This window comes from Cnephaeus nilssonii (genome assembly GCF_951640355.1).
Source record: "Cnephaeus nilssonii genome assembly, chromosome: 6".
In the NCBI taxonomy this organism is placed as follows: Eukaryota; Metazoa; Chordata; class Mammalia; order Chiroptera; family Vespertilionidae; genus Cnephaeus; species Cnephaeus nilssonii.
In genome coordinates this window covers 85,246,723-85,535,080 of record NC_137077.1, presented here as the reverse complement: position 1 = coordinate 85,535,080, position 288,358 = coordinate 85,246,723, and the positions used below count along the sequence as shown (strand labels likewise).

Below are 288,358 nucleotides of genomic sequence, written 5' to 3'. Positions count from 1 at the left end.
ATGGATTTTAATACCAATTCCTGGTCATTGTTGCATCCTGGGATATGCCCATATTCATTCATCTGCTCACTTATATAGTCATCCACTTACCAAATACTTAATTGATATCACCATAAATCCAACAAGGTCTACTAATGATGAACTTTCATCTTCTTCTTTGCCAAAAGCATATAATAAAAAATATCCTTTGGAGTAAAGGAAAGCTAAAAGGAAATGAATATTATGTTCATTTAATTGCCACAGCATGCGACTTCTTTCAGAGAGTGGGCGAGCACTGCAGCAGAGAGCAGCACGGACTGTCTGCATGTCTGATGTGATGTGGTGGGGAGAGTAAAATAACAGTGATGTAGTGATTTTACAACTTATCCAAATCTTAGATTTTAGATATTGAACACTTGCATAAATTTTAAATGAAGCCAAGAACTATACAAAGGGGAAAAGGCACATTTATATATTTTTAGAGAAAAGATAGGAGTGCCAAAACATACACCCTCAATTAGATTTTAATAAATCAAATTACATTTAATCAAATCCATTTGTTGTTTCAAAGACATGAAATAATTAAAACCATTGAATGGGATATCCTATTATTTATAACATAATGATTTACTATACTTTTAATTAACTTCAGAACATATGGTTATTTTCTTTGGGCTCTGAAGAGTTTTCCCACCTGGGATCCAGAATAAAAGCATGACTAGACACCACCATTGATTACTTAACAGAAAATCCCAGCAAGGTACAAATCTGACCCTTACTTTGATTTAATCTTTTTTTGTTTGTTTGCTTTAAGATAAAAATTATATACAATTTTTTTTTCCTTTTTATTGCATGTATTGTGGTGACACTGGTTAAAAAGATTATACAGGTTTCAGGTGCACAATTCTACAACACATTATCTGTACACTGTATTGTGTATTCACTAGCCCAAATTAAGTCTCCCTCCCCCCCAAACACTAATTTGAAAGAATATATGCACCCCTATTGCAACATTATTTACAACTAGAGGCCCAGTGCATGAATTTGTGCACGGGTGGGGTCCCTCCTGGGGCGGGAGTGGGGCCAGCTAGTGGAGGGGCCTCAGGGGGTTGGCTGGCAGGCCCCACCCCTGGTCGAACTCCTGGTCGAACTCACGGTCGAGGGGACAATTTGCATATTAGCCTTTTATTATATAGGATATCCAAGATTTAGAAGCAGCCCAAGTGTCTGTCAGTAGATGAATGGATAAAAAAGCTGGGGTACATTTACACAATGGAATACTACTCGGCCATAAAACCACATATAGTTTTTGAATTAAGATTAACTTTTTCTTTTCATTTTGGAAAGCTTTTAGTAACAGCTTTTTCAGGGTTAAAGTGTGAAGGAATTTGGGAAATGATGGATCTTTTTCTCATGCTCTCTGGAATCTTTAAAAATGTAAAACTGAGATATTATAGTCCACTTAAGGTATTCATTGCTATCAGTTACTAAAATGTAATACTGTTTTCTGTTGAATTTCTGCAACCATAAAAAGTACTATCAAAAATCCTCTCTAATAATATGGTAATATGCAAATTAACCATCACTCCGCTACATAAGCCACGCCCACCAGCCAAGCCACACCCACCAGCCAATCAGGGCGAGTATGCAAATTAACCCCAATCCAAGATGGCTACAGCCACAGAGAGCAAGGTTTCCCAGGTAACAGAGCAAGCCAAGCTTTCCATAGCCATTGCAGGCCTAAGCCTCCACTCAAGCTACAAAGTTTCAATTATAGAAGGTAAACAAATTCAAACAAATGGCGGCAGAATGGAGCTTGAGAGAGCAGGCCAGGGTTGCCGCCGGCAACAGGGGAAGCAAAGCTTTCCGCACACCCTGGCCGGGCTCACCAGCTTAAGGCAACAAAGTTTCAATTGTAGAAGGTGAATTAACTGCCACAGAAATGGCTGCCGCCCCAGAAATGGCTGCCGCCCCAGGCTACAAAGTTTCAATTGTAGAAGGAAAATAAATTCCAGATACCAGGGCCTCCCCTTGGGTTGCCAGGGGGCGTGGCCGGCCTGCAAACCACCACAGGCCCCTCGCTCAGGCCGTCCCACACCCCAAGGGAACCCCCACCCTTATCTGTGACACCTTCAGGGCAAACCAGCTGGCCCCCACCAGTGCACCAGGCCTCTATCCTATCTAATAAAAGAGTAATATACAGATTGATCATCATTGCAACACACAATATAACTGCCCCCATGTGGTCAAAGATCCTGCCCCCATGTGGACACAAGATGGCCACTACAAGATGACCAGCAGGAGAAGGCAGTTGGGAGGCACCCGGCCTGCAAGGGAGGACAGTTGTGAGGGACCAGGCCTGCAAGGGAGGGCAGTTGAGAGGGACCAGGCTTGCAAGGGAGGGCAGTTGGAGGTGATCAACCCTGCAGGAGAGGGCAGTTAGAGGTGACCAGGCTGGCAGAGGAGGGAAGTTGGGGGCAAACAGGCTGGCAGGGGAGCAGTTAAGCATCAACCAGGCTGGCAGCGGAGTGGTTAGGGGGTGATCAGGCTGGCAGGCAGAAGCGGTTAGGGGCAATCAGGAAGCCAGGCAGGCAAGCAGTTGGGAGCCAGCAGTCCTGGATTGTGAGAGGGATGTCCGACTGCCCGTTTAGGCCCGATCCCACTAGGATCGGGCCTAAACGGGCAGTCGGACATCCCTCCAGGAGTCCCAGATTGGAGAGGGTACAGGCTGGGCTGAGGGACAACCCCCCGCCGTGCACAAATTTCATGCACCGGGCTTCTAGTAGTTTTATATAAAAGAATAAAAGTGTAGATTAGATGTGACATGTAGATCACAACACAACGTAGTATTTTCTCGGACCTGCTTTGTCCAATACTGTAGCCAATACTGTATGTGGCTATTGAGTGTTTGGAATGCAGTGTCGGGAAGGAAAAAATTGTCCTCTACCCTCTTAGGCTCAGTAACTGGGGTCCTGCAAAATAAACTAACAAAAGACAGATTAACGGGAGAAAAGGCACAAAAATTTTATTTCTATGTATGTGCACAGAAGTTTACAAAAAGGAAGTGAAACTGAAAGAAGCAGTTCAAGCCCAGGGCTTAAATGCCCTTTTAACAAAAGAAAGGGGGTTTTGGCTTCAAAGGATGCTAAGTCATGGGCCCTGACTAGGAAATATATGGGGAACTATTGAGGCCTGTTGAGGCAAATGCCTGGGTCTCCAATGATGAGTTGCTCTTCCCTTCCTGGTACAGGGAAGGGGGCACCTTCACAAACGTGTGCCCTTCTTTTAGGCAGTTAAGGGAAGGGCAGAGAATTCCCGAATCTGTTGATTCTCAATTTTCTTCAGTTCAAAATAATCCATATGCCAAAATGGCATATTTTGGGGTGGCATATCCTGATCCCCTTCAATAGCAAGCCTGAATTTGAGATGTGCTGCATAAAATACACACCACATTTTGAAGACTTGGTAGGAACAAAAGAGAATATAAGATATCTCCTTAATAATTTTTATATTGATTACCAGCTGCAATTATAATATTTTATATACTAGAATAAATGAACTGTATTATTAGATTAATTTAATCTGTTTCTATCTACTTCCCAGTCCCCCTCCCCCACCCCCCTTCCCCTCGGGCATGGCTACCACAACATTTAAAATGATATGTGGCTCGCGTTGTATTACTATGAGACAGTTGCTGTCCAGGACATTAAGTAAATGATGCAAGTTGAGGGTGAATTCAGTTTTTAGTAGAGTGGCTTTCATTGCCAGGTGGATGGCAGATGTTAGCTAACTGACCAGAATGACAGCAATTTTAACTTAAAAGTGATTTAAACCATGGGAAAACCTCTTGGGATGCTGAGAACAGTGGAAAGCATTTTTGTTGTTGTGTTTGTTGTTTTATACTTTCAATGATATATGGATAGTCTATTTGGGGTGACACTTTACATGTCTACTTCAAAGACAGCCCTCAGTTCTTTAGAATGCAATGTAAGGACAGCAAATTCTGAGTTGAATGGTAGGGATGAGATCAAGTTAAACAGGAGGAGGATCTGATGAAATGAAAAGTTAACTTAAGAGCATTCCCTGGTGGCCAACATTCATATAAAACATGTGACCATTTATGCAAGCATAATGTAGCAAACATCATCTCCCAGGTCACATCAACCTGACACAGAGTGAGGGTGCAAGATGATGGCAATTAAAAGAAAATCTATTATTTCACACCAGCCCCCATCAGCTGATTCCTGGAACTTTTCTGAGTTTTTCTCAAGGCTCAAGATGATCATGAGGATGGCTGTGAGTGAAAGGGGTCTTTTTTGTCCCATATTTCCTTTCTCTCTCCCTCTCTCTCTCTTTTGTTAATGCTCACGAGGATACCTTTTCCATTGCTTTTCAGAGAAAGTGAAGGGGATGGAGGGATGGGGAGAGAGAGAGAAACATTGATGTGAGAGAAATGCATTGACTCTTTCATGCACCCCTACGAGGGGTGGAGAGTGAAGCCACAACTCAGGCACCTGCTCTTGACTGGGAATCGAACCTGCAACCCTTTGGTACAAGGGCCAGAGCTCTAACCACTGATAAACACCAACCCAGGGCCCATGTTTTCTCTTAGGTCCTCCATCTTGAAATAGCTTTCAGTCATTTCCAGGGCCTTTTGGAACCAGAGACCACCACACCTATGACCTGCCAGTTCTGCACCTGCTTCCTTGGCATTAGTGGACCTGATATCACTCCTCACAGTACTGTCTTCAGAAAACCATGCCAGCCTCCGTGCCCAGAGCCAGCCATTCTGAGTTTCTGCAACACCTGTCCCTCTCCACAGGAAACCAGGACCTTGGAGCTTCTTTCCTTCCCTTTCCTGTGGGGAAGGTCGACCTTGGACATGACCAGCTTGGGCCTGGGCAGCAAGCCTGAATCCACTCTCAGCCTTTGTCCATCTTGCGCTTGTGTTTGGACAATGTTGAATTTTAGCTGAAGGTTAAGAAAGACCCTCATCCTTCTGGGTCCTGAAACAGGGCTTACCACCAGAAGCTGCCCCTCCCTCTATGACTTACACCAGACTCTCAAAGCTTGTTCACCTATGAGAAGGCCAGACCCAGGCCCTTCAAAGTCCCATTCTTTGTCTCATAAATGATTAATTGAACTTCTTGACTCCCACTGATCAATCAGAACAATGTGTTTGTCGTCTGAACTTTGGTTAAGCTTTCTCCTTGTGCCAGGTCCATGAACTCTGGCGCACTCTCAGCAGGAGCCAGCATGCAGCCCCTCCTTGAAGGTCCCTCCTTAAAACAGGCTAAGCTCAGGGTGAAACGTTCTCTGATACGCTCTCCCGGTGTGCCACCCTCGCCTCCCACTTCCCACACCCAGTTCTTGTTTACTCTTCTCCCTACGAAAGAAAAACACTCTTGGACTCGGACTCTTGAGATACTTGCAGACCTTATAGTCAGAGCTCTCTCTCTACTGCACTAGGCCCTTTCTCCTCGCCTTGCAATAATCCTTAGGGATTGCCCCCTCCTTACTAAGCCTGGATTTATTTTTCATTTGACAGTTTTACAGGCAGAGGAAGGGGACCTCAGAGGGGTCCCGGCCCTTAGTTTTACTCCCTTCAGAAATCCGTGTTTACTTGACTTTATCTCATACTAAGTTGAGTCACTGTGGTGTGATCTTTTAGAAAAGGCTTTTGCTGTGTTGGCATACATTAACAGGACGTCATCGATGTAACCCATCCGCAGCATGTGTCAGTATCTAAGAATGGGGTGGCCGGGAAATCCTGGGATCAGGCAGCACGGCTCTGTCTGTCCCCTGCCACGGCTGGGCAGCATTGGTGACGTAGTCTTCCGGAGACCTTTATTTTCACCCCTTTCCAAATGGCAGTTTGTGGGCTGCGTTTAGCCCCAGATTTCCTTTATTTGGTTCACATAATATTGAAAACAATTATTTTCATTAGTTACCACTACTTTTTTTTTTTTTTTTAAATCAGGAGACTTCGTATAAATCTTCTAGCCTTTCTTGACCAATCGGATCTGGAAACATTGTTTGCACCCCTGCATAGGTCAACTAGTCCTCATAACCCTTACCTCCGCTCACTTACTGTCTGGCCAGTGGCCTTTAACTGTTAACTTTGATAAGGCACAAAGCTAACAATTGAGTTGTTTTGAGGTTAAAATAAGATTAGATGTAAAGTGGCTCCCAGCAAGACCTCTCCCTCCTCACTTGCTGACATTAAGGCTTGTGAACTTACATTGACTATTAATCACTTAAATGGGTTTTGTACTTTGAATACGTGGCTAATGGTTAAAAATAACAATGAAAGAAAGGTTAGAAGTGCATCTGAGATGAAGCAAGTCCTTAGGAGAAAAGAAACTAACTTTGGAATCTTGAAAATTTGTGTGAAAGATAAAAACTTTTTAAGATTAACATCTTAGACCATAGGTGTGTCTTCCAACAGAATTATTTAATCAATGAGATAGCTCATTGCAAAATAAATGTTTCTCCTACACTGTTCTAAAAAGAAACTGAGTATCTAGGGGAAATGATGAACAACATAGACTGATGAACAAGAACAGAACCAGAAACAAGGAGGCATCGATCGGACTATCGGGCCTCAGAGGGAGGATAGGGGAGGGTGGGGGGAGGGGGGAGAGATCAACCAAAGGTCTTGTGTGCATGCATATGAGCCTAACCAATGGTTAAGTTCAACAGGTGGTTGGGGCATCCGTGGGGAGGGGTGTGGGATGGGAATGGGGGGATGAGGACAAATATGTGACACCTTAATCAATAAAGAAATTAAAAAAATAATAAAATAAATAAAAATAAAAAGAAACTGAGTCAATTGATTTTACAATTAAATGGAGGGAGGTGGCTGATTGTTTTTGGATACTCATTCCTTGCCCTTTATTAATCTGGTCTAAAGTTTAGCCATTGGACATTGAAGTGACCAATCCGCCTCACAGATTTTTGAGTCTAACTTTTCCTTGAAAATTGAAAGCACATCTGACCACTGAAATAAGTAGGGTTAGGACTCTCTGCCTTGGGTTGGCTCTGGACCATCCAAGCTGCCTCAACTGTTGCTCTTCCTGGGGGATCACAGTTTTCACAAGAGCTCTCGCAGGTTCCACTTCCTCTCCTGCAGATGTCTTTGCAGATCCAAATCTGAAGAGGCTTCTCTCCCCTACAGGCTTGTTTGTGATTCCCACTAAGCCTAATGTGACCAACCACATATTTCAAACCTTGCTGGTGGCTTTACCTTCCCCCCCACCCCCACCCCCAGTCCTTGCTGAACACTGAAACCCAGGGCCAGTTTCAAGAATGCTGAGGTCAGCCCTAGCTGGTTTGGCTCAGCGGGTAGAGCCTCAGCCTGTGGACGGAAGGGTCTCAGATTCGATTCTGGTCAAGGGCACATGCCTGGGTTGCGGGCTCAAACCTCAGTAGCGGGTGTGCAGAAGGCAGCCGATCAATGATTCTCTCTCATCATGGATGTTTCTATCTCTCTCTCCCTCTCTCTTTTTCTCTGAAATCAATAATAATATATTTTTAAAAAAGAAGAATGCTGAGCTCAGTTAGATAGCAGTGAGAAGAGTCCTCCCTTATTTACAGAATCTGCGGCTTCTCACACCAGGCCTCAAAGTCCCCACTGCCTTGCAGGAAGCACAGGGTGGAATGTGGCGGAGGCTCGCCAGCCTCTCCTCTAGGACTTGCAACTTCTCTCACCTTCTAGAAGCTTCTAGAATCTTCTTACAGCCTGGCATTTGAAAAATGATGCCACAGTCTTTTAATGCTTCTGGCATTTTCACAGGTTGCTTTTATATTTTCTTAAATTTCGGAATTGAAACAAAACGTGGCCCATTTAAACATCTCATTAGCTGTTACTAAGCTGCTTCCCTGCTTGTTTTGTAAAAACTCTTTCCTGGTCCCAGAGGTTTAGGGACTTATTTTTTTTTTTGAAGTGAACTAGCACCCTCTATAGGCCAACCTTGTTATGAGTCTGAGAAACTACATCTCATGTGGAGTGTTAAATCTCCAATGCCAGTGCCTTAAGGCAAAAACTGTATCTCAAATTTACTAGTATCCGTGAAAATCCCTGAAATGATGAGGCAGAATAAAAGCCAAGAATTAGCTGCTTTTGTTTATCTTTTGATTTGGCAGCTGCGTCAGTTTGTCTGGAGCAGTAGAACTTCAATAAGAGAAGGAAGATTAGGTTAAATAAAGACTAGTCTTCCTCGGCCCCTCTTTTTGTTTCTTCTCCCTGCCCCCTTACTTTGAGAAGTGGGTGTTCTTCAATTCCCATACAGTATATTCTTCAACAACATTTATAGGTGCCAACCACCAGTATAGGTTCTAACACAGAGATACCCCTGCTTTCATTAAGCTTATATTCTAAAGGGGAGATAAAGAAGATTAACATCTAGATTTTGAAGAGCTTCTTTTTCCAGAGAGTGGTAAGTACTCTGAGAATTATAAAACAGAAGAGTGGCCTAGAGAGTGATGGGGACAGTGTGGCAACCTGTTTTAAATAGAGTAGTCATGGAGGGCCTCCAGGAGGAGGTGACTTTGAGCAAAGATTTAGATGAGGAGACAGGTTACCAACTATAGAAAGAGGAGTTAATAAACTGTTCCTCAGACACGTGGCTCATGTCCAGAAGTTTGAGTTTATTGAATTTCTTCCTCTGGTTTGTTGTATAACTTTCATTTAGCTTAACATATTGTTGGTAACCTTAAACAGATTATTCTTACTTATTTTTAAATCATAGGATGAAGTTAATAATTCTGAATTGTTCTTATCTGCAGGAAGTAAGGGATGGGAGGTACGAAACAAGATGGGCATGCTGTTTCAGGTCAAACTTTAGGGTGACACAGCAAGTCTTCCTTCCACCATCACTCAGCCCTATCCTGGGAGCACTTTCTGCCCTTACTATTCTTCTCTGAGGAGGCTCTTCTAGGACAGGGTAACAGTGCTGTTCTGATCCTGAAAAACCCAGGAAATCAGAGGAGTAGCAAAATTGCAAGTGCGTTCCAAAGTGCATCTCTCCAACAGTGATGAACAGAACTCCCCAGAAGAGTGAGAATGAAGACCCAGGCCCAGGGAGAAAAGTAGCAAAAAGAAGAGAAAATGTTTGACAGAGGAGGTGGAAGTGAAACCATCAGACTGAGCATCAAACCTAAAAAGAACTAGGATACTATTTCATTCATTCATCCAAATATCTATTGGATGCTTGCAACATGCCGCGCACTGTGATCCGCATTGGGGATATCACAATGAGCAAGACTTAATCCTGAGCTTAAGGTTTAGGGGCAGTTCATGCAAAACACTGTCGAGTCCATCAGGAGGTCTCCTGTGATGCTACAGTCCTCAATCCTACATCCCCTGCCCATAAGGCTGCTGGTAGGCTGCCTGGGCTCTCTTAGTTGAGGTTATACCCTAATTAAGACACTTCAGTTCCCTTCTTCTTCCACCAAACATTGGCAGGCAGAGAAAGCAGTGTAATGTTTGACAGCACAGGCTTTGGAACCCAAAGTTCTTTGTTTCAAGTTCTGACTGCCACTTACTGGACACCTGACTTAAAACTTTGTTCTCATCTTAACAGTGGTGATGAAAAACAACTTCTTCGAAGGGCTTCCATGCAGATAAATGAAACAACTTTGTATAGCACTGCGCCAACTATCTGGCACAGATTGAGGGTGGTGGGCTGAAAAATGACCCCCAAAGATATTCAGGTCCGAACCCCTGGGACTTGTGAATGTTACAATATATGGCAAAAGCATTTTCCACATGCTATTAGATTAAGGACCTTGAGATAGGGAGATTATCCGGGACTATCTAGGTGCGTCCCAAATGTAATCATAGCAGAGGGAGATTTGACTACAAAAGAGTCAGGCAGCAGGCATTGTGATGCTGGAAGCAGAGAGAGATTGGAAGATAATATGCTAATAACTTTGAAGATGGAAGAAGGGGCCATACACCAAAGAATGCAAGGCATGCAGCTATAGAAGCTGGGCAAGGCTTGGAAATAGATTCTCCCCTGGAGTTTTCAGAAGAAACCAGCCCTGCCAGCATCTTGATTTTAGCACAATAAAATTGATTCAGACTTCTGGCTACAAAATAAATTCCTGTTGATTTAAGTCACTAAATTTGTGCTATTTATGCTATAACTTGTTTATTTGCTATAATTTGTTTATATGCTATAACTTGTTTATTTGCTATAATTTGTTTATATACTATAATTTGTTATAGCATAAATAAGAAACTAATACAGGAAATAGTCACTAAATAGTAGCTATTCAGTAAGTGCCTACATTAGACAAACATGACACAATGAAAATTTTAGTAACTACAATTTTTTGAGAGGTTACTATGGTCTATGATAGATCCTCCCTTCCCCCAACTGATGGACGGAGTATGACCTAAACTCCACCTGCAGCCGGACATTCCTGAACACCTTATATGGACTGTACATTGAACCACCAATCAGCACCTGCCATATACCCTAAGCCCCCGATTCCTAAATCCCTAGGCCCCTAACCATGTACCTTACATGAAACCACCAATCAGCGTGTGCTGAGTGCCCTAAGCCCCGTCCCCTCTTTTCCTCCCCTTAAAAGGCTCTCTCATCCCGGGACGTGCTCTCTCTCTCTCTCTCTCTCTCTCTCTCTCTCTCTCTCTCTCTTCCCTTTCCCCCTCTGGAAGGCGGCCGGCAGGGTGATCGCCAATAAAGCCTGTGTCCTGGTATCCCATGGTCTCCGGCCCTCTGTTTCATCTTTCAGTCTATGTTATAAGTAATCTATTCTAAGTGCTCTACATTACTTAAACAATTTAATCCTCAGAACAACCCTGAATTAGGTACTATTATTGTCCCCATCCCATTTTTTAAAGTCCAGTGTATCAATTTTTTCCTCTCTGAAGCATATTTTAATATCATATATAAAAACTTTTTACCTAACCTAAGGTAACAAACATTTTATGCTGTTTTCTTCTAGAGATCTTATAGTTTTACATTAAAATTTATTATTCATTTTGAGATAATTTTGGCATAAAGTGTGAGATAAGGATCAAGGTTTGTTTTTTTCATATAGAAGTGTTTTTTTCATATAGAAGTGTTATACATACATACATATATATGTATATGCATGTATGTATATATATATATATATATATATACACACACATATATAAATATATATATATCCTCTCTAATAAAATGGTAATATGCAAATTAACCATCACTCCGCTACATAAGCCATGCCCACCAGCCAAGCCACGCCCACCAGCCAATCAGGGCGAGTATGCAAATTAACCCCAATCCAAGATGGCTACAGCCACAGAGAGCAAGGTTTCCTAGGTAACAGAGCAAGCCAAGCTTTCCATAGCCATTGCAGGCCTAAGCCTCCACTCAAGCTACAAAGTTTCAGTTATAGAAGGTAAACAAATTGAAACAAATGGCGGCGGAATGGAGCTTGAGAGAGCAGGCCAGGGTTGCCGGCGGCAACAGGGGAAGCAAAGCTTTCCGCACACCCTGGCCGGGCTGACCCGATTAAGGCTACAAAGTTTCAATTGTAGAAGGTGAATTAACTGCCACAGAAAATGGCTGCCGCCCCAGAGGGAGCAGCAGGCTTGGCTCCGCTCCAGGCTACAAAGTTTCAATTGTAGAAGGAAAATAAATTCCAGATACCAGGGCCTCCGCTTGGGTCACCAGGGGGCATGGCCGGCCTGCAAACCACCACAGGCCCCTCGCTCAGGCCGCCCCACGCCCCAAGGGAACCCCACCCTGATCCGGGACACCCTTCAGGGCAAACCAGCTGGCCCCCACCCGTGCACCAGGCCTCTATCCTATCTAATAAAAGAGTAATATACAGATTGATCATCACTGCAACACACAATATAGCTGCCCCCATGTGGTCAAAGATCCTGCCCCCATGTGGACACAAGATGGCCAGCAGGAGAGGGCAGTTAGGAGGCACCCGGCCTGCAAGGGAGGGCAGTTGGAGGTGATCAACCCTGCAGGGGAGGGCAGTTAGGGGTGACCAGGCCAGCAGAGGAGAGAAGCTGGGGGCAAACAGGCTGGCAGGGGAGCAGTTAAGCATCAACCAGGCTGGCAGCGGAGTGGTTAGGGGGTGATCAGGCTGGCAGGCAGAAGCGGTTAGGCGCAATCAGGAAGGCAGGCTGGCAAGCAGTTGGGAGCCAGCAGTCCTGGATTGTGAGAGGGATGTCCGACTGCCCGTTTAGGCCCGATCCTGTTGGGATCGGGCCTAAACGGGCAGTCGAACGGGATTGGGCCTAAACGGGCAGTCGGACATCCCTCTGGCTGGGCTGAGGGACAACCCCCCGCTGTGCACGAATTTCGTGCACCAGGCTTCTAGTATATATATATATATATATATATATATATATATATATATATACCAGACGTCCCGCTTTTGGCGGGACAGTCCCGATTTTTAACAATTTGTCCCGTTTCCCGTGGCATTTTAAAAAAGTCCCAATTTTTGGAAAGAATGCATGACAAGCTAGGGAACGGCGGGAGAACAGGAAGGGAATATACGGTTTTCGGTGGCCATGTGGCTATTTAGCCAGGATATGAGTTTTATATTATTTTTGTTAATTTTATAATGTTAAACTTTAATAATAACAAATAATTGTTGAGAACTGATTATGGAGAACTGCTTATCAAAGTTCGCATTGTTGATCAGTTGTTAGAATTCGACCACCATTGTTTGGACTTAATGAACAATGGCATTTTTTGGGATTGGCAACGAGGAAAACATTTTGTAACTGTCTCTCAGACGATACACATCGTACTGCGTGCTAGTAAGCTAGTTAAACAAGTGATGTCATTACAAATCAGCCATTCAGATAATTTAGGTAAGTAATTTATTTATTTATTTCATAAATACATAAATTTTCTTGAATTTAGCAGACAGTACCCATATTATTTATATTTTATAGTGGCGGCAAAAAGTCTAGCGCCGGCCTTGAAAGTGACACTTACGACTTACGTTATGGCAAATTCATAACCTTTTAAACAACGACAGCAATCTACTAAAAAAATTCACTCAAATGAGAAATATGCCAAAGAATAAAATAATCCTATACATAATTTTTTATTTATTATATTTGTAAATTGTACTTATGTTGAAATTTTAAAAAATATATTACAATACTATTTTTGCATTCTATGAAAATTTTTGTTGCTCCATATAGACAAAATTTTTAATCAAGAACCCCCCCCCCTCCTCGGTCAATGGTGTCCCGTTTTACCAATGTTAAAATCTCGTCAAATTAAACAAATTATTAAACAAATAATGTTTCATATATATATATATATATTTATTTATTAAACAAATCATTATTAAACAAATAATGTTTCATATATATATATATATATATATATATATATATATATATATATGAAACATTATTTGTTTAAAAGACTACTCCTCCACTGAATTTCTTTTGCAGATTTGGAATTAATAATCAATGTACTATATATCCTAAGAAACCTGAAACACCAATCAGAAAGAATGTATGCACCCCTATGTTCATAGCAGCACAACTTATATTACCTAAAATCTGGAAACAGTCCAAGTGCTCATCAGCAGATGAGTGGATAAAAAAAAAATCTGTGGTACATTTATACCATGGAATACTATACAGCAGTAATAAAGTAGGATCTCTTACCCTTTGAGAAAGCATGGAAGGACCTGGAGAGTATTATGTTAAGCAAAATAAGCCAATCAGAGAAAGACAAGTATCACATGATCTCACTCATATGTGGAATCTAATGAACAAAATAAACTGATGAACAAAATAGATCCAGAGACATAGAAGCATGGAACAGACTGTTGAATCTCAGAGGGAAGGTGGGTGGTGGGTGGGAAGATAACAACCAAAGAACTTGTATGCTTACTAGTATATGCATAACCCCTGAACACAGACAATAGGATGGTGAAGGCCTGGGGGCAGGGGTGGGGAGGGGCAGGATAGAAGGGGTTACTAAGGGGAAAAGGGAGATATATGTAATACTCTCAACAATAAAGACTTTATTTGTGTGGGTCTACTTTTGAACCCCTATTGTGTTGCATTGCTCTGTATGTCTTAGCATTTCATTATTACCACAATGTCTTCATTATCGTAGCTTTGTAGGTAAGTCAGTTTTGAAATCAGATAGTATAAATCCTCCAACATTTTCCCCATAACATTTTCTTGGCTATTCTGGTTCCTTTGCCTTTGCCTTTCTGGATAATACATTTTAATGTAAAATGTCTAGTAAAACTATAAAATGTCTAGAAGAAACCATAGCATAAAGTGTTTGTTACCTTATGTTAGAAATCAGGGTCCTGGTAGAACACAAAGCACACCCAGGAGCCAGGCAGTCAGGCAGATGTCTTTACTCCTGCAGGAGGGTGCACACCCACCTGGTCTGGGAGCACACTGAGTGGCCGTCCGATGGGGCTTTTATTTCTGATGCACGTGGTCTGTCCCTCACTCTTGACTGGAAGAGCTTAGGCTCCCAGTCTTTGCGATAGGCTACTTTAAAGGAAGGGGTTGACCTTTGCCATTTCAAAATGGCGGCTGCCTAAACTCTCTTCTTTGACAGAAAAGATTACTTGTTTATTCTCAGGTATAGAGTTTTTAGATATGACACTAAAATATGCTTCAGAGAGGAAATAATTGATACATTGGACTTTAAAAAATGGGGTGGGGGTAATAATAGTATCTAATTCAGGGTTGTTTCTAGTACAAATACTACCAAAAAAAAGTTCTGCGGAGATTTTCAGTGGGATTGTGTTGTATTTATAGAGCACCCTTTTTAACATATGAAGAAGCTGAGGCATGGAGGGGTTAAATCTTCTACCCAAGATTACACTGCTACAACCTTGATGGGGCTGGGGTATGACTACAAGCAGTCCGGCTCCTTAATCTCTGCTCCTAATCTCTCTGCTCACTGCCCCCACATGTCGCATGTTGAGCTGCACCACGTGGATCCCATAAAAGAAGAAAACTTGTCAACTGGGGACCACAATGGTAGTGATGGGGAGAGGGAGTTGGTGGCCTGGGTAAGGATAGTTGTAGTTTGTGTGGGTGGTCTTTTCAGATCCTCGGAGCTCACAGATTTCTCTGCCCAGGCAGAGTGGATCCTGTTGCTCACAGCACCATGTCCAAGCAAGGAAATGGGTTTCGTTTTATGAATGTTGGATGCTGTCTCTTTTTTCCATTTAGCACTTATACTCAGGATAATGAACACCGAGGGGAAAAAATTCTGGTTAGGTTTCTAATTAAAAGAGGTCTTGTGTTTAAGGAATTAGGAAGGAGACTGAAAATGCCATTTCCTCCTGGCTGATTGCTGCAGAGTGACCTGTGGGCAGCCTGACACACCTGGCACACCTGACACACGTGGCCTAAATGGGCCTGGCGGTGGAGGGCACACTCTGCTCGCCGCTCCAAACCACCTTCCTCATGATATGGCTAGTCCTGTGACAGTGGACTGAGGCTGTGTTTCAAAGAGAAGCCAGAGAGAAACACAGGCTAGCCATGGGGGAGGAATGCGAAACAAAATATTTGGCAGACCAAATCGGTCTCTTCAAGGGCTTGCTACCATGTTCAGAGTTGCCTATTACAGTCAGAAGACAAAATGATTGACTGATGCCCAAAGAGAAATGGCTTCTGAAAAGATATAAAGACAGCACAAATACTTGACACATGGCAGGTAATCAATAAATTGTTAATGAAGAAATATCAAGAGCAATTGTATTCAGAAACAGTAACTGAATTATGCCATGTCATGGGTCTCAATTTCTTAATGGTACTGTGAAGTTGCCTTTTGAGTTATGAAGTAAGAGGTTGATGTGTGTGGTGGGAGGCAAAAGCTGCCTGTAAGGCCCCAAGTTCTTCAAGGCCTTAGGGTTTTCTTGTCTATGCTGGAAAACACATAGTTTGAGAGATTATTCTTTCTTGAACTCCGGTCTCAGTTTATACAACTTGGAAGATTTACTTACCCTCCCCCTCTAGGCCTCGCTGTCTAGCCTGCTTCTGACATATTGCGTTCCTGTGGCTGTCACCACCCTTTTCTATGTGGTTGCTTCAGCCTCCCAGCTCTGTTGCTTCTACAATGGAGAGGCATTTTTCACACCCGGGCACAGATAGCCTGAGGCTTCCTTAGTGGCTGCCTGAAGGGGCTGTAATATGTAGGAGAGTAGTAACACCTCAAGGGAAGAGCTGGACTAGAGATACAAGACTATCAGAAATTGCTGCCAGGTAAATTGCTCGGCTCGCCTACCCGGGCAGTGCTCTAACCGCTTGTCTGCACTGCCTTCACCTGGTAGCTTGTTAGAAATGCACTCAGCTGTGAAATCAAATCTGTATTTTTTAAAAATATATTTTTATTGATTTCAGAGAGGAGGGAAGAGGGAGAGAGAGATAGAAACATTAATGATGAAAGAGAATCATTGATCAGCCGCCTTCTGCATGCCCCACAATGGGGATTGAGCCTGCAACCTGGGCATATGCTGACCAGGAATTGAACCATGACCTTCTGGTTCATAGTTCAAAGTTCAACCACTGAGCCATGCTGGCCAGGCTTAAATCTGTATTTTAACAGGGAGATTCACATGCATATTAACTTGGAAAAGACAGCTGATCAACAAACAAAACCAGCACCTACACATATTATAATCAAACTACTGAAAACCAAGGATAAAGAAAAATCTCTAAGGCAGCCAGAGAAAAGACATGTGGAGCACAGAACTACAGCAGTATTCTTGTCAGAATAGAGGGACGTTGTCCATGTACCGAAAGAACAAAACTACCAAAAATACCTTTCTAAAATAAACACTTTTACCAACAAACAAAAATGAAGAAAATGAATGACAAGTGTCTTGGAAAAGTTAAAGGAATGTCTTCAGACAGAAGCAATGTTATGTCAGATAGAAACTTGGATCTGCACAGAGAATGGTAGAAGTGAAGGTAAACACAAAATTATTTATATATATATTTTTAAGTTCTGTGTTCTCTAAAAAGATAGGTGATTTACTAAAGCAGAAATAGTGTGAGTGTAGTATGTGCAGGTAGCGCATGTGAGGTAAAATGTGGCCCAGCAGCACCAAAGGTGGGAGGCAGCCCTGGGGAGTTCACTGTTGTACACCTCTCACCTTGCTGAGACATCATTTACCCCTCACTTGGTGCAAAAACATTTATGTTTACATCCACATTTGATCCCATTAGTGTGTGTGCCAAGTAGTGTTACTTGACACCATAAGAAACTATTTGGATCATAAAAGTAAATAGCATCTTAGTTATAAAGCGACCACTAAAATGATCCAAAATATGTTCATATTAATTTTTTTTACATTATCATTGAAATGAAAGCACCTCACTTGAAAGAACATTAAAAAATCTGTTGTGGTAGACCTGACTTTATGATGTATTATACAGACTTTACCATTCTTCCTGATAGCTCATTGAGGATCAGATTCAGCCTCAACAAATGCATAGTCAAGTGCCATGAGCTTCAAACACTAACATGCAAGGACATGAAGAGAACATTCACACAAAAGGAAGCACAAATGGTCAATAAGCATGGGGAAATGTGTTCAATGCCAGTAAGATCAAAGATGTCTAATGTATCAGTCATGATGGTCTGGGTAATGTTATAGTAACACTCAACACCAAGTCTCAGTGGCTTAAAACCACAAAGGTTTATTTCTTGATCATCTCTGTCATGGCTTAGTGGAAGGCTTTGTTCCATGGAATTGTTAACATGGCATATTCATGTTAACCAATTATGAGACCAGGCCACTTTCTGGGATATTGCTGGTAACCAGTAGCCGAAGTGAATGAGAGCTCTGTAGGGTCTTACACTGGAAGTGACTCAGCCCAGAATGGTACCTATCATTTCTATTCACAACTCAGTGACCAGAACAGGTCATATGTCCCCATCTAACTTCAAAGGCCATGAATTTCAATCCTATTATATGCTTGGGAGGTGGAAAGTAAAAAATATATTTTTAAAATATATTTTATTGATTTTTTTACAGAGAGGAAGAGAGAGAGAGTTAAAAACATTGACAAAAAACATCAATCAGCTGCCTCCTGCACACCCCCTACTGGGGATGTGCCCACAACCAAGGTACATGCCCTTGAGCAGAATCGAACCTGGGACCCTTGAGTCTGCAGGCCGACGCTCTATCCACTGAGCCAAATCAGTTAGGGCAGTAAAAAATATTTAGTGCGCAGTGTTAACGACTGGAACATATAATAAAAACAATAATAAGCTATTAATTTTCAGCTTTTAGATTGGCAGCTTTATAAAGAGAAACTAAACCTGTCTCAGCAAGTGTGTAGAAACAAGTTTTCTTATACACCAGGAATAAAAGTTTGTACATTTCTTGGGGCAGCTTGGTGTGGACGAAAGGGGCAACATGCTGACCTGACAAGCTCAGGGGAGGCCTGCATGGCAGTCTTGCAAACTCAGAGACCTAAAGGAACCATAAAGGATGGTCTGAAATTAAACTTTAACTAAAAGCAGTTATGGTGAGCAGTTACATCCTAGGCCAGTATCTTCACTGACAAGGTCAACCTTTACCTTAACTGAGCCATCTGTCTTTTTGCATCTATGATAACATACCCTTGAAATGTCTGGGTAACTTGTAACTTCCTTTTTTCTGGAGCCCCTGGGGCACAACCAAATGTGCTGGGCCCCAGGACAGATACCACAAATTCCTTCATTATCATGTTAATTGTTCCTGCACCCACCTAAGTCTGTGTCCATCATTTCACTTTTTATCCAATCCCAGGGGCTGCCCCCCTCCCCCCGCTTTGCTTTATCCCACCTCCTTAATCTATCACCAATGAATTTCCTGTAACCCACCTACGTCCCTTCTTTGATCGCAATGTATAAATATAAATGTAACCCGCCATTCTCCGGAGCATTATCTCAATTCGTTGAGGTTCTGCTTCCCAGCATATGTCGATAGTTTGGCTCAAATAAACTCACAAAACTTCCTTACAGGTTTCAATAGTTTTGTGTGTGTGTGTGTGTTAACATCGGCAATACACACATTCATGTGCACGTGCCTACACACACACACACACACACACACACACACACACACACTGTGCATATACTTTGCCAGACAATTTCACCTCTAGGAATTTAACCTAAAGAGACAGATGTCACAACTGTGAAAAGATAGGATTACAAAAACATTCACTGCAACATGTGCGTAACAGTGGAAAATGGGAACAATACATAAATGCAACAGCAGAGTAATGGCTGAATAGCTTATGTTACAGCTGCTTGATCAAATATATGGATCCATTACAATTATGCTCACAAAGAATTCATAGCTAAGTAATATCTTTATTTTGAATGGTAAGCAACAAAGCAGCCTCTACACATTCCTCTCTCAAAGCAGTACAACATGACTGGTGATGCAACAATCTTTTTTTCCCTAAGATGTATTATGAAAACACTTTGAGTTTGTAAATGATTTGTTCCAAGTGACAACAAAGAATAACATTTCCTGCAGGAACAGTGCTCCTTGCTGCACTCTACAAGTTCTCCCTCATTTCCCTTCAGTGATCCCAGCTCCTTCAGCAGAGGCTGAATATCTAACTACTACTAGGAACCCCAGTCGGGGCTGGCCTCCCCTGGGTGACTCCTGTGCTATTTTATAGCTTAACTCAGTGATGGGCAACCTTTTGAGCTTGGTGTGTCAAACTTCGCCAAAAAACTGAGCATAACTCGGGTAGTGTGTCACTTTGAGGAAAAAACTAACTCCAAGACTCTAGTCGCAAATGTTTCATCCTCAGGAGCAGCAAATGTTTCATCCTCGGCATGCAGCCGCGTGTCATCAGAAATGGCTACGCGTGTCAGTGCTGACACGCGTGTCATAGGTTCACCATCACTGGCTTAACTGTTCAGCATCTCCATAAGCTATGCTAGAAGCAGGATTGTGCGTGCTGTCAGAGCGGCTTCCGTTTTCCTGGAGACTCACTTATGCTCAGGACTGGGAGAGAGATGGAAGTACTGACGCCATTCCCAGAGTCCTCATGGGTTCTGCTCTCTAGTGATTAGTAGAGCACCCTGCTCTCCTCACTTGGCTTCTTCCTTCCTTTCCTCCCTTCTCCATCCCTCCTTCTTTTCTTTCCTTCCTTCCATCTTTTCTTGTTTCCTTGAAAGAAACATTTATTGAGCAGTTTTAAGGTTCAGGTGCTGTGCCCAGTACTGGGAACACCACAATGAACAAGATACTCTCTCTGCCTCTATGGTGCATTCTATCCATTGGGAAAAAGAGGGAATTACAATGTATCCCTATGGTAGGCACCTGTAAGATGCTCCAAAGGGCCCCTACCTCCTCGTATTCACACCCTTGGGTAATTCTCTATCCTGAGCATTGGTTAGACTTAGTGACTTGTTCTAACAAATAGAAGATGGCAGAACAATCTATATATATAAAAGCCTAAGCAACCGTTCAACCATTCAACTGTTCGACCGTTCATCCAGTAGCTATGATGCACACTGACCACCAGGGGGCAGACACTCCGACTGGTAGGTTACCTTGCTGCTGGGGTCTGGCCGATTGGGACTGGGCGAGATGGGTCGGACACACCCTGGAGCCCTCCTGCGGTCCCTCCCTGGCCCCAATCATGCACTGGTGGGGTTCCTTGGCCTGGCCTGCACTCTCTCGCAATCCGAGACCCCTCAGGGGAATGTTGGAGAGCCGCAGGCCAGGCCAAAGGACCCTACCAATGCACAAATCCATGGACCGAGCCTCTAGTATTAGGTAATAAGACTCTGGCTTTAGTCATGGGTCCCTGCCACCATCTCTCTCTCCCTCTTGCTCTGGGGGAAATAAGCTACCATGTGCTTCACCCTATGCTGCACTATCAGTGTCATTTGGCAGAAATAGAAGGTAATTGTAAAAATAATAACAAGAAAAGCAAAACAGTGCTATTAGAGCCTTACAAAACAAGATTGTCCATTGAAAATTCTGAATCTAGGACCTCCTTATTCCCTCTCTCTGTGTCACTCTTAAGAAGAGAGGTGATAACTTATTATCAAACTGAGATTTCCTCTTGGATGTGATCAAAATATGATTTAGAGGAATTTTAAAAATAATTGTATGATTCTATTTTAGTTACTGCTGTTGTCCACGTACTACTAACATTCATCTCTTATTCATGAAGCATTTTGAAAACACCGCTCTATACTAATACCCCAAGACCCTCAGCCACAAATATGGGTTGATACTTCTTAGCCAGGCGAAGCTGTTTTTTAAAGCCAGTAGTTCTAAGGCAGTAGTTCTGCACCTGGGTGTGTGGCACAGTGGTGGTTCATGAATTCTCAGGATGTGTTACCAGACTTTGATGAATATATAAAATTGATTTTCCCCTCCAGCTGAGGATACATATGTGTGTGTGAGTGACAGAAGGCTCTGCAGAGTGAGTTGGCAATGTGTCTCCCACTCTCCATACCTAAGAAACATCACCTCTCCATGAGAACAGGGAACTGGGACACTTGTCAGGGCTATAACCACTCGAAGGTTACACAGCAATAAAGAGGGCCCGGTGAATGGTTAAAATAACTCTAGAAGGCTTTTCAGTTTCCAAACTTGCTTTGTCAAGACCATCATTCACCTTTTAATAGAGCTTTTGAGCATGTTGTCCAAACTTCTAGAATTAAAAAATGTGCCTAATTTTCCCACTTTAGAGTGAAGACCGTCAACCCTAAAGTGTGAAAAATGTCATAGTTCTGGAGGCAGAATCTTCCCACTAGCAACCAAGTCAGATTTCAGCATTCTTACAATAAGGGTTGTGCTTTTATGGGAACAAATATTTCTTACTCATTTTCTCTCTCAAAGCAATACAGCATGACTAGTGATTTGTGGAGATAAAATTTTCTCTGAAATTCTTCATCCTGACATGCAATGACCTTTTTTTCCTAAGATATATTATGACAACACTTCGAGTTTGTCAATGGTTTGTTCCAAGTGACAACAAAGAATAACATTTCCTGTTCATCTTTCTCAGAATTTTGGGATCTGCCTGATATATTTCTAGACAAACGGGATCAAACAGTATAGTCAAGCCATGGAAATGCAGAGGTGGGGAGAGAGGAGTGCATGGCAGCAGTTGGGGGTATAGTTTTGTGCATAAAACCAGAAGTTATGGGATGAGGGAATTATTATTTCTCCTCCAGTGCAGAACTGGGCCATGTTTGGGTGCCTGGAGTGAGCTTGACAGAAAATCACTTGCTTCCTCGTTCTGTTATGTTCCACAGGACTTTCTGTCCACATTACTGCCTTAGTGAATGCCCTGTTTTGTAATCAAAATGCCACAGTAGTTGCACATATCCAAATGAGAAGAAATCTGCTGACCTAAAATATGAAAATCCATTCAGAGGTCGAAGTTGATTCTTTTCTCATTTAAAATTTCAAAATGCCAAGCACCCCCCAAATGATTTTAAATAAGTATCTAACTTGAATTGAAATGTTTGAGTTCAGGACAGGAAAAAAATAAAAAGAAGTAATGAGAAGAGAGTGGGTAGGCAGGAATCAAGTAGCACTTCCTCTCTTAAGATTTGTAACCCATCCATCACCATTTTCTTGTCTCTAAGAAGGAGCTTTTACAGAAACAAACGTTCTATTTGCTTAAAAGTTCAAATCAATACCAATTATATTTAATTGGAACATGAATAATTGAGGAAAAGGATAGATTGTCATACTCCAGAAGGTCAGCCTCAGGCCATTCAGGACCTCGGTGATTGGCTGTCTGGGAGGAGGTGGAGGCTGGATCTAGGCTTGGGAACATGATATGGCTGTGGCTCTGACCCCCGAGAACACTGGCTGATGGTCCAAGTCGATGTTCAGAGGGAGGAATAAATGATGCAATTGCACCCAATGCTGATATCTAAGCGGGTCCATTTTACACGTGGTGCATGTTAGCAAAAGTCTCCATAGACAGGTGATGCTTCAAGTTAGCAGGGAACTAATGTTATGCTTCCAAATGGTTCAAATTTTATAGTGTAACCCTAGCCAGCAACCTGAAGGTCAGCGGAGAGTCTTCAGTCCCCTAGGAAGAGAAATGGTAAGACTTTCCTGTGTTCCAGCAGAGCAGAACTGGGCTCTATTTCTTAGAGAAATTGAGGCAAAAGTTCAATCACATTACTAGACCCCACAGAGAGATTTAGGCATTATAGACACCAGTCTACAAAAACAACAACTTTCAGAACCCACCCTCTTGCAAAAAGTGGGCCTCAGTGATGCCAAATTAAAAGGTAGGCGCTGACATGTTAGCAAACCAAGCAACTTTGCCATGGCAAGTAAGATCAGCAATCCTCATTGAGGGTATGCTCTGGTGGTAGCCTTATGACATTTTATGAAAAGGAAGTGTAAAAGAATTTATAGAATCCCAGATGCCAAAAAATGAAAGATGGCCAACCTCATGGCAATCGGGGAAATGCACATTAAAATCACAGTTGGCACCATTTCACACTCATTAGGTGTACACAAGAATATTACTGCAGCACATAAAGTTAAAATTACCTAAACATTCATTAATAGGATAGGTATTTGATTTAGTCACAAAGATTTATGGTAATTTAATTTCTATATTATATTTTGCAATGGAATGCTATAAAAATACTATGAAAAATGAACATGGGCTAACAGAGAAAATTAAAGGCACATTCATGAAATACTTAATGTATTTCTAGAACAACACAAGCTTAAGTTGCAGAGTACATCTAAATATCTAAGTTAATGTAGTAAAGCATTTTGTTCCTTCTTCTAACATAACCCTCTCCAGCTTATACTGTACATTTTTATTTAGGTGTCTGATATAACAGTAAGTTCTTTGAAGGCAGGAACCAAGCAGATGCCTTAACAGAATTGGTGCTGAGTAATTTTAGTTGAATGAATTAGTAAGTGAATGAAGAATTAGAGACATAATTGTGTCAGTTGTTAACTGTCATCATTTGGACCAAAGTCAAGGCCCTCATTGTTAAACCTGCTTTTCCTCCTGTCCATCCTGGCTTTTTTCTGGAACCTCTTACCTTCCCTCCCTACAGACTTGTTGGACGAGTCAGGGCAAGTTGATCTGTCCCCATAGCTCACTCTCCACCTGTACTTTTTATCTCAGCTTGGGCTGTTTGGGACTACCTCGAGAACAATCAGATATCTTTGAGGTGACTTTGGGAATACATGGTGTTTTTCTATGATATGTATTCGTGTATGTGAATATATTTCATATGCATAGGCATAAATACCAGCATGGGCTGAATGTTGAGTTTTCCCTTACCATATCACCCTTAATCTTAGGGACACTCTGAAGACTCACACACAGAAAAGTAAATGAAACAAACACTGTGGTTGCTCTCAGAGCACTTTGATGGGCCTTCGCTATGAGAGGAATTTCAGGATAAACCTAGAATAAACCCAAAGACTAGCATGTGCCAGGAGGGACTGAGACCTTTAAAAATTCTAAAGTAGATAATAACTAAAATAATGTTCAAGGTGTATTTGAAGCAGGAGAAACAAGAAAAAAGACAAACCCATTGCCAAAGGAACATGATGCAGTGTTAACAGATGGCACAGACAAAATGGGAAAAACCTCACTATCATTTTGCTTTGCTTTTCAAAAACAACATTTCCCAAAGTGGGTTCCACAAAATGTTAGTTCTAGAATAGGTTTTGCAAGAAGAGTTGCATGACCAGTTACTTTTGGGAAATATTGGGAAAATACACAGGGTTCTTTATTACAGGATTTTTCCTTTGCTTTAAGATGCCACATTGTTCTTTAAAACCCACTTAGACTTATGTTCTAATTGACACTTTAAAAAAATTTTTATTTTATTGTTGACATTACTATAGATATCTCCCATTTTCTCACTTTTTGCCTGCCTCTACCCAACCGCCGCCCCTCCCCATGCTATTTTGTGTCAATGGGTTATGCATATCCTATCTAACAAAAGAGTAATATGCAAATTAACCATCACTCCGAGACAAAATGGCAGCGCCCATGGCCAAAAGATGGCGATGTCCAGTCCTCTTAGCCCTGCCGGAGTCCCCGCAGTCCAGGGTGTCTAGCTGGGAGGCGCCTGCCCCCCACACAGCGATCCCTTCCCAGTGGCGGCAGCCCGGGGTGTCCGGCTGGGAGGCGCCAGCACCCAGTGCGATCCCAGCCAGCGGCGGCAGCTTGGGCTGGGATCTCAGGCAGGCAGGGCCTCGCAACCAAGCTGCATGATCCCCTGGCCGCAGAGGCAGCCAGGGCTGAGGTCTCAGACTGGCAGGGCCGTGCACCCCCACCCTGAGATCTTCAGGCCAGCGAAGGCAGCCTGGGCTGGAGCCGTGCACCCCCACCAGGCTATCCTCAGCCAGGTTGAGATGGCAGCCTGGGCAGGGATCTCAGCCTGGCTGGGCTGAGGCAGCAGCCTGGGCTGGGGTCTCAGCCTGGCCAGGGCTTGATCCCCTTCCAGTGATGGCAGCCTGGGGTCTCAACCATTGAGTCACACCAGCCAGGCAGATATGGAGGAATTTTAAATGTTTCTTTTTTAAAATATATATTTTATTGATTTTTTACAGAGAGGAAGGGAAAGGGATAGAGAGCTAGAAACATCTATGAGAGAGAAATATCGATCAGCTGCCTCCTGCACACTCCCCACTGGGTATGTGCTCCCAACCAAGGTACATGCCCTTGACCAGAATCGAACCTGGGACCCTGAGTCTGCAGGCCAATGCTCCATTCACTGATCCAAACCAGTTAGGACTGTCCAATATGCTAAAGAAAAAACCCTATCTAATAAAGAGGAAATATGTAAGGGAGGGCATTTGGGGGTGACTGGGGTTTCAGGGGAGGGCAGTTGGGGACAATCGGGCTGGCAGGGGAGCAGTTAGGCGTCGATCAGGCTGGCAGGGGAATGGTTAGGGGGTGATCAGGCTGGCAGGCAGAAGCGGTTAGGGGCAATCAGGAAGGCAGGCAGGCGAGTAGTTGGGAGCCAGCAGTCCTAGATTGTGAAAGGGATGTCTGACTGCCTGTTTAGGCCCAAGGGATCCCAGTTTGGAGAGGGTGCAGGTTGGGCTGAGGGACACCCCCCCTCCCATGCACGAATTTCGTGCACCGGGCCTCTAGTATGCATATATGTTCTTTGGTTAATCTCTTCCTGTCCCCTGCCCCAAGTTCCCCCTCCCCTAACTCTCTCTCTCCCCACTTAGTTCTGTTATTCTATTCCATTCATCCATACCTCTGGACCTCTTTTGTTCTTTAGATTCCACTTACAAGTTAGATGACACTTTTTTATCTGGAAGCATCTCATGGGACTGGTGTTCTTTGAATCACAGTTTGGAAAACACTCTTTAAAAGCAAGAATGATCTAAAGAATATGTAGAATAAATAGGGCAAAGATGAAACTTCTTAAGTCCCCTCTGGCATGGTTCAGTGTCGTTGAGGTCCAATCCCCAGTCATGGCACATGACCTGGTTGCAGGCTCGATCCCCAGTGTGGGGAGTGCAGGAGAAAGCTGATCAATGATTCTCTCTCATCATTGATGTTTCTCTCTCTCTCCCTCTCCCTTTCTCCCTGAAATCAATATATATATATATATATATATATATATATATATATATATATATATACATATATATATATAACTTTATTAAGAAACTAGTTTGTCTTTGAGGGAGAGAAACTATTTTTAAGGATCTCAAATGTTTTAGCCCAGAAAGTACATTCCAACTACTATAATCCATTTTGAGAAGTAAAAGAAAATGTTGAAAATCCCATTAGATTGGAAATAAGCAAGTAACATATCCAGAGAAAGGGTTTAAAAACTTGACACCTTAATGTAATAACCACTTAGATCTAAAATAGATTTCCATTCCATTATGAATCTTTTATTGCAAGTGAGAGAAACCAACACTGACAATTTTAAGGAAAAAGTGGATATATAACTGGATAACCAAGGGGTCCGGGCTGCCTGTCACTACTTGAGCCAATTAAGCAGAGATAGGGTTGAATCATATATGAGTGTTTATTCCGATAATGCCGGAGAGCAGCAGGTCATCCACAAAAAATCTGTTCTGCAACCCCCCCTAAGCCAGCTGCCTATATTGGGTAGGACAGAGTACGTGGGGAAGTAGGAATTACAGGCCTGGGGAAGTAGGTTATGCAGGCTGGAGTGGGACTCCATTGTTTGGGCAATGAGTTTGTTAATCTTTCCATGTTAATAGGCAGTTCTTGATGCCGAAACTGGTTTGGCTCGGTGGATAGAGCATCGGTCTGCGGACTGAAAGGTCCCAGGTTCGATTCCGGTCAAGGGCATGTAGCTTGGTTGCGGGCACATCCCCAGTAGGAGGTGTGCAGGAGGCAACTGGTCGATGTTTCTCTCTCATCGATGTTTCTAGCTTTCTATCCTTCTCCCTTCCTCTCTGTAAAAAATCAATAAAATATATAATATCAATAGGCAGTTCTTGAATGAGAATGGACCACATTCCAAGGTTGACTCCCAGGTCCAAGGTTGACTGCAAGGTCCAAGGTTGACTCCCAAGTCCTGGAGGCTATGACTCCCAGAGAGGTTAGAATGTCTTTTCTTTAATTAAAACAGGGCAATCAAATTTAACAGAGCACCATTAATATTTCTTATAACTATAGCTAGTCCCCAATATTCTATTTTTTCCCCTAACAGATGCACTGGTGGGACTTTTAGTGGGAAGGAAAATGAGAGACTAGGGACTCAGGCTTGAAATGAGGACAAGAACCAGGGAACCTGAGAGCACTAGAGTCTGCAATACATGCTATCTTTCTTAACTGCCATGGCTGAAGTGAAATCCTTCCAACATTCTTCTCTATCAATTACTCCTTTAGGGAGTCTAAGTCCCAGGAGAGAAAGTCCAGTTGTAAGAGTTTCGTTCTCATGCCTGCCTCTTGGCCAAGGGAGAGCTGACACTAAGAATGCACACAATGGGGAGATGTATTGCCTAAAATAAAATGGGGGTGCTGTAAGCTGCAGGAACGGCACCAGGTGTTAGACCCATGGAGTCAGACTAGAGCCGGGTTCAGAAACCTTGGTACTTGAGTTCTGGCTAAAAAAGAATTCAGAATCAAGACTCAAACTATAAGAGAACATCTATAATAATAAAAGCATAATATGCTAATTAGACCAGACGTCCTTCCGGATGTCCTTCCGGACCAAGCAGAGGCAGGAGGGGCAGAGGCAGAGGCGGAGGAGGAAGAAGTAATTCATAGAAGAAATGGGCTGAGGAAACAAGTTATAGAGGCAAAGGAAGGGAGCTTGAAGCTTGGGAGTGAGGAAGGTATTAATAACTTGCCTGGGGGAGGTAAAAGGGGAAATAGAAAGGGAAAGGCTTTGGCCCAGGAGGGAGAGCATGTTGAGCCTTCTAAGGGTGTTAAGGGTAGAGTTTAGGAGAGGTCCGAGGGGAAGATCTCAATAGAATACTCAGCAGCTTTCCAGGTGTGCCCTTTTGGGGTCTAGGTCTCCACTGATCAATTGGTCAATGCCAGGGCTGGGGTAGGGGTGGGGGGTTGGGGGAGGAGGAGGATCATTATCCAATGCAGCTGGTCCTGAGGGCAGCCTTGGTGTTGCTTGTGTGGTTTCTCTGCTTTTCTGAGCGTGGAGCTGAAATACAACTGAGGTCTAAATGTTATCTCTAGGGAGGAAAGGTCTGGGGATCCAAACCACCATGACCAATCAATATGCTAGGAGAAGAAAGGTCACTCTGGGGACAAGGTTCCACCCTACAATTGTCCTTTGCTAGGCACCCAGGGCTTTCCTCCCTGGTGACCTTCTGTGCCTAGCCCATCATTTTTGCTCTGCTCATGTCTGTCTAACTGCCTACCACAGGGGAAGTTGATGGGAAGGGAAAATGAATGCAGAGTGCCTGAATATCAACAAACTCCCACTATGTGTTTCCTAAGAACAAGCTATATCAAATTAATCTAAATGTGTGAGTTCAGTAAAACTTTGAAATGGCATAAAAGAACTGTGTCATTGATGCATTGTTTAATTCATCCATTTATTTGTAAATCTTCAATGGGTGGCAAGTTAACATAAGACACCATGGTACACAAATCACATTAGTCTCTTGCTTAAACCCTTCAGAGGGTGAAATACAAAATCTCTTAGGATGAAATAGAAAATCTCTAATGTGGCCTCCAAGGCTCCATAGTATCTAGACTCCCTGACCCTCCTCCTCCCTCTCCCCTTGCCCCGCCCATTCCAGCCCCAGTGGCCCCAGGCTTCCCATACATTATGCCTCTGATGGCATTCTGCTCAACTCAAGCCTGAATAACCTGAATAACTCCTAGTCATCGTGGGTGGGCCACAAGTTAAATGGTTCCTCAGAGAACTCTTGCTAAACCCTCAGTCTCTTTATTTCTCTCCTGTTGTTCTGGCCCCTGGATTTCTCCCTTCATAAAAAATGTTTGCAATTTTCTGTTTTTCCTGTTGATTTGTGTATTGACTCTTCCTCAGAAGATAGCATACCTCCCAATCCAATGACCACACCTAGTTTTCTCAATGCTAAGTGTAATGTCTAACACAGACCTTGACCAGTGTTGGAAAACAAGAAATACTGTTAAATGAGGATTCGGAAATGAATTTATATGGAGTCTGTTTTCTAGGGACAAGAAATTACGATGATCATTAGAAGGTTGGGGGAGGTTCCAAAGAAACATCCTGAAGGGAAGGGCAAGTTCACGAGGTCTCCCTTCATGTCCCTGTGGTTTTCTCCAAGAGAGTGGAATGAGGGGTGAATGACACCGCCAGGTAGCAAATACATGAAGGGAGGGAGAAGGGAGAGGGAAGTGTGAAGGATGCGCCTCAGGTGAGCACCACAGGATCAGGCCTGTGACCCCTTCTGCAGCATCTGCATCCCAGACGTGGATGAAGACACAATAATTACGAAGTTGGCATATGACAAAGAGTTGGGAAGAATGACTAATGAGCTGTCGAAGATTCTATTTTATCAGGTTTGCTTTAAACGTACAAACTACATTGCATTCTTTAATGGAACATTTGTTTTCCATTAATTAGTAGCTTCTTTGTGTTTAAATATATTTGTAATTTAATTCAAATGACTTGGAAAATGAGGTTTTTAAGAGAACAAATCAATGATTTCATATTCTAAAATGTTAAATATGTCACAAATTTAATTCATGATGCCAGAGTTAGAAACAAAAACATAAAAACTAAACATTAACTTTTCTTTTTCAAGCTCATGTGCTTTCAGCCTTCCAATTATTACCATAACATGATTCTTTAAATTAAACTCTCACTTTTCTTTTATTTGCACAATTAGGCTTAAATTCAATGTTTTACAACACCATGAAAAACCCCATTAGCCAATTTACGCTTATTCAGTTGTTAAAAATGAGGTAATAAAACCAATTTCTTTTCCTCTCTCCTCCCTCCCTTCTTTCTTCCTTCCCTCCCCACAGACATTTACTGAGATTCTAGCACTAGCCTAAGGCTCTGCTAGGTGCACAAATTTTTAATACATATAATTTTTAGATTCAGGTCTTATTTAACAAGCTACATCCAGAGTAAGTTTAACACGACTCAATTGACCCCATTAGAGTACACATTCAGAATCATCTCAGACATTTTTAAATTCCTTATTTCAGCCCAATATGATGTAACAGAGTTAGCCCCACACCTCCGCCCCTGCCTTTTATCCACAGATACTGATTCACCATCATGCAGTTCTCGGTTACTTTATTGTTAGCTCCTACTTTGAGAGCAAAATAAAAATGTACTCAGCTGACCCTTTAGTGAGTCAGGAAGCCTTCTTTTTATTTTCTGATTCTAGTTCTAGTTAAGGCTGGAATAAGCAGTTCTCCACCCAGCAGTTATAATTAAATCCATTAATTTACAAAATAGACATAGGCCATAACACATCAATTAAAATAGTTATAGGTTGTATCTAACATGAGGGTCAAACAAGTACGTAGTTCTACATATGACACATTAAACAAAACTGGACGCATTTAATTTACCTGATCGATCACTGTGGACCTCTTTGTCTTCTACTATTCTTAGAAATGCTTTCCTTTTCTTGCTTTGTTCTTATTGGTATTTAGTAGACTGCCCAGGTCTGCGTGAGTAAGGATAGAGGCAAGAATTTGTTAGCACTGTGCATATTTACCAACATTCACTGATACATGAAAAAGTGTCCTGGAAAGTACTATTTTTTAAAAAATATATTTTTGTTGATTTCAGAGAGAAAGTGAGAGGGAGAGAGATAGAAACATCAATGATGAGAGAGAATCATTGATCAGCTGCCTCCTGCACACCTCCTACTGGGGATTGAACCCACAACCCGGGCATGTGCCCTGACTGGGAATCGAACTGTGACCTCTTGGTTCATAGGTCAAAGCTCAACCACTGAGCCACGCTGGCTAGACCTGGAGAGTTCTATTTAAATGGAAGTTCCTTTAATTCATTTATTTTAAAATAAACTAGGAAATTCTGTATGTTTAGCAGAATTACTTTATAAAGTGAAGTCGAGGGTAAATCTAAGAGACTATTATGGATGTCGATTGGGATTTTCCTGTTGGTAAGAATTGATGCTACAGCCTCAGAGGTATAGACAAGGGGTGAGAAGCATCCCCACATTTGAAAGAAGGGCCCTCAACAAGTGCACAGACTCTACTATGAAATAACATCCAGGTCCACCAGCCATCACTCCCAACAGTCTAGCAGAGAGGGCCAGAGATTCATTTGGGCAAGATGCTTTTTAGGGGGACTTCGCAAGAGGAGAGAGCACAGTGGCATTTTCCCCTGTTCTGCATGAGCCCCTGCTCCTCACATGGAGCTATGGGAAGAGGGGCAATGAAAGAATCCCTTCGAATTGGGAGCGCTAGCCATAAAGGGATGCGGGATTTTCATTCCCTGGACAGATGCTTGCTGGGCTGAAGGAATGTGTACATCTGCCCTGTGCTACTACAGAAGTGGAAGACAATCCAGTTTTGGGGAGAACGTAACAAGGGTCCCTGGAGTTTGAGGGGTATAGGAAAATCTGCAGACTAGAGGCCGGCTGGAGCTGTCCCTCGTTGCTGGGCAAGGTCAGAGGGTTGCAAGTTACATTTCCTTCACTTGTCTGAGCGAGAATGTACAACGCTTTCCATTGACCAGAGGGACACCGTGGAGACTGTCTGCCAAATGGAATTAAAATAGGAGAGAGGGGGGAGGAGGGAGATTTGAAATAGATGAGAAATTAAAATTTAATTTAGACTGTACAGAAATTTTCCATAGTTAAAAATGAGATTCTTTTCTCATCTGAGAGTAACCCCAAAGGTTTGAAATGTCTTTGGAAGCAGAGAAGGGATGCCTGCTTGCTTGAAGGCAGTGGTGGAAAAGGCAGTTTTTTTTAAAAAAAGTTATAATCACCGATTCAGCACATTGAATAAACCAGTTATACAATTTATTTAAAAAGTAAGGTATTTTGCCGAAACCGGTTTGGCTCAGTGGATAGAGCGTCGGTCTGCGGACTGAAAGGTCCCAGGTTCGATTCCGGTCAAGGGCATGTACGTTGGTTGCGGGCACATCCCCGGTGGGGGGTGTGCAGGAGGCAGCTGGTCGATGTTTCTCTCTCATCGATGTTTCTAGCTTTCTATCCCTCTCCCTTCCTCTCTGTAAAAAATCAATAAAATATATTTTTAAAAAAATAAATAAAATAAAAAGTAAGGTATTTTACCACCTATGGAGTATTTCTGCCAAAAAAATTATTTTTTCAAACCTGAATTTAATCAAGTCTCTCTCTCTCTCTCTCTCTCTCTCTCTCTCTCTCTCTCTCTCTCTCTTTAAATATATTTTTATTGATTTCAGAGAGGAAGGGAGATAGAGAGATAGAAACATCAATGATGAGAGAGAATCATTGATTGGCTGCCTCCTGCATGCCCTCTACTGGAGATCAAGGCCACAACCCAGTATGTACCCTTGACTGGAATCAAACCTGGGACCCTTCAGTCCGCAGGCCGGCACTCTATCCACTGAGCCAAACCAGCTAGGGCTAATCAAGTCTCTTGAACTAACCACCAGCTCACAGGAAAGACAGGAGATGGAAAACCTATTAATGCCACCAGGAGGATGCTGTCAGCCAGACAGAATGTTAGAAATTCCCCAGGACAAAGGCCTCTTTTTTTCTTTAACAAACATATGCCATAAAGGAAAAAACGGGGAGAACTGTCATAACTTCAAAGAAACTAAGAAAATATCTGACATATGTAATGTTTGCATTATGTTTTAATTTTTATTTGAACAAAAAGTAAAAGATATTTTTGAGATAATCAGGGAAAGGTGAACTTAGATAGAATATCAAACATATTAAGGAATTATTAACTTGGGGAGTATGATGTTATCTTTTTCCTTTTAAGTTCTCATGCACTAGAGAAACACACTGAGGTATTTATAGGTAAGGAGATATGATTTCTGGAATTTGTTTTTAAATACTCTTGGCCAAAATAATAAAAAATAAATATAAGTTTTTAAAAAATAAAATCTCCATGATAAAAAAAAAAAGAAGTGTAAATTTGGAGAAAGAATTTATGAAGAAAGAGTGATAAAATGAGAATAATTGTTGAATCTAGGTGATGGATACATGAGGCTTTATTATACCATTCTTTCTATTTTTACATGTGTAAAATTTTCATAATACAATGTTAACAATTAAAAACATAATTAGAAATCTGTTTAAATAGCAAATATTTTAATTTTTATTATGAAAGGTGACATAGCATAATGGTGATGAGTTCAAATGCTGAAAATTAAACTTAGTTTTGAATGCCGGCTACAATTATTATAAGTTATGTAACCTTAGGCAAGACACTTAGCTTTATAAGTTCCATTTTCCCATACGAAAATGAGAATAATAAAAAATGCCTATTAGTGTTGCTACAAGGATTTAATGCGATAATATGTGTAGAATATTAACAAAGCACAGAGTTGCTTCAAACATTAGAGTAATGAGTATTCTCTTCAAGTAGGCACAGAGCAAGTGCAAGTATTAGCCTAGTCTGATTTAATTTTCACTTCTCTCTCTGTTTCTGTTTTAAGCTGCTATCTTTGATGCTATAGTTGTAACCTTAACTCTGAGAGCTGTAATGCAAAAGTGAAGATGTGCTTAGGCAGAAATCCTCAGAGGTGGAGAACCAGTTTTACAATTTCTCACCTGAAAATGTATCCAGACTTCACCTTTGATCAGTTAGAGTTCTATGATTGCAAGTCACTCAAACAAATTCTGAACACCTTTAAAAAAAAAAAAAAGAATATATTACAAAGTCCAAGGAAAATCTGGATCTGGGGCGGTAGACGCAGGGCAAACTGAAGAACTAGAAAAACTCTAGACATCTAAGTAGCAGGATGAGTGAACTTAAACTATTTGAAGTCTCTGTATCACTTCACTCAATATTTCAGTTTCAGAAAGAGAGTCTGAGTGGCCCAGTTTGGGTCACATGCCCATCCTTTGGTTGGGTGGAGAGGTGAATTGGTTTCCTCTAATGATAGTTTTGATGAGACTATCTCCAAAGATGGAGAGATTGTTATCTCTGTCAGAATACTAGTTTCCCTTCTTCTCTAATAATAGGGTTTTAGCTGGTCAAATATCTGCCCAGATAAAGACTGTATTTCCCAGCCTCCCTAGAAGCTCTATGTGGCCATGGGCTATAAGCAGAAGTAGTATGTGACATGTCTAGGTTCTGTCCTTAATAGAATTGTATGTATACTCATCTAGTCTCCTTATCCTCTCCTTATGATTGGGAGAAGGCTAAATCTCTCTCTCTCTCTCTCTCTCTCTCTCTCTCTCTCTCTCTCTCACACACACACACACACACACACACACTCACACACACACACACACACACGTTATTATTCTTTTCATACTACAAGTAAAGAAACTAAGTCTTAGAAACGTTAAGTAACTTGCTAGCTTTTCTGTATTTACATAGGTGGCATATCTGGTATTTAAATGATTCAGAAACTCCTCATTCTTAACCATTGTGCATACTTAATGCATACATACAATATTAATTCAACATAAAATATTAGGCACTAAGTTAGAAAGGGTAAGTACAATAGTGAGCAGTCTCCTTGTCTTTGGGTAGCTGATAGGCCAGAGGGAAATAGAGATAGTAGGCAATGATAACATAAGGCCATGCATTGTCTAAAAGAGACACACCTAAAACCAGCAGGGTACTGGAGCTGCCTTGTACTGGTTCTTACCAGCTTGTAGAAGCTTACTGTTATAGCAGCATTATTCAATGCTAGAGGTCTGGTGCACGAATTCGTGCACAGGTGGGGTCCAGCAGGGTGGCCTGCGGGGATCTGGTCCCAGCTCATGCCCCCAGGCTCACAGCCCCAGCTCACACCCCCAGACTTGCAGCCCCACAGCCCTGCAGCCCTGCCTGGCACCCCACCATGGCCTGGTGTCGCCCCCTCACCTGTTCCACCATCCCACCTGCAGGGTGATTGATCAGGGCTGGGACCCCCACCTGGCTCCCTCAGTGCCTGGGAGCCGGGCAGCGACCTTGCCCCCCACCACTGCCACTGGTCGCCATCTGCGGGGCGATTGGCAGGGCGATAGGGCCCCCGCTAGCACCCACCTTGGCCTGGTGCCACCCACTCACCTGCTCCACCATCCCTCCATGGTCCTGCTCTTGTAGGGCCCCATCTGGGCCGGCAGCACCTCCACTGCCGCCCCACTGCCAGAGTCCTGTCGTCAACACCCACCATTTTCGAGCCATCCCCGGTGGTCTACGCACATCATAGCGAGCAGTCAAACTCCCAGTCGAACAACCGCCTGAGGGGACAATTTGCATATTAGGCTTTTATTATATAGGATAGCCCCAAAGTGGAAACAACCTAATGCCCATCAACTGATAAATGGATTAATAAATGTGTATTATTCAATAATAAAAAGAAATGAAATATTGATACACACTACAATATATGTATGGACCTTGAAAAGATGTTCTAAGTGAAAGAAGACAGTCATAAAAAACCACAAATTGTATGATGCCATTTATATGACATGTCTAGAAGAAGTAAACCTATAAAGATAGAAAATAAATTAGTGGTTGCCTATTAGGACTGAGGCAGGGCATGGTTGCGGAGGTTAATGGCTGTTAATGTCTTTTTAGGGTGGTGAAAATATTTTAAAATTGGTCATGATGGTGGTTGTTGCACAAATCTTGACGATGTTAAAACTATTGAATGGTACAGTTAAGTGAGTGAATTATATGGTAAATGAATTATATCTCAATAAAGTTATTTAAAAAATAAGTGGCATGTACATCTCGCAACTTTGCATTCAATGACATGTGTTGGTGGGAGTAGGGTAGCCAGATTTAGCAAGTAAAAATACAAGAAAACCAGTTATATTTGACTTTCATATAAACAGCAAATATCTTTAAATGTGTGCATTCTGTAAAATATTTGGAACATACTTATACTAAAAATTATCCTGTTTATCTGCAATTTAGATTTAACTGTGCATCCTGTATTTTATTGGGCAATACCAGGTAGAAGTATTCACACAACAGAAATCAGTAAGCTTTAGAAATCAGACTCTGCCTCTCAGGAGCTCCCCAGAGAGCTGGTTATTAAACATTTTCCAGCACACCACTGTATAAAGCATTAAACAAAAGAGAAAGAGTAAAAGTCAAGGGGTATAAAAAGATATACTACTTATCAAACACTAACCAAAATAAAGGTGGTAGGACTATATCCATATCAGACAAAATAGACTTTAAAAAAATTACTGTAATAAAGACAAAAACATTAATAGAAGATTCACTTCATCAAGATTTAAAAATTTGAAGTTATATGGGCTTCATGGTACAATTTTAAAAAATATAAACTAAAAGTTGCCAGAACTACAAAGACAATCCACAAATCCACCACCAATAATGAATTCTCAGAAAGAGAAATGAACACACAATCCCATTTACTATTACAATAAAAAATTAAAATACTTAGGAATAAACTTAACCAAGGAAGCAAAAGACCTGTACTTGGAAAACTTTAGGACATTGAAAAAAGAGATAGAAGATATAAACAAGTGGAAGAACATACCGTGTTCATGGACTGATAGAATCAACATCATTAAAATGTCCATACTACCTAAGGCAATCTACAGATTCAATTCAATCCCTATTAAAATACCAATGGCATATTTCACAGAGCTAGAACAAATACTCCAAAAATTTACATGGAATAAAAAATGACCCCGAATAACTGCAGCAATTTTGAGAAAGAAAAACGTTGGAGGAATCACAATACCAGATTTCAAGTTATACTACAAAGCCACCGTAATCAAAACAGCCTGGTACTGACACAAGAACAGGCATATAGATCAATGGAACAAAACAAAGAACATAGAAATCGACCAAAGCCATTATGCTTAATTAATATTTGACAAAGGAGGCAAGAGCATACAAATGGAATCAAGAGAGTCTCTTCAATAAATGGTGCTGGAAAAATTGGACAAATACATGCAAAAAAATGAAACTAGACCACCAACTAACCCCATATACAAGAATAAACTCAAAATGGATAAAAGACTTAAATGTAAGTCGTGAAACCATAAAAATCCTAGAAGAAACCATAGGGAGCAAAATCTCTTGTAGCAATATGTTTATATATATATATCTCCTAAGGCAAAGGAAACTAAGGAAAAAATAAACAAATGGGACTACATCAAAATAAAAAGCTTCTGCACAGCAAGAGAAACCATCCACAAGATAAAAAGAGAGCCCACTGTATGAGAGAACATATTTTGCAATGATACATGTGATAAAGGGTTAATATCCAAAATATATAAGGAATTCATACAACTTAACAAAAAGAAGACAAACAATTCCATTAAAAAAATGGGCAAAGGACCTAAATAGACACTTCTCTAAAGAGGATGTCCATGCGACATATGAAAAAATGCTCAATGTCACTAATCATCCAAGAGATGCAAATCAAAACGAGTTAGTATGTTAAAATGTTCTCATGCATACAAGGAAACTGACCAGACCCAGACAATTTTACTGGGAGTTCTAACACATTTTCAAGGATTAGAAAATGGGTAGAATCACTCCCTGACTCATTTTCTGAGGTTGGATATAAGGATGATATCAAAACCAGACAGGTTCAGTATAAGAAATGCAATTCATAGGCCCTCTCTCTTATGAGTATAGATGCCAAAATCTTAAAACAAAATACTGGCAAACAGAATACCATCTATCCTATATAATAAAAGTATAATATGCAAATTGACCAAACAGCGGAACGACTGGTTGCTATGATACGCACTGACCGCCAGGGGGCAGATGCTCAACACAGGAGTGAGGGGCCCCGGACTGCGAGAGCCCCGGACTGCAAGAGGGATGTCTGACTGCCAGCTTTAAGCCAGCAGGCGGACATCCCCCGAGAGGTCCCGGCCTGTGAGAGGGCACAGGCCGGGCTGAGGGACCCCCCACCCAGTGCACGAATCTCGTGCACTGGGCCTCTAGTATCCTATTTAATAAAAGAGTAATATGCAAATGGACTGTACCTCTGCTACACCCACAAGCCACACCCATCAGCCAATCAGGAGCAAGGTTGCAAATTAACCCAATCAAGATGGCTGCGGCCACGAAGCGAGCAGGAGGCTTGGGTTTCCCCGCTAATGGAGGAAGCCAAGCTTTCCACATACCCTGGCCGGCCTAGGCCTCCACTCAAGGCTACAAAGTTTCAATTATAGAAGATAAATAAATCCCAGATACCAGGGCCTCCGCTTGGGTACCCGGGGGGGCGTGGCTGGCCTGCAAACCACCACAGGGCCCTCGCCCAGGCCACCCCATGCCCCAAGGGAACCCCCACCCTGATCCCTCCTCTTGGGTCCCTGGGGGGGCGTGGCTGGCCTGCAAACCACCACAGGGCCCTCGCCCAGGCCACCCCATGCCCCAAGGGAACCCCCACCCTGATCCGGGACACCCTTCAGGGCAAACCAGCCAGCCCCCACCCTGTTCCAGGCCTCTATCCTACCTAATAATCCCACCTAATAAAAGAGTAATATGCAAATTGACCATCACTCCAACACACAAGATGGCTGCCCCCATGTGGTCAAAGATGGTTGCCCCCATGTGGACACAAGATAGCTACCACAAGATGGCCAGCAAGGGAGGGCAGTTGGGAGGGACCAGGCCTGCAAGGGAGGGCAGTTGGAGGCGATCAAGCCTGCAGGGGAGGGCAGTTAGGGGTGACCAGGCCTGCAGTTAGGGGCAAACAGGCTGGCAGGCGAGCAGTTAGGCATCAATCAGGCTGGCAGGGGAGTGGTTAGGGGGTGATCAGGCTGGCAGGCAGAAGCAGTTAGGGGCAATCAGGAAGGCAGACAGGTGAGCAGTTGGGAGCCAGCAGTCCTGGATTGTGAGAGGGATGTCCCAGATTAGAGAGGGTGCAGGCTGGACTGAGGGACACCCCCCCCCCATGCACGAATTTTGTGCACTGGGCTTCTAGTATATATATAAAAGCCTAAGTGGCCATCCAACCGTTCAACCATTTGACCGTTCAACTGGTAGCTATGATGCGCACTAACCACCATGGGGCAGACCCTGAATGCACAGGCATGGAAACATGGAACAGACTGATGAATCTCAGAGGGAAAGGGGAGGGGGGAGGGTGGGAAGAGATTAACCAAAGATGTTATATGTATACTAGAGGCCCAGTGCATGGATTCGTGTACTAGTGGGGTCCCTCGGCCTGGCCTGCGGGGATTGGGCCAAAACCGGCAGTCTGACATCCCCCCAGGGGTCCCGGATTGCAAGAGGGCACAGGCCAGGCTGAGGGACCCTAGTAATACATAGTAAAGAACATTCATCTTTGCAAAATTGAGTTGATTATAAGGATGCAGGATTGGTTCAGCATTAGAAAATCAATAGTGTGATTCACTACATCAAGATATTAGAGGCAATATGATCACCTCAACAGATACTAAAAAAAAAAAAAAAAAAATCAATAAATTCAGCAGCAATTCATGGTTTAAAAAGCAATCTTAACCTGATAATGAGTACCTGGAAAAAATGCCTAGAACAAAACAACATATTTTAATAGTGACATGTTAAAGTTGTACTTTTAAAATCAGGAATAAATCAGAATGCTTGATATTGCTGCTTCTATATAATATTGCAAGGGAGGTGTCCCAAAGCTGGCCATGGACAAAGAAAGAATGACAGAAGATAAAATTTAATTTTTAACACTTTGTAATCATTCACAAAGGAAATGTCAGCATACAAAAAAATACAAATCTATATATTGATTTATAATTGTAAATAAAATAGAGTTTAACAGGATCATTAATTTTAAGACCAAATACAAAAGAGTAATTAAATTTTGATACAGCAGCTATAATCAGAAAACACAACAAAATGTATCTAGGAATAAGTTTAACCAAAGATGTGTAAGACCCTTTTGTAGTAAAGTGTAAGACTTTACTGAATGGGATTAAAGAAGCTTGAAATAAATGAAGAGAGAAATCATGTTTATGAATTGGAGGATTCAATAATTTGAAGATTTAGTTCATACCAATTTCTATTAAAATCTCAACAGGATTTACTTTTGAGAAATTTGTTAAAATATTTCTAACATTTATATTAAGAGCAAAGGGCCAAACAAAGCCAGACTAAAACAATCTGATATTAAGACTTACTACAAAGCTATAGTGATTAAGATAATGTGTAACTGTCAAGAGACAGAAAAATAGGCCAATATAACAGAATAGAAAACCACCTACTCAAATGATATATATGTTTATGTGAAAACCTATCTGATAGAGCTGGAAATGCATAGCAGTGGGAGAACGTAGGAACTATTTAATAAATGGTACAGGTACAACTGGTTATCACTATGGAAAACAAAATTAAAATTGGATTTCTAGTTTATACCACACAGAAAATCAATTTCAGATGGATTAAAGAATAAAGTTTGAAAGACAAAGTCTTACAACTTTATAATATCTTCATGACATCAGCATTGAAAAGGATTTCTCGAACACATAAAGGAAAATATTAATACACTTAAATGCGTTAAAATTAAGACATTTATTTAAAAATAGAGTGAAATGACAGCCACAATCTGGGAGGAGATATCTGTAAAGCGCACAGCAGACAAAATACTACTAGTTGAGCAAAAGACATAAATAGCAATTTCAAAGAATAAACTCAAATGTCAAATAAAATATGAAATAGTGCTCAATCTCCCTAGAAAAGGCAAACTAAAACCACACTGATCCCTCTATGACCTGGCTCTAGACACATCATCCAGACCAGGAAGATTCAGACTCTCTGGGGCCCCATGAACCACTGTCACATTGGCAAGCACTGGTAATGCTGGTGTCATGTCTCAACTCAATGAGCTTTATAATTTACCAGTGAGCAGACAAAGATAAAATGCTACCAAAATAAGATGGGACTTGCCCCTATCACTGATTAGGCATGATTGGAACACTGCTAAATTCTGGGGAAGGCAAAGCAAGTAATGCAGTCAGTCACGGTGAGGACAAGCCCAATTAGCAGAAGAGTTAAGGAGAGTAAGGAAGCATGTGTCCTGATGCTGGTATGAGGTCACATTTAAGGTTCATTAATGGTTACACATATACAACACACAAATACAAACACACATTTAAATTCCATTTCAAAACATCTCATTGGCAAAAAATTAAAACATCTTACAGTATCAAGTGTTGGTAAAGATACAGAGCAAAGAGAATTTATGTACACTGCTGGTGGAAGTATAAATAGGAACAACCACTTTGGAAAATAATTTGACATTTAGTAAAGTTATAGATGTGTATATTTTAAACCCCAGCAATCTAAGTAGAAATGGAAATTATGAAGACCATACAGTCATAGAGAGTGAAAGGTTATGTATTGAAAGATAGTCTGAGGCATATTAAAAATTGTACGCAAAAATTCATTTGAATCTGACAAGGCCAAACCAGAAGTGGTTAGCAGAACTCCACCTACAGAAGCTAGGAGAAAGAATTTTGCAGAGTCAGGGCAGAAGCAGAGCAAGGTAATTATTTGATTGGCTTAAGCATTTGCCTTACTTGGAAAAGTATAGTTGGCTGTTTGTGATTGGTTGTCCTTAGGTTTTGATTTCTTAACCTTGAGACATTTCAGGCTTAAGTTATGGTTAGCTTAGGGAGGCTGCAAAGTCTTTAAAGCTACCTCATCGATGGCCTTCTTGTTTAATTAAATTAACAATAGATAAGTAAAACATTTCAACTCCTAGAATAATATTGCCTGCTTTACTGCTGTTTTATAACATTCCACTAAGCACTCAAGTATTTGGAATCATTAACTGTACAGGCTTCAAATTTTGGCTCAACCACTTTTTGGTTTGGGCAAGTTATTTAATCTCTCTAAACCTCAGTGCTCTCTATCTCAGGATTATTGTGAGGAATAAATGAAATATTGTGGATAAAAAGTTCCAAATAGTGTTAGCAAGTGCACAATACATGTTAAGTACAAGGTTTCTGTTTGATTATTTTGTCCTTGCAATGAAAAGTTATAATAGACAAGGTAATGTAGAGCAATCTCATATGATGTAAATTACTTTAAAAACAATATGCAATGTTTAATAAAATAATATTTCTCAATATTGAAAAATTTTACTTAGTGGTGCTCCTTTCAAATCAGATGGATTCTTATCCACCAAGACAGTACTGTATCTTATTTTAATTTTATTTATAACCACAAGTGAATTTTGTTTTCTAATTAAACCTAGGTCTCAATAAATACTACTTCTTCTGCATGAAGAAGAAACTTCCTAAACTAACTGTTGCTTGAGTAAGCGATTGACAATACAAAAAAAAAAAAAAAAAAAAAAAAAGATCTGGCAAATATTGATGGAGTTGGCTTCACTTGGGACTATCAGATTTATCAGATTGTTTTTATAAGTAAATCCACTTTTCCCAAACATTAGCAGTTAATTATTTTCTAAAAAAGAGAAAAATAAGACAAAACATTTTAAATACAATAAAATGAAGCAAAACACAAAGAGATATGGTTTTCTTTAAACTCTTGGTACAGTTATTCAAACCAACTTTCTAATCAGGGTCAGCAAATAATACACATGCTTTAAAAAAAAAAAAGAAAGAGAGAGAGAGAGACTTTTTTAAGTCTTTCTACACAGTGTTGAGGAGAAAGAAATTTTCCCCTTCTCTCCTAGGTTAGGTTCTTCCTGCTGGTCAAATAATCAATTGACATGAGACAGATTAATAAGAAATAGTAGCCAAGTTGAATTACATATGAATATATGGGAAGCCCACATACATGAGGGACAGAAAGCTAAAATGAGGGAAGTGGCATTCTGAACTAAGGATGAGGTAAGGCACATTGGGATTTCAGAAGAGAGGAAGGTCACTCGTAGGATGAGAAGAGCAAATGTTCAGTGATTAGATGTTTGCCCTACGCTATAGATAGGTCATAAAAAAGTTCTCTCTCCTACTATGGGCAAAGTCGAAAATTTTAATTAAGGGAGAAGTCAAAGTTTCCCGTGGGCCTGCAGGGTCTCAATTGTTTTCAGCTCAAAATAATTCACATGCCAAAGTGGCACATCTTAAGGAGGCTTGTTCTGAATCCCTTCAATGGCTTGGTCTTCCCGAGTGTCTTCAACTATCCAAGTCAGAACAGAGGTATGACATATTCCTTTATTCTATTCTGCCTCACCATATTTAAATTCACCAAGATTATCAAAATTGACAGAAATATTAATTTACCTAACAGTTCTGTTAACTTATCAACTTTACTTCACTAAGTTGGTTATATGCTGCATTAGAATTTTTTCAGTATATAAAAGGATTTAAAGATTATTTTTGTCATTTATTTCTCATCACAAGCCTAAATTATTTATTATTAGCTTTAAATTTCATCCCACGATCATGTAATTCAATGTTAACATATGTAGAATATTTTATACTGTATTGTTTAGAGAATGAGGACAATTAAAAAGTCTGTACATGTTCAGTACAGATGCATCCCACCACAGGCCTAACTACATAATACCTGTCAGCAACAACATAACATTTTTTTCTGAATATTTTTTCAGTTCAAGTTTGTTTGTTTTTTCCTTTTCATTCATCCCCAACCCACTCCCTTTTAGAAACCATCACCTTGCTCTTGGTATCTATGGTTCTATTTTTGTTTGTTCATTTGAAGTTTTTGTTGTTGTTTTGTTTTTAGATTCCACATGTAAGTGAAATCACATGGTATTTATCTTTCTCTGTCTGACTTATTTCACTTAGCATAGTACCCTAAGTTCATCCATGTTGTCGCTAATGATAAGATTTCACTCTTTTAAAAAAAGTTTTTAGTGATTTTTAGAGAGACAGGAAGGGAGAGGGAGAGAGATATAGAAACATCAACAATGAGAGAGAATCATTGATCGACTGCTTCCTCCACGCCCCTACTGGGGATCAAACCTGAAACCGGGGCCATGTGCCCTGACTGAGAATTGAACCAGTGACGTCTTGGCTCATGGATTGACCACTGAGCAACACCAACCAGGCAAGATTTCATTCTTTTTTATAATATTTTTAAAAATTGATTTGAGAGAGAGAGAGGATTCGGGGGCAGGGGAAGAAACACCAATGTGAGAGAGAAACATGGATTGGTTGCCTCCCATACAGGCCCTGGGGATCAAACCTGCAACCTGGTATGTGCCCTGATCAGGAATTGAACCCATGACCCTTTAGTGCATGGACGATGCTTCAACCAACTGAACCACACTGGCCAGGGCTTCATTCTTTTTTATTGCTGAGTAATATTCTATTGTACTTACATGTGCATGCGTGTGTGTATTTGTGTATCACATTTTCTTTATCCATCTATTGATGGAACACCTATGTTGCTTCCATATCTTAGCCATCTATAATAATAAAAGCATAATATGCTAATTAGACCAGACATCCTTCCAGATGTTCTTCCAGATGATCTTCTGGGTGAAACCGTGGTGGCAGGGGCTGAGCCCCTTGCACAAATTTTGTGCATTGGGCCTCTAGTTATAAATAATGAGGCAAATAACATAGGAGTGCAAATATCTTTTTGAATTAGTGTTTTTATTTTCTTCTGATAAATACCCAAAAGTGGTATTGCCAGGTTTTATGGCAGCTCTGTTTTTTAATTTTTTGAGGAATTTACATGCTGTTTTCCATTGTGGCTGCATCAATTTATCATCTCTCCAACAGTGCACGAGGGTTCCCTTTTCTTTACATCCTCACCAAATTTATTAGTTTTTTTTGATGACAGCTATTCTTAAAGGTATGAAGTGGTATCTCATTGTGGTTTTGATTTGAATATCCTTGATGATTAATGATGTTAAGTATCTTTTTATATGTCTGTTGACCATCTGTATGTCCTCTGGAGAAATGTCTTTTCAGATCCTCTGCCCATTTTTAAATTAGAATGTTTGTTTTTTATATGTTAAGCTGTATGTGTTCCTTATATTAATTCCTTTAAAGATGTATAATTGGCAAATTGGAATTTAGAGGTGGTCCCAGAGAAGGATCTCAATAGAATATTCGTCAGATTTTCCAGGTGTATCCTTTCTCGGTCATGGTTTCCACTGATTGGTCAGCGCCAGGGCAGGGGGTCATTAATCATCTCAGCTGGTCCTGGCATTGCCAGACTGGTTTTGCTGCTTTCCTGGGCCTGGAGCTGAAATACAACTGAGGCCTGGATGTTATCTGTAGGAAGGAAAGATCAGGGTGTTTAAACCACATGGCCGGCAATATGCCAGGGGAGGAACGGCCACCCTGGGGGTGAGGTTTGGTGCCAGTTTTTCCCATTGCTAGGCACAGGGGCCTTTCCACCCTGGTGACCTTCTGTATTTGGCTATAAATTACTCAGCCAGTTGTTCATCTATTTGTCTGTTTCCCTGTTCCACTGGCAAGGAATTTTCCTAGCTTCTTACTATCCTGCCTCAACACCATGTTTTACAACCATGTAAATGGTTGAATGGGATCATGATATGCCACCCTATAATATGCCACTTGGACACATCAATTATTTAGAGCTGAGAGCAATTGAGAAACAGTTAGAATTAGAACTGTTGAAATAAATTTCTAGGCCCAAAATGGAGTCTCTCTTGCCCAGGGTGCCATGTCAGCAAACAAACTTACATTGCTGTCATGTCCCTGTAATTGCTTCACTTGACCAGAAACCCAGTATATTTAGTCAACCAATCCCCAAATGCCAATCCCCAAACACCAAGCCTACCCTGAGCATTCTCACCCCAAACAAGTTTCACCAGGTGGCCCCAGCCAAGCAGATATTTTATATTTGTTTCTCCCTTGTTCTTTATTCTTTATCCTATAAAAGCTTCTTGTCTTCTGCCCCATTTTGCAGTTCTTATGTCTACTTCACATAAGCATTACATAAAGTTTGTTTGCTTAACCTTTTCTTTTTTTAAAACAGTTCTCTGCCTTTACTTCTGCTTAAAAGCAAGGCATAAATTTCTCCCTTTTCCTGTAACAGGAGGAGGAGAGCTATTCTTATCACCTGTCATAAACTGAGGCATATTAAAAATCCTAAGAGCTGATTTAAGCAAAAATTGATTTGACTGAAGCAGCACCAAACCAGAAGTGGTTAGAAGTACTCTACCAATGGTAGCTGGGGCAAGACTTTTACAGAGAAGAAGTAGAAGTGAGGAAATTATTTGATTGGCTATAGCTTAAGTGGTTGTATTATTTGAAAAAGCCTAGTTGGTTGTTTGGGATTGGTTGTCGTTGGGTTTTGGTTTCTAATCCTGAGGCATTTCAGGCTTGGGTTTTGGTTTCCTTACGAAGGCTGCTAAGGCATCAGAACCACATCAGTCTAATGGCCTCCTTGTTAATTAATTTATCACATGGGAGATGGAGAGCTGGCACAGAAGTGAGTCTGCATAAGCAAACCTTACTCAAGTAACCCTTATCCTCCATTAGATCCCTCCATATATTGCCTAGTCACTTTTTCTGTCCTGGGAGCCCCAAACCCCTCTCCTTTGTCTAGTAATTTCTCCAGAATGTATCACCACCCTTTGTTAAAATGATATAGCTTTGAGAGCTACCTGGGTAAGGCCCAAGACGGCTGCTTTCACCTAATACCTGTATGAGGGAGGCATGAGCGGTTCCTGTCATCTCCTTGAAGGTCACGTCTGGCCAGCACTCTGCTATAGCTGTATGCTGCTGTAGGGGAGAGACGAGAACAATGGCAGGGTGCCTCGCTGCGGACCAGGAAGGCGCCTATGGAGCTGGGTGCCCCAGGCCTGCAGAAGTTTCTCTCTGGATGTTCCTGACTTGTATTTTGTAAGGCACACCATCCCGTCCCCCAAAGTGGTTGACTGTTGGAACGAGAAGAGGGCCATGCTTGGGGTGTATGATAACATCGGGATCCTGGGAAATTTTGAAAAGCACCCCAAAGAACTAATCAAGGGCCCCAAATGGCTTCGAGGCTGGAAGGGGAATGAATTGCAGCGTTGTATCCGAAAGAAGAGAATGGTTGGAAATCGGATGATCAGTGATGACCTACACAACCTTAACAAACGCATCAGCTATCTCTACAAACATTTTAACCGTCGTGGAAAGCACCAGTAGAAGAGTAAGCTGGGGACTGTGGAAGAGGCATATCTCACATCCAGGATGATTCAGTGTAACTGTTAGCCAAATGAGTGTCTGAGGCTTGGAAGAAAATGCAGAGACAGAAGAGGAACATTTTGAAGAAATGCTGTCCCACCAAATTCTTGATGACTAACTACATTGTGTGGAAAATTATGAACATCTAAGACTGAGTCAAAAAAAATGAATCATAAGAGCCTCTGAATATGACGTTTTAGGAATACTGTTACCATGTTATTCTTTTGTATTTTCTTTTTTTACTAATACATATGCACCAGAGTGAAATATGATAAAAATCTCTATATAAATCTATGCTTTCAATAAACATAAAAACAGTTCTATGATAATCACTCCAGTCTAATCACTTCAAGTTTTCACTTCTTTTTTGGTAAAATTCTTATGCACATATATGTATTAACATTAATAAAAATGGTACATCTTTTTTCCTGTTAATCTGTTTTCTGTTGGTTTGAGTTGCACTTCCTCAGGCACTTAAGCTAAGAAGGGAGAGACACTTAAGCTACAAGGTAAAAGGAAAAGACTGTATTGTCCAATGTTACTCCTTAATTATCTTTCCAGATTAATTTTTTGTTTGCTTGTTTCTGTCAACTAAGTGTCGATTTTATATGTTAATCAAAATCTGTCAAATAAGATACATTTTTTGGTCCAATTTAGCCAATTAATCCCATAACAAACATTGTCCTTAAATATTTTTAAAAAGTATGCCATGTTATTTTTTATGTAATCTTGCAAATGCTGATATTAAACATATTTTAATATCATTTAGAAGTGATAACATGAATGAGGTGATAGCCCAGAGTTATCAGGTAGACTTTGTCTCTCTTAACAAAGAAAATACTTTTCTTAATACAGTAGCTATAGAGGAGGGAGTGCAGGAAGGAGGGGGAGTGGAGGAGAAAGAGAGAGAGAGAAAGAGAGAGCCTTCCTAATCCACCCAGAATATTTTTTACACAACAATAATTTAAGCATTAATAACTATTATGTTAAGTACTTTATCATCTCTCATTGCTTGCTCCCACTACCATCTCTGTGGTGATAAGACATTTTCAAATTCGTATTTCACAAAGGACTATTTACTTCTGCTCTGACTAAAATACTCTAGATTTTCAGGCTATCCTAAGCAATCTATGAATTTAAGCAATGAACTTTTTGAATTTGATTTCCTCTGGAATCTTGTACCACTAAATTTCTATGAAATCACAAGGGGAAGATGGAAGTGTGCTAGGTGTAGATTCAATACAACTCATCATTCTAATTATGCTGTCTATGGAGGCCAGAGGGCTAGCTGTCAAGACCTCAGGAAGTTCACTTTCATTGGTAAATCCACTGGGTATAAGCTCTGAACCTTTGCTTTGCAGGCTCAAAACTTGAATTTTTGTCCGCACATTAAAAGTAAAGTCTTCTCTTGGCAAACTCATATAATCTAAGCTTACAGAGACTCAAATGTCATTTTATTAATTTACAATGGGCAATGAAATATTCATATGGATTGTATGCTTACATCAACAGAACCAGTACATTTACTCTTTAAAGGAAAATCTACCCAGGAAGCCAATTATAATTGAAAATAGGGGTGGGGGTGGTGTCTGCTTTCAGAACAAGAGGAGGTAGTTGAATGATGCACCTTAGGGACAAACTTGTCATGTAGCCCAGAGTGTTTTGAGTCTGTGAAGGTCTCTTCTCTCCCACAATAGGGTTGAGTACAAATTGGAGGAACACATAGGCCATATAGCTTAGTTTTGGGGGAGGGTGTGAGAGTTGAGGATGAGAAGGAATTAGCCAGACAAAGGGAAGATGAATGTAGGGAACATTTCAGGCATATGGAATAGCATAGTTAGTGGTCCAAAAGTAAGGGAGGGATTGTGATGAGCCAGAAGCCTGCGATTGTTCAGCATGCCTGAAGTGACAGTGTAAAGAAAATAATGGAAGGAGGTTAAGGGTGGAGGGGTAGCTGGGGCAGGAGCATGTGGAGATTTGTTAGCCACAGTAAAGAATTTGGACTTTTATCCGCAAACTAATGGGACTAGTAAAGAATTTTGAGTAGGGGGGTAGTGATATTTTAGAAAGATCACTCTGGCTGCATTGTAGAGAATGAATTGACAACTCAGATTAAAAAAGAATGTCTTAAAAATGGGGTGACATGAGCTAGCATTCATAGGACTGGGTGATTAATTGAATATAGACAGAAATAAAAGGTGAACAAAAAATGACACTCAGATTTCTAGCTTGGGCATGGGGTTAGCACTATGATACAGGAATCCAGGAGCACATAGAGAAGTGAATGAAGGATGGGCAGAATAAAAGGTAGGTTAAACATTTTGAATTGATCTTGAGGATTCCATTGGATATCAAAGTGGGTTTATTCAATAGGTTGTTAAATATTTGGGTTTTATATTTCTAAGAGAGAGCCAGTCTGTAAATTTGGGGGACCCCAGCAAATAGATAATATGTAATGGAAACCTTAAGAGTGTCCGGCAAACCATTGAGAATGTATGGGAGGTAGGTAATAGTGGTCCTGTAGCTGAAAATCTAGGTGCAGTCCATCTTGTTTAACCAAATTATTAAAATCAATAAATAATAATACCAGGTCACTCTTCTGTGTACATTCTGGCATATTCCTTCCAAAGTTGAGTAGTTCTAATACTAGAAGCTTGAAGTTCAAGTTCATGATATGATTTTTTTCAAACTAAGCAACTTGTTTGAAAGCATATTGAGCTAACAATTACATGAAAAAATATTCCACTTGTATCTATTAAACAGCTTTATGCTAGCCTTAGAAGTCACACAGTGACTATGCATTTGAAGCAAGTCACTGAGTCCAGCCTACCTTCAAGAGAAGGGAAATCAGATTCTACCTTTTGGTGAAAAGTGTTAGAGAATTTGGAGATCAGATTAAAATCACCACAGATTTATAAATCAACAAACAAGTGCTGGCGAGGATGTGGGGAAAAGGGAACCCTAGCACACTATTGGTGGGAATGCAGACTAGTGTAGCTACTGTGGAAAACAGTATGGAGTTTCCTCAAAAACTTAAAAATGGGACTGCCTTTTGACCTAGTAATCCCACTTCAAGGAATATATCCTAAGAATCCTGAAACACCAGTCAGAAAGAATATTCGTACCCCTATGTTCATAGCAGCATTGTTTACAATAGCCAAGATCTGGAAACAGCCCAAGTGCCCATTAGTAGATGAGTGGATAAAAAAGCTATGATACATTTACACAATGGACTACTATGTTGCCATAAAAAGGAAGGAACTCTTACCTTTGACAACAGCATGGATGGACTTGAAGAGTATTATGCTAAGCAAAATAAGCCAATCAGAGAAAGACAAATGCTATATGATCTCACTTATGGAATCTAATGCACAAAATAAACTGATGAACAAAATAGAACCAGAGACATGGATACATGGTACAGATTGAGATACTAGAGGGGAGGTGGGTAGGGTGGATGGCATGAAAGAAAGTTAAGAGAATAGCCAAAGAATATATATGCATAGCCCATGTACACAAACAACAATGTGGTGAGGGCCCAAAGGGAAGGGAGGGTGGGGTCTGGGTGGAGGTGATCAAAGTGGGGGAAGGCAGGGCAAGGGGGGACATTTGTAATAATGTCAATGATAAAAATAAAATATAATAGAACTCATTTATCAATAATGGCTGTCACAATCAATAAGCTCCAAATTTAATGCACATATTGCTCATTGAAAAGTTTTTTTTTCCTTTATTTTTAAAACAAGACAAATTTATTATCTTACAGTTCTAGAGGCCAATAGACTGCAATCAGTTTCACTAATCTTAAGTCAAGGCATCTTCAGGGACTGATCCTTTCTGGAGACTCATGGGAGAATGCTTTCTTGCCTTTTCTAGCTTCTGCAGGCAGCCTGCATTCCTTGGTTCTTGGTTCCTTGCATCATTACAACCTCTTGCTTTCGTTGTCACATCTTCCACTTTCTCTTTTTGGTCAAATCTCTAGTCTTTCTTTTTAAAAAAAAAAGTGGCAAAATGTAATATCATTAAATTTATCATTTTAATCATTTTTAAGTGTACTCTTCAGTGGCATTAAGTACATTCATATTGTTGTGTAACAATTCCCACCATCCATTTTCAGAACTTTTGAAATGAAAATAATTTTAAAATGTTGATCATTATTTTTATACATTTCCTTTCAGTGTGGTATAAGGAAGGAATCACAGCTTTGTAGTCATGGACATGTTTCAAACTTCTGATCCTCACTGAATTCACCTATGATATTTAATGTAGAGCTGTAGACATCAAATATGACACACTATTTGCTCTTAGTAGCTTAGATCTAGTATGTATGAACACATAGAATCTAATTTATTTTCCAGCCTTTCTTAGAGTGAGGATAGTTTAACTCCTTTTTGACTCAAGGTCTCACTGTTGTGTCTCTGGAGGCTGAACTTGTTCTACTCACTGTAACTATAAGTTCCCTTGCTCTTTATCTTGCCTCTTTGGGTTGGGCCAGTGGAAAGTGCCAGCAAGAAATCTAGGATGTACTAGTAGGAAGGGAGTGAGGCCAGGGCATATATTTGCTTGGTACTCTCCCTTACATATCTAAGAATTTTCTAAATATTCCTCTACTTAAGATCAAAGCTCCTGTCCTCAGCTCTCTTTCATAATTCTCTTTGGATTCTAGTTATTGCTCTCTCTTCTTGCACCTTCAGGCTCTGTCCAACTAGATAGATGGTAGCTCCTGCTATTGCTAACCTACGTGCACTTTACCATTTCTTACTGATTTTCTTAACCTTTGATCATACTTGCTTAAATAGTCCCCTCCTTTAAAATATCTTCAATTACACTTTTTCTTCTGGGCCCCTAACCAATACTCCCCCCGTTTTTTATGAAATAAATCTTACTCTGACCCCCATTATATAAAACATAAAAATGAAGCTACATCAGCTGATGCAAGCTAAATAATGCAGGGCCTTGATTTCTCTCTTCTTCCTATCAAAGTTAGGGCTTGGAGGGACACATTTATAAAAACAATGGACTTGGGGAAAAGCTTTTTCTTCTAGGTTTTTTTGGCTGATCTAATAATTAAATTGACATAAGACAGATTAACAGAGAAAAACAAATAAAAGTTTAATAGTATGTATACCTTCCACACACATGGAAAAGACAAAAGAAGATGTTAGGGGTAGAGAGAGTCAGTTCTAGGAGGTTACCAGAAAAGGCACCTTAAGTGAGGGCAAGGTTTTTCTGCAGATTTCAGTTATTGCCTTCTCTATTGATAAGAGTTTCTAGAGATTGAGTCTTGTTTCTTTTCTTGCTATAGAGAGGGAGACACCCTTATCAATGGAAATTTCCCTTTTACACGTAAATGTCTCATATAAAGGGTAACTTCTACTTGATTTTCAGAGCTTTTCCCATATCCACTCCTTCTTAAAAATAACCAGCCTAAAATTATACTCATGCCAAAAAGACATATTTTGGAGTGGCAAATTTTGCTCCCTTCAGTTCCATTTCTGCAGTTCACCCACACTGCCTTTGGTGACTTGTTACATTTGGTTGGCTATTCAGCTAGCAGGTCTACAGGTCAGTCTCAGAAGATTGATAAGAATACTGATTAGGATTTGATTTAACATCAATTTCACTTGGATTTACTACTTTTTTATTTTTATTTTTTGCAAACAAGCAATGCAAAGATATTTGCAAGATCAAAAGGATGAGTTATCCTAGATCCCTATTGCCTTCCTAGTTCCCAAAATGTATGGTTTTAGAAAACCCACACAGAATGATACGTCTACCAGGTCAGAAAGTCCCAACCGTGAACTTTCTGTATATGACTGGAGGAGCCACATCGGCTCTCAAAAGTTCCATCCTATTTATCAGACTAGAGGCCCAATGCACGAAATTTGTGCAAGAGTAGGCCTTCCTTCCCCCGGTTGCTGGCACCGGCTTCCCTCTGGCACCCAGGATCCAGGCTTCCCTCTAGCCACTGCCAGGCACCCGGGACCTGGGCTTCCCTTGTAGCCCCAGCTTCATCCAGAAGGTCATCTGGAGGATGTCCGGTCTAATTAGCATATTATGCTTTTATTATTATAGATGGAAATTTTTGTGCCATCTCTACATGATTCCATAGCCTATTTTGTACTCCACCAACTTGTGGTTTAAATGTAATAGACTTGGCCATGGCCTATCATATATATTTTAAGAGCATTGTTTTTAATATATCTTAAAACATAACTATTATTTTGGATTTTCCCTAAACCTGAATTCAGAGAAATTCAATGGAGACCTGATACTTTTCTTGAGGTTGATCAAGTCAACTAGAATATGAAGAAAACTAGTAAGGATTTCTGGAGAATTCCTGTATCTCCCCATTTCTTTGAAGTCTTCCCCTTTGCTTCTTCCTCTTCCTATCCTCAAGGGCTGAAAAACAAAACAAAACAAAACACAAATTAATACTAAGCTTTGAGTAGTTGGTTAAAAGTGAATAAATAATTCAGTTAAGTTAAAAGTGAATAAATAATTCAGTTAAGTTAAAAGAAAAAAAAAATATCTACTTGATGCCAAATAGCTGGTTAGTAGTCCTGTGTGAATTCCTTAGAATCCCTAAACCAGGTGTCCTCAAACTACCGCCCGCAGGCCACATGCGGGTGTTTTTGCCGTTTTGTTTTTTTACTTCAAAATAAGATATGTGCAGTGTGCATAGGAATTTGTTCATAGTTTTTTTTTTAAAACTATAGTCTGGCCCTCCAACGGTCTGAGGGACAGTGAACTGGCCCCCTGTTTAAAAAGTTTGAGGACCCCTGCCCTAAACTATTTTTGCCTTCCTTATACAGACCTATTATCTGTACTTTACTTGTTGTGTTGTGATTTTTCATGGATTTGCTTCTAATTGCAAATGAATTATTTGGTTGCCACACAAAAAATTAGCAAGAGGAAAAATGTTATAATTTATAGAAGGTTGAAAATAGGTTGTTTCCCATAAATATTGAAAAAATTTGAAGAGTCAAAAAACATACATACATATCAAAAGAAAAAAGAATATCAAACCAGATGAAAATACTGTTGGATTGTTCTCAAAATGGTCAGATTTGGACTATATCTTCACAAGTAGGAAGATATTAGTTTGAGGAACCCTGTAAAGCAACTCTTCCTATCTAATAAAAGGGTAATGTGCAAATTAACTGTCACTCCGCCAAAGAGATGGAGGTTCCCATAGCCACAAGATGGCAGTGCCCAGTCCTCTCAGCCCCACTGGAGTCCCTCAGTCCCGGGGTGGGGGGGAGGGTGGCGGGGCGGCTGCTGAGAGCGGGCAGTGTGAGCGGCCTGGCGGAATGCTTGCTTCATTGCCCTGGCGACAAGGCAAGCGTTTCACGCCCGGCCGCGATGGGCCTCTGGGTCGCGGAGAGCTTCTGGGCAGCAGGCACGGAGTGGCCAAGCCCCACAGAGAGCTACTGGCGCACAGATTCATGCGCAGGGCTACTAGTATAGGAATAATTATATATCTGTTTTAGTTAGTTTGGGTGGCAATAACACAATTCCATAGAGTGGGTGGCAGGAATTTGTTGCTCACAGACCTGGAGGCTGAAGCTCAGAGTGCCAGTATAGTTGCAGACTTCTCATATTCTCACATGGAGGAAGGGACTAGTGAGTGCCTCCCTCCCCTTTTATAAAGACACTACTCCTATTCATGAAGGCCCAGCCCTCATGACCTAATCACCTCCCAAAGGTCCCACCTACTAATAGTAGCACCTTTTGGAGTTAGGGTTTCAATATATGAAATTTAAATGGACACAAACATTCAAACCATAGCACCTTCATTCCTTTTTTCTTTATTCATTCCTCAACAAACATTTACTGCTAATTTTGGTTTGAGCACTTTATTAAATATTGGGAATATAGCAGTGAACAAGAGACAAGGTCCTTGTATGCAGGGAATTTATCTTTTGTTGGGAAGACATAATTAGACAAAAAAAGTCAGAAGTTAGCCCTAACCGGTTTGGCTTAGTGGATAGAGCATCGGCCTGCGGACTGAAGGGTCCCGGGTTCGATTCCAGTCAAGGGCATGTACCCTCGTTGCGGGCACATCCCCAGTAGGGGGTGTGCAGGAGGCAGTTGGTCGATGTTTCTCTATCATCAATGTTTCTGGCTCTCTATCCCTCTCCCTTCCTCTCTGTAAAAAATCAATAAAATACATTTTTTTTAAAAAGTCAGAAGTCAGAGAAGTAGTTTTCTCTGCTATGCAGAAAATAAAAATGGGTAATGTGATAGATTGAAGCCACTTTACATTTCTTTATTTATTTTTACTAGAGTCCCGGTACATGAAATTCATGCACTTGCCGGGGGGGGGGGTCCCTCAGCCTGGCCTGCACCCTCTCACAGTCCGGGGAGTGGGCCTAAGCTGGCAGTCGGACATCCTTAGCGCTGCCACAGAGGCAGGAGAGGCTCCCACCACTGCTGCTATGCTCACCAGCTGTGAGCCTGGCTTCTGGATGAGGGGCACTTCCCCTGTGGGAGTGCACTGACCACCAGAGGACAGCTCCTGTGTTGAGCATCTGCCTCCTTGTGGTCAGTGCACGTCATAGTGACCGGTTGCTCCACCGTTTGGTCGATTTGCATATTAGCTTTTTATTATGTAGGATTTTTCAATTATAGTTTGCATTCAATATTGTTTTGTATTAGTTTCAGGTGTACAGCATAGTGGTTAGATATTCATACTTTACAAAGTGTTCCCTCTGATATTTCAAGTACCCACCTGGCATTGTACACAGTTACTATAATATTATTGACTATATTCTCTATTGTATACTTTATACCCTCATGAATATTTTGTTACTACCAATTTTTATTTCTAAATCCCTTCATAATTTTTACCAAGTCCACAACCCGCTCCCCTCTGGTAAATATCAGACTGATCTCTGTATCTATGAGTCTGTTTCTATTTTGTTTATTTTGCAATTGGAGGCCACTTTAGAAGAGGTTATCTTTGAAGATATCTCTGAGGAGGTGACTTTTAGGTGCAGTATAAATGCCATAAAATTGACCGTAAGATCTCAAGGGGAAAGTATTTCCTAAATAGGAACCAGTTGGTCCAGGGCAGGAATAAGATTTGTGCAATTGTGGAATAAAAGTTCAGGGATACTAAACCAAGGAGTGTTAAAAGTCCAGGGTAGAGAAGTGGGCAGGGTCAGATAGACAGGATGCATGAGCCAGACAGGATGAGGTATTTGGATTTTATTCTTATTACTAGAGGCCCAGTGCACGAATCCATGCACAGGTGGGGGTCCCTCTGCATGGCTGGCAATCTGGGCCAATCGGGGCCATCTCTCCCAGTCCCAATTGGAGTGAATTGGGGTCTGCTGGCCAGGAAGAGACTGCGGGAGGTTGGCTGGCTGGGGGTGGGGGGGTGGGATCACGGGAGGATGGCCGGCGCAGGAGGTTGGCTGTGGAAGTGAACTGACCACCAGGGGGCAGCTCCTGCATTGAGTGTCTGCCCCCTGATGATTAGTGCGCATCATAGCGACCAGCTAACCAGTCATTCGGTCACTGGTCATATGGTTGCTTAGGCTTTTATATATATAGATTATGGGCAGCTACAATCAAGGAGGATAGTGACATTATTTGTGTGTGTGTGTGTGTGTGTGTGTGTGTGTGTGTGTGTCTGTGTGTGTGTGTGTTTTAATCCTCACCTGAGGATATTTTTCCATTGATTTTTAGAAAGAGTAGAAGAGAAAGGGAAAGACAGAGAGAAATATCAATGTGAGAGAAACATATCGATTGGTTGCCTCCTGCATGAGCCCTTACCAGAGCCCCGAGCTGGGGAGGAGCCTGCAACCGAGGTAAGTGCCCTTGACTGGAATCGAACCCGGGATCCTTTGGTCCACAGGCCGACGCTCTATCCACTGAGCCAAACCAGCTAGGGCAACAGTGACATTATTTGATTTGCATATTTACAAATTGTTCTTAGGTCCTGTGTAGTGAATGGATTATAGGGAAGCCAAAGTAAAAGCAGGGAGATTGCTCAGGAAACTATTATAGTAGTCTAGACAGGGGATGAAGGTGCCATGGACTAGGGTAGTTATGAAAAGAAGTAGCAGATTTAGGGTATGTTTTGGAGGTAGTCCTGTCAGGATTGTCTGATGGATTGGCTGGAAGGAGGGGGAGTGAGGAGATAAAAAGAGAAATCCAAGATAACTCTAAGATTTTTTATTGATCCAACTAAGTACCTAATAGTGGTACAAACTGAGATAGGAAAACTGGCAGAGCAACAATTTCAAAGATAAAAATGAAAGCTTTGTTTGAGCCATAAGTTTGAGATGCTCATTAGACATCCAAGAAGAAATATGAAGTAGATGGTTTGTTGTGCAAGTCTGGAGATGTGGGGAGAGGTCAGCATTCAATGTATAGATTTGGGAATCTTGGGCAAACAGATGAAATATAAAACCAGGAGCCTGGCTGAGATCACTTGTAGGCTGTTTGCAATAGATAAAATAAGGCATCTTAGAACAGAGTGCAGGAGAGTCTAACTTTAAGATACTCAGTAGACAAGATCAGGTGTGTTCAAAGTCAAAGTATATTAAAAACTTATACAATTCAACAACAAAATAATCCAATAAAAAAGTGGGCAGAGGAACTGAACAAACACTTCTCTCAAGAAGACATACAAATGGCCCTGGAAGGTGTGGCTTAGTTGGTTGAGTGTTGTCTCCTGCACCAAAAGATGGCCAGTTCGATTCCCAGTCAGGGCACATACCCAGGTTGTGGTTTTAATCCCCTGTTGAGGTGTTGAAAATATGCTCAACTTCACCTCCTATTAAAGAAATGCAAATAAAAACTACAGTGAGATACCACCCACACCTATTAGGATAACTATTATCAACAAGACAAGTAATAACAAGTGTTGTAGAGAAAAAGGAATCCTCATTCACAGCTGGTGGGAATATATACTGGTACAGCCACTATAGAAATCAGTGGAGGTTTCTAAAAAAATTAAGAATAGAGCCCTGCTGGTGTGGCTCAGTGGCTAATCATTGACCTATGAACCAGGAGATCACAGTTTGATTCCTGGTCAGGGCACATGCCCAGGTTGCAGGCTCGATCCTTAGTAGGGGGTGTACAGGAAGCAGCCAATCAATGATTCTCATTATTGATGTTTCTCTCTCTCCCTCTCCCTTCCTTTCTCTGAAATCAATAAAAACATATTTATAACAATTAAGAATAGAGCTATCATATGACCCAGCAACCCCTCTTCTGAGTCTCTACCTGAAAAATTTAAAACATTTATTTGCAAATATATATGCACCCCTGTTTTCATTGCAACATGGAAACAACTGAAGAGTCCTGCAATAAATGATTGGATAAATATGTGGTACATAAACACAATGGAATACTACTCAGCCATAAGAAAAGCTGAAAAACTACTATTTGTGACAACCTGAGGACATGATCTTGAGAATATCATGTAAGTATAATAAGTCAGACAGAAAAAGTCAAGAACCAGGAGAGGTATAGAGGATCTACCTAAATCATAGTCACAAACCCAAACAGACAACCAAAATGAGGACACAAAAGAAAGAACCCCCAAATGAAAGAACTAGCGAATTCTCCAGAAGAAGAGATAAATGAAGCAGAGATAAGAAATTTATCTGAAACAGAGTTCAGAGTAATGATGCTAAAAATGCTCAACAGTATTAAAAAAAGCTATAGTAATTATGAAAAAAAACACAGTCTGAGATAAAGAATGATATAACATAAATAAAGAACACATTGGAAGGAATACACAGCAGATTAGGGGAAGCTGAGGATCGAATCAGTGAATTAGAAGACAGAGTTGAAAATATCACTCAATTAGAGAACCAAAAAGAAAAAAAACAATTAAAAAACAGGAGGACCACTTAAGGGAGCTGTAGGACAATGTGAAACTTAACAATATTAGAATAGTAGGTGTTCCAGAAGAGGCAGAAAGGGAGAAAGGAATAGAGAAGGTGTTTGAAGAAATAATGGTAGAGAACTTCCCTAACCTGGTAAAGGAAAAAGTCAGGAGGCACAGAGAACCCCAAACAAGAAGAACCCAAACACACCCATGCCCAGACACATCATAATTAAAATGCCAAAAATTAAAGACAAAGAGAGAATCTTAAAGGCAGCAAGAGAAAAGAAAACTGTTACCTACAAAGGAATTCCCATAAGGCTGACACCTGATTTCTCATCAGAATATCTACAGGCCAGAAGGGAATGGCATGAAGTACTCAAGGTGATGGAAAGCAAGGATCTGAGACCAAGATTACTATATTCAGCAAGACTATCATTCAAAATAGACGGTCAAATAAAGAGCTTCCAGACAAAAAAAGGCTAAAGGAGTTCATCACCACCAAGCCAGCATTACAAGAAATGCTAAAGGGATTGCTGTAAGGGATTGCTGAGAAGAAGAAAGAGGGTGAGAAACCTAGCCACACAGAATTAAAATGACTATAAATAAGTACCTCTCAATAATAACCCTAAATGTAAATGAATTAAATGCTCCAATCAAAAGGTGTAGAGTAGCTGAATGGATACAAAACATGACCCAACTATATGCTGTCTACAAGAGACCTACCTCAAAACAAAAGGATGAAAGTGAAGGGATGGAAAAAAAATTTCCATGCAAATGGAAAAGAAAAAAAAGCTGGAGTAACAATACTCATATCCGACAAAATAGACTTTAAAAGCATCATGATAAGCGAAATAATCCAGTCGAAGAAAGAGAAACATCTTTTGATCTCACTCATTTGTGGAATATAATGAACAATATAAACTGATGAACAAAAATAGAGCCAGTGGGGAAAGAAATATACTAGAATATAATAGAAGTAATCTTGTTGTTTGCAGATTTTTAATATTTTCTACAACTTTTGTGATATACTATGTTAGTACAGTTTTGGTAATATTATTATACTTAAAATCCTTTTATTCTTGAAATATTAATGTTTATTGCATGCAACATTATTATATTTAAAATCGTTTTTCCTAAAATGAAAAAAAAAAGGAAAAAAAAAAGGAAAAGTCAAGAACCATGTGATTCATTTATATCCTATACTAGAGGCCCGGTGCATGAAATTTGTGCATGGGGGGGGGGATGTCCCTCAGCCCAGCCTGCACCCTCTCCAATCTGGGACCCCTTGAGGGATGTCCAACTGCCCATTTAGGCCCAATCCGGTTGGACATCCCTCTCCCAATCCAGGACTGCTGGTTCCCAACTGCTCGCCTGCCTGCCTGCCTGATTGCCCCTAACTGCTTCTGCCTGCCAGCCTGATCACCCCCTAACCACTCCCCTGCCAGCCTGATCGACACCTAAATGCTCCCCTGCCAGCCCAATTACCCTTAACTGCCCTTCCTTGCAGGCCTGGCCCCCCCTCCAACTGCCCTCCCCTGCAGACCTGGTCCCTCCCAACTGCCCTCCCCTACTGGCCTGGTCCCCCACAACTGTCCTCCACTGCAGGCCTAGTCCCCCCCAACAGCCCTCCTCTGCCGGCCCAGTCACCCCTAATTGCCCTCCCTGCTTACCTGATCACCCACAACTGCCCTCCCCTGCTGGCCTGGTTCCACTCAACTGCCCTCCCCTGAAGGCATGGGTCCCACCCAACTGTCCTCCCCTGCAGACCTGGTCCCCTCCAACTGCCCTCCCCTGCAGGCCTGGTCCCCCCCAACTGTCTTACCCTACAGGCCTGGTCCCCCCCAACTGTCCTCCCCTGAAGGCTTGGGTCCCCCCCAACTGTCCTCCACTGCATGCCTGGTTGCCCCCCCCAACTGCCCTCCCCTGCAGGCCTGGTCTCTCCAACTGCTCTCCCCTGCAGTCCTGGTCCCCCCCAACTGCCCTCCCCTGATGGCCTGGTCCCCCCCAACTGCCCTCCTCTGAAGGCCTGGATCCCCACAACTATCCTCCCCTGCAGGCATGGCCCCCACAACTGCCATCCCCTGCAGGCCTGGTCCCCCCAACTGCCCTCCCCTGCAGGCCTGGTCTCCCCCAACTGTCCTACCCTGCAGGCCTGGACCCCCGCAACTGCCCTCCCCCTGCAGCTCTGGTCCCCCCAACTGCCCTCCCCTGCTGTCCTGGTCTCCCCCAACTGTCCTCCCCTGCAGGCCTTGTCCCCCCCAACTGCCCTCCACTGCAGGCCTGGTCCCCCCCAACTGCCCTACCCTGCAGGCCTCGTTCCCCCACCCCCACAACTGCTCTCCCCTGCAGGCCTGGACCCCCCCAACTGCCCTCCCCCTGCAGCTCTGGTCCCCCCAACTGCCCTCCCCTGCAGGCCTGGGTACCCCCAAACTGCCCTCCCCTGCAGGCCTGGGTACCCCCAAACTGTCCTCCACTGCAGGCCTGGTACCCCCCTAACTGCCCTCCTCTGCTGGCCCGGTCACCCCTAACTGCCCTCCGTGCTTGCCTGATTGCCCACAACTGCCCTCTCCTGCAGGCCTGGTCCCCCCCCCCCCCCCCAACTGCCCTCCCTTGCTGGCCTGGTCACCCCAACTACCTCCTCTGCTGGTCTGGTCACCCCTAACTTCCCACAACTGCCCTCCCCTGTTGGCCATCTTGTGGTGGCCATCTTGTGTCCACATGGGGCAGCCATCTTTGACCACATGGGGGCGGTCATCTTGTGTCTTAGAGTGATGGTCAATTTGCATATTACACTAATATGCTAAGTGGCTGGTTGTTCAGTCGTCCATTCAACCAATCAAAGTGTAATATGCTAATGATATGCTAAGGGCACTCAACCACTTGCTATGATGTGCACTGACCACCAGGGGGCAGACAGTCAACCGGTCGACCAGTCACTATGATGTGCACTGACTTCTAGGGGGCAGATGCTCTGACCGGTAGGTTAGCTTGCTGCTGGGGTCTGACCAATTGGGACTGAGCGAGATGGGCCAGACACACCCTGGAGCCCTCCCGTGGTCCCTCTCCGGATGGTCAACCTCCCACGTCCCTCCCGGCCCCGAGATCATGCACTGGTGGGGTCCCTTGGCCTGGCCTGCATCCTCTTGCAATTCAGGACCCCTTAGGGAATGTCAGAGAGCCAGATTTGGCCAGATCCCACAGCCCAGGCTAAAGGACCCCACTGGTGCATGAATTCGTGCACTAGGCCTCTAGTGTAGGATATAAAACTGAAAGCAACAAGTGAACAAACAAACAAAAACTCATAGACACAGACAACAATATGGTGGTTACCAGAGGGAAAGGAGAGTGTGGGGGGAGGTAGTAAAGGGTTAAGGAGGTCAAATATATGGTAATGGAAGGAGATTTGACTTTGGGTGGTAAATACACCATTCAATATACAGAGGATATGCCATAGAATTTTACACTTGAAACCTATATAATTTTATTAACCAATGTCACTCCAATAAATTTAAGAAATAAAACTTAGACAGTAGAGAAGTTATCAAATGAGTCTGAGAAGGAATGGTCATTGAGGAGAAAAAACAAAGTATATTGTCAAGGAAGCCAAGAGAATAAAATAATTCAAGGAGAGAGTAGTCTACTATTTTGAATGTGAATGAGAGTCAAAGTAAAAAATAATAAAGTTGTCACTGGATTAGGCAACATGGAGGTCATTTGTGATCCTAACATGAGCAGTCTCATTGGAGTAGGTAAAAAGGTTTGACTGGAGTGGGTTAAAAAAGAAAATGCAAGGTAAAAGTGAAACAACTGTAAGTGTGAAAGCCATTTTGGTGATCTAGAGAAAGAAGGCAGGAGGAGAGTGTAACAGGACCGCTGCTGGACTGTGCTGGGTTCCTACCTGAGGTCTGTGGCTATACAAGTAATGTAAAATGAGCCAAATTGCCCCAGTTGTATATGTGCATCTCTAGTGATATTAAGCACAGAGTAGGTGGATAGTTGGGTTTGGCTTCTGCTAAATGAAAACAACAGAGGAAGAGAGAGGTGAAAAAGTTAAATATATTTACAAAGGTGGGGGATTATAAAGTTGGATCACACAAAACTAGATTTTGATGGAAATGAGGACTCTAGGGAAATGGGTGATAGTAAGAAAGTAAGAGGAGCCAAAGGACTGGAGGTCTTAGTGAAGTCAAAGAACTGATGGAATCCTAATATATAAAAAGCCAGGGGCTGTCATGACAGAAACAACCGGATGGATGACTGAACAGCAGGTTGCATGGGGCGACCAGGCTGGCGGGGGGTTAGTGAGGGATGACCAAACGACTGAACAGCAGGCTGCGTGGGGCAACCAGGCTGGTGGGGGGTTAGTGAGGGACGACTGAACAGCAGGCTGCGTGGGGCAACCAGGCCAGCAGAGGAGGGCAGTTGGGGGTGACCAGGCCGGGAGGGGGAGCAGTAAGGGACAACCAGGCTAGCAGTGGGAGCAGTAAGGGGCAACCAGGCCAGCGGGGCGTGGGGGACAGTTGGGGGTGACCAGGCCGGTAGGGGGGGGAAGTTGGGGGCAACCAGGCCAACAGGGGGGGCAGCAAGGGGTGACCAGGCCAGCAGAGGGGGGCAGTAAGGGTCAACCAGGCTAGTGGGGGGCAGTAAGGGGCAATCAGGCCGGCAGGGGGGCAGTTAGGGGTGACCAGGCTGGTGTGTGGGGGGGCAGTTGGTGGCGACGAGGCCGCAGGGGGGGCAGTTAGGGGTGATCAGGCCGGCAGGCAGGTGAGTGGTTAGGAACCAGTGGACTTGGATTGCGAGAAGGATGTCTGACTGCTGGTTTAGGCCCGATCCCACCACGGGGATCGGGCCTAAACCAGCAGTCCGAAATCCCCCTAGGGTTCCCAGATTGGAGAGGGTGCAGGCTGGGCTGAGGGGACTCCCTTCCTGCTGCCCCCCCCCACCCGCCACCACCCCCATGCATGAATTTTGTGCACCGGGCCTCTAGTATTGGTATAAGAGAGCTGAATGAATAGGATTTAGTGGCCAGATAGGGTAAAAGACCTGTTATATGTGGGAAGCTGCTAGATTAGTGAAGGGTATTTTTACACCCACTGCTTATTTTCTTTGGCCATAATCAAGTTCTCTAGCCTATTATTCCAGTGATGGAGTTATCATAAATTGCAGTTGTGGACTGAAAGGGGCCACAAGCTAACCTAACTCAGGGAAGGCCTGTGTGGCGGCCTTGCAAACTAAGAGACCTAAAGTAACCATGAAGGATGGTCTGAAATTAAAACCTTTTAATTGAAAAGCAGTTTACTAGTATAGTGGGTAGTCATGTCCTAGGCCAGTATCTTCCCTGAAAAAGATCAACTTCATCTTTACTGAACTTATTTCTTTTTGCATCTAAGATAACATACCTGTAGAATATCAGGGTAACTTGTAACTTCTCTTTTCCCAGACTCCGAGGGCACAAGCAATGTGCAGGGTGCCAGGGCAGAGACCACAAATTCCCTCATTGTTATTGTTATCTTGTTAATTGTTGACTGTTAACTATCCTATATCCACCTATGTAAAAGAAGTATGTATCTATCATTTTACTTTTTATTCAATCCCCGAGGTTTCCCCACATTGCTTTCTTCTGCCTCCCTAATCTATCAGCAATGAAATTCATGTAATCCACTTACATCTCCTCTTTTGATTGTAATGTATAAATCAAGGTGAAAAACCACCATTCTCCAGAGCTTTATCTCAATATGTTGAGATTCTGCTTCCTGGCAATTTTCGACAGTTTGACTCAAACTCACAAAAATTCTTTACAGGTTTGTGTGTTTGTTACGTTAACACAGGAGATCACACAGATTTTTTAATAACCCAGTTGCTAAAATGAGAGTCTATTTATTAGAGGATCCCATAGAAGAATTCCAGTAAAGATGGTCTTAGCTTGTGACATTATAAGCAGCTTTAAACAAAATTAATTTTTGAAAAACAAAGAAGAGAAACAAATATCATTTTAAATGAAAAAAAAATGTTTTCTTTCTCTATTTACAATACTTTTGACACCCAATGTATGGGGTTTTATTCCACACCAAGCAATTCTCCAATTTTCTGAACACCAACTGGGTGTCCTACAATTCAGTTCAATTCTGGCACTATCTACGCAGAGTTAGCACAGACTCCACAGAACACCCTCCACTTCAGACACCAGTCAAAAGTCCTAAGTTGTCACCTTTTCTCTTACCAACTGGCTATAATTTGGGGGTTCCCACAACATCATCCTTGGGTTCAATAACTTTTTATAACAGCTCAAAAGAACTCAGAGAAATACTTCACTTACTATTACCAGTTTATTATAAAGGATACAACTCAGGGACAGCTTAAATAGAAGAGATGCATAGGGCAAGTTATGAAGCAAGAGGCTCAGAGCTTCTCTTTTCTCTCCAGGCACACCATTCTCCCAGTACCTTGATGTGTTCACCAACCTGGAAGTTCTCCAAACCTCATTGTTCAGCTTTTTTTTTTTTTTTTAATGGAAGTTCCATTACATAGGCATAATTTATTGCCTATTGGTAATGAATTCTTCCAGCCCCTCTTCCCTCTGTAAGTGGAGGGGGTGGGTCTGAAAATTTAACCTTTTTAAAAAATATATTTTTATTGATTTCAGAGAGGAAGGGACAGAGATAGAAACATCATTGATGAGAGAGAACCATTGATAGGCTGGCTGCCTTCTGCATGTCCCACACTGGGGATCAAGCCGGCAACCTGGGTATGTGCCCTGACTGGGAATCGAACCCTGACCTCCTGGTTCATAGGTCGATGCTCAACCACTGAGCCATGCCAGCCAGACTGAAAATTTATACCTTCTAATCATGCCTAGGTCTTTCTGGAGATCAACCCCAATCCCAAAGCTATCTATGGAGCCCAGACCAGAAGTCATCTCGTTAGCATAAAAAAAAGACACTTATTACTCTGAGGATTTCAAGGATCTTAGAAGCTCTGGTGTCAGGGTCCAAGGTCAAATATTAGAATGAAAGATGCTCCTGGCACCCTAATAGTGAGGAAATTACAAAGGTTTTTCTGTGTCAGGAACTTGGGGCAGACACCAAATATATATTTATCATATCACACAGTTTTATCACCTTAGTCGGTGAAAATATTTCCCATATTGTATGAAAACAATGCACCTGTGTCTGGAAAGATGGAAAAGTGTGCATTTTGCTCTGTTTGCCTGGAAGTATTTAAGTGTTCTATTATCAATAGTGATTAATAATATATTAGTTTGAGGCATGACTCTTTTGCTGCACTATAGGCACACAAAAATAGAACGTTTGGGGTAGAAACAACATGCTACATCATATACTACTTTACACTTTACAAAACATTTTTACATTAACTCATTTGAGAGCAATATTTGTTGCATCTTTTCAAAAGTCTATAAATACTTTCCAATAAGCACTCTATTCATTGCTTTGTAGATTTCAGCCCCCCCTCCCCCCAGGTAAATTACATTATTCCCTCCAGTTCCCTATAAAATCAAACCTCTTAGATTGTGAATACTAGCAGAATGGTAGGACTCTGAAGCTGTGATTTTTTTACTTTAAATAATGACATCATTCCAGTCTTAAGTCCAAGCCCTTGTTTTGACACGTTGTTTATCTGTGACCTCATTATTTTTTCTTAATCTATAAAACAGACACATTAATGCCGATTCCCTTCATATATCTATTATCAGAACAGGGTTTACACTTTCTTAGAATGGGCTGAACGTGGGCTTTAGAAAGACATGTTAGCGACATCAGTCCATTAAATAATGTTGCTATAGTCCTCCCTCCCCCTCAAAAAAGAAAGCACTCACACTTCTCTTTGCTAACTACAATTCCACTGTCTTCCCACCCTTTCTCCCGATTCTTTACTTTCTGAAGCAGGAAGGAAGTAGGGATAAGACACCAGGAGCCTGTCCAGGGCACCCAAGTCCCACAGCGATTCTCTCCATTGCTTCCACCCAGGCGCTTCCAGCAGAAATAAGAATCCAGTCCATTCTCCTCTAGGCCCGGGTCACAATGACAAATTTTACAGAACGGCCTGAGGTGCCGTAGCAGGGTGCCCATCCCAGAACCTCCTTCTCCGGTCACGGCCAGGGACCCCCAACCCGGGCCCCAGGGTTCCCCACCCGCCCCCCTAGCGGGCTTGTGGTGGGAGCGCGGGCGCGGCCTCGGACGGAGCGCGAGGGAGCACTCGGCCGCCACCGTTTTCCCCGACCCCCGGAAGGAGCGGTGGCCCGGATCCTGCCACCTGTCCGTCACGCAGCTGCTCACGCCACACCGCTTCCGATTGGTTCGAGGCCTGGCCAGGCAGCTTCCAGCCCCGCCCTCCGCGGATGGCCAGGCCGGGAGGGCGGGGCGTTGTCGGGCGGACCCGCCCAGCTGTCAGTTGACGGGGGCGGCCCGGCTGGCGGGCGGACGCTCGCCGGCTGCCTCGTCGCCTGCTCACGCGCGCTCCCTCTCGCCGCCGGTGGGGAAATCCGGGCCGCTCCAGTGGCCGCCGCCGCCGCCTCGTCCCGACCTCCTCCTCGATCCCCTCCAGGCTAAGTTCCTTCCTCGCGCGCACCCTCGGGGAGTCAGTGGCCTGGCGTGGGTCCGGAGAGCCTCCGCGGCGCGCCGGGGTGCCTAAACCATGTTAAGGAGGATTCTGCAGAGGGTAAGAGAGTGAAACCGTCTTCCCGGCAGCACGTGAGCGGGAGGTCCCGCGCCCGGGGCTGCCGGTGCCGCCGCCGCCGCGCCGAGCAGCCGAGCGGGAGGCGGGCTCCCTCCTCCTCTAGGCCCGGCCGCCCGGGAGGCGATTAGGCCGCGGCCGTCCGCCCGGGGTCAGGCCATGGGGGCAGGGAGGGCGTCCGGGGCGGCAGCGGGCGGCAGGCCGGAGCCCGGGGCCTGGAGCCCAGTCCTCCGCGGCACCGCGCGCCCAGGCCCGGGCGCCCCGCTCCGGCGCGGGGCTTGTCAGTGCGAGAGGCGGCGGGCGGGAGGGTGTGGTACCGCGTTCCTCCCGAGCCCGGACTGCGGGTGCTGATAGGGTTAGTGCCTGCGGGCCGCCTGCCGGGCCGGAGGTCGCCCCGCGCGAGGTCGCGGAGGCTTGCTCAGCGCTAACCCCCCTCTCCGCGCCCACGGTGTCCCCCCAGCTTGACACCTCACGCACCTGCCACACAGGGCTTCGGTTTTGCATCTGGACCAGGCTGGAGGGTAATGTGGCGAAACCCGGCCTAGCATGGGCCCAATCCTGGTACCCACATTTACTGGCAAAGTCAGCTGAGAAAGAAGACATTACTCACTGTTGGAAACTTTTTTTCCCCCCCCAATTAAAAATGCATTTTCCTCTCCCAGCCAGCCCCCTTTCTGAGCTATCCAGGAATAAATCCGCAGTAAGCTGGATCCAGTGGTATACATTTACCCCTTCACTTTCTGCCAGTGTTATCTGTATTTAAAATCTGGAAAAAAACTTAAGATATAAAGATTAGAGCATAGGAAAGCTGTAGGTGTATTGTTTAGCAATCAATTCCTAATCTATTTAGTTTACTAAATTTTTGTTTGTTTTGGATGGCTTTTTGAGACTAATAGGTTGCAACAAAATGTAAATGACTCTATAGTTGGTGCTAAACCCATTTGTCGGTTATTATGTGAGTAGGATAACTAATTCAAAAGACAGAAGAAATTAGTGAATTTGTGATATTCATCCAATGTGCCGAAGACATTTGAGTCAACCACTATATACAAAGGGAGTGCTCTTGTTTTGGCATAGCTTTTGTGACATGTTCAAGTCAAGTGAAACTTGGTCATATATCAGGGGTAGAAATAGTTAACTTATCTGCCACCCTTTATTGACATTTGATGATTTTTTTGCATTGGTTTTGTCAGAGATTTTTTTTTTTTTAAATCTTAGTAAACTGGTGATTTAGGCAATAGCAAGGGTATGCCATTTGCTCTTGCCATAGGTTTTTGTGTTCAACAGTAAAGACATCTGTGCATGATTTACTTGTAGTACTTAGTGATTTTCCTTTTATCAAACCCGGAGGAATGAATTACCTCATGCCTCAGATTTTTTTGTCATAGTTCCAGAACCGAAAATTAGTTTTCCTGTGGTTTCTTTTAAAGTTTAGTTTTCAGCCCTAGCCGGTTTGGCTCGATGGATAGAGCGTTGGCCTGTGGACAAAGGGTCCCAGGTTTGAAGGGTCCCAGGTTCGATTCAGCCTAGGTCACATACCCGGGTTGCTGGCTCGATCCCCATTGTGGGGCGTGCAGGAGGAAGCCGATCAATGGTTCTCTCTCATCATTGATGTTTCTATCTCTCTCTCCCTCCTCCTTCCTCTCTGAAATCAATAAAAATATATTAAAAAAAAAAGTTTAGTTTTCAGAAAGATGGGATGCTTTCCAGGACTCTTAATGTTGTTAAGCATTACAGTTATATAAAGATAATTTTTAGGGTTTGTGCATACACATCAACTGTCGCATACATTTCAGTTGAAACTACAAAATTGGAATTTATTCTGGCTATTGCTGAGATGTGGTATGGAATTATCACATATGAATAAGTCAGTTGACAATTGAGTTTCTTGACCATGGCACTATTGATATTTGTGCCTGGATGATTTTTTGTTTTGGGGGGCTGTCCTTTACATTGTAAGATGTTTAGCAGCATCCCTATCCCTGGTTTCTACCCACTAAGTGCCAGTAGCACTCCCCAAATCCTCTTCCCCTTATGTGACAACTAAAAATACCTCCAAGACTTTACCAAATATCCTTTAGGGGCTAAATTGCCTCTGTTGAGAAACACTGTGTTAAATGTACATACTCTTTTATAGGAAAGTTTGAATAGTTTCTCACATTAATTAAACTCCCCCCGCCCCCCAGTGTATTTATATTGAGTATCAGTAAATACCAGTGATAAGCTAGGGGCGGGGAACCAGTTAAATAAGATATGGCCCTCCATTTAGAACTCACAGCCTGTTTGTGGAAGTGGACATTTAAAAGTAGTGATTAATGTGCTATGTGATAGAGGAATGAAGAGTGCCCTGGGAGCTACTTTGTAGGAGCGTGTTGGGGCAGTCATGAAAAACTTCAGGAAGGAAGGCATATTCGAAGCTCAAAAGAGGGAAGGGCATATCTAGCAGAGTGTTCAACATATGCCAAGACTTGGAGTCATAAAAGGGTGGGTAATATTAGGGGGAACATGAACAATTAAGTTTAGGAAGTGAAATGATGCCCAGGGATTGGTGGAAGATGAGACTACAGAGGCAGCTACAGACCAGGTTAGGAGAGTCCTTGAGTGCCTGCCGAAGTTCAGCTATTATCTTATAGATGGGTCAGTGTTAATGCCCAGCCTTTAATAGGGGCATTTTGATAAAAGTCTTAAAGAAATCTTATGATTTTATTAATAGTTTAGAATCTAGACTATATAGTTTAGTAACTCCACAGATGATATTTATTAACAAGTATAACTGAAATCTTTATATTTATTTATTTGTTTTATTGATTTCAGAGAGGAAAGGAGAGAGAGATAGAAATATCAATGATGAGAGAGAATCATTGATTGGCTGTCTCTTACATGCCCCCACTGGGGATAGAGCCACAACCCAGGCATGTGCCCTGATGGGGAATCAAACAGTGACCTCTTGGTTCATAGGTTAACACTCAACCACCGAGCCATGCCGGTTGGGATGAAATCTTTAAATTATATAACATAGTAACTATTTTATTTTATCCCACCCTGATAACCTTACTTCTCAGCAGAGATATTAAGATAAAAGATTTAAAAGTAAAGTTGCTGACTTAGAGATTGTTTGAAATAGTATCTATACTTTGAAATTAGATTGCATTTCTTTAACATGTTTTTAGATGACTTTTTTTTAAACTGTTGTAATTTCCTTTTGAATAGTGCCCTTTAAATAAAATTTTTGAAAGAAGAAATAGACAATGTATTTATAGTTAATTATAACTCAGAGTCTTTGAACATCACCAATAAGTTCCCAGGGTACTTTATAGAAAACTTAGTATCTGATTCCTTTCCTCCTCCTCCTCTTTCTAAAGGGTGTCTCTCTGAGGCTTGAAAAGGTCTGGAAAAAAAAAAAAAGTGAGGTGGCTCCAGTATGTGTGTATTGATTATTTTGCTTATAGTCCTCTGAAGAGAAATGTGAATTTAAAGTGCTTGATGGCCAGAAAGATGATCAGCATTTAGTACTTTAGGCAGTTTATAAACTTTGTTGCTTTTCTTTCTTAACTTACTGTGATTTAACATTTGTGTATTCTATGTAGTTTTACTGGTCTATATCCAAATAATATTGCAAAAGAAAAATGGTTTTAATTTATTCTAGAATTGTAGAATAAGATTTTTATGGTCAAACAGGTCTGTCTCTCTGATTTAAAAAACGAGAAAGTAGAAACAGATTCAGTGATTTATCTAAGCAACACAGTTCGATGTGAAAACAGGTAACAGCCAAATTTTTCCAACTCCCAATTTATTTCTCTTTTCTTGACATCTTGTCTCTCTCTCTCCCCCCATTTCAAACTGGTATGGTTAGCACTATGCTAGTTACTGTAGAAGGCAGGTACTAGTATAGGAAAAAATTTGAGACATAACTTCTCACTCAATGGACTTACATGATTAAGTGCCAAAGTAAATGATATAGCGAATGAAGGCTATAGTAGTACAGAGGAGGAAAGGTCAGAAATGAACCTGCTTTGGTGGGAAGTCTCCTTGGAGAAAACAGGCATGAGAAAATGGGTTTGGAAGGTGTGTGATTAGGAAAGGAAAAGTTTCCTTCTAGGAAGGAGTTACGGTATAAGCAATGACTCAGAGATGAGAATGAGTACATTCTTCCTGCCCACCCTCCTTCTTTTGCATATTGCCTTTCTATAAACAAATATTTATGACACTTGCTATGTGCTAGATACTGGGACACAACAGTGAATAAGACACAATCCCTATCTTTCCCTATCTTTAGGTAGCTTAAAACCAAGTGATTTTAGAGAGAGAAATATTTTTAGAGTAGAAAGAAACCGAGAGAGAAGTTTACAAAAAAAGTGTTATACCTCATTTTGGAGATTTTTGTTTAGCTCAGCCCTGTCCAATGCAGATGAGTCACATATATAGTTTAAAGTTTCAAGTAGCCATATTTAAAAAAATAAAAATAAAGAGGTGAAATTAATTTTAAAAATATATTTCCTTTGACCTGGTATATCTAAAATATTTTAACATGTAATCAATATAAAAATTAGTAATTAGATACTTTACATTCATTTTTGCACTAGCAGCACATCTCAATTTGGACTAATCATATTTCAGCTGTTCAACAGCCTCATGTAGCTAGCAGCTACTGTATTGGATAATACAAGTCTAGTTGAATACATATATAATTTTTAACTTTTTATTTAGAACTAATTATAAACTTATAAAGAGTTTCAAGAAGACAATAATACAAGGAACACTTGTATACGCTTTATCCAGATTCACCTATTATTTAACATTTTATCATATTTGTTTTATTATTTGCTCAGTTTTTTCTGTTCTTTTTTCTCTCTCCATCTCTGTAATTTTTTTTTCTTTCTTAATCATTTCAGTATTAGTTATGGTCCTTTACCTCTGAATACTTAAGTGAATATTAGGGTTATTTTCTTACATAACCACAGTATAGTTATGAATTACATAAATTTACATTTATTCCATTTGTTATTCATTATTTCAATTTTGTCAGTTAATCTGATAAAGTTCTTTGTAGCATTTTCCCTCTTCAGTATAGTGTCCAGTTCGGGTTATATATTATATTTAGTTGTCATGCTTTAGCCTCTGTTAATATGAAACATTTCCACAGCATTTCTTTGTAATTTATGACATTTGTAAAGAATACAGATTCCCTCCTTGCTTTTTTTCTCTTTTTTTCCCCCTAGAATGTTCTTCATGTTGTGTTTGTCTTATGTTTTCTTTTCTTTCTTTCTTTTTTTAAAAATATATCTTTATTGGTTTCAGAGAGGAAGGAAGAAGGAGAGAGAGAGAAACATCAATGATGATAGAGAATCATTGATTGGCTGCCTCCTGCACGCCCCACACTGGGAATCGAGCCCGAAACCCGGGCATGTGCCCTGACTGGGAATCTAATCATGACCTTCTGGTTCATAGATTGATGCTCAACCACTGAGCCACACTGACCAGGCTTGTTTGATGTTTTCTTGTGATTAGATTAGAATTATGCATTCTTGGTCAGAATGTTTCCTAGAAGATGTGTCCTTCTCAGGTTATCACATCAGGAGACCCATGATGTCTTTCTGTCTTTCATAGGTGATGATAATTTTAATTACCTTGTCAAAGGTCAAGGTGTAGCCCAATTTTTCAACTGGATAATAATTATTCTTTTTTCCTTTGCATCTAATAGGCAGATACATATGAGACGATGCAAATATCCTGCTCCTTACCAAGTTTTCCCTCGACTAAACATCCATTATTGATTAACACCACAGTGACGGCAAAATGATGATTTTCCCACTTCAGCATTCCCTCTGCATTTACTAATTTGGTTCTTGGCATTCCTTCCTAGCTCCTTTCCATCCTAGTCCTAGCTTCCTTCCCTAGAAGTTCTCTTCCCTCTCAACTCCATATCTCCCACCTTCCTTCCTTTCCTATTGGAATGAACTCATAATTTTAATTTTTTTATGGTTTATATTCATCACTGTACTTAATCATTTTGATGCTCAAATTATTTCAGATTTGAACAGTGGCAGCCCTTTTAAGATGGCCTTATCATTTTTTAAAATTAAATCTTTATTATTGAAAGTATTATATGTCCCTTTTTTCCCTCCATTGACCCCTTCTAGCCCTCCCCTTCCTCCTTCACCACCCTATTGTGTGTATCCATGGGTTATGCATATAGGCATATCAGTTCTTTGGTTGATCTCTTCCCACCCACCCATCCTCCCCAGCCTTCCCTCTGAGCCTCTATAATTTATTTATTTTTTTTTTTAGCTCTTCCTTACTTTCTGGCATAACAAGGTATTTCAGGCTCATCCTTTATCTACCCTTTCCCAGCCCTGAAATGAACCATTTCTCTGAGGAGTCCTTTTCCTCTTAGTGGGGAATGGTATTAGAGACCAAGGTTTGGGGTGATTTTCCTTCTTGTTTCTTTTAACAGACAAATCTAACTGAAATTTTGAACTTTATTCTGTAGTCATTTGGAAATCAGTAAGATTTTATTAAGCAGTGAAATATATTTAGCACGGAGGGGAGGAAAAGTTCTTTTCCACTTTCTTTGGGCCTTTGGCTGGGCCTAAGAATTAAACTGACCTAAGACAGATTAACAGGAGAAAAGCATACACATTTTTACATGTACATGAGAGCCTTCACAAGAGAATGAAGACCCAAATAAATGACCAGAACACAAAGTGTATAGACCTTTTAGACAAAGAAATAATACATTTGTGAAGAATTGACAAGACCAATAGCTCTGGGGAAAGGGTGGTAAAGGGTGAAGAAATAACAAGGATGATAAGAGTGAGTTTAACAAGATATGTTTATATAGGTTTCTCAGCCCCAAACTCTGTCTCTGGTGATAAGGATGGCTTCTACCCTATTGGTACAGGGAGGATACCTTGTATCCTTCACATGGGAGTTTTGCCTTCTTCTTTCAGGAAGACAAAAAAGGGTCAGAGTGTCCTTTTTGCATATGCTGTTTTTTAAGTGCTTTTAGTTAAAAATAATCAATATGCCCAAGTGGCATATTTTGGGGTGTTATATTCTGGTTTTTCTTCAGGCACATAGTAGGAGTTAATATTTGTTGAAATGAGTATTAAAAGGAATGTTTGGGAAGATTAATTTGCCAGTGTTACATGTGATGTATTAAAACCATAGGAGAGTATAGACAGAGATCAGATAGAAGTGATTTTAATATTTTAGGCATAATGTTTTAATTATGATGTATACTAGAATGATGGCTATGTGAGCTGCAAAAAAGGCGATGAATAGGGCAGACCTTTCCCCAAACATCTATTATGGGTCTACTATGTGCTGTGGATATATTGTTGAGTAAAACAGACATGAACCCTGAGGAGCTTAGTGTCCAGAGGAGGAGAGAGGAACTGTTGAAAGAATCACATAATTATATGGTCAAGTCCTTGGCTGACTGTTAGAAAGGAAAAGGACAGGGAACCCCCAGAGCACACAGCAAGAAGGCCTTGATCTAACCTAAGATGCTAATGAAGGCATCCCAGATTAGTTACACATTTAAGTTTCATTAAATTATTATTTATTTATTGAAATGAATTTTTAAAAGTAGGGTTAATTTTCTTTGTATAGATTTATTTTCAGTATGTTAAGGATAAGGAAGAGATTATCAGGGCCAGAACTAAGTTTTCTCTTCTAATCACAGTGATCTTTGCGTGAGCTAGAGATAATATAACTTAGTGGTTAAGAATGAACTGTGGAGCCATACTACCTGTGTGGTATCCACACCACATTTACTAGCTGAGTAGCTTTTTGGCAAGTTACTTGACTTCTTTGTGTCTCATTAAAATGGTCAGAATACTAGTACCCTTCTCATAGGGTTGTTGTGAGGACTAAATGAATCAATACATGTAAAGGTCTTAACAGTATCTAGCACACAGTAAGCTCTCTATAAAAGTTAGCTGCTGCTAATATTGGTATTATTGTTATTATTATTATACACTCTAAATTTCTTCAAGGAACACTTCTTATCACTCCCTTGTTTTAACTTTTTTTTTTCCAGATCTCCATTTGTGTGTGTGTAGACATTTATTCATCATATTGAACATTTATTCTGTGCTAATTGCTATGCTGGGCTATCAGTCCAAATATAGGGATTATGTATTTTTGTCTGCCAAGAGCATCTCCTCCTGAAAAAGGCTTCTCCCCCATTTAAGCAATCCTATCCTATATAATCTATCTATACTAATAAAAGGGTAATATGCTAATTAGAGTGGGTCGAAAGGCTATCTTCCAGATGTCCGACTTCCTCCAGACAAAGCCATGGTGGTGGGGGCCAAGGCAGAGGCAGTTAGGGGCGATCAGGCCAGCAGGGGAAGGCCACTGGGGGCGAGATCAGGCCTGCAGGGGAGGGCCGTTGGGGGTGAGATCAGGCCTGCAAGGGAGGGCAGTTGGGGGCGAGATCAGGTTGGCAGGGGAGGGCCATTGGGGGTGACCAGGCTGGCAGGGGAGGGCAGTTGGGGGTGACCAGGCCAGCAAGGGAGGGCAGTTAGGGGCAATCAGGATGGCAGGGGAGCAGTTAGGGGTGAACAGGCAGGCAGGCAGAGGTGATGAGGGGTAATCAGGCAGGCAGGCAGAGGCAGTTAGGGGCAATAAGGCAGGCTGGCAGAGGGGTTAGGGACAATCAGGCAGGCAGGCAGTGTGGTTAGGGGCGATCAGGCAGGCAGGCAGGTGAGTGATTAGGAGCCAGTGGTCCCAGATTGTGAGAGTGTTGTCTGACTGCCGGTTTAGGCCCGATCCCTGTGGGTGTCCAGGCCAGCAGGGGGCCAGTTGGGTGCGACCAGGCCGGCAGGGGAGGGCCATTGGGGGCGAGATCAGGCCTGCAGGGGAGGGCCTAAACTGGCAGTCGGACATCCCCCAAGGGGTCCTCGATTGGAGAGGGTGCAGGCTGGGCTGAGGGAACCCCTCCCCCATGCATGAATTTCGTGCATTGGGCCTCTAGTACTAGTATATCTTAACAGTGTTGTAGAAGGATTAAATGAAAAAAGTTCATGAAGTACTTAACACAGTATTCAGCATTCAATAAACATTTGGTAGATAGTAGCTATTATATTGCATATGTCTAGAAATTTTATTACATTGTTTTTGTAATTTGTTTACTTGACTTCTTCCCTACTTGACTGAGCTTCTTTATGGTGGGGATTTTGTTTTTTTCTTAGTGTAGAGGGCCTAACTTAGTGTTTGATGTTTAATAGTTTTCAGTAATAAGTATATGTTGACTACTTGATGCCTATGTAGAGAGAATGGTTTTATTAAGGGAGAGACCAGCTAGAAAGTAATAATGTTTTAGTTCCTAAAATTGTTGCACATTAGAATCATTTGGAATCCTTTAGAAAGAAAGAAAAGATTCACAGGTCCGTCCATTGAATCAGAATCTCTGGGTCTCTGGTTGTCAGTCCAGGGGAAGAGGAAGGCTAGAATTCAGTCAGTGACTTTGGGGATGGAGAATAGATTGATTTTTCAAGAAAGTTAAGAAATAGAATTAATAAGAGGTCAGTGCAGTACTTGCATCCTTCCACACCTTATCAAATTACAACTAAACTACAGAATAACTGTCATTCAGAACTGCCAGAAATCTAGCTGAATAGAAGTCCTACAACTAAGGATAGAAAGAAGAAGCCGTTTTAAGACTAGTAGGTGGGTGGAGAGGTGGAACGGGCTGGTCCCACATCCACATGTGGCAGATTTGGGAGGGATATCTTGGCTGTGGAGGTTCCCTCTGAGGAGCAAGGGGCCCAACCCCACAACAGGCCCTCCAGCCCAGGGTTCCAGTACCAGGAAGATAAGTCCGCATAACCCTTGGCTATAAAAACCAGTCAGGATTGTGGCTGAGTGAGATGGAGGGCTATTGAAGCCTCAGACAGTTCCTCTTAAAGGGCCCATGTGTGGACTTACTTGGACTCCCTCTGAGTTCTAGCACTGGGGCAGTGGTTTGAAAGACACCAGGTACTTATGAGGAAGAACTGAACTGTCTGGCATCAGGGCGAGAGCTGGAGGGGCAGCTTTCTCCCAGACAGAAGTACTATCAGAGGCTATTGTTCCTTTTCTGAGCCCTTCCCCCACAGAGCCAGCAGGCAGGCACTATAACTGAGTTTCCATATATCTGGCTATCACTGTTTACCCTGCCCTGGTGATTCCCTGAGACCTTGTCCCACCAACTTGTGGGCCCACCCAAGCTGTTCCCAGTGGCTTTCCATACAATTGGCCTGTCTTCTTTCATGCTTCAGACTTTCCTAATGTCTCTCAAACAGGCAGCATCTGGCTTTGATGTGCTCCATACCTCTTGATAAGTGGCAGCCAGCCTTGGTTCTCAGGTTGGCCTCTTCTGAATTACCTCCAAGCCTAGCACTAGTAGCAGCCAACCACATATTACTTTGTAACTCATGCTAGGTGCCCCTGGGCAGAATACAGGTGGCTGCTGACCTTGGCCTGCACCTCCCAGATTGTCCTGGAGGCAACACACTCAGTGGACAGCTTCAGACCATGTCAAAGCATCACCCAACCACCTCCACAAGTGACACACTCAAGGGGTATACTCAGTTGTTATCAGAGCCCCATTGAAGTAAGTCCTGCTCTGTAAGGTGGGCTCCTGCACAGCTGATCCTGCAGTCCTTAGAGCCCATTGGCCTGAGGTAAATCCCTCCCATCAAGGTGCCAAGAGCAATCAAGACTCAACTATAACAGAAGGGTGTATACAGCCTACATGAGGCCACTCTATGAAGCCCAGGGGACATAGCAGCTCTACCTAATACAAAGAAACAAATACATTTTGGAGGCTGCCAAAATGAGGAGACAAAAGAAACATGACCCAAATGAGAGAATAGGACAAAACTGTAGAAAAAGAACTAAACAAAACGGAGACAAGCAATCTACTAGATGCAGAATTTAAAATACAGGTTATAAGGATGCCCAATGAACTTAGGGAAAGAGTTGATGAAATTAGAGAGATTTCAACAGCATAAAAAGAACGTGGAAACCATACAAAAGAACCAGTCAGGAATGAAGGATACACTAACTGAAATGAAGAATTATTTATAGGGAATTATGTAAAGTAGAGTAGAGGAAGCCGAGAGTCAAAACAGTGATTTGGGATACAAGGAAGCAAAAAGCACCCAACCAGAATAGCAAAAAGAAAAAAGAATTAAAAAAAATTGAGGCAAGTGTAAGGAGCCTTTAAGACAACTTCAAGTATACCAACATTTGCATCATGGAAGTGCTGGAAGGAGAAAAGAGAGAGCAATAAATTAAAAACCTATTTGAAAAAATAATGACTTGGCAGAATAAAACTTTGCAGAAAATTTTCTAAAACCAGTTAAGGAAATAGAAATACAAGTCCAGGAAGCACAGAGAGTCCCAAACAAGGTAAACCCAAGCCCTGGTTGGTGTGGCTCAGTTGGTCACTTGCACTGAAAGGTCACTGATTTGATTATTGGTCAGAGCACATGCCCAGGTTGCAGGTTCAGTCCCTGGTCAGGGTTTGTGTGGAAGGCAACCGATTGATGCTTCTCTCTCACATCAATATTTTTTTCTCCCTCTGCCTCTCTCTACCTCTCTTTCTAAAATCAACAAAAACATATAAAAAACAAACAAACAAAATAAACAAACAAACAGATGAACCCAAATAGGCCCACACCAGACAAAGAATCTTAAAAGCAGCAAGAGAAAAGCAGTTAGTTACCTACAAGGGAACTCCCATAAGACTGTCAGCTGATTTCTCAACAGAAACTTTGCAGGCCAGAAGTGATTGGCAAAATATATTCAAAGTGATGAAAAGCAAGGACCTACAAACCAAGATTACCCAGCAAAACTATCAGTTCAAATGGAAGGATATATAAAGAACTTCACAGACAAGAAAAATCTAAAAGATTTTATTACCACCAAACCAGTATTACATGAAATGTTAAAGGGTCTTCTTTAAGAAGAAGAAAATAAAATATGAACAATAAAATGATAATGAATACATAGCAACAATTAAATCTAAAAACCAAATAAATGAACAAGCAGAACAGAAACAGATTCATAGCTAATAGAACATTTTGATGGTTGCTGGATGGAAGGGGTGCTGGGGGCATGGGTGAAGAAGGTAATGGGATTAAGAAGTACAAATTGGTAGTTACAGAATAGTCATGGGATATAAAGTACAGCATAGGGAATATAGTTAATATTCCAGTAACTAGGGTTTCAGAGGGTATGAGATCAGGATGATCACTTAGTAAGGTACATAATGTCTAATCACTGGGATGTACATCAGAAACTAATATAATATTGTATGTCAAGTGTAACTAAAAAGTAAAAAGTTATTAAATAGAAAAAAAAAAAGAATTGAAAGGATTTGTTGGTTTGTGAGTAGTTTGGGTAGCTGAGAGAGGATGTGGAATGGACTAAGGTAAAGAATAGAGGAGGAAGAACAGGTTTGAAGTGGAAGGTGAATGTGCACTAGAGGTGTAGACATCCCAGGAGATGTTCACTAGGCAAGTGGAAATATAGGTCCAGCACTCAGGTGACAAGTGGAAGCTAGTATGTATGAATGTTGGAGAAATTTCAAGTTAAATAAGGACTGAGAAGTGTCCACTGAATGGAACAGTTAGAGTATACCTAGTTCAATTTCAGGAGAGTCATGGGGAGAAATGATTAATTGTGAAGTAAGGAAATCAATGAAAAATATTTTAAAAATTAAAAAAAATATTTAAATATACCATATATATTTTTATTGATTTCAGAGAGGACGGGAGAGGGAGAGCGAGATAGGAACATCAGTGATGAGAGAGAATCATTGATCGGCTGCCTCCTGCACACCCCCTATTGGGGATCGAGCCCGCAATTCAGGCATGTGCCCTGACCGGGAATCGAACTGTGACCTCTTGGTTCATAGGTTGATGCTCAATCACTGAGCCACACCGGCCAGGCAAAAATTAAAAAATATTAAAGTAAGTAAAAAATAGCACAGACTACTCATCTAAGAAGCATGGAGGAGAGGAAACAGAAATTAATTAAATAGTAAATGCATGAATGCAATTTGCCATCCTTGGACAACATAATAAATGTTTTTTATTTTCAAGGATCACAAATTTTTGTCAAATCAGTTTAAGTTGAAATGAGAATTTATTGTGAGGTTTCAAAGTGACCAAAGAATAAGATTTGCTGTTCTCTTAGGTCTCTAGAGAGTAGGACCTAGAATGGTGTTAGAGGTAGCTCTTCCCTCTATCTCACACTCTCTCATGTACCACTGGCATCTTGTGTCTGCATCTCTGCATCCATATTCTTTGCTGCTGCTTACTCAGTCAAGACCTCAAATTGCCACCTGACCACATGATTCTACTTGCTTGTCACCTACCTTTACATAACCAACTGGCCCAATGTCTCAATTCCCAAATTTTAAGAGAAGAATCTGAAATGTCCTTCTCATCTTTTCTTGTTGGGTCATGCATTGGTCTCTAGCTAGCCCACAGAGTTGCTTCCTCAGGGTCAAGTGTTCATTGCTGGTTTAGTCATCTGAAGTTAGGAGTGGAGTGGGGCTCATATGATACAGTAGTGGCACCATGAAACTCATCTTTTACAGATCATTATAGAGATAAGCTATGTCATGGCTCTGAAACAGTAATAACAATTATGAGTAGGTTCATTAGGTTCTAGGAATAAAGGGTTCATCAAGTTAGCTCAAAAATAGGATCATGCTGAATGCACTTAGCAATTAGAAATATGGAATTTTATGGAAATTCAAAACCAAAAATTTAATATGGAGCTGAGCCTCTGCGACATTTTTATTGAAAGGCTTTGAAAGATACAAAGCAGTGCTGTTCAGGACCACCATTACAGCGCTCTATAGGTTTCTTCATTTCTTTCTTTTTTTTTTAAAGACAGGTACATTTCTATTTTGCATTATAGAACAGTATTTTTAAACCTATTTTAAAATCTTAAATAAACTTTTAACAAATATTGTAAACCATGTAAACAAATTATTCAGACTTTCCTGAAATCCATTGTACTATCTAATCCCAAAGACTTGACATTCTATGTAAATCCACAAAAGCAAAGTGAATTTCAAATAAATCCCAACACAGAATAATTATTTTAAATATTTTTCTTTCACTTCTTCATTATTAGATGCAATGTACTATACTTAGGAATTTATATAGGATTTTACCATGAAATACCAATTGCGTTATTATTTTGCAGCAAAAGCAAATAAACAAAACAACATTGTAGTTCTAGTTTATCACACTGGCCTTCACTTGCTTTGTGTGGAAAGATTGCCTGGATTTATTTAAAAGTATTATAATTTTTTAAAAATAAGGTGGGGGAATATGCATCTTGAGCTTGGTGAAATGTTTTTGAAACATGACCAAAAAATAAAATGTGTAAGTTTTAAAAAGAAAGAAGTATTTGTATATGCATGTTCCTTAGAAATATGGAGGTAAATACTAAAACACTATAAAGTGTAAGGATCAAGGAGGAATTCGGGTCTGCTATAATAATAAAATAATATATTTCTGGTTATAAAAATAAGTCATGTGCATCATGAAAATTTGAAAAGTTCAGAAATAGAAAATTGAGAAGCATGGGGCTGTAGCATAGTGGATGGTTTAACATTAAGAGTACAAGTTTTGAAGTCAGGTGGAATTCTAGCTCTGTGCATTATTACACTTGTGATCTTAGTTAAAACTTTAGCTTCTTTAACCTTATTTTTTTCCTCTTTTGGCTAAATGGGAACAATACTTTTGACTTTATTCAAATGATTATTGTGAGGATTAAATGATGTAATGTAAATAGAGTGCTTGGTGTTGTGCTTGTCATAAAGGTTATATGTTAGCTATTATTATTATTAATAGAAAGATAAAATATTTCATTTAACAGACTACCAATTGACTTTTCCTTAACTGAATTTTCTTATGTGCATTCTTTTGAAATGTTAATGGTCTAGGGAAAGTTGATATTCTGAGCTTTTCAATAAGATTTATGCCTCAGGGTTATTTTGGTTTTAAGTTTTGAGTATAAAGATACCACAGCAAGTAGAGAAATCATTGAATTTAGAATCAAAAGCCTGAGGTCAGGTTCTGCCTCTGCTCTAGTAAGATCTTAGGTAAATAATTGAGCTTCTCTTGGCTTGACTTTCTTTCTGTCCAATGAGGGCATCACCTAGTGATTTCTAAAGTACTCTTCAGGGTAAAAGTATTAGTTGAAAACCAAGGAATTACCAGGATTTTGAGTCTGAAGATCATTTGCAACCCCTAAGTAGCATTTTAGGTATGTTATATAATAGATCCTGATATCTTTAACCCTATTTTCTAGCATCTTTGCTGAGAAAAAACAGTGTCTTCAGGAAGCAAGCATTCAATGATAAAATTTGATAATTCATGTAAAGTGACTATCACAACATCTGGTACATACTAGGCTTTAGAAGATAGTAGGTCTCCTTTTCTACTACGATCTCTCTCCACCTAGTGTGTAGCCCTTTATGGGTATGTCAAATGCAAGTAAGGTACATTCATTGTAGTGGATGCTTTGGTGTGCACCTAGATTCCCCTTCAGGGAAGAGAAATACTCTCATAGCTGCCTGGAATCATGGCTGCCAAAGGCTCATAAGGGCATCCTTCTCTGGGATTTGCCCTTACAGAAGAAAGCTGCCTCACTCAAGATTATATCCCCTTTCTAGAAGCAGTCTGCCCTTAATCACTTGTTGATGTGGGGTATACAAAGAATTATCATTCCCTTTCTTTGATTAGGGACTTCTGTGAAAGGTCATCCTAGCTTTAGGACTCAGCTGAGGCTACTGTTACAACTGTGTTACTGATCAGTACTGTTCTGTTTCTGCCTGAGCCCAGTCATGCTCCCCCTTTGTGTTCACACAGATGTTCTTGAGAGCATACCTCAGTAAACCTCCTGCTTGCAGATTTCAGTCTCAGGGTTTGTTTCCTTGGGAACCTGAATTACAAGTCATTAGCTTTGGATAGTTTTCGTAAAAAAGATGATTATATTCAGGATGAATGTTGTGTTCTACTTCTTTGAAACTGGTATTCTACATATCTTTTATAACAGGAATCCATGGCCAGTAGATAAGAATTTCTGTTAGATTCTAAAATGCTAAGTAAAATGTCTTCAAGTGTATTTTCTAGGATTTTGAACATGGCCCATAGATGCTTTGCTTAGGAAATTTTATTATCAGCACCTTTCCCATTCCCTCAAGTGATTTTCAGACTTAAAAAATGAAAAGTGGCCTCTCAAAACTAGACTCTGAATCCTTATTTTGGTATATTTTTGTGTCTGTCTATTCATATTTGTTGAATCAAAATATCCAGTACTCTAAAATTGTTTAAAATATGTAAATCAATATTGATTATATGTTAGATATTTTAAAATGTTAGGTATTTAAAAACTTGTATTTTCTTTTACTTAATATTGAGTTAGTTGTATGATGTCTATAAACCCAATTTAGTTACTAAAAATTTATCTATAATTGGTTTTAATAGTCTTGGTCTCTTACTGACTTGGTTGCTTTTTTTTTTTTTTTTTTTTTTTAACTGGGCTGCTTTTGAGAGGTAAATTACTTTTGTGTAACTATTAATAACCAAATAAGTTTTAGAGTTTTGAAAGTATCCATAAGAAAGCTAAGCAAATACAGATATTGGAAATATATTTAGGGCCCAAATGAATCACGGAATGAGAATTTTAGAGCTTTAAGGACCATGATCTTGTCCTGTCCCTACAATTTATCAATGAAGAAGCTGAGATTAGAGAAATTATGTCTTTATGAGTACCAGAGGGATGATTTAGAAACATTTTAGACAGTAGTATTCTCTCTAGATTTTTGAGTTGGGACCTGGGAAACCTAAGTTTTAATTGCAACTCTACCATTAGATAGCAGAGTAATGTCAAGTAAGCCAATTATACTTTCTGGGGGTTAGTTTCTTCATCTCTGAAGTTATATAGTTATAACATTATTTCTGAGATGCTTGATTTTTTATTTGCTTTTTGAGATGCTTTCTAGCTTTTAAAATTTGATTCTAGGTCTTTTCGGGGAGAGATTCACTTAATCAGTGTCTACTATTGATAGTATATCTACCAAATTCCAGGCACTGATTCAAAAATTTTATTTTATTTAAAAAATATTTTTTTTTTATTGATTTCAGAGTGTAAGGGAGAGGGAGAGAGCAAGAAACATCAGTGATGAAAGAGAATCATTAATTGGCTGCCTTCTGCATGCCCCTACTGGGGATCGAGCCTGTAACCCCAGGATGTGCCCTTGACTGGAACTAAACCCGGGACCCTTCAGTCCTCAGGCCGATGCTCTATCCACTGAGCCAAACCTGCTAGGGCTGATTCAAACATTTTACATATTCTATTTCATTTCATCCTCACAACAATTCTGTGAAGCGGACATTATTAGTTCCACTTTACAAATGGGAATTAGGGGCTTAGAGAGGTTAAGTAAATTTACAAAGCTTCTAAGTGGGTAAACTGGAAGTTGAATTCAGGTCTTTCTTTTTTTAAAATATATTTTTGATTTCAGACAGGAAGGGAGAGGGAGAGAGCGAGAGAGAAACATCAATGATGAGAAAGAATCATTGATTGACTGCCTCCTGCATGCCTTCCACTAGGGATTGAGCCTGCAACCCAGGCATGTGCCTTGACTGGGAATTGAACCATGACCTCCTGGTTCATAGGTTGACTCTCAACCACTGAGCCATGCCGACCAGGTGAATTCAGGTCTTTGTGACTCCAGTTTCTAAATTCTGAATCACTGTTCCTATATTTAGGTGGACTTTTGTTTTTGGAATATTTGACAGGCCCTGCTGAAAACAAGAACCAATCGCATTTAGGTAGGTATATGCATCTAAACCCCTTCTCTGGCATAGTGTAATATGGTGTGTCAGTAAGTTAGGCAGGAAAGACTTAGGATGCAGAAGTATATTGTGTACTTGTGGTGAGAAATTTTGGACAGAGCTGGAATCAGATGCAACAGGGGGGATAGCTTTTTAGCAGCCATTTTGAAAGACAAATTGAATTAGGATCACACTCAATTTAGCATTAATAATTTAACAACATAGGTGACTATATTTGCTTGATCATTAAAGCTGTAGATGACTAGATTATGTGGAATTTCTCACATTTCAGAAAATAGGAATTGTTCTTAGCTGAAAGCTGATATAAATGAATTAGAGTTAAATGTATATTTGTAATGAAGCTTACTATTGTACATGGTTTTATGATGGATAGAAAAGCATCTGTGGAATTATATGGTTCTATAAGTTTTCTAGGTCAAGGTCATAATATTGTAAAAGTCTTTAAGGAGAAAGTGGAGAAATGAAAAGGAACTCTTGAGGACAAAAAGGTAGTTAGCAAAAGTGAATTATGAGACAAAATTAACCCTTTGCACTTGCTTGCTTTTTTCTCGATTCCTTTATTCTAATGCTAACCGTGTCGAGTCACACTCGACATCCGAGTGCAAAAGGTTAAAGGTGTTAGAGTTATAATGGAGATTGGGATGAAGAGTATTAGTGACTGTTTTCAAGGTTGAAGATTTAGAACAGGCAGAAAAGGGTTTAAATTTTATATGAAGTTTGAGGCTGACAGCTAGTTGTTCAGATTAGGAGAACAGAAGGTGTAAAAAAAAGTGGAAGGTTCTTTCTCCAATAATTATTATTTCTAATAGTTTCTTGTGTACTTTTCCACATTTTTTTGATGTATATATTCACTAACATTATACAAATATAATCATACTCTTCATATAAATTTGAATTTTTTCACTTAATATAGTTTGGAGATCTTTTAGAATCAGCACTTTCAGACCTACCTCTTATTGTTTATTTTTAACTAGAGGCCTGGTGCATGAAATTTCGTGCACTGGGCGGGGGGGGGGTGTCCCTCAGCCTGGCCTGCACCCTCTCGCAGTCTGGAACCCCTTGCTCCTTACCACCTGCCTGCAGCGGAGGAGGGAGAGGCTCCCGCCACCACCATTGCACTTGTCAGCCATGAGCCCGGCTTCTGGCTGACCACCACTCCCTGTGGGAGCGCACTGACCACCAGGGGGCAACTCCTGCGTTGAGCATCTGCCCCATGGTGGTCAGTATGCATCATAGTGACCGGTCGTTCTGCCGTTTGGTTGATTTGCATATTAGCCTTTTATTATATAGGATAACAACATTATATTCAATTGTGTGGATTATAAAAATTTAACTAATCTCCTATTGAAGGACATTTAGTTTGTTGCCAGTTTTGCTATTATAAACAAGACTGCAATGAACATGCTTGTACATATATAGATGGTACTTTTGTGAATTTATCCACTGGGTAATCACTTAGCAATGAGCCAGAGAGTTTGTGCATGTTTTGTATTTAGTTATACTCCCACTAACAATGTAAACCTTTTTTAAAGAATGAAAGCTACTATGTGTTGGTTAAATTCAGTTGGACACTTTTATTATGTCCTTACTAGAAATTGTGGTGAATATCTCAATAGGGTTCCCATCCTCAAAAAAGGTTTGAAGATATGACATTGAATCTACTGTACGTAATTATATATATTGCTATATAACAAACCACCCCTAAACTTTGGTTTGGTTTAAAACAGCGGTCGCCAACCAGTGGTCTGCAGACCACTGGTGGTCCGTGAGGTCCGAAAGGTTGGCTATTGCTGGCTTAAAACAACCACATTTTATTTGCTCTAGATTCTATAGATCAACAGTTTGTGCTAAGCTTAGCTGAGTAGTTCTTTTGCTGCTCTCTCTTGGAGTTCTCATACAGCTGGAGTTACCTGTTGGTTTGATTGAGATGGATAGTCTAAGTGGCCTCACTCAGATTGCTGATATTCATTGGGCCACACATGTCCAGGGCTAGGCTAGCCTTGGCTTATATTAAACGACAGAAGAATTTTCAGCAATAAGAGGGCAAATCCCATTGTGAAAGCACTTTGTGAAGTCTCTCTTTGTATCTCATTTGCTAGTCCACCATCAACCAGGGCAAGGAAGTATGGGCAGTCCAGAGTCCATGTGGGAGAAGACTAAACAAGATCATTCATTGAGGGTTATCACTGTAACAATCTACAGTAGACACTACTTTCTTTTTCCTTGTATTATAAGTACATGTTACAAGAAAAGTATAAATAAGAGATAATAGAACTTAAAGGACAGAAAGATTTATCTGAAGCGTGGAGATTCAGGGATGGTTTTATGTCATTTAAGTTGGAAACTGATGTTATCAAAAGTTACAAAATGGTGATTTTCGAAAGTTTTTATTCCTTCTTGTACATATTGACATTTTTCTGTGAAGAACTTTTCAACATCAACCATGGCTGTTTGGTTACCATGAATTTCAGTGCATACTGGAAAGTCAGGATGAATGCTTAATTCTTTTTATTTAATTACTAATTTTCAGAATAAGAGTTGTTACACTACTCTAGTAGTGATCAATAGGGTTTATTTGTTTTTTGACCTTTTCCTTGAGAAAAGAGAACTTATGGATTTTTTAATATACTCTTTTTATGAACTCATGAATTTATAGATAGTTAGTGGCTTTCAGTCATTGGAGGTCAATGTGAATTTTGATTTGCAAATTGTCCCAGCTTTAGCTAGTGGAAGTGCCTCCAAAGTGACTTGTCCTTTTGACAGGACCCTATTAATTTTTGATAGCTTCTTTGCTTTTTGGCACACCGTATCCTACGTTTATCTTGTAAAAATTCTCCTCTAGGCCTGGAATCAGCCATTTCTTCAAAAAGTCTGCTTCCTTTTAGTGGGGAATGCTATTTAGATATTACTGGCTGGGTACTTGAGGTGCTCATTACTTCTGGGTTGTCATTGCTTTTAAGCTTTTAAAGGATAAGAACTAAGATCTATATCCGTATATCTATATCTATCTTTAAATATCATTTTAAAACTTTTAAGTGACAAACTTTTAAGTAAATATATTTTAAAATACATATTTAAAGATATATAAAAGCAAACAAAATGAATTCAAATATAAGATTATAAAATGGTTTTTACTTCTTTGATTTTGTATTTTTATCTTTTTTATCTTATAGTGGATTTCTTGGTTTGTGACATTAACATAATTAATTTTTCTAACTATATATGGAATCGCTTTAAAATAACTAATAATATTACTAATAATAAGATTACTGAACGTTTTTTACTTTTTTTTTTAGCCTTTTTTTTTTCCTTATACTATATCTCACTAAGGCTATGTAATCAAAATGCTGTGTTTTTAAATCACTTGGGATATTTATTTTCTGTGTGGCTATACCATCAAATTGAGATTCAGTTAGGCTTTTAAAATTTAAAGCCATTTTTAAATTGTGATATAAAATTTACCATTTTACCTCTTTAAAGAATATAATTCAGTGCCATTAAGCACATTTATATTGTGCCACTGTGACAACTATCTGTCCCTAGGCTGTTTTCTCCCCCCCTCCCCCTTCTCCATCCTCCTCTTCCTTCTCCTGCTGTTTCCTCACCTGAGGATATTCTTTCTTTCTTTCTTTCTTTTTAAAAAATATATTTTTATTGGTTTCAGAAAGGAAGGGAAAGGGAGAGAGAGAGATAGAAACACCAATGATGAGAATCACTGAACGGCTGCCTCTTGCACGCCACCTACTGGGGATCCAGCCCACAACCCCAGCATGTGCCCTTGACCAGAATTGAACCTGGGACCCTTCAGTCCGCAGGCCGATGTTCTATCCACTGAGCCAAACTTGCCAGAGCATCTTTTTTATTTATTTACTAGAGGCCTGGTGCACGAAATTTGTGCACAGAGGGGGGTTGTCCCGCAGCCCAGTCTGTACCCTCTCCAATCTGGGACCCCTCGAAGGATGTCCGACTGCCCGTTTAGGCCCGATCCCTGGGATTGGGCCTAAACGGCAGTCGGACATCCCTCTCACAATCCAGGACTGCTGGCTCCCAACTGCTTGCCTGTCTGCCTTCCTGATTGCCCCTAACCGCTTCTGCCTGCCAGCCTATCACCCCCTAACCCCTCTGCTGCCAGCCTGTTTGCCCCCAACTTCCCTCCTCTGCCGGCCTGGTCACCCCTAACTGCCCTCTCCTGCAGGGTTGATCACCTCCAACTGCCCTCCCTTGAAGGCTTGGTCTCTCTCAACTGCCCTCCCTTGCAGGCTTGGTCCCTCTCAACTGCCCTCCCTTGCAGGCCGGGTGCCTCCCAACTGCACTCTCCTGCTGGCCATCTTGTGGTGGCCATTTTGTGTCCACATGGGGGCAGGATCTTTAACCACATGGGGGCAGCTATATTGTGTGTTACAGTGATGATCAATCTGCATATTACTCTTTTATTAGATAGGATAGAGGCCTGGTACAGGGGTGGGGGCCAGCTGGTTTGCCCTGAAGGGCGTCCCGGATCAGGTGGGGGTTCACTTGGGGTGTGGGGCGGCCTGAGCGAGGGGCCTGTGGTGGTTTGCAGGCCGGCCATGCCCCCGGCAACCCAAGCAAGGCCCTGGTATCTGGAATTTATTTTCCTTCTACAATTGAAACTTTGTAGCCTGGAGCGGAGCCAAGCCTGGGACTCCCTCCGAGGCCTGCAGCCATTTGTGTTGGGGTTATAATTGAAACTTTGTTGCCTTAAGCGGGTGGGCACGGCCAGGGTGTGCGGAAAGCTTTGTTTCCCCTGTTGCCGGCGGCAACCCTGGCCTGCTCTCTCAAGCTCCATTCTGCCACCATTTGTTAGAATTTGTTTACCTTCTATAATTGAAACTTTGTAGCTTGAGTGGAGGCTTAGGCCTGGCTAGGGCAGGTGGAAAGCTTGGCTTCCTCTGTTACCTAAGAAACCTTGCTCTCTGTGGCTGTAGCTATCTTGGTTTGGGTTAATTTGCATACTCGCTCTGATTGGATGGTGGGTGTGGCTTGTGGGCGTGTCGGAGGTATGGTCAATTTGCATATTTGTCTATTACTAGATAGGATTTTTTTAAATCCTCACCCAAGGATATTTTTCCATGTAAGAAAGAGGGATAGACAGAGAGAAACATCGATGTGAGCGAGACACATCGACTGGTTGCTTCCTGCACAAGCCCTAACCAGGGCCTGGGCCGGGGAGGTGCCTGCAACTGAGGTATGTGTCCTTGACCAGAATTGAACCCGGGACCTTTTGGTCCACAGGCTGATACTCTATCCACTGAGCCAAACCAGCTATGACAGTTTTCTTCTTTTTTGACAATATTTATTTATTGATTTGAGAGGCAGAGAGGAAGAGAGAGAGAGAAACATCTATTTGTTGTTCTAGTAATTCATGCATTCATTGGTTGATTCTTGTATGTGCCCTGACCAGAGATGGAACCCACAACCTTATCCAGAAGATGCTCTAACCAACTGAGCACCTGACCAGGGTCTCCAGAGTATTTTCATCATCCCGAACTGAAACTCTATATCATTAAACCATAACTCACAATTCCTCCTATCCCCTAGCTTCTGATAACCACTATTCTATTTTCTATCTCTAGGTACCTCATATAGGTGGAGTTTTATACATATTGGTCCTTTTGTGTCTGGCTTATTTCACGTAGCATAATGCTTCTTGGTTCATCCATGTTGTAGCATGTCTTAGAATTTCATTTCTTTTAAAGGCTGAATAATATTCCATTATATGAATATACCACATTTTTTTTTATTCACCCATCAGTGGACATTTGGGTGGTTTTCATTTTTAGCTATGGTGAATAATGCTGCTATGAAAATTGGTGTACAAATATTTATTTCTGTTAGATTTTAACTGACATTTTTAATAAATGAGGATTATTATTAACTAAGTTAGAGAACATAGGAGAAAATAAAAGCTTTTCCCTTGGGACAGTAAAAGGTTATAATAAATGAAGGGTTTGATTTTGGATATGATTCACTTCAGGTGCTTTGGGAAACCAATTAGGAAGCAATTGGAAATGAGGGTGTAGAGGTGTAGGATGCTAAAGTAGGTTAGGTGAGAGATGATGGTACCTTGAACTAAGATAGTGGCAAAGGAGATGGAGAAAGGATAGATTCAGAATTTATGTAGGTGATTGAATTAACGTGATCTTTGGATGTGAAGGTTAAGGAAGAGAGGTGATACATTTTGGATTTAGGCAAGATGGGTGTGAGGTGTTTCTATAATTTGTGATAGAGATTGCAGATGGGTGAAAGGTTTCTGAGAAAACATAATGAATTTGGTTTTGAATAGCTAACTTTGGGGTGCTTTCAAGGCAATTCAGGTGTGGAGATATTTAGCAGGACAGGAAAGTAGGCATTTGAAGTTCAGGGATCTGGATTAGACTTAGAGCTTTATTATTGTCAGCATTGGGGGATAATTAAAATTAAGGGAGTAAATGTGATCACCTAGAAAGAGTATATGATAAGCTAAGAGGTCAAGCATGAAAACTTGCAGGGAAGCCTGGGATGCTTTCCATGAAATTAAAAAGAACACCCACCCCCCATGAAATAGTTCTTGTCATTTGCAAATATACATTCTTGCTGTGGTCTTTCCGCAGCTGCAAGGGTTCAGGAATCTGGAGAAGGGCTGTGTGTAAATTGAATAAAGAGACTAGACATGAAATATAAATTTGGGAGGCATGGGAAGCCAGGGGAGGCTCCACTTTCTAGTGAAGTGGGTTCTCTGAATCTCTGGACCCACGGCTTTTTATTTGCTGGGAAACACATTGGCCCTTTAGGAACGCAAATAGGTAAAGTTTGATAAACCGGAAAAGATACCAAGTTAGGGTAAATTCCTTCAGCTATTCTGCCAGCAGCAGGTAAACAGGAAAAGATTATCAGATTAAGGGAAATGCCTATACCTGTTCCAGCAGCAGGTAATAATATATGCAGATTTTCACCCCTGCTGAAGCCCCAAGATCCATCAGCCTTCTGATGAACTTTTTGCATAATTATGACTTGCTGGAACTAGCCTCCAGCATATCACCCTTTTTGATTTAATAAATTTAACAAGAATGTATGCCATTTGCAGAGCTCGGGTCCTTTTAAGATTTTTAAATTCAATGGAAAAGATTGAGTTCTTTCATGTCTCTTTAAATTGGTGCCAGTCATAAAAGGAATCAGTGTGCGGTAAGCTCCTTTCTGGGCCAACAGTTCTTTGAGTCCCCTTCCTAATCATTGTCCCCTGTGACATGACAGCAATGATATTCCATTTCTGGATGGTGGACAAACAGTGATCAATGGCAATGCAGGTCCGACCTTCTTTGGCTTTGTCTCAGGCAACCTGCAGTGATGCACAGTTGCTGACTGCTAGCGTGGCAAGGCGTCTTTACCATCCTCCATCTCTGGACTGTTTCTCTTCAGCATGTTGCTTGGGGCCACCACCATCTATGGCTGGAGTAGTCTGGTTAGTTTCTCTCTTGGATTCATTGTTGCAGGAATCCACATTGGCTTGGAGGAGTTTTCTGGAAATATATAAACATATTCTCAACCAAAGGTTAATAAAGGAATCCTTTCTATAAACTAGACTTAGGATCTTTTCATTCTGCCCAAACCATTTTTCTTTGGCTTATTCTGACACCATGTGTGTCTTGCCATCAGCATTATAAGTGAAAAAAATTTTTAAAGTAAAAATATAAGTAATTTAAGGCTTGATGTAATTTACTTACAGGAGATTACTCCACTATTCCCCCTTTTTTTGTTTTAATAATATTAAGAGGCTTTTGGAAATCCTGCAATGCAGTCTTGATAGCTTTTTAATTCAATTATTTGCACAGAAATATGACTTGTTTGGAATCATCGCATGTTAAGCAGCTTTACTATGAGATGAACCATCAGTAAAAAATTGTTAATGCTCCAGGAATAGTTTCCTGCCTAGTACAGCTAAGTTCCCCTGAATATTCACTTATTTTAATTTGCCAATTTAAATTAGTCTGAAATAAGGCTTATTTTCTAACTTTATGATACTAACTGAATTTATGCTATTAGTCTCTGAGTATATCTACATAGCTTTGCTAGAGAGGCAAAATGCAAATCATTTACTTTTTTTTTTTTGAGGCCTAATACATTAACTTTTAATTACAGTTTTTCAGACATTTGAAGGAAACCTCCATTTATTTCCTTCTAGAGTAATTTCTAGGCCACACTTAGGAAGTTTCTTTTAAAAACCTTCTTTCTTTTAAATGGAACAGCACACTTGGCTGCTTTTCAGATGCTGGCTGATACTGCTGCCTACATTTTAAGTGACTCTCACTTATGGTGACTTTATTAATGATCAGATTTAATGCTTGAATAATATCCTTCAGTTTACTCTGTAAATATTAGTGGAAGAGATTTTAAATTTTTTTCCTTTTTATTAAGCTTAAAATTTACTTTTAAACAGCATTCTTTTTGACTAGTGCTCATTTGCATACATGGGGATTATGGGAGGTCTTAGTAACTATTTTTACTAGAATCAATTGCTTAACATTTGGCTTCTCATTTAACTGAAATTATATGAGATCTTGATTATATTTTAAAAAAGCTAATTTATTAAGTAATGAAAGTAGGCATCTTTATTGAAAATGCAAAGTAAGCAAACTTATATGTTTGATCTATGAGGTATAGATGCCGTCCCATACCCCCAGCCTATCTGAAAGCAGGCTGCCTGGGGCTTTTATCTTTAAAATTCCATTGATGAATCTTAAGAAATATTTAGCTACTTTGTCTTGCCCTTCCTTAGAGGCCAAAACCCCCATAAGATTTAAAATATATGTATATAAATAAAATATAATCATTGATTTTTATTTGATAAAGCTTTCCATGTGATTTCAAGTATATTAGGTCAGCCTAATTCAAAATTATTTCTTTTAAGAAGAGAGAATAAATTCTTGAACCAATTCAGGGCCCTTGGAATGCTTCAAAAGCCATCCCTTGGTTAAAGTCTTGAAATTTAACTTGGAAAGACCATCAAATATATATATCTCCTCTCTAATAATAGACAAATATGCAAATTGACCATACCTCCGACACGCCCACAAGCCACGCCCATCATCCAATCAGAGCGAGTATGCAAATTAACCCAAACCAAGATGGCTACAGCCACAGAGAGCAAGGTTTCCTAGGTAACAGAGGAAGCCAAGCTTTCCACCTGCCCTAGCCAGGCCTAAGCCTCCACTCAAGCTACAAAGTTTCAATTATAGAAGGTAAACAAATTCAAACAAATGGCGGCAGAATGGAGCTTGAGAGAGCAGTCCGGGGTTGCCGCCAGCAACAGGGGAAGCAAAACTTTTCGCACACCCTGGCCAGGCCCACCCGCTTAAGGCAACAAAGTTTCAATTATAACCCCAACACAAATGGCTGCCGGCCGGCCTCGGAGGGAGTCCCAGGCTTGGCTCCGCTCCAGGCTACAAAGTTTCAATTGTAGAAGGAAAATAAATTCCAGATACCAGGGCCTCCGCTTGGGTCGCCAGGGGGCGTGGCCGGCCTGCAAACCACCACAGGCCCCTCGCTCAGGCCGCCCCACACCCCAAGTGAACCCCCACCTGATCCGGGACGCCCTTCAGGGCAAACCAGCTGGCCCCCACCCCTGTACCAGGCCTCTATCCTATCTAATAAAAGAGTAATATGCAGATTGATCATCACTGCAACACACAATATAGCTGCCCTCATGTGGTCAAAGATCCTGCCCCCATGTGGACACAAGATGGCCACCACAAGATGGCCAGCAGGAGAGGGCAGTTGAGAGGGACCAAGCCTGCAAGGGAAGGCAGTTGGAGGTGATCAACCCTGCAGGAGAGGGCAGTTAGGGGTGACCAGGCCGGCAGAGGAGGGAAGTTGGGGGCAAACAGGCTGGCAGCAGAGTGGTTTAGGGGGTGATCAGGCTGGCAGGCAGAAGCAGGTAGGGGCAATCAGGAAGGCAGGCAGGCAAGTAGTTGGGAGCCAGCAGTCCTGGATTGTGAGAGGGATGTCCGACTCCTCATTTAGGCCCGAGCCCACCGGGATCGGGCCTAAACGGGCAGTCGGACATCCCTCAAGGGGTCCCATATTGGAGAGGGTACAGGCTGTGCTGAGGGACAACCCCCCTCCGTGCACGAATTTCGTGCACCGGGCCTCTAGTATATATATATTTAAATATTATATTATATACTTTTTATAATTATTCTAAAATATATCAGTTGAATTTAAACTGTTTTTTTAATATTAAAAATTTGGTTCAGACCATAGAATTAATCCTCTTTTTTTAACTAGACTATATAAAATATTATACCTTAGGTTGAAATTTTACCACACGGACTATAATGTATTTTGAACTACTAATTTCTTCAGAAAAAATACAAGAATTATTTTCTCAAAAATAAATTTCTATACTTTATGCATTTTGTTACCACAGCTATATAATTTCTCCCAACTCAATTTGAACTTTAAACTTTTAGAAGCCTTAAATTTTAGATGGTAATTTAAATACTTAGCATTTCTTAGATTAGTAACACCTTTACATTTTTTAAGGATATACTTCAAAAATACAAGACATGTTTAATTAATAGATTTAATTCTTTCCTTTAGATTTTTTTATACAAGGCAAACTCAGATTAACATTTCAGCATTTTGTCATTTCAAAATACCTAGATATTTATTAAATTTTATTATTTAATTCAGTAAACTTCAAAGTTCTAAGTTGCCAACTACTCTGGAAAACCACGTTTCTGGCTGGCGAAACAGGTTTTGCACAGCCGCTTGATGTAAAACTACCACATTTTTTTCTGCTGGGGGAAGGGAAACCAGCTCCCTCTTTCATCAAAGAGCAGAGCCAGTTTCCCCTGGGCTACTGGACCTTCATTACCTATAATTATCACTGAAAAAAAGCTCCACCACAAATTCTTTATTTTAGATACCTCTATTTTATCCATGTTTCAATAGTTTTGGGATTTAAAAGCCAATTATTATTATTGAAGATATTTTCTTTGGCAAATTCTGTAACAGAGATAACTTAATGACTTTTAGTGGCCTTAAGGTTAATGTTCATTATTATTTAAAAACTACCCTTTATTATGGAAATACCAATCTTGTTGCTTAGAACCTGCCTGTATCTTTTCGTTGGGTCATCTCTACCATCTTTTTGAGGAAATAACAGCTTTGGGTTCATTCTGTAGCATCCGTAAAGAGATTTAAACTTAGCCCCAAACTATCTAAAATCCAAAATTGGACGGTGTGCGTTTTTTGTCTTAAGCTAGGTTTCTATCTTTATGAGTACAGAAATCCCAGACGCATCCCTTAAATTCAGCAAAAATTTTAAGTGATGGACTGGGAAACAAAAATCATGGTGAAGATAAGACTTTTCTTAGCACTCTCGGGAGTGGGCATCCATTTTACAGGATCACCACATGTCTCCCCACCCCCACATCCTATTTCCTCTGGGGAAATTCAGTAAATGATCTGGCCGTGTTTCTTTGCCCAATTAAACTAAAGGCATGCTTAATAAACTAACAATAAACACATTAAACTAAACAAAAATGACAGATAAAACAGACAAGCAATCACTCATAACACAAGAATTAATAAATCACAGTTCTTTTCCTATTCTGCTCTCCATAGCATTGACTGGCCTTTAAAGTTATTTTAGCTAAAATCTGCCTGTCCCAAGGCGTCCTATGGTAATAAAAATTACAAAGCATCAGAGAGTTCCTCGGCGAGAGGATTAACAGCTCCACCCTCTTTAGCTGCCAAGTCTTTCCACACAGACTTTTGCTCCTCAATAAGACTTAGGCATTTTGCAATTTGAACAAGAACCCACATAGTTAAAAAATGACAACGGCACTCTTTTTCCTTGAGCCTGATTTAAGAAAGTGCCTTTTCACATTTCAATTTCTTTATCCTTGAGCATGGAAGCTAAAAATTTACAATGATATTTTTGCCTTTGAACCAAATTCTTCCCCATTATGGCCTGGCTTGAAACAAAAGACTTTACTGCTCACTCTGGTTCACAAAATCCAAAGCTTGGCATGGGCTTTACGTGCAGTGAATCTCCCCACTGAATTTTCGGTGACCCCACCTTTACCAGTGATCCATCCCCACCTTTACCGGTGATCCTTCACCTCTCCTGGGTGAATTTCCTTTCTTCACTCAGGTGAAATCTTCTCCAGATGTCCTTGTCTCGGGCGCTATAAATGCTGGGGTCTTTCCGCAGCTGTGAGGGTTCAGGAATCTGGAGAAGGGCTGTGTGTAAATTGAATAAAGAGACTAGACATGGAATATAAATTTCTAGTGAAGTGGGCTCTCTGAATCTCCGGACCCACGGCTTTTTATTTGTTAGGAAACACATTGGCCCTTTAGGAATGCAAATAGGTAAAGTTTGATAAACAGGAAAAGATTATTAGGTTAGGGGAAATTCCTTCAGCTATTCCGCCAGCAGCAGGTAAACAGGAAAAGATTATCAGGTTAAGGGAAATGCCTATACCTGTTCCAGCAGCAGGTAATAATATATGCAGCTTTTCACCCCTGCTGAAGCCCCAAGATCCATCAGCCTTCTTCTTCTTTTTTTTTTTTTTTAATATTTTTATTGATTTTTTACAGAGAGAAAGGGAGAGGAATAGAGAGTTAGAAACATTGATGAGAGAGAAACATAAATCAGCTGCCTCCTGCACATCCCCACTGAGGATGTGCCCGCAACCAAGGTACATGCCCTTGACCGGAATCAAATCCGGGACCCTTCAGTCCTCAGGCCAATGCTCTATCCACTGAGCCAAACTGGTTAGGGCCCATCAGCCTTCTGATGAACTTCTTGCATAATTATGACCTGCTGGAATTAGCCTCCAGCACATTCTCACTTTATTTGTTATGTGGTAAGTTCTTAGTTTTCAATAGTGGAAACGGGGTAGTGAGGGCCTTAAAATTTTTTTGGTTATCCATCTATAGTACAAGGTTTGCATATATAGTATATGGCTTTTCAGACTTTTTGAGTTTTTGAAAATCTTTCTAATTGGTTTTTAGAGTGGGCTGAGGATGAAATAGAATAACAAAATCAGTGCTGAAAGTTACTTTTTATAAGACACTAGGGGCCCAGTACACAAATTCATGCACCTTGAAAGGAACTGTGGGCCACGAGGTTGTGGTAGGCACAGGGGTGGGTCTCGGCCCACCCCCCGTGCCTCTGCCTGGCCCCTCCTGCAAGGGCCCCGGTCCCCTGTCTGCCGGCAGCCCCACTCTTGCTGCCGCTGCTCCCATGCACTGAAGGCGCTGGCCCTGCTCCAACCTGCTGATGGCGTGGAGCAATTGGGGCCGGCACCAGCAGTGGGTGTGAGCGGCGGCTGCTACCCTGATCACTCCTCAGGAGCAGGGGGAGGTGGAGAAGCACTCAGGGGTGATTAGGGCCAGCAGCCGCCGCTCACACCCACTGATGGCACCAAGTGATCGGGACCAGCGCCGGGCACTGGAAGCGGGTGCGAGCGGTGGCTCTGGCACCGGCTTCAGTGCGAGCAGGGCCGGCGCTAGCAGCAGGTGCGAGCGCCGGGCGAGACTGCGGCATGCAGGAGCAAAGAATTTCCCCCACTCACCTGCTCCACCATCCCGCCTCAGCCAACGCCTACCATGTTCCACATACGCCCCCTGGTGGTCAGCACACATCATAGCAACCGGTTGTTTGGTTGTTCCAGTTGTTCTGCCGTTCGGTCTATTTACATATTAGCCTTTTATTATATAGGATCATTATAAATGTCTTAAAAATCTCTGAATTTTGAGGTAGTATGTCATTTAATTTCTAATACTTGTATTCTTTCTGGTTTCAGAAATAATTTTGCTAAGTATGAAGTGTGTACTATTCAACAACAATGGTTTTTTCAAAGAATTTTGCAAAGCAAAAATTTATTTTTAGTTAATTCATCTTTTTCTGGAAATTAATTCATTATTAACTCTGGCTGGTGTGACTTGTTTGCTATCTAGTTTCAGCTAGAGTGGTATGTGCTGTGCATTTGCTTATTGAGCATTTATTATGGCTCTTCTGTGTGCAAAGACTATTCTAGTTATCATGTTAGTGAGCTTTAGTGCTTTGAAGGTAGATAAAATTTAGAGATGAAGTTCTTTATCTTTAGTAGCAATTAGGCTGTGAACCTGATTTGAGTAATTTTCCCAATGAAATTTTTCCTCTTTTCTTTCTTGATCTTTTCTAGAATGAAGTCATATGTAGAGCTGGGGATGAGGAGAGATGTTGAGAATTTGGAAGCTCTGACTCAGCATATCACCAAATATTAGAAAAAACTCGATGTTCCTCTCTATATTTGTTCTTTATATGCTATTAGATGTTTGTTTTGGTTTCTGTTTTTTTCTCTATTATTAGATATAGTGATTGAATTGCAAGACACAGCTATTGGTTACTTTGGATTACAGCAGTGCAATTGTAGATTACTTAATTGTATTCATTATACAACTAATCTGAAGAGGTAAATTATGTATTTCAAAGAAATTCATATTGTTAAAACTTCTGTGATAGATATAGTAAAAAATGATGTTTTTGTTTGCTATTTTTCCCCCCAGTAAAGTGCTATTCTTTCTTCAAAAGCTTGTATTTAATTGTTTTTTAAATCCTCACACAAGGATATTTTTTCCATTTTCATAGAGAATGGAAGGAAGGGAGAGAAGATAGGAGGGCGGGGATGAGGAAGAGGGAGAGAGAGAGAGAAAGAGAGAGAGAGAGAGAGAGAGAGAGAGAGAGAGAGAGAGAAAACATTGGATGTGAGAGAGTCACATTGATTGGTTTCTTCCCTCACACTCTCTAATCAGGGTGGGGATCGAAGCAACCCAGGTATATGCATTTACCCTGTGTGTGGGCTGATGTTCAAACCACTGAGAAACACTGACCAGGGCAATTTGATTTTTTGATAGCAGTGTTTGCAGAGATTAATGCTGCTTTATATCAATCATATAGTTGTTGATAGTATGAATCTGTTTATATATTACCAGCAATTTAGGGTAGCTTATCTGTTGCAGATATTTCCTTATTTGGTTGAAGTAAATACCTCAAATAATTCTTGGGCTTATTTAGGTTTGTTTAATAGGATTATTTTAGGCAAATTGCAAAAGGGTCTTTTTCTGATGATGATAATAGGATTATTACAGAATGTGTGTTGAGGCAAATGTGTAGTGAATTGTTCTAGATCTTGGATGCTTGAAGTACATCTCAGTGAAGATGTCCAGTAGAGAAGCACTATAAGTTAGTGATTAAAAGCCAGACAGCCTGAGCTAAACTTTTTTCTCCATTTATTAGCCATGTGAATTTGGGCAAGTTTCTTAGACTCTACCTTGGTTCTCTCTTGTGTAAACTGGGAATGATAGTATATGCCATACATTTTTTTTTATAAGGATTATTGAGTCAGTCCTTGTGCTCTGACTCTGTCTTTTTTTGCTCAGTGTTTTAATAGATCTACATTTCCTTTAAGGTAACTCCTAGGTATTAATGAATGATAAAGTTAGATGATAAAGGTTGAAGGGGAGAAAAAAACTCTAGTCTTACAAACTATATCTTTGATGATGGAATATCAGGTATTGAGACAGATTGGTAATGGATGGTATGGATGGTAGATTGCTGGGTGACTAGATAATGTGACCAGCTAATGTGTTGATCTTTTTAGCACCCCTCAAATCATTGTAGTTTAGTTGGTGTTGTAGAGAGAGCAATGCAAGAGGAATCAGATCAGCATTTTAGTTCTGCTTCTTTCTGATTTTTGTTCAATACAATCTTAAGAAATCCTTTAGCTCAAGCGTGTCAAACTTAAAGGCTAACACAGGGCCAAATAAATAAGGTTAAAGTTTATGTGGGCTGCAAAAAAACAAAAGCTTCAATTTTCATAGAAACGTAGGTTTATTTCGATAGAGACATGCTGAATACAAAGGGCTAAAATAAATGAGTAATAGTTAACATAAAATAATAGAACATTTTAATAAAAATTAATATTTTTTCTTGAACATTAACTTACCAGCACTGAATAACTGCACAAATTAATAAACATAACACAAATAAACCTATTTTTCTTGTTCTCCGAAAGCGAGATATTTCCTGTTGCGCACACCAAACAAGTCAGTACAAGACTAATGATGTGGCAATCGGCTGCTAAAATATTCACTGCTAGTATTAGTGGAGAGAAATGGTGCACCTGCACGGAAGGCGCATAAGGGAAATGAATGCAACACGATTATAGTAATCAGTCATTAGAGAATGTTGTAGATCGTTATTAATAATTATGTATAACAGGATATTGTAAAAATTAAGTTATGAAATTTTTATTAAAACGTTTCTTACATACTGTTATATTGGCTGGGCCGCAAAACTATTCGTTGTGGGCTGTGAGTTTGACATGCTTGCTTTAGCTGCTTTGAATCTGTTTTCTTATCGATAGAGATAACATTTGTCCTACCTCTTATAGAGATGTCATCATAATTAAATAAGATGTTCTGAAAGTGAGTTGAAACTATAGAGCACTGTATCCAAAAGTAAAATTTTTATTTAAAAAGGCTAAAAATGAGATAATACCTATAGAGATCTTAATACAGTATTAGGTGCAGTCAGTTTTCAATAAAGAATAGCTGCTAGTACTGTTCATTATTATTGAGGACACATCTATTTATGTGTTAACCTCGACCTGATTACTAATTAGGTTGTTAAATAGTTTATGAATATATTGTTAATATCTGCTTTGATCCCACCCACTTCTGTTTATGTTTCAGACTCCTGGGAGAGTTGGCTCTCAAGGCTCTGATTTAGATTCATCAGCAACTCCTATTAACACAGTGGATGTCAATAATGAAAGCTCTTCAGAGGTATGAAAAAAAGTCAATATTATTTAAGGGAAAATAGCAAATATTTGGAGTAATGAGTAGTAATTTAAGGTTTCTTGGGAAAAGTTATTATAGGTCTTTCTTACAAAGGAATGCAACTTTTGAATCATACTTGTAGACATACACTGCTACTTAGTTGTGAGAATGAAAAATAATATTGCGAATATCTTTTCAATGCTAATGTCATCTCAACTTAATAAAGACATAAAACTAATAAGCATAACGCAATTTATAAAGAATTCTTGGTTAATAAGTATCTAGTTATGTGTTTGTACTGTCATGAACTGCTGAGCTAATGAAAAATTAAGTTATCTTTAAAATTTATAGATTATTTTCTGTCTTTGTAAGAACTTTTATTTTATCTTTGATAGCTTATTAAAATTAACAGAGAAAGAAAATGTCTAAAAAAGAAATAACTTACATTTTTGAGAAACCAACCTTAGTAGCTGCTTTATTACAATTATCTTTTAAAACAAACAATGTTTGCACATTATAGAGAAAGAAGAAAGGAAAGAGAAGAACATAAAACCACCCATAATGCTGTCCCTAAGAGATCTATACATATTCTGCTCTGATAGTTTTTGTTAGTTGACCCTTTCTGGGTGCAATGGTACCACCCACCTAGTCCCCTTTTCTCTGTTCTCCCCTTCTCCTCTTGGTTAAGGAGTCTCTCTCATGTGTGTTTTTGGATGTATTTCTCTTTCTAACCATTCATCTCTCTGTTTTTTGTGTTTTTTTTCTCTCTCTGACCATCTGTCTCTTCATCCATTTGTCTTCATGTACCGTACATGTATCTATAATAATAAAAGCGTAATATGCTAATTAGACTGGACAGCTGGACGACCTTCCGGATGTCCTTCTGGACAAAGCCGGGGCTGCGAGGGCCGAGCCTCTTGCATGAATTTCGTGCATCGGGTCTGTAGTATTTACTATAATATAAGATTGTGAGAGCAAGAAGAAAAGTATCAGATAAACTTTATTAAGAACAAGTTTAAGGAAACGTCTTAAAAAAAACACTCCAAACTGTGTTCATGATATGGTGAGTTTAAAGTGCCCAGCTATAACCCTGGAAAGAAATCTATTAATAATTGCTGCCCAGCCAGTGTGACTCAATGGTTGAGCTTCAACCTATGACATGGGCGGTGGGGAACTGAAACCCAAAACTGAGGTATAATAAGCAAGCTCTGCCCTGTTTCTTGTGGAAAAGAGGGTTGTTTGGCTAGAGGACCTTATCTGCAAGAGCAGAGTAGGGAGGGGAACTTGCAGTTAAGCCATTTGAAACCCCTCCATTTCATCATTTGTCAAGGCAGTACATAATATTGGGCCTTAATTTTAGGCCTCACACCTCAGTCAGATATATGTGATGTGGATATTTTTTCTCAGTCCATGGCTTGCTTTTAATTTTGTTAATGGTGTTTTCAAGGAGAAGTTTTTAATTTGGGGGAAGTCCAATTTGTCAGCCTTTTCTTTTATGGTTAATGCTTTTTGGGTCCTTCTATGATTTTTTCTTCTTTTTTTTTACCACCACAAGATTGCAAAGACTCTCCTATGCTTTCCTCTGACTTAAAAAAAATCATTTTAGGCTGTACATCTAAATCTATGATTTCTTTAAAATTCTTGTGTATGGTGTGAGATAGTGGTTGAGGTTTATTTTTTCCACATGGATATGTAAACCACATTTTTCCATATGGTTATTTTAGTATTATTTGTTGAAACTGTTAACCTTTTCCCATTGAATTACATTTTTACTTTTTGAGAAATCAATTGACCTTATATATTTGACTGTATTTTTATGTTCTTAATTCTGTTTCATTGATATTTATGTGTATTTGTATATTTAAGTCAATACTGTCTTGATTACTGTAGTTTCATAGTTAGTCTTCAAATTAGATAGTTTAAGTCTCCCAATTTTGTCCTTTTCAAGTTTGTTTTCACTCTTATGTAATAGGTTCTTTACATTTCTTTATAAATTTGAGAAAACTTCTACTAGGATTTTGATTAGGATTATATATAACCTACAGATTAATTTGGGAGAGAGAAGCCATCTTAATATTGAATTTTATAATTCTTGCACATGATATAATTCAATTTCTTTATTTTCACTCAGCCATATTTTGTAGTTTTTCAATGTAAAAGTGTTAAATATTTTATTAAATTTATTAATTGGTAATTTTAATTTTTTTATGTTAGTGTAAATAGTATTGCTTCTAATTTTATTTTCCTCTTGTGTGTTTCTATAATATAGAAGTACAACTGACTTTTGTATGCCTATCTTTTATTTTACAATCTGGCTAAATTAATTTATTCATTCCAACAGGGTTTTTTGGGAGTTATATTAGGGTTCTCTAAAGAGAAGCAGAACCAATAGGTTCATATATGTGTTCTCAGCACCTTGGCGTAATGGATGGAGCACAGTAATCATTCTCAGTAAATATTTTTTTTTAAAGGAATTTTGACTTCAACTGCATTTTCTTTCTTTTTTTTAAATATATTTTTACTGATTTCAGAGAGGAAGGGAGAGGAAGAGAGAGAGAGAAACATCAGTGATGAGAGGGAATCATTGATTGGCTGCCTCCTGCATGTCTGACCGAGCCCACAACCAAGGCATGTGCTCTTGACCAGAATCAAACCTGGGACCCTTCAGTCCACAGGCTGATGCTCTATCCATTGAGCCAAACTGGCTAAGGCAGTAAATATTTTTTGAATGAACAGTTGAGTAATTTTATGTGAAAATTTACAGTGAAGAAACCAGAAAGGTGTGATAGCAAAAAAATGCAATGATGCCTTCTTTTAAAGAACTATTATTTTGTAGTTCTAGCACTTGGGATTGTAGTTGCCTGAAAGTCATCCCTTTCATTATTTAAAACAACAACAACAACAACAACAACAACAACACCCCCCAAAACCCCCCAAAATTGAATTCATGTTCCTCACTTTCATCTCCTAGCTAATCTCCTTTAAGGGTTGTTAACAAGAGGAAGAATGACATTTAATGATAGCCAACATTTATTAATGTTTTCTTTGTTATGATAAGCATTTTGTATGTATTATGTCATTTAATTCTCAGGAAACACATATGAAATGGTTTATTATTATCACATTTAACAGATGAGGAAATTGAAGGTCATAAAATCTAAGAGTAGTGTGAATCCATGATTCAAACCCAAGCTTAGCTGTTAATTGCTACCCTGACTTGCCTTCCACTTTGGAACCTTGTTTGCAGTTTTCCTTTACTTTTGTCCTAAGTGGCCTAAGTGATTTAAGGAACATCCTCATCTCAGTTCTTAATGTTATCAATGCCAATGCTCGTTATTATCTCTTTTCTAGCTACTCAAGCCATGACAGTACCTTCTCTAGCTTATTATCAAGCAGAATAATTTTACCTGAAATGTTAAAATCTTATCCATCATTTCTTTTTAAAAAAATATTTTTGTTGATTTAAGAGAGGAAAGGAGAGGGAGAGAGAGATGGAAATATCAATGATGAAAGAGAATCATTGATTGGCTGCCTCCTGCATGCCCCCAACTGGGGATGGAGCCTGCAACCTTGACCCTAATCGAACGCGGGACCCTTCAGTCTGCAGGCCAGCCCACTATCCACTGAGTCAAATTGGCTAGGGCTTATTCTTCATTTCTTACCAGAAGTGCCTATCTTCTCAAAATCTTCATTATATTTTCACTACTTAACTTTGGCCTTGCTGAGTATTTCAGTATTTCACTACTTAACTTTGGCCTTGCTGAGTATTTCTGTATTTCCTATCTTTTCTTCTAGTCTTTAACCTTTCCAGGCTTTATTTTCTTTCCGTTCTAACCATACATTTAATAACGATTGGTATTAGGGAACACTTACAATGTCTCAGGCACTTTACTAAGCATTTTATGTACTACTCAATAACTGTAGAGAATGGTTACTAATATCTGCCCCCTTTTATAGATGAGAAAACTGGCAGCAAGTAAACTAAACAGAGCTCATATAGTCAGCATAGGTTGAGACTCAAATCCACATCTATTTTTGACACCCAAACTCATGACATTATAACTTTTATAACCTCTTGTCCTTCACCACTGTCTTCATTTTGTTTACTTTTCCCAATACTGTTAATTCCTCGATTTTCTTGTCCTTCTTCTGTTCCTATCTGACAAAACCCTAAACCAAAACTCAGTGTAACAGTACGCATTATAAAATACAGATATTGTGAGGTATAAGAAATTTGGAAGATTGTTTTAAAATGATATTATTTGGCTCAGAAAAGTAGAATAAAGGGTCACCTTCTGGGAATTATGGATTTTGGGCAAGAAAGGGATCTCAGGCTAGAGGAATATGATGAAGACTAAAAATTGCTTTCATTATAAGAAATTTTGTTTAATGTATTGTATCATATAAAGGTATTTGTTATACCTACTAGATATCTCTTGATCTAAAATAAAAGGTAACTTGCTAATAATAGCTCTCAGATAAGTAAGGATAAAGTGTCATAAATAGAAAAACATTAATTCAACTAATAATAAGCAACTTTATATATTTATTTATTTTAAGCAACTTTATTATAATAAAAAAAGAATATATGAAAATTTAGAGCATAAAATGGGAACTAATTTTAGAAGGCCTACTTTTAAAGAAGTATAGATCTTCCACCTTTTGTGCCATTAGTACCTGAAAATTTTCTTTACATATTCTAAAAGAGATAATACTAATTATTTTCCTGTTATGTCTATCTTTTATAGTTTGTATTTTGTTTTATAAAACTTTTTATGTATATCCTCCTAAAAGTTGTTATTTCACAGGGTTTCATCTGTCCGTTATGTATGAAAAGATGTATAACTGCTATTGATTTGTCGGAGCATTACCAGAAAGTGCACGCTGAAAATGAAACAAGAGGACAGGAACTTCTTAATGACTCCAGTGTTACTGTGGGTCCTGTATATTTTGTTTTAGCAGCTTGGTTATGGGTTTCTCAGAATAGCTTTGTTTTTCCTTGTCTTGGTGTTGCTTAACTTTTTATGCTACATGGGAATATGGATTGCTTTAATTATGCATGCCTTAAAGAAAGTTCAATAATAAAAAGAGGCTCTTGGGAAGTTGGCTTGGTTTCTCTTACTGGGTGCAGCTGTCTTTTTGTGAATCTAAACAAATATACAAGTTTAAGTTAATTTCTTTGTATAAATTTTGTCATGAAATTTGAAATATGTGGATAGCATTGTAAGCTATATCTTTATTACATAGTTAATGCTCTACTAATGAATGCATTAAAATTTTTTAGGTTAAAACACTTTAGTCTTATATAGAAAAAGGACTTTACATGTGAGCTGTTACTGTCTTTTTTTCCAAAATAAATTTATTGGATTTTTTTTTAGAGTGGGGAAGGGGGACAGAAGAAGGGGTGGGAGGGAGAAACATCCATGCGAGAGAAAAACATCCATTGGTTGCTTCTGGCATGTGCCCTGACCAGACTGGGCATTGAACCCACAACCTGGGTATGTGCCCTGATTGGGAATCAAACCCACTACATTTTGGTGTAGAGGAGGATGCTCCAACCAAGCCACACTGGCCAGGGCAAGCTGTGACTCTCTTTATTTGGAAAATATATAGCAGAACCTGAATCTACCCTGACCTGAGGGAGATGCCAGATTCCACTCTCATTAATAGTGGATCGTTGAAATGTTTTTCAGTAGTGTGTGGGGCTGGTGCATATCTAAGGCTGGGAGTAGGATCCAGTGAGGGGAAGGAAATGTCCTTGAAAAAGTTTCTCAGATGATCCTGATATCTTATATAATAAAAGCCTAATATGCTAAGTGTCCGGTTGGCCATTCAACCAATCAAAGTGAAATATGCTAATGATATGCTAAGGCCGCTCAACCACTCATTATGACATGCACTGACCACCAGGGGAAGATGCTCCGATTGGAAGGTTAGCTTGCTGCTGGGGTCCAGCCGATTGGGACTGAGTGAGACGGGCCGGACACGCCTGGAGCCCTCCCGTGGTTCCTCCCTGGCTGACCAACCTCCTGCATCTCTCCTTGGCCCCAATCGTGCACCAGTGGGGTCCCTTGGCCTGGCCTGCACCCTCTTGCAATCGGGACTCCTCGGGATGTCAGAGAGCCGGTTTTGGCCTGATCCCGCAGGCCAGGCCGAGGGACCGCACTGGTGCATGAATTTGTGCACCGGGCCTCTAGTATATTATATATTTCTTTTGAAAATTACTGTGTTCTAAAAAAAGAGAAACATAACTTTTTTTACTTGCTTTGTTTACAAATCTCACAAAAGAATGAAATTTTTTATACTATGAAAGACAAAAAATCAGACTTGCTTTTTTCTGTGAGGCAATTTTATATATATAAAAATGATCTCACCAAACATTCACTTATTTAACATATTAATAGAGTACCTCTTAGTTGCCAGGTATTTTGGTAGGTAAAGGAGAAAGAAAGGTAAGTAAGATATGATTTCCACCCCAGGAAGTTTCTATGATAGATTTTATTTGCAAAAAGAGTGCAATGGCTATTTCAACTTGAGAGGACCTAAAAAAACTTCCACCTGGGGACAATTAAACCAGACATTCTCTAGGGTGATGGGAAAAATAGTATATAGGAGGACATCAGTTAAATTAGTTGAAGCATTGTGAACAAAGATAGAGGCCTAACCCATCCTTGGGACTCTGCTTAGCATTTTACCAGTTGTCTTCCTTCCAGAATGAATGGGTTAACTGTTCTTCTTTATGGGTTGTCGAAATCATAAGTGACAGTCTCACCTATCTGTCACTTAGATAAGAACTTTCCTTTTAACTCAAAGAACATTTGGTATATCAGGGGTACCATAAGTATCAAGTTAAGTTCTTAGCTGTAATGAATCTGAAAAAGGATTACAGATAACTGAAATATGAGAGTAAAAAATTTATTAAGGAATTTATTGTTTTTAATCGAGTAAACTGTGTGTAGGGATTGGTTAGTTTTTTGTTTTGTTTTGTTTTGTTTTTTAAGTTAGTGAGAATTTGGAATGCTTAAGGGAAATAAATATAGCTGGCTATTTTTATTGTTTTATTGTTTGGTAACAGTACTTTTGTGGAAGTACCTCAATCCCCTTGAAAATAGTTTAGAAAAATAAGTTAAAGGTAGAGTCTCTTAATGTCCAGAATTAGTATCACAAAGTCCTTGAACTAAAGATCATGCACTCTGTTCATGAGGTATCACTCAGACACTCATTCTGAGCTTATTTTACTTTTATTTTAAATGAGTGATATGGTTTTAATAAACTTTTCCTTAATCTTAACCTTTCCTAACCATGGCAGGCTAGCATATCAGGTTAGAAATAGCATCCAAACGATTCATAAAGATTGTTGAAAGACAAGACAGGGTGTAGGAAAAACTATAAAATGTGGGTATAGGAATTTAAATAGTCTTGCCAGAATTAATAGTGGATAACACCCAAATCAGTGATTAATATAATAAGTTATGCCTTTGAGACACCAAGGAAAGATATAATATTATCTGTATAAGAAGGTGAGGAAGTATATGTGTTTTAGAAAGATGTATTTTTATCGGTAATGTTTAAAAATTGGAGTTTTATTTAGTTATTTTAAAATATATGTTTTTATTGATTTCAGAGAGGAAGGGAGAAAGGAGAGAGAGAGAGAGAGAGAGAGAGAGATAGAGAGAGAGAGAGAGAGAGAGAAAGAGAAACATCAATGTTGAGAATTATTCATTGGTTACCTCCTGCATGCCCTCTACTGGGGATTGAGTCCACAACCTGGGCATGTACCCTATCCAGGAATTGGACCATTACCTCTTGGTTCGTAGGTTGACGTTCAACCACTGAGCCAGGCTGGCTAGGCTGGAGTTTTATTTAAACACTAGAGGCCCAGCGCACGATTCAATCGTGTGGGTAGGGTCCCTAGGCCTAGCCTCCTGCGATCAGGGCCATCTTCTGCCTGTTCGCCAGTCCCCAGGCCCAATGCTGCCTCTGCCGCTGCCACTGAGCTGCCAGGCTGTTGGGATCACCAGCTCATCCCCAGCCGCTGCCGCTGCTGCTGGGGCTTGAGGCGCTGACGAAGGGGAGCACAGCAGGGGATCCGGGTGCGGACAACCGTCTCCCCGCCTCCGATGGCAGCGGAGCTGGGTGTCCAGGGTGTCCGAGGCAGCCCCCCTCAGCGGCCGCCAATCCAGCCGTTGAGAGGCGGGGGGGGGGGGGGGGGGGGGGCGCGGGAGTCCCGCGCCTCTCAATGGCCGGATATGCCACCCCAGTCCCGCCCCCCAGCCTCCCACCGCCCAATCGTGGGCGTAGCGGAGTGATGGTTATTTGCATATTGCCTTTTTATTATGAAGGATGCAAGCTCTAATCACATGGAAAATTCACATGGGTGGAATATTTTTAAAAGTAAATATATATTACTGAATTTCTAAAATTTCTCTTCAGGGATGAATTAGTTCTTTCTGAACTATTAACCTGGTAATATTTAGCCAAATTTTGTTCAAAATTCTACATTAGCCATTAGGGAAACATAGATGTGTTTTTGTATTAAGTGAATGTAGAAACTTGACAAGCTAATGAGGATAGTGCTGGAGGAAAAAGTAGTATATGCAAAGGCACAGAAATGTAAAGTACTATGGTGTGTTCAGGGAAACATAGGTACTTTAGTATTTTTGAAGCATCTATATATATAAAAGGCTAATATGCAAAGTGTCCCCTCAGGAGTTTGGGAGATCAGGAGTTTGATTGCTTGTTATGATGTGTGCTGACCACCAGGGGGTGGTGCAGAACAAAGGAAAGCCCCAGCTGGCAGCCGGGAAAGGAAAGCCCTGGCTGGCAGCCAGAAGGCTTCGATCGGCCCTGATCACCGGCCAGGTCTGGGGACCTACCCATGCATGAATTTCGTGCAATGGGCCTCTAGTATTGTATAGAGAATTAGAGATGTCAAGAGATCATTGGGAGACTAGTCATGCAAGGTTACATATGCCATAACCATATAGTAATTTTGGAATTATGTATAAATTTTTTCTATTCTGTGGGACTGTATGTTAATTTTATGCATTTGCAGTATTAATCTTAGGTTAGCAAGGAGTTTTACTTCTCAACCATTGTAGATACTCTGGTAATTATGAGTTATATATTATATTACCCTTTTCCTCATTCAGTGATAAGAATGCTTCATGTTCATAATCTTATTGTTTTCATTCCTATGAAGTACATTGGAGCAGAGATTTTACTAATTGGGATATCTAGATAGAGGGAGAATATAATAATATAACTTTCTCAACTAGTCTTCTAGATTAGAACTCATCTTCTAGATTAGAATTGTATGCTCTAGCCATTAACTTATTCAACCTAAAAGATGGTTGTAAGGGCTTTCTTTATATCTTGTAATAGATAGTGATATATCTTTGTATAAAACCAGAATTTGAGATCAATATCATAAATTATAATTTATTTAGTGGCACCATTATGTGAATAAGACACTGGACTATATTTTGTAACATAAATACTTACTTTGCAATATTAAATACTATTTTGAAATCTTTTTCTGCCTTTTTCTATAGGGTTTCATATGTCCCCAGTGTATGAAATCTCTTGGATCTGCTGAAGAACTTTTCAAACACTATCAGGCAGTTCATGATGCTGGTAATGATTCCAGTCATGGAGGAGAGGCTAACCTTACTCTGAAGAGGTAGGTATAGTATAATAGTTTTGAAATGCAATATCTTGAATAGTTTGTGAAAATAGTATTTTTATATTATTTAATTTAAATCTGTCCTCCTTTATCATGGCCTCCCTCCTTTACTGTTATAATCTACTAGAGGCCCGGTGCACGAAATTCGTGAACGGGGGTGTGTTTCCCGTAGCCCAGCCTGCACCCTCTCCAACCTGGGACCCCTTGAGGGATGTCCGACTGCCCGTTTAGGCCCGATCCTACCTAAAAGGGCAGTTGGACATCCCTCTCACAATCCAGAACTGCTGGCTCCCAACTGCTCGCCTGCCTGCCTTCCTGATTGCCCCTAACTGCTTCTGCCTGCCAGCCTGATCACCCCCTAACCACTCCCCTGCCAGCCTGATTGATGCCTAACTGCTCCCCTGCCAGCCTGTTTGCCCCTAACTGCCCTCCCCTGCAGGCCTGATCACCCCTAACTGCCCTCCCCTGCAGGCTTGGTCCCCCCCAACTGCCCTCCCCTGCAGGCCTGGTCCCCTCCAATTGCCCTCCCCTTCAGGCCTGGGTCCCCTCAACTGCCCTTCCCTGCAGGCCCGGTCACCCCCAGCTTCCCTCCTATGCCGGCCTGGTCACCCCTAACTGCCCTCCCCTGCAGGCTTTATCTCCCACAACTGCCCTCCCTTGCAGGCCTGGTCCCTCCCAACTGCCCTCCCCTGATGGCCACCTTGTGGTGGCCATCTTGTGTTTACATGGGGGCAGCCACCTTGTGTGTTGGAGTGATGGTCAATTTGCATATTTCTCTTTTATTAGATAGGATAGAGGCCTGGTGCATGGGTGGGCGCCGACTGGTTTACCTTAAAGGGTGTCCCGGATTAGGTTGGGGGTTCCCTTGAGGCGTGGGGTGGCCTGGGCGAGGGGCCTGTGGTGGTTTGCAGGCCGGCCACGTCCTCGGTGATCCAAGCGGAGGCCCTGGTATCTGGGATTTATTTATCTTCTACAATTGAAACTTTGTAGCCTTGAACGGAAGCCAGGGCAGGCCAGGGTGGGTGGGAAGCTTGGCCCACCATCGCCAGGGGCAACCCAAGCCTCCTGCTCGCTCCAACTCTGTGGCTGGCGCCATTTTTGTTGGGATTTGTTTATCTTCTATAATTGAAACTTTGTAGCCTTGAGCGGAGGCCAGGGCCGGCCAGGGCCGGCGGGAAGCTTGGCTTCCTCCATCGCCAGGGGCAACCCAAGCCTCGTGCTTGCTCCAGCTCCGTGACTGCCGTCATATTTGTTGGGTTAATTTGCATACTCGCTCCTGATTGGCTGGTGGGCGTGGCTGGTGGGCGTAGCGGAGGTACCGTCAATTTACATGTTTCTCTTTTATTAGATAGGATTCTGTCCTTGACTAGCAATTATACCAGCATCTACAGCATGGTACAGAAATTATGTTTTTAATGAAAATTGTATTATCAAAAGAAGGTTAAATTATATTTAGCATATTCTATTTAATAAAGAATGATATGCTTTGTTTAGAAGATTTTATAGCAAGTTGTTAAAATAATAAATTTAGTCAAGAATTATTTAAAAAAATTTTTTTATAATTACCAGTACAACAGTAAGCACACACATATACATTCTGCTTCTTGGCAATTTTGCCTGACCATTTTAAGAATTAAATTAAACTAAAATAGAATTACTTAAGACAGTATTCAACAATATAACTGCTTTTCTTTTGCTATTGGTAAGAACTCTTGTCTTATACCCCATAAGGAAGATAGCTTGATTTCATTCTACTTGTAAAATAATTTTTCTTCATGCTTTTCTTAAAAAAAGAAAAAAGATGTCTCTTTAATTTGCTATAGCACAAAGGATACCACATAAAGGAAAAACATTATGATCACTTAACTGTGGTTGATAGATAATGTAGAACTATAAAATATGACTGTTTTAACTTATTAAAAAATCTGGGAAAACCAGTGCTTTTGGGAAGTATGAATCTTCCCTTTACCTGCTGGAAATGCTGTTCAGTATTTTTATGTGTGAGCTAATAATTTTGGGTACATTTCTTTGGTCATTTGTTAGGTAATAGATTTAAAATATGTACTTAAAGCACATTATAAATTTTTAAAGCCTTTTATTGATTTTTAGAGAGAGAGGAGAAGGAGAGAGAGCGAGAGAGCAAAGTATTGATGTGAGAGAGAAACATTGATCAGTTGCCTCCCGCCCTGACCGGTGATTGAATACACAACCTAGGTATGTGCCCTGACTGGGACTCAAACTCATAACCTTTTGGTGTATGGGAAGAAGCTCCAACCAACTGAACCACCCAGCTAGGGCCACATTATAAATATTTTTATATTTGATATAATTTATCAGAGTTGCTTTTTCAGCTATGACTTAGATAGTGCTAAGTATATGAACTTTCAACATAAAAGTATCCACAGTGTATCCTCATTTTTGCTTCTTAACTTTCATTCAACTTTTAACTCATCAAGCCCTGAATTCTGCCCTACCATTCTCCTGAAACTGCTCCTTCAAAGACCAAGAGTAACCTGGATTATTTTCAGTTCTTATTGTGTGAGCAGAATACATTTTTTTTTTTTTACCTTCCTAGGTTCTTTTGGCTGGTCTAATAGTTATTAAATCGACTTGAGACAGATTAGCAAGAGAAAAATAACCAAATTTAATTACATATATACACAAGAGAGTTAGATATCCCACATACGTAAGAGATTCATAGATAGAAAGTAAAATTAGGTATATATGACATTCTGAGCTACAAATGAGATAAGGTGCCTTAAAGTTTCAGAGGGGAGGAAGGTCATTCCCAGGATAAAAAGAGCAGATATTGAATAATTAGAAGTTGCCCTGCCCTAGGTTCTAAAAAGTTATTTTTGGTGATAACTCTTACTCTTATTGTGGGCAAGGCCTCAATTTAAATTTTTTAAAGGAAAGCTAAAGTTTTTCTTGAGCCTGTAAGACCTCCATTGCCTTAAGCTCAAAGTAATCCCCATGCAAAGGTAGCACATCTTGAGGAGGCCTGTTCTGAATCCCTCCAGTATGTTGACTTCTGTTTTGGTTCTCTATAACCTTGTAAAATTCACCCAAAATTTAGTGGTTTAAAATTATAAAGTTTATTACTATGATTCTGTGGGTTGACTGGATGGTTCTTCTGCTTTAAGTGATGTAGATTGGGGTGCTGGGAAGCCCTAAAGGTCCAAAATGGCCATAAATTCATTGCTGGGAGTTGGTGTGGGATGCTGCCTGAAAGCTGAGCTGGGGCTATATGTCAGGGGCCTTAGTTCTTCTTATGGACTTCTTCATGTGGCTGCTTGGACTTAGAGACCAGCAGTTGTGTTCTGAGAAAGAGCATTCCAAGAGGCAATAACTAGAAGCTGCCAATTTTCTTCAGGCCTGGATTCAGAAGTGTCAGAGCCTCACTTATCCCACATTCTGTTGGTCAAAGTAGCCACAGGATTACTCTGGAATCTGAGGGCCAGCTCAGATTTAAGAGGCTAAGAAGTAAACTCTGTGACTGGAGAAACAGCTTCTGCAAATATGAAGGGAAGAACTTGATGGCAGCCATCTTTGTAGACCATCTACCATAATCTCTGCAAAATCTGGCTTTGCTGACATACGTTGTGATTATTTTTCTTGCTCTGTTTTGTGTGCTCATCTTGCTCTATATTCACATTGTGACTTCCTCCTAAACTACCGAACTTTTCCGTGTATATGACGCTCCCATATATAAGATGCCCCCTCACTTTTCCAAAACAGACTTAAGAAATCAATATTTTAAACATAAAGCAGAACACATTTTTATTTAGTAATTACTGCAGGTAATGTTTACATACCAGTACTACAATATTATGCAGCATATCACTTTATTCAGCCTCTGTTGCATCACTGCTCTCTTCTTCATCACTATTAGTTCCAGACATGTCATTTTCTTCAACTTCTATTGTATCACTGCTGTCTTCTGAGTCACTGCCTATATATGTGAGATCATCCTCATAAACTGGTGGCATTTTCTGAGCTAACTTTGTTTGCGTTCTCATGGCCAATCCTTCTCTCCTCATGAAATTGAAGCACCATTTTGCCTTTCCTGTAAAATCAACAATGTTCATTTTGCTTGTAAGCATTCTTGCCTGACTTTGAATAAGCTTGATTGACACACATAAGCCACTCTGGCGCTGCTCCATAATCCAAGTCTTAAGCCTCTGCTCCAATTTTGCCTATTTTGCTGGTTATTCTCTTAAGGCCTTCTTCTTTTTTTGGCATAATGTGATATGTGTCCAAGCCTTCACCACGCTATTATCTGTGTCCATGGGTTATGCATATACACTACAAATTCTTTGGTTAATCTCTTCCCATCCACCCAACCATCCTTGCCTTCCCTCTGAGATTTGACATGGTTTTATTATTTCCTTCCTTCATTCTTCTAGTTTATACATAGAGTTGGAAGATTACTAAGTAGATTACTAAATAGTTTTTATTTCTATCATAGAACTAGTGATAGTCTATTACTCTTCTTTACATGTTCATTTTTCCCATTAGACTGAACAACTTGAGAGTTTGGAATAGACAACAAATATCTGTTGAGTAATGAATGAATTCCTTACATATGAATGTCTATGAAAGGTAGAGGACTTATTTCTCCATCTTTTACATTTCTCTTAGTTGGCAATTTCCTCTTTTTTCCCCCCTACTATTAACCCTATTTCACAGATCAAGCTGACTCTCTATTCTCTATCTCTGCCCTCATTCTAGATCAAAATTCTCCCACCAATATGTTGACTCTTTTTATTCTTTATCTCTGCCCTCATTCTGGATCAGAATTCTCCCACCAATATGTTTCATTATCTTTTACCTTGCTAACAATGATTGTGCTGTGTGGACTTGATCTTCTCCTCATTAGAAATGATCCAGTTCTCCTATTCCCTTTATACCAAAATCAATATATTTGAGGATTCCTAATGAACTCATTTCAATTCTTGTGTCTTCTACCATGGCAACCATTAATAGTGGAGAGTTCCTTTTTTTGCTGTTTACAATCCAACAATGGATGATATGTCCAAACATCCAGAAGGGTAATACCAAAAGTATTTTATCATGGAATCTCTCCTGCATTAGGGCCAAGAATGGTCTTTGGCTTACCATTCTTTGTCATACTGACTCTTAGGTGAGGAAAACAATGTGAGAAGGTTCCACAGGAAAGAGCATATCAGACTCAAGGAACAGAAGGAAGTCAATGTTTCTAGAGCTGGTGAATGAGGGGTAGAGTGATAAGGCAAGGACTAGATGGTGCATATTTTATAGTCCTTGTTAATGAGTTTAGATTTTATGCTGACTGCAATAGGAAAACATTGATTCTTATTGTTGGTAAATTAATGAGAGATATTTTGTTTCTGGCTTAGCCATTTGGACTTCAGTTATATAATTCTTTCCATGATAAAGTATTTTTCCATGATAAAGTAATTTTATTCCTAAAGTTCAAACAATGAACTTTAGGAATAAAATTATTTTCCTTAGGTTTTTATATATATGCCACTGTACATAAAATCTATAAGAGTTTTTATTTTTTTAATTGAGAAAACTAGAATATTAATATACAGACACTAGCCATGATTTGTTAAGAGAGTAGGTTGTTCATTGAAGAACATTATTAATTATCCCTCCCCTGCTTATATGTTTAGAGATGATGTAACACTACTTAGACAAGAGGTCCAAGACCTACAGGCTTCACTTAAGGTAAGAAAAAAATTATTATATTAGTTTATTTTCAGTGTTTCAGATAGTAAATCTTTTAAAATTTGCTAATTAAAAATCTTTTTTTTTTTCCCTTTTAGGAAGAAAAATGGTACTCAGAAGAATTAAAGAAAGAATTAGAAAAATTTCAAGGGCTGCAGCAGCAAGTAATTGTTTTTAAATGCTTGAAGTGTGTTTATTGTGTTTATTAGTTGATTATTGTCATTGTTGAAAATTAAACACAGCACTTTTTTGGTAAGCAGATGGTTTGATATAAACAATTTACTAATTTGTTTCCTGTGTTTAATAGCCTACAGTGTATATCTTTTGTAATTCTAATGAATGCAAACAAGTATATGGGAATCTAAGAGATAACTTCTTAAAGGTGCTCCATTAAAAACCAGTTACCTGTGGATTTTATTTTATATATATATATTAGGCTACATTATTGTATTCTAACAATGTACCAAAATGGTTAAAAAATATAGGTTCAAACAGTAGTGAAACTTCAAAGCATTTGTGATTGTGACAAGTTGGAAATGACTAAAATGTCTTTTCATAGGGAAAGAACTATTGTTAACTGTTATAGTGAAAGTTGTTTGAAAACGTGGGAAAACTTGTATTACTGTTAGGTTTCAAAAAACAGAATAAAATATTTATATATATGTGTGCATATACATAAACACATGTAAATATTATATGACTTTACATAAAAATATAGAAAAAACAAGAAAATCACTGTGTTATCAAAAGTAGTTATCTCTGAGTGAGATTTTTTGTTATCTAGATTCTTCATAGTTTAGTGTATTTTCTAAGTAAATATCTTAACCAATTATGATTTTATACTAACATTATATTGACTTTTAAACTAAAATTATATAAATTGCATAAAGAATTGTGGAATAATAAATTTTGTCAAATCCATATATAGTTTTTATTTGTTTTTGTTTTTTTTTAATCCTCACATGAGGATATTTTTTCCATTGATTTTTTAAATTTTTTTAATTTTTTAAAATATTTATATTGATTTCAGAGAGGAAGGGAGATGGGGAGAGAGATAGAAACATCAATGATTAGAGAGACTCATTGATTGGTTGCCTCCTGCATGCCCCTACTGGGGATAGAGCCTGCAACCCAGGCATGTGCCCTGACTGGGAATTGAACCCAGGACCTCTTGGTCCATGGGACAACACTCAATCCACTGAGCCATCACAGCTGGGCTCCATTGATTTTTAGAGAGAGTGGAAAAGAGAGGGAAAGATAGTGAGAAATATTGATGTGAGAGAGATACTGGTACATCGATTGGTTGCCTCCTGCACACACCCTGACCAAGCCAAGACCCGGGCTGGGGAGGAGCCTGCAACCAAGGTACGTGCCCTTGACCGGAATCGAACCCAGGACCCTTCAGTCCAGAGGCTGACGCTCTTACCACTGAGCCAAACAGGCTAGGGCTATAATTTTCATTTGCAAGAATAAAATGAATACCCTTCAACAGTAATTCTAATATTTTATCAAGTAACTAGGGGCCCAGTGCACGAATTTGTGCACTTTGAAAGGAACTGTGGGTCGCAGTGGGCACAGGGGCGGGTCTTGGCCCATCCTCTGTGCCCTCGCCCGGCCCCTCCCACAGCTCCTGGGTCCCCTGTCTGCCCGCAGCCCCGCTCCTGCCACCACTACTCCCACACGCTGACGGCGCTGGCCCTGCCCTTACCCACTGGCGGCGCAGAGTGATTGGGGCCAGTGCCAGCAGCGGGTGTGAGCAGGTCTGGCGCTGTTAGCGGGTGAGAGCAGCTGCCCCGATCACCCCTCAGGAGGAGTGGGAGGTGGAGAAATCCTCAGAGGCGATCAGGGCCAGCAGCCGCTGCTCACACTGGCTGACTGCACCAAGCAATCGGGGCCGGCACTGGGTCCCGGCAGCGGGTGTGAGTGATGGCTCTGGCACCAGCCGTGGGTGCAAGCGGGGCTGGCGCCAGCAGCAGGTGCAAGCGCTGGGAGCAAAGAATTTTCAGTAACCACCAGAGGCTCACCCCGATGACAGTGACCAGAGCCCCGCCTTGGTCTAGCGCCCCCACTCACCTGCTCCACCGTCCCGCTGCGGCTGAGGCCTACCATGTTCCGCACTCTGCTGCCTGCTGTCCACACTTACAATGTTCTGCGCGTGCCCCCTGGTGGTCAGTGCACATCATAGCGACCGGTTGTTCGGTTGTTCCGCCATTAGGTTGATTTGCATATTAGCCTTTTATTATATAGGATTGGTGATCCCTTTGAACATTATTTTAGCATGTTGTGACTCTCAATCAGTCTTTTTGCCTTTTATTTTTTTTCACCAAAAATTGTCATTTGGACTAGAAAAGACAAAAATCCATGGACAACACAATATCAGTCTTTTTACTATTCAGCCTCTATAACCGAGATGGTATTTTTATAATCTAAAATATTTATAGATTACTCATCTTTTATATGGATGCTATTAAGAACTAATCAAATATGGGCTGAATTATCTTAGGAAGTTGTTAACTACGTTTGAGATGACTGTTTTACATTTAATAAATAAATTCTCTACAGTGCAAGGTGTAAATTGACCTGTTAGGGGATTTACCTTTAGGGGGAAATGTACTTGGAATATTGATGATTCTTAGCAATCATAATGTCCAAATCAATGGATGGAAAAAGAATCAGGTATACTATGAGATGCTTTATTAAACAAACTCTATCATATGTGTATAATTCTTTAGACTATGACAATAATGACAAGGCAGTATATTATTTTGTTCCTAATGCATGTGATAAATTAAACCTTATAGAATATGTTCTTTATTTCTGCTTCTTTTAAAAATGATTTATGACTGAATTCAAAATTTATGCTTTTAAAGCCAAATTTTTTAGTAGTGACAGTTCCATGGCATATTTATCTTATGTAAATTTTCAAATATTATAGTACTAGTGGCCCGGTGCACAAAATTCGTGCACGGGGGGTGTCCCTCAGCCCGGCCTGCACCCTCTCCAATCTGGGACCCCTTGAAGGATGTCCTACTGCTGGTTTACAGGGAACGGGCCTAAACCGGCAGTCGGACATCCCTCTTGCAATCCGGGACTGCTGGCTCCTAACTGCTCACCTGCTTGCCTGATTGCCCCTAACCACTCTGTCTACCGGCCTGCTCACCCCCAACTGCCCCCTGCCGCCGGCCTGCTCACCCCCAAATGCCCCCCGCCAGCCTGATCACCCCAACTGCCCCCCCGTGCCAGTGTGGTCGCCCCCAACTCCCCCCCCTGCTGGCCTGCTCGCCCCCAACTGCCCCCCCCTGCTAGCCTGCTTGCCCCCACTTTCCCTCCCCACTGGCCTGCTTGCCCCCAACTGCCCCCCTGCTGGCCTGCTCACTCCAAACTGCCCCCCACGCTGTCCTGATCATCCCCATCTGACCCCCACTGACAGCCTTCTCACCCTCAATTGGCCCCCCTGCTGGTCTGCTCACCCCCAACTGCCCTCCCCCCTGCCGGCCTGATCACCCCCAAAGGCCCCCCCACCAGCCTGATCACCCACAACTGCCGTCCCATCCTAGCCTGATCATCCACAACTCCCCTCCCCTCTTGGCCTCTAACTGCCTCTACCTTGGCCCTGCCACCATGGCTTTGTCCAGAAGAACGTCCTGAAGGTCTCCCAGTTTAATTAGCATATTACCCTTTTATTAGTATAGATAGAGGCCTGGTGCATGGGTGGGGGCCGGCTGGTTTGCCCTGAAGGGTGTCATGGATCAGGGTGGGGGTTCCTTTGGGGCATGGGGCAGCCTGGGCAAGGGGCCTGTTGTGGTTTGCAGGCTGGCCACGCCCCCATGGGGTGAGATTCCCCACTGGGGGGGGTGGCCAGCCTGGGTGAGGGGCTGAGGGCTGTTTTCAAGCTGGCCACACCCTCTTCAGGGTGGGGGTTCCCGCTAGGGTGCCTGGCCAACCTGGGTGAGGGGCTGATGGCTGTTTGCAGGCTGGCCATGCCCCCCAGAGGGGATCCTCACCCCATGGGGGCATGGCCAGCCTGGGTGAGGGACTGAGGGCCATTTTCAGGCTGGCCATGCCCCCCGGCGACCCAGGCTCCCAGCCCCTCCTTTTTTTTTTTTTTTTTTTCTCCAGCCCCTCCTTGAGCAGAGGCCAGGGCCGGCTGGAAGCTTGGCTTCTTCCATCGCCGGGGGCAACCCAAGCCTCCTGCTCATTCCAGCTCCGTGGCCGCCGGCCATATTTGTTGGGTTAATTTGCATACTCGCTCCTGATTGGCTGGTGGGCATAGCGGAGGGGTGGTCAATTTGCATGTTTCTCTTTTATTAGTGTAGATCGAATCTTGCCTGCTGAATTATTTGATTTACAATTGTAATATATTTATTTATTAATTGGAGTAATTTATATTTATTACTGAATTTATGGAATTTAAAATGCGATCTATTGCAAGACACATATTACGGTATTTTCTTACAGGTCAACATAAAAACATTCTTTGAACCAGTGAGTTACAGTTAATTATTATGCCAGTGTGCCTAGTATTACCTTAGAGCAGTGGTCGGCAAACCGCGGCTCGTGAGCCACATGCGGCTCTTTGGCCCCTTTAGTGTTCTAATGCCACTTCTTCAAAATAGACTCGCCCAGGTCGAAAACCGACTTCTGCGCATGGGCCACGAAGTTTTAATCACACTGTACGTGTGTGCCCGTATGTGGTATTTTGTGGAAGAGCCACACTCAAGGGGCCAAAGAGCCGCATGTGGCTTGTGAGCCGCGGTTTGCCGACCACTGCCTTAGAGATCTGGAAGAATGTGAGCAGGTCAAAATTTAATTTTCATCGATATGTTCTTACTTTCCTGACTGAATGTGGCTTTCAGATATTTTTTTTTAAGCATTGGCAATTGTAACAGTATTTTCTTTTTTAATGAATTTATGTCTTTTTGTTTTCATTGAGGTGTCTAAACCTGATGGATTGGTGGCTGATTCATCAGCAGGTAACTTTACTTAAAGCAGATATTTTGTTTCTCTTTTTCTTCTTTCTCATCCTTCTTTTTTATTTTTTTATTTTTCTCTTATGTCTGCTGTATGAATTTTGTTCTGTGGTTATATTTTAATTGCTCTAAAATAGTGAAGATAATAGTAATAGACCCGTGAACTTTATAGTTAAACAATTTAGTAAAAATTCTTAGTATTTTCTTAGTTCATTATATTCTGAAGTTACAAACTTCTGGAATATTACATCAATCAATATGGTTATTTAATGAAAAGTTAAATCTATTAATCAAAGAGTGATGTACTCTTTTTCTCTTAAAATGATGAAACTAGCATCTTTGTAACCGACTATAACTGGAGGAGTGCTCAATGAATAATCAAAATTATTTTTGAGGTTAATTTTCTTCTGTATTTAATTTCCCTCTGAAATCTCTTTTCTTTATGAGAATGAAATATTAGCAATTGCCTGCATATTTTTAATTGATTATTTTACTGAAGACCTTGATTGTTTTCCTTAAACCATTTCTCATTTCATTTCACATTATTACAAATTTTATCAGAGAAGCAGAATATATTCCTTTTTAGTCAGTTGACAGATATAGAAAAATAACTATGAAATATGAAATCAAAATAATTTTTAAGCAAGTATTTGTAGGTTGTTTGGGTGTGATGCTAAATAGTTCTTTCATTTATTTTACATATTTATAAACTATGACTTGTGTCTTAATGAGACAGATATGCTTAATTCTTAAAATATGAAGATACTGGTAATTGGCAGTAGACATGTTAATTGTCTTTACAGCAATGATTATGATAAAAGTAATTACAATTTAGCAACTTTAATTAACATTATATGTGAGTAAATACTATACTTTTTTGTAGAACTTCACTCTTTGGAACAACAATTAGAAGAAGCTCACACAGAAAATTTTAATATTAAACAAATGAAAGACTTATTTGAACAGAAAGCAGCACAACTTGCTACTGAAATTGCAGGTAAATTGATTAAGAATTTTTTAGCTAACATATCAGTTTCATTTCCTTTTGTCGTTATACATCCTAGAAATAAACATTGTATTTTTGTGATAAAGTATTTATTATGACTTTGGTGGTGATTATTGGAATTTAATAACAAAATTACTATATAAATTATTTTGTTTTTGTCGTCTCACCTACTTCCTTCAAAGGACTGATTTTCTTTATAAAATTCTTCTTGAATTTTAGAGAAGATGAATTTTCTTTTGGAGTATCTTAAAGGTTAACAAGTAACATTTTGAAGATGTTAAATAACATAGTATAAATTTAACCTTTGGTTATTCTATCAGTTACATATATTATTATTTTTTTAACTACATGCTTTAAGGTTAACTATTATATGTGATTAAATATACACTAAAATTCTATTTAGTAGAATACTTATATATACAGAAACTTTTTATTATTTTAAGTTCGTTATTTAATGTAATCAGCAGTATACTTTTATTACATATTTATGGTTATCTAAGGACAGTGGATCTGAATTAAGTAATATATAGATATGCACTGCAATGTACAGGAATTTATAAGACTGTTCTTCCTTAAAGTTAATGTCATGAAACTAATATATATATATTTAATTGCCTTTAATTAGATATAAAGTCAAAATATGATGAAGAAAGGAGTCTTCGAGAAGCTGCTGAACAAAAAGCGTCACATCTGACAGAAGAATTAAACAAAGAGGGAACTATAATTCAAGATCTGAAGACTGAACTGGTAATTTACAAACCATTTATTAGAGTGTACCTCTATAATCTTCTAAATTCAAAATGAAATACCTGTTCTGATGAAAAATATTTAAGAGTATAGCTTGAGTATGGTAAAATGGAGGAAATAAAAAAATTCCCGATAGTTCTTCTACCTCTTTCCTGTATTCTAGATATGATTTTTAAATCAAAACGGAATTTTTTGATACATAATTTATTACCTTAACATTTTTGTTGTTTCTATCGTAATATCATCTGTCTTTTTTGTATTTTCCATATCTGCATCTCTCTGATCCTGACCTTCCCTTGCTCTTTAGTTTTATAAATCCACCTACTTTTAGGATATTTCTAGTTGTATTTCTAGCTTTCATTTCAAATTCAATAAGTATATAGCCCATGAACACAGATAGTAGTGTGTTGAAGGCCTGGGGTGGGGCAGGAACAGGGTGGAGGGAGCCAATGGGGGAAAATGGAGAACATCTGTAATACTCTCAACAATAAAGATAAATAAAAAAATTCAATAAATATAACATCAAGTCATCATATTCCTCCTAACTGTATTTCTGTCATTGGTATTGTACATCTTCACCACTCTTCCTTAGACTTAACAACCTTGGATCTGTTCTTGACTCCTTTCTGTTCTTTATTTAACAATCAATAACTATGTGAATGAAGAATCAACTACATTCAGTCTGCAACAAATCCTAATTATGCTTACATCTTCTCCTTCATTTTTATAGGATAGAAAATGAAGGAATGTAAACATTTATCAAGTGATTGTTACCAATGGGTGTAGTTTGTAAAGGAAAAGAAAACAAATGAAGAAATGCAGATAATTGTGAATTTGCTATTTTGCACCTTGAGTGGTAATGCTATTAAAGAAGAGAAGAGGCTTGTTGTGGGAAGAAATCAGTGTTTGATGTTTGGAGTTCAGTAATTGATATTAAAGATTGTTTTCATTTTGATTTCTTTGTAGTAGAACCATTGAAAATGTTTATAATTTTAGTTTTTCACTGTAATTTTTAATTAACATGTGTTGTTGCTTCACAGCTTCAAAGACCTGGTATAGAAGATGTTGCTGTGCTAAAGAAAGAACTGGTCCAAGTTCAAACACTAATGGATAACATGACCTTGGAACGTGAGAGAGAATCTGAAAAACTCAAAGATGAGTGCAAAAAATTACAAGCAGATTATGCTAACTCAGAGGTAATGAAGTTCAGTGTACTTAAATGTGATTGACATTAACTTGTTTATACTGTTGAAAGAAGCCAGGATTTGAGATTTTTCTGAGTGACCTATCAAAACAGTATTTCACTTCTTTCATTTTCTCTATGAGTAATATTTGTATATAGACAATATGGTCTGAGAGTCGCTATTTTGTCTCTGCTTTATGTAGCTAGGCATTTAGAGAAGAATGTTTGCATAAAAGTGTAATGTACAATTTAATAAATGATGTATATTGTGTAGAGATAATATTTAAAGTTAAATTTGCTTCTGGCTAGTCAGTAAGTGGTAATTGAGTTTATTTCAATTAGGTAGGGGTAAAGGAAGCATGTCTGAGAAGTGATATACAACTCTTGCTAGATGGTGTACAGGTTCATATTTCTTCATAAGTCAGCCATTCCATTGAGTTGACATTCATTTCCCTATAATTTACATGCACTGGATCCAGTTCTCCTCAGGAATTAATCCTCTTTTCCTCATGAGATATTCGAAGGCTGTTCATATTTACTCTGAGTTTTTTCTCTTCCAAGATAAACATTCTCAGTTCCTTCTATCATTTCTCAACCATGACATGACCTTGGCCTATAAATCCCTTATATAATTATGTCAGCATGTGATAAGCTCTAGGATATATAACAAATATATTTGTGTAAAAATACCAGCCTTTATCCCTTTTACTATATTATAAGAAATATTGTTATGAATACTATTATTTGTAGTTCTTAAGCTCTCTTTTGTGATGTGGACCTCAGTTTTTTTATATTTTCAGTTTAAAAGTAAAGTTATAGTGACCTTTCAATTTGTATCTCTGTCTTAGAATTTTTAAGCTGGTGATCTGAAAGCTATTCTATTCATATTTAGTAATATATTGAGCTGTGGATTTTAAATATTGATAATCCATTCCATTTTTTACTTCTTCCTGTATCTTATCAATGGGGGAATGGTGAAAGTCTATGGGTACAACACACAGAGGCATATGAGGCTTTATGAGCCTTAACACTTCAGAGTTTAAAGTTTAAGAATTTTAGGGCCAGAATTCCCAAAAGTGATCTTCGTAACCCAATAACACATAATCTCACAGTTTTTCCAGCAGTTTCAGGGACTTCATGAACTAATTGAAGACATTTAAAAGCTCCTAATGTGAATCAAGGAGAGGCTGAATCAAAGACATCTCATGAGGAAAATCCCATTTAGCTAATGCTAAAGTAGAAATACTTGAACCTGAGTGAATCTAGTCATTTACTTCTGTGCTTCAAGAAGAATTACTTTTCATTAAATCTGCCTGGCTACTAGTATTTCACAAATTAAAAAAAATAAAATTATTCTGTTTTAATGAAAAGTTCCCTTAATGTTATTTGAAATTTCAAAACAAATGCAATGGGGTGACTAAAATTGAATCACAGTAATGGCAGTTTCAGAATATGTCTATTTAAAGTGCAATCCTCCTTGACCTTTTCCAGCTGAGAATTATGGTATTATAGTTGTTATACCAGTAGAATTTGAACAAAGAGAAGAAATATATTTACTTGCATTTTGGGAAAAATACACATGGGGAAATACTTTTGAGTAATATTTTATTTAAGAATTACTCTAAGTTTAACCCTGACTATTGTGGCTCAGTTAGTTGAGTGTCATCCCATGTACCAAAGACCTGGTCAAGACAAATGCCCAGGTTGTGGATTCAATCCCCAGTCAGAGCATGTGCAGGAGGCAACTGAAAGATGTTGCTCTCTCACATCAGTGTTTCTTTCTCTCTAAAGTAAAAACATTAAAAAAGAAGGGGGGAAAAAAAAAAAGAATTACTTTAAGTTTAATATTAAGATTTTTAAAAATTTATATTTTTATCATGTAGATTAAAATATCTTTATATGTAATGAGAAGAGGTTCTTTCAAGTTTTCATGAAAAACGCTTGTGTTTTGAAGTAAATTTTAAAATAAAGGGATTTATTCTTGCTGAATAATTGGTGATTTAATATTATATTATTACTAAAACATAGATAATACTCCCTTCTTAGTTAATTAATAGATATATAGTGATTGAGACCTCATTATTTTTTAAATATTTTGAACAACTTGAAGAAAAGGTAGCATAAGAAAGTAATATTAGTAGAAACAAACTCTTACTTTTTTGAGTACCACTAGTTTTGGATACTATGCTAAGCATTTTAAATATGTAGTCCCATTTGTTTCTTTTAACCCTGTGAGTTAAGTACTGTTTTAAATTTGTTTTATATATGTGAGGAATCTGAGACTCAGTGAGGTTATATGACCTTTTCAAGGCCATGCACCTAAAATTAAGAAGCCAGCATTAGAACTCAAGTCTTACCCAAAGTCTGTGTTCTTTTTATGTCATGCTATCTTCAATTTTAGGTGATCTGATGATTTGCCTTAAAAGTAAATTTGTGCTGTTAAACTTGACCCTAATACTTATTGTTATGACTTTTTGTATTTTGCCATATTGTATGTTGTAATATTTATATTAAGTATAGCTTAAAATTTATTTTGAGTTGTGTCTCATACCATTTATATGAAAAAAAATACTGTCTAAATATTCCATCTCATTTATTTATTTATAACTGCATTTGTTTTTAGCTTCTGCTTGCTCTTTAAATATATGGCATATATTTTATTAATTTATTAACATTTAATTCTATTTATTCTCAGCTAAGTGTGTTGGTAAATTATAGCACTTAAGGAACTTAATCGAAAAAATTTCATTTTATATATTAACTATTTTACTGAACCTAAAAATTAGCATGAAAAACAAAACACATTAAAAGAAAACAAAGAAGCTAAAAAATGCAATGATTTATTTGGTATTCCTAGTTGAGGCTGAAGATATATAACTTTGTGTGCATTGTTAAATAGGTCCTTATGTTTCATTACTTTTATTAAATATATACCTTACGAATTTATTGACAGTTTTAGGTCTAGATATTTTAAGTGGCATATAAATCACTCATTCTAAAAAAATTTGAAAGTACTTTATAAATACTAATTAGCTATTTTATAGATCAGAAATTGAGGATTTAAAGCTTTAAAAAGTTATTTGTAAGGACCTACATTATTGAAAATATTAAAGTTATAATTAACTTATATTTAGTGTGGTCTTCAATTTTTTAAGAATTTTATTTCTATTCTAAATAAACTCATTTGAATTTTAGTTTTAAAAGCTAAAATGTTGATAAAGATATGGAATAAGTATGATTATATTCAGCATAGTTATTAAAAAAAAGTATCTTTTAAAAGTATGCTAAGAGAGATCAGATTTAGCAGTAAGTTTTGACATTTTTATTGTGTGTTCAATGTGTACTTTTGTCAGTCCTGTTTTCCACCTTTCATCCATCATTTTATTATTATTTTTTCTGCTTTCTAATGGAGATGCTTAAACTTGAGGTAATGTGTTTTTGGAAGACTTTTAATATTAGCAATACTTTTATTGTCATATGGCATTTTTGTGTTTTAAAGCAATCTCAGAACTTCAAAGATATGCTCATTTTTGTTTTTTTAATCATACACATTTTTAGCCATCTTTAAGTGATTATTTTACTAAGTAAGAGTAGTAGACTATTAGGACAATAATAATAATTCTAAACTACCAGCAGGATGTTTGTTTGAAATATCTTTTCTTAATTATTTTGTAATTTAAAGTTTTTGAATGAAAGTTCAATGTTGAATTCAATGATATGGCTTCAAGGAATATGAATTATTTATAGATCTAATATATGGTTTCCATGGAACGATATCTGTTAACTCCTTGGAGATAGAATCACTCATTCTTTTAGAGAGTATTTTTTTGAATGCCTAAGTATCAGCAGTTAGGAGTGGGGGATATAACAGTGAATAAGACGGTGCCTGCCTCTCATAAAGCTTATTGTATTCTTTTGTGGAAGCCAAACAATCCTATCTAATAAAAGAGTAATATGCAAATTGGCTGTCACTCCAAGACACAAGATGGCCGCCCCCATGTGGCCAAAGATGGCTGCCCCCATGTGGACACAAGATGGCCACCACAAGATGACTGGCAGGGGAGGGCAGTTGTGGGCAGTTGGGGGTGACCAGGCTGGCAGAGGAGGACAGTTGGGGGAGACCAGGCCAGCAAGGGAGGGCATTTGAGGGGGGACCAGGCCTGCAGTGGAGGGCAGCTGTGGGGGGACCAGGCCTGCAGGGGCAGGCAGTTGGGGGGGACCAGGCCTGCAGGGGAGAGCAGTTGTGGGGGGACCAGGCCTGCACGGGAGGGCAGTTGGGGGGGACCAGGCCTGCAGGGGAGGACAGTTGGGGGGACCCAGGCCTGCAGGGGAGGGCAGTTGGGGGGAACCAGGCCTGTAGTGGAGTACAGTTGGGGGGACCCAGGCCTGCAGGGGAGGGCAGTTGGGGGGGGGGGGACCAGGCCTGCAGGGGAGGGCAGTTGGGGTGGGCAGGCCTATAGGGGAGGGCAGTTTGGGGGGACCAGGCCTGCAGGGGAGAGCAGTTGTGGGGGGACCAGGCCTGCAGGGAGGGCAGTTAGGGGTGACCATGCCGACAGGGGAGGACAGTTAGGGGCAATTGGGCCGGCTGGGGAGCAGTTAGGCGTCGATCAGGCTGGCAGTGGAGTGGTTAGGGGGTGATCAGGCTGGCAGGCAGAAGCGGTTAGGGGCAATCAGGCAGAGGCAGGCGAGTGGTTGGGAGCCAGCATTCCTGGATTGTGAGAGGGATGTCCGACCGCCCGTTTAGGCTCGATCCCAATGGTTGGACATTTCTTAAGGGGTCCCAGATTGGAGAGGGTGCAAGCTGGGCTGAGGGACACGAGTCCCCCTCCCGTGCATGAATTTCATGCACCGGGCCTCTAGTATATAAGTAAACAAATTATGGTAGAAAGTCAGTTAATGCCAAGTGCTGTAAAGACAATTAAAGAAGTGTGGAGCTGACAATAATGTGGGACAATTTTAGATAGAATGATCAGGAAGGTTTCCTCAAGGACCATATGTGTGAGAAGAACGAAGTAAGCAGGATTCAGGAAACAGAAAGAGTCAGTGCAAGTGCTAAAGCCTTCAAGGCACTGGTGAGCTTGGCCTGTTAAATAGAGAGGAAAGGGCCCTGGTTGGGTGGCTTGGTTGGAACACTGTCTGTATACCAAAAAGGTTTGAGTTTGATTCCCAGTTGCAGCAACTGATCCAAGTTTCTCTTTCTCTCTCTTCCTCTCTTCCTAAAATCAATAAATATATCATTGGGTGAGGATAAAAAATGAAATAGGGAGGAAAGGTAGTATGGCTAGAACAAAGAGCCTTTTTTGTTTGAATTTCATCATAGTGATACCACACATTCTGGAAGGGTTTCCAAAGGAGTAGTATAAAAGATCTTTTGGCATTTTTATCACAATAAATTAGTAGCCTTCTAAATTTTCTTCCTTGAAGTTGAAAGTACTTATTTATAATCTATGATGTAGGTAACTGCTGATGTGTTTAGTAAGAAAAAATTTTAAAGTTTGTCTTATTCATATTATAAAGTTTACATATGAATAAAGAATATAGACAGTAAAAATTATAATTTTAGGAATGTAAAAAATAAAGTAAATCCAATAAGCAATATTAGAAACACAAAGTTCTTTTGTTAATGTCACAGGAAACCATACTTAAAAGCAGTTCTTAGTCTTTCTAAAGAGAAAGTTTTAATGCTTAAAACTTTCATGTATAGGAAGTTTATATTATTTTTTAATGATCCATTGCTTTAAAAATAGAAACGACTTTTCATGAAAAATAGTTAAAATGTATTAAAGCAAATTCATGTTCAGCTCTTATATCTGATCATAGAGTGATCCAGCTTAATGAAACTATATATAACTTCCATTCAATAACTTCTTTAGACAAATACTTACCATTACAGTAAAAAAGATGATCCACCATATTTCAAGGTGATTCTGTGTTGTATATTTGCATTTACCATAAAAAGAAAAGGCTATGTTATAGAAATTGGGAGAAAATGTAGGCATGACTTACATATTTTCTTCAAATTCAGGAAAGTTAATGTACAGTTTCAAAGCCAGTAAATTCAAGTTTGCAGTTTCATGCTTGCTTCAAATGCATAAAGTAGGATGGAATTTTTTATTTCATGTATTATTAAATAAATGTGCATTTGGATAAATTTTAAAAATTATTTTTAGGTAAATTAAATGTAAGCAGGCAATAGGGTGGTAGGATAAAGAACCAAGTTGAAACTTCTAAGGATTATTTCAATTTTACAACAGCGAGAAAAATCTATATAATCTTAAAGCCTTTGGATGCTTCCATTTACTTTTTAATTACCTGTTTCCTCTATTTTTTTTAGGCCACAATAAGCCAGCTAAGGAGTGAACTTGCCAAAGGGCCCCAGGAAGTTGCTGTGTATGTGCAAGAATTACAAAAACTTAAAAGTTCTGTTAATGAATTAACACAAAAAAATCAGGTGAGAATTTTAAAACTACATATAGTGGGGAATTGATTTTATGTATCTTAAATTTTGATCCTGTGTATTTCATGATACATGGGCACAGTACAACGTGATATATTCTGTATATTTTTTTAGTGTTACGTAACCAATTTCCAGAACTCATCATCTTTTTATTTTATTTTAAATCTTTATTGTTGAGAGTATTACAGATGTCTCCCTTTTATTCCCCCATTGCCCCCCTCTACCTGGTTGCTACCCAACCCCAGGCCTTCACCACCCTACTGTCTGTGTCCATAGGTAAGATTTTTGGTTAATCTCTTCCTGCCTCCCCACCCCGCTTCCCTCTGAGATTTGTCAGTCTGCTCCATGCTTCCATGCCTCTGATTCTATTTTATTCACCAGTTTATTTGTTCATTAGGTTTTTTTGTTCATTTTTTTATTTTTAGGTTCAATTATTGATAGATATATATTTGTTGCTATTTTACTGTTCATATTTTTGGTATCTTCTTCTTCTCTTCTTAAAGAATACCTTTCAACATTTCATGTATTATTGGTTTGGTGATGATGAACTCCTTTAGCTTTTTCTTGTTTGTGAAGCTCTTTATCTGACCCTCATTTATAACTGAGAGCTTTGCTGGGTAGAATAATCTTGGTTGTAGGTCCTTGCTATTCATTACTTTGACTATTTCTTGCATTTTCTTCTGGCCTGCAAAGTTTCTGTTGAGAAATCAGCTGACAGTCATATGGGTGCTCCCTTGTAGGTAACTACCTGCTTTTCTCTTGCTGCTTTTCAGGTTCTCTCTTTGTCTTTAACCCTTGGCATTTTAATTATGATGTGTCTTGGTGTGGGCCTCTTTGGGTTCCTTTTTTGTGTGTTTCTGTGCTTCCTGGACTTGTAAGTGTATTTCTTTCACCAGGTAGGGAAAGTTTTTTATTATTATTTCTTCAAGTAGGTTTTCAATATCTTGCTCTCTCTCTTCTCCTTCTGGTATCCCCAAGATGCTAATGTTGGTATGCTTGAAGTTGTCCCAGAGGCTCCTTACACTATCTTCATATTTTTGGATTCTTATTTCTTTTTGCTCTTCTGATTGGGTGTTTTTGCTTCCTCATATTCCAAATTGCTGATTTGATTCTCAGAATTCTCCACTCTATTGTTGAATCCCTGTAAAGTATTTTTTATTTCAGTTAGTGTATGCTTAATTTCTAAGTGGTCCTTTTTTATGTCTTTAACATTCCCACTAAGATCCTTGAAAATCTCATGAAGGTCCCAAGTGACCTTATAACCATGGTTTTGAACTCTGTATCCAGTAGTTTGCTTGCTTCCATTTCTTTCTTGTGTGACATGTTTCTTTGTCTATACATTTTGGCTGCTTCCCTGTGTTTGTTTCCATGTATTAGGTAGAGCTGCTATGTCTCCTGGAATTGGTAGAGTGGCCTTGTGTAGTAGTTGGCATTTTTATCACAATAAATTAGTAGCCTTCTAAATTTATTTAGATAGTAGTTGTGCAATAGGGCCCAATGGCTTAGCCTCCCCAGTCACCTGAGCTGGGCATTCTAGGTGTGTTCCTATGTGGGCTGTATGCACAGTCTTGTAGTAGAGCCTTTACTGCCATTGGCGTCACTAGTAGGAATTGAACTCTAGGCCAATTGGCTGTGAGGACCAGCAGAGTCTACAGTGGGAGAGTTACTGTGCAGGAAATACCCCTATGGAGCAGGACTTGCTCCACTGGGGCTTTGGTGCTCATTGAGTCTGCCCCTTGAGTGTGTCACTTGTGGATGTGTAGAGTTGTAATCTGCTGTGGTCTGAAGCTGTCCACCAGGAGCACTGGCTCTAGGGCCTCTAGGGAGGTACAAAGTCAGCCACTGCCTGAGACCACTTGGCAGGAACAACAGAGGGATCTGCAGATGGCTGCTTGGAGGTGCCCAGGCGAAGCCCAGCTATGAAACAAGGCAGGCTGGTGCTAGTGCTAGGTCTTGGGCCTTTTATTGATAGGTTTGGGGCATGCTGTCACCATCTGCAGCTTGTTTGAGAGATTTTAGCAATATCTGAAGCCTGAGCCAGGACAGGCCATTCATATAGAAAAGCTGCTGTAAACAGCTTGGGTGGGACTGAAAATTGGATGGGGCGGAATCTCAGGGAACCCCCAGGGTGGAGCCAAAAGTGTACTTCAGACTGATGGAGACTCAGATATGTCTGCCAGTCAGCCCTGTGACAGGGGAGGTCCCAGCATAGGGTCAGTCACCCCTCTGAGTACCCCCATCTGGGAGAAAGCCACCCCCGAGTTTCTGCCCTGATGCTAGACAATCCAGTTCCTCCCCATATGTGTCTGAGTCCCCCAAAGCTGCCAGGTGCTGGGAGTCTGAGTAAGTTCCTTTGCCAGCCCTTTAAGTGGAACACCTGGGTCTCCAGCAGCCTCTGTGTCAGCCACAATCCCCACTGGTTTTTACAGCATGTTGTTACAGGAACCTCTCTTCCCAGCTCTGGAACCCTGGGCTGGGGGTCTGGTGTGGGGCTGGGACCCCTAGCTCTTCAGGCGTAGCCTACGCAGAGAGATCTCCCTCCCGATTAAAAAAATGGCACACGTGGGTGTCAGACCAGCCCATTCTGGGCCTCCGCTCCTCTTACCAGTCTCATTTTGCTTTCTTCTTTACTTCTCTAGTTGTAGGACTTGCATTCAGCCAGCTTTCAGGTGGTGCTGAATGATGGTTGTTTGGTATCCTATATAATAAAAGGCTAATATACAAATCGACATGACAGTAGAACAACCGGTCGCTATGATGTGCACTGACCACCAGGGGGCAGACGCTCAATGTAGGACTGCCCCCTGGTGGTCAGTGTGCTCCCACAGGGGGAGCGCCCCTCAGCCAGAAGCTGGGCTCATAGCTGGCGAGTGCAGTGGCGGTGGCGGGAGCCTCTCCTGCCTCCTCGGCAGCACTAAGGATGTCTGGCTGTGGGCCTAAGCTGTCAGTCGGACATCCCCCAAGGGCTCCTGGACTGTGAGAGGGCAGAGGCTGGGCTGAAGGACCTCCCCCACCCCCTGAGTGCACAAATTTTGTGCACTGGGCCTCTAGTTTTAGTTATAAATTTGATGTCAGCATGCCCCAAACCTACTGCGAGTGCATGCCTTTACTAGCACTGCCATTTTGTTCTCTCTCCAGAATTCACCATATTGCAAAGCTGAAACTCTATACTAATTAAACAACTCCCCATTCACTGCCACTCCTTGCATCACCATTCTTTCTATATCTATGAATTTACTTTTTTAGGTAAATGATAAGTCTAGTCATACAGTATTTGTCCTTTTGTGCCTGGCTTTTTTCACATAAGCATAATGTCCTCAAGGTTTATCTATGTTGTAACATGTGTGAGAATTTCCTTGTTTTTCAATGCTGAATAATATTCCATTGTATGTATATATCATATCTCTTCATCTGTTGATGGATACTTAGATTGCTATAGTCTTTTGGTATTGTGAATAGTTTCAAAAGAACATGGATATGTAAAAACTCAATTTTTAATTATTTTGGGTATGTAAACAGAAGCAAAATTTCTGGATCATGTAATAATTCTGTTTTCAATATTTTGAGGCAATCACCATCAACAGTACATAACAATTCTCATAAGTGCACAAGGATTCTCCACATTTTTGTCAACATTTCTCTCTCTTTCTCTTCCTCTCTCTCTCTGTTTATAGTTATCATACTAATGGGTATAAGGTGGTATATCATCATAGTTGATTTGCATTTCCCTATTGGTTAGGATGTTGAGCATCTTTTCATGTGCTTTTTGGCCATATAATGTTAATTGGGTTGTTTATTTTGTTGTTGTTGAATTGTATGAGTTTTTTATATGTTTTGGGTATTAACATCTTATCAGATATATGATTTACAAATATTTTCTCTCATATATATTTTTTTAAAATATGTTTTTATTTATTTCAGAGAGAGGAAAGGAGAGTGAGAGAGAGATAGAAACATCAATGATGAGAGAGAATCATTGATCAGCTGCCTTCTGCACACCCCCTATTGGGGATTGAGCCTGCAACTTGGCACATGCCCTTCCTGGGAATCGAACTGTGACCTTCTGGCCTCTCTCATTTCTCAGGTTGCCTTTTCATTCTGTTGTATCTTTTGTTAAAGAAAAAACACTTCTCCTGTATATTTTCTCTACTCTTAATACTCTGACATCAAATGTGTGGATGTTCCACAGATTAGCAGTTCTATGGCACAAATGGGTGTCCTACAATTACCTCAATTCTGAAACTCCTTATGTGGAGATATCATCAGATGCTATACATTAAGACTGTGACACCCCCCCGCCCTTCAGACGTCAATTGGAAGTTTAGCTTGTTACCTATAATTCTGACCAGTTGGCTATAAATGGGGGTTTCCACAGCCCCCTTGTGGGATTCAACGAATTTTCTAGAGTGACTCACAGAAGTCAGGAAAAACATTTTACTTACTAGATTTCTGGTTTATCATAAAGGAGTACAACTCAGGAACAGCCAGATGGAAGGGCAAGTTTTGTGGGAAAGGGTGCAGAGCTCTCATGTCTCCCTGTTTTCTCTCCACCTGTTCACCAACCCAGAATCTCTCCAAACCCTGTCCTTTTGGGTTTTTAGGAAGGCTTCATTATCTAGGCATGATTGATTAAATCTTTGGCTTTTGGTGATTAATTCAGCCTCCAGTCCCTCTTCTTGAGGTGGGGAATGTCCAGACCGAGGGTCACATTAGGCCCTCGAAATCATTTGGTCTGGCCCTGCCATGGCATTAGGGATAAAGTAATTAAATGTTTGACCAAATATAGCAAGCTAATTTTTAAGTTGATAGTTTTGTATGGCCTGCAAATGATGTTTATTATCCAAATGGCTCTTGACAGAAAAAAGGTTCCCACCCCTGCCTTAGGGGCTTTCTAAAAAAATTACCTCATTAACATAAACTCATAGGTTGTTGAAAGGGGTTTATTATGAAAAACAAAATACAAATTTATTGTTTTATTGTTCTTATCTTAACATAGAAGATTCCAAGGGTTTTAGGAGTCTGTTCCAGAAATGGGGATGAAGACCAAATGTATATTTCTTATTGATTCGGAATTTTTGGACTGGAACCCGGATTCTTTGTCCGCCAGAATCGAAGAATGAATCCACGGACAGAAAGTGGTATAGCAAAGGTAGAGATTTATTGAAGAACAAGTACAGATTCCCATGTGGGGAGAGGGAAGAGTCCCACAGAATGGACCCCCAAGTAGGGAGGGGGAAAAGGTCCCACTGAGTTCCTGTTTTTCATGTTTTATAAAGGCTGCAGTTCCTGTGTCCTGATATCCCCTCTGATTGATGAATATTCCCCTTCGAATTGGTAACTATAGTGATTCCTGAGGCCTTCATCCCTCCTAGTCCTTTCATTCCTCTGGGCTTTCTTCTTTTCCTTCTGAATGAAGGGCTTCCTTCTCTTTATTTTGTAAATATAGACCTTTCTTGGCTACTTCCAGTTCCCTTGTCTTCTCCCAGTCTGTAGCCCTGTGTTTTTCCATGGACCCCAATTCTAAAAAATCCCTAAGCCTGCCTATATTCCCCTAAAATTCCTGCTTCATTATTATAAATCACAATATCACACCTTTGATGCAAAAAACTTTTAATTTGATGTAAATCATCTATTTTTACTGTTGCAGAAGACCAAAGAAATACCAAGCATGCTTCCTAGAGAAAGGGAGGGACCCCGTTTATTAACACTAGTGGACTCTGGGAATAATTTCCAAATCAGAATGAAGAAACAAGCAGAGGGCTTCACTTTTTTTTTTTTTTTTAATATATTTTATTGATTCTTTACAGAGAGGAAGAGAGAGTTAGAAACATGGATGAGAGAGAAACATCGATCAGCTGCCTCTTGCACACCCCCTACTGGGGATGTGCCCGCAACCAAGTTACATGCCCTTGACCGGAATCGAACCCGGGACCTTTCAGTCCGCAGGCCGACGCTCTATCCACTGAGCCAAACCGGTTTTGGCAAGAGGGCTTCACTTTTTATAACCTTCTGGGGTCTTTGTCTTGCAGATATGGTTCTTCCCCCTTTCATAGGCTTACAGGAAGGCCCCCAGGTGTTGGGGTCCCCAGGCCATATCCAATGATCTGTCCTGGGGCCAGCGATAATGACCTAATGACCTCCCCGCGCCCCCCCACCCCAGGGCAGTGCATTGTTCAGTTTTTATGGCCTGACATGCCTTGTAAGACCAGTTTCCTTCTCATTTCCCCCCCCCCCCCCCCCCCCCCCCCCCCCCCCCCCCCCGCCCTCGTCCCACAAGCTTCTTTTAGCTGTGTGGAGCAACGACCATGGGATGGGATGGGATGGGATGGGATGGTGAACAGGGGTGACGAACGCTCTTAGCTACTTCCTGCTGGAAAGGGACGATGACCAAGGGGTTAGCATCCAGCTTCTTCCTCTCAGAGGAGTTTGTAGGGAGTTCTTCTGGTTTGTAGGACCATCTGAAGTTTAAAAGGCATTCCTGTCCAGTTTTCAGGCAGGCAGAGGTAAGCAGTGGTCCCACACGTGTAGAATGTTCCTGCAGGGGGCACAAGGGGTAGGTGGTGTTTTCAGCCTTGGGGGTAGAGTTGTGTAGTTCATCTAGGAGGTGACCTGTTGGATGTTGGCCCTGCATACTGCTGAAACAAATAGGAGCAACATTAGTTAGTTAGCTGCACATTGGCCGTGAAAAATCCTATTATTATTTTTTCCACCCAGTATAATTCCCCCTCCCCCCCCCCCCATGTGCATTTGGTAGTAGAGTCGTAACATGCCACAGGCTGATAAGTATAGCTAACAAAAATCTGGCTTGATTGGGTTTTCTCGGGACTACCTGGTCTAGCATATTTGGGTAGCGAGTTTCTAAGCAAGGAGCAAAGGATGGCATGACAAGGTGTAATCCAACAATTTATGATAAGGCCTTTGTTTCCTTGCTGTGTGGGGAGCAGTAATTTTATGGTGCTTCTGTGTCCCAGCAAGAGCAGATGAGTTCTTCTACTGGTACTAGTCTCAGATTCTGCTGGCACTCATAAAAAGACAAAATAAGAATTATTAGATAAAACCAGTGATTATCCAGAAATACTAGAGTATGTTAAGTTAGGAGGAGATAAGAAAGAAAGATTAGTGTTAGGGAGAATTCAGCAGGGTGTTATCTGAATTCCTTGGGGCAGGTTGCTCGGCCAGGTCTGCTGTCTTCTTGAGGGTGATCCGCAGGGGGTGTTTCTGGTCAGAGGTCACTTGCACTCAGACTGGATGTCACTCGGCTGGTGGGCTGCCTTCACCCAGGAGTGGTGGATCCAGGTGTTTAGTCCTGCAACCTTAAGAGCTGTGGAGGTGGTTAATATGACTAGATAGGGTCCCTTCCAGGTAGGCTTGAGGGGCTCCTTTTTTCAATCCTTTACCCAAACCTGGTCTCCAGGTTTATAAGGATGTACAGCTGTTCCTAGAGAGATGGGTAGTCAGTCAATAACCCACCTGTGGACCTCAAAGACAGTTTTTCCAAGTCCTTGTAGTTGTTTCTGGATTTCTAAGTTCCCTATTTCCCCCAAATCTCCCTTTGGCCGAATTAAGGGAGGGGATCTACCGTATAGAATTTCAAAGGGAGAGAAACCTACCCTGGCCCTTGGGGCACAGCATACCGCAGGAGTACAAGAGGCAAGATATCTGTCTAGGGTAAGGTTGTCTCTTGGCATAGCTTAGCCATAGCCTGCTTTAGAGTCTGGTTCATGCGCTCCACTTTCCCTGCACTCTGAGGCCTGTAGGCTGTATGTAGGTTCCATTTAATTCCTAAAGCCTTGGCTACCTGTTGTACTATTTCTGCTACAAAGGCTGGGCCATTATTGGACCCTATGGTCAGAGGCATTCCATACCATGGAATTATATCCTTCAGCAATGCCTTAGTGACTTCTTTCGCCTTTTCGGTGCGAGTGAGATATGCCTCGACCCAACCTGAAAAGGTGCAAACAAAGACTAGCAGGTATTTATTCCCTCTGCTAGGCCCTGTTTCTATAAAATCTACTTCTAAGTCCTCAAAAGGAGCTTTCCCACAGTGCTAAACTTCTATCGGTCCCACAGGATCCTGTTTAGCATTGTTCTGAGCACAGAGGAGGCAACACTGAGAGACTGAGGCACACAAGGAGGGTAGATGGGCAATTAGGTAGTACCTGCCTAACAAAGCTTCTAGGGCAGCCTTTCCTAAATGGGTAAGTTCATGCTGCTGGAGGACTACCTTATGGGCTAACTGTTCTGGGACATAGACCCTTTGATCTGGGAGTATCCACCAGCCTTCCATTGTTCTCTTGCCCCCTTCTTTCTGGGCCCATTTCTCTTCCTGAGGAGTGTATTTTGGAGGTTCAGTTAATTCAGCGGCCAACATGATCCCTGACGGTGCCACTTGTTCTTTAGCAGCCAGCTTGGCTGCGGCGTCAGCACGCTGGTTTCCTTCTGATTCTGAATCTTTCCCTTCTGGTGACCTTTGCAATTGATGACGGCTATTTCCTTAGGCTCCCAGACTGCTTCTAGTAACTTTAAAATCTCATTCTGATTTTTGATTCCTTTTCCTCTTGCTGTCAAGAGCCCCCTTTCCTTATATATGGCCCCATGGACATGCAGGGTAGCAAAGGCATAGCGCGAGTCAGTGTCACGCTTATTCTTACTGAGCTCTAGGGCTCTTACTAGGGCCCAAAGTTCTGCCCTCTGTGCTGACCATCCTTCAGGCAGGGCCTGTGCTTCAGTCGTCTCAAAGTTTGATACTACTGTATATTGGGCTCATCTTTTTCCTTTATCTAAGAAGCTGCTGTCATCTGTGAACAATACCAAGTCCGCATTTTGCAGGGGCCTATCCTTTAGTTCTGATACTGAGTCATTTTTGAGCATGAGTCAGCCAGTGCTGCCCCCTTGCTTCCATCAGGGTGACAACAGCATGAGGTACTTTTACATTTAAGTTTTTGTCCTAAGGTAAGCTTATCTGCTTCCTTGACTAATAATGCCGTGGCTGCAAGGGTCCTGAGGCATGGAGGCCACCCAGAGGCAACTGGGTCAATTAGCTTGGAGAGATAGGCTACTGGTTTTTGCCAGGGTCCAAACTCCTGGGTTAGAACTCCTAGGGCTACCCCGCTGTTCTCATGAACAAAAAGATTAAAGTCTCGAGTCACATCTGGTAGCCCTAGTGCCAGGGCCTCAGTGAGCTTTGCCTTTATGGTGACAAAGGCTTTCTCCTGTTCGGGACCCCAGTCGATGGGTGCCTTCTCTTCTCCTCTTAAAGCTTCATAGAAAGGCTTGGCCAGGTCTGAAAACCCTGGGACCCAAATTTGACAGAATCCTGCCGCTCCCAGGAATTCCCAAATCTGCTGCCAGGTGCTAGGGACTGGAATGGCACATACTGCCTGCTTTCTTTCAGTCCCTAGCCTTCGTTTCCCTTGGGTGATCCAAAAGCCTAGATACTTGACTTCTTTCTGACAAATCTGTACCTTTTTCTTGGACACTCTGTAACCTGTTTCAGTTAGTAGTCTCAGAAGGGCTTGTGTTCCCTCCCAGCACTGAGCTCGTGTGGAGCTGGCCAGTAGGAGGTCATCTATATACTGGAGTAGAACACACCCCAAGTCCTGTCCTGGGAACTTAGATCAGATGCTAGTGCTCCACTAAAAAGATTAGGGGAGTTCTTGAACCCTTGTGGCAGTCTGGTCCAGGTGAACTGCTCCTTGGCCCCTGTAGTTGGGTTTTCCCATTCGAAAGCGAAGAGAGGCTGGCTGGAAGGTGCTTAATCGAAGACAGAAAAAGGCATCTTTCAGATCTAGGCATGTAAACCATTCCGCCTCTGATGGGATGAGTCCCAGAAGAGTGTAGGGGTTCGGCAGTGCTGAATTCAGGGTTATAACAGCCTCATTAACAGCCCAGAGATCCTGCACTGGACAGTAGTTGTTAGTCCCAGGCTTTTTGACAGGCAAGAGAGGCGTGTTCCATGGAGACCTGCATTGTTTAACAAGTCCCCACTGAAGCAACCAGTCTAAGTGGACCTGGATTCCTAGGTGTGCTTCCCTTGGAATTGGATATTGGTGGATTTTAACAGGCTGTGCCCCAGGCTTTAACTCGATTAGCACCAGGGTGTGATCCTTAGCCAGGCCTGGAGGATTCCCTTCTGCCTAGACCAGCGGGAATTCCTTCTCTAATTCAGGTTCTAATGGTGAGGCCTTTGTCTGGGGGGTATAAAGTCTCCATTCTTCCTCCCTCAGCACTGCTAAGGACAGGATCATTGGGGAGGTCTCCTCACCTAGGCAAAGCTGTGCTGAGCCATCTGGAGCAAAAGTGATTTCTGCCCCCATTTTGGCTAAAAGGTATCTACCCATTAGAGGCACTGGTCAGTCTGGCAAGTACAGGAATTCATGAATTATTTGATGACCGCCAAGTTGGCATCGGCGAGGGCAGCAGAATGGTCTACAGGTCTGGTCCCCAGTAGCTCCAATAATGGTGACCTCCTTTCCTGAGAGAGGCGCTACTTTCTGAGTGACTACTGAGTGCTCAGCTCCCATATCAACCATAAAGTCCACAGTCTGGCCCCCGATTTTCATTCTGACCATGGGCTCGTGTGGGCTTACCTGAAGTGAGCCTGGTCTGTCCCAGTCGGAATCAGTCATTGCTAGCCCAATGAGATCTGCTTCAGGTTGCTCTGGTTGATAGCAACTGGGCGGAAAAGGGGGCCCAGTCTTTTTACTTTGCCGTTTGGGACATTCATTCTTCCAGTGTCCTGTTTCCTTACAATAGGCACACTGGTCTCGTCTCAGGCTTGCTCTTCCTTTTCCCCCTGGTCTGTATCCTTGCTGATCTGTCTGGGAGCCTGAGCCTTAAAAAGCTGCTGCTATTATATTGGCCCTTCTTTGTATTCTCTTTTCTTCCTCCTTCCTTGCTGCACTGTCTCAATCGATGAAAACCTTGTTAGCTATCTCTAGCAGTTCAGTAGCATTCTTTCCTGCAAACCCTTCCAGTTTCTGTAATTTTCTCCTGATGTCAGGCTGGGCTTGGCCTACAAAAACGGCATTTACCATGGTTTGATTTTCTGGGGCCTCAGGTCTTAAGGGGGTGTAGATCCACTATGCCTCACATAGTCTCTCATAGAAAGCTGCTGGACTTTCATCAGGCTTCTGGAAAACCTCAGAGATTTTAGCCATGTTGGTGGGCTTCTTGGCTCCAGCCCTGATCCCCTTGAGGAAGGCCAGCCGATATCTTTCTAGCCCGGTCCTTCCATCTTCTGAGTTCGGGTTCCAATCGGGTTCCTCATCTGGGAAGGCCTTCCTGGCCAATCTGTCTGTATCTAATATTCCTGCCGGGGCCTGTGTCTGGAGCCACTTCTGAGCCTCTGTTACTACTCTAATGCGCTCCTCAGTGTTAAATAATGTGAAAAGGAGCCGCTTGTAGTCCACCAAGGTGGGTTTCTGGGTCTGGAAGATTGTTTCTAGGAGGTCTATCATGGCCTGAGGTTTTTCAGAATAAGCTGGGGTGTGATGTTTCCAATTCAAGATGTCACTGGTGGTAAAGGGCTGATAATAATAGACTGGCCCTCCCTCCTGCAAGGTCCCATCTTCGCCAACTACTTTGGCACCCCAGATCTCCCTTAAAGGCATCTGACGTGCTGGTTGTGGCCTGGGTCCTTGATTGGCTGAACTCAAGCGCCGCCCAACTGGCTCCGGAGAGCCTGGTTGAGGAGAAATGGAAGGGGGCGGTGTTTCTGGACCTTTCAGACCAGCTGGGGAAGCACTTGGTGCTGCCTGTGGCACATATGGAGATGGTTAAACTAGCGGGACTTCCTCAGGGGATCCTGGCAGAACAAGGGGTTGGGCTCCCTTCTGAGAAACCTGTTTCTTTTCTCCTACTACTAAAACCTTACAGAACTGGACCCAAGGCAGCAAGGTTTGAGTAATTCCTAACCAGCTGTCTATGTAAGGGAACTGATCTAGGTGTCCGGGGTCTGTCGTGACTACATTCCAGACTGCCCTGACCAGTCCTACATCTAAAGAGCCTTCTGGGGGCCAGCCAACCCCAAAGGCTGGCCATTCTAATTCACAGAATTTCCTCAGTGTTTTGGGGTTCATTTCAATACCATAGTCCTCAATAAAACCCTTTTCAAAATTTTCCAACATGCAATTGAGAACAGTGAGTTTACTTTCTCCCAACCCCATGATGATCGGTGGCGAGACAGACAAGGGTGCAGGGAAATTTACTAAAAGCCTGGAGGGTCTTCTTTAAGAAAAGATCCTTAATCAGCACAGGCAGGGGCAGGACGGGTAAAATCTCTCCGCTCTGCGGAGCTGTGAGCCCCACCCCTGAAAGTCCCCGTCAGCCAAGAGAGACAAGAAAAGCCGCAAGTACCTTTAAATCTACCGCAGAATTCCAAAATTTCAACCTAACAGCGAAATCACAGAGCAAACCAAAGCCCCTAGTATACAAACATAGACAGAAATTTTTATCAACTATCCCTCCATGATAGAGAGCAAACATCTCTGAGAAAACTAACTCAACAGCGCTGCTTGAGACTTTTGCAGACCATCACTCGTTCAGCCTTCAGTAAATCAAACGTTTTAACCAGATGATCAAACAGAAAATCAAAGTAGCTTTCGCTTTCACACAGACCAGTTAATCAGCAGATAATTATGCCAAGACAGACAAACATCTGTACTCACACTCTCTCAGTAGACTAGCCCAGACTGGAGCTGAGCAGATAATGCCCAACTCCCCAGATGGGCATGGAGGTACTCCCGGCACCCACGCCCCAGACCAGAATTCTCGACCGATGTCTCCGTGAGAACCTACCGGAGGAGTTAAGACTGCATCCAGCCCCGCTTCTCGGTAGCAAATTGGCTAGTCCCACACACAAACAGAAGAGTGAACCTATAATTCCTTAATCGAATCTGAATTCACTCACCTCCGGAGTCCTGATTTCTGATTTACCTGATGAAGTCCTATGACTTCCGAGGAGGTGATCAAGCTCCCCCTTCCACTCACTTGGAGTGGGCCTGACTGACTGGGCCCCTACCTTACTGATTCTGTTGACATGTCCAGAGGTGTCCGTCCACTTTCTCCAGATGCTGGCTGGGACCTGGGCTGAGGTCAGGGAGCACCTGTAGTCCCCCCCCTCCACCCCCCTGTTCAATTCTGCTAAAATCAGCAGTATGCGCCTTCTGGAGGCCTGTCTTGCGCCCCTGGGCCCCAAACCCCATCCACTCACCGGAGGCAAGAGCCAAACTCTGTTAGTTTCTCGGTCAGGGAACCAAATGTTGCAGAAGACCAAAGAAATACCAAGCATGCTTCCTAGAGAAAGGGAGGGACCCCGTCTATTAACACTCGTGGACTCCGGGAATAATTTCCAAATCAGAGTGAAGAAACACGCAGAGGGCTTCACTTTTTATAACCTTCTGGGGTCTTTGTCTTGCAGATATGGTTCTGCCCCCTTTCGTGGGCTTACAGGAAGGCCCCCAGGTGTTGGGGTCCCCAGGCCATATCCAATGATCTGTCCTGGGGCCAGTGATAACGACCCCCCCCCACCCCCCGCAGTGCATTGTTCACAGTTTTTATGGCCTGACATGCCTTGCAAGACCAGTTTCCTCCTCATTACTTTTGTTACCTGTGCTTTTGGTTTTATATCCAAGAGATCATTGCCAAATCTAATGTTACCAAATTTTGTTGTAACTACTACAGTTTTTAATAAGTTTTGAAATCAGGAAGTGTGAGACCTTCAGTTTTGTTCTTTATTTTGTATTTTGTACTTTCCTCCCATTTCTTTACTTTTTGGTGGTGGTGGAATAACAGGTTATTAAACACTTATCTTCAAAGTTAAGATGAATTTGTTGACTTTACTATTAACTTAGACTTAATATTTTTGTGAAATACAACAAGGGAAAAATCAAGATAGAAAAGAACATGGTAGAAGGGAAAAAATAATTGGCTTCAGTAAAGAAGCCAGAGGCCTGAGTCTACAGGACCCAAGCAGGGCTGTTGAGGATAGTACACTGTGGACATCACTCATTTATAGGGTCTCTAAGAGTAGGAGCTGACTCAGTTGCATGTAACACATAATTGGCTATAAATATTAAGTCTCTTGCCAACAGCTAGGTGAATTAGCTTGGGAGCAGATCCTCCAATTGAAGCAGGACAACAAATGGGTTGGGGCTGCCTATCACTACTTGAACCAATTAAACAGAGACAGGGTTGAATCATGTATGAGTGTTTATCCCAATAATGCGGTCAGTATGGGAGAGCAGATCGTCTATGAACGTCTGCTCTGCACACCCCCCCCCCCCCCCATAAGCCAGCTGTTTATATGGGGTAGAAGGACAGAGATTACATGGGGAAGTAGGGAAAAGGAATAAGAATGGGTATAATTGTTACAGATTACAGGCAATGTGGGCTGGGGGTTGGGGCTGGGGGTTGCAAAGGGCAGAGCAAAGTTGTTAATCTTTCCATGAAAATGAAACCAAAATTCGGTGGTAGGTTGAGTTCTTTGTCTTGCAAAATCAAAAAAATGGAGTCAAGGACAAAAATGGTTGGCAGAAACAAAGTTTTTTTGGGGATAGACAGACTTCCTGCCATATGAGGGCAGCAGGAAAGGGGCCCAAAGTGGGTTATAGCTTAAGCTCTTTGTCTAGGGATGTTCATAAACCCTGCTAACTCCTGGTTGGTCCCTTCAAAGAATTCTGTCAATATCCAATTATTTCAAAGCTCTAGTTCCAGTCTATAGGGGTGGAGGGGGGACTGATTGAGGACTGCCACTTCAGGTCCAAGGTGACATCACTGTCCCTGCCTACTTTTCCTCACCCAGCCAGGTTCCCACCTAACTGGGTTTAGTTCTAGGTCCTTTGTTTGTCTCCATGCTCCATGTCTGCAAAGCTTTACTCCCCTTTCCCCCTCCCCCCGCCACCTTGGTCCAATCCCTGACTGACAGCCTAGCCCTTTTTTTCTATCTCCTCAGTAATAGGCTGTTCTCAATAAGGAGGATGGAGTCCATTTTCATGTTAACTCCTAGGTCCCTGGGCATACAACTCCCAACCAGGTTAGAATGTGCTTTCTTTAATCAGTACAAAAAAAAAAAAAAATCAGGGTTAACAGAGCATGATTAATATTATTTTATAACTATAGCTAGTCTCCACTATTCTATTTCTCCCTTCTGCCCCTAACAACAACTTTTGTCTAGCTGTCAGAGACTGCAGCTTTGACCCACAGTTTATTACAACCTTATGAGAGACCCTGAAGTGGAACCAACTCAGCTAAGCTTCTGCTGGATTCCTGACTCTCAGAAGCGGTGCGAAATAATAGATATAATTTTAAATTGCTAAGTTTTGTGGTAATTTGTTACTTGTGCCTTGGCCAATAGTTCTCAGACGTTTTTATTTCAATAGACTTTTAAAAAATATTAATTTATCTTTATTGTTGAAAGTATTACAGATGTCCCCTTTGTCAGTAGACTTCTTGATATCAGTGGAAATGGAGTTCTTGGGGTGCCTCAATAAAAAGAACTTCCTAAGCTTCCCCTCCACCCTGCCCTAGGAGGGATGGCGTTTTGTGGAAAGCTTTATTAATGATGTAACATTAAGGGGGTTCCCCTCCAAGATTCCATGTGTGTCTGTCTTGCCATGGAAGAAGTCCAATTTTGTCTTCAGCAGGGCCAGAATTAAGACCATTGCCCAGAATTTCTGTTCCATTTTAAAGTCTAGCATTCTGCATGTGTAGTCTGCATGGCCACATAGCTATGGAGAGAGAACAGGTGAGCACACTGGCAAGTCAGGGTCACAGAGCAAGGGAACAAGTGCAAGAGCAAGAGTGTGGGAACTCTGTCTGGGGCTTTTAACCAGGAGCTTCTTTAAACTAACCGATCAACCTTTCAGGATTTTACATGCTTCTGATGGGGTCCATCAGCCAGCCAATCCAGTGTACCACAGGCTAGACTGACAGGCAAGAACCTTTCCTACATCACCCAGACTTCACCATGTGCCTATCTTCCCTTTTGTTTGATCCCTTCTCCCAGTGACCTGCAAGAATGACGCTGGGGTTCCCTGGGGAGCATGAAGCTGTAGCTTCCTGGTGAAGCTGCCCAGATGATCATGCTTATACTGTTTGGCCTGCCCTTTGCTCTCTTCCTATTATAAGTATTAATAAACTAGCTAATTATGATAACATCAGGACTGCTTTACATTCTCAAAGTTATGAACCCCAAAGAGCTTTTACTGGTATTTTTCTGAGTTATATCTATGGATACTTACAATATTAGAAATTAAAATGTAAATTTTAAAATATTAATTTATTTTAAAAACCATTAGCAATTAAATATGAACATTTATAAAAAATTACTGTTTTTTCTCAAAACAAAGAATAGTGGTGATGGTTTATATTTTTGCAAACCTCTTAAATATTTAGCTTACTACAGGAGAGATGGATTCTCAGTCGGCTTATAAATTTAATCTGTTACAATATGGTTGAAGTGTTTGAAGAAAATTCAGTTTCATACAGATATGTAGTTGGAAAAGTTAGGGATATCTTAATAGCCTTTTTAGATAATTGTAGCTATTTTAATTTGATACTAGATAAAGTATAGTTTCTCAAAAGTTAGTTACACTGTAGACTCTGAAACCATATCAATGCAGTTTTTGTACTTTGTAACATTAAAATTCATTCCTCTATCTTGCCTTTTGAGTCTATCTTTCCTATGCATGACTTTATAACATTGTGTTACAAATGTGGGAAATACTGGTTTACTGACTTATGAAAACCTCCCAAATACTGACACATTTCATTGTACAATATAAAAATAATCACATTTGTCAGTATCGCCATCAATTTCAGAATAGGCTTCAAGTATGAGGAAGTGTCATGCTCATGGTGGTGGATCCAAGTTTTCCAAAATTCTTTTTTTATATATGTTTTTATTGATTTCAGAGAGGAAGGGAGAAGGAGAGAGAGAGAAATATCAGTGATGAGAGAGAATCTTTGATTGGCTGCACGACCCCTTTTGGCAATCGAGCCTGCAACCTGGGCACGTGCCCTTGACCGGAATCAAACCCAGGACCCTTCAAACTGCAGGCCGATGCTCTATCCACTGAGCCAAACCAGCTAGGGCAGTTTTCCAAAATTCTAAGCTTCATTTGAAAGCTTTAATTTTATCATTGACAGCAAATACTATCAGTTCTATTCTTTGAAGTGACAGGGTATCTGCCTTCTGAGCTCTATACCCTGAGTTCCCAGTCCTGGCTTCTGTTCTCACAGCTCCAGTCCACTTTACCCTTCCTCTGCTGGAGCACAAGGTGGATGGCTCCACAGGGAATTTTGTGCGTTGGCCCTTTAAGAGGGTGCCTGAATTTTCAGCTGTTACTCCCTGGCAGACAGTACCCTGCTGCATTTCACAGCTAGGTGTTATGTGGGTACCTTTCTCAGTTTTGGTACTCTCTGCTGGGAGTCCCACCTTGGGGATTAGATCCCAGAGTTCTCAGTGACAACCCACCACAGCTGAGATATCTCTCAGGGACTTCAGTTGCTGTCTTTGGGCACACTGGCAGCCCTTTCACGCCTCTGCCCCTCCCACCAGTCTCTATGAGGTCTCCACTTTTGGTCTTCAGGTGTCAGGGTTCTCTCCTGTGTTTTCCTTTGATTATTCAGGAAGTTTTTCTGTATTTTAGTTGTAATACCAGTTTATTCCTGGGAGCATGTCCATGCAGCACCCACTTACTCTGCTGCCATTTTTAATCCTCCTTCATCCCTTTTTCATCCTTCATTGCTCTCCTCTTTCCATCAGTCCCAGTATTAAGGTGCTCATAGGCCAAGTGGGGGCCAGGTGTGGCAAGTAGTTATATTGCTTGTATTACCACTGTGTTGCAAAATGGTATATTGATATGAACAGTGTAGTATGATGATCAAAGGCATGTTTAAATCTCAGCTTTGCCACCAACTGGCTGTGACACTCAACTTCTCAAAGTCTTTCCTCTTCTGTTAAGAAATAATGTATACCCATTTGCCTCTTAGGATTGATATGAGCATTAAAAAATTAATAGTGCTAAGACCAGTTTCTGGTGTTTAGTAAGCACCTCAGTGAATGTTCACTTTTGTTTTTTATTTGGTAAATGTTGTGATACAGGATTGGGTCAGGACCAACGTGGGAGTTTTCCTAACTTACTGTTTAGTAACTCAGGAAATGATTTTATAAAAGACATAACTTTTTAGATTAGTTTTTAAGGATTCTAAAGAGCATTTTACACAGCAGAGGGGTTAATGACATTTTATTTTGAAAGCTAGATAAATATACATGAGGCATGGGAACATGCAAGATCACAAAATGCGAGATATTGGAGAGCTACAAATAGGTCAGTTTGTTCTTTCTCATCAAGCTGTTTTGAGGAACAAATAAGATGAGATGCCTGAAACCACTTTTTAAGCAATCAAGCATTAAAAAAAGGTGCCTTTTTTGCATTCATTCTCATTACCTGGGCAAGTAACAATTGAACAATGGAGCCTGAGATAGGGAAATTAACTCTGTAAAAAAAATATACTGAGAGAACAATTGGTGAAAGGAATCAAAAGAGGACTAGACATTTGGAAGGAAAGAATTTTGCTTACCCAAATGATAATTATTTATGAGTTAGGCTTAACATTCATTATATAATTTAAACTTGAATAGGATATATTTTGGGGAGCAAATTTGACTCATTGAGTGTCTAAATTGTATTATGAAAAATTTATTGGACTTAGAATCGTAATATGTGACTCTGCTACTGGCCAAGTCATATTGGGTTCTTTCAATTGTAGCTTCCTTGTCTGTAGAATGGGGATGATAATGTCTATCTCATATTTTGTTGTAAGGACTTACATTGATAAGTGCAAGTACAATTATTATTTTCTTTAATGGATTCTGCTGTACTTTAAAAAAACAATATTCAAAAACCATGTAATCACTATACTCTTATTTCTGATTCTATGGGAAGACCATAATAAAAATGAAATGCTTGTAGTGTTAAATATAGTTAGACTTTTGTATGTAAAAATTATAGTGTGAGTGGATTAGGTTCTTACAAAACAAAGTGGTTTAGGTTCTTTTAAAGAAGATTTAATCATCTCCCACCTCTGCAATAAAGCAGGTAGATTTTGATTAATTTTTTAGGACAAGTGGATTTTAAATAGTCAATGGTTGTTATGTATTTTCACTTTTTAAAGAATGAAGCTGTCTGAGGGGTCATTTATTTATAGAATTGTTGGGATTACTTGGTCACTTTATAAGTAAGCCTGTGGGGAAGAAGACTAACCTATTATGAGCCTTAATTTTTGTAGCATGTTTTAAAATTATATCTTGTTCAAGTTCTCAGTATTTGTGACCATGGTTGTATTCATGAAATTCAATAACTTAGAATTTTCTTTAAAAATATCCAATACATTTATAGATCAACGAATAGATTTGACTTAGCCTACAAATTCTAAAATAAATGTTATTTTCTTAAAAGAGAAAATGTAAAATTATGTCAAGAAAAATTTGCAGTTACTAACTAGTAACACAAAAATGTTTATAAAAAGATAATTTTTCTAACATAGTTTGACTTAAAAGTATTCGTTTTTTCTCTAGTATTTTGGCTCTTCTATTTATTTCTATTCTGTTGGTTGGTCAAGGCACACATCTCTCGGCTAATTTTGCTACGAACTTCTTGTTGCTCTTCTTATCTCTAAGGTTTCTCCCATTTTGTCTTTCTTATATTTGTTTCTGTTATCTTTCTGCTTTTTTCGATATTATATTCCTACTTGATAATTTACATTAATGTACTTTTTCTCAGGTAAGTTACTGCTACCTTTCTCTCTTTGGTGCCTAGATTTATTACTGCCCCGAGGTAATAGTGTTTACTGTTTCCCCACATGCAACTTGTTTGTCTGTTTCCATTCTGTCTTTTTGTATAGAGCAGATGGCATGAGTCATGGATACTTATTACTTAACTCCTCTGACCATTTTACCAAACTCAAACTTTATTTCTAGATGATTGGAATTTACTAGTTAGCTTCACCTGACTTTGCTCATTTTATTTTGTAAATACTTATGCACTTAAATTTGACACAGTTTTTGTATTAATCTACTTTTGCTTACACATCATGCTTTAACTTACTTAGAAAAGTATTTTTTAATGTGTGTGTTTCATTTATTTATTTTTTTTGTGTGTGTTTCATTTAGATTGTAATCTGTTTAAAGGCCAGAGGCTTTGATTGTCCCCTACCATTTTTATATTATTCCCTTCTAGCACATTGAATATAAAAACTGAGTAAAATAAATGTTCATGGATCAACTCTTCTGGTGCTTATAGTGGATTCTTATCCCAGCTTTCTTACACGGTTGAGTCAAAATTCCGCTTCATATTTCATGTGTAAATATGTTGATTTAAAGTGTTCAATATTAATTGTAACAACTCCACTGAGACCGGACTTTGACATCTGATTAGTCTTGTTGATTCATATATTTGATTGGTGGTATCATTTTTACATTTTGTACTTGATAGTATTAAGTAAACTAACAAAATATAAAGCAGGTAAGTGATATTTTTAAATCACTATTTATATACTTAGAGAGATATTTGAATTAGTCTTAAATTTATGACTCTTAAAAATGGTCCTTATCAAGAACAAAAATAAGGCCCTAGCTGGTTTGGCTCAGTGGATAGAGTGTTGGCCTGCAGACTGGAGGGTCCCAGGTTTGATTCTAGTTCAGGGCACATGCTCGGGTTGCGGGCTCGATCCCCGATGGGGGGCGTGCAGGAGGCAGCCAATCAATGATTCTCTCTCATCATTGATGTTTCTCTCTCTCCCTCTACCTTTGTCTCTGAAATCAATAAAAGTATATTTTTAAAAAAAAGAACAAAAATAAGGAATGAGTAGGATCAGGCATACTAGAGCAGTGAAGGGTATTGTTATGCTAAAACACTTATCAGAAAAGCCAGAAATGATAGTTGCCACAACGTATTGTTATCCAAGATAATTTTTGATGCTAGAAGGGTAATTTTAATTTTTAACTCAAATGGGAGAATATAAATATTCTTATCCTAAAGAATGTAGTAGATTTTAGGGTTTTTATTTATGTCAAAATTGCATTAGTAATTCTTAAATTGTATTAAGTTAGTATGTAATAATTTAATTCTTCTTGGTTAGAATATTTTCACTGTTTTTATATTGTAATATTGACTAAAACATTTAGTAGGAGATGTATTGCTGTATAAATTCTTTGAATAATTAGAATAATTAAACTATTAGAAAAGGAAAAATTGTTAAATTGATATTTCAGAACTTGACTGAAAAGTTGCTGAAGAAAGAACTGGACTATACTCAATTAGAAGAGAAGCATAATGACGAATGTGTGAGTAAAAAGAATATACAAGCAAGCCTTCATCAAAAAGACCTAGATTGTCAACAACTTCAGTCAAGATTATCTGCTTCTGAAACCACACTGCAGAGAATACAGGCAGAATTAGGTGAAAAGGGAGAAGCTACTCAAAAACTCAAAGAAGAATTATTAGAAGTAGAGACCAAGTACCAGCATCTTAAGGCAGAGTTTAAGCAGCTACAACAACAGAGAGAAGAAAAGGAGCAGCATGGATTACAACTCCAAAGTGAAGTTAATCAGGTAAGAGATATTACTTTTATGTATTTAATTTCTCCTATGGTTTCTTCTTAGTGTGCCTGATGGTTATTTGATCATAATGTAGTTCATTAAAAAAATTAACTTTTAATTTTCACAACTGTATTATTGAGTCAGACCTCATTTCCTTTCATTTCAATTTCCCTTAATAGGAGAAAATAGTGATATTATCTGTCATTTAATAATGTTGTAAAGTGTTTATGACTTAATACATATAATTGCTTAGGACAGTACTTGGCTCATGGTAGGTACTCTCAACACATATTAGCTTTTGTAACTGATTCAAATTGTTGACCATTCTTTAATTTAATTTTTTCTTTTTTTCTTACTAAAAATTTAAAATATAATTATTTTTAAACCAATAACATAAAAATTAGATATTTTAAAAGAAGAAAACCTATTAGTCCTAACAGCTATTTCTTATAAATGTCTATCAGATGAAGTTTAAGGCAAGTATTGACTTTGCTCTTAACTTAATTTTAAAATTATATATTCTAGTTATTTCTTATAGATAACATTAAAAGTTGATTGAAAAATGGAAATTTGGGGAAGAACAAAGTCCTTAGCAGTTTTTTGGTAATGTTCAATTATTTTCACTTAAGTGATACTTGCTTTTGTGGCATCAATTTTTCTGTCTTCTTGGCCTGAGATATTCTTCCTATTCCTCTTCTACTTGATAAATAATACTTATTTTACTTGTTACTTTTCTAGAAATCTGTTTCTGAACAATGCCACTTCTAACCTTCCCCAAAAGATGGCTTAAGCATGTATATATCTTAATTGTTTTACTTACTACAGCATAGTTATATTACCCTATGTCTTTCTTCACTAGACTCTGAACTCTTTGGATACTAAAACCATGTCTTATTACTTTTTTTTATCCTCACTATCTGGCACATTGCTTATTTATGAGAAAATGTTTTAGTGAGTGAGTAAGTGAAAAAATAAATACAGGCATTCATAATGAAAGGAAACAGAGGCTTGGAGACATCAGTGAATAACTTAAAAATAACTTAGATATTTGACTTTCAATTCAGATAAACAAATTGGGCATTTATGGTTTTTAAAAGACACCAGTTTTAGGAGATACAGAAATGAAAAAGGACACAGTGCCTATCTTAAATGATTATGTAAATGTTATTGAGGATAAGAACAGTACTCTCCTCTACCAAAAAATGTGAGAATTATAATAAAATGATCCCATATACTATGAGAATTTGGGAGAGTTCCTTTCCTCTCCCCCCCCACCCCCCACATAGTACTTCATCTTATGTAATTATTTTGTCCAGTTATGTGATCAGGTAAAGCTTTGTGTAAGAGAGAAGTGGTGCTTGAAATTGTAAACATTAGATAAGTTTAGGCAAGTAGCATTTTGAAGGCAGGAGGCGCTTTCAGACAGAAGGATTGCGAGAGTAAACTAGTGGCAGGAAAATATTATAAAAACCAGGGGCAGTGATTTACTCTTAGAATAAGACATGTGTAATAGGAGTAGACTATTGTGGAAGAGCATTTGGGACTTTTATGTAGGGTCTTGAATACAGGCTGAGAAACATGGGCTTTATTTGGTTATCAGTGGATGGAGGGGCATTGAGAATTTTTGAGAACCTACTCAAACATATTTGTGTGTGTGTGTGAGAGAGAGAGAGAATCCTCACCTGAGGATATTTTTCCATTGATTCAGAGAGAGTGGAAGGGAGGGGCAGGGGAGACAGAGAGAGAAACATAAATGTGAGAGAGACACATCTATTGGTTGTCTCCCACATGCGCCCTGATTGGGGATGGGGTTGAACTTGCAACCCAGGTACATGCCCTTGACTGGGAATCAAACCTGTGACCCTTCGGTCTGTGGGCTGACATTCTAACAACTAAGCCACACTGGCCAGGGCTCAAACATATTTTTATACAAAGATTTGAATATATGATTATTGGGCTTAGTCACAGTTCTGAACAAAATAAAAAGGTCATACTGAAGACCTTGAAGTGATACCATTTATCTTCTTTCTTTCAGCATGCTGTCTGGATTCTACCATCAAAGTATGTTTCAGATCTGTCCACTTCTTTTCATCTACATTGCTACCACCCTTAACCTAAGCCTCCATCATTGCTGACCTGGGCTACTATATTAGCCTTCTTACAAGTTTCCCTTCTTCTAGTGGCTTCCTTGATCTATTCTTGATACAGAAGTCAGAGACATCTTTTTAAAACCTGAAGTAATATCACTTTATTCCTTCTGCTTAACACTGCTTAAAATGGCTTTGCATTACGTTTTGAATTGAAACCAAATGCTTTAGTTTGGTAAGCCTCTATGAAATATGGCCCAAAGTATGTCTTCAAATACATCTCCTGTCACTGTGAAGCCATGTTGTTGTTCTTTCAGTTCCTCAGACACACCGACATGTCAAATGCTTTCCTGCCTTAGGTCCTCTGCCTGTGTTTTCTTCTTAGTGTATTCTTGACTGCAGTTCTTCAAGGCTGGCTCAACTGTCGTTTTTGCAATTGAGCTTTCTGGGACCAACCTATTTAAATAGCTTGTTTTCCATATAGTCTGACCTCCTTCTTTATTTCAGCAAGCTTCTTCTTTCTTGTTCTCTATAACACTTTATGTATATTAATTTGTTTACTTCCATATTGTCTATAATTCCCATTGGACTGTGAGCTTTTTAATGTGAGGAATTAGTTTTATTTTATACTCTATCTGCCTCTATACTTAAGGCTTTCAGTAAATATTTGTTGTAAGAATGGAAGTAAACCTCACCTTAAACATTTTTTCAATATCCTTTAAGTGTATAGGCATGAACTGGGTTTGTTTTGCTCTCCACTCTATCATAATCAGCATTCATTTCAGTGCTGACAAAATTAGATAGTTGGCAATTGTCAACAAAGTAACAAAGTAGCATATACCCTTTATATTTGTGTTTATGTGTACTTCTAAAATAGCCACAGATGTGTAGATAATGATTTGTTACTTAATGAAAAGATTAGATGTCATCAGTTTTACTTTAAAAATTTATCTAATATGCCATCTTGAAAAGCATGGTGGTTTATCTGTGGATTTAGGAAGCTGCCTAAGTTCTAGTTCTGTGGCCTATGAACTGTGTGATCTCAGGTAAGTTATTTAATTTGTGCCTCAGTTTGCTCATCTATAATATGAGGATAATAATGAAACTGTCTTTATATGGTTGTAAAGATTTAAACTAGTTACTATTTGTGACACATGTAGAATAGGGCCTGGCACATAGTAAGCATTATAAGGAATATAATGAATAATGTATTGCTATAATATTTATCCCCTAACATATATTTTAAAATTAAAATGGCACTTACTAAGTCCCAGGCACTGTGAAAATTGTGGAAATTCCAAAATGAATAATACATAGTCTCTGTCCTGAAGGGCTTATCAGCTAATGGGAGAGATAGACCTATATAAGAAGGAAAATGAAAATGATGGAAATCTGTAAGGATCACAGTGGGAGCGTCAAGGAGGGAAGATTAAGTTCTACCTCTGGGTGGATGGTGAGGGAAAGGAAAGGCACCGAAGGGGTGGCGACCTTTGAGCTAAGCCTTCAAAGATGAGCACTGTTAAATTGACTAAGCTGGGAGGCCATCACTGAGCTGGCTCTAATGCTGTGACTGCTGAAGTAAGTACACCCAAATCTAAGCCTGTAAATGCCTCTAGGTTATAAAATCAAAACTTAAGGACAACCAATCTCAAACAGCCAACTTGGCTTCAAGCTATAGTCAATCAACCATTTCCTCTCTTTGCTTCCACATTTTCTCTATAAAAGACTATCCCCAGTTCCTGCTGGTGGAACATTCCAAACCACCTCTGGATTCAAATCAATACGTGCTCAAATAACTTCTTAAAACTGTAATATGGCCCTAGCTGGTTTGGCTCAGTGCATAGGGCATAGGCCTGTGAACTGAAGGGTCCTGGGTTCAATTCCCCATCAGGGCACATGCCTGGGTTGCAGGCTCAATCCCCAGTAGGGGACGTGCAGGAGTCAGCCAATCAATGATTCTCTCTCATCATTGATGTTTCTCTCTCTCTCCTTCTCCCTTACTCTCTGAAGTCAATAAATATCTATTAATAAATAAATAAATAAAACTGTAATATGCATTTTAAAAAAGAATAATGTATATATATATATATATATATATGTATGTTTATAAAACTGAATTTACTAAAGACCATATACATATATTTGTATATCTTAAAAATGGGACTTTAAAGTGGGCCATTCTATTAATAATTCCAGTGTGTATTTCTTTTTACTTCTTTCTTTTTTAAAAAATATATTTTTGTTTTCCAATTACAGTTGATGTTCAATATTATATTAGTTTCAGGTGTATAACCAAATGATTAAGCATTTATATAACTTACGATCTGACACCATATAAATCTACTTTCTAATACCTAAACAATTATGGGAAATGCTTTAACAAAAATCTAAGAATATGGACATACATGGCTAATAGGTGACAAACTCAGATCCCACAGGGCCTGGCATGTAATGAGTCGATGAAGGAAGCCCACTTTGAGCAATGGAAAATGACATCTAGAGGAGATGGCTGCCACTCAAATCCAAACAACTGTCCGTGTGAGAGTGAAGGCTCAGGCTGCCAGACGTCCTGATGCTTCAGAAGATGAAGTGACAGATTTTTATGTGAAATTTCTCAAGTTTTACACGTTGGTATCTTTTTAAAAAAATAAAAAACAACAAATCCCAACGTGGGTCAAAAATATTGAGTCTATGGGCAGCCCCTGCTCCCCGTTGAGACTGGTGGGAAATGTCTGTCTTTACAGGCACACCTCATTTTATTGCACTTCACAGACATCAACATTGAGGCAAGGCCCTCCATCAGTAAAAACATGACAACTCTCTGGAGCCTCAGATGATGGTTGGCATGTTTTTAGCAATGAAGTATTTTCTAATTAAAGTATATACTTTGTTTTTTAAGACATAATACTATTGCACACTTAATAGCATTAAACCTAACTTTTTTATGTGCTGGGAAATAAATTAATGCGACTCACTTTGTTGCAGTAGTCTAGAACCAAACCAGAAGTAACTCTGAGGTACCTGTATATGGATGATGCAGAGCATTGCTTAAGAGCAATGACTATGTAGTTATTTGGACCTACATTTTAATAGCTCACACACTTTGTGACATTAGGTTAAGTTCCTAACTTCTCTAAGCCTCACTTCAGCTATAAAGTAGGGTCCAGAATATAAAACCTACTTTAGAGTTGTTGTACTTAAGAGCTGCTAATTGCCATGGTGATGAGCTACTGACCAATGCCATGCTTTTCCAAGAGGGCAATAAGGTCAGCTTTAGTGAGCAGCTGAGGTAGACTCATCTTCCTGGCCATTGTCTCCACAGTGCTGGCCTGAAAGCAAGAGCCTCTCTCATAGACAGGGAGGGTTTACAGGGAGCAGCAGAAGGATCAGACAAATCATTCTGTCATGGCATTCCAGGCCAAAGACAATTTCCAGTTCGAAGAACGTGACTGGTCCATGCAATCGCCCTAGGGTTGGGAACATGGCTATCTTCCTCTTTCCCTGAAGCCTATGGGGTGAGATACTAGATTCTGACCTCTGACTTCAACTATGATTTATCACCTTGTCACTCCAGCGATCATATGGGTACAGAGTCAGATAATTTGGGGCCAGAATCACAAAACCATAGACCACAAATCGTTCCTGAGAGATGGTCAGTCTTTATGGTAGTCTCCTGCCCCTGAACATTCTAGGAACAGCAAACTAGGAAATGACAAACAATAAACTCATACAGTTGCTATTCATCTCCCATGGGGGTCTTGCACAGATTCAGGCAGTAGATTGTGAAATAGGAGAATTTTGACATTGACATCTCTTTACTGCAAGCTTGGTGGGGTGGATGGGAGGGTGAGCTTGGTCAGACTCGTTCCCATTGCCTGGGGTGGGGCCACCCCACTCTTGAATGCAAAAGATCCGCCAGTGTGGATCCCAGGTCTGCTGTTCCACCAGTGCTGTCAGGTTTAAGTCTCTGGGGAAAATGTTTCAGTCCTGGGATAATTGAATTACCCTTGAGTGTAGAGCTTTATGGCAATTCTCATGGTTTCCATAGTGTCCAAAGCTTGAGTCCTCCGCTTGCTCTTTTGCCTTAGAACTGACTTCCACCACGGTCACCCTGGGGTTCTCCAGGCACAGCTGATAGAGGACAAGACAAGCCTAGTCTCTTGTTCCAGAGTTTTCTTGATGTGTACAAAGTTCTCTGGGCAGTACTTTTTAATTTCTGCTTCAAAGAGGGCAAAGGGATTGCAGCTCTGCCATTTACAAAACTGCATGTGGAAACCATGAGCCAGCAAATGTTCAGAAACCCAAGTCATTATTATGGTAACATCTGACCATGCAGGTGATAATCAAATTCATAGATCTTGTTGAATTTAGAAAGTCCTTCTCTCAGCTTCATGCAACCCTTGGACAGCAGGTCAGTGATCCCTTGGCTGTGTCATTTTTCTTCACCACCCAGAGGACTTTCCGCATGTCTCAGAAGGTCTCCTCCATGGTGGATGTGGAAAAGATACAGCCTCTGGGCTGAGCCAGATACCAGAGTGTGCAGCGGGTGTCAGGTTAATATCATCCCAGGTGCCTATGCATGCTGGGGACTCAGAGATCAGGGCCACTCCACACCTACTCTAAGGGAATTAGAGCCTCAGGAAGCCATCAGTGCCCACAAACCCCCTGGACTTCAGAACTGTGTCGTCACCTTCTATTTTTACTTTAAAAAAATATATATGTTTTTTAAATATATTTATTGATTTCAGAGAAGGAGAGAGAGAGAGAGAAAGAAAGAAACACCAATGATGAGAGAGAGAATCATTGGTTGGCTGTCTCCTGCACACCTCCTACTGGGGATCGAGCTGGCAACCTGGTCATGTACCCTGACTGGGAATTGAACTGTCACTTCCTGGTTCATAGGTCGAGGCTTAACCACTGAGCAACACTACTGGGCTATTTTTACTTTTAACTTAACCTCTTTTTCTATAACATATTTACTCTAAAATGGTATACCATCACTGTATAAGTTATTTGGGCCTGCTGCCACTCTTGGCCAACTTCAATTTGCGATTCATTAATTTATTAAAGTTCAAGGATTTATCAGGAATCATACAGTAATGAATGACAAAATTATTAAAAATACATATATTTTTTCTCTTCCCTTTAGTTACTTTAGAACAATAGTTATCTTTAATTCAGTGGTTCTCAACTCTGTCTGCACATTGGAATCACCTGGGGAAATTTAAAAATGAAAATATCTATGCCTCACCCTTGATTCAATTAAATCACTATCTCTGGTGTATGCCTGGACATTAATATATTTAAGCATTTCCTCTGTGGTTGGACTGGGCAGTTGAAATTGAAAACTACTGCTTTTTAAAGTGTTGCTTTTTGGCAAGTGATTTCTGAACTCTCCTGAATCTAAATATTATATCTAAACTTTTAGGGATGAGGTCTGATTTTCTGTGTATTAACAATGATAGCAGGAGATTCTTATCCAGTAAGTTTAGGAACTAGATATGGGTGGTGCCTATTTGTAAGAGGTCGAACACTTAGATGCTTGCAATATGAGCTTACTTTGAAAGCCTCCTTTGCTTTCACATATCAAGATTAGACCTAGTTCTTTTAGTGAGAAGGAGAGTTTGGATAGTTATCTATAATAATAAAAACGTAATGTGCTAATTAGACTGGACGTCCTTCTGGATGAAGCCGGGGCTGCTGGGGTCCTGAATGCCTGCTGGCAGCTTGAGTGAAGCCCGGGTCCCGGTGCTGGAGGGAAGCCATGCCGGCAACTGGGGGAAGGAAGGCCTACTCTTACATGAGTTTTGTGCATCAGGCCTCTAGTTATATAATAAACCTTTGATTTTGTGAACCTCTGTTTAATGAACTTAGGATTTAACAGTTAAAATTTCCACTCCATATGTAATTTTAAAATGCTTTTAACCAAGATTTGCTTATAACTAAATTAACAGGTTATTTTTTGTTATTAATGCAGTTATTTTTTAAAAATATTTTTAATTTATTTTTATTTTTTTTATTAATCCTCACCCAAGGATATTTTTTCCATTGATTTTTAGAGAGAGTGGAAGGGAGGCATGGGGAGAGAGAGAGAGAGAGACAGAGAGAGAGAGAGAGAGAGAGAGAGAGAGAGAGAGAAATATCGATATGAGAGAGACACATCAGTTGGTTGCCTCCCGAATTCTCCTTGACTGGAGTAGGATCTAACCTGCAACCCAAATATGTGCCCTTAACCAGGATTCTAACCTGTGGCCCTTCAGTGCACGGGGCCAGAACTCTAACCATTTAGCCACATTGGCCAGGGCTACACTGTTATTTTTTAACAAATTTTAGTAAATAGGCCATATGTTGGAAAAAACACTGTAGTAATTTCACTGACATAAGTAAACATTACATATCTATAACTATAGTCTACATACTTTAATCCAAGAGTTACTGCTAGTAAACAATGTTCAGCCAGTGATTAGCCACATGATCACACCACATCTCCTTTGGTAATTGTTTCTGTTGTTGGTTCTATTGTTGCATGGGGTGACTTTCTGCAGCAGACTTGACGTGTGCCAGGCCGATGTTACTGCGTGCACTAAGCCACACCTCAGCCGTGTGCATTTGTTTACTTGTGGTGACTGGTAAATGCAAACATTTACTAGACCTATTCAGTATAAATTTAAAATTACAGTAGTACATATAGAAAACTTTTCTGCAAAATTAAACTTTTCATATATATTCAATTTTAATTATACAAATGTATCTACATAAGTAAAAACAGGCAAACTAATTTGTTAGTTTTTTAAACATATGCATTCGGAAAACCTACTTTATTATATATGTACTTTTAGCTTTAATGGATACCCCCTCACCCAAATTAGTCTGTTATATCAAGGTTTTACTATAATGCTAACTCACTGCATTTTAAAAAGAAGAATGAAAAGGAGACAGATGTTATGGTGCTGGCTAAGGAAAAAGATAATAAAAATTTATTGTCTTTAACTATTATTGAATCCTGTTTTAGTTAGATGGAAGCATGTTTTACTTTAGAAATCTTTTTTTAAAGCATAGTATATATTTTGATAGCCATAGGTTGTTTCATAGCATAAGAAAATAGCAGGTGTCTACTTTACTGATAGAACTTTATCTTTTCCCTTGCCAATTATAAATTTTTATGGAGAAATATGCAATTATAGAGCATATGAGTATAAATATGGCATAAAGGCTATAGAGTCTTAATATCTGAAGATTTAACATAATTTTGATTGACTGCAATTGCATAGAATGTTTTTTATTTTTAAAATATATTTTTATTGATTTCAGAGAGGAAGGGAGATGGGGAGAAATAGAGAGAAACATCAGTGATGAGAGAGAATCATTGATCAGCTGCCTCCTGCACTCCCCCACTGGGGATTGAGCCTGTAACCTGGTCATGTGCCCTGACTGGGAATCGAACCTTAATCACCTGGTTAATAAGTCGATGCTCAACCACTGAAGCCTTTCCAAATGTCCTGCATTCTTATCTCCATGCAACAATTTTTTTTCTATACTCACAGCACTTGTGCAGCAATTCTTTTTTTTTTTTTTAATATATTTCTTTATTGATTTCAGAGAGTAAGGGAGAAGGAGAGAGAGATAGAAACATCAATGATGAGAGGGAATCATTGATCGGCTGCCTCCTTCACGCCTCCCACTGGGGATCGAGCCCGCAACCCAGGCACTTGCTCTTGGTCAGAATTGAACCTGGGACCCTTCAGTCCGCAGGCCGACGCTCTATCCACTGAGCCAAGCCGGCCAGGGCATGTGCAGCAATTCTTTTGAAATTAATACAAACTTTTATTTTTTTAATGGAACTAACCCCCCTTCCCAATCCCAAAAGAAAGTAACTATTATTTCTGGTGGTATTAGAAAGAATAATGAATTTGAGTTCTGATTTAGTTCCAGGTCAAATTTCTCTTCTACTTTTTTTTTCTCTCTTCTACTTTTAACTGGGTGGCGATTTTAGAGTTAGTGAATGAAGATCCCCTAATATTTATTTTTAAATTATTCTCTCTATTTTATTTAGAAACTAGAAGCCCGTTGCACGAAGTTTCGTGCAAAGGACCTTCCTTCACCTGGCTGCCGGCACCAGTTTTCCGCCAGCACCAGTTTTCCTCTGGCCACCCGCTGATGGGAGCGCCTCCCGCCAGCGCGATCAGCCACCCCGAGTTCCTCCAGCGCTGTTTCCTCTGGCCACCCGCCGATTGGAGCGCCTCCCGCCAGCGCAATCGGCCACCCTGAGTTCCTCCAGGTGCTGGAGGAACTCAGGATGGCCCATCGCGCTAGCGGGAGGTGCTCCGATCAGCAGATGGCCAGAGGAAAACTGGTGCTGGCGGAAAACTGGTGCCGGCAGCCACGCAATCAGCCACCCCGAGTTCTGCACCGGCGCCTTCCACTGGCCCCATGGGTTCTCCAGCAGCGCCAGCCGTTGGGGCTGGCAGGAGGAACGGGGGGCGGGGACTCATTAGTCCCCGCCCCCCGCCAGCCCAATCGGCCACCCCAAGTCCCGCCCCCAGCCTCCCAACGGCCCAATCGTGGGCATAGTGAGTGATGGTAATTTGCATATTACCATTTTATTAGGTAGGATGTTGTACCATTTTGAGGACTTTAGGATGCTTTGTGTTCTCTTCAATACCCAATGTAAGAAGTAAATTGTGGTGGTTCATAAATATGAAAAAACAGTAGTAATGTTTAAAAATACTGTGGAGCCCAGCCAGTGTGGCTCAGTTGGTTGAGCATGGTCCTGTGTACCAGGAAGTTGCCGGTTTGATTTCCCTTCATGGCACATGCAGGGGTTGCAGGCTTGATCCCCATTAGGGGGCATGCAGGAGGCAGCCATTCAATGTTGCTCTCTCATCATGTATCTATATCTTCATCTCCCTCTCTCTGAAATCAATAAAAACATATTTTAAAAAATATTGTGGAATATGCCTATGCTTTGAGTGTCTTAATTTTTAACTTTCACTTGGTTATTTTAAGTTCTTCAAGAGATTCCAATACTTATGTCCAAACAAGACCTTTTGTTTCACTGTATTTTTTAAAAGAGCAAGAAAATCAGAAAATGTGATATTTAATTACAATTTTATGGGATTCATCATAATTTATGTGATTAAAATTGAGTTGGATCATGAAAATTATGATATTATACTAATATTGGTGAAAAATAAAATATTGTTTGAAAACTAGGTGGCGGTAGTGATGGTCCTGCATGTGTTTATACATATATATGTATGTATGTGTGTGTGTGTGTGTGTGTGTGTGTGTGTGTGTGTGTGTATAAATTATTTAATTATTTTATTTTTTAAAGTTACATAGCAAACTTCTGGAGACAGAACGCCAACTAGGGGAAGCTCATGGAAGGCTGAAGGAACAGAGACAGCTTTCAAGTGAGAAGTTGATGGATAAAGAACAGCAAGTAGCTGATTTACAACTCAAACTTTCTCGTTTAGAAGAAGAGGTAAGCTAGCATTTCAGATGAGTTTATGTTAGCAAATTTGTTGATGGAGTTGAGATATCTTGAATATTGTTATGATTCATTCTTTTCAATAAGTGATAATTATGGTTGTAGAAAAAAATAAAACAAATATTGATAACATGGTTTAGATTATTGTTAGAAGAAATTTTTATGTAATTCCTTGATCACATTGGTATACAAGACACAATAATAAAATAAATGGGATCCTGGAGAAAGAATTGAATTCTTCTCAGGATGACAATCTATTCCTAGGGAATAGTTTCTTAATCATGATATTAATATTCTATAAACAATGAGATATTGCATATAAGGTTGATTTTATTATATATTGCCTGAATTTAGTTTTTTCTTCAGACTAGAGAATTGTGAGATGTGAAGTAATACCTGATATTTATGACTGATAACATTATGCCTTTAAGTTGTCATCTGACAGTCTACATTTTTTAAGTTAAAGGAAAATGTAACAAATTCCACAGAACTGCAGCATCAATTAGAGAAAACAAAGCAACAGCATCAAGAACAACAAGCTCTTCAGCAAAGCACTACAGCAAAACTTCGAGAAGCTCAGGTAAATATTATTTGAATTATTAGCCTTTTAAATAAAAATAGCCAAAACTTTCCTTTGCTAAAACTAGATAATGCAAAATACTTGATTATGAAAGATTTTGATAATTTTTAGTATCTGGATAATCAGAAAATCTTTTTCTTTTTATTGCTATGTTGAAATTTTCTCTAAAATATTTTAAAATTATTTATTATAAGTAAATTTATTTCTTTAAAAATCTTTAGTTATTTAATTTCTTTATTAACTAAATGTATATTAAACTTATTTATTTAAATAAAGTTTATATTACTTATTTAAATTATTTTTATACCTAATATACTATTATTTAGTATTGCTATTATTATTATTTATTTATTTTTCAATTACTTTTGACATGCCATATTATATTAGTTTCAGGTGTATTGTTTAAATAACTTATTTGAAAAATAAAAAAATATGAATAAAATTTCTTGGTTTAGTTAATCCAGTAAAAAATAACATTTTGTGTTTTCTACAGGAGAACATAGTGTTTGTTGGTCATGTCTTTTCCTACTTCAGAACTATTATATGAACATTGGCATTTTTGATATAGAAAATATAAATGGTTAAATTTATATAGATTCTATAGGATAGCTTAGAAAATTAAAAGAAGTTAAATTTTTGTTTTGTTATGTTGAGGGAAAGAGGGTGCCCAGATATTTGAAATGAATTCAATTTTAACACTCACTTATTCCTTCAATCTTTCATTAATTCATTGGATATTATTGAGCCCTGTATGTTAGGTCCTGTGGTACTCACTGAGAATAAAGAGATGAGTAAGACACAGTGCTGTCTCCTGGGAAATGACAATCTAATGCTATGCACACATAATATATTTTTTTAAAATATATTTTTATTGATTTCAGAGAGGGAGAGAGAGAGATAGAAACATCAATGAAGAGAGAGTATCATTGATTGTTTGCCTCCTGCATGCCCCTTACTGGGGATTGAGCCCACAACCTGGGCATGTGCCCTGACAAGGAATCAAACAGTGACCTCTTGGTTCATAGCTCAATGCTCAACCACTGAGCATGCTGGCTGGGCACAAAATATTTTTAAAAATAATATTAGGGGACCCTCATTCACTAACTCTAAAATTGCCACCCAGTTAAAAGAAGGGAGTAAGTAATGTGCCTGTCTTTCCCTTCTGAATTTGGAGAGTCACAGGGACAGGAATCAAAATACTGTATTCATTTATTTGCTCTTTCATTTACTCAGTCAACAAATAAATGTTAATGTCTGCTCTTAGCCAAATAATTGATTTTGTAGATATGACAGTGAAGAAAACAGATAAAACTGTCGGCTCCCAGGGACCTTAGTGAGGGACAAATAAAAGCCAAAGTAAATAGGCAAAATATAAGTGTATTAAATGGTGATGAAAAAAGGGTTGGGAGCTAGCATGCCAAGGAAGGCCCCTCTGAGAAGATGAAAATCCTGAAGGAAGGAGGTTGTGAGCCATGTGGATATCAGAAGAGAAGAACATCAGTATATTAAAAGCCCTGAGGCAGGAGCATATCTAAGGAATTTAGGAAGCCAGTGGTTGGAGTGGTGAGAAGTATTAAAATGGACACAGAGAAATCATAGAGGGTCAGAACATGTCGAGCCCTTTAGGTTATTTTAAGAATTTTACTCTTGAGTGAGATGAGAAATCATTGGAGGGTTCTGAGCAAAGGAGTAACATGATCTGACTTATAATTTCACAGGTACTCTGGCTGCTGTTTTGAGAGTAGATAGTAGGGGCACACTAGTAGAAGCAAAAAAATTAGCTAACCAACTACTACAGTGATCCAGACAAGAAATGATATAGGTTGTACATAATGTTATTAACCAGGAATAAAAACTCAAAAAATAAATGAGTAGAGGAAGAACAGCCCAAAGAGAGAATGATCAGAGGGCCTACAGAATGGAAGCTAAAGGACTTCAAAGCTGGGTATGTGGTAGGGATGCCCAGTATGATGAATGAAAAATGTCCACTGGATTAAGTAATTAAGAAGTAAATTTGTGACCTTATCAAATGCAATTTAAATAAAGTGAAGTAGTTGAAAGTCTAATTTTTGACTGATGAGTAAATGAGAAATGAGGGAGTTAGGAAAGTAAATATGTATTACGTTTGAAATTTAAATGTGAATTGTATGAAGACTGAGCCAGAGCCTGGAGGAGGGCTTGGTTCAGGAAGTGTTTGGGAGAATGAGAGATATCTGAACATGTTTATAATCTAGGACAAACAAACTGATGGAAAGGGAGTAATTGAGGATGTTGGAGGAGAGGTGACTGAAGAAATAAGTTATTGAGAAAAAGCTATGATGTCACTGATACAGTAAATTTGAATTTATCCTTAACCTTTATGGGTAAGGAGATGGAAAATCAAAGTAGATATTCCTGAATATCCACCCTCCACTCCCCCTTTGGATAAAGTTGGGATAATAGCTGAGTGTCAAGCAGGCAGAATTTGAGAGAATATTGAAGCTTTTACACAGTTATTGAGGGAAATGTTTGAGGGTGAAAACCTCATTAAGGTAAATGATAGGATGATTCTGAGTATGTGATGGAGATTGAAGTCTAGAAATTTGTAGTGGCACCAATCTGTGGAATTTTGTGATTTTGCTCTAACAATGTTTAGAGAGGTAAAGATGAAGGAAGCAGATTGCAGTATTAATCTAGGCTTTCTTGGGGGTGGCTGTATTGGAAATTTGGGGGTAAAGAAATGGAGAATGTGGTTGAAAGAAGAGTTAAGGTTAGTTCATATCCATATGTGAGGTTCAGGAAGAGAAGTTAAACTTATGCTAAAAAAGCTAAAAAAAATAGAGATGAATGTCTTTTTGACACTGAAGAGCAGAAATGAGGTCATGAAATTGGAAGATGGTCAGGAAGTTGTGGTCACAGAGTAGGATAGATGAAATTTTTCATCTGGAACAATTCCAGGTGATTACAAGATTCTACATGTGAATGATTGAATAGAATGAGTAAAGGTATAGGAATTAAGGTGATATGAATGTTGAAGCCGTGCTTTTAATTCTCTATGTATTTTGTATTTCCCAGGAAATTGGCAGAAATTGGGATTGAGAGAAAGACTAAATCAGGTCTCAAGTCTTCAGTGAATGAGGTAGGGATTTATAGATGATAGCAACACAGAATAGAGGGTAGAATAAATGAATTATTTACTTACTATCCAAAGCAGCGTGAAACTTTTACATAAGGGAGAGAGCAATGGTGGTGAAAAACCAGGAAAGGGTCAACTTCCCTGCTTTCCCACAGGAATGGGCCTTAGTATAAGAAAGGACTAAGGGGGAATCAGGGTCTGTAAAGAGAAAACCACATATCAGTTACTCCTTGGAAACAGAGTGACTGGAAAAAAGCTTAGACCTGTGGTTCTAGATTGGGGGAATGTGGAGAGTGGGGTCATTAGTGGCAGAAAAGAGGATGAGAGCAGAGAGGTCAGGTTGTCTTTCCTCATTAAGTGATTGAAGTTTAGAGGGATGAGAAGCATGTTTAAAAGTGACTAATCTCAAATATTTTGATATTGGTATAAAGTATTGAGGATACCAGGTGGTTGCTGGCTCTGTCTCAGGACTGGCAGAGGAACTTGTTAGGGCCTTGTTTTGGGTAGAGGCTCTCTGACTCTTAAAACGATTGAGGCTGTGGGTCAGACAGCTTGAAAACGTTAATGGGGATTGTTCTAGATGTGGGCTCTTGCCCTGTGCTCTGTGTAACATTACTTTGGTGGAGTGGAAGAGGGATCCCTTGTGGTATTGATAGAAGAGTCCTTTTGAGGTATTGAAGTGAGTCTTGAGTGTCTGCGTGTTAGAATGCGGTCATTTATTTTCAACAAGTATCTTAGAGCTTATGTGTCTTAGATAATCAATGAATAAAACAGACCAAAATCCTCATCTTTGTGGAGCATATATTTTAGTGAGGAGGTGGAGGGAGGCAGGTAAGCATGAAAAATAAGTAAGTTCTTTAGTGTTAGAAGATAAGTGCTTTGGGAAGAAAAGAAAATATTCAGGAGAGAGGATATTGGGAAAGGCTGCGATTTTAAGTGTATTGGTCATGATAGGCCTCCCTCAAAAGCTGACATTTGAATAAACATTTGAAGAAGAGAAAATGAGCCAGGACTGTGAGCACTGTATATTCCAGATAGAAGAAAACATTAATGCAAAGGCTCTGAGATGGGAGTGTGCCTGGTGTGATTAAGGAGTAATGAGGAGTCCCATGTGTCTCAAATGATTGAACAAGAGTAGTAGGTGGTGAGGTCAGAGTGTTACAGTAAGATGTGGTTCATTGAAGTTTTGTTTTTTTGTTGTTAAATTCTAATTTATTATCAATAATATAGATTTATATTAAATATATAGTATTAATTATTTAATTACATTTGCAAGGTTAAAATGATTAGTAAAAAAAATTCAGACTAAGTATTTGAATTACTAAATATATTATCAATTATTTTATGTTTAAGGAATAACTTTTTAAGTTCTCTGTCCTTAAGGTTAGTTTTCAATTCTTTACAGAATGATTTGGAACAAGTACTACGTCAAATTGGTGATAAGGACCAAAAGATCCAGAACCTTGAAGCCTTATTACAGAAGAGTAAAGAAAATACTTCCTTACTAGAAAAGGAAAGAGAAGATCTTTATGCAAAAATTCAGGCTGGTGAAGGGGAGACTGCTGTTCTTAACCAGTTACAAGAAAAAAACCATACATTGCAGGAACAAGTAAGCTTGTCAGATCTATTCTTTTTCTAAAATTCACTGTTATCTCTCTAAATCTTATGAAATTCTTTACTTAAATGATTCTTCATTATGGTTATTTTTAGTACTTTTTATATTATATATTTTGACAAATGCCATATAATTTACCTTAGAGGTAGGTTGCCATTGTAGTGAAATTAAGTTAACATGATTTGAGACAGGAAACCTCAGTTCATGTCCCAGGATATAACTTATTTCCTATATGAACACAAGCAAATCATTTCACCTTCTTAGCTCATTTGAAAAGTAGAGATGTTATTAATAACTAGAGGCCCGGTGCATGAAAATTCATGCACTGGAGCGGGGAATCCCTCAGCCTGGCCTGCCCCCTCTCACAGTCTGGGAGCCCTCAGGGGTGGGAGGTGACCCAGCGATCAGGGGAAGGCGACGCCCCATCACACCTCTGCTGCTGCTACTGCCAGCAGTGCAAGCCTTGGCCGGCCCTGGTTACCTGAGCCTTGGGCGGCTCTGGGCGGCTGGGCAGCCACCATCCAAGGCTTGCCTGAACCTCAGGCCGGCCATGGGCGGCTGGGGAGCTGAGGGGACTGGGGGGCTCTGGAGGCAGGTGTGTGGAGTGGCCAGGCCTGCCTGGGGGTGGGCCCGGCCTTGGCACATACCTGCTGCCCCAGTGGGGCTGAGGGGACTGGGCACCGCCATCTTGTGGCTGTGGGCACCGCCATCTTTGAGGGCAGGGAAGTCAATTAGCATATTCCCTCCTTATTGGCTGTGGGCGCCACTATTTTTGTGATGGCACGAGGGTCAATTAGCATATTCCCTCTTTATTAGATAGGATAATACTTGCCTTATGGAATTTTATGTTTTGAAAAAACAATGACTAACAAAATCTATCCTATATAATAAAACCCCAATATGCAAATCAACCAAACGGCAGAATGACCAGTCACTATGATGCACACTGACCACCAGGGGGCAGATGCTCAACGCAGGAGGAGTGCTGCTCGGCCAGAAGGCAGGCTCACAGCTGGTGAGCGCAGCAGTGGTGGCAGGGAGCGGGCAGGCGGACATCCCCCAAGGGATCCCAGACTATGAGAGGGCACAGGCCGGGCTGAGGAACCCCCAACCCCCCAGTGCACGAATGTCGTGCACTGGGCCTCTAGTATATAATAAAAGCCTAAGCGACCATTACGGTGGAACAACCAGAATGACCGATTGAAGATGAAGATAAAAATATCATTTAAAACATGTTTTTATTGATTTCAGAGAGTGGAAGGGAAAGGGAGAGAGAGAAACATCCAGATACGTCACACCTCTAATGGTACTAGAGTAAAAAGTTAGTGTGTATCCAACCTAAGAAAGCATAAAAACAAACCTAGAAAGGATCCAGCTGAACCACAAGTACATTAAATGCTGGAACAAAAGTCAACATTTTTTTTGAAAGAATTCAGTAAAATCCAGAGCTGTCACAATAAATATAAAAAAATTGTTGGACATATGAAGAAGCTGAAAACATGAGTTGTAAGCAGGAGAACAATCATTCAATGGAAATGAGACTCTGAAGTGAAAGATCATGGCATCACCAGACAACTACTTTAAAAAGTTCTTATATATTTATGGATATAAAAGAAAAACTATAATAATAGAAATAGTGAAGTCAATAAAACAGAACCAAATAGAACTTATAGAGCAGCAATTTTCAACCATTGTACCCCCCAAAATTTTAAAACATGCAATACCTGACTATTTTAATTAGGGGCACTGATCTCTTTCCCTTATATTGTCAAATTAAAAAGTGACAACAGCAAACACAACAATAGCTGTCCAGTGTAAATGAATCAAAATTATACCTTCTTTTTGGTCAGATCAGCAAAAATATACAGTGTGTCCCCCAAAATATATGCACACTTTAACATCTGATTTTATTATATCTTGAAATGAAATGTATTTTAATAAACACTACTTTTATAATTATTCAAAATGTGTATACATTTTTTGGGGACACCCTATATTTTTTTTGGTGTGTTGTAGAATTTCAGTAATTAGTTTATGTGTGCTATGAGATGAAAAACGTTGAAAATTGCTGTTCTAGAGATTTAAAGAAGATCTGAAATGAAAATTTCATTGGATGGGCTCCATAGATTAAGCAAGTAGAAAACAGTATCAGTGAACATAAAGAGAAGGTAATTAAAACTATTTAAAATAAAGCACACAGAGAGAAAAGGCAAGAAAAAAATGAGTAGTGCCTTATTAATGACTTGTGGCACAGTATCACATATACTTAGTCACAGAAGGATGGGGAGGAGGAAAATATTAGTAGAAATAATGGCTGAAAAAATTTTTAATTTGATTAAAATTATGAATCCACATTTATGAAACTCAATGAACCCCCCCCCCCCCAAAAAAAAAAAATCAGGTGAATTAGATTTCATCTAAATAAAAAAATTGTATACTCTTCAAAGGATACCATTTTGAAAATAAAAGCCAAGATGTAGAGTAGGAGAAAGTATTTATAATGCATATGTCTAACAATTTAGAACTATCCAGAATATATGGGGCACTTTTATTATTCAGATCCATGATTGGAAATAGAGACGAGTGGAGGGTACTGACTTCACAGGAGCATGAGGAAATTTTTTGGAGTAATTGAAATGTTCTCTATCTTGATTGTGGTGATGATTAAATGAGTGCATATATTTATCAAATCTCTATATAATTCAATTCAGTTAGTTTTGTTTCATGTAAATTTAAGCTTAATAGAGATGGATTTAAAATAGTAGGAATCTTTGAATTTCATGTTATTTCTTATGCTTTTGAGATATTATATTTACTTATTTTTGGAAAGATGTGAACAATTCTTCTTGAAAAAAAATTAAGATAACCTATCATAGAGCACTTCATTCTTATGGTACTTGAATTTGTGTTTCTTAGTTCTTGTGCCTTTGTAATTAGTCTTGCTATTGTGGTAGGTAACTCAACTGACAGAGAAGCTGAAGAATCAGTCAGAAAGCCATAAACAAGCCCAGGAGAATTTGCATGACCAGGTGCAAGAGCAGAAGGCACATCTTAGAGCTGCACAAGATCGGGTCCTTTCCCTAGAAACCAGTGTCAATGAATTAAATAGTCAGCTAAATGAAAGCAAGGAGAAGGTCTCTCAGCTTGACATACAGGTAATATTGAATTATGCAAATTAATTTATATTAATAAAACACTAATTTTAGGCCATTAAATGTTTTAAATATTGTTTCCCTCTCTCTATCCCTTGAACCTCCATCCCTACCCCACCCTTCCTGGCCTGATCTCCCTCTCTCATTAATGGACAAAAATTGGGAATAAGAATTATATAAAGGCTGTATTTAGACAATTTGTTGTGCTTTCTTGTTTGCTTTTTTTCCCTCTTTCTTTTGCCAAACTGTACTTCCTGAAATTACCAATCTTTTTGCCTTGCTTTCATGAAGTTCTTATTACTGTTTTTCAAGTTTAAAATAGTTTGATATTATACCTTTAGATTTCTAGGTTAAATATATTTTTTACTTTGTTTTTTTCTTTTTATTTTACTTTAAATGTATGATTTAAAAAATACCTTTATATGGTACCATTATGTTTAAAAATAGATATTCTTTCATAGGCCAATATAGAAGTTTTGTTCAATGGGTCAATTGTGGGGTCAGAAGTAAGACATACTTCTTTCTCCATTCTCATAATTGGTTTCTTATTGTATACTATAGTAGAGAAAGTTATAGAACCATTTATTTTAGGAGCTTAATTACACTGAAAATAGAAAATAATATAACAACTTGGAATATAAGGATATACATTTCTTTCTTTTTGAAATATAATTGTTTATCAGATGAGTTATATGATAATCCAATTAATGGATGTCCAATTTAAGAGAGAGAGAAGTGTTTCCAGGACATATAGGAACATCTTTTCAACATTTATCCAAACATTATTAGGAATCTTTCCTACTTTTTCCTGTTTGGGAGATATCACATACTAATTTTTCAATATTTAAATCTTTATGTTTTTTTGCCAAATGACTTAAAATTTTAAATTATTTAGTGTCAAAAGCAATGTATAGTCATGCAACAAGAAATCAATAACTAAATATGGATTAAATGACTTGTAAATTTTGTTACAGGTTAAAGCCAAAACTGAATTATTGCTGTCAGCAGAAGCAGCAAAAACTGCTCAAAAAGCAGATCTTCAAAATCATTTGGACACAGCCCAAAATGCATTACAAGATAAACAACAGGTAGGGGTACCTGATGCGGTTCACACCATAACCTAATGTTCTGATAGATAATTAAGTGTAAACATATATATTGATAACACTCAGTTTTATGTTGTTGTGATTGATTGCTTATTCCCCTTAATTTCTTCCTGAGTTCAGAACCAGTTGGAGTGATAGATGCAGGAGTCAGACAGATGAAGATAAAAATATCATTTAAAAATATAATGTTTTTATTGATTTCAGAGAGGGAAAAGGAGAGGGAAAGAGAGATAGAAACATCAATGATGGATCGGCTGCCTCCTGCATGCTCCCTACTGGGGATCAAGCCCGCACCCTGGGCATGTGCCCTGACCGGTACTCGAACCGTAGCCTCTTGGTTCACAGGTTGACGCTCAACCACTGAGCAACACTGGCTGGGCTCATTTTTAGTTTTTGATAAGCTCATCTATAGTGCATCTATGATTGGGCCTTCTTAATGTATTTCTCCCCTAGTCTAGAACTTCATGAGGAGCTGAAATATTCAGTCTTAATTGTTGAATTGTTGCTCTATCCCATGAAGTGCCAATCACTGGGAAAGAGAGACAGACTTGCACACATGTTTTTAGTAGACATTCTGGGCCGTAAGCCAGATTTACTTATCACTTGGAAGCAGTAAAGAGCAACATGCATTCCATCTCAATAATAAAAGTTGCTCTCTTTTCTTGGGAGTAGGAGTCATTGGAGCTGGAGGGAATATAGAAGTTACCTTTTTAAAGCTTCCTTCTTAGGGAAAAGGACAAAATGTTGGTAGGTTATTCTTACTTTTCACCAGGTAGGCAGTTTTAAAATTTATATTTTATTTGAGAAGTAATACTAGTTGTTGGTCCAAATTTTAAAAACATTATACTAAGTATATCAAGCTAACAAAACAAAACTGATTTCTATATTTACCCTAAACTCCAATCCTTAGACGGAATATTTGCTATTAAATTTGGTATGTATCCTTCTGACTTCTATAAGCATTGCATAAACCACACACAAACACACACAGTGATATTCTTATTTTATAAACAGAATCACTATATAGGTTATTTTGCAACCTGCTTTTTACTTACACATCTGGAAAGTATTTTATAAACACAAGATCAGTGCCAGAAACTATAATGGAAAAAGTATTTATAAGAATAACCACATAAAAGTTTTAAATTTATCTGCCACAAACATTAGTAACACAATTCTAAAGCTAATAGGAAAAGAATAAAAGATTTTCTGAAGTATGTCTGATGAAAGGTTAATAGCTTTTATATTTAAAACACTTTCACATAAGAAATAAGTGAACCTACAAAAAAGTGATCAAAACTATATTAGCAAATGTTCAAGTTCATTAAGAACCAGTTGCAAATTAAGACAACAATGGAATATGCCCTTAAAGAAGTAAAATGTGTGTATATGTTTAATACTTGAAGGATTGGAGATAGTTTAGAACAGTGATGGGCAACCTTTTGAGCTTGGTGTGTCAAACTTCGCCAAAAAACTGAGCATAACTTGGGTAGTGTGTCACTTTGAGGAAAAAACTAACTCCAAGACTATAGTCGCAAATGTTTCATCCTCAGGAGCAGCAAATGTTTCATCCTCGGCATGCGGCCACGTGTCATCAGAAATGGCTACGCGTGTCAGTGCTGACACGCGTGTCATAGGTTTGCCATAACTGGTTTAGAAGAACAAGACACTTTCATACATTGCTAGTGGGTTGTATATATTCGTTCAATCTTTTGATCGTGGTAGGGGAAGCTGTTTGGAAATCTATTTCAAGAATTTTAGGATTTTTCATATATGCTAGTTCACTTTTAGTTCTTTATTTTAAGGGAATAATCACAGCTTTAAGGATGTTGTTTGTATCTCTGTTAATAAATGCAGAAAGTTTAGTAGCATATAAGAATCTAAAATAGGATATTTGGGGCCACATATGACAAACCTACAGTCAACATCATACTCAATGGGCAAAAACTAAAGGCATTTCTCTTAAGAACAGGAACATGGCAGGGATGTCTGCTTTCACCACTCTCAATCAACATAGTACTAGGAGTCCTAAGCCACAGCTGTCAGATAAGAAGAAAAAATAAAAGGCATCCAATTTGGAAAGGCAGAAATAAAATTGTCATTATTTGCAGATGAAATGATATTGTACCTAGAAAACCCTAAAGACTCCACCAAAAATCTACTTGATTTAACAAATGAACTTGGCAAAATAGCAGAATATAAAATTAACATCCAGAAATTGATGGTATTTTTATACACCAATAATGAACTCTCAGAAAGAGAAACTAAAGGAACAATCCCATTTACCATTGCAACAATAAAAAATAAGATACCTTGGAATAAACTTAACCAAGGAGGTAAAAGATCTGTATTCAGAAAACTGAATTTCTTGAAAAAAGGAATAGAGGAAGATACAAACATATGGAAGAATATACCATGCTCATGGATAGGAAGAATTAACATAATCAAAATGTCCATACTATCCAAAGCAATTTATTGTTTCGGTGCAATCCTTATTAAAATACCAATGGCATATTTCACAGATCTAGTCCAAAAATTTATATGGAACCAAAAAAGACCCCATGTAGCAGCAGCAATCTTGAGAAAGAAGAATAAAGTAGGAGGATCACAATACCCAGATATCAAATTATATTACAAAGCCATTGTAATAAAAACAGCCTGGTACTGGCACAAGAACAGACATATAGATCAATGAAACAGAACAAAGAACCCAGAAATCAACCCAAGCTATTATGCTCAATTAATATTTGACAGAGGAGACAAGAGCATAAATGGAGTTAAAACAGTCTCTTCAATAAATGGTTTGGGGAAAATAGGACAAGTACATGCACAAAAATGAAACTAGACCACCAACTTATACCATACACAAGAATAAACTCAAAATGAATAAAAGACTTAACTATAAGTCATGAAACTATAAAGATCCTAGAAAAAACCATAGGCAGCAAAATCTCAGACATCTCTTGTAGCAATATGTTTGGTAGGGCAAGGGAAACAAAGGAGAAAATAAACAAATGGGACTATACCAAACTAAAAAGCTTCTGCACAGCCAAAGAAAGCATTAACAAAATGAAAAGGGAGCCCACTGTATGGGAGAACATATTTGCTAATGATACATCTGATAAGGGGTTAATTTCTAAAATATATAAAGAACTCATATAATTTAACAAAAGGAAGATAAACAATCCAGTTAAAAAATGGGCAAAGGACCTAAATAAACACTTCTACAAAGTGGACATACTAATGGCCAAGAGACATATGGAAAAATGCTCAAAGTCACTAATCATCAGAGATGCAAATTAAAATGACAATGTGGTATCACCTCACACCTGTCAGAATGGCTACCATCAACAAATCAACAAATGATAAGTACTGATGAGTATGTGGAGAAAAGGGAACCCTAATACACTACTGTTTGGAATACAGACTGGTGCAGCCACTATGGAAAACAGTATGGAGTTTCCTCAAAAAATTAAACATGGAACCGACTGTCCAACCTAAGAGGGAAGGTGGGGGTGGGAGTGGGGGGAGTAAGAGATCAACCAAAGGACTTGTATGCATGCATATGAGCATAACCAATGTACACAGACAGTAGGGGGGTGAGGGCATGTGCTGGAGGGTGCGAGTGGCTGGGGAGAGGTTAATGGGGTAAAAGGAGACTTATGTAATACTTTAAACAATAAAGAATTTAAATTAAAAATAAATTAAACATGGAACTGCCATTTGACCCAATGATCCCACTTCTAGGAATCTATCCTAAGAATTCCGAAACACCAATCAGAAAGAATATGCACCCCTCCCCATGTACATAGCAGCACAATTTACGATAGTTAAGATCTGGAAACAGCCCAGTTTCCTTGCCCATCAGTAGATGAGTGGATAAAACAGCTGTGGTACATTTACACCATGGAATACTATTCAGCAGTAAAAAGAAGGATCTTTTACCATTTGAGTCAGCATGGAGGGACCTGCAGAGTATTATGCTAAGTGAAATAAGCCAGTCAGAGAAAGACAAGCTTCACACTCATATGTGGAACCTAATGAATAGAATAAACTGATGAATAAAATATATCCAGAGACATAGAAGCATGGAACTGACTGATGAATCTCAGAGGGAAGGATTGGGGGGTGGGGAGAGATTAACCAGGGAACTTATATGCATACTAGGGGCCCAGTGTACCTTGAAAAGAACTGTGGGCGGAGAGGCTGCTGTGGGCACAGAGGCAGATCTTGGCCTATCCTTCGTGCCCCCGCCTGGCCCCTCCCACCACAGTCCCCAGTCCTCTGTCTGCTGGCATCCCCGCTCCCGCTGCTGCTGTTCCCATGCACTGACGGCGCCGGCCCCGCTCACACCCACTGATGGCACGGAGCGGTTGGGGCCATCACCAGCAGCAGGTGTGAGCGGGGCCTGCACTGTCAGTAGATGCGAGCAGGTGTGCCAGCCCTGATCTCCCCTCAGGAGCAGGGGGCGGTGGAGAAGCACTCAGGGGCGATTGAGGCTGGCAGCCACCACTCATACCCACTGACGGCGCCGAGCAATCAGGGCTGGCACCAGGCGCCAGCAGCGGGTGCCAGCGGCAGCTCCAGTGCTGGCAGTGGGTGTGAGTAGGGCCGATGCCGGCAGCAGATGTGGGCGCCGATAGCAGGTGCGAGTGCCCAGTGGGACTGCGGCACGCAGGAGCATAGAATGTTCAGTAACCACCAGAGGCTTGCCCCTATGACAGCACCTGGTGCCCCGCCTTGGACTGGCGCCCCCGCTCACCTGCTCCACCATCCCGTCACGGCCGATGCCCGCCATGTTCTGTGCTTTGCTGTCTGCAGCTGACACTCGCCATGTTCCACATGCCTGCCCCCTAGTGGTCAGTGCACTTCATAGAGATTGGTTGTTTGGTTGTTCTGCCATTCAGTCTATTTGCATATTAGGGTTTTATATATATAGATATGCATAACTCATGGACACAGACAATAGTTGAAGGCCTGGGGAAGAGGGTGTGGATGCAAGGAAGAGGGGGTAACTGAGGGGCAAAGAGGGGGACATCTGTAATACTTTCAATAAAGATAAATTTAAAAATAAAATGAAATAGGATATTTGGATAAAAATGGACTGTATCAATAAAATGGAAATTTATGCAGTCAAGTATAATCATATTCTAGAAAATGTCATAGTTTCGAGATGCATTGTTATGTAACAACTAGAGGCCTGGTGCACGAAATTCATGCATTCCGGGGGGCGGTCCCTCAGCCTGGCCTGTGTCCTTTCGCAGTCCAGGAGCCCTGGGGAGTGGGCCTAATCCATCAGTTGGACATCCTTAGTGCTGCTGCGGAGGCAGGAGAGGCTCCTGCCACTGCCACTGCGTTTGCCAGCCATGAGCCCAGCTCTGGCACACTGACCACTAGGGGGCAGCTCCTATGTTGAGCGTCTGCCCCCTGGTGGTCAGTGCACATCACAGCAACCTGTCATTCTGCTGTTCAGTCAATTTGCATATTAGTCTTTTTTATATACGATAAAGGAGATTACAGTGAAACAGTATGTAAAGTTAGTTCCTATTTTTATTTTAAAATTTGAAATAAAAAAACAGAAACTAATACACAGAACAGACTAGAAGAAAAGTTATCGAATATTAATTGTGTTTATCTGTGGGTGATGGATTTATTAGTAATTTTTATTTTGCTCTTTCTGTGTAACTGGATATTCCTAATGAATTGAACAAATATCATAGATGTAATCATTTTTTTAAAATGTTATTTTTGAAAATGGGTGTCTTGAACATTGAAAACATTTAATTATAAATTATTTCAGCTTGTTTATTATTCTTTTGTATTTTTTGGTTTCCTAGAAAAAATTATTGAACTGTTTATGCATATAAACTTAGTATCTCAGACTATGCACAAGTTCAGTTCAGGTCCTTTAGATTGGTGGGTAAATTTAACCACTGAATATTCATTAGACTTACCTGTGATCTTACTCCAGATAGTTTCATAAATAAAATTAGAGTTTTAATTTTAGTTTGACCAAACATTTAGGCACTACAGTAAAGTAAGCCTTACCAAAATTTTCTTCACTTGTATTTCTCTGTAGGAGTTAAATAAGATCACTACTCAGTTGGATCAGGTCACTACAAAATTGCAGGAGAAGCAAGAACATTGCAGTCAATTAGAAAGTCATCTTAAAGAATATAAAGAGAAACACCTGTCTTTAGAACAGAAAACTGAAGAATTAGAAGGTCATATTAAGGTTTGTACAAAAGAAATTGAATTTAGCAATATTTTTCACAGCTGTAGCAATGGAAACTGATGACTTGGATGGAATAAAATATTTTACATTTGCGAAAAAAAGGGGAAGTTGTGATATAAAAATTTTTTAAATTACTTAAATTTTTTTATGTGTTAATTTTGAATTCTATATTTACTTTGCTTTCTTCACTAGTGTATGACTTTTACAACTGACAGTTAACATTTATACTGGTTCCATTATAGTGTATAACTAGTATTTCAAAGAGACAGTCAATCAGGGATCTACTCTATAATTACAAGGAACTTAATTTTTTTTGTGTGTGAAGTCTCTTTTGTTCTATCATTTCCATTCCTTACCTCCTTATTCCAATATAATATTGAAGATATTATAGACTTTTTCCTTTTTTAAACTTTACATTTATACCCTTTGGATTTTGTTTCTAATTTAATAATAAATTTATTCTATGATATCCTGCTTCTTACTTTAACACAACTCCAAGAGAAAGTGCGGATTTACTAAAGAGATTAAGTTAAAAGACATATCCTAGAAGGCATTGACCTGAGTCCTTTGTTCTTTAAATTGGAACTTGCAGTTAAACAAAAATTTCTCAAGTTTATATATATCTGAATAAATAATACCTTCATAGTCAAATGACACACTTCAGTATAATTATGCAATCATGGGATATGCATATATGTGTACATATATATACACACACCAATATAACATGGAAAAAGAATTGCATTTACAATTCTGTTTGTGGGTTCCTTTTTCTTTTCTTTATGGCCAGTGGTAATAGTAATGAAAAAATTATGTAATAGTTGAAAAGAACAGAAAAAATGATTTTATTGAAAAGTGGCTAATGAGAATTCTATTTGGGTGTCTTTTAAAAATAGTTTTTTAGAAACAATAGTGTCTATTGTATTTATCGATTTTTAACATTTTGTAATTATTATTTTATAGAGTATTCCATATGTTTTATATCAATATATTGTTATAAAATTAATGTTAGTTATATCAGCTATCCAATAAAAGTGTCAAGTAAGAGCCACAGATGCCTAGATTAGTTTATAAAATAGAGTGCAAAATTATTACACCTATATAAGAAAATACATTGCTTATAGATATTCAACCTATATACTTAGCAGCTTGATCTTTTAAATTTGTAAAAATATACACAGTTATATGTATATGCATGGACAGAAACTACACTATGAAGAACAGTTTCTAGACCAAGAGATTAAAGAAGCAAAATCAGGAATTTAATTGGCTTTATATTTAGGGTCAATAGGTGTTATGAGAAGGATGATGTGACAGCTTTATTTTAGTTGTGAATATCTATAAATACATGAGTGTTAACTGTAAATACAGAAGATTTTATATATATTTATATTAAATACTAGAGGCCCGGTGCACGAAATTTGTGCAAGGGGGTGTGTGTCCCTCAGCCCAGCCTGTACCCTCTCCAATCTGGGACCCCTCGAGGGATGTTTGACTGGTGGGATCGGACCTAAATGGGCAGTCGGACATCCCTCTCACAATCCAGGACTGCTGGCTCCCAACCGCTCGCCTACCTGCCTGCCTGATTGCCCCTAACCGCTTCTGCCTGCCAGCCTGATCACCCCTAACCACTCCCTGCCAGCCTGATCGACGCCTAACTGCTCCCCTGCCAGCCTGAATGCCCCTAACTGTCCTCCCCTGCAGGCCTGGTCACCCCCAACTGCCCTCCCCTGTAGGCCTGATCACCCCTAACTGCCCTCCCCTGCTGGCCTGGTCGCCCCTAACTGCCCTCCCCTGCTGGCCTGGTCACCACTAACTGTCCTCCCCTGCAGGCCTGGTCGCCCCCAACTGCCCTCCCCTGCTGACCTGGTCACCTCTAGCTGCCCTCCCTTGCCAGCCTGGTTGTCCCTAACTGCCCTCCCCTGCTGGCCTGGTTGTCCCCAACTGCCCTCCCCTGCAGGCCTGATTGCCCACAACTGCCCTCCCCTGCTCGCCATCTTGTGGTGGCCATCTTGTGTCCACATGGGGGCAGCCATCTTGTGTGTTGCAGTGATGGTCAATTTGCATGTTACTCTTTCATTAAATAGGATATATATTTATATTTAATATTTAAATGTTTTTATTGATTTTAGAGAGAGAGGAAGGGGGAGAGAGAGAGAGAGAGAGAGAGAGAGAGAGAGAGAGAGAGAGAGAGAGAGAAACATCACTGTGAGAAACACCCATCGGCTGTCTCCAGCACACCTCCTACTGGGGATCAAGCCTGCCACCCAGGCGTGTGCCCTGACTGGGAATTGAACCAGTGACATTTGGTGTATGGGATGACACACAACCAGCTGAGCCACATTGGATAATACATATATTTTAAGTAGGCCCATATGTGAACTTTTTATTTTTTCATACTTGAATTAATAATTTATACTCACTATAAGTACAATTATTTTAAGTTTATTATTTTATTCAGATAATTTTAAAAAGTAAAAACTTAGTGACTATCATGTGTAAAGCCTGCTGCTAGCTCTTCTGGAGGATTTTAAGATAAATGACTCCTTTTCTCAGTAATGGCTTTAGAATGTATTTTTTACTTAAGTATTTTATGGCTATTTTTGTGTGTTATATCAATACCAATTTGAGTATACAACAAAAACGTTATAAATATTTAAAATAATTTTTGACATTAAAATGGTTACTATGTTATATTTTTTCCATAGAAACTAGAAGCTGATACTCTTGAAGTCAAAGTAAGCAAGGAGCAAGCTTTGCAGGATCTACAACAGCAAAGACAGCTGAACACAGATTTAGAGTTTAGAGTCACAGAATTGACTAAACAACTAGAAATGGAGAAAGAAATGTAAGCTTAACTATTTAAGGGGGAAGATTATAATCTAAGTATTATAATTTATAATCTAAATTTAATTTTAAATTCTTAAAATTTAATTTTGCCATCACGGTGCTTAAAGATTTAGTAAATGTTTCTCTGTGTTGATTCTATAAACAACTAGTATTAATGTAAATGAAAATATAAGGCCATCATAATATGGTTAAATTTACCTTCACTAGTAAGGACTGAAAAGTTGAGTTATCTAGTCTTTTTTTAGCCATAACGTGGTACTCATTTCTCTGGGTTAAAGCAGTTATTTTGAGTTGTTCATCGATTTGCAAAAATTAATGTAAAATAACAAATAGAGTGGTGTTTAGATATAACCACCAAAGAGCAGTCAGGCTTTTGCTTTGAGGCACTGTGCCAAATAGGGAGTATATATACTTTATTCTAAGAAATTATCTATTTTAGCTTTAAGATGCATTTTCACAAATTGTCTATATTTATGAGCACATTTTAAAACCTTTTATTTTTCCCTAGTAGCTTTGCTTTACATTTTTTGGTTTTATCTTTCAATGAATAGAAGTTCTAATTTTTGTTTAAATTCAATTTGTAATTTTTTTCTTTTATGTTTAATGTTTTGTGTTTTTTCTAAGAAATCTTTGCTATTCCCAGGGTTTATGAAGAATTGTCTTATGTTTTCTTCTAGAAGTATTTATAATTTTGTTTTTTACATTTAGGTCTAGGATTTACCTTGAACCTAATTTTGTGTGAGGTCTCAAGTAGGGGTCCAGGACCACCTTTGCCTCCTTACATTAAGTTGTTATATTAACATTTGTTGAGAAAACATTTTCTCTCCCCTTGAGTGGCCTTTGTCAAAAGTGAGTTACCGAATGTATGTAGGTTTATTTGTGGACTCCATTCTGTGCCATTGGTCTGTAGTCTATATCGTATCCTGACACGAGTACCATTCTATGTTTTTTTTGCAGCTTTGTGGTAGATCTTAATATTAGGTTGTATTAGTCCTCCAAATTAATTTTTTTTCAAGATTGTCTTAACTCTTCTAAATTCATACCGTAATATATAAAAAGAATGACAGCTCCTCCATATAAATTTTAGTATTAACGTCCATTTCTACAAATAAAATTATTGGGTTTTGATTAGAATTGTAGTGAATCTGTAGATCAGTTTGCAAGAATTTAACATTTGAACTTTATTGAGTCTTCTAATCCATGAACATAGTATATCTCTATTTAGGTCTTCTTTAATTTCTCTGAGCAACATTTTATCATTTTAAAAATAAGGATTTTGCATATCTTGTTAAGTTTATTTCTAAATATTTTACATTTTTCAATGCTATTTTAAATGGAATTACTTTTTTAAATTGAATTATCTAATTGATTGTGAATAGTACAAAATACAATTGAATTTTATAGATTGACTTTCTATCCTTTAACTTTGTTAAATCCAGTTTCATGTTTTAATAATTGTTTTTTTTTTTTTTTTTTTTTTAAATATATTTTATTGATTTTTTACAGAGAGGAAGAGAGAGGGATAGAGAGTTAGAAACATCGATGAGAGAGAAACATCGATCAGCTGCCTCTTGCACACCCCCTACTGGGGATGTGCCCGCAACCAAGGTACATGCCCTTGACCGGAATCGAACCTGGGACCCTTGAGTCCGCAGGCCGACGCTCTATCCACTGAGCCAAACCGGTTTCGGCGTATAAAATTTTCTAAGTAGACAATCTTGTTATCTGTGAATAACAATAGTTTTACTTTTTTTTCTCCAATCTGCAGGCCTTTTATGTCTTTTACTTGACTTATTGCTGGCTGACACCTCCAGTAAAATTATAAATATAAATAGTAATAGTGGACATATTTGCAGTATTCCCAATCTTAGGTGGGAAAATTAAATAAATTATCTTCAATTTAGAGGATAGCTGTAGGTTTTTCCTACATTCCTTTATCAAATCAAGATAATTTTCTTCTATAAAGAAGGATTTTCAGATTTTTTATCAACTTCTTTCTCAGCATTTTTGATACGATCATATGTTTTTTCTTCTTTATTCTGTTATATAGTGAATTACATTAATTGATTTAAAAATTTTAAACCAACCTTGCTTTCCTGGGGTAAATCCCACTTGACCATCTTGTTATTTTTTTATATATTGCTGTATTTAACTTGATACTATTTTATTTAGAATTTCACATGCATTCATGTAATGTTCTTTTAATGTCATTGTCAAAGTTTTGAAATAATGGTTATATTGTTCTTAAAAAAGGGAATTCTTCTGCTTTCTGGAAGAGTTTGTATGAGATGGATATTATTTATTTTTTAATAGATATAGGAATATTTTTATTTTCTAATGTATTTCTTGGATCTGTTTTGGTAATTAATTCTTTTGAGGAATTTGTGCATTTCATCTAAACTTTAAATTTATTGATATACTGCTGTTTATAATGCAGGGTGGGGCAAAAGTAGGTGCACCGTTGTATGTGAAACACAAGAGTTTATTCTTTTATTATTTATTAATTATTATAGTATTTTCCATACAAACAAATGTAAACCTACTTTTGCCCCACCCTGTATTATTATTTTAAAGTCTTGTAGGATCTGTAGTGATGTCTCATTATTCTTAATGTAAATTGTGTTCTCTTTTTTTCTTGATCAACCTAATTAGAGATTTAGAAATTCTATTAAAAAAACTTTTAATTTGGTTTTCTTTGTCAGTTTGCTATTTCATTTATTTCTCTTCCTATCTTTAGTGTTTTCTACCTTAGACTTTGGGTTTAGTGGTCTTCTCTTTATAGCTTCTTAATGTGAAAGCTTCCTTGTGGCTGTCTACCTTTTGTAGTGTTTTTTTCAGCTCCTCACCCCCTTTGCTTTTTGTCAATGATAGATGTCAGATGACTGTAGATGGTAGTTATATGTCTTATTCTAATAAAATCAGTATAGTATGAGTTTTTCAATAGGTGGAATAAATTATCTTGATAGAGTTTATCCTTTTTCTCATTTGCACTAAGTGCTCAGTGGGTTCATGGCAGAGTATAAGAGTGGTTAATTTTTTTTTAGGGTCTTTAATTGAAAAGATATTGGGATCCTAAAATGTTAATTGGTAAATGAAATTTCACATATCTTTGGTAGCAGAGAGGGTATGTGCCTCTGGCTGGACACTTGCCATATAGCCATAAAAGTACTGAACTGAGACATCTTTCTTATTCCCAAGGTAGAGTTAGTCTCTTGCCTAGCTTGTCTTTGATGTTGATGGTTGGATTGGATTTTCCTATGAGATCTTCAGTGGACACATAACTCACCAGACTTTTGATGGATAGAAACAGTTTCACCCCATTCATTTGAATCACTTCATAGGAAGGCTGTGAGCAGTCACACTTCAGTAGTCTTTGTCTCTAAATGCCAAGTAGGCCACTCTGACTGAGTTGACAGACTTCATCTGTGTCAAAGGGATTAGGTTCCTTGACTCTCAGTAGTAAAATTGGAGGCTGAGAGCCTGGGAAAAGGACCTTCTGGGAAATTAAATAAAACACATCAGAGTTAATATGTTGTTTCCTGAGTTCATGGTTTCATTCTTGTTTTGGAAGTGATGATGAAAATTTCTTGTTCTCACATCTAGTAAATTGGGTCCTGATAATTTAAATTTGAGGATATAGAGCTACATTTTGTGCCTCAAATGACATTTTTTCTCACTGTTAGCATCATAGTTTCCAATGCCTATGTATTTGGGGAGCACATCTTTATATCACCAACTGTATGGTTGGTTTATTACTTCTGGAACTCAGTTATCGATTCATAAAGATCACTTCTGTGTTGGTTCTTGTTCTCTTTCCCAAGGCCCCTATAGACCTATGGTTCTTTTCATTTCTAATGGGCTTAATGGAAATGGGCCCATTTCCAATCTGTGTTCTATGCTCATGGTTAAGAACTCACTCAGAGGCTTCCACATCATATTGGGGTCGGAAAACCTTTTAGTACTAAGGTTTTTCTAAATGCAAACATTTCTTATATCCTGAGTGCTAGAAATGGAGGGCTGCATAAACATGTTTGGGATTTGCTTAAACCTCACCCCTGATCGAGGGAGTACAGGGCTCCCCTTTCTCAAGGCCCATCAGTATCCAGGCATCCAGCTCTTCCTCTTCAACTCACAGTGGACAATGTGTTTTCATTATTATACAGTTTAATGTATTTTCTAATGTCATTTGTGATTTCTTCTTTGATGCTTGGGTGATTTAGAAATATATATGTTATTTTCCAGCTATTTGGGGCTTTTATAGATATGTTACTGATTTCTAACATTCTGTAAAATTGAGACTTTTCAAACTGTCTTATTTATGGCCCAGTTTATGGTTTGTCTTGTTTAATTTTTTATGTGTACATATGTGTTCTCTGCATTTTTGGGTAAAGTGTTCTATAAATATCAATTAGGTCAAGGTGGTTAATAATGTTCTAATCTTCTATAATATTACCAGTTTTTTCCTCTGGTTATTCTATCACTTTCTGAGAAATGTGGCTAGTACATCTTTTAATAACCTCTCTTCACCATATTATTGAATTTATGTTTATAAAGTACATTGGAAATGCATTCAAGAAATATTAGTACTTTGCATCTGGTTTTATTTTTACTTTAAAAAATGCTTGATATTTAATATGTGTTTTTTGATGCATTATATATATGTATATATGTGTATATATAATTTTATTTCTTTTATGAAAATAATAAAAGCCTTTAGTTTAATTTTCCTAAAGCCAAATCTATATTTTCTCATTATTGTACTTTATTCATTCAGGGATAGAAAACTTATGTTAAGGAACAAATGATAGTAAATCTCTTGTATAATCTGCTAAACTCTAGGATTAAAGTAAATCATTTGTCTTTCCTCTTTGTTTGAAAAGAAATACTTCTTTTATGTTTTCAAGGAAAGAGGCAAAGTTCTCTATGGCTTGGGGGATAACTCAATAAATAGGAAAGTTTCTGGCTATTATAGACTAGAGGGTCTGTTATATGCAGTTTTAATTTTATTTTTGATCCATTGTTGTGGATAAGACTGAATTAAGTCAGGAGGCTTGGATGGTATTGAGTTATTTGACTTGAGAAAAATCATCATCTGTTAAATGATCATAGTATGTATTTTAAAGCATTTTTTAGTTATGTGATTTTATGACATTTAATTTTTTTTACTTCTTAACTATACAAGAAAGTTTTAAAACTCAATAATAGTTTATTAATTTTAATGCTACCTTAGGGATGGTAAATTATGAATCGTTTAAAAATTGTTTCTTGTCTATTTAGAGTATCCAGTACAAAGTTGGACCTACAGAAAAAATCTGAAGCCCTTGAAAATATTAAGCAAATGCTTACCAAGCAAGAGGAAGAAAAAACAATTCTTAAAAAAGAAATAGAAAATTTAAGTCAAGATGCAAAGATGCAGCACAAGGAATTGAATAACAAAATTCAAACCGCAGTAGCAGAACTACAAAAAGTAAAGATGGAGAAAGAAACTCTAGTGGCAGAACTTTCTGCAGCAAAAGAGAAATTATCAAAAGTTTCTGATTCTTTGAAGAACTCCAAAAGTGAATTTGAAAAGGAAAATCAGAAAGGAAAGGCTGCTATATTAGATTTGGTTAGTTGTTTACATTTACTTTCTTAGGTAGAAGCGATTTTTTTTTAACTAAAATGTACTGATTTTTCTACTTAATTCACTGTTGACATTTTGTTCTATATTTAAACTAGAAGCCCAGTGCATGATTTAATCATGCACCTGTAAGCTGTCTGTCCGCTGGTCGGCAGCTCCGAAGTCCCTGGGCCCCTAGGGCGAGGCGGGGCGGGGGCGTGGTCCTCCTGCGGCCGGAGCCCAGGCCAGGGTCTTGCCTTTGCCTCCTGCCCAGGAATGCTGGGGCCGCCGACACGTGCTCCTGCGGCCCAACTGCCGCCAGACTCCTCCCCGGGGAGCCGCGCCCCCCGCCCCCCCCCCCCCCCCCCCCCGCAGCCTCCAAACCTCCAAGACGCCGGCTCGGCTCGCTGCCCCAGAGGCCTGTCTGTGCCACAGCACAGCCATGGCGCAGACGCTGAGCTTGCGTCGCCGCTGGCAACGCGAGCTCAGTGTCCTGCCAGCCCAATCACCACCCCAGCCACCTCGAGTCCCGCCTCCTGTGTCACCCGCTGGCCCAATCGTGGGCGTAGCGGAGTGATGGTAATTTAAATATTACCTTTTTATTATGTAAGATGATTTAAATAATTCTTATCAGGAAAGGAATTGGGATTGCTTAACCTGAGGAAAAGATATTGGCATGTGCATGTGTAATTTTTCAAAGACCCAGGGTTTCAATTGAATGTACAATTTTATTTTATTGCTAGTATGATGCGAGATTTGGGAGAGACTGAAGCAGGTTTGTCCTCAGAGACATTTCCACAGAAAATATAGCTACTAGTTGAAACATTATTCACATATCCATGAAAGAAAAAAGACAAAAGACAAGAAAGAGCTTGACTCTTAATTCTGGTACTATAAACATTCTAATATTTATTGAGTACTAGAGGTCTGGTGCACGGATTCATGCACCAGTAGGGTCCCTCGGCCTGGCCTGCGCCCTCTCGCAATCCGGGACCCCTTGGGGGATGTCGGATAGCTGGTTTCGGCCCGATCCCTGCAGGCCCGATCCAGACAGGAGGGAGCCCAATCCCCGAAGGCCTGATCCAGACAGGAGGGAGCCTGATGCTGTGTGTTGAGCGTCTGTCCTCTGGTGATCAGTGCACATTATAGCGACTGGTTGTTCAGTCGGTCGCTTAAGCTTTTATATATATAGATTCTAAAACTCTGGATAATACCATGTCTTAAAGATACCATAAAACCTACTTAAAATACAGAGAAAAAAAGTCTCACAGTCTTAGGAAATGCTTAAAGGGGAATGTATTCTCAGAAATATTTTAACCCAGATTAACAGTGTTAAGTAATATCCTTTTGTTCTTAAGAGTGAAAGTGTTTAGTAGTATAAAAAAACATATGATACTAGTATGTTACTTTTATGTTTCTTTCTGTTTGGTAAAATCATCTTTTATTTGTACTTCTTCCCTCTTAAATTGTGATTATTTTTTATTTATTGTTTTAATAATTACTGTTAAAATTTTTTTTTTGCTTTCACTTCTTGAAGCCCATTATTCTACTTTAAAAATTACATGACAAGTTAATTAATTATAATTAATTTTGTGTTATAAAAACATTCTAAAATATTGTCTATATGTTATTTAAAACATTTATTGAAACTGTTGATTGATGATAGAAACTTTTAGCCTTTTCCTGTCTCTCTACTTTTATTGCTATAATATTTGCTTGTTTTTATAATTGAAATGGAAAATTCTATCCCATTTTAAACCACCAGTGATTCTAGTTTATTTCCTTGTGTGGATCTTAACTAAGCTTATAAACCAAACTTCCTATACTTACTACAAATATTTTCTGCATAATATAGTTTCCATTTTTTTAGGAAAAAACTTGCAAAGAATTGAAGCATCAATTTCAAGTACAGATGGAAAGCACACTTAAGGATCAGAATGAACTGAAAATGTCACTTGAAAAAGAGAAGGAGGTAAGATTTTCTTTTTATATAACATAAAATATGTAAAGCATAAAAGGCCTTTATGTTTAAAAAATATTTTCACACTGATGCTTAAATCAAAGGAAGGTTTATTTCTCTGAATAAATCATATATACATAGTTTAACTATAATTTATGTTCTACCTCTTACTAAAAAGATTTAAGCTACGTTATAATAAAAGGCCCAGAATTGAAAATTATAATTAAAGATGGAAAATTGAGTCAACTAACTATTGAGTTATTAGATTATCTAAATTAGGAATTAGTGTTGTAAAAAATCTTGATAGGCTTTCCATAGAAATGACTTTTTTAAGGGCTATTTATTTCATAGACATTTATATTGGTACATATGATATTGGTTGAATAACAATAGAGATTTTTTCTGTTGCTCTCTATCAAAAACAAACAAGCAAATGAGTAAATAAATGGTTATAATATATAGTTGTAATTCTCTGAAGACATACCTCTAGCAACTAGAGTTCAGGTATGTAGCTTTCTAGCGATCTGAGTTGATAAAGCAGCAAAACCTACCCCTGACAAGTCTTTAATATTAAATTATGGTGGCTTAGTGCTCAAGGTCTGAATCCAGATTGTCCAGAAATACTTACTGACTATGCCACTTATTAGTTATTCTGTCTTGCCTTGTTTTAGGCAGATTATTTAATTTCTCTGTGCTCCACTTTCCTCAGCAGTACAACGGGGCTAATAATAAGAACCTATTACATAGGAATATTGTGAGAAATATATGGGTTAATACATTTTGAAGTGCTTAGAACACTGATTAGAATAAAATAAATGCTCACTCTAAGTTTTTTTTAAATTACTGGTTATCACAACATAATCATCATTATTGTTACATTATCTGACCCCTATTTTATATAAAAATATTCCTTTTGCATTGGAAATAGCTGAAGCACCCATATGTAGTTCTGAAACTTTTTAAAAAGTAACTTTGAATATGGTCAAATGCTCAAGTTAGGTTCTTAATGAAATATACATAAAACATTAAAACATGACTTTGGCTGGAAGTGTAGAAGATAGTGTTAGTTCACTTTGGCCACAGAGGAGCCTCAATGTGACTTCTATATACGGTATCTAATTTTGAACAGAAATATATGCTAGTAGATTGTAAAAACAAAGTAGTAGCAAAATATGTCCCATTTCTCTAAATGAAACTATTGTGTGGTGTGGTTTAGTGTCATCAGACAGATACTAAACGTATTTCCCAAAGCGATTTTAGTTTTTGTCATAGTTAATATGAAGTTATTCTTTCTGATTAACCCTGGGCAGCAGGCTCAGTTAGCATTTTGAGAATACAGTAAACCCTTAATTTTGCAGACCTCCATTTAACAGACTTTGGATTTAATGAACAAAATTTCCGGTCCATATGTCATATGTGAAAATTAACACCCTATTAACTTTAAAATTCTTTTAACCAAAATTTGCTTTTACTTAAATTAACAGGTTATGTTTTGTTATGAATTCACTGTTATTTTTAACAAATTTTTGTGAATGGGCCATATGTTGGAAAAAACTGTAGTAATTTCACTGCCATAAATAAATATTATATATCTACAATTATAGTCTACATATTTAAATCTAAGAGTCACCGTCCATAAACACTGTTTAGCGAATGATTAGCACATGATCACATTGCATCATGCATGGTAACTGGTTCTGTTGTCACTTGGCGTGAATTTTTGCAGCACTTGTAATGCATGCCAGCCAATGTTTCAATGTGTGCTAAGCCACATCTCAGCCACTCGTGGTGACTAGTGAATGCACACATTTACTAGACCTATTCAGTGTAAATTTAAAATTACAGTAATACATATAGAAAACTTTTCTGTGAAATTAAACTTTTCATACATACTTAATTTTAATTACACAAACATGTCTACATAAGTAAAAACAGATTAACTAATTCCTCAATTTTTAACATACACATTAGGAAAAACTACTTTATTATATAATAGATTTTTCAGCTTTAATGGACACCCCTTTGCCCGAATTAGCCCGTTATATCAAGGATTTTTTATGTTCTAGAAAGACAATAGACAGTCTAGCAATCTAAAGGTTGATGTTGATATTCTTATTTTCTATGACACAAGGGAATACTTGTCTAGTTCATTTACAAACTCTATCCAAATACATAAATCATAAATTTAAAAGGAAGTTAGGATTAAACAAATATTAAAGATTAATCCAGTGTATCATCTAATAGTGAATAGTTCAGTTATGAAAGCTCCATGAAGACAAGGATTTTTGTTTTGTTTTTTGGTTCACTACTGATTACCTGTGGCCAATAGGCTCAGTAGTTTCTACCTAGAATAGTGGTTGGCAAGTAGTAGTCAGTAAATGTGTGTTTGATGAATAAATGAATGCAAACGGATTTTCTTTTCTTACAGACTTCTCATCAGTTGAAGTTGGAACTCAATTCAATGCAGGAACAAGTCATACAGGCCCAGGATAATTTAAAACAAAAGGAAAAAGAAGAACAGCAACTTCAAGGGAACATAAACGAGCTAAAGCAATTGACAGAACAGAGGAAAAAGCAAATTGAAGCACTGCAAGGAGAAGTTAAAATTGCTATCTCACAGAAGGTAATGATATGTTTGTTTACTTTTTCTGGGAAGAAAAACTATAATTAAGATAATATGATAACTAACACATGAATTGCAAAGAAGCATATTTATATATGCTCAAAATATTTCTAAGTTAGATGTATAAAAGTACTTAATTATATGATTAAATATCTAAATCTAGATTCCTATTTACTTATAACCATTGTCAGATAATTCTTATTTAAAATTCTAGAATAAATCATTTTTCTGATATACATAAAAGGATCTTTTTGTAAAATAATATATAACACTTATAGGGATGATTAATACAACATTTCCAGTGTATTTGAAAGTAAATTATTCTTATTAAGAGAAAATAATAAAGAATAAAAAATCACAAAATTGGATATATTAAAAAAATCAGTAGTGTAGATTTTATGAAGTTATGATTATTTGATATTTTAAGTTATCATAATGGTTTCTATTTCCAAACCTACTTTAATTTGTTGTTGAGCATCTATTTTCATTCTTAAATATGTTTTAATACTGTCTAGATCAAGAGTTCATAAAAATGGACCATACTTGATATTTTAACAAAATGAATTTTCCCTTACTTTTGGTATATTCATATTAAGTGTCCCATGGAGAAGAGAGAATTAAAATCACTACTATGTAGAAAATAATAAAACATGTCATATATTAAGTGGTAGCTGTCATATTACTAGAGGAAAGATATTAATTCTACAAATATATATTTTACATTGACCACTGTTTTTATAATTATGATTATGCTATTTTATAAAAAGAATAATTTTTATTTTATTTATTTATTTTTAAATATATTTTTATTGATTTCAGAGAGGAAGGTGAGAGGGAGAGAGAGAAACATCAGTGATGAAAGAGAATCACTGATTGGCTGCCTCCTGCATATCCCACACTGGGGATCGAGCCCACAACCTGGGCATATGCCCTGGCCAAAGAATTGAACCATGACCTCCTGGTTCATAGGTCGACTCTCAACCACTGAGCCATACTGGCCAGGCTAAAAAGAATAATCTATAATAATAAAAGCGTAATATGCTAATTAGACTGGACAGCCAAAAGACCTTCCGGACATACTTCCGGATGAAGCAGGGGCTGACAAAGCAGGGGCTGCGAGGGCCGAGGCAAGCCGCTGTGGCTATGAGGGCCAAGCTCCTTGCATGAATTTCGTGCATCAGGCCTCTAGTTTTTAATAATACAAACAAGAGTAGATAAATTTTTCTATCCATTTTTGTGTGTTATTATATATAATCATAGGTCAGGATATAATTATCATAATACATATTTTGTTATATGCTTTGATACCTTTTTATTTTTGGAAAAATGTTACCATCTATTTTATTTTATTTTGCTTTGATATCTTGATGTTATTTCTCCCCCACATCTATTAGTCTCATATCTGAGTATTCCCTAGATCTTTGTTTTTATAGCATCATAACTTAGTTAATTAAAAAAAAACTCTTTCTAGCACACTTTTGTTTTCATTAAATTATTGGTTACAATAAAATTTTTTTAAGATTTAAGATTAATATTGCCCATATTTTTCATGGCTTTACTACATGACACTTTAGGATTATGAGATTTACTAGAGGCCCGGTGCACGAAATTCGTGCACGGGGGAGGGGGGGTGTTGTCCCTCAGCCCAGCCTGCAGTCTCTCCAATCTGGGACCCCTCAAGGGACCTTCATTTTTTCCTCCAGGAGTGTGGTGGAAAAACCCTAGATCACCTTCTTGGATTCTTATAATCCAAATTACCAAGAACACTGCAAGTGGCGGCCTACAGGGAGCTTAGCCAATGAGTTGTCAGAAAAGGTATTTACTCTCAAACTGGTTTGGCTCAGTGGATAGACCGTGGGCCTGCCTGCAGTCTGAAGGGTCCCAGGTTTGATTCCTGATAAGGGCATGTACCTTGGTTGGAGGCACATCCCCAGTGGGGAGTGTTCAGGAGGCAGCAAATCCATGTTTCTCTCTCATTGATATTTCTGACTGTCTATCCCTCTCCCCTCTTCTCTGTAAAAAAAATCAATAAAATATTTTTTTAAAAAGGTGTATCCTCTGCAGCTCATGCAGCCCCTGGGTTGTGACCACTGGGCTAGGGGCGTGTCCCTGCCACCCGGTGGTGGCTGCCGGGGTCTCCGCACACCCCAGAGGCCAGAAGCCCTCCCCCTGTGGTGGGTGCTGGGCTGCGGACGTGGACACGAACCGCCACTTGGTGCTGGAGCTTGGAAAGCCTCTGGGGCAGGACGGGAACAGCCCCGTCTCCAAACGACCCGGGGCCAGCAGCCAGCCACACCATGGGCCCCACGCTCGGGGCATGCAGGGACCCTGGGCAGCACGCAGCGGTGGCCACCAGGGTCTCGGCACACCCCAGAGGCCAGAAGCGAGCCCCCGGTCCTGGGCACCTGGCTGGGGGCATGGCCCCAAACCTCTGCTTTGTGCCTGAGCCTTTGCAAGCCTCTGAGGGCAGGGCGGGAACATCCCCGCATCACTATAGTGATGGGGGATATTCCCGCCTGCCAAGCGGCTTGGGTCCTGCACCCATAGGCTCCGAGTGGCCAGGGGGCGTTCTGGGACCCCTGCCGCTCAGGACCTAAGCGTGGGCCTACAGGCTAGGAGAGGCCTGGATCCGGAGGATGTTTCCGGGACCCAGGCCGCTCAGCGCCCGCATGTGCAAATTATGTTCGCTCTGATTGGCTGTGGGCATAGCGAAGGTATGGTCAATTTGCATGTTTCTCTTTTATTAGGTAGGATAAGAAACTAAAGGCCCGGTGCATGAAATTTGTGCACTGGGGGGAGGGGTGTCCCTCAGCCCAACCTGCACCCTCTTTAATCTGGGACCCCTCGGGGGATGTCTGACTGCCTGTTTAGGCCCGATCCCTGTGGATTGGGCCTAAACAGGCAGTCAGACATCCCTTTCACAATCCAGGACTGCTGGCTCCCAACTGCTTGCATGCCTGCCTGATTGCCCCTAACCGCTTCTGCCTGCCAGCCTGATCACCCCTAACCACTCCCCTTCCAGCCTGATTGACGCCTAACTGCTCCCTTGCCAGCCCGATCATCCCCAACTGCCCTCCCCTGCATATTCCCTCTTTATTAGATAGGATTTTTTCTTTAACATATTGGACAGCCCTAACTGGTTTGGCTAGGTGGATGGAGCATCAGCCTGCAGACTCAAGGGTCCCACGTTCTATTTCGGTCAAGGGCATGTACCTTGGTTGGGGGCAAATACCCAGTGGGGCGTGTGCAGGAGGCAGCTGATCGATGTTTCTCATAGATGTTTCTAGCTCTCTATCCCTTTCCCTTCCTCTGTGTAAAAAATCAGTATAATATATTTAAAAAAGAAAAAGAAACATTTAAAATTCCTCCATATCTGCCTGGCTGGTGTGACTCAGTGGTTGAGACCCCAGGCTGCCTTGGCTGGCAGGGGATCGCGCCGTGGGGGTACGCGCCCCTGCCAGGCTGAGACCCCAGCCCAGGCTGCCTTGGCTGGCAGGGGATCGCGCTGTGGGGGTGCGCCCCTGCCAGGCTGAGACCCCAGCCCAGGCTGTCGCTGCTGGGAGGGGATCAGGCCATGGGTAGTGAATTTGTTTTTGTTTTTTATAAAGGGTCAGGAAGACCTTTGGGCAGCATTCCACCAGGCTGCTTACTCTGCAGGCTCTCAGCGGCAGCCCTCCCTGAGACTGGGAGACTCCGGCGGGGCTGAGAGGACTGGGCGCCGCCATCTTGTGGCTATGGGCGCCGCCATTTTTCATGGAGTGACGGTTAATTTGCATATTACTCTTTTATTAGATAGGATGTTCTTATTAGTAGTTGCCTTAGTTCCAACTGCTATAACAAAAATACCATAGACTGGGTGCTTGAAAGATAAATATTTATTTCTCACGGTTCTGGTGGCTGGGGAGTCCACGATAAAGGTATCTGACATATCCTGTTTGTAGCAGCAGCTTTCTCACTGTTACCTCATATGGCAGAGAGAGAGATTATCACTTTTATATTTCGTCTTATAAGGGCACTAATTCCATTCATGAGGGCTCCACCCTCATAACCTAGTGACTTCCCAAAGGCACCACCTCCAAATATAATCACATTGGGGTTAGGATTTCTATATATGAATTTCAGGGGGGACACGAACATTCAGCCATGGTAGTAGTTTACTAATGTTAGTGTATGGATGCTAGAATAAGGAATGCATTTTTTGTTGTTGTTGTTTTAAATCCTTACCCAAGGATATTTTTCCATTGATTTTTAGAGAGAGTGTAAGAGAGAGGGAAAGACAGAGAGAAACATCTATGTGAGAGAAACACATCATTGGTTGCCTCTTGCACAAGCCCTGACCAGGGCCCAGGTCGGGGAAGAGCTTGCAACCAAGGTATGTACTCTTGACTGGAATTGAACCCGGGACCCTTTGGTCCGCAGGCCAGTGCTCTATCCACTGAGCTAAACCGTCAAGGGCTAAGGAATACAATTTTTAACCTTGGGGAAGACAGCATTTTGAGGAGTATTGGGTGGATAACTAGTCTCAGTAGATTAGATTTGAAATTTAAAGTAACTAGAGAATCATTGAAAGGCAAGAATAGTTAGGTTTTGTTGAGGAGCAGTGTAGCATCATGGAAAAGGGATAAATTTTAGAGCCAAATAAATCTGAATTTAAATTTTATGTAACATATATTAGGTTTATGCTCACAGAGAAGTGATTCATCTTTCTGAGCTAAATAAAATGGGATCATAGGGTTATAATAATTGAGATAATGTATTTATTTAAAGCACCTAGTACTGTGCCCAGTGCAGTATGTTGGATATTATATGAAAGTATAGCAAACTATGATCTAAGAGTATCAGTGTTCATGGTAGGCCATACAGTGATGATCTGTGACAAAGCTATCAGTGGTCCACATTGAAATAGGAAAACCAAGCACAATGTTTAAATGTATGTAGATGTATATTGTATATGTGTGCATATATATATATACATATATATAACATACATATTTTCTATGTATATATTTACATCTAATCATATTTTGATTTATATGTATTTCCATATAATTATTACATATATGTGTGTGTGTATATATGTATATATATATATATATATACTAGAGGCCCGGTGCACGAAATTCGTGCACGGAGGGGGGGGGTGTCCCTCAGCCCAGCCTACATCCTCTCCAATCTGGGACCCCTCGAGAGATGTCTGACCCCTCGAGAGATGTCTGACTGCCCAGTGGGATCGGGCCTAAACGGGCAGTCGGACATCCCTCTCACAATCCAGGACTGCTGGCTCCCAACTGCTCGCCTGCCTGCCTTCCTGATTGCCCCTAAATCGCTTCTGCCTGCCAGCCTGATCACCCCCTAACCACTCCCATGCCAGCCTGATTGATGTCTAACTGCTCCCCTGCCAGCCTGTTTGCTCCCAACTTCCCTCCTCTGTCAGCCTGGTCACCCCTAACTGCCATCCCCTGCAGGGTTGATTGCCTCCAACTGCCCTCCCTTGCAGGCCTGGTGCCTCCCAACTGCCCTTCCCTGCTGGCCATCTTGTGGTGGCCATCTTGTGTCCACATAGGGACAGGATCTTTGACCACATGGGGGCAGCCATCTTGTGTGTTGGATTGATGGTCAATCTGCATATTACTCTTTTATTAGATAGGAGGATAGAGGCCTGGTGCATGGGTGGGGGCCAGCTGGTTTGCCCTGAAGGGTGTCCTGAATCAGGGTGGGGTTCCCTTGGGGCGTGGAGAGGCCTGAGCAAGGGGCCTGTGGTGGTTTGCAGGCCAGCCAAGCTGCTGGTGACCCAAGCAGAGGCCCTGGTATCTGGAATTTATTTACCTTCTACAATTGAAACTTTGTAGCCTGGAGCGGAGCCAAGCCTCCTGCTGGATCCGTGGCTGCTGCTTGGATTTGTTTACCTTCTATAATTGAAACTTTGTATCCTTGAGTGGAGGCCTGGGCCCGCCAGAGTGTGTGGAAAGCTTAGCTTCTTCTGTTGCCGGGGAAACCCAATGGTAGCCATCTTAGCTGGGGTTAATTTGCACACTCGCCCTGATTGGCTGGTGGGCGTGACTTGGCTGGTGGGCGTGGCTTATGTAGCGGAGTGATGGTTAATTTGCATATTATCCTTTTATTAGAGGCTATATATATATATATATATATATATAATCATATATATGATGGTTTAGGAGCCATTGATCAAGAATTCAGCAAGCAGGCTATAAGTCAATAGTTTCTGCATTCACTTTATTCAAAACCTAATTTGGGAATTCAGGATGAGTAGGATATGGTCCCCTACTCTTAAGTAACTTATAATTTAACTATAGAGGCCTGGTGCATGAAATTCATGCACTGGCGGGGGGGGGGTGTGTCCCTCAGCCCAGCCTGCACCCTCTCCAATCTGGGACCCCTTGGGGGATGTCCGACTGCTGGTTTAGGCCCAATCCCATCCCTCTCACAATCCAGGACTGCTGGCTCCCAACCGCTCTCTTGCCTGCCAGCATGATTACCCCCTAACCACTCCACTGCCAGCTTAATCAATGCCTAACTGCTCCCCTGCCTGCCTGATCACCCCAACTGCTCTCCCCTGCCAGCCTGATTGCCCCCATCTGCCCTCCCCTGCAGCCCTGGTAACCCCCAACTGCCCTCTCCTGCCAGTCCGGTCGCCCCTAACTGCCCTGCCCTGCAGGCCTGGTCCCCCCCAACTGCCCTCCCCTGCTTGCCTGATCACCCACAACTGCTCTCCCCTGCCAGCCATCTTGTGGTGGCCATCTTTGACCACATGGGGGCGGCCATCTTGTGCAAGGATGTGAGGGTCAATTTGCATATTACCTCTTTATTATATAGGATGAGGGAGCATGTATATAAAGAAAAAGAAAACTCTAATAAATAGAGGCGAATGAAATAAAAACTTAAATCGAAATATAAGAAAAATTAGAATTTAGTGGAAATTGTGACTGCCTTTCTAATGGAGCTAGCATGTGAACTGGGCCTTTGAAGATGATTATAATTTTGCAAGCTTAAGAATATGGAAGTCAGGCATTTCAAAGACAGAAAATAATATTAGCAAAGTTTGAACATTTAGTACATTAGCTATTGGAGTGCATGGTAAGTAGAGAAGTGAGGGGAGTTGAGGCCACAAAATTAGATGAATCCAAATCACAGTAGATGTTGTATAGTTATTTCCAATTAAAAATTTTAATATTGGAGGACTAAAACTTTTTAATGAGGGAGAAATGTGTTCAGACCTTTGGTGTTTTGTTGTTTTTTTTTTGAGGAAAAAAAGGTATCAGTTTGTAAAGGATAAATTGAAAAACATTGACTTTTCTGTATTCTTTGGGGCTTTAGTTTTACTGCTATTAAAGCAATTATCAAACTGTTGACTTGATCTGTTTTGTTTTTTTATATTTTTATTAACTTCAGAGAGGAAGGGAGAAGGAGAGATAGAAACATCAATGATGAGAGAGAATCATTGATTGGCTGCCACCTGCACCACCCAACTGGGGATCAAGCCCGCAATCCAGGCATGTGCCCTTTAGTGGACTTGAACCTGGGACCCTTCAGTCCACAGGTTGATGCTCTATCCACTGAGCGAAACCAGCTAGGGCTGTTTTTTTTCTTTTAAATTTAACTTCCCCACTACTAGATTTGAGTTCCTTAAAGTCAGAGAACTGTGTCTTTTCACAAATAAACTATCACTATTTTTTTAAATGAATGAGTGAATCAGTCTGACAGAGTAAAGATAACGAAGACCCAAATATAAGCCTGAAGGGCCATTATGGTCATTGTTGAGACTTTGTAGAGGGCTTAGATGAAAGCCGTAAAAGTTACTAAGTAACAGTAGATATGTGAAAAATGTTAAAGAAAAGAAGCAATGTTCTACAAAAGAAAATGTGTAAATACAGTATAGTCTTCAACAAGGAAAAAGATGTCCAGGAATTCTTCATTATGAAAAATCTAAAATATAGGAAATGAAAATGGAAGTGACATGGGATGTTACCAGATATTGTGTGGGGGAAATCAACCCATTTTCCTCTATAGGCAGTGAGCAACACCCTCTGTCAGTCTGCCTCCTTGGCCTCTATCCATCCCCTCTTTTCATTTCCCACTGCCACAGTTTTAGTCCAGGCTGTCTTTTTCTCTTATCTGGACCATTACAATAGTCCCTTAGACATTTCAGGCTTTTCTGCTTCAAATCTATTTGTCACTCATTTATTCAAGAAATATTACTATTTTATGCCATGGCACAATTCTGGGTTTTAGAGATATAGCCATGAACAGATGAGGAATCTGTTCTCATAGAACTTATACTTTCTTGGGGGAAGAAACCAAACAAGGTGATGTACAAGACAGTGATGAGACAGAGTCCTATTGAAGGCTGGGTGATCAACAAAGCCTTTCTGAAGATTTGAGATAATATCCTATATAATAAAGCGGTAATATGCAAATTGACCATCACTCCAACTCAAAATGGCCGCCCCCATTTGGTCAAAGATGGCCGCCCCCATGTGGACACAAGATGGCCACCATAAGATGGGCAGCAGGGGAGGGCAGTTTTGGGTGATTAGGCCAGCAGGGGAGGGAAGTTGGGAGGGACCGGGCCTGCAAGGGAGGACAGTTGGGGGCAATCAGGCCTGCAGGGGAGGGCAATTGGGGGGAACCAGGCCTGCAGGGGAGGGCTGTTGGGGGGACCAGGCCTGCAGGGGAGGGCATTTTGGGGGACCAGGCCTGCAGGGGAGGGAAGTTGCGGGAGACCAGGCCTGCAGGGGAGGGCAGTTGGGAGCAACCAGGCCTGTGGGGGAGGACAGTTGGGGGCGACCAGGCCAGCAGGGGAGAGCAGTTAGGGGCAACCAGGCCTGCAGGGGAGGGCAGTTGGGGAGGACCAGGCCTGCAGGGGAGGGCAGTTGGGAGGGACCAGACCGGCAGGGGAGGGCAGTTGGGGGTGACCAGGCCAGCAGGATAGGGCAGTTAGGGGTGACCAGGCTGGCAGGGGAGGGCAGTTAGGGTTGACCAGACCGGCAGGGGAGCAGTTAGGCGTCGATCAGGCTGGCAGGGCAGTGGTTAGGGGGTGATCAGGCAGGCAGGCAGGTGAGCGGTTGGGAGCCAGCAGTCCTGGATTGTGAGAGGGATCCCAGATTGGAGAGGGTGCAGGCTGGGCTGAGGGACACCCCCCCCCCCATGCACGAATTTCGTGCACCTGGACTCTAGTACAAAATATAAAGGTCAGGGGAGACAACTAGTGCAAAGACTTCAAGGCTAGAACAAGCTTGGTATTTCTAAAAAGAGAAGACTAATATAGGTTAAGTATAGTGGGAGAGAAGAAGAGTGATATGGGGTGAGCTCAAGAGAAGTAGACAGGGACCAAAGCATATACATGCAAACATGTTGATTATAAGATAACAGAGAATGATATATTTTATTCTAAGGACAGTTAGACTCAGTTGGAGAATTTTGAGCAGAGAATCGTACAGCCTGACTAAAGGGAGATAAAAAGCAAGCAAGGAAGGCACTGAAAAACTATTGCAATAGTTCAGAAAGTACATGATGATGGCATGAACTAAAGTGTTAGAAGTGGATGATTTGAGAATATACTTTGGAAGTTGAGTCATCAGGATTTGCTGATAGATTAGATGGTAAGAGATGATGAAAGAGGAATCAAGAATAACTCTAGGTTTGGGACTTATGGAAATAGATGGATGACCATATTTATTGGGGGAAGTAGTAGCTTTTTGATGAGCAGGTTTGCTGTAATTAATAAAGGATTCTGCTTGAGATAGATTATCTGTCAATCACTCAAGTAGAGATGCCAGGGAAGTACTTGGATAATGAACCCAGGGTTTAGGCAGAGAGGTTAAAGCTAAAATAAATGATTTTTTAAAAAATATATTTTTTATTGATTCAGAGAGGAAAGAGGAGAGAGAGAGAAATATCAATGATGAGAGAGAATCATTGATCGGCTGCCTCCTGCATGCCCCACACTGGGAATCGAGCCCATAACCTGGGCATATGACCTGACTGGGAATCAAACCATGACCTTCTGGTTCATAGGTCGATGCTCAACCACTGAGCCACACAAGTTGGGCAATAAATTATATTTAAAGCCTTGAGTCTAGTTGAGATCTTAGAGATAGAGACTATCCTATCTAATAAAAGAGTAATATGCAGATTGACCATACCTCTGCTATACCCACAAGCCACACCCACCATTCAATCAGGATCGAGTATGCAAATTAACCCAACCAAGATGGATGCAGCCACGGAGCGAACAGGAGGCTTGGGTTTCCCCAGCGATGGAGGAAGCCAAGTTCCTGTACACCCTGGCCTGCCCTGGCCTCCGTTCAAGGCTACAAAGTTTCAATTATAGAAGATAAATAAATCCCAGATACCAGGGTGTCCGCTTGGGTTGCTGGTGGGTGTGGCCGGCCTGCAAATCACCACAGGCCCCTCGCCAGGCCACCCCACGCCCCAAGAGAACTCCCACCCTGATCCAGGACACCCTTCAGGGCAAACCAGCAGGCCCCCACCCATGCACCAGGCCTCTATCCTATCTAATGAAAGAGTAATATGCAAATTGATCATAATTCCAACACACAAGATGGCTGCCCCAATGTGGACACAAGATGGCCACCACAAGATGGCCAGCGGGGGGGGGGGGGGCAGTTGGGAGGGACCAGGCCTGCAAGGGAGGGAAGTTGGGGGCAATCAAGCCTGCAGGGGAGGGCAGTTAGGGGTGACCAGGCCAGCAGAGGAGGGAAGTTGGGGGCAACTGGGCCTTCAGGGGAGGGCAGTTAGGGGTGACCAGGCCTGCAGGGGAGGGCAGTTAGAGGCAATCAGGCTGGCAGGGGAGCAGTTAGGCATCAATCAGGCTGGCAGGGTAGTGGTTAGGGGGTGATCAGGCTGGCAGGCAGAAGCTGTTAGGGGCAATCAGGAAGGCAGGCAGGCGAGCAGTGGGAGCCAGCAGTCCTGGATTGTGGGAGGGATGTCCGACTGCCCATTTAGGCCCGATCCTACTGAGATCGGGCCTAAATGGGCAGTCGGACATCTCTCGAGGGGTCCCAGATTGGAGAGGGTGCAGGCCCGTCTGAGGGACACCCCCGCCCGTGCACGAATTTCGTGCACCAGGCCTCTAGTCCTATATAATAAAAGGCTAATATGCAAATTGACTGAACGGCCAGTCGCTATGACATGCACTGACCACCAGAGGAAAGATGCTCAACACAGGAGCTGCCCCCTGGTGGTCAGTGCGCTCCCACAGGGGAAGCGCCACTCAGCCACAAGCCAGGCTGACGACTGGAGAGCTCAGTGGCCCGACGCTGCAGCAGCACTAAGGATGTCCGATTGTGGCATAGGCCTTCTCCCGCCATTAGTTGGACATCCCCTGAGGGCTCCCGGACTGTGAGACCCCCCCTCCCCGAGTACACGAATGTCGTGCACCCGGCCTCTAGTATAGAACAGAAGAGGGCCACGGACAGAAACTTGGGCTTTATAATGTTGAGAAGTCAAACAGAAGAGGAGGAGCTGGTAAAAGATTTTAAGGAGCAATGACCAGTGAGGTAGGAGAACGTAAAACATAGGTGCCCAGAAACCAGGTTGAAGAATGTTTCTAGGAGGGGACACTATCAAGTATTTCACGTACTGTGGGGAGGTCAAGTAAGATGTGGACAAAGACATAGCTATTGGATTTTGGAACAAGATGGTTGCTGGTGACCTCAATAACAGTTTATTTGAAGTGGTATAGTTAAAAGCCAAGTTCTTATTTTAATACTGTGCACACATGCATTTTAATTATGCCATAATTTGTGCATAGCTACTGAGTCTTCTTAAAAACTAAAGACAACTTTGGAGTTTGGAGGAGTTGGACCTTTGGAAGATTTTCTTTTCTGTCTTGATGTTAATAAAGATGACCTGGAGAGATTTCCTAATTTATTTTTTAATTTCAAGGAGAAAAAACAATAACTTCAACACAGTAATGGCTTTTTAATTTGTTTCATGGAGTAATTTCCTTTAGTTTAACTTTGAGCTATATCATCTTCTACTAGTACATACAGCCTTTAGCACTGCATCTTCCATCAGAATGTGGTCGTTACCCTCAGTTTCCTGAGACCTTTATACTTAGGACTTCCCAATGACATGCTTTTTTTCATTATTTAATTGCTTTTTAAGTTTCTGGTTTTGAAATTGGGACTTGTTGGATTTTGTAACTCTTTAACTTTGTAACTATAAGGTAAGTATGTTACTTTTTACTAAAGTAGAATAATTATAGGGCATGGATGCAGGTTAGTCTGTCATCAGGAATCTTCTTAATTGTGTGGATTTCATTTTATATTTGTAACTGATTTTTGGTATGCATACCATTTTAAATAGCAATTGTATGTTTCAGACAGAGCTTGAGAATAAACTACAGCAGCAGTTAACCCAAGCAGCGCAGGAACTTGCAAAAGAGAAGGAGAAAATGTCAATGTTACAAAACACGTATGAAAAAAGTCAGGAAAACCTAAAACAGCTTCAGTCTGATTTCTATGGGAAGGAATCTGACCTTCTTGCAACAAGGCAAGATCTTAAGGTATAGTAAACTATATTTTTTCATAAAAATCAGTAAGTTGTTTATAGACATTCATTAAATGATTGGTTTCAACCAAAATGGGCAAGGGAATGTTAATATTTGTGGAATTTTGCACTTGTTTTCTATTAAATGATTATTTTTGGAGTAGCATGCATTTTAAAAATGAAATTGTCTTATAACAAAATACATGTATAAGTATATGCATTTTTAAATAACACCTGTAATAGTAAAAATGTGGCAATTTATTAATTGCTAACATATTAGCTTATCTAGGGACTTTGCTATCTTTATGTAAAATAAAAACTTTAAAATGTCCTACAGTTAAAAAGTCTAAGGAGTTTTAAATGTAAACTACTTGTGAAAATGAAAGCAGTTTTATTGTTTCCTGTCAGGTGAAACATATGACTTTAGTTTTATATATTTGTTACCTTCTTAAGACTACTGGAATGCCTGATGATTAAAATTAGGAGGTTATAGCTCAAAGTAAATTTAGCATTATTATCTAAGCACGAGAGGCCCAGGTGCATGAAATTCATGCATGGGGGAGTCCCCTCAGCCCAGCCTGCACCCCTCGGGGGATGTCCGACCGCTGGTTTAGGCCCAATCCCGGGGATCGGGCCTAAACCGGAAGTCGGACATCCCTCTCACAATCTGGGACTGCTGGCTCCTAACTGCTCACCTGCCTGCCTGCCTGATCATCCCTTACTGACCCCCCCCCCCCCGCCAGCCTGATCACCCCTAACCACCTATGCCTGCCAGCCTGGTTGCCCCCAACTGTCCCCCCACTGGCCTGGTCGCCCCTAACTGCCCCCCCCTGCCAGCCTGGTTGCCCCCAACTGCCCCCCTGTCAGCCTGGTTGCTCCTCACTGTCCCCCCTGCTGCCCTGGTCGCCCCCAACTGCCCCCCTTGCCGGCCTGGTTGCCCCCAACTGTCCCTCCACCAGCCTGGTCGCCCCTAACTGCCCCCCTGCTAGCTTGGTCGCCCCCAACTGCCCCCCTGTCAGCCTGGTTGCTCCTCACTGCCCCCCCCTGCTGGCCTGGTTGCCCCCAACTGCCCCCCCCCCCCCGCTGGCCTGGTTGCCCCAACTGCCCCCCCCCGCTGGCCTGGTCGCCTCACACTGCTCCCCCCCCCCGCTGGCCTGGTTGCCTCACACTGCCCCCCCCCACTGGCCTGGTCACCCCCTCACTGCCCGCCCCCGCCAGCCTGGTCACCCCATGCAGCCTGCTGTTCGGTCCTTACGGTGAGGGCATCCTGACCAATTTGCATATTACCCTTTTATTAGTATAGATATGGAATACTATTTGATTAGATAAAGTATCATGTTTATTAAAATGAAGGATATGGAAAAAGAATAAATAATTTTCATGTAACATTAAGGTATCAGTTTTCTAAGGAAAATGGAACGTTTATATTCTCCCATAGAAGAATAAGCCAGTTCTGTCTTCCTCTTTTTTCTTTTTCCTGAAATGTAATATTTGTGTTTTGTGTTTGAGTTTTTGTAATTTAAAGTGCATTATTAAAAATTCTGAAAATCATAGAGTATTTATATATGTAATGTATGTAAATATACTAGGTCTGTATTTTATTCATAGGCTGTTACTATAGGGGAGGCTTTATGAAGGAGGCAGGACTGGACAGGTCCTGAAGGATACATGGAATTTGAATACAGAGACTGTCTAAGGAAGATCATTTCACTCAGTGGCATGTTTGAGAAAAGGTGCTGTAGTGGGAATAAGCAAAGCCAGAAGACAGTTAAGATAATTGTCTTGCTAGAGTGATGGTTTGTGTTTAGAAGCTAAGGTTAAAAAGGTTTGGATCAAACTATGAAGTATCTTAGATGCCTAACAAGGATGATTGGACTTTACATTTGGGGGGAAAATGAAGAGGAGTAAAATGAAGAAAATAGTTATTTAGGCAACTTGACCTGAAGTGGTTTACATACAGCTGGGATTGTACCTGGGGTAAACTAGTGTTAAAGAGATTAGTTAACAGGCTATCTTCCCTTCCTTCCACCACACATTCCAGTAATCAAGGTGGGAGTTGATTAGAACTAGGATTTCGATTAAAGAGGATGGAACAGAAAGGGTTTCTGAGATAGACAAGATGAAACAGAGGGGCTCAATACATACAGTCTGCAAGGAATGAGTGGTGACTAATGATTTGACACAAAAATAGGAAATTGAGCCCTAACCGGTTTGGCTCAGTGGATAGAGCATTGGCCTGCAGACTGGAAGGTCCCAGGTTCGATTCCGGTCAAGGGCATGTACCTTGGTTGCGGGCACATCCCCAGTAGGGGGTGTGCAGGAGGCAGCTGCTCGATGTTTCTCTCTCATTGATGTTTCTAACTCTCTATCCCTCTCCCTTCTTCTCTGTAAAATCAATAAAATATATTTTAAAAAAAGGAAATTGAGAAAAATAATTTTGTAGTGCCAACAGATAGATTATATATATATATATATATATATATATATATATATATATATATATATACACATATATATATTAGAAGCCTGGTGCATGAAATTTGTGCATGGGTAGGGTCCCTAGGCCTGGCTGGCGATCGGGGCCAATCTGTGGGGCAACCAGCGGAATGATTGGGGCCCCTGCTCTTACCCACCTTAGCCTGGCACTGCCCGCTCACTGGCCCTGCCCCCGCTGCCACAACCGGTCAGGGCCTGCGGGCTGGGGGCAGATCCTGAGTTGAGCACCTGCCTCCTGGTGGTCAGTGCATGTCATAGCGACTGGTCATTCCGCTGGTAGTTACACCATTGGTCAATTTGCATATTAGGGTTTTATATAGATAGATTAGTTAAGTTCAAAATTAGTAAGAGTTGTTATAAGAAAAAAACACACACCTGAAACATATCCTCTTTACATAGCTTTAAACTATTATTATTATTATTATTATTATTATTATTATTTAAAATGTATTTTTATTGATTTCAGAGAGGAAGGGAGAGGGAGAGAGAGATAGAAACATCAGTGATGAGAAAGAATCATTGATTGGCTGTTTCCTGCACTCCCCCACTGGGGATTGAACTGGCAACCCAGGCATGTGCCCTTGACTGGAATCAAACCTAGGATCCTTTAGTCCACAGGCCAACATTCTATCCATTGAGCCAAACTGGCTAGGGCTAAATTATTATTTTTTTAACTTTATTGATTGATTTTAGAGAGAAAGGAAGGGAGAAAAAGAGAGGAAGAGACAGAGAGATTTGTTGGTCTACCTATATATGCATTTACTGGCTGCTTCTTGTATGTGTCCTGACTAGAGATCAATCTTGACTATTGGGATGATGCTCTAACCAACTGATCTACCCGGCCAAGGCCTATTTATGTTTTTCTTTATAACACTATTGAAAATTAGGGAAGGTTTGTGGAAGAGTTTGGACTTTATTTTAAAGGTAGTAGGGAACCACTGAAAGGATTTGTCCAGATTTGTATTTTAGGCCAATGACTGGCTATAGGATAAGGGATGTATTGATTGTAGGGGAACATGGTGGAATGTAGAGACTAGAGAAGAGACTTTGCAGTACTCCAGTTGCAAATGATGGTGACTTGGGCTGGTAATAGTAAGGATGGAGAATGTGGATGAATTTAAAGGGTATTTAGTTGATAGAGGAAATGAAACTTGACTGCTCATAGAAGTCCTACAGAAATCACACTCTTTTTAAAATATTTTACCCACGAACATAACATAGTTACAGGACTTAGATCTCTTAAATCAATATCCTTTCATTAAGCCAACAACTGTTTTTTTTTATGCCTGAAAGCTACATTATGTACTAATATATATATCTATACACACATACAAACACATGTATATTTAAATATATTTTTATTGATTTCAGACAGGAAGAGAGAGGGAGAGAGAGGTAGAAACATCAATGATAGAGAATCATTGATTGGCTGCCTCCTGCACGCCCCCTACTGGGGATTGAGCCTGCAATCCCTGGCATATGCCCTGACTAGAATCAAACTGTGACCTTCATGCCCTAGCCGGTTTGGCTCAGTGGATAGAGCATTGGCCTACGAACTAAAGGGTCCCAGGTTCGATTCCGGCCAAGGGCACATGCCCGGGATGCAGGCTCGATCCCCCGCAGTAGGGGACGTGCAGGAAACAGCCAATCAATGATTCTCTCTTATCATTGATGTTTCTATCTCTCTCTATCTCTTTCCCTTCCTCTCTGGAATCAATAAAAAAATATAAAAAACAAACAAACACAAAACTGTGACCTTTTGGTTCATAGGTCAATGCTCAACCACTGACCCATGCCGGCCAGGCAGTACTAATATTTTTATACATAAAAGAATCATTCAAATGTAAATATGGGTAAAAAGTGAAAGGCAGCGGGCTAAGTCTGCTGTAGAGTTTTACAACTATTAAGAGACCATGCAGTAGTCCACTATTCTAGAGCTTCCTTGTATAGATTAAGGCCTTCCTTGTGTAGACTGAAGCCTGGCTTGGTTTGTGACAAGCTTAGTGTTGCACAATTACAGAACCATGATTAGATCTCAGTTATTCTGATTCATAGCCTTTTATTCTTTTATCATAAATTCACTAGAATTTTTTTAATAAAATAGAGTAGTGATGAATTCTGTATTAATGCTTCCAAAATGAGAATTATCTGAATTACTTAGGAAGTTAATTTTTTTTTAAAAGAAGTAAATTCCTATGGAAATTCAAATGATATTATAGGCCAGAATAAGAGATAGTCATCGGCCATTATTTTTCTATTGCTTCAGTGGTTTTATATGATCTTGTTGTGTATAAGAAAGAAGAAGAGAGGTTCAGAACCTTGTAACATGACACCTGTCTAAGGCAAGGCTGCCATCTGTGGGCTGAGGGTGTACACCAAGACACCAGTAGAATGGAAGATGGTGGGTTGGCCTAATCTATGCCTTTAGCCCCATCTTCTGGGTTATTTATGAAATACTTAAGTTTGTCTGAATTTCAAATTGGCTGTGCTGTGTGCTATTTGTTGTTGAGGAAAGGTTGAAGTGGAACTTAACTGTTAATCTCTCACCCTGAGTGAAGTGAAATTCTAGGGTAAGTTCAGAATTAATATGAATCTTCTTAGCCTAGTACCCTTCCTTATGTCATTTCAGCCGTCATCAAGAAAAAATAAAAAATTTTAAAGGAGAAAATTGTTGAAGGGACAAAATAGAAATAGCTATTACAGAACACTGCAGAAATTATTCGTTAGCTATCCTGTATAATCCTCTCTAATAAAATGGTAATATGCAAATTAACCATCACTCTGCTACATAAGCCACGCCCACCAGCCAATCAGGGCGAGTATGCAAATTAACCCCAATCCAAGATGGCTACAGCCACAGAGAACAAGGTTTCCCAGGTAACAGAGTAAGCCAAGCTTTCCATAGCTGTTGCAGGCCTAAACCTCCACTCAAGCTACAAAGTTTCAATTATAGAAGGTAAACAAATTCAAACAAATGGCGGCAGAATGGAGCTTGAGAGAGCAGGCAAGGGTCGCTGGCGGCAACAGGGGAAGCAAAGCTTTCTGCATACCCTGGCCGGGCTCACCCGCTTAAGGCTACAAAGTTTCAATTGTAGAAGGTGAATTAACTGCCACAGAAATGGCTGCCGCCCCAGGGAGCAGCAGGCTTGGCTCCGCTCCAGGCTACAAAGTTTCAATTGTAGAAGGAAAATAAATTCCAGATACCAGGGCCTCCCCTTGGGTTGCCAGGGGGTGTGGCCGGCCTGCAAACCACCACAGGCCCCTCGCTCAGGCCGCCCCACGCCCCAAGGGAACCCCACCCTGATCAGGGACACCCTTCAGGGCAAACCAGCTGGCCCCCACCTGTGCACCAGGCCTCTATCCTATCTAATAAAAGAGTAATATACAGATTGATCATCACTGCAACACACAATATAGCTGCCCCATGTGGTCAAAGATCCTGCCCCCATGTGGACACAAGATGGCCACTACAAGATGGCCAGTAGGAGAGGGCAGTTGGGAGGCACCCGGCCTGCAAGGGAGGGCAGTTGTGAGGGACCAGGCTTGCAAGGGAGGGCAGTTGGAGGTGATCAACCCTGCAGGAGAGGGCAGTTAGGGGTGACCATGCTGGCAGAGGAGGGAAGTTGGGGGCAAACAGGCTGGCAGGGGAGCAGTTAAGCATCAACCAGGCTGGCAGCGGAGTGGTTAGGGGGTGATCAGGCTGGCAGGCAGAAGCGGTTAGGGGCAATCAGGAAGGCAGGCAGGCAAGCAGTTGGGAGCCAGCAGTCCTGGATTGTGAGAGGGATGTCCGACTGCCCGTTTAGGCCCGATCCGGGATCGGGCCTAAACGGGCAGTCGGACATCCCTCCAGGAGTCCCAGATTGGAGAGGGTACAGGCTGGGCTGAGGGACAACCCCCCCCTCCACCCCCGTGCACGAATTTCGTGCACCGGGCTTCTAGTAAATAGATAATATGCTAACTAGACTGAGCAGCGGAACAACCATCCAGAGGGCTGAGGCAGCTGGGGCAACTGTGAGGGCCAAGCCCCTTGCACGAATTTCGTGCATCAGGCCTCTAGTAGCACTATAATGTGATTGGGGTCTTCATTCAGGGTCAAGGTTGGTAGTTGATGTGTTCAGGGACTTGCCTATTCCAGTGGGAGTGGATGGGTTAAAGATAGCCCCAACTAAACCATTGAATGGGAGAAGAGAGTTCCCAAAGGGAATAGATTCTAGCAGGTGAAAATAACATGGTCTGCAATATGAATGAAAGGAATATCTAAAATATATGGCGACATGCCACTGAATGACATAGATGAATATTCAGAGGCAAGGTAGAGCAATATGTCTTGGCATCTTCAGAAAAAGTGTAGTCTAGATTTTGAACTTGACTTTAAAGTTTTATTAACTGTTTGTTTTTTTTGTGAGTTTAAAATTTTGGAGGCTTATATAAGTCATGAGCATTTTAGAATTCTTGTGGTCAAAGATTGGGGGTACTGTTACTTTCAGGCTCTAGCAAGCCTTGGTATTCTTTAGCTTCTGTCACCTAACTACAATTGGTATGGACTAGGCATTGTCAAATTTTGTTCCTTTTATCTGAAATCACTCTCACTTCTTGTGATACTTAGGTCAGTTTTCACGTTCACCATGGAGTCTTGTGTAATCACATTCTACAGAAAACTCTCACACTCACCGTTTTTCTGTGTTTTTGGCATATAGCAAATGTTTTACTAACCTTGTTCAACTTCTGTTTTACATTCTGGTTCTGTTTTTCAGGCTACATAGTCATCTTCTTTAGTCAAGGACCATCTTATACCCTCCAGTATACTTCAGTAGTGTACTTAATTAATGGTTAGCTGCTTGATTAATAAAGGACTAGGTGACTTTAGGTCTTCCCTGAAAAAGGAGCCTTAGGGTTAGTTTTATGTGTTCTACTGGAAGCTATTGAAAATGGAAATTTAACTTACATCAGAAAGACTTCTGAACTGAATTAAGGAGTAAACTTTCTCTTTCAGGAAGCTTAAGAAGTCTCTTAAATATGTCTTTATTTATTTTCATATGTTTTTTTTTTATTGAATGCTAAATCAATGTCTAATCAGCAAGGATGCTACCTGAATTATATCTTCTGCTTCCTTTTCAAGGGCACTACATCTCTAGAATAAGAAAGATGAACTTCTTCTAGATGGTGGAAAAGACCTTCGAGTTAGTTCCCTTCCCTGTGGATTCTTTTCTTAGCAATAGCAAACGAGAGTGGCAAGTTTCCTGCCATTTCTGTTACCCACCTATTTTTTAAAAAAATATATTTTATTGATTTTTTACAGAGAGGAAGGGAGAGGGATAGAGAGCTAGAAACATCGACCAGCTGCCTCCTGCACACCCCCTACGGGGGATGTGCCCGCAACCAATGTACATGCCCTTGACCGGAATCGAACCTGGGACCTTTCAGTCTGCAGACCGACGCTCTATCCACTGAGCCAAACCGGTTTCGGCATCTGTTACCCACCTATTACCATATCTGCCCCCAAATGAAACCTAATAGGTCAAAAAGCTTTCCCTTTCCCCTACCGGCTTCTCAGAATATTTGGGCCTTAGAACAGTCAGTAGCTATGGGCTGTGTAAGCTGACAACACTATTGCTGCTACACAAGTGGAAAGTTAAGGGAGGGGGTGATGGCCTTCTCAGAAATAGAGCCTCAGGTGTCTGGTTGACTTTCCTCTTAGTTCACTTGATCAGGTTGGCAGATGTGAAATAACAGTTTTGTTTTTACTTACAAAAGGTTTTAGTATGTCAGACATCACAGTTCCTACAAAACATGTACATGGTGGGGCAAAAGTAGGTTTGCAATTGTATGTATAGAAAATATACAATAATTAATAATACAAGAATAAACTGTTTTGCATACTCACAACTTTACACCTACTTTTGCCCCACCCTGTATGTACACATAACTTAGCATTTAACTATACAATCTCTTTTTTCGTTTTTTTCATGTCCTCCATGTCTTCTCTCTAACCACATATGTATTCTCTGACTATGATATGGTCCCTACTTACTTGATATTCCTTCATACACTTAGCCAGTAACAACTTATAGATTATTTCTAGAGGTTTTGGAATTCTTCAGTATTTTATGCTGTAAATGTTTTCCATAGGCAAAATAATTAATTATATGACATTTTTTTTCTCTTTTATGTGATCTTACTGAAGGGTATACATACCATCTTTTATAGTTTATTTCTTATGTTGATTACTATGTTTCTGTTGAAATTTGAAAAAAATAGGCATATAATAATTTGGGGAAATTTTTTTTTATAAGTCTGTAGAAGAGAAGCTTTCTCTAGCACAGGAGGACTTAATTTCAAACAGAAATCAAATTGGAAACCAAAATAAATTGATTCAAGAACTAAAGACTGCCAAGGGTACTTTGGAGCAGGATGCAACAAAGAAAGAACAGCAGTTAAAGGAGCAGAGTGCAGCACTACAAGATATTCAGAAAGAAAAGGTATTTCATTTTCTAACTAATCCAGAATCTTAGCGTTGTCATGGCCATTGAGGCCATTCAGTCAAACCTCTTCACTCAATAAGGCATCACCTCTATTTTCAACAGCTCTCTCAGGTGGCCTTATAGCTTCTGATAAAAACAGTTTTGGTCATTGGAATTTTAATTCTATCCAATTTTATTTCTGCTGTTTTTAGTTTTACAAACTAATCGATTTTTCTAACCTAGACCCTTGGTTATTCAAAAACATGTATTACAGCCCCTCAATGATTTCTGTCTTCTGGATGTAGGAGTGAGATAATAAAAGGTCTGAAAAGAAATTCTCAAGCTTAAGAATTCCTAAAATTAAGAACTAGATTTTTCTAAGGGGAAGTATGAGTATATTTTATATAAAGGATGCTATATTATAAAGTTTAAAATATTATATTAAATGACCAGTGTGTTTAAAAATCAGTTAAAGTTCTTTATGAAAGAGAAATTCAGATTATAGGGAACAGCTTTTATGAGGTTTCATAATTGAAATCCTATTTCCATTAGCTGATAGGATATTATTCTGAAGTGTACAATTCCTGAAGTGCTTGGTATGTGTAAATTGTACAATTCTTGAAATTCTCTTTAATTTAAAAAATTAAGGTAGTTTTTTGTGGGGGTGAGGCTGGTAAAGCTGGAATGAATTCATGATTTGTGCTTCAAGTTTAGGAAATTGTGACAGAACTATAATTTATAGGCCTTTAATTGCAAGGGCTGTACATTAGTCAGATCTTGTTTTAGTTTACCTCTAACTCTAATAGATTATTTGACTTCTCTAAACCTTTGTTTATTTACCTATAAAATGATCATTTAAAAGAGCTACCTAGTATAGAGATTAAATTAGGTAATATATAATATTCCTAGCTTAGGTGTGCCTTATATAAAGGTAGTGATAGTAATAATATTAATAAGATTATTAATAAGAGTAATAATGGTAGTTTTGGCTACATTTTATACTTAGTTGGCCAGTCACTATTCACTTTATAGTATTAACTCTAACTACTTACTCCTTAATAATAATCTTATTGTTCACATTGTATAAATAAGGACACAGAGGCAAAAGAAGGTAATTTACTCATGTTAGGTAGAAAGGGGCAGAGACAGTGTTATAAATGGTAGCAGTCATTTTGATTATATTACTTATCAGTTAAATATTTACTTTAAAATTGTTTTTAAATAATTTTTCTACAGTCGCTGAAAGAAAAAGAACTAGCATGTGAAAAATCTAAATTGGCAGAGATAGAAGAAATTAAGTGTAGACAAGAAAAAGAAATTGCTAAACTGAATGAAGAACTCAAATCCCACAAGCAAGAAAGCATAAAGGTATGTTAAGACAATCATTGTTCTTTCTTCAACACTGTATTATTGGCATTTAAATTTATATATATATATATATATATATATATATATATATATATATATTTACATATATATATTTATACATATATATGTGTGTGTGTGTGTGTGTGTGTGTGTGTGTGTGTATGTGTGTATATATATATATATATACTAGAGGCCTGGTGTACGAATTCGTGCACCAGTGGAGTCCCTTGGCCTGGCCTGTGGTTTTGGGCTGAAACCGGCTCTCCAAAAACCCCTAAGGGGTCCCGGATTGCGAGAAGGTGCAGGCCAGGCCGAGGGACTCCATCGGTGCACGATCGGGGCTGGGGAGGGATGCAGGGGGTTGGCCAGCTGGGGAGGGACTGTGGGAGGGCTCCAGGGCGTGTCCAGCCCATCTCACTTAGTCCCGATGGGCCAGACCCCAGCAGCAAGCTAACCTAGCAGTCGGAGCATCTGCCCCCTGGTGGTCAGTGCATGTCATAGCGAGCAGTTGAGCAGCCTTAGCACATTGTTAGCATATTATGCTTTGATTGGTTGAACGGATGACCGGAAACTTAGCATATTAGGCTTTTATCACACACACACACACACACACACACACACACACACATATATATATATATATATAGAGAGAGAGAGAGAGAGAGAGAGAGCTTCTCTATTATGTACCAGTGTTTTGTTGTTTTTGACAAATTCTCCTGCTCTCAAGTGTACTCTTGTGTTGCATAATATCTGTATACATATTGAAACCATGTTACTTTTGTTTTAGGTTACTGAATAAAGCAACCCTAAAAGTTTAGATTTTGTTGAGATGATAATAAGAGAGCTATCGATTTAGAAAATTATAATTGTAGATCGTAAACTTCAAAATATGTAAGGGTTTAGAATTAAGCTTTTTAAGGAATTCTGTTTCTTTGTTTGCTTCCTAAAATCCTTTAACAATCTCTTGAATATTTTTCCTGGCATAAGCAAAGCTAGGATGCTATTTAAAGAAACTAATTGTAATTTGCTCTGGAAAATGTTAGTCATTTGATTCTCTCTTGCATGTTCTCATAATACCTGTTATGTCTATCAGTATACTTACAATTTTGCTATATAATTATCTCTATTATGTTATTAGGTTCTTCCAGACTGTGACTTCCTTAAAGCAATGGATGTATATAGTTAATCATTGTGTAAATCTCAACACAGTGTGTGATGCCTAAGTGGTGACCAATAAACACGTGCTAAGGGAATAAAGGGAAATAGAGGGTAGACATTTTTCATATAATTCTATTAAAACATATGTATGCAAAGTATCACTTAAATTTAAATGATTATTCAGCAGGAAGTAAATAATTTTGCATCTTTTTAAACAATTGTTTGAAATATTGAACTTTAAGAATATCATTAGAGAAAAGACTAAAACTCATGTTTGTATATATTATTGTAATACGTTGCATAAATTTAAGCTATATTTTGAAATATTTTCTATATAGAATGATTTATTTTTGGCCTTTTAAATAGGAGCTAACAAGTCTCAAGGATGCCAAGCAGCTTTTGATTCAGCAGAAACTAGAGCTTCAAGGGAAAATAGATTCCCTGAAGGTAATCCTTGAACAGGAGAAGAGGAATCAGCAAATGCTAAAAGAGCAGGTGAAAAAGGAAGAAGATGAGTTGAAGAAGGAATTTATTGAGAAGGAAGCTAAACTGGTCAGTAAATTAATGGTGGGAAGTGTGTTTCATAATTTATTTATAAACCAATCCAGTAAGAGAGGATTTTCCTACCTAGAAGTTATAATTGAAATGTTCACCTAACATTTTAATTTTTTTTAGGAAAAGAGGTCTGATTTGTTTAAATGGCTGAAGTATGATTAGAAATATTTTGTAATTGTATTTTGGTTTATATAGGTGGAAAGCCAATAAAACATGATTAAAATACAAAACCCTTTAGTGCCAGAAAAACCCTACAGTTATGTAAATTGAGGTAAATGGCATGAATGCTAATCATGTTCAACTCATTTGGTCAAAGTGAATGTTGATAAAGGGGAATGTAAACTTCCGTTTAAAATGATGAAGACCAAAGCCTACTTTTCCTTCCCTAAGTTGTGCATGCCAAATGGGAAGCATCTGGCTTTCCTTTGTTGAATTAAGTCCAAATATCCTCAGATAACTTGACCACTGAGTGTTTTAGTTGAAGAATTGCAATTTCAAATTCACAGTGAATCAAAGGGTTGGCATTGGTTCTTGGCAGATTGATAGAGGTAAAACAATTTATGTGGAATTTGATACATAATAAAATGCTAGCTTTGTTTCCAAGGCACTTTGCTGTCCCTGACTATGTGTTCTTCCCCTGCTCTAGTGGAAAAAAGGAAACTCTCCAATCGTTCTACTTTAACTTGATCTAATAAGAGGCTTGCTAACTATCATTTCAGCATTATGGCCTTTGAGCCAATTCAAAATAAACAGATGTTTGTGGAATCAATTTTATTAGTGTATACTGAAATATATTCTCTCTGCTTTCCTGAAGAAGTAGTATTATTTGTGTTCCCAATAACTTAAATTCAAATAACTAACTTAAATTTATTTTGCACTATTTTTATAATAGGCTTTTTCCTCATTGTTTTTCTTTTTGTCAGCATTCTGAAATAAAAGAAAAAGAAGTAGGAATGAAGAAGCATGAAGAAAATGAAGCGAAACTTACCCTGCAGATTACAGCATTAAATGAGAATTTGGGCACTGTGAAGAAAGAGTGGCAGTCCAGCCAACGGAGAGTTAGTGAGCTCGAGAAGCAGACGGATGACTTACGGGGTGAAATTGCAGTATTAGAAGCAACGGTTCAGAATAATCAAGATGAAAGGAGAGCACTACTAGAAAGGTACATACTTGATGTCTAGTAAAATTTTCTTTTTAATCCCTACCCGAGGTTATGTATTTCATTGATTTTAGAGGGAGGGAGGGAAACATCCATGTGAGAGAGAAACATCAATCGGTTTTCTCCGATATGTATGCCCTGACAGGGAATTGAACCTGAAACTTTTCAGTGTATGGTATGATGCTCCAACCAACTGAACCACACCGGCCAGAGTACAGTCCACATTTTTCAAAATAGAAGAAGAGTCTTAAGAAAAGTGCATAGCTTGTACAGGAATTTAAGTAGTCATTTAAAACTAATTCTTAAAACAATCAGATTGTTGAAATTAATGTATTCTATTTAAAACTACTAAAGTAATTCATTATCTGTGTTCTAAAAGGGACTTTAGTGACTTTTGAAAAAATTAATTACCTCTTTGCAATCTATTCTAGATGTCTTAAAGGAGAAGGTGAAATAGAAAAGCTTCAAAACAAAGTACTAGAAGTGCAAAGAAAGCTGGATAATACAACTGCAGCAGTGCAGGAGCTGGGCAGAGAGAATCAGTCCCTTCAAGTAAGTCACATGGCAGTGGGAGGCAGTTTTTAGTCTAGCTTTTACCTCTTCATGCAAAGCATATTTTCATCCTTTTAAAAACAATGTCATTATTTAATAAATACTTTTGAGTGGCTACTGTCTATGTAACAGTGGTAAAGAATGTGTTATGGGTAATTAAATATGAGAGAAAGAACTTGTCTGAGAGACCCCAGGGATAAAGGGCCATGTCATTCATGAATTGTCAGTAGTGGGAAAATTCAAGAGCACCAAGTAATAGATGAGTTGCCGTGCGTTCACGAAGTGACCTGAATGTGTACTCAGAATCCCAAGGAAGGATTGGTCATTAGGGTTAGAATGGATGGGAAATCAGCAAAGGATAGAGAATAAAATGTTATTTACTCTATCATCTATCTATCTATCTATCTATCTATCTATCTATCTATCTATCTATCTATCTATCATCTATCTTCAGACGTAAGAATGTGGCAATTATTGACAATGGAAGTTGACCAACGTATTTCTGGTTTTTAAAATTTTATCCCTTGGTTGCATATAGTCAACATTTTATAAAACTCAGGCACCAAATTAGAAAGTATTCATCATTCTTCGAGAAGTTGAACATAATAATGTATTGAAACTTTGTTTTCAATAGATCAAGCATACGCAAGCACTGAATAGGAAGTGGGCTGAAGATAATGAAGTACAAAACTGTATGGCATGTGGGAAAGGCTTTTCAGTAACAGTGAGACGGGTAAATGATTTTGTTCATATTGTTACGGTTCTGGATTTTATTCCTAACTGACAATTAATGTTTTAACCATTAAAATGAATTTTGACAGATAAAAACAAATTTTCATTTTTTTGGTTAATTTTCAACTACATGGAGTAATTAAATGTCATGCAATTTAGTTTCTGGTTAGCATATGTGTTTCAGTTTTAGTTTTAAATTCAGTTGTTGCCTTCTTACTGAGTTACTCTCCTGAGGAATCATTTTCTGAATCAGTGCACCAATATTAATCTCATATGTTTTAGTCATCATTGTGTTCTTCTAAAGGAGGAGAAAGCAGATATAAAAAAATAATTATAACATCATGGGATGTTGCAAGTTTATATTCCTGTTAAAGAAATACCTGAAACATTTGGCAAATGCATTAGTAATACTTTTTTACCTGTTGGAAATGATTTATTAACACTTTGAAAGGCTTCCTGTTGCTTTTGAGAATTCCAAGATCAAGTCCATATAAAATGTTTAGCATACTATCTGATAAATAGGAGCCATTCAATTTAACTAAGGGATTAAATTGACATATTAAAATATTATATTTTTAAATACACTAATTACTCAACAGTTAATATCTTCATAGTGCAGTTTGCAGTGTTCTTATAGTCTCATAATGCTTATGCTGTCATTTGTATGTTTAAATTGTTTAATTTTTGTCATCTACAGCATCACTGCAGACACTGTGGAAATATCTTCTGTGCCGAGTGTTCAGCCAAAAATGCCTTAACTCCTTCTTCCAAGAAGCCTGTTCGTGTCTGTGATACATGTTTCAATGACTTGCAAGGATAATGGGTTATCACAACTTCAGAATAATATTACACTAACATTAGATTTTTAATGAATGTCCTTAATAGAGGTCCTGGACTATTTGATTTGGACAGTGGTTGCAATACTAAACCAAATTAGAATTCGTATATTTTGGAATGCTGTCAATATCAAGTAAAACTCTTCTATTTTTGTGAGACTTGGGCTCATCTTTCATTACTTTTTCCATTTAACTCCTGGAACAGCTTTCATGCCAAGTTTAGAATTAGCCAATGAAATGTAAATAAACTTTGGACAGAAAATAGCAATGTATTTTTTTAAATATAATTTCATTGTTCACAAATGACATGAATATACTTCCATGACTTACTTTCTCCCAAATTGAGTGTACAGAAATGTACATGGATGTTATCACATTATATATGTTGCACAATAACACATTAAATATATTAAATATATTCTTTCTAAAGTCAGGCACAGAATTATAAAACTTTATGACTCTGTTTCTTTTTATATATAGGTCCAAACCTTAATTACATTGTTATGTTATAAATTTATGCTCAAGAGATCAAAACACATTTTATGTTGAAATATATAGTAACCATGAATTCAAAATTGGTTTTGCTTTAACAATACTGATTATATTATCTTGGGTGGGTTTTAGGAAAACCTCTGTAAAATCAACTTGCTTACTTTCTGATTATCTTAGGGTTCTATTTTAAAGATTAGGGTTAACTTTTCTTTTTCATTCTCAAATTTAAACTCCAAATTATTCTTCGTTAAGGATCCTACAAAGTTTCCCACCCTTACCCTATGGTGGAAGATGAATAATAGAAGTTGTCTAATGGTCCTATTCTCAGTTTCTTGTAAATGGGAGGTCTTCTGAGATTAGCCTTCATATTGTCCCTCATTTTGTCTCTCTAGCATCTTCAGGAATGAGTTTGCTTTTTCAGTGGATCTGCTTTTTACTTTAATTTGGTTTAACCTTCCCAAGTATAGCTCAGATTCATGGTAATTGTTTTATAATTTTTGTGTCTCAAAGCCAATAACTGATGTTGCTATATTCTTATCTGTGAAAACCAAATGCAAAATGGTAAGGAGACATTAAATATTTTACTTTATACTTTATTTTTACCTAATAATAGGGAAGCATTTTAAAAGTTGTGAACTTAAATTTAAAATGGTTCCGAATTTGGGTTCCATATCAACTGGTAAATCTTTTTACTTTGCAAAAATAATGCTGTGAAATTACCCTGAAGTGATAGCTGGAGAGTAGAGTTTCACTAGAAACAAATGTATTTAGGAATCCCAAAATTGCCATCAGAATTAAAACAGAATGGCTAATTAAGGATAATTAAAAATTAGCTTATTTGTATGCTGAACAATGTAATTGAACTTTAAATTATCATATCTTATTAATTTGAAAAATTGGAAAACATCTGAAGAGGGAAGTCAGTAATAATGGTTTATTACTCTTTCTAGAGAAGAAATGTAAAGTTATACATTTTTTCAGTGCAATTATTTGGTAGTAATAGGAAAGATGGGAGTTAATATTTTATTTGCAATAAGTAGTTTATAATATATACTTGCTTTCCAATATCATACTGAAATGAAATGAACTTATGTTTATGCTATACCAACAATATATATAAACTAAAAGAGATTGCCACTATTTAATCATTAAAAAAACCCATTTAAGTAAACCCTGTTGTAAGTAGCTATTAAAGATCCTGATTGAAGCTCTGAACTTGGATAAACATATAACCTTTAGCATATATAATGAAGAAATATGATGGCTCATTATTAAAAATAATACTTGGATAATATAAATTGAGCTAAAATTATTTATGTATTTTCACATACTTATAAATACTGTCATATAGTATTAATTCTATACTTTTACATATAAGGGACTTAATAAATATGTTGGAAAAAATAGATGTTCACAGCACCACTGTTTATTTTTTTAAGAAAATAAAACTTCATGAGAATTTTTCTGGATTAGAATATTTGTTCACTTCATCTCCTAATTAGGTGCATTGAAGACCTTTTCCCTTAATGTCCTACCCACATATTCACACAAAAATAAATAAAGTTGTGGGGGCAACAAATAAAATTGTATGTGTTTGAATTATTTTCTAGTTTTTATCTAGCTAATCTCATTTCATAGTTCCTGAATAATTTACCATTGGTTATTGTACTAATAATACTAGAAATGAAACTTAATATTTTTGTTAACTGTCACCAATTTAAGATGTTTGAAAACAAAAATTAAAGGGTTTTTCTTTTAATTAAAAAAGTCATCTAAGTCCTCATTGGCTCTACATTTTTGATGTCTGCTGGTACTATTCATCAGTGAGTTAGAGTGTGTGTGGAGGCCCAGCTCTCAGCTCTAATGCAAAGCATATTAGCATCACGTGTTAGTAAATTTCAAACCGCAGCACAGAAAACTGAGCTAAAATCAAGTCTTGCTGGGCTAGTGAATAGTAAACTATACCTATGGAATTTTTTTTTAATAGAAGACAAAGCTGCTCATATGGGATTTGTTCATTTTGAGAAAATAAAGAGGGAAACAAACACAAAAACCTCAAAGCAGTGTACAAATAACATTTTGTTCAACTACCTCGTAATGTGGAATTAGCTAGCTTAATAGTTTCCTCACAGTAATGTTAAATAGTAACTGCCAAATTTGTTTCCCAACTCTCTTTAAAAGGCTTTATGGTTATTTTATAGTTTTGAAAACTTTAAATTCACTTTTTTTAAACCTTTATTTGCATAAAAATGTTTAGCTTTTAAGTGGAGAGCAAATTATGATCATATATTTTGATATTCATGATCTATTGACTATAGAAGTTTTTTTAATGCACTTTGGCTATAAAACCATGGATGACTTGTTCTATAAGATTTAAATGTGCCGTCAATTTAGTATTCCTAGACATGAGCGTGATGAATGGTATTCTGTAATTATAATATGCCACACATTAGCGTGTCTTAATTTCCCTTTGCCTGAGTTTTAACAATCAATTTGTTATTGTTGCAGATGTGAATATTGTGCATAAACTTACTAAATTTATGTAAAATTGTGTAAAATAGAATTGGAAATAGTGAAGTTCTTCCAGTGTAGGAGTAATGAATTATTGTAACATGATACAGTTATGTATATGACATTCTGTACTTCTTTGAACTGGATCATATATTCATATTCTCTGTAGATACTTTTGCATGAGCATTTTCTTGTTAAGTTTTTGGATTCATTATTTGTATTGTGTTTACTACTTGTGATCATGTTGTTGTGCCTTATTTGTGAGAGAGTTTAGCTAAAGAATACTGTAATTTCTAAACTCAGTGATTGAAGGTTATTGATTATAAATGTAACTGATAACTTACATGACAGCATTTAAATCTGTATAAAGATCAATGGAAGGATCCTTATTGAATTGTTGCTTTTGTTTTTGTAATATGTTAAAGATGATATTAAAAACATTTCTTTCTAGTAGATGGATTCTGTGGCTACAAATTATTTTGTCAATTTTAAAAAAAGAACAAGATATTAACCATTTGCATTAATTTATTTACAGAATGTTAGAACTTCGCACTTGGATATAGACAGTGAGTATGCTTTAATGTTCAACTTAGAATAATAATTAAGTTTATAATTTCAAGAAAAATTACTGATGTCAGTTTGCTTGAGACATTCCATTTTCATTCCATTCATCACTGTGAAATTTAGCAAGACTAAACAAAATACTAAAGAATATTAAATTAATTTTTCTTTTGTTGTATATCTAATTTAATACCCAGGTGACCTTTTAAAGATACTCTTGTGAAGGCTCAAAATAGCATTGTTTTTTACTGTCCCCCCTCCCCTGGAACCAAAGTTCCAGAAATATTTTTTCCATTTTATTCTAATATGCTTTCTTCTGAAGAGTACACTGTGTATACCCTCAAACACTTAATATATTACATATTAGACATGTTCTTTTGAGAGCTTCATAGAATTCCAGTTTACATATATAGCATTTTCTTTTAAAATTTTAACATGAGATCTACTCTTATGACCTTTTTAAGTGTACAGTAGATCTCTAGAGCTTACTCATCTTGCTTAACTGAAACTTTAAGCCCATTGATTAGTAACTGCCCATTTCCCTCTCTATTTAACTGGCAACCACTATTTCATGCTTTGATTATAGGAAGTTGACTATTATTAGATACCTCATACAAGTAGAATCATACAGTATTTGTCTTTCTGTGACTGGCTTATTTCACTTAGCATGATGTCTTCAAGATTCATCCATGTTGTTGCATTTTGCAGAATTTCCTTCTTTTTGAAAGCTGAATAGTATTCCATTCTATACATATATACCACATTTTCTTTATCCATTCATCTGTCAGTGGACATTAAAAGTTTTTTCCACATATTGGCTATTGTATATAGCGTATTCTTAAGCTATTTTACATTCTTGATGTTAATTTAGTCAGTCTCCTTTAATGATATTTTAGGAAGAAACTAGTCCTTTATACATATAAATACATGGTTACTGGAATCATGGGACTAAAGGATTCTTGAGAGATTGCCTAGTTCTAGTCCATTGTCCTCCAAAGTCAGCTTATATCTAAAAATCTCTGTAAGATGATTGTTAATTTTTTTCTAATATATATATATTTTGTTTTCCTAAGTCTTTTCTTGCATAAGTCAGTATTGTCTTCTCCTAAATGTAAATTGCTTTCAATGTCATCTAGGTCCCATCTCTAGGAATTCACTTGAAGTCTATTCTCCCTCTCATTTATTTGTAGCCTTTAACAGTAGTTATTGCTTTCCAGATTTTCCTTTTATTTTCACTTACTCCTCCAAATTTCTGACATTATTACACAAAGATGATGACCCTCCATTGCAATATGCTTGGTCTGTGCACAAGAGCCTTTGTGGTACATTTGTCTATACAAACAGGCAGCTGTTTGGTGAAATTTGCCTTTTCTTCAAAGCATTAACTGTACACATGACTTCCCTAAGCATCATCCTCTTTGTCCCATTCTCCAACTTGAAGAGGTCAGTTAAGATATCGTGTCTTGCATCCCAGGTTGATAAATTTACTACTTCCATTTTGGAAATTGCACAAATGGTTGAAATTGAAATTTGTGGATTTCCATTTGATATAATCTAACCATATGATAATAAAATAGACACCATGGTTGAAATTGAAATTTGTGGATTTCCATTTGATATAATCTAACCATATGATAATAAAATAATTCAAGATGCCTTTTTAAATAAAAATTTAATGAAATTTCAAATCCTGCTAAGTAAAATTAGGTGGTTGTACTATGGTAAAACACACAACCACATCCTCCTCAAAACCAGAAAATAATTTTATGACAAACCATTCTTTAAAAATGAGGTTTAGAGAAAGATATTTTTACTATTCCTAAGACAATTTCCCATGTAAAAGTGTTCACATGTAAAACTGGAACAGATACTTTATTTTTTAATAATGGGAGTTTAGTCTTTGGGATTTTCAAATTCCAAGTTAAAGTATTATGAAATATACCTGAGATAAGTGAACTGTTGGAGAATTGGAATTTAAAAACTGCTATTAAAATGAGGACCTTATTTATCACTTAATATATTAAAAGAGCAATCAAACTTTGTGTCAAAAGAATGATCTGTGTGTGAGGCAGCACTATAAAGCAGTAAGTGATTTACAAGCCATGTAGGGAGGTTGGTTTCATTATAGATATACACAAAGTAAGATGCTAGAATTCTTATTGGACACAAACATTTTCCTCCTGCCACTCCGTTCATCTGATCACTCACCCTTTACAAATTATAACAGCATCACACTTCACTCACACCTCTTATAAGTTTGACTGAAGCATTTTAAGGTAGTCTGGATATCAGTATATACTTGACAAGAAATTCCCCAGAATTCAAATTTGTTGCAGTCATCATTCCTTTGTACTGAGAATTTTCTTCACTCAAATCCTGGAACTCCTTTAAAAGACATGTTTTCTTCTAGCTCATCACTAAGTGTTACAAAAGTTTGAAAGAATACCTTTATCTCTCATTTCTAAAAAATTAGTTTTAGGTCCCTAAATTTCAGAGGATTCTGTGGATGATGTGAAGAAAGATATTTTCTTCGTTTCCTGACTCTTGGTGAAGCAAGAGATTGCTGCTGTTATTTGTGCCATCCATGTTTTCTGTAAAACAAAAACAATACACACACACACACACACACACACACACACACACACACACACACGGGGTGGGGGTGAAGGGAGAAAAGGGGGAGAGAGAATATTAACCTGACAATTTTTTCACACTTTAGATTAATCTTTTCCCTTGTATTTATTGACTTGCTCTTTAAAACTGAGGACTAATGAAACACTTGCATGTTTCCCATTTTCTTTCTTACATCTAATATATCATCAATATCTCTAATTATGTATGAAAATGCAAATGGATTAAATGAGTATGTTATGCAAGTGGGATAAATCAGTGGTCGGCAAACTCATTAGTCAACAGAGCGGCAAACCGTGGCTCGCGAGCTGCATGTGGCTTGCGAGCCGCAGTTTGCTGACCACTGGGATAAATAGTCATAAGTAATCAAAGAACCATAATAATCAATTGTGACTAATTAGAATATAAATAGTTTGAACATTAAATTTCCGTTTTGTCTGGAAATAGAAGTTCTTTAATGATATAATTTGAAAAACAGGTTGAGGGAGATGACTCAGGAAACTGAGTCCTTAAGGAGAATGCAATATTGCATTCATTGTCTGGCCCCCCTTTTACTGTGATGAAAGCCTACCAGAAGAAAGATAAAAAATGAAAACTTCTAAGATAGAGGAATCATATAGTCAGGCAGCCTATCTTCAACTGCATTGCTGTAAAAACAGTGGCATTATTTTCAAAGGTCAAAGAGTAGACTTCTTGTCACGGTTCATTGCTGCAGCAGCCCCTCACTTAAGTTAACATCACATTATTTGCAGGACTTAGGAAACTGATTAGAGCATCTTAAAAGCCAATCATACAATCCAAAGCAGCCCTCCCCTATTTCATATGGAAACTGTAGAATCAGAAGTCGTTCTGGAGCTTTTTGCCGCAGGAGAAATGAGAGGGGCTGTGTCAACTCTGTGAGTGGTGGGGATTGTCACCTTGAGATTTCTGAACATGATGTGGACTAGATGTCCCTAATTCCTCCCCACCTCCCAACGTCTGTCCTTTCCAAAGCAGGTGAGGGAAATACACAGAACTGTCCATTCACCTTTACTTAGACTGGGGGTGAGATTTTCCCTTCCATCAAGTTTAAAGAATCAAAGCCTACAAAATTAAAATACATACTTTGATGTTCTCTGTTTGGGCTTGTAATAAGAATGCTGCTATACACTGTCGATATCGGCTTTCATGTTGAATAAGGAAGGCATTTCTCAGTCCAAAGACTAGAAAAAGATCCAAAGACAAAAAGCCATATCATTTAATATGAAATCCAAACAGTGTCTTAGTTCTCCAAGAACTTAGAGGGGTTTTTTTGTGTGTGTTTTTTCTTTTAATGAAGGTGGGAGATATTTGTAAGTTACCAAAAAAAAGTCTGATTTCAAAACCAAGACTTCACTACTATGTCCAAATGGAACCCACTTAAATAAGGAAACCCTTTCTTCCTTAACTAACAACTTCCAGGGCTTGATGAAATGCAATTATGGCATTTGATGGAAAGTGGGCTCCTACTCAAGGAAGAAGCTTAGCATATTAGGTGGATTTTGTATGTGTAAAATATAGGTAATTAAAATATGGAAAACAATGGGATTGTTGTTTCTTTTTAGACCCCTTACTAAAATGTTTTATTTATTTTTGTATTTAAAAGGAAGCCACATCAAAACAAGGGTTATAAACAAATTGAGAAGTAGCAGAAATATAAAACCACCTAAATGCTTCACAACAGGGTAAGAAAAGACAAAAGTAAAAAAAAGACTCAAAATCCAACATCCACCAAAGTATGTGAAATGTAAAACAAAACAAAAGAAACACACATTGCCATGGTTTCTGTGTTTGCAAAAGAAGTCTTGCCCTTACCGGTTTGGCTCAGTGGATAGAGCATTGGCCTGCGGACTGAAGGGTCCCAGGTCCGATTCCGGTCAAGGGCATGTACTTTGGTTGTGGGCACATCCCCAGTAGGGGGTGTGCAGGAGGCAGCTGATCAATGTTTCTCTCTCATTGATGTTTCTAACTCTCTGTCCCTCTCCCTTCCTCTCTGTAAAACAATCAATAAAAAAATAATTATATATATCTATATATATATATAGATATATATGTATATATCTATCTATCTATATATATAGATATATATAATAAGTCTTTTCTGTCATTTCTTCTCTGGCCTCTTAAAGAAATGACAGAGAATGGTGGGAGAGCAGACACCTTTAAAAAAATATATATATATTTTTTAAATCTTCACCTGAGAATATATTTTAAAATTTATTTGAGAGAGAAACATCGATGTGAGAGAGAAACATCAGTTGTTTGCTTCCTGTACATGCCCTGACTGGGGATCAAACCCACAACCTGTGTATGTTCCCTGAGAATCCAACCTCTGACCCTTCGGTGCCTGGGATGATGCTCCAACCAACTAAGCCATACCAGCCAGAGCAGACACTTAAAAAAAAAAAAAAATATATATATATATATATATATATATATATATATATATATATACACACACACACACACACTAGAGGCCTGGTGCACGAATTTGTGCATGGGTGGGGTCCGGCTGGCCCGCCCCAATGGGGGCCCATTGGGCAGGGCCGGTGGGGGGGGAGGGGCTGCGGGCAGTTGGCCAGCCAGGGGGAAGGACCATGGGTGGTTGGCCGGCCAGCCCTGCCCCCAATCAGGGTGTTGGGGGCCGATTGGGGGCTGGGCCAGGAGGGGGAGGGCGATTGGGGCCGGATCAGGCAGGTTGGCTGCTGCAGTGCGTGTCATAGCCACTGGTCATTCTAGTCATTCTGGTTGTTCTGCCATTCTGGTCGCTGGGCTTTTATATATAGAGACTAGAGGCCTGGTGCATGAAATTCGTGCATGGTGGGGGGGGTGTCCCCTCAGCCCCAGCCTGCACCCTCTCCAATCCAGGACCTCTCAGGGGATGTCCGACTGCCGGTTTAGGCCCGATAAGATCGGGCCTAAACCGGCAGTCAGACATCTCTCTCACAATCTGGGACTACTGGCTCTTAACTGCTCACCTGCCTGCCTGCCTGATCGCACCTAACTGCCCCCCTCCCCCCCCCCCCGCTGCTGGCCTGGTCACCCCCAACTGCCCCCCCCTGCAGGCGTAGTCACCCCCAACTGCCCCCCCCCCCCGCCAACCTGGTCACCCCTCACTGTCCCCCTCTGCTGGCCTGGTTGCCCCTCACTGACCCCTCTTCCAGTCTGGTTGTCCCCAACTGCCCCCCCTATGGGCCTGGTAATCCCATGCAGCCTGCTGCTCGGTTGTTTGGTCACCCCTCACTGACCCCCCTGCTGGCCTGGTCACCCCACACAGCCTGTTAGGTCATCTGTTCAGTTGTTTTGGATGCGATGGCACTTAGCCTTTTATATATATAGATATAGCAGGAGTTCTTAAAATAAAAGCTTCTTCGTTGAATTATTAATACAACACAATAAAATTCTGCACCTATACATCTTTTCTACAGTTGATTAATGCTTAACAACAAACAAATCAAAGCAGGGTGCCTCCTGGTTGTGTCAAGTATGTAGAAAGATTCTAGAAGAGTGCTTTATTCCTGGCTCATCATTAAGCTGCTGCTTGTCCACCATCATTTCTATTGGAGGCTGTGGGTTTAATTCAGACTCATTGAAGCGGGTTGGGCCTCACTTCAGAATCAAAGCAAACACAAGACTTTTATTTTCTTACCTGCAAGAACTACTCCAGTATCACAAATTATACTCATAACTGTCTAAAACTCATAATTCCGAAATCCTACCACAATATCTGTTAATGCCATGGAATTCTGTCCAGCTTATTTGAGAAGAGAGGGCTTAAACCTATTAAAATGACTTTCTGGGGAGAGGGAAGGATTTGGCTGTGTTTGTTTTACTCCCTCATAAATTCCCTGTAGCAAGTGAGGCTTTGAAGAGCAGGTGGCTTTTCTTAGCTAGCTCCTGGAATCTGTTTTCCTCAAAACTTGTAACTGTAGTTCTCAGTTACAGAAGGGGTCCCTCATTTGTTTGGTTTGCAACATGGGTACAAGGGACTTTAGAAACAAAAGGACCATGTATGGGTGGTCTTGTAAGAGAAAACGAGGAGATAGTATGTGGTCAAGAGTAACTCTCTTTTCCCCTAACATCCTAACTAATAAAAGAGTAATATGCAAATTAACCACCACTCCGCTACACCCACAAGCCACACCCATTGCACCCAATGCCAGGAGCAAGTATGCAAATTAACCCAACCAAGATGGCTGCAGCCACAGAGAGAGCAGGAGGGAGGCTTGGGTTTCCCCAGTGATGGAGGAAGCCAAGCTTTCTGCACACCCTGGCCGGCCCAGGCCTCCACTTAAGGCTACAAAGTTTCAATTATAGAAGATAAATAAATCCCAACAGAAATGGCTGCAGCCACGGAGCGAGAAGCGGTCTTGTCTCCGCTCCAGGCTACAAAGTTTCAATTGTAGAAGATAAATAAATCCCAGATACCAGGGCCTCCGCTTGGGTTGCCGGGGGGGCGTGGCCAGCCAGAAAACCACCACAGGCCCCTCGCCCAGGCTGCCCCATGCCCCAAGGGAACCCCCACCCTGATCCGGTACACCCTTCAGGGCAAACCAGCTGGCCCCCACCCATGCACCAGGCCTCTATCCTATCTAATAAAAGAGTAATATGCAGATTGACCATCACTCCAACACACAAGATGGCTGCCCCCATGTGGTCAAAGATCCTGCCCCCATGTGGATACAAGATGTCCACGACAAGATGGCCAGCATGGGAGGGCAGTTGGGAGGGACTAGGCCTGCAAGGGAGGGCAGTTGGGGGTGATCAAGCCTGCAGGGGAGGGCAGTTAGGGGTGACCAGGCCGGCAGAGGAGGCAAGTTGGGGGCAAACAGGCTGGCAGGGGAGCAGTTAGACATCAATCAGGCTGGCAGGGGAGTGGTTAGGGGGTGATCAGGCTGGCAGGCAGAAGTGGTTAGGGGCAATCAGGAAGGCAGGCAAGCAAGCAATTGGGAGCCAGCAGTCCTGGATTGTGAGAGGGATGTCCCAGTTTGGAGAGGGTGCAGGCTGGGCTGAGGGACACCCCCCCTCGTGCACGAATTTCATGCACCGGGCCTCTAGTGCTAATATAATCCTATATAATAAAAGACTAATATGCAAATAGACTGAACAGCAGAACAACCAGAACAACTGAACAACTGGACAACCAGTCGCTATGATGTGCGCTGACCATCAGGGGGTATTTGCGGAACATGGTGGGCACTGGCTGCAGTGAGATGGTGGAGCAGGTGAGTGAGGGTGCCAGACCAAGGCAGGGCACTGGTCGCTGTCATCGGGGTGAGCCTCTGGTGCTTACTGAAAATTCTTTGCTCCTGCTACGGTCCTGCCTGGTATTCACACCCAATGCCAGTGCCAGCCACACTTGTACCCACAGCCGGCATGGGAGCCACTGCTTGCACACAGCAGACAGGGGACTGGGGGCCGTGGTGGGAGGGGCTGGGCGGGGGCATGGAGGATGGGCTGAGATCTACCCCTGTGCCCATTGCAGCCTTGCGGCCCACAGTTCCTTTCAAGGTGCACAAATTCGTGCACTGGGCCCCTAGTAATACATAATGAATATAATAATTGATACCATTTATAAGCACTTACTTTGCACTGGGCACTGTGCTGTTCTCTCTCTCTCTCTCTCTCTCTCTCTACTGTTTTATCTATTTTTTCCTTGTTTTGTGTCATTTAAACCACACAGCAACAGTGTAATATAGGTCAGCTAATTCCCACTTACAAATGAGAAAAGAGACTTAGATTAATTCTTCCAAGCTCATACAGTACATGGCATAGCCAGAGTTTGAAACCAGATCTCTGTCACTCCAAAGCTCAATCTCTTCTCTTTTCACCCTTTACTTTTTCTGTCGGCAGCTATTCTGCCTCATGTACTGTACCTGAACAGTGAAAACAATAGACCAGAGGAATGAGGAAAAAATAAAAAACAGAAATAAGAGATGGTAGTGACAAATCAGAAAGTAACAAAAAATGCTGGACGTAGTTTTTAAAAGGTATTGTTCTTATTTAAAAAAAAGAAAAGAATAAGAAAAAGGAATAGAGCAGAAGAAACATACCTCCCAACGTAATCCAGTGACATCAGATTTCCCATAAAGCCCAGTTCTTAAAGCCGGCAGGGTTGTGGCTAAACCGAGCCCCAGCTGCTTCCACTCATCCACGTGGGGCTCTGACAGCTTCCTCCCCTCAAGCCATCATGTTACAGGGAGGGAATACATTCAAGGCCTAGGATGCTCACTGACATGACATTTTTCCCCATGAAAAAGTTACTAAACAAATAGAAGGAAGTGATTTCTGGGCCTCACATACTGAATTTCTGCCATCTACACTGCTCTGAGCAGGGAGGAGGCTCATATTGGGTGGGGGTTGGGGATGCACTCATGGGCAAAGGTTTTGCTCCCCTGAGATGCCCTTTTTTAGGTGTGCTTTCTGGCTTATGCAGACTTTGGCCTACACACACACACACACACACACACACACACACACCCTCTGTGATTGGTCCCAGGGGAATCAGATATAAGAGGCCTTAGGGCCTGCGGGTCACAGTTCAGCAAATCTTAGGGGAAAGAAGAATAGACAAAGGAAATAGAGGTTCTGGCCTAGATGCAGGCGTCCGCTTAGTGGGGAAAGAGTTTGCTCCATTCACACATGAACACATGCAAAACATTTACATATATAACTTAGTTATATACCATGATGTCCATGTTTGCTGTTATTATTATCAGTTTGTGTGTTCAGTCATTCCTTCACTATGTAATGTTGGGCTTGGCTGCTGGGGTGGGAATTGAGGGGAATGGGTAATGCTCCCTCTTTTCCCGCTCCTCCCTTGGGACAGAAAGGCAGTCCCCTCCTGCCTGGCTTCGCTGGTCTCCTAGGAGCCTATACCCAAGGCAGAATGACCCCCTGCGTCCTCCTGACCACCCAGCACTGAAGAGACTGAAATGTCCTGTGAGTCCCTTGAGCGTCAGGGCCTTCCTGATGGGGTTTACGGATCTCTCATTGTTCTGAGAGCTGCCCCAAGAATGGGCTGTTTATAACTCTAGGGCACTCACACAGTGCCTGGTCTCAGTAGACACTCAGGAAATGCTTGAAAAATAAAAATTATATACCTATACACATGACATGTATGTATATGTGTATACCTGCAAATGTATACATATTATTTCTTGCATATTTCTTTCTATATAGTTAATTTAGTAGAATATCTTAGGCTTGCATGGTGTGTTGTGGTGTTCCAGTGAGTACTAATAATGATAACATAACAAAACCAAAAATAGCCATCATTCATTGAGTGCTTTCTATGCATTATTTCATGAAATTCTCATGAAACCCACTGACATAGATATCCCTGTTTACCAAGATGGATCTGTGGCATAGAAAATTTAAGTTCCTTGCCTACGATCACATAGCTAGCAGTGGCAGAGCTGGGACAGGCAAGCATTGGAGACCAAGTCCAACACTCTTTCCATAACTAATTTGTAGAGTGAGTGATACATAGCCACATAGGAAGTCAGTATTTTCTTTTATGAAGACTTAAATTGGTTTATGTGCTGTTACCAAAAAAAGGCCAATATAAAACTCTGGGATGGCAAGCAGATTAATGATGAAAACTGACACATACCTGACACGTGGAGTGGGTCAATACTTTTGACTACCAATCTATCGAGTGGAATGGGCTGATCGAGTACCTTACACGAGCCACCCTCTTTTATTACTGTTTGTAGCTCAGGAGTAAGTGAAGGACACATTACACCTGTGTCCAAGCCTCCAACTTTCTGAAATTAAATGGGAAAATAATGCAGTAAAGAGGAAATGAGTATTGGTACACATCCCTAAATAGATTTTAAGAAACAACTGCTTGAAATCCAGCTTACTGCTCTTCCTGGATCTTGAAAAACATTTCCCCAAAGTACATAGTGATTTACAGCATAGAGTTTCTGATACCCAAATTTAACTTCCTGAGTAGATTATGTGTGACATCTACAACTGGGAAACATTTTCATCACTATCACATCAATGGGAAAGCGCTTCATTTCCAGTGTCTCTCTCAAGCATTGAGTGACGTGGATGAGAAAGGGGAGCCTCATTTTGGCCAACTCTGTCCATGGGATCTAATACTAACTCTAAGTAGAGTCCATGTTCTATAATTTGTAAATAATTGGAATTGTTTTGAATATATAAGGTGTTGAATTTCTTAAAGGGTGTCAAAGATTGTGATTTGCATGACATATATTGCTCATTTAATTGCAAAGAGGAATTTAAAACACAACATTTTTTTTAAGTGAAACCCAGTGTCTTCTCTGAGTGATTATCTTTGCATCTATGAAGTCAATAAAACTCTCCAGATTTATTAAACAGAGGAATTTAAAGCACATAACATTCCTTATTTGGGGATCAAGTTATGAAGCACGAAACCAGAATATTAATATAGGCTGCCATGAGCTCATGTACTCAGATTTGAGTCATTATTTGATATGAAGGTAGGCTGTGCTTAGTGTTGAGATTTTTGAAGGCCATAGAGATTTTTCAGAGCTTGACTTGTTCAGACATGGACGTCTGGGAAGCTTACAAGAGAAGGCCACCTAAGTTTCAAAACTGTGATTTTTAATATTCTCAAATATCCATTTCATCCTCAATGACCATTCACCTATTTATAGATTGATCAATGGGTGTCTATTTTAGTGCTTAAAGATCCTTAAATTATTGAGCTGAACTAACCAACATATCATCTAGAAGCTTAGGTTCTTAAAAGATTTGAGATATCTAGTCTCATGATCTTATATGTGTGTCAGGCTAGTCTTCTGGTAAAGAAGTGGGTGGGCCCATCCAGTGTGGCTCAGTGGTTGAGTGTAGATCCGTGAACCAGGAGTTTATGGTTCAATTCCTGGTCACGGCACATGCCTGGGTTATGGGTTCAATCCCCAGTGTGAGGTGTGCAGGAGGCAGTCCATCAGTGATCCTCTCTCATCATTGATGTTTCTATCTCTCTCTCCTTCTACCTTCCTTTCTGAAATCAATATATACACTGAGTGGCCAGATTATTATGATCTCTGAATGCATAATAATCTGGCCACTCAGTATATATATATATATATATATATATATATATATATATATACATACACACACATATTAGAGGCCTGGTGCATGAATTCATGCATGGGTGGGGTCCGGCCAGCCTGGCCAGGACATGGGCAGTTGGCCAGCCTGCCTGCTGGTCGAACTCCTGGTCGAGGGGATAATTTGCATATTAGCCTTTTATTATATAGGATATACACTGAGTGGCCAGATTATTATGTGTTCAAAGATCATAATAATCTGGCCACTCAGTATATATATGAAGTGGGTGAATTAAATATCTCTGATGGCTTACAACTAAGGGCAGGTGTCTGAGTGCCTCAGAGGAGGTCCCCTTCATAATATCACTCACGCCCTTCAGGGGACAGGCTGGGAAATGGGAGATTAGATAGAAAGCCTTTAGTAGACCATGATACTCATGGCTTAATTAGTAACAACAACAATAGGGGCCATAATACTTAAGTAATGGGGAAAATCCCTGTTCTCGGAAGAGATTTAATGGCTTTAACCCCGAGTTGGCTCATTTTGTCTGTGATGCCAACTATACATTTGTCTGGCTTCTGCAAGTGTCAATTTTATATACAGGTAGCTACTGAGAGAGCAGGACTCCCTCCCACTCGTAGCCCCCAAATCACTATTTTCCAGGAAGGATTTGAGCTTTCGAATCAGAAGGAGTGATGGATACCACCTCAGCACATGGCAGCAGACAGGTTAGAGAGCACCCTCCTCCCCTCCCTCCCCCGCCCCCTGGCCCCCACAGCGTTCACTGGGGGACAATTTGGGTGAGGGGAAAGGGCCAATATGGACAAAAGCATTGGGCTGCATTTGATCAGGCAGGCCAGGAACAGTCCTGTGGCCTCTGGGACTTACCCTAAAAGAATACGGACTAAGTTATGCTAGAAATGTACACATCCTTTGACATCCTTAAGAAATGTAACTTGCTTTTGTTATTGATAAAACACCAATATTTTGTAATGTTTCCATTTTTAGAGGGTGAATCCCAATTTGATGTATGAAAATATTTTGTATTTTTAACACAACTTATTTGGAAACATTTCTGAACATATTTAGCAGACTTATTAAGAAATAGCAGAATTTACCTTTTTGTTGCGCTTAGTTTTCGTAACTAAGAGGAAATCATCAAAGAGAAACAGATAAACATCTAGGAATCTGGTACTTTCTGGGGAGAGAAAGAAAGTGAAACTGGGGTTGGAAATTGTAAGTAGAAGGATTTCTGTTATTTAAACCAAAGAATTCCTTAGGAAACAAATCGAGCAGGGCTTCCTGGCACACCAGGCCAGCAGTTCAGGGCATCAGATCACGTGGGTCAGAAACCTGCAAGGGTGCTGAATCGATTTCTTCCTTAAAGCAGAGACGTGGCGTGAGCTCAAGCTCACAGCTCTAAAGACATTGTATTTGTGATGTGTTTCACGTGGATCTAAGATAACTTGGAAGATGAGTGTAATGGTTTCAACGAAGCCTAAAACACATCCATCAGTTCATTAAACTTACAGGATTTTTGCCTCTTGACTCATCTGGGTGGTCATTGGCAAAGGTAAGCATTACCCCCAAAAAGGGCATTTTGTCATTGCTGTGGACTAAATTGTGCCCCCTCCCCCAATTCATATGATGAAGTCCTAACTCCCCAGTGTGGCTGTTTGGGGAATAAGGAAGTAAGACTGAATGAGGGCTTGAGGTGGAGTCCTAATGCAGATGGATCAGTGTCATAAGAGGAGAGACTAGAGAGAGCCATGTGTGGGCCTTGAGCAGGAGGGGTCCTGGCAGGGCCTCACCAAAAAGCGAATGAGGCTGGCAACTTGCTCTTGGACTTTCAGCCTCTAGAACCGTGAGCAATAAATTTCTGTTGCTTAACCCCCCAGGGCATGGTATTTTGTTATGGCGGCCAAAGCTGACTAAGGCAATCATTACAACTACTTTTTTTGCAAAACTTACAGGTTCAAATATTCTTCACATAGCTTTATATTTACAAACGTTTTTGATATAACTTCTGATAGTAACTTAAGGCAATTAGGCTTTTCTACTTTTCTCTAGTCAGGGGCCAGTGGTAGAAGAGAAATCACATATTAGAATAGGGTATCCCTTTCTCTAACTTGATCACATAGAAGTTAGCAGAAGAAATAGTTAAATTTAAGTGACTGCAGAGGAAAAGGCAGTCTGTCCAGAGGGGAATGTGACAGATGCGAAAAGTAAATATTTTGAAAATCAGTAAATATTTTTCATTGTTCTGTTTATTTTGTTCATTTATATTATTTTAGAAGTTCTTTTTCATATAGTTTTATCCCTGAAAACTAGGGGACTAAGATTAAATTAGTAGATAAAATACTTAGGTTTCATTTCTATTTCCTCCACTTCTTTAAGTTTGGAGTAAGGAAAGATTCTTTCCATATTTGCATAGAAAAGAAATTAGACCTTTTATTCAACCTTGAATTGGTCCTTAAATATTTTAAAAACATTGTATTCCATCACTACTAGAGACTTTTTTTTTTTTCCAAATCAGCCTATAGCAAAAACTGCTGATTGTCCCTCAAAAAAACATTTCCCTTCTTTTGTAGTAATGAAATTTCTGAGTTTTAGTGGGTACATATTCCCTGCAAATAAATACTACATCTCCCAGCTTCCCTTGAAGCTAAATATGACCAAGGGACCAAATTCCGCCGACCAATGGAATATGAGCAAAAGTGTGCAACTTGTGAGTCATTCCCTTAAACAGCGGGCCTTTGCTCTCCTGCCCCTTTCCCCTTCCCACCGGCTAGACACTGGCTGGACACCCTGTGACTCCTCTGGGACCACACGGAAGAAAGCAGCACCCCTTGATGGCAGAGCAAAAAGGCAGAAGAAACCTGGGTCCCTAATCACACCGTGGAGGAGAGCTGTCACACAGCTCCGAGTTTTACATGCCGGAGAAGTAGACTTGTCTTTTGAAGTGATTGTTTTCTCTCTCTGTCTCCAATGGCTGAACCAACATCTTAATTAATACAGACACGGCACTAGGAAGGAGGCATTGGACAACACTAGACCTTTGGGAGTGTTAAATGCTGTTTTCCTCATTCTGTGCCATTCATATATAGATTAGGTTGATGAATATTGTCAAAATGAAATAGTTTTATTTTCTTGTTAATTTTAAGTATTTTATTTTAACAAACAAGCTACGAGCATCTGCTATGTCCTACAAAATATTCTAGGAACTGATGATTATTTTAGCTATTTATTGAATCCCTCGTGTCCCACCAAGTAGTCAACGGATGCTGACTCGCTACCCTGTGTCAACGATTAAGAAGACTCTGCCTCCAAGAAGCTTTAATTCTACGGAAAGCAGACACATAACAAATATGTAAACAAGATTTAAGATAAGATAAATTCAGAAATGGGTAGTGCTAACAAGTAGACACGGTCAGGCAAAAGGGGATGGTTAAGGAGGAAGCTTGTAAGCATAAAATCGAGCTGTTCACATTTATCACCAGGCAGTTTGAAGCTAATACAGCCAGTGAAACACCTTGACCAAGTGATTTCATGAGATGTAACTAATGAGCACTGTGAGTCTGAAATTCTGTTTAGCTAAGTGCTGCACAACCAGATCTGAAACGTCTTTATTTTTTCTCGTCGAGTCTGGGCGGGGGTTTTCATCGCACTGTTCCAGAACGGAGCTGCGTTACCGCCTTATTCCGAGCTGCAGCAGCTTGAACAGCATGTGTTCTTTGAGTGTCACAGCTGTCAGACCATCCTATTTGTCTGCACCTTACTCACTTTTCTATTTAGAAATGCCAATCTGTGTGGAGCAACACATTTGCCAAGGGTATTCTGGCATGACTTCCAATGGGAAGTTGGTTATGCTTTAAGTTATAAAAACTTGTACTTTCTGGGAATGAGAAAATACACTTATTTGGTTAGACTAGTACAGTTTTTAAAGCTGAAATAAATTTGGAAACAAAATTTATGTGTTAGGTATCATCATTCTTGGTCTAATGCTTTATCCATTCAAAATGATGTCCCATTTCTTCAAACATTAGCACCCCCACCCCCACCACATCTCCACTCCAACTCTGGGTCCAAGTTCCCGTGACTTTAAACTTGAGGCTGCCTCCTCTCTGATGCTGTCTGAGCCACACAGCATATGGCATTAAGCAAGTGTCTGGAGTTAGTGATGTTGATGAGGTTCATATTCATTTACCACATTTGACTCTATAAGAAACTTTTTCTGAAAAGTTGGGTCTTTTTGTAAAGTCTCCTTCTTAGGTCAGTCTCCCACCCACACTTCCTTGACAAGCACCCCAAAGCCACGTGACCTGTGGATGTGCGTCTAACATAACTTTTCACCAGAGTTGGTCATTGTCCACCCAACTTCCATGTGGCTTCTCATCCTGCCCACACCTGAACCCTAAGACTGCCTCCCTGACCCACTCCCTCTGCCTCCCTCAGTGTGGTCAACCGAACTTTCAGGTACAACACTGGAAAGCATTGACTCATTTCCTCTTCAGCCATTTTGCCAGTCATAAAGTCCTCCTATTTTGCCTTTGAAATATCTCTCACATTTATCCTTTTCTATCCAGACCCATTTCTAACATTTTAGGATGTGCCAGCACATCTCACAGTGTTGGGAAGTTGGTAGATAGAGGGAATTAAAACTTCTGATAATTCCAGGTGGAGGCCAATTTTGGAGGGCGAGGCATACATTTGAACAGAGAGCTGTGTTTTGCTTCATTATTTTGATTTGATTTTTATCATAATATATACATTTTTAAATTGTAAATAACATCAAGGAAAATGTAAAATTATTATCTTTTCAAATGAAAGTGGAAGGGTGATGATCTAGCAGGGGTGGGGAACCTTTTTTCTGCCAAAGGCCATTTCGATATTTATAATTATTTGTGGCCATATCCTATCTAATAAAAGAGTAACATGCAAATTGACTGTCTCTCCAACACACAAGATGGCTGCCCCCATGTGGTCAAAGATGGTTGCCCCCATGTGGACACAAGATGGCCGCCACAAGATGGCCAGCAGGGGAGGGCAGTTGGGAGGGATCAAGCCTGCAAGGGAGGGCAGTTGGGGGTGATCCAGCCTGCAGGGGAGGGCAGTTAGGGGCAATCAGGCTGGCAGGGGAGCAGTTAGGCATCAATCAGGCTGGCAGGGGAATGGTTAGGGGTGATCAGGCTGGCAGGCAGAAGCAGTTAGGGGCAATCAGGAAGGCAGGCAGGCGAGCAGTTGGGAGCCAGCAGTCCTGGATTGTGAGAGGGATGTCCGACTGCCTGTTTAGGCCCGATCCTGCCAGGATCGGGCCTAAACAGGCAGTCGGACATCCCTCGAGGGGTCCCAGATTGGAGAGGGTGCAGGCTGGGCTGAGGGACACACCCCCCTTGCATGAATTTCGTGCACCAGGCCTCTAGTAAAATATAAAATTATCAACTAAAAAATTAGCCTCTTATATTTGGTCAAACATTTAATTAACTCACCCCCTAATGCCTGGGCAGGGCCTGACCAAATGATTTCACAGGCCTTATGTGGCCCGAAGGCCAGACGTTCCCTACCCCTGGTAGAGGTTAAGAATGGTTGGGAAATACAGGCTCTGGGTCGTCTCGCCTCACCCTGCTTCACTGCGGAGCTTCCGGGCTGGTCTCTCTGCTTTGGTCTCTTTCTCTACACCATTTTGTTCATTGTTTCTGATGACTCTTCCTTCAGCACCTTTTTAAGCCTATCACTTGTCACTGGCAATTTCCTGGCTGGATCCTTCTGTTCGCCTTCCAAGCCAGGTGCTATGATTCTGGAAGCCCACTGGGCTGAGGCAGCCTGGACTCTGCTGTTAACCTCCAGGTGACTTTGAACATGATACAGAACCTCCCTGAGCCTCATACTTCTCCCCTATAATTTGGGATTAAGTGTAACTTCTCTGTATAATTCACTGGAAGGAGAAAAAGAGTGCAAAAGTCCTTTGATGTAAAATGCCGGGCATGTCTACCATCCCTAGCTGGCAGTTGCTAGGTAGGGATTACGTTCCAACCTGACGTGTAGAGCTAAAATATAGCAGATTCTCAACAACTGTGTATCAAATACAGAGTTATTGCCTGGCACTCCCCGCCAGATCTCATGCTACCATAACTAGGCAACCTCACATCCCACAGGGCTTCTCACACAGTAGGTGCTCAATCAAGATTTTGTGCAGAAACAAAGAAATGAATGAATACAAATCCTAGTTTGGTCAGGCAGCCCTTTCTGATGAGAATATTTATTGAGCACTGATTTTGTGTCCACCATTTTTTAGTGGTTGTACATCCATTAGCTCATTTACAACAAAGCGGGGAGACTGCTGTATATGGGCCAAGGTGACACAGGCAGAAAAGGCTGAGCTGGGAGGTGACCTGCTCAGTCAGTCTCCGGGGCTCCCTCTCGTAACCACTCCACCAGAGCCTATTCTCCCAGGTGGCTTCTGCCTCCAAGCCCTTTCTCCTGCTATGCTCTTCATCTGGGAGGTCCTCCCTCCTGTCCTATCACTGACCTCCACCTTTCTGTCCCCCACAAGCCCACCTCTGCTCCATGGAGCACAGAAAGCCCTTCCGGGGTACCCCAGCACCACGGTGTCTCTTTTTTCCTGAACTTATCCTGCAGGTCTGCTCATTACAGCGGAGCTTCCCAACTAGAGGACAAGGATTATACAGCATAATGACCTTGTATCCTCCAGTGATACCTGCCTAGCACAACACGTGTTACATAACAGGTTCTCAATCAACACTGATGGGATGATTGCCCAGCTCATTGGAGGAGTAAAATGATGATAGCAGCTGAGGTGGAGTGCTTATTATGTTCCCAACCTTGAGTTAAGCTCTTCGTGTGTTTCAATTTAACAACAACCTTATGAAATAGTTATCCCATTTTACAGATAGGAAATGAAGGGCACATAGCTAGTTATGCTGTGAAGTCTTCGATCAAGCTGACACGTGTGTGAGTCCATAGCATATTCTCTGACTCACATCTCCCATGGCCTTGGCCATAGGCAAACACAACTCTTTACACTCTTCAATTAGCAACAACTGGACAAGTTACATGGTAGCAAAGATGTTGGGTTTTTAAAGGAAAAAGCTATTTACCTGCAAGAGTTAATTTTCCCTCATAGAGAAGGTGTCTGTTGGTTGGTGACAGGATGTTTTCTGCCATGTGCTCTTTAAAAACGTGTTTCAGGCACTTGCAAAACAAGAGAGAAAATCAAAGAGAGGTTGTTAGTGGTTGGAAGAGGACAGGTCCCAGGAGCTGGGGCAGTGCACTCTGTCTATAAAGTTCAAGACATTTAGACACGTCGGGAGATGGACACGGGAATGGGAGAGGATGAGCACATCCCTCAGAAGGACCGCCCCAAGAATGGTGTGACGATGTCAGCCTCCCCACATACAAGGCCACGTGGTAAAAAGCTGTCGTTCTTGCTCATAAAACTAAATTTAATATCCAAGTGGACAGCTGGGGACTTTGTAAAGACTAGTGTATTCCCAACGGAATGCCAAGCATAAGTCCCAATGGATCCTTTTTGTACCTCTGGAATGAAAAACCTTTTGTCTCTATCCCAGAGTGGAGGCCACACTATAATCTCCTGTAGATGTCTAAATTTTTGAAAATTGTCAAGCCACTTCACTTTTCCTTCAAGATCCCCTGAAAGACAAGGCACATTCAATATATTTTTAAGTTCACGTGACATTACAGCATAAATTTTAACCAAGATGTACAGTAATAACTTAGAAACACTGCCCCCAGAACCAAACCATACCTTAGTTTCATTTAACATAGTGCTTGCAGTTTAAACGTCTTAGAAAAACTCACTAATTTGAAATCAGCCTCTTGCAAAGAAAAATAAAATTTAATAAAGTAAGTTGAAATGTATTATGCATTTTTATTTAAATAATACAAGTAAAGTCCCTGGTAGCTTTCTCTTATTCCCTACACCACATAGCCTGTAATTAGAGGGGGGAAAAAGGGCCAACATATATTTTTGTCCTAATTATAAAACATACGTTTGCTTCATGATAAAGATATTTACTTTGTTTTGACAAAAGCTTTTTTTTTTTAAGCGTTGTATTAATTTTCCAACACTTTATAATAACATTGTTATTGAGGTTTTGAAATTATTTGGGGGAACATGGAGGGAAAATCACAGACCCATAGTAGAATCACATGGTTAGGGACATTCTTGAGAATTCACCCTCTTTAAGCTCATAGACTTAAAGGAAGGCCACAGCAATCTCTTTCCCAAACAATAAAAATCCATATATTATTGAGAAATCTGCAGAAAAGATACTATTATCTTCTTCACAAAGCTATTAAAATGAGCAATAACCTTCAAATTACTTTAAAAGTTTTAAGTCTATTTTTAATTGAATTTTTGTCTTATTCAGTTGATAAGCTTAATTCTAGTTCCTTGAGTCATTTTAGAATTTGAGCAAAAAAATTAAAAAACTCCCATTGCATGGTCATTTTACATTTAAACTTGCAAAAGAAAAAAATATGTCATTTCTGTACAGCTGATAATCATAAACTTGAATTGCTCCCTTTTGACACTCCCAAGAAATCTTGGTTTGTGGGCATATATCATGAACTTCTTTATTTGAATTTAATTATACAGAGCTACCCAAATAAACTTAAGTCATCAAAGGGTTGTTCTGTCCCCATTCCCAAATTTCAGTTCTAAAGATTGCAGTTGGCATTATTTTTAGATTGGCCCTGGATTTCAGTGACCTAAAAATAATGAATGGTAATTTATCCTCCGGAAAGACCCCCTATGGTGTTTATTCCTATTTGCTTTGTGTTTGGGTTCAGCATGGATATGAAAAACAAAGCCTTCAACCATCTGGGAAGTAGAACTTTTCCTGCCTGAACTCACACGTGAACGCCTTGGAGACGGCCACGTCCTGAGTAAACTTCTGCTGGAGTTCTCATAGGGATCGCCAGGATGTGACTGGAACCCATTGTTGTGTGTGTGTTTGATTTCCCAGAGCCATAACCTCAAGTCAACGGAACTGCCTTCTAGGATGAAGCTCAGATCATTCCCAAGAGCCAGAGGGCCCCCAACCCTTCCAGTCAGCTTCCACTGAGCTGGGTCATTATCTCAGGGACTTACGGATTGATTTTTCCACCTTTTCCTTGATGGAGTAGATCACGATTTTCTCAGTGGAGTCTGTACTCCTTTTCCAGATATTCTTCAGCAGCAAGGGATACCGGGTCAGCCTGTGAAGTGGGGCCACCAGCAGCTCAGTCAGGTGAAGCCGTCTGCACTGTTCATTCTGCTCACACCACTGGGAAAGGAAACGCAGACAGAATCACAAGATCACTTCTCCTGTCAAAGCCCCGAGAAGCCTGGGCATGAAACACTCTCAGCTCTTTCACTTGGTAACAACATGACGCGACTGAGAGCTTGCTGGGGAAGCTTCTAAGCCACAGACCAGACGTTGCCTTTGAAAATCCTTATTAAAGTGTCTTTAGCAAATTCAGGGTCTGAAGTGAGGTTCTTAGATGCGGATGAGAGGGACTATTGAATATTACTGACTAACATTGTTACTTTCCAATCAAAGAAGAGAGAATCCTTCTCTGGCTGTCTTGCCTTCCCAGTGATGGTGAAGAAGGCACACTCAGCATCAATATAACATCACCTCTCTATCCTCCTAAGTGGGGAACTTGTCAAGATGAAGAGGCACAGGAAAAGTTTAACATTTCTTAAGTTCCCTAGAGAACACATGTTCCCTCTGTGGCAGTGATAAGAGGTATTACTATACGTGTGCCAGTCTCGTTTACCCTTCTCACCTAAGAGTTCAGCTGTCCCACTGGCTTCTCCTTCTCACTGGCCCTCCAGGAGATTTCTGTTTTTTGTCCCCCCCCCCCCCCAGTTCTATTCCTCATTGTGAGGCACAATTAGGAGAATTGAGAATCAACAGATGGAGGGAAAAGGAAGGATTTTTGCTTGTTGGATCAGTTCCTTGACTCTCCTTTCTTGAAGTGAATCAGGGTAATATGAGAAAATGAATAGAAGTTGAGGAGGCTAAATTGAGCTACATGCTACAGAGGAGAGAGGGAGAGGGAAGGGATAAAGACACAAACAGTTTTCAATAGAGAGAGTTTGACTAAGAGGCAGCTGCAGGGTGTGCAAAGCACCGGGGAAACAGGGAAAGGAGCTCTAGTAAGTACTGCTGTGAGTTACACATTCGATTTCTATAAATGGTATTTGACAGATACAACTAATCATGAGAATGTCTCATAAATGTGTTTCATCTGTTGGGCTGTTTATTTGAATGTGATGCTGTCTTGAACCCGAGGGGCTTGGCTTTTGTGCAGATGACACATGACTCATGGAGTCTGGTCTCTGGCTGCTATGCACATAGATTCACCAAAAGGTATTACTAGGGGATGTGTGTTCTTCCTCTTCTCTTGTCCCCTCTACGCACTCACACCTGAGTTCCGCTCTGAGGGAGTCCTGCCCTTGCACTAGGCTCTCAGCTCTTTCTGCAGGTCAAGCTCCAGCCAGGCGCAGGTTATCTCCTCTGCCTTGTGCCTCAGACCCTGAAGGCCAGCTTTAGGCATACACTGTGGAAGGCTCCCTCTGCTTCCCCAAACATAGCTTCGCACATCTTTGCGCCCAGTTATCTTCCCTTGCGTTTTAGAGATCTAGGTGCAACTGGCTCAACTCCCCACCAAGTCCAAAGCTCTCTCTAGGTATTTACAAATTTATGGAATGATTAAGATTAGAATGGCTTCCTCTGGTCCCTGCTGGCACACACACTCTCTCCCCTCAACAGCATGTGCCCACTGATGCCAAAAGTAGCCCCCTGGTTAGTGTCCTATGCTGGTTTCCGCTGTAAGCTCACTCATGCCAAATGTTTTATGAGTGAACATATTTACTGAATTCTTTGGGTTGTGGGGCGGGGTCAAATACACAGCCCACAACATCACCCCCCTCACCCCCCATTTTGATGGTGCCATTTTCTTCTTTGGAAAGAGAGAGCTGCTCTTCCTCTCTCTTCCCCTCTCCAACTACCCTTTTCCCCTACCCTCATGCTTAGCAATTTGCACTTGTCTTTCACAGCTTGAACATGTCCTTGGGGGTTTCACCCTCTCCCACCAGGAACTTCATCAAAGTATTTCTTTTGAAAACATCCAGGATTCTTCCTCACGGGAATTCTGCTGGGCGTGATCTTCTCCATTCCCTACATGCAGAAGGCAGGCCAGGAAAGTGAGCACAGGCTGGAGGCTGGAGGGTGGATGGAGCTCGAGAAGCCAGGCTTCAAGGCTTTCTGAGGGACCACCTTCCCTTCTCTGTGCTTCAGATTCCTCTTGGCGGAAGGTACTAGGTCACCTCCACATTCTCACCTGGCTCACAATGGCTGGGATTCTCACTGATGTTGGGAGAGATGGAGAAGGAAGCAGGAACTGCAGATGTGGAAGGGCCAGCGGTGGTAACGGGTGGAAAGAAGGGGTGCAGAGAGGCCTTAGCCTGTGGTCTCAGTGGCTGGTTTCCATCCTGTCTCACTGGCAGCAGCATTCTAGCTCTGGTGTCTGGGAGCTCCAGAAACTGATTTCTGAGAAGCAGTGAGGCATTTCCTCAAAGCACAGCCCAGGGCCACTGCCCCAGATTCCCCCGCCGTTGAAAACAGCTCTGGCTGCCAGCACCCTGAGTACATGTGAAAACACCCAATTTACCCCAGACACCAACCCGGCAAGAAGCACCAGTGGTAAATAATTGAAACAAAGATCCAGGCAGGAATATTGGAAGCTTTTAGAGTTTCAGAAGCCTCAGAAGAGAGAAAAAAATATATTTGATGATTCTAAAAGTAGGTATAAATTTTTCTTTCATCCATTGGCTTTAATTTTCAGACCCATTAGAGGGAAAAAAGAACATCTCCGTCAAGAGAGATTGGACATAAAAGGCTTTTTATGGATAGGCCTAGATCAATGAAGGATGCTTTTGCTTTATAATAAATGTCCAGTATGTTTAGGGTAACAGTGAAAGGAATTCAGGGGCCCGTTGAGTTGAACCATATTACCTCTCTGAGCCCCAGGGACACATGGGGACACATATAAAAACATTCTCCTCATAAATCTGTCTTGGTGGAATGCAACACTGTGCTGGGGCAGCCATTCTTAGAATTTTGGGAAATTTACCTAAACTCTATAAATCTCATCTGTGAAATGTGGGCAACAAGAATAACGACCTCAGCAGCTTGGTGAGAGGTTTTATTGAGAATCCATCCAAAGTGCCCCAAACAGTGGCTGGCACATTTCGAACACTCAGTCCAAAGAGTTCTTAGTGATTGTTAACAGGACCCCCCGAAGAGCCCTGGTACAAAGTGCCAGCCTCTTTCTCTGCATCCTTTTAATTGTCTCTGACAGCGAAGGGAGGATTCTACTCCCATCAATGTGCACCAACATAATGCACAGGCTTTCATAAAGCCAGCCCCACATGACATGGAGGACACATTCATCCCAGTGATGCATAGCCCCATTCCAGCGGCCCATGACACAACACAGGCTTAAGTTTTCCACTGACATTGTTTATGCCAGTGCATAATAGGAGAATGAAGGTCAGCTTCACACATGTCTGAATCAAATCCTGTCTCTGCCCTGAACAACCGTATGTTTCAGCTAGTTGCCCAATTTGTCTAAATCCTTGAATAATGGAAATACTATCACATTCCACAGGGTTGCTGTGTAGACCAGGAGTGGGGAACGTCTGGCCCACGAGCCGTATCACTTGGTCTGGCTCTGCCAAGGCAACCGCAGGCAGGACTCAAAGTTCAATAAATCTAGGAGCTTTTTCATAGCAACATAATTTTTAAGTTGATAGTTTTGGGTGGCCCACAAATGATGTCATCAATATCCAAATGGCCCTTGGCAGAGAAAAGGTTCCCCGCCCCTGGTGTAGACAAAGAGATCATAGATGACCAGCAGTGGCTGGTTGAAGCAAGGGCTTGAGAACCAGTCCCTTTATTATTATTTACTGTATATTGCAATTATTATATTATAAGCATTATATTTACTAGGTTACGGTTAAATTATTATTAACTCTCTGTGACGATGCTTTTGTTCTGTACTATACAGCTGTGGAAGGCAGGTTCACCTTCAATTCTTCTACAGCCCCTTCCTGATCCCTCACCTGTTTCATGATGCTCACAGTTGCCAAGTGATGGGAAATACCCCTGAGGAGCTGAAAATAATTTTGGTGGAAAGAGCACTTGTGGTTTTTGTTTTGTTTGTGTTTTGTTTGTGTTTTTTTTTTTTTTTTTGCCTGAAGACCTTTATCCAGGTTCATTTTTGCCACCTATTGGCCACATGACCTTGCAAAAACCATACAACCTCTCTGAGCCTCAGGGACACATGGGGACAATGTAATCAACGTCAAAGTTTTGTGCCAAGGATTAAAAGAGATGTTTGAGAAAGTGCCCGGTAAAGCATTAGGCGTTATAATAGTATGTTATCTTTGGATGCTGTGTATATTTCCTATCTATCTAATAACAGAGAAATATGCAAATTGACTGTCACTCCAACATACAAGATGGTTGCCCCATGTGGTCAAAGATGGCTGCCCCCATGTGGACACAAGATGGCCACCACAAGATGGCCAGCAGGGGAGAGCAGTTGGGAGGGACCAGGTCTGCAAGGGAGGACAGTTGGGGGCAATCAGGACAGCAGGGGAGGGCAGTTAGGGGTGACCAGGCTGGCAGAGGAGGGAAGTTGGGGGCGACCGGGCCTGCAGGGAAGAGCAGTTGGGGGGCACCCAGGCATGCAGGGGAGGGAAGTTAGGGGTGACCAGGCCTGCAGGGGAGGGCAGTTAGGGGCAATCATGCTGGCAGGGGAGTGGTTAGGGGGTGTTCAGGCTGGCAGGCAGAAGCAGTTAGGGGCAATCAGGAAGGCAGGCATTTGGGAGCCAGCAGTCCTGGATTGTGAGAGGGATGTCCAACTGCCTGTTTGGGCCCGATCCTACCCTTGAGTGGTCCCAGATTGGAGAGGGTGCAGGCTGGGCTGAGGGACACCCCCCCGTGCACGAATTTCGTGCACCGGGCCTCTAGTAAAATTATAAACCACCTTTCTATGTCACAATTGGTATGGTATTTCCCACAGCTCTTTGAAAATGGTGGCTGTGCCTTGTTAAATTAACCTCTGCCCTGGCTTGGAAGGGAGAGACATGGAACTGGCTTCTCCCAGTTTGGGGGCCAGGCTGGGAGTCTAATCATCAGCTTCCGGGGAAAACTTCTGTAACAGGATTATTCAGACATCTGGAAAGCTAATGAGCTTTCCGTTTTTATTGAGTAGCCAAGAAAACACTGAATGGTTGAAGCTACAAAAAATAAGGCCGAGTCTCTTCCCCAAGATTACCCTCCTTCCTCAGCCACGCAGGCCTCTCTGTGGGTCCCAGGCTGAGGGAGCAGCAGGGGAATGTTACAGTCTGGGGAGGCTTCGGCAGAGCACGCAGACTGAAAAGTCACTAAAGGAAGTGGCGACGATAAAGGCAGAGGTAACAGTCGGGCCACAGGTAAGTCCTGGAACCCGGTCAGCCTTCCCTCCCCGGCCTCGGAGGTGGTGTTCCCAGGGGGCTTTGTAACTGCCAGGAGAGCTAGTTTTCCGAAAAGGCTTGGACTGTTTTCTCTGGGTCATAAAAAGGGCTCTGGCATCATACTGGGAAGGTACAGTTCAGACTAAAGAGATGTCCAAAGAGGGGCCAAAGGAACTGGTGAAGTCAAGGACAATTCTTTCCGTGTCAGCTTATTAGCAAATGCTGAGTGTCCTTGGCAGAAATGCTTGGCTCCGATGCTTTGGAGTCCCTAGCCACCATGTTGTACAACTTCAGGGGAACATCTGCATTGTACCCTCTGAAGCACTCCAGGGGGCGCCCTTCGCACAGAATACAACGTAAGTGCTTCTCCAAGCTGGTGTGCAACAGAAACTTGTTGGGACCAAATCCTCCAAGAGCCAAAGTTCTAGTCACAAAGCCTCATTCTTATTCTAGCCTTCTCCTTACAGGGTACCGACTCCGTTCACAAACACACCAACGAACAAATAAAACATTGGAAAGCCCCCCCTCCCCCTGCCAAAAATTTAGGAGGGACGTTAGATGATACAGTGTTTCCAGATGTGCACCATTTAGCACTCCTCCGTGTGCAGTGGAAAATGTGTTGATGAGGAAAGCAGATTTGTAGTTCAAGTGTACTGTTGATCATTTATTGTTCCTCTTTCCCACTTATTTTGGGTATAACTCCTAGGACCTATTATACCCCAAAGAGTCTCAGGAAAATCATAAAAGAAAAGAAGATGGTACTTTACTTTTAAGTAAATTCCAAAGTCCTCTCTCTGCTTCAGGCTCTCGAGGTAAAAGACAGCGGCGGAGTAGTTCAGGCAGTAGGTCTGGTGGCTCTGACAGAGGCTCCCTCGGAAATACTGCAAGAGAAGAGCAGGGAGAGCACAGGCAGGCGGCCTCTTTCCCTTCACTGCCATCACTGACTGGCACAGGGGAGGGCGGGAGTCCGCATTATCAAGCAGGAGTACGACCGTGTGACTAGGAACAGGTTATCTTCACAATAAACATTCTTTAAAAAGTAGTATTCCCATAAGACACAGTTAACTCCTCAATAAATCCCCCCCCCCCGCTTCCTACTTAAAATTCTATTTAGGGTGTCTTGATTTAATTTATCTTTTGCTTCTGTTTATGCTTTGTTGAGGTCTACACTCCCTGCATGGCACCTGGTAACAAATATTGCCTTTGACTTCAGTGCTTATGTTGGCTGATGTTAGGTATGTGTTGGTAGTCAGCAACAACATTTAATTTTCATCAACTTTTCCTCAACAATGTCCATAAATGTAATTCTCCTGCTGGCTTCTAAAACTGTAGAGTCTAATTCGAGGACCTCTCCTAAGTGTATGTATAGATTTATGCAATGGTCAAACGGAGTACCCCACACAAGGTGCCCGTCTCAGGTAAGTGTCTTTCTCAGGAGTGAGTTATTCTTTTCTCTTCACCAAAGCTTAACTGGCAGACACTCTCCTCAGGGTCTCACAGTGTCTGCCATGTTGTTAAGCCCTAGTACTCCTTGATTTATTGATTGATGTAACTGATAAATGTCTAATAGTGTCATCATGTGGTAGAATAAGGTAAGGAAGACACACTTGTTGGCAATGTTATAACTACATTTAGTAGAGAAAACAGACCCAGCCTAAAAAGTCACTAAAGGAAGTGGCAGCAATAAAGGCAGAGATAACGAAAACCTAGACAAGTATTTTGTTGTAAGACAGAGGAGAAAACACAATGGGGGGATAATGTCAAGTTTTGGCTCCAGGAGGAAGTAACTTGAAGGATGATGTAAATTTATTTTTGGAGGTGGAGGGGGTTGGTAGCTGGGAGAGAAAGGGCACGGAGATGCTTGAGAAATGTTATTACTCGGAGGCAATGGTTAAGATCATGTGTGGTCAGGCTTAGAGACCCGGTTCTACAATGTATCAGCTATGTGACCTTGGCCAGATGATCTGACCTCTCAAGCCTCCGTTTCCTTCTTAGTGACTTGCTCACATGAGTCATGTGTGAATAACAAAATGCTCCAGTCTCCCATCTGGTGAGCGGCTGCCTTACTGTTCATCTGCTTTCCCTTCCTGGGGAGGATTCTGGGTACCCACTCTGCTGAAGGTGAGCGCGGCCATGTGACTTAACTTGGCTGATACAGTGTGAACAGACCCGCCATGTGTTGCTTCTGGCAGAACCTGGAGCGTCTGAGTGCTCTGCCCCGTCTCCCCAGACTGGAAACATTCCAATGCTGCTCCCTCAGCATGGGTCCCAGAGAGAGGACGGTGACAAGGAAGAAGCAGGCACAGGGGAAAGAGGAACCAAGCTATTGAGATTTGGGGATGGTTACTCTGATACAACCAAATCTAACCTGACTGATAAAGGACCTTTTCCATTAAGGAAACACTTGTGGTAATCCACCTTTGCACACCTGTAACACGAAGCATATATATGTGGGCTGAATTATGGACCTTTAATAAAGAATATATTAACATCCCATGCTTAGGAGGCTATGAGAGCACTTACACTATGGTGGGATGCTTGTGTCCCTCTCAAATTAATATGTTGAACCCTAATCCCCAAAGGGATGGTATTAGGAATGGCCTTCAGGAGATGATTAATTCACAAAGGGGTAGCCCTCATGAGTCAGATGAATGTCCTTATAAAGAGCCTCCACAGGCCTCCCTAGCCCCTTCCGCCACGTAGGATGCAATGAGAAGTCTGTGACCGGAAGGGAATCCTCATCTAACCTCAGACTGCCCCCCTCCAAACTGTGTAAAAGAAATTTGTTGTTTATAAACCACCCAGTCTGTAATATTTTGTTTTTTTCCTGAGCAGACTAAGGCAGCTTACATGTTTTAATGAGAAGTTGGCATTTCTCCAGACTATTTACTTAAAATTAAATTTAAAAATTTTCTGACTCTAAATAAATCGAGGGAACCTAAGACTTTAGCTACTTCCCAACACTTTACATTCTTCCTCTTGTTTTTCAAAGTTTTTCTTATTCAAATCTGTTTTCAAAGTTCACATGAGGATCTCCCTACTTTATACCTAGTTTTGTATGTACTTTTGCCTTGTTAATATACTCCTCCTCCCGCATGTCTCACCTCAAACATCTCTGCCCCAGGAAAAATTTCCTGTCTGTAACTTCCCCACCCACTGCCATAGCCAGGAAGCTTTCCTTCATAATATCTATGCTCCTGTTTTCCTCAGCATTGATCTCAATTTGACTATATAATTATTACTGTAATTCTTAAATTAATCTCTCCCCCACTAGATTGAAAACGAGCAGAAGTATGTCTGGTTTTGCACATTATTGTGCACAGGGTCTTGGCCCCACACATAGCCTTTAGGAAGTGCTCAATAAATCTCAAGCCAGCTTTTTAGAGTGGATTGTATGCAGTCAAATCTTGCTAAATGTGAATAGATAGAAACTGGACTGAAAAGCTCAAAGTAAAAAAAGTAGATAGCATTTAACAAACCAGGGCCACAGGTTTTCCTCTTTTCTTCTTCTTTCAGACCAGAGATTCTATTAAGGGTGCTGATAGGTTTGAAGGGTTATTTATTTATTTATTTTTGTCGGAAAGACTGACACTTTTGTTAGAAGAACAACTGAACCATGTAATTGGCCTACACAAACTACTGTCATGAATACTGCTTTAAATTGAAGTCATTTAAAAGACAGGCTTGGAAATGGCTTTTCCATGTGTGTGTATTTCTGTGTTAATAAAACCCACATGGCAGAGGTGACAATGGGAAAACAGAGTTTGCAAGTTATTTTTGAAAACGTCTGTTGGCAGAGAAAAGGATGGTTCCTTTGTAGAAACAACAAAAACAAAAAGTCAATAGATATGAACAGCTATCCTGAGAGAGGGTGAATTTATTGCCTGAGTCTGAGATCTCCCGAAAGGATTTTACCTTCACAAGCACGGAAATGAAATCCATGGGTGGTGAAGTCTCAGAGGCATCGAAGTAGTCCTTGATGATGGCAAAAAGACTGCTCACAAAACCAAAGCTTGTCTAGGGCCAGAGAGAAAGGAAACAAGAGTAGGCACACACCCAAGGGAAGGAATAAATATTTGATGAACTTCAAATATCATTCTACAGCTGTTTCTCATTACAATTTACCTCTTGGCAGCAAAATTCAGATTTATTTTCCTTTTCAATATACATTTTCTTATAAGGTTTTTTATATAAATAAATTCTTTTTGCAATCTCTCTTCTCTTCCTTCTGGAGTAAAGATATTATTTATTTATAATATATGAGAAAAGGACATTCATTTGAGAACAAACATTTATGAAGGTTTAAGGAGATCTTGAGAATATGTTTACTTTCTTAAACAGCCAAGTTAAAATGAAAAATGCTACTGAAGGCTGATATATGTGATCTCTTGGCAAGATATCAATGCATGTTTAGATTTCCTTCTTATTAACCTGACCTCCTGACCATAATACTATACGGGGGAATGAACCACATTCTATATTGCAGCGTGGCACACAAGCCACAAGAATAGAACAAACATGCATTTTCATGACCCCTTTGGTGAATTTCTAAACATGTTTCCTGGTGTTGGCTCACCTGACTTAACTCCTCCAGGTTTGCAAAAAGTCGCCATGAATCCACATCCAGGAGATATTCGCAGGTTTGTAGATATTTTAGTGTATTCATGAAGATCTTAAAAAAAAAAAAAAGAAATGCAGATTACCTTCTGTTTTTCAGTTTTGAAACTTGCCCTTTTCAAGAGCATTAAACATAAACCTCCTGACCACAACTTTACAAACCAGTTTAGAAATCAGTATTTTTGAGGTTTCAGAATTTTCCTAAATATCAATGGTGACATTTAAGCTGCATAGAACATATGGGAAATGTGCTCTTCTGCATGACGGTGTTGTTGCTAATTGCATGCGCCCTGACAACGTTCCTGTCGAACATAATCTGTTCTAATGGGCTTTCTCTATCTCACAGGTTCTCTCTTATCAATAGCACTAATGTGAGACCAAAACAACTTCCATGCTGAATTCTCATTTATACCTTTCTCTGCAAAAGATCCTTTACTTGCAGGAAATTAAAAAAAGAGAACTAATGAGTTAATATCTGTAACTGGTAAGATGCTTGGATTTGGATAAAGGCATTAACTGTGAATGAAAGCATTCAGGGAGCCTCTGTGCTATTGTTTCTTGATTTGATGCTTTCATACAGCAGGAGGCTACTCTACAGCAAGTCAAGAAAGAGCTGCAATCCTCACAGATAATCTTCCCTGAGTCTATAAACTAAACAACGATCAACTTATTGACAGAAGAATGCTTTGCAGAAAATAATGACTGATATTTGTATGTCACTTGATAGATTTCAAAGAAAACTAATCTGATGATCGCAATGCTGAGATGCCATGAGACAGACAGAAATGGTATTGTCATCCTTCTTTTAGAGATTAAGAAAGGGATTGTCAAATGACAGCCTGCGGGACAGATCAGGCCTGTTACCAGTTTTCATAAATAATGTTGATTATAGCACAGCTATCACATTCCTTTATAAATTACCCATGGCTTCCTGGGCACTGCAATGGAAGAGCTGAGGAGTTGTAATAAAGACCACAGAATCTGCATAGCCCAACTTACAGGGTGAGGCAACAGTAGGTTTCCAGTTGTGAGTATGCAAAACACAGGGTTTATTCTTGTATTATTATTATTATTAATTATTGTATTATTTTCCATACGAATAAAAACTGTAAACCTACTTTTGCCCAACCTTGTATTTACTATCGGGACCTTTACAGGAAATGTTTGCCGACCTCTGGTTTAGGAAATGGAAGACTAGACTTTTCTAGGGTCACATGACAAGTCAGAAACAGATCTAGGACTTGCACTTAGTTTTCCCTAGGTGCTTTTTTACACAGTGTTTTTTCCTGTGCAAGATAGTAGGCGGGATTCATAAGTATTTATGGGCGGAGTCAAGCTTGGGAGCAATATGGCTCTTCCTCCCCTGTGCTATTGGAAGGCAATGTCTCCCTTGCCATCCTTGCCCTGTGGTTCTTCTATAAAGATTATTTGCTCAGAACCTCACCAGATCCGGCTGCAGCACTGCACTCCCTCGGGGACACCATTTACCTGGTAGACATTACGAATATACCATGTCATGCACCCCCACTGCCTGGGAATCTGTGACGGTGGCCCTGCAGCTGATAAAACACATGCTCCCAGCACTGCTCAGGGGGAGCAAGAGCTCGGAAAGTGGAAGCTGACCAGCGCTGGGCTGGGTGCCTGCAGGGTGGTTCTGCGCTCCCTGACTGGAGGGAAAGGTGTGTAAGCACATGGTGAGAATAGGTAGAGGCGATTCAGACATCAGATGGGGAGCTGAACTAGTTTACTTAGAAGACCTCCTCCAATCCTGGAAGACTATGTTTAAGAAAAGAAAGAAGAGACAACCAAGTAGTAGATAAACAGCAGATACAAATTTTAAGATCTCCTAAAGGAGGTGACCTCCACCCCCAACTTTCTGTTTTCCGTGTGGAAGAGGAAAACAAATTCCCCCCAAATCAAAATAATATTTCCCATCTATTACAAAAAGTAAGCCCAGCATTACCATCTTAAGAACTAACAAATGGTCCAAGAAATAAGTGCATTCGCTTGTGAAAAGTTCCCACACGGCCTCTTGCTGCTTTCTCAAGTCTAATTGATCAGCAGGAAGTTTCTGATGTGTTGCCATGACTTCATTCCAGGTCTTACCCTGCACGTGGGAGGAAAGAAGGAACAAAACATTTCCACCTTGACCTGTTCTCCATTAGCTCTGACCTGCGCTAAGTATGGCAAGAACACGCAAGCATCCCTGAAATCCTGGTTTCCTGCCCGGGCCCCGGCATGCCTCTTGGCAATGGCTCCTCCAGCTGCCCAAACCACAGTTCTCTCTGTGTGGCTTTGGGATGCATGGCATACGTTATTTTTAGCTTAAATAAGAAGGGATTCACATTGATGTTGTTTTGCATTATGCTTGAGAATTTCATGAGCCTTTTTCAGTTTATTGCAACAACCCCCTCAAAGAACCCCAAACACAGAACTGGGAGGTCTGATTCAGGCTTCCCTGCCAAAGCTTATTGAAATTAATGACATGAAATGAGAATTTTAAAGTTTATAGCGACCTTTAGAAGTGGTCGGCTCAACAACAAGCTATTTCTTAAACGAGGAAATTGAGGCCCTGAGGCAAATGAGTAACCACTGCTAACATGTGGACAGGCCTCTGGCAACCATTGTTTTTGTTAAGATGAAATGACCTTCCTGAGGTTTCCCTGGGCATTAGAGAAAGCAGACCCAATTCAGCCCAGCTCTGGGCTTCTCTCCTGCACTTTGCTGTGATACAAACAAAGACAACAAAATAGTGACTAAACCAAGGGAAAAAGCCATGTCACTCAGAAAGCAGTTTGTGAGATACCTTAAGGCTGTGGAATTCATAGCCCCCGAAGTCTGTAATCTTCACAGAGGAGAGGCGCTGTTCCAGATCAGATATGTGCTTGTGTTTGTCTCTGCCCTGCTTAAGGATGGTGAGAAACAGGATTTTCAAACAGGAATTCTTCAACGACATAACTTCGGTAGCATCTCCCATACGTTCATTCTCTAACATGTGTGAGAAGAGACTCTACCTTTTGTCGATAAGCCACTATCAGTTGCAAAGCCATTTCCCAGCCACAATCTGACTCATAAAACCATGGAATGTCCAAACTGGAGGACAGAGGCTGGTGAGGATGTCTGATCCAAACCTTTCATTTTATTAATGAAAAAAAATAATCCAAGGCTTGGAATAATTGTATAGTAAATAGATGGACTCCGGTCTCACACCCATCCTGTTCACAGTTCTAGCTTTTCCAAACCCAGGATTATAGAACTTGAGCATCAGAAGGTTCCTTGGAGGCTTTAGTTCACCCCTCAGCAGATGACTGGGCAAAGCCCAGAGTGTTGAAGGAACTGCCCAACACGATAATTTGCTGCTAAAGAATACTAGGATATGCTATAAACTAGTCTCTTTAGGGTGAAACCACCCACTTACTTGTTATTGTTTTTATTTTTTAACTAGAGGCCCAGTGCACGAAATTCATGCACTGGGGAGGGGGTGTCCCTCAGCCCAGCCTGCACCCTCTCCAATCTGGGACCCCTAGGAGGATGTCCGACTGCCAGTTTAGGCCCAATCCTTCTCACTATCTGGGACTGCTGGCTCCCAACTGCTCGCCTGCCTGCCAGCCTGATCACCCCCTAACCACTCCCCTGCCAGCCTGATCGATGCCTAACTGCTCCCCTGCCAGCCCGATTGCCCCCAATTGCCCTCCCCTGCCAGCCTGATCGCCCCCAACTGCCCTGCCCTGCTGGGCCGGTCACCCCTAACTCCCCTCCTCTGCTGGCCCAGTCACCCCTAAATCCCCTCCTCTGCAGGCCTGGTCACCCCCAACTGCCTTCCCCTGCTGGCCCAGTCACCCCTAACTGCCCTCCCCAGCTGGCCTGGTTGCCTCCAACTGCCCTCCCCTGCAGGCCTGGTAGCCCCCAACTGCCCTCCCCTGCTGGCCTGGTCACCCCTAACTGCCCTCCCCTGCTGGCCTGATCACCCACAATTACCCTTCTCTGCCAGCCATCTTGTGGTGGCCATATTTGATCACATGGGGGTGGCCATCTTGTGTGAGGGTGCTAGGGTCAATTTGCATATTACCTCTTTATTATATAGGATAATATTAATTTTTAAAAATCTGATTACAAAGGTAATAATTTGAGAAACAAAGAAAAAACACTAAGAAAATCTAAGCTACCTATAATCTTCACCCCCAGATAACCACTGAAAACCTTTTTCTGATTGTAATTATAATTAATTTTTAATGGTGTCATATTTGGACATCCTTTCATAACTTGCTTTCTAAACTTACTATATTGTGACTTTTTTTTTGACTCGTTCACTACTCTGTTGCAAGATCATAAATAATCCACTTAAAAGAATTCATTTTACCGCCCATAACAGGAAGCAGCTATCAAAAGAAGTGCAATGCTTCCTAAAGGAAACTTGGCTGCATTTGAAATGAATGTTTATCACAAATAATTTTTAAACTTGTTCTATTGTCTCCAATAGAACATGATGCTTTATGATGCTTTATGTTAATGAGCAGGAGAACACAGGGGTTATCTGTTAGGCAGCTCCCCGTGTGTCTGAGAGGAGACCCTGTCGTTTTAGAATGTGCTGAAGGGCTGTGGCTGGTTTCTCTGGTAGGGTTATGGCACTGAGAGAGAAAATCTATTAGAGACTGGTTAGCTTCCACAGTAGCTAAGAAATCTTGGAGAGGGTTGGGGACCGCCTACAGAAACTGGGACATATGCCTTGTGATGATGTCTGAAACCATAGCGACTGCTTGTTGTGGAAATAAAAAATCAGCAGCCTGTTGGAAAAGAAAGAGGCTGGGACAATGGGAGCAGCGTCAGAGCTGAGGGAAGGTGGGCACCAGCCTCTCGTGAAGGGCACTCGCTGTGGCTTTCCATGGGTCCGACCAGCCTCCTGACCAAATGCTTGGTGGGTACCAGTGAGAAGGGAGGGGACAGTCCTCCCAGAGACCACATTAGCTCTTTAGAGTAACAGACATCTGGTGGCGTTGGCAAGGAGAGGTCATGAGAAGAGTTTGTAGGGCATTTGAGAGGATACAGAACATGAAAAGAAAGAACCAAGGTTAATTCTAGAGTCCCAAAGCTAATAACTAAGGGCTGGTTGGAATGAAAATTTACAGTAGGAACCAAGGATATGGACCTGGAGCAAAACAAATATATGGGGTATGTGAACATGAATATACACATTTTACTGGTTGACAAAGAGAGGCATTGACTCTGAGAGAACAGGCAAGATCCATGAGAGCTCTGATGGGAGAGAGGAGGCAGGAGTGTCCAGGTTTGGTTACGGAACCACACATTTGCAGACAATTCAATGTCGGGGCTGAAACAGACTTAGAGCCAGAGGGCCTGGGACTCCTGGGGACCAATCCCCACTCTACTGCTTATAAGCTGTGTGACCTCAGGCAAGCTATTCTGAACCTATTTCTCCATTTGCAAAATGGGGATAATAATGTTACCTGCCTTGTTGGGCTGTTGTGAGAACTAATGAGTTAACATATATAAGCTATGACATACATAAATAGGAACACACGTAAACGGAAACAGTGCCTGATAACGTAAACATTATATTTGTGTTTGCTTTCATTACTGATATTCATTAGAAAAGAAGAAGAGAAGGAAGGTAAGAAAAGGTGTAATATATTAGGAAAATACATTATAATGTAGCAGTGTGTTTATTATATTTATGTGGATTAGCATTTATATTGCTATGAATTACGTGATAAATAAGACTAAAAGGATGAAGGAGCAAGTAGAAATATTAATTTAAAGGAGACCAGATACTAGGTCCTTATGAAAGTGAGCCTTCAATATATGAATTTCCCTTCATTAGTGAGAACATTTGCTGAAACATTTTATCATCCCACTAATTATTCTATGTATATCCACCACTGCCTACCTACCTCCAACATTGTGCAAGCCATTTATCACACTTTCCCTCTCAATTTACATGGCAGTCTGACCTTCTTAGTTAGGAGCTGATAATGGGCCCCTCGGCATCTTAGAAATCTAGCCCAGTGTTTGACACATACAACCACCCAACAAATCACTTCTTTATGGAGAAAAAGACATTGGTTACAACTGGTAAGAGCATCCCTTCCTTAGGTACGCCCTCCCTTCTGGGAGCACATCCTACCTCCCTGGCAGCCCGTAGAGCATTCTTTCCATAGAGGAAGGTGGGCACCTTCCTTATTAGCTTCAGGAGAGCTTGTGGGAGATTCTCCTTCTCCTGAGACCCCAGACCTAACTGGTAACTGGCCCTGCCTCCATTTAAATGAGAAGAAGGCCAGGAAAGCTTATACCATAGGCCCTGCCTCAGACCTGCCAGGAAAACAGTCAAACCAGGTCCCTAAAGAGGGGCAAAATGGGCATGAACAGGAGAAACAGCTTTAGTGACAATGATGTAAAACTTTACTAGCTCATAATGTTTAGACTGTCCCTATGGCTGGATGTTTCTGTCCCTCCCCTCAGGTCACCTGTTAAAGCCCTAATCCCCCAATGTGATGGTATTTGGAGATAGGACCTTTGGGAAGTAACTCGGTTTGGATGAGGTCATGAGGGCTTATAAGGACACTAACCCCATTCATGACGTTATTGAGGAGGCACTGGAGCTCTATCTCCATTATGTGAGGACACAGTGAGAAGACAACTGCCTATAAGCTACGAAGAGAGTTCTCTGACCATGCTGACCCCTTGATCTTGGGCTTCCCAGTCTCCACAACTGTGATAAGTAATCATGGTTGCTTAAGCCATCCATCCTGTGGCATTTTGTTATGGCAGCCAGAGTTGACTGAGACATTCATACAAATGTTTGATGCTTGGAAAAATCATGTGAAAGTCACTCAGATACTTGCTTATGAGAACAAGTAGTTTTCCAAACCCCAATTACAAATAAAACTACCAGTATTATGGCCAATATTGATTGAGTGTTTAAGACCTGCCCAGCTCTGGGATAAGCCCACATGCACTATTTGATTTACTCATCACAACCCTAGAGGCTGGCATGATCACCATGCAGCTTTCATAGGGAAGCACCTGAAGCTGAAGGAGATTGATTCATTTGGCCAAGGTCACAGAATAGTAAGTGGGGCAGCTGGGATTGGAACCTTAGAGAGCTTTTAATTTAGCTACGGTACTTAAAGATGGTATTGCAACTGGTACTGTTGTTAAAATAGAATCAGTCCTTCCCCTCCCTACAAAAGCAGGAGTGAGGAGTGAGGTTGTAGTCAGGAATACCCCTTCCCTCTACCCTGAGCATGCCTGAAGGAAAGGCTGCACTCTGGCCAGCCCTCGTTGTAGGCTGTGAAGAGTCAGGGACCACTGATACATCATACAAGATTTATGACTCTTTCATAATTGATGGCACCAAGAATGAATTAAAAAACACATACACCAGGACTAATCCAACCGGCTTTCCCAGAAGTAGAAGTGTTTCTGTGGAATCTGTTTCTGTAATAGCTCATTCATTTTTCAATGTTCCCGATAAGCACAGCACTGACTGCAAACGGGGGCATACCCTGTGCAAGTTGACTTTATCCAGTGAGCTGTTTCCGAAGCCGCATCGAGTTATACATTTAGAGTTGTAAAGCATCACAATATTAGGATGGCTTTGTTTTTTTTTTTGCAGAGCTCATTAACCCCTGGCAATTAGCACTGTTTTGCTGTGCAAAATGGCCTTATTTGGCATGTTCTGTAGCCTCTACTATGCATGTGATGATATAATTTAAACTTCATGTGTCGTGTGCCATCTACCGTCATGCAAAGATAGAGGGGCTCTTCAGCCCCTTCTTACTTTCTTAGCTACAGGAGGCTTAATTAAAACGACAATGCACAGCACTCACCGTTCCTCTCCTGGAGAAAGGCCATCGTGGCTTTTTGGATTCTGGTGGGTGAAATGAAAGAAAACATATTAGAACTTTGAATAACTAGTGACAGAGCATTGCAGTGCTTGACAAAACCTGCTTTTCAAAGAGCCCGAAGGAATTCATCCTGCTCTAACTCTCCTCTTGAGAATGCACAGAATGAATGCAGATAGTGAAGGAAGCGGTGTTGCAACCTAAAAGTTGGTATTCCATTGCTACCTGAAGGTAATATTGTACTATTTCTTTACTAAGGTATTTTTCAGCCTCCTCTTCTTGATCGCTAAGGGGGAAAATCTATGAAATGTAATAAAGATGTTAAATAATATATTTAAGATGGAGAGTCATAGAACTTTGGGGCTGAAAGGACTTTTTTTTATACTGTTCTACCAGAAACTCTCCCAGACCAAACTTGAGTCTTGATGACTACATAACCTGACAATCCCATGTGTGGTTAAACACAGACTCCCGAAATAGGGGAACACCAGCACATCATCAGTCTCTATGTTGGGGGTTTATTGTTGCTATTAGCCACCATCCAAGTAGTCCTGAGGAGTTGCTTTGAGTTGGGAAGGACATCATTGTTCAATAACACACTATTTTTGTGATCAGGAATTAAAGTGATGAGATTTGGACTCCTGATTTTCATGTCATTTGCATCAATTTGTAATGTTACCAAGAAAAAGCTGGGAATCGTCTCTTAGGATTAGGTGAGGTGTTCTGATGACTCAGTACAAAAAAATAGATGTCTTATAGGTCTGTCTCTCTCTGTGTTCCATTCGTCAGAGGGCTCTGCATAGTACTTCAATCGGATGGAGGCAATTTACTGCAAAGATTGTGCTCAAGGGGCTTTTCCTATTGGAACCCTGGAAGCCACCTGTCCAACGAATTATCTTGCTCACTCTGAGCACCTTATTAATCTTTTAAAAGGAGAGCTTGGGTGGAATCTCCTTCAGGGACAAATCGGCTTTACCACTCTTATCCCTCAAATGCCTGGTAGAAAATTAGGTCCCATTTGAACTGCAATTGGGGTATCTGGTTTTCAAAAATGTCTCTGTTTTTCTAGCTTTGGGGGTAATTTCAGGGCCTTGGAAAAGCATCACAAATATTCAGAAGATGTAAATGGGTCTCTGCTGCATCCTCAATCTTTTATTATCTATAGTAAATGTTAAGTTTTGCTGACTCAGCTATTTCACCAGTGACTCACATGCACCTGGAAGCTCGAGCAGCACTGCATTAGACCATGATTTGGGGACACAAGAACTCTATTCTAAACTCCTTGGGAAGAGGATGTGGAGGCAGAAGGTGGAGAAGGTTGCATAACTTTTACTATGTGGTTTCTGCCGCAATGCTAGGCACACAACAAAGAACAACTAGTTCGTTTAGGAACATCACGTGCTAGTTATGTCCTGTTTCTTAGCATGTCCTGTTTCTGGAGGGCTTGTTAAAAAATAAATTATGCCTGGCTAGCATGGCTCAGTGTTTGATCATCGACCTGTGAACCAGGAGGTCACGGTTCGATTCCTGGTTAGGGCACATGCCCAGGTTGCAGACTCAACCCTTAGTAGGGGGAGTGCAGGAGGCAGCTGACCAGTGATTCTCTCTCATCATTGATGTTTCTCTCTCTCCCTCTCCCTTTCTCTCTGAAATCAATTAAAAATATATATAAAACTAACAAACCCACAAATAACTATTTGACTTTGGGAAGTGAACACATGGTGCAATATACAGTCCCTGTAACATAGAACCCACACCTGAAACCTATATGTTCATATTGACCAATGTCATCTCAATCAATTTAATTAAAAAATAAAACAACAACAGATACCTGGGCTGGCTCTGCCCCCAGAATTTCTGATTCAAAAGGTCTGGAGCAGGGCCCCTGGACCCACATGTCTGACAATTTCCCAGGTAATGCTGAAGCTGCTGGTCTGGGACCAGCCTTCGGGAAACACTGCTTTCGTTGCTCACCAGCTTAGGGCATGTGCAAAGTCTCATAGAACAAGTACTAACCTCTGTTAAGGTAACATTGTGTTTAGAGCTAGCTCTAGTTTCTAGGGGCCTGTCCTTGAGTAGATCACTTAATTCCTCTCGGTTTGTTCATTCGGGTGGTTTTATCACAGGAGACAGTAGATGTTTATTTGGATGGCTGTGTCTTATAAGATGGTAGATGTGAAAGGGAGCTATAAAGAGTGAAGAACTACACAAATGTCAGGCATGATTTAGTTACTGGTGGCTTCTGGGTTCCATCTAATAGGTGGCTGATGCAGGCTGGCGGGGAGCACGCAGGACTAGCAGCCAGGAGCCCGGACTCCATTCCTCTGACACAAACCGGCTGGCACCGTGGCTGGGTCAGGCCAGGGCTCCTTTCTGGGTCTCACTTGGCACATATGTGAGTGAGGAATGAGCTAGTTTCCGAGTTGCAGGATGTCCTGGGCTCCTGGGGGTGCCTTGGAGGTGAGGCTTTGGGACCCACCCCATTTTCAAATATTGCAACTCTGCCTGGATCTGTTTTATAGGCTTTATTTCCAAGTGAGGGTTCTTATGTAAAAAAGGGCCCTGTTAAGAACAAAACCAGTTTAACAGCCACCAAGATGGGTAATCCCTAAGTCTCCTTTCAGCTTTCAAAGGCTTTCTCAGAATCATGGGGAGCTGTTCTTTTCTTTCCCAACTGAGTTCAAAATGCAGAAGATTTACCCTTAAGACTGACTCTCTCTAATCTCCTCTAACAGTAATCTGCTGTTATCAGGACCTCTGTCTCCACAGGGTACCAACCTGGTTGGAAGGGTGGGGGTGTGGTATTTGTTGTGTGCCTAGCACAGTGATGGGCAACCTTTTGAGCTTGGTGTGTCAAACTTCGCCAAAAAAACTGAGCATAACTCGGGTAGTGTGTCACTTTGAGGAAAAAACTAACTCCAAGACTCTAGTTGCAAATGTTTCATCCTCAGGAGCAGCAAATGTTTCATCCTTGGCATGTGGCCGCGTGTCATCAGAAATGGCTACGCGTGTCAGTGCTGACACGCGTGTCATAGGTTCGCCATCACTGGTCTAGCATCACAGTGATGATATGGAAGCTGCCCACCAGCCCAGAGAGAGCATTCAGCTCCAAGGTGGTGACCGTCCCTGGACCTGGGCAAATTACTTGACAAGAGCACCTCATACATCTCTGTAAGTGGAGTGGCCAATAGCAGAGTGTATTCAGCTGGTTCCAGTAATTCATGGCTGATGCCTACGTCCGTGAGAGATCTGTTGAACTTGTCAGTGCACATGTGGTACTGCTCATTAAGTATTTTGAAAACCCCCCCTGTTCATTACAATATCCTTCCATAGCAGGCATGTGGTATAAGTATGCTGAATGACGAGACCTGAATTCAGTAGCAGAAGTGGGTGGCACAGGTAATCGGCAGCTCCATCTGACACCAGAAGGTCCCCGGGGAACACCTCAAGTCCAGGCAAGTTGAGTACCACAGAGCTCCGTCTGCGCTCGTACAACCTGCGCTCAAGAGACAGAATGAGAGAGCTTGCAGCCGCGTGCAGGCCGGCCATCACTCGGACCACTCTGGGCATTCAGTAGTGACTGCTCCAAGCCTGAGGAACGCCTGCTTTCTTTAAGGAAGGATTTGGAGGCTACCCCAGGCTCCAGGCGCAGGACGGCTATGATGACACACACTCTCCACACCTTTTTGAGTTTTATTGACCATTTATGATTCTGACTAGTCCAAAGCAGAACAACTCTCTCAAAGTTGTCAGCACAGCCCTGGCTGGTGTGATTTCGTTGGTTGGAGTGACATCCTGTGCACCAAAAGGGGGAAGTTTGATTGCCAGTCAGGGCACATACATGGGTTGTGGGCTGATCCCGTGTTGGGACACATGCAGGAGAAAACTGATTTATGTCTCTCTCTCTCTCTCTCTCAATCTCTCTCTCTCTTCTCCCTTGTCTCTAAAGTCAGTAAAACATACCCCTGGGCAATGATTAAAGAAAATGTCAGCACAAACATACCCAGCATGTTCTGAATCAGAAAAACACTAGGAGAAAGCCCTCTCACACAAGTCTTTGCAAATTATTCACAGGGCCTCAGAGGGAGCAGGATGCCACCAGCACCCCTAGAGATCCGAGGCTGGTTATTTCAAGCCAGTACTTTTATTTTTCCCAGAGAAAATGAGAACTATGATTGGTAAAGCTTAGTAAAAGAGAGGCCTATGCACCTGCTCCTTTTCTCTACCCCATTTCATGAAACCTCCTGTCTGTTGGACATTCACAAAATAAATGGTTGCACATCAGACACAGTGAGGGGCAGCTCCAAAGCCATCTGCTCAGTGATCTCTAAGGAGCAAACGGGGTAAGGGATCTGCCCCTCTAGGAGCCTGATAGCATTGGATTGTAGGGGTTGTCATAGTTTCCTCATCAAAGCTGTTCAGATAATCCTTTGCTCTATTTTGAGGGATGAGAGATGCAATTCTTTCTATGTATTGACCAATGTAATCTTTGAATTCTCTTTTTAAAATCAACAAATAGCTTAATATAGATTACTTTATTTACAGAGGAAATTTGTCTCACTGTACCAACAAAAGCATAGGTATAGATTTGCCTTGGAAGTTGAGAATCTGATATACTTTGGCTATTTTGATTTGGCCCATTACCCATCCCCATGCTTGGAACCTCATTAATCTCCCCAGCCCAGCCCCTCCTCCACTGCTTCCACTTTCCCACCTGCCTGTCGCTTGAGTTCTCCAAGCCCTGTAGCCAAGCTCCGTGCTTCTGACCTTCCACATGCGTGATGGCCTTTCTTCCTGTGCTTCCATCTTTTGCCTTGTAATTGTACATTCTCGGATCTCATGCCTCCTTTCTCGTCAATATGTCTGATGTTGGAGTACTGGTTATGCCCTGTCAGGCCTAGCATGCTGTTGACCAAAGTCTGGTGTATATTAGAATACCTTGTGGAATTTATTATAAAACCCATCCACAGTCCCATCCTCAGGATTCTGACCCAGAAGGTCTGAAGGTGGGCCTCTGGATCTGAAGTTTTCCCAGCTCCCTAGATACCAAAGTTGGAGAACAACTGATTTTGAGGATACAAGTAACTTGATGTAGACTTTTCCTACTTTTAGATTTTAAGAGTTATTTCAAATTTTCAGCCTTTTGCCAAAAGCATTTCCAGAGATAATTTTACTTATAAATAGCGAGACAAGTTGTTTAGGAATTTCTATTAATGAATAGCCTATGTCCCATAAACTCCTAAAAAGTATTTGAAGTAGGGCTGCCTCAGACTCTGCAGATTGATGCTGTAGGCATAAAAAGTTAATTTTTAGCCATAAAAGGCTGCTTCCTCCAAGAAGTCTCCCCTGATGCTCAAAGAAGTAATTTTTCAAATTTGTACACTGCTCTGCATCCTCACTAGATCAGTCCTCTGCATCTTCCATCTGTATTTTAAAAAAATATTTTTATTGATTTCAGAGAATAAGAGAGAGGGAGAGAGATAGAAACATCAATGATGAGAGGGAATCATTAATCAGCTGCCTCCTGCATGCCCCACACTGGGGATTGAGCCCTCAACCCAGCCATGTGCCCTGATCAGGAATTGAACTGTGACTTTCTGGTTCATAGGTCAATGGTCAACCACTGAGTCATGCCGGCTGGGCATCCATCTGTATTAATACAGTTGCCTCTTAATTTATTTCTTCACCTTTAGCTTTATCTTCTTGATTCCATCCTAATCCCAGCCACTAACACGAGTTATCCAAAATGCAAATCTGACTTAGTCCCTCCTGGCCTCAGACACTTCAGTAGCTCTTCATTCTATACCAGATAAATACCTTCTTAAAGCCTACACACAAACCTTCTATAATATGGACGCTGATATTCATTACTTTGCAATTTATTCTCTGGAAACAGGGAATGGATTGTAATCCCCACACAAAATGTTTCACACTTCAGTGCCTTAGCTGGGAAGGCATTGTCCTCTCCAAATCTTCCTAACCCCTGTTTTTTCCATAAGATTTAGAGCCACCAACTAAGTAACTTAAAAGGAAAATACTTAAATAAAATTGGCTTGGCTTTATTTAATTGGCTGTATTCCCTGGGGTTTTAAAATCTCTCTCAACTGCCCTTTCTTTGCTTGTCTCTCTCCTCATCTCTTTTATTAATTGGAAAACTTTAGGTTAATTTTGCAGACACTGTTAGCTGCCAAACCAATGTGTGTGCTCTTCATTTTTCTTACTATCAAAACCCTGCTTTGCTTGGGGTGGCATGTGCTGAGGTAATACAGTGATTTGCTCTGACTCCCTTGCAGCTAGCAGAGGCCATGTGACCCAAATCTGGTCAATGAGATTTACTTATCCTCTACCAAGGATATTTTCCCATTGATTTTAGAGAGAGTGGAAGAGAGAGGGAAAGACAGAGAGAAACATCAATGTGAGAGAAACACATCGATTGGTTGCTTCCTGCACGTGCCCTGACCAGGCTGGGGAGGAGCCTGCAACTGAGGTACATGCCCTTGACTGGAGTCAAACCCAGGACCCTTCCATCTGCAGGCCAATGCTCTATCCACTGAGACAAGCTGGCTAGGGCTGGTCAATGAGATTTAAATAGAAGTTGCAGGGTATAGATTCTGGGAAACTTTTTCAAAGTGGTCAGAGCTCTCTAACTTCTTTTTATCTTCTACCCTTTGCCCTTCTTATTGTTTTTAATATTGTTTGATATTTGAAAGTATACCAGTAATCTTGCAAAGATAAGAGCAGAATAGAAAAACAGAAAGATCGTGAAAGGTTGCTGACATCTGCCCTGGCCTGGGCTTTGGTTATATTACAAGAGAAATGCCTTTCATTTGCAGACAAAGGCTATCCTAACTGATTCAAAGCTCCCTATCCTGGACTTCCTTCTCCAAGAATAGGGTCAACTTTTGACATTCTGTACTCCTGAGGCTTTTTCACTACTATTTATGATGATGTTTCATAAGACCATTAGAGTTCCAACTCAACTTTTTACAACTCTCTCCCTTTTGTTATTTGCCAACCCAATGTCCATGGTGGTTATGAAGATGGAGAGGGCTGAATTTGGTGGGAGTAGGAAAATTTACAGTAATTTAGGTGAGAAATATCATTCTAGTTTCATCATCCTGAATAAAGGACATTGGAACTGATACATTATGAATTAGCAGTATATAAATATAGCCAGGAATTTTCACAGAGCTAGTCATAAGGTATTATATAACATAAAATGCTGGGAACCCATGAGAAAAATCCCCTGAAAAGAACTATTAGAAGCTTTCCTGTAAACTTCATACTTTCCTTGATAAAGACCCTAGAAAATACAATGAAATTTAGTATTTATGGGGATACAAGGGATTGGAAAAATTATAGTAATCTGAAAGAGAAATGTAACCTAGGTGAACATTGAGGGGAAATGTTTACTCTTTTGATATTTAACTCTAGAAGTTACACAATCTGATAATGAGTTTGGTAGCTTTCTATGACTCTATAAGTGATCTCTATATTTCCTGGAGACTGCAGGGAGAACATAACTACCAGTGGAGTGGAAGGATTAGTCTTCTCCTGCTGTCTCTAGGCTCGTTTATGTGTTTCTCTTTCATGCTTCTATAGTTCTCTGGAGTGATGGTGAAGAATGAGAAGTCAGCCCTAGCTGGTTTGGCTCAGTGGATAAAGCATCAGCCTGCGGACTGAAGGGTCCCGAGTTTGATTTCAGTCAAGGGCACATGCTTGGGTTGCAGGCTCCATCACCAGTGTGGGGTGTGCAGGAGGTAGCCAATCAATGATTCTCTCTCAACAATGATGTTTCTGTCTCTCTTTCCCTTTCTCTTCCTATCTAAAATCAATGGAAATATATTAAAAAAATAAAAAAAGAATGAGGAGTCAATTGCCTGGATTTTAACCTTAGCTGAGTGACCTGATTGAGCAAGTTAATAACCTCTCTGGCCCTGACTTTGCCATTTGTGAAATGTAGATAATAATCATACCTACTTATTGTGTGAGGATGGATAACGTTAATTATTATAAAGCACTTCTATGAGTGTTAATAAATGCTATGTTGAACATTAAATATATTATGATATAATGTTCTATTTACATGTCTACTCCACTAGACTGCCAGTTCCTTCAGTGCAACAAAAATGTCTTGTTATCATTCGTGTTAGAATCCATTGTTTTTTAATAAATACCAGTGAATGAAATACTCCTCTACTGTCATCCTCCCTCATGGAAAGTATCTTACTTTATAAGGTAGTTTTGCAGAATCATATCTTATCTCCTCTCTTATCCTAAGCTCCTAGCTGCTGAGCTAAATCTCTATGTTTACTAAGAGCTCAATAAACATTTGTTGTGTAAATTGAACCATAACCTGCATACACCCATCATCATCACTGTCATTTCCTGACGCAAATGTATACTCCAGTAATAGCTAACTGCTCACTATTCTTTAAACTTACCCTGTACTTCACGCCTCCATGCCTTGGCTCAGGTAGTTCCCATCTGCCTGCCTATCTCTGCTTTGTCTGCCTGGCAAACTCATACTCATCTCTAAATTCCAGCTTAGACTCTCTTCCTCCAGGAATTTTTCTGATCTGCTCAGAGAGAGCCAACTCCCTTTCCCTCACTCCCCTCCCCCAACTTTATGTTTCTATGATTTCATTGCAGGCTCATGCTGGGTCTTAAATATCATAGAATCCAAGCACTAACATAGAGCTTGACAGAGAGCAGGTATTTAAATAAGCTTGTGGAATAAATAGGTATATTGACCTACAGAATGATATACACACAGTCCTCAAATGAATTTGCTTTTCCATTTTGGAATATGAATGATTACGCATATAGAATAGAAAAATGCAATTTGAGTTTCCTCTCCCCCATTAAAGGTAGTTAAACAACGCCTATCCATTTCTCCTTGTCTAGCATACTTTTTGACATGAGGCATCCATCTGGGAGCACATAGGCCAGGTTTTGGAGTTCAATTTGCACTTAAGGAGCAGGGCTAAGACAACTGGCTCACACAGAGCTGGGCTGGGGCCTCGGCTTTGTTGTGCTAATTATGGAAAGGTGGGCATGACCCTGGAAGGGAGTAACAAAGTCTCTGTGGACATGACATTTTCATGTTCATCAAAAGAGGGCGTGGGTTAATAAAAATATCAAAATTACAGTTGCAACCATATGAAGACCTAGGTAAACAGTAAGAGAACATCTACATAGGAACATAAACAGACTTGGACTGGTGCAGAAAACTGGCCCTTGCCTCCCCCAGGCCTGGCAGTGGACTAGATTTCTGGGACTCTGAAAAGGGACCGCATGTCTGTGTCAGCTGGGGTTGCTCAGATTGCTGGATTAGTGCTATTAATGCGAATAGTTGCAATGCATTCAGAATGACTTTGAATTTAGGTTTCATGGAGAGAGAGGTGTTGGTGATTCCAAATTGGTATCTTATTTTTGTGATTCCAAATATTAACCTTTTGCACTCGGATGTCGAGTGTGACTCGACATGGTTAGCATCGGTAGCAGCTCTTTTTATACTCTTTGAATGTATCAATAATTTGAAATATAAAAAAATCCAAATAAATAAGTTTGTATGAAAAGAAACTCCAGTTTGTTATTCTACTGCCACGCTTTGTAAAATCTGGGGTATTTAAAAAATTAAATCCCGAGTAGAATAAAGGAATCAAGAAAAAAGCAAGCGAGTGCAAAGGGTTAAAATTGCTTCTTATAAAAAATGGCATGCAGGCAGAATCATCGTGTCGAGTTCTAGACTGAATATCCACTGGAAGCAATCATTGCAATAAATTCAGAATTTTTATCTATCTCTCCCAAGCCAAATGGTGTGTGCATGGGGTAGGGCAGGAAAGGAATTTTTTGATACCTAATTTCCTCCGAGAGATATTAAGCTAGGAAATGAACTAATAATAAATGTAAAATGTTTGGGGTGTGGCTGGCAACCCATTGTGCCTGTGGAAGTGCAGTGTAACCTCACGCTGTCCCTTGTTTGGGGAAGCACAACGAAACAAACATTCTTGAGAAATGCTTTTTTCGGGGGGCTTGATGCTGCTTGGCTATCCTGGTTCTTTGCTTCAGAAGAAAACTCTTGACACAGGAGGTTGTATAACTAACTGGCTGCCTGACCCAGACTTCATAGCCCTTCGGCTTGCCTGCCACCTCCCCCAAGCCCCGCATTCAGAAACCCCAATGGGGCCACACTTTCACTAACCCTGAGGTGTGTTGTCCCAGGCTGGTCAGATCCGAAGGGACTAGTCCCATGGTTGCTGGAATAATCTTGTCTCCTTTCTGGCACGTCTCCTCATCCTGTCCTCTGCTGAAGATCTGAAGGTCCATGATGTGGGCTGGGATGGCAGCAATTTAGAGAATCTGGAGAATTCTCTCCCACTACTGAGCAGGCTGCACACCCGTGAGTCAACACTCAACAATGAGCCTGTGCTCGTGTGTCGGTGCCAGAAAAGTTTCTGGCTGGTGGAAATGTGTCCCCAGTGGACCTCAAATGCATACACTTTGAATAGATTGGTGTTGTTGAATATTATTCTAATTTAAAATCAACTGGTACTTACTGAACACCACTTTTACTAGATACACACCCTGGTAGGTGCTTTACATGCATTATAATGTTCATAAGCACCCTATCAAGTGGAAATTACTTGTCCTTATTGTAGAGGGGAGGAAACAAAGACTTAAAGAGATAGTTAAGAAATCTACCTAAGGTCACATTGTTAATGAAAGAGCCAGAATTCAAAATTCAAATACACAAGTCTGACTCCTAAAAGACTTATAAAGAGAAAAAGATACTATAAACCATTTTAAAGCACCAAGTGTTTTCAAAAATTGATATAATACTGATCACTACTTTAGGTAAAGGAGGGTATAGTAGATTGGATAGGGATCCCCCAAAAGATATGTTTACATCCTGACCAATGGAATTTGTGAATGCGATCTTTATAAAAAGGGTTTTTGTAGATGGAATTAAATGAAAGATCTTGAGATGAGATTATTCTGGATCATTTAGGCGGGTTCTAAATCCGATGCCATGTGTGTCCTTAGCATGTTGCTTCCCTGGGCCTCAGTTTCCTCATGTGAAAAACAGCTGTGAGTGAGACACTTTTCATTCCTCACAATCTATGAATCAGGGATTTAAGAGCATTACTCTCATTTAAAAAAATATTTTTATTAATTTCAGAGAGGAAGGAAGAGGAAGAGAAAGGTAGAAACATGGAAGAGAAAGAATCTCTAATCAGCTGCCTCTTGCACGCCCTCCACTGGAGATCAAACCCGCAACCCGGTCATGTGCCCTGACCGACCGGGATTCGAACAGTGATCTCCTGGTTCAAAGGTTTATGCTCAACCACTGAGCCACACCAGCCTGGCAGCATTATTCTCATTTTCCCGCCAGTGGCCAGAGAGTGAGGATAATAATTATGTGATGAGCTTTATCTTGGCAGAAATGTTCATAAACAAATAACTAAAGCTTCTTATTTAGAAACATGACCAATGCATTAATTGCATTTTTAAAAAAGATTCCTTCTGTACAGTGGGCTTTAATTCCCAGGTGCAAATTTTAAGAAAAAAAAAAAAAGCTGGAGAATATAGGGGTTAGCAACTGCCCTCTAGTGATAAGTGTATATTAATGGAATAAAAATCTTATTGAAAGTGCTACAATTTGGATATGGCTTTTTATTCTTTCCTCTGCTATGAATGTTGCCCAATATTTTTATTCCTTTTTTACCTTTTTTTTCCTCTTTCTGTCAGGAAGGCTTGTCAGGTCTCATTCTTCAGATGCTATAATCCCTGTCTGATAGTAAAACTAATGGTAAGTATACCTTTTCAGCAGGTGGCATTCCAGCAATTGTGTGGCTAGAAAAGATAGGTGTTCTATTTTAAAGATCATAGTGTTTTGCCGTATGCAAGAAATACAGCGTAACTTGAAATGCTTGCTTTTAACTATGGGTTGATTACACAGGAAGAACACATTAAGAATCAGTGACAATCTTTTAAAAAGGTCTCTTTTAAAATAATCAACAGAGAAATGACAACTAGACTGCCAATTTTGAAACTAGGTCTCATGGTTAAATCTGGGATATATTTTTTCCATTATGAGACTCAGAAGATTGTTGGAAACTTTCCTTTGCATCTTTGACCATAATTTCCAGTTCAACTTTCTACCAAAATATTCCTTTTTCTGGAAATCCAACTGAGAAGGCAGAGAGGATGGGGAGCTCATTGCCCAGAGCCTGGCACATAGTGGCTACTTCATGGATGTGGAGTGAACAAATGGATGGCGCTCTCTAGCATTTTGACTTTGGTTATCAGACCATATCAAAAGCCTTATTAGATGAGTATTTATTAAGTGGGAAAACTCATGAGTTTGAACACAGAACAGAGACAGTCTTTGGAATCTCAACAGTGTAGAAAACACCCAAGTTGTGACTTCTCGGGGGCAATAAGTAATACTTATCAAACACACATGTTCAGAGCAAGGTAGTTGCTGGTACCTCCTTAGAACTCTCAATGTCTTTCTAGGCTAACGGTTTTTTCCGGACAAGAGTCAAAATACTGCCCAGGGAGATGAAACAGTACTTGTACAAATACCTACCAGCCCAAGGTACGTTCAAGAGATAAACACAAGACAGATTAGGAAGGTGGGGGAGGTTGAAAGGAGCGGGATGGAGACAAAAAAGTAGCTGGAAGAGAGAGTATGCAAAACAAAAACGAACATAAAACTTTCTACCAAGCTTGTTCTATCCTAACTAACCAGTTGACTTCCTTTCTTCTTCCTTAAACATTTATTGAATACCTACTATGTGCCAGGCACCATTCTAGGCCCTCGGGTTACAACAATAAACAAAACAGACATGACCCTGACTTCATGGAGCTTGCATCTAGAGAAGTTGATGCCAGTGGAAGAACAGCACGTGGCTCCTGATGTGAAAGGAAGCTGCCAGTCCACCCTCTACTCTCAGCCATGCCCAGATCAGGAGGGTTCCCTGGCTCCTTCCGGCTGCAGTCTCCCCTCCTGACTAATTGACAATCTTTCATTTATCTGATCACAAGGGGAAAAAGGTACAACTATGTGAGGTGATGATGTTAACTAAACTTATTGTGGTGACCATTTTTATATCCTATGTAATAAAAGCCTAATATGCAAATCAACTGAACTGCAGAACAACCAGTGGGACAACTGGTTGCTATGATGCACACTGACCACCAGGCAGCAGATGCTCAATGCAGGAGCAGCCCCCAGTCCACAGGCCCCAGGCCAGCCAAGGTGGGTGCCAGCGGGAGCCCCCTGATCGCCCTGCCAGTCACCCCGTAGATTGGCCCTGATCACCGGCCAGGCCTAGGGACCCTACCTATGCATGAATTTCGTGCATTGGGCCTCTAGTATGTGTATAAAATCATTATGTTTTATACTTAAAATTATACAAGTACAATGCTAGATGTCAATGATATCTCAATAAAAGTATGTGAGGGAAGAAGGTAATACAACAAAGTATGATTTTACAGAGTGCAGCAGTTAAATAAATGAAATGACAGTATACCATCTATTAGTCTCTAGTTAACAACACCTTTCTAACAGGTTCCATGAGAGCTGGAATAGAGTCTTCTCTCTCTGATATTTCCCAGAGTTTACAGACAGTGCTGGGCATGTAACAGGTTTTAAAGAAGTCTGCAGAAGATAATATTATATTGTATTGAAACTAAAGTTCAGGCACATTGAATTAGTTTCCTGTGATCAATCTGCAGTCAGAATATTTTAGAAAGAATAAATCAATGACTTCATAGGGGGAATGCTTAATGAATAAATGAATGAATAAATAAGTGAATGGTTTTAAAAAATAACAACACCTAATATTTAATAATGCTATTTAATAATATCAAAAGCCATATTAGATGGATACTATTTGTATCTCCACTCCATGGATGAAGACTTTGAGGTTTCAAGTTGTTAAAGAACTTGATCAAGGTCACATTGCCAGAGAGAAGTTAAGACAGGATTCAAACCCAGAATTTGATTCTAGTAGCTCTTAACACCAGTTATGCTGCCCACTAAGGGTAATGGCTTTGGGGATGCATTACTTGTATTCAATGTTTTTGTCTGGTTTCTTCCCGGTGATAGACTTCCAAATACCTTGTCATTTGGTTTTCATGCTAATGTTGCCCCAATTGCTAATTTGAATACATTTAGCATTTTTTCTTGTTTCCTTTTGAACACTGGAAGGTTAGTCTTTGTTCTCATGAACATAATATGTAGGTTTCCCTTCTCAGCTTCAGCGCTGACCAGAAAATTAAGTGTGACAGACAACTTTCTGTGAATATAGATTTAAAGGGGTGTCAGCTCATGTGCTCTCAAAATGCAAATACATCGGGAGAGACAAGAAACACTGTAAACCAAGAAGTCTGTGGCTGGCCTCTCTTCCTTCCTTCATCTGTCCCCTCCCTTAATAAATATTTGTAGAGATAGATTCTAGTTGGGTCCTAGAGTTTTAAGGATAAATAAGTGTTCTCTGCTCTCAGGAAGGTCTTGATTCTGGAAGCAGATGAATATAAAAGAAATGCAGTACAGTGTATTAGACACTGTGATGAGGCATTTATAAGGAAACCCCAAAGAAAGAAATACAATGCTCTACCTGGAAAGGTAAGTGTAATATTTCTTAAAGTCCTTCACATTTTAGTAAGGATGAATTGTAAAGATTATTTTCCAGGAGGTATATTTTGGTGATAGGAGAAGGTTTAGAATAAATATGAGTTCATTAAAATATTATGGAGGAAGAGAGGGGATGACAGTGAGGACAAAATTCACAATAAAAACCTGGAATTAAAGCAATAATACTGAACAGATTTCAGAACTGAGCATAGATCGGGCCCTTCTCATATACACGAGTCTGCCCAATTGTCAGGCCACATGTTAAAACATTATAGCAAATAAATAAATAATAAATAAATAAATTAAAATAAAGCTGTATTTCTGTAAAAGGATTTTATGTCTGAAATTCAACAAGGCAAAAATAATTGTTTTGATTAACTGACAGCCACAGAGGCAAGTATTTCTTAAAATACCAGGAGTCAGCAAACTTCCTATAAAGGACAAGATAGGAAACATTTTAGTCTTTTGGGGACAAACAGTCTGTTTCGTTGCATGGCCAGAAAAACAGCCGTAGATGGATTGAAATAATGGGTGTGGCTGTATTCCATTAAAACTTGATTTGTAAAAGCAGGTGGTGGGCCGTATTTGGGCCATAGGCCATAGTTTGCTAGTCCTAGGTTTATACCATTTAATAGGCATATTAAAGTCCTACGTTAGCTAAATTTAGATGAGGGTGTTGAAGCGAGGCCCCTGGCTCCTGGATGGCCAGCAGGGCCTCAGGCGGAGCTCTTTTCCTGACAATGTGACTGAGCCTGGGAAGCTATCTGAAGGAAGCAGCCCTAGGACCAGAGGCAGCTGTGGAAAAGATTAGAGACATGACAAAGAAGAGGGGGAGGGAGCAAACGACAGACAGACAGGGGATCTTTGTGCTACAAATGGTTAGCTCTTTACCAAAGATTCGTGCTTACAGTGAACTTTTTGATTACAAATATATAGATTGAGTGGTCTATGGCTGATGAAAAAATTACTGCTTTATTGATATATGAATATTTAACATATTAACTCAGATTATAATTATTTAGCCTCTTACTTATTCATTCAACAAACCTTGCCTTCTACATGCCAAGTATTGTACTAACTCCTAGAGAAACAATATTTAGTCATTCAGGGTCATCACTAGATACCAAGATGTCCAAGTTACCTGCCTTTTAATTTCTTGTTTTTATTTTCTGTGAATTTCCAATATTACATATTATATGATTGTGGTGTATTGAACTTCACAGAGCTTTTAAAGTCCTCAAGCTCTTTGACCAAGTTGTTCATTTGAATTTACTAAGACTGTTTCTGTTATTGTCTCATAAAGATTCTGCATGTCAATAAATACAGCCTGCACATAATCTTTTGCAAGTGGCTTAATGTGTTCTATCACTTAGCCTTTAGGTCTGCTAACTCCATCTTATAATCAAAGCTGGACACAGACTTCACCTGTTCTGGGAAGCATTCCTTGATTAAAGACCTTCAGATATAAATCTCCATCCATGATGCCTTCTCTAATCAAGCATGTATTCAAAATCTCCACTCAGATGCTTCATGGGTCTTCAAACCTAACATGTTCAGACTTGTAGTCAAGACCTACATCCCATCTACCCTTGTCCTCCTCCTTTGCTCCCCTCAATGTTACTTAGATCGGAAAATGGAACCATTTGCCACCCAGTGGTACAAACCAGAAGCTTGGAGGTCATTCTTAACAACTTCTTTCCCCTCACCCCTCATGGTCTACAATTCGCAAAGTTTAGGTGATTGCTGTTCTTAAACAGCTCAGCATGACCTCTTTCTAACTCCACTGCCTCTTATTGGAGCCTAACCTACCAACTTCTCATACCTGAACCTTCTAATTGTTCTGCTGGAGTCCACTCTCATCTAAATCTCATGTCTACTCTGTATCCATCTGATCACATCAATCCATGCAACGGTTTCACACTGCTCTTTGGGGAAGGAACAAATCCCTAAACATTCTACTAGACTCCATATGATCGACTCTAATCAACACCTTCATCTTTCTCTCAGACTACTCTCTTTTTCTCTTTCTAAATTAGGTGTCATTTTAGAGTTTTATTTTTGTTTGCACCTGTGGAGGATTTGCATGAATGGTCCCATTCTTCCCCAACTCTTGTTTCCATGCTATTTGCCATGTTACATTTCAATGCTCTCCCACTGCTGCTGACACATAATTTCCTTCCCCTGAGTTCAGCCATGTGACTTGTTTGGGCTGATAAATTAGGCAAGGTAAAGAGCCCAGGCTCCAAGAGGCCTTGCACGTTTCTGCCTGTCCTACTGAGACTCTCCCTTCACCATAAGAAGAACAAATATGCCTGGGGTGGACCTTTGGTCCCAGGAAAAGGATGAGGGACATGCGGAGGGGAACTACCCAGCTGAGTATGGCCTAGATCAATTAACTCTCAGAAGACACATAGATTTCTAAGAAACAACAACTGGTTGTTTTAAGCCACTGAGATTTAGGATGGTTTGTTAGGTAGCAATAGCTAACTGGTACACCTCCATAATTGTATGCATTTTCCTGTAGCTTTGTAAATATCCCCTACATTTGTTCATATATTTATATCATTTGGGGTTAAAATCAACAAAGATTGCAGAAATGGACCTCATCTTTCCTATTTTGAACACAGACTCTTGCCTGGGCCCGGAGCAATACAATGGCTAATTCCTTGAGGATTCCTTCGTGACTTTCCAAATGAAACGAGGGCTTTCCCCCAAATCCCACAAACTGGGTGGATGAAATTGGGTGTGGAGCTTTCCCTTGCAGCCTGGGAGGGATGGCAAATCCACCGCCACAACCTGAGGACCATGCTGCAAGTTCAGAGCTGGTTTCCGTGGTGACGCAATTCACCTGTGTTCTAGATAAAAGCACAGTTGTCACAGACATTTTAAAGGCTGTCCTAGATTTAAACAGCACATCTTGTTCTTTTATCTTTGTCCTCTGAATTTCTCTTTGAAAAACTGTTGAATGTTTCATGTCCTTCCCGTTTTCTCTACCTGACAAAACCTATTATTAAGTGTATGCTAATTAAGCCACAGGGCCAGTTCATGGACAATTCAAAATGAAAACCATGACTACATGTGGCTGTCATACCCTGCCCCCAAAAGCCACAGCAAAATGCTGTGCTCTAAAGGAGACTCTTAAAATTAAGATTCTTTACATAAGTGTGAAGAGTGACATGGGAGCTATAAAACAAAGTGCCCTGATTAATAAGCCACCGGGTTAGCTTTGTCAGAACAGAAAAGTAGATGCAAAGTGAACAGTCAACAGGTTTTCGTAGCGCCAGAGAAAAGAAATACATACACACCTGGACTGATGCGATTCTTCTTCCTGAAATAGAAGTTAAAAATATACATTTTAGTTTTGCTTACATCCACCCAAAATTCCAAAGCAGGCATCTTGAAAGGAGAGAAAATTAACTTTTCTAGCTAACATGTTTTAGATTTCTCTCTTTTTTTTTGGAGGGAGGGAGAGAAGATTAGAAATTTGAATAATCTGCTCTTTCTTTCCTTTTAAACTGGTCATGCAATGTGGTCTGCGAATTATGAGTACCTGCAAGAGGGCCACCTTCACTACCCGATGCGGGACAGACATCTCTCCTAGCCTGACCTCGGAGGGCCCTTTCTTTAAGTGCCCTCAGGATATAGAAGATGAAAGTGAGCTAGACTTCCACCTCCTTCTTCCCCAACCTGCTGCACCCCTTTTCCTTGAGAGTCAGCGTGTACAAAAGAGTATGTGTCCCCTCAGCGGTGACTCCTGTGCTGTCTCCCACCCAGGGCCCTGGCCTTTAGGGAAATGTGGAAACGCCCAGGCCTGTGCTGCTCGGCGGCCCACTGGTGAGAGGCAGGGGGCTTAGAGCTGTTACCTGAGGCCCGGGGGGCCGTGCAGCGAGTGGCTTCCTCTCCCTGGAAGAGAAGTGGGGGTCAAGGGACCCCTCGTGGACAGGCCCAAGCACTGGAAGGGCAGCCTCATCTGTGGGCCTTGTTTGGGGCTCCGAGGAGTCAGCTGAGTTGAGGGCCCTTTTGGGGTCCGGAGGCAATCTTGAGCCTCGTCTAAAGGGTGATAAGGAGTGGGAAGAATTTTGGGGGCTTCCAGGTAGACCCTGGGAAAGGTAACATGGGGAGCCTGCAGGCTCCTTCCAGCCGCCCCAAGCGGGCTCTTCCAAGGTCTCCTGCTGAGGCAGGGAGTGCCCGGTCCCACAGCCACTGCCCCTCAATCTCCTCAAGGTGGGCGAGGTGGAGATCCGGCCCTGGCTCTCACAGTGCTTCCTCGACAGGCTCCCCCGGGGGTGCAGAGGAGAGGCCCCGAGGCTTTGGGGCTGCTCTGGGCGGGACGGCTCTGTCTCCCCCATGCAGCTAAGAGGCCGCGTGGCTGGAAGCTGCCAGGGGACACTGTCAGAGCTGCCGTTCTCTGGACCACACTGGGCTTGTTCAGTGTCCGCCTCCAAGCGCCACTCTCCCTCTAGGATGTCTTTGTCCTTTTCCAGAAGATAATCACAGGCAGGTTGCTGCATCTTTAGTGAGGAAGAGCAACGTGTGGAATCTATCGCAAATGAGGGACACTCTGGTGAGAAAAAAGGTGTCTGACAGGTTGAAAGATAATTAATGTGAGTGAGTTCAGTCTTCTCATCTGCATAGCCTCACGTGTAAAAATTGGTTTGCTATTTATTTGCTATCCCTTCCAGGTTAAAAAAAACAAAACAAAAAACTTTAGTGAGCTAAGAGACTTTTTGGAAGCCAGATAGCTCGGAAGCCAGATAACATCAGTATTGACCACATATTCTGAGCTCTTCAGTAATAAAATATTAGCAAGTCTATAATTCACCGTGAAACTCAGCAAGCTTGAACCCTTTAAGAATGAACACATTTGGATAGCCCAATTTTAAGGAGAACTAATAATTTCTTTTTTTAGTGCTAAAAAATTTTAATTGCACCAACATTTCTTTTAGTAGAACTTTTTCTATGGTGTATTATTAACCTCCTCAACCTTATACCTCACAGTACTATCTGAAATACAATGATTATAATCCACATTTAATGTAGTTCTATGAGGAATGCAATACTGTCACAGGTTTTTATAGCATGTGAGTACTTACTCCAAACAAAATGACCTCACACTGATATACTCCCTAATTTTTATTCATTGCTCCTCATTATATTTTGTGTACCTGGCTATGGCAGCTGCTCTCCCTTTTAATTTGTTTCTTCTAATCGGTTCTAAGCATAGAAGTTAAAAAAAATAAAAAGATGTGTTGAGGGAATTAATAGGCTCTTAGATTTACTCTTATCAGCAAAGAGGAGGAGCCCAGTGTTATACACTGTCATGACATTGACCCTGCAGACTTTGAGTTCTCTTATACTTACGCCCTAGTTCTCATCTGGGTTAAGGCCAAATGAACCAACAGGTATGGAATTTTAGATTGAGAATTGTTTGAGGGACTACCTAGATACCAACTAAAGTCAATTCAGCTCTTATCTGCAAAAGAAATCTGCAATTCTTAATGTTGGGTATGCTTTAACATTTTGAGCTGAGGACTCACGTGTACAGAACTTTCCATGTAGAATAAAAATGCACGAAGTCCCTTATCTGGGGCATCTGGGAGAGGGGAATACTAGTTAGGAGATGCACATTTTCTTGAACTGGTTTTGTTTTCAGATTGATTATCTTGGCTGCTGCTTTAAAGGGTGATCCCAGCTTCGCTGGAGAAGAATGAAAAAGCCCATCTTGACCACTGATGAAGACAGATACATCAGGTCTCTTTCCAGGCCCTATCTGGAGAGGCCAGTTTCTCATCCTCCCAACAAACAGGTGGCTGAGCTGAAGACTGGAGTTACAGGTACTTTCACACATGTACACACCCGGGGATTTTTAAATTTTCCTCTTTATAGCACTGTCCACATCCTAGGCAGCCACACCCTAACTGGAATTCAGTGCATTCACAAAGGCACTTGCACAATAGCTCTATCAGAATTCTTAGTCCCTGGGGTTCCCCTCCGGCCTTTGAGGGGTGAGGGCACTGCTTCAGATTTCCTTCCCAGTGTCCCAACACAAGGGTATGGTGGGCAGTAGGAGGTTATTTTGTCCCCTAGAATTTAAGGGTCATAAAGTATTGTTTAGTGGCCAGTGTCTCAAATATTGGAACCAAGGCACTAGTAACTGCTGACGTAACTCACTGCAAAACCAGAGAATCCTACATAATAAAAAGGCAATATGCAAATTGCATCACTCCGCTACGCCCACGATTGGGCCGGCTGGAGGCGCGGGGGGCGGGACTCAGGGTGGCCGATTGGCTGGCGGTAGGAGCGGGGGGCGGGGACTCGCGAGTCCCCGACTCCCGCTCCTCTCACCGGCCGTTAGGCCAACGCTGCGGAAGGACCCATGGGGCCGGCGGAAGACGCTGGTGGTGGCTGATTGCGTGGCTGCTGGCAGCAGTTTTCCGCCAGCACCAGTTTTCCTCTGGCCACCCGCCAATCGGAGCGCCTCCCGGATCGGAGTTCCTCTTGGGGTGGCCGATCGCGCTGGCGGGAGGCGCTCTGATCGGCGGCGGGTGGCCAGAGGAAAACTGGTGCTGGCGGAAAACTGCTGCCGGCAGCCAGGTGAAAGTCTATTGCACGAAACTTCGTGCAACAGGTTTATAGTCTTTAAATAACAGGGCTTTGGGAGGCAGTTTGCAGAGAGAAGAGCCCCCAGGCTCCGGACCATCTGCTTGCTCTCCCACCCCACCTCACTATCAGCTAGCCTGGGACCCAGGACCAGCCACACCCCCTTTGTTAGCCTCTGGGCCCCATTTATGAAGAGGCATCAAAGTAACTCCCTCACTGACTTGTTGCAGAGGTTCAAAGAGATAATGGCTGAGGGTCCTGGGAGGCTCTTCCTAAGTGATGACCTCTATGAATATGATGAGGAGTCAAAAGTTACCAGAAGAATTCAGGTTCATGCTTCTCCTTTCCGTCCTCTAAAAGACTAAACCAATAAATAATATAAAGAAATTTCACCAGCCTTTTACCTGCCAAGCTTTAAGAACCCAGGAAACACCGCCTACACTGTTGGGAGGAAATTAAAGCTTGCAGATTAATGATTCACCCATTCTTTTAGGCCTGGAGAAGCCAGCAAGACAGGACCAAGAGAAGCTGGTAGCAACAGGCTCTGAACAAACCAAAGTGCAAGAGAGAAACCCAGACAGAGTGAAGGTTGCCTCTAATACCTGTGGGTGGTTTGTCTCTGAAGGCGACATTATCCAGGTGAGTCCTGACAAGGGAGTCAGCAGAACCACAAAGCCGGCTGCCAGGGGAGGGCTGGGAAGAGCAGGTTCCACACCTGTAACAATGGACTCTTCTCAGCCGCGTGTGGGCAACAAACCTGAACACCTTGAAATGAGGAACTGGTCTCTACCCTCCTTAGAGACCTTTCTAGTTATTTGTTTATGAAAAAGCCTACAGGGAAGTGAGTTCAGAATCTAAGATCACCTCAGAAAGAGTTGGGTGATTTGTTTCTGCTGAACAATAACTGATCCAGCACAGAAATGATGCAAATGAGGCTTCTTTGCTTCCCCTTCAGGTGTTCAATGACGGGCGTTGATAGTTCAGTAAGGTATTTCCAGGTTCCTGTTCTGTTTATTTTTATTTTTTAAAAATGTTTTATTGCTTTCAGAGAGAGGAATGAAGAGGGAGAGAGAAATAGAAACAGTGACTAGAGAGAAACATCGTCTGCCTCCTGCACGCCCCCTACTGGAGAGTGAGCCTGCAACCCAGGCCTGTCTCCTGACCTGAAATCGAACTGGTAACCTCAGTGGACTGTCGCTCAACCAACTGAGCCACACTGGCTGGGCTCTCTTTATTTTCTCAAAGGTTGTGAGAATCATTCCTTTTGACCTTACTTTGCTCACATCTTAAAACATTTTGTGTAGATCTATTTAATTAGTGGGCTGTTTGATCAGCATTGAATGATAGAGGACTAGTCATTGCTCTTGGGGACTAATTTGTGCATTCATTTTCACAAAATTAAAATGAAATGGAAGACATTGTATTTACTGGCAGTCTCGTGAAAGCAGGACCCCGAAGAACCTTTATTTAGTGTCTAGATGGAGACATTGCATTAATTCCTAAGAATGCACGCAGTATTAAAAGAATATTTCTACAGACTCTTTATAAAAAAGAACAAATTCAAATGAATTCTAATTAAACCTAATTCACTGAAGTTTTCATTGCTTAGAATCATTACATTCTTGTTGTGAAGATTACTTTAGGTCAGTGGTTCTCAAAGTGGGGTCCCTGGGTCAGCATCAGCATCACTTGGGAACTTATTTGAAGGCCAATTCTGGCCCCTCCAACGTCCCCAATCTGAAACTGGGGGTGGGGCCAGAAGTGGGTGTTTTAACAAGCCCTCTAGGTGATGTTTACACATGTTAAACATTTGTGAACTGCTGCTTTAGGTGGAAAAAAAGGTTTACTTCATAGATCTTGGTCTTGTGATAACCTTTGTATTAGTCTGCTTTCCTCATATTAGCTTTATTAGAATATTATTTATTTACAATATTGAATAATGACTTTACCTACTCCCTTCACCATAGTGGCCACCATCACTGCCACCAAGACAAACACAGTATCAAGGGCATTTCTCTACTTGCCAGCATGGAGCCAGCATAAAAATAGTCTGAGCTCTTGCCAAGGCTGTCTAGAAATGAAATGTTTCACTTTAGAAGGAAATAAAAATAAAGTATTTTAGCTTTTGGCTTGTGGAACGAAGGTCGTACTTTATCTCTTAGTCCCCTCACGCACTCAGGATTGTAAAACTGTCTCTCCCAGGGGATAATGATAACGAGATATTTGATCTCCATCCAAAAGTGTCCAACCTCTGGTTGTAACTTAAATAAGAAAATCAAGAGTCTACAAAAGGGTCACGAAGGAC

At 40.4% G+C, this 288,358-nt stretch overlaps 2 protein-coding genes across 3 annotated transcripts; one reads left to right on the top strand and one right to left on the bottom strand.

Moving 5' to 3' along the window:
- The first annotated feature begins 67,889 nt into the window (after positions 1–67,889).
- EEA1 (early endosome antigen 1) lies at positions 67,890–225,855 on the top strand. Of its 2 annotated transcripts, XM_079774076.1 has the most exons (30): positions 67,890–68,146; positions 102,790–102,882; positions 107,685–107,810; positions 112,431–112,558; positions 118,219–118,273; positions 118,372–118,437; positions 123,207–123,246; positions 124,127–124,240; positions 124,875–124,996; positions 126,037–126,192; positions 132,514–132,630; positions 153,914–154,252; positions 165,662–165,811; positions 166,278–166,397; positions 170,918–171,121; positions 174,082–174,282; positions 175,254–175,367; positions 181,465–181,620; positions 184,329–184,468; positions 189,748–190,078; positions 191,940–192,041; positions 194,458–194,652; positions 207,020–207,202; positions 215,976–216,161; positions 217,380–217,511; positions 219,036–219,221; positions 220,148–220,386; positions 220,815–220,935; positions 221,570–221,668; positions 222,365–225,855. In XM_079774076.1, exons 1-30 carry the CDS (start codon positions 68,123–68,125, stop codon positions 222,485–222,487), a joined length of 4,362 nt encoding a protein of 1,453 aa, XP_079630202.1. In that variant the 5' UTR covers positions 67,890–68,122; the 3' UTR covers positions 222,488–225,855. The 2 variants fall into 2 exon arrangements, with proteins under 2 accessions (XP_079630202.1, XP_079630203.1); XM_079774077.1 differs by lacking the exon at positions 107,685–107,810 and having other exon boundaries at positions 222,365–225,850.
- Positions 225,856–228,517: 2,662 nt separating this feature from the next.
- Positions 228,518–275,140, bottom strand: PLEKHG7 (pleckstrin homology and RhoGEF domain containing G7). The gene is made up of 15 exons (XM_079774078.1): positions 275,011–275,140; positions 268,172–268,299; positions 264,789–264,829; positions 259,748–259,843; positions 258,905–259,048; positions 256,901–256,996; positions 256,240–256,341; positions 253,092–253,205; positions 246,904–247,078; positions 245,326–245,441; positions 244,889–244,982; positions 238,889–238,968; positions 236,332–236,485; positions 229,803–229,900; positions 228,518–228,658 (listed from the first exon to the last, which is right to left on the bottom strand). Exons 1-15 carry the CDS (start codon positions 275,133–275,135, stop codon positions 228,551–228,553), a joined length of 1,671 nt encoding a protein of 556 aa, XP_079630204.1. The 5' UTR covers positions 275,136–275,140; the 3' UTR covers positions 228,518–228,550.
- Positions 275,141–288,358: the final 13,218 nt, after the last annotated feature.

Bases quoted from the DNA above. Each gene is read 5' to 3' on its own strand.
- PLEKHG7 (XM_079774078.1), bottom strand. From the start codon at position 275,135: ATGGACCTTCAGATCTTCAGCAGAGGACAGGATGAGGAGACGTGCCAG. The intron at 256,342-256,900 runs GTGAGCCAACAC...CTCTGGCCCTAG, and splicing joins ACCTGGAGGAGTTAAGTCAG to ACAAGCTTTGGTTTTGTGAG. The intron at 228,659-229,802 runs GTATGTATTTTA...TTTGTTTTACAG, and splicing joins CCCAAACAGAGAACATCAAA to AAAACATGGATGGCACAAAT.
- EEA1 (XM_079774076.1), top strand. From the start codon at position 68,123: ATGTTAAGGAGGATTCTGCAGAGG. The intron at 175,368-181,464 runs GTAGGGGTACCT...ATTTCTCTGTAG, and splicing joins CATTACAAGATAAACAACAG to GAGTTAAATAAGATCACTAC. The intron at 190,079-191,939 runs GTTAGTTGTTTA...CCATTTTTTTAG, and splicing joins AGGCTGCTATATTAGATTTG to GAAAAAACTTGCAAAGAATT.